This window comes from Cucumis sativus, chromosome 5 (genome assembly GCF_000004075.3).
Source record: "Cucumis sativus cultivar 9930 chromosome 5, Cucumber_9930_V3, whole genome shotgun sequence".
NCBI lineage: Eukaryota > Viridiplantae > Streptophyta > Magnoliopsida > Cucurbitales > Cucurbitaceae > Cucumis > Cucumis sativus.
Genome location: NC_026659.2, coordinates 12,308,229 through 12,596,586, shown reverse-complemented (window position 1 = coordinate 12,596,586; position 288,358 = coordinate 12,308,229). Strand labels below are relative to the sequence as shown.

Below are 288,358 nucleotides of genomic sequence, written 5' to 3'. Positions count from 1 at the left end.
ACGATAAGGATACATGAATTCCTAGCAAAGTGGAAGAACCTCCTTGTGGAAGATATAAGTTGGGGACGTACCGAAGACCTTGAAGCGTGAAAGCAGAAGATTGAAGAATTCCATCTTTGCTAGTCGACAAGGATGTCAACTGTTTAAGTGGGGAAGAATGTCATAGTCATACTTGTCCAGGGCATTTGCCTATGGTCGTATGTCCAAATACCCCCGATTTATCTTATCTTTGTATCTTGTATTTAGTTTAACTAGTTGCTTTTCTTTTTAAGTCATAAAGCTTGGATGTGACATTCGACATTTTCATATGCAAGCTTACCAAAGCTGAAAATGTTCAAAATGTACTATAGGGGAGGCATAGTAGTTGAATCCCTACCCAAGCATTGTCACATTCTTTACAAGCAAACCTTTTCCCTTGTAACTGACAGTCTTCAATGCATATTATAATGCCGATTTCAATGAATTTCTTTCTCTCACACATTTTCTAAAATATTTTCTAGAGAACGTGACAGGAGGTTGATTCATATTGCGAGTTTGTCAACGGTTTTCAGACTTCGATCAACTGATTTGTTCATCGAGTTTGAACAAGTGCGACACAATCGCCCGTCCTGAGTTTGAAAGGTTACAATCGTGACACACAACAAGTCACATTGCGAGGTTAACATGCAACTTGGCACTTTAAGGGGCCAAGCCATGTCAATGTGCTAGGTTTAGGCCACTTTTTATGTTTTAGTACTTCTAAGTAAAGTTTGGACTAATTTAGGATTAAGAAGGTTAATTTAAGATTAAATTCTCTTGTTTTACGACAAGAAGAGATTTGGAAAATTTATAGACTTAAAAGAGTTAGCTCAAATATGTGAGTCACAAAAGGTGTTTAAATGCCGATAAACATGATTTTCAATCCAAATTTTTTTTAGCATTATTTGAGTTATTAAGTATATTTTGCTTATTTCATCAAAATGTTTACAAAGCATGAGTTTGAGTTAAGCCTCGGAACTGTTTAAAAAGCATAAGCTTAAGTTTAATGATTTTATTACGTTATTTATACAACATGATATTTGGTTAAGTTTGAGTTTAAAAGCAAGAGAATTTCTTAGCAAGTGAAAAGTAAGAATTTAAAGCTAAGTTTCCACATATTTAAGCATGCGTTATGATTTAGGAAAGCATATTTAAAGTTTAAGTTTGGTATAAAGCAAGATATTTGTTCAAAAGCATGATATTTCTAAGCTTTAAAGATCATAAGCTTGAGATTTGAGTTATCTAAGTTTAAAAGCTTGAGTTTATAGACATGTTTTATACTATACTCGAGTTATCTTGAGATCTGTTATATTGAGATGAGGGTCTCTATTGGATGTCCAATGACTCATCTCAGAGTAGGAGTAATAACATCGATTCCATTTTGGTATTAGAGTTGAGGTTTATACTTATTAGGGTTATGGTATTGATTTAATTATATCATTCCCGAGTTTAGATTAAAGGTATAGAGAGAGAGAGAAATTTGAAAACTTTATTTACTGTTTTACTATGTTTTAAAAGTTAGTCCTCACATTTTCAAAAAAATTTCTCACTTTCTAAGTAGAGACCGTGATCCCAAAGTTTGACCTACTATTGCTAGTTTGCTGTCGAGTGCTGACTAGTTTCTGTTGTTGTATGTTACATGCATTTTTTGTCTGTATATATATATATTCTAAGAGGTTTCGGGGTTGGTTAGAAGTATGTCAAGTGCTTGTCAAATTCTAAACTTTGTTTATTTTATTTTGTAATATGTTACCCTGAGTTGGAACCTTAGTTGTGTCTACTTAATACTATATGTTATGTTATTTTAAGTTTACCTTGGATTGTAATGTTATGGGCACTACTGAGATAAGTATATTTAATAGTAAGTTTGGTATTGCTTTTTATTACATATGTGGACGTTTAGATGTTTCTAGTGCATAAGTTAAAGTTGAAGTTTAGTTAAGGTCAGCAACTAATTATGTGGAATTATACAAGTATATTGAAGTGTAATATACAACCAATTAATTATGTGCAATTATACAAGTATATTGAAACAAATAATCAAACTGGAATTGAATTTCACGAAATTACACCATGAAGATGAACATTCTGGTGTCAACATGTAATTAGTAGTAGAGTGGGTATCCATTAAACTATTTTGGAGAATTAAATGAAGGAAAATGGTGGCAATTTGTCAAAAATTAATAAAACCTTGGACGAAGTAACTTATGTGCTACAAATTAGTTATAGATACCTAAAGTTGAAGTCCTACACAAACCAGTACACAAAAATATCTTTGTATTTAATGTCATTACCATAAAATGTCTTTGCATAGTAAATAATATGAAATGCTAAAAAAAATTATATATAAAAATATTTTAAATTGTATCAATGATATACATCATTTTCAGTGTTTACAATATCACGATAGACACTTGTAAAAGTCTATCCATGTTTTATTAAATAGAAATATAAAATTTTGCAATATTTTGAAAAGAGAAATTACATCAAATAACCAAAATATTTAAGAAAAAAACAGCTCATAAACCAATTTTAGCAAAATTAGTTACATCGTAATCATAAGTTTGTCAAAAGAATATTATTTTTAAATTTGTTACTCTTACAAATTTAGAAATTTGTTATTTTTGCAAATTTAGAAAATGTTGTGATATAATCCTACGGTAAATGCACCAATTTCTACCCTCAATAGTAAAGAAAATTATTCTAAAAAATAGCTTAAAATTGATTCAAAAAGATAAGTAATTCGATTATCTATTAATATTTAATTATAAAACTAAAAGAAAAATAATAATTAAGAAAAAATGGTAGGTTAGGACATATCGTAGGAATAGGTAAGATGTATAAATGTTAATTAATTTAAGATTAAGATTAAGGTTGAAAGTCAAGAATAGACATGTGATGAATTCCCAGAAGTAGTGTCTCAAACAACAATCGTCTCCATCTTTAGATTAAAGTTGGTCTTCAAAAGCTTTCACCACAACAAACATATACCATTTGTCAAAACAAAAATTAGCACAAAATGAAAAGTCGAAGAAAAACCTTTTGAGATATATTTCTCTTTTTAAAAAGGCAAAACTTTTGACACTCTTTTATAATCTTCTAGATTATTTATATTTAAGTTATTCATATGACTACTTCAAGATAATAGCACCATCTACACTAAAAAATGAGATCCCATATAACCATCATATAGCATAATAATGCACGTCGAATGATGTTATTTAAACAAATGCCACACTATGTTAAATTGGTTCATTTGCATTTAGGTTAAAGAGAAGTTGACCATAAATCCATGATATTGTGATCAACATGAAAGGCCAATAATCTATCTCTACATTTGCGAAGTATAGAACTGATGATGAATTTCATATAAGAGGTGGGAAGATCCAGTCCCTAATAACTCAAGGGGTTAGCATATATATTATATATATATTCTTTTTCTTGTTTTTTTCAACTATTTAAACCAAAAGAAAATTCCCAACTGGTTCTAACTTCTCAAAAATCACTTTTTAAAATAAAAGAAAAAAAGAAAAAAAAAAGATGATAAGTAAGATCCAAAAGTTCCATTAGGAATCAGTTATCCCATCTAACCAATAATTTTTCAGAACAAAAAAAAGGAATGAACTAAAGGATTTTGAAAGAGAACTCCCCTTGTTCTCCTTTGGTAGTGGTATTAATGTCTTTAGTGTGCAAATCATCAATCTTGAATGTTGCCGCTCTCTACATTTTGCTTCATAACTCATTCAACTCTGCAGCCTACCTGCCTTCCTCTCTCTCTCTCTCTTCTCTTCAATAATGTAATATCTTCTGTCTAAACTGCATTTTGGGCACTTTGTTCCTCCTCCTGTTGCTGCTGCTGCTCTTCCTCTTTCACTTTATCATTCCCACTTCCATCTATACTCCCATTGCATTCTTGTCTTTGAGCCTTCGCATCTGGTTTTTCTCCTGGAAAAGTACCTGAACTGTGATCAGATTTCGTCAAACCATTCTCCTTTTCTGAAAGGGAACCCGTCTCAATATTGGAGATTGGCAACTGCTGTTGAGGAGATGGAGTTGGAGCACTAGAAGAGCCTGGAGGGGGAAGGAATACTCCAGTGCCTGGGACAGGTAAACGAGGTGGAGGATGCCTTGTATGTGCAGTGGGCCATGCTGATGGACCAGTTGGGATCGGCACAGGAGTGAAAGGCATAGGTGATGCTACAGGAGGAACAATTAAAGGAGGGATGCCATTTGGTGGTGCCATTTGGGGACGAATGGGTGGTACCGGTAGTACACCAGTTGATGGAACCGTAGGGTAGGGCTTCTGTCCAGGTGAAAGACGAGGGTTGGGTGATCTAGCAGATGGAGGGCCCCAACCAGAAAATGTACCTACATTTAGAGATGTGCGTTGCCCGTCAGCTGGTGCAGCTCTTTTTGGTTGTGATTTGGTTAATGTAACAAGTATGCGTTGCTTGCGGATGGCAGGAAGTGCATGCTTAGCAAAATCTGCAGATTTTCCTTGCACCACAAGAAGGTTTCTGTATTTCAAAAGGTGAAGAAAAGCAGAACAGATCAGAAGAGAATGATTGACAGTAAATTAAGAAGCACGCATCAAGACTAGGATGAAAGAAAAGAATGATTACCCAGGTGTGAGAGACAACTTCATAGCCCCTCTATAGTTTCCAGAATGATCGGTACCAATCACTCTACCAAAGGTTATTTCACATTCAGTCAGAAGGAGGACACCAACAGGCCTTCCAAACCATGATGGCCAGACATGAGGCTGAGAATGATCACCCTGAGTGTACCGCAACCAATAAAAATCTTAGTCAAGAACATAAACTATTTAAAATCTGCTGAAAACAAGAACTTAATTAGGGACCTCGTTATAAAAATCGATGATGCAGGAATCTGGTTTCACTGTCATCACTTGATCCCCAACCAAGCGATCAATGAGATCTTGAAGCAATGAGGGAATGGGTTCTATTCTTCTATCTGTGAAGTTCACTAAAAATGATCTAAAATACCCCATCAAACAAAAACGGACCATATAGCTTAACTAAACTTAGAAATTGCTATCCCAAATGAGTAAATACCTTTAGAAAGCCCTAAAGAATTGTCATCCTCATGAGGAGCATCTGCAATGGGAAAGCCTAGTTGGATCATTTCTCTCCCATGTCCCTTCATGGGTCTTTTTGAGACCACATACGTCTGACCTGATTATGTGCAAGAACAAAATATTATATTATTCAGTTCATTCTCTAGCAAATTATAAGTGTAGAAACATTGTTCATGTTCATACATCATTCAATTGCCGACCATTGAGAAAGTGGTTCATTAACTTTTCCAAAGAAAGGGAAAAAAGGGAAAGAAAGTGTGCAGAAGGCATATGCATCAGAAGGAACAAGGCCATATGCGTTTCAATTTTTGGTTTGATTGGCAAACAGCAAGATTATTCTAGACACCTTGTTTTTTATTATAAAATTGGTATAAATACCCAAACTTACAATTCCCCATACTAAACCTATGAAATTAGCTGCACCAACAATGTGCTAATGTCAACGCTACTTTGTCAATGTCATCGAGATCTCAGAAACTTTTACATGCACTCTATTTTTATTTTTTCAATTTTATCTAGTGGAAACATAACAAGATTCTACATACATAGCAAATTACGAGGAATAGGTGAAAAAATCAAATTTCAAACATGAACTCCATCATTCCTATGCATAGTTGATTTAAATTAACACCAAGATCGCATACTCTGGAGAGCCTTTGAATATCATATCTCATTCCAGATGATAGTACTTTTCATGACAAGAACATAAATTCTTATTGTTGTCTTTTGGGCTAGTGTTTGCGTTGCCCTTGTATATCTTTCCCTCCATCTCAATGAAAGTTTGGTGTCTTATACATTAAAGAAATGGATAAATGAAAACCCTTCGAGTGAAGGTTTTCTTGTGGCTTCTGCTAGAATTCTTGTTGAAGCCCAAGGACCCTTCGGAATATGGCTCTCCCCAAATTGGTGCATTCTTCGTAAACATCCCATTTGTAATTATGTTTCATATGATAATCTCTCTCCACAATTCAAAGCTTGACTCTACCTTAATACCGAAAAATATCTACGCTGCTTAGCATTCTGAATTAAAGAATCCTGTCATGGAAAAGATGAAGGCTTCTTGAAAAGAAAAAAACTTAAGGAGATTTATGCTCTACCCAAGGGGCACAAAACTGTGGCATGAAAATGAGTGTTCTATCTCAAAGACAAAGCACATGGAACACTTGACAGACGCAGGGCAAGGTTAGTTGCAAAGAGATTTATTCAAACCTATTCAGAAATTTTTTCTTCAATTGCTAAGTTGAACACTATTAGAATTCTGCTATTTGTTGATGTGAACAAAGATTGGCCTCTATACCAACGGGATGTTTTTCTTAATATATATTCGTCAGTGTCCGAGCCAGCTTACGTGCACCTTGACAATACCACCTAGATGTTAAGAATGTTTTTCTGAATGGAGACTTAGTGGAGGAAATCTACATGAGCCCCCCATCTGGATTTGAAGCCTAGTTTGGTCAATAGGTATGTAAACTCCAGAAATTCCTATATGGTCGGAAACACTCACCCAGAGCATGGTTTGACAGGTTTACTACTTTGTCAAGTCCCAAGGGTACAGTCAAAGGCATTCTGATCATACTTTATTTACAAAGGTTTCAAGACAGAAGATTAAAATCAAAGATTTGGGAAATTTATAATATTTCCTTGGAATAGAGGTGGCCAAATCTAAAGAAGGCATCTCTCTCAAAGAGAATACACCATTGATTTGCTAACCGAGACATGTATGTTGGGATGTCGTCCTGCTAACACTCCTATTGAATTCAACTGTAAAGTAGGAAACTCTGATGATCAAGTTCCAATTGATAAAGAACAATATCAACGCCTTGCAGGTAAATTGATTTACTTATCCCATACTAGTCCTGATATTTCCTTTGTTGTTAGTGTTGTTAGCCAGTTTATGCAGGCTCCCTATGAGAAACATATGGAAGCTGCCAGCATTCTGAGATACTTAAAAATAGCACCTGGTAAAGGGTTGATGTTTAGAAAGACACATAAAAAGACCATTTTTGCATATACTGACTAGAACTGAGCATGATCTATTGGTGATAGAAAGTCTACCTTCGGTTATTGTACCTTTGTTTAGGGCAATCTTGTAACTTGGAGGAGTAAAAAGCAAAGTGACAGAGGAGCAACACTGAGGCCGTCGAATACCAAGCTATGAGTTTGAAAATATGTGAGGAAATTTGGCTCTAGAAAGTCCTGTCTGATCTTCATCAAGAATGGGAGACACCATTAAAGCTTTTTTGTGATAATAAAGACACTATTAGTATTAATTAACAACCCAATTCAACATGATAGAACTAAACATGTCGAGATTGATCGGCATTTCATCAAAGAAAGACTTGGCAGTGGGAGCATATGCATCTTGTACATCCCTTCAAGCCAACAGGTTGTTGATGTTCTCACCAAGGGGCTTCTCAGACCAAACTTCGACTTTTGTGTTAGCACGTTAGGCATCATTCATATTTACGTTCCAACTTGAGAGGGAGTGTTAGAATTAGTGGGCTTGGGGCTTAGGGTATTTATGGAAAGATTTACCCTAATTCCTAAATTCTATTTTTATTCCATTGTGTATTCTTTTTATTCTCCCTCTGATTGTATCTGTTGTATAATTCTGTTAGGATACTTTCTAACAAGAAGTAGATCTAAATTTATTATAATAAACTATAAGAAAATACAAGATAAAACCCAATATAAGGCACTTGGAACCTCCCTCTTGAGTACTCTTATCCAAGCCCTAGATCACTCCATAGATTACCCTCCCTCCATTTATAACAAGAAGTAACCACCCTAGTAACCACACTTACATAATAACTACTAGTAACCACACTTGCGCAATCAGTAACTTCCTAAGTATCTAATTACCCTTATACCCCTAACCGTATACTAATCTAGGTATCTAACAAATTCATCAGAAAATAATAAAAGAACAATATCGTGGTTACTAGCCCCTATACTCACGTTTCCACATAAGCCTAGGTTTCACGTTTATTGCTTTCAAAACAAGTCATTAGTGGCACGTCTTTTGAAGGTCAATCAAAGATTCTTTTGGTTTAATGGCCTATTTGCTCTCCTTTAGCAGCTTTGGTTTAAAAGAAATTCAAGAATTTTCCACAATCATGAGTCCAGCATGGAGATGTTTGGGATTTACTCCTTCCTTTTGCTTCTATGCTATATTGTAATTATAGCTTGTCACAATTTATCACTAGTTAAGAATATTTTCCTCTCCCCTTCCTTTAGTAATCAATTTTTGATAATGAAAAGTTTGTTTAATGCTCTAACAATAATAATAATATGGCACATTTTCAAATATAGCAAAATGGACCAAAATATTTACAAAATATTTTAGTAATGAATCAATGATAGACATCGATAGAGTCTATCAATGTCTTTCGTTAATAAAATCTGAAACTTTGCTATACTTTATAAATATTTCAGCAGTTTTTTACAAAAAGTTCTCTAAAAAAAGAAAAATAATAATAATAATTTCATATTTCTTATCTGAAAGTAACGTGTATATTCATCAAAAGAGCCAAAATAAATAAACTATCTAAACATGGAAGAAATGTATTCTTCGACTTTTTTTTCCAAATGGAAGTAAGCCTCTTCATTGATATAATAAGTGAGACTAAAGCTCAAAGAACAGTCCAAAGTAATGAGTCAAAACACAACAAGATTATAAGGAACAAAAAGGACCAACCCAAAACATCTGAACCAAGAGAACAAACTAAACCAAAGGGAGAAAAAACAAACCAACTCTCAAGATGCCCTACATAACAATTCGAGATGAACAAAGAAAACCAGGACAAACAAAAACTAGATGTAGCAATCCAAGAGGCTGCAAATCTTCCAAGATGGGTATTACAGGGCATAGAAGGAATGTCAAAGACAGCTGATAACTTGCAAATGCTATAACTCAAGCATTTCAGAGGACAACTCAGCAAATTTATGGCAAAAAAACGATACAATACATTTCAGATTCTGATTCTTCTTTTTCTGTTAGAACAAGGGGCCAACTTTCATCAGAAGTGGGTATTTTCAACCGTTCCAAGTGTGCCAAAAACAGTAAGTCCTCTCATATTCCAAAAATTCTTAAGCACTATATTCATTATGTTTTGACTCATTACCTTGGACTTAAAGATCATGGTTTTTTTTTAATCATATGCTAACTTCAAATTGAAATAACAGTATTTCAATCTTGAATAAAATTAATGAAAAATTATAATTTTTTTATCATATTATATTTTTGGAATAAAAAATTCATAAAATTTTTTAGTTTTAATTTTTATTTGACCGAGTTTTTTCCCAACATTGTAATTTTGAAGTTTAAAAGAAAATTCTAGGTTTTCGAGCAAGTTAAATTGACCAAAGAAAAAAATGAGATGTTAATAAATAAATTAGGGATCTCTACACATATAGCGTAAAATGGACCTGTCAGAAGGTGATGGATCTAACCGGAGACGAGCAAAGTGGCAGAATTACACGTGAGTCTAAGATACGGCGGAACAACTACTATACTAAAAACCCTAATGGGCGATGGATCCGCCTGCATTGACGACTGATTGATGGAGGCAAAGCACGGATGGGGCTGTGGCAGCTAGAATTCAATGAGAAGAAAAACCCTAGAGCTCTGCTACCATGATAATTTTATATAATATATTGAAAAAATCAAACTATACTTAATAATCTATTAAATTAGTGAATAAATAGAGACCAAAATACTAATAAAGGAAAAGTACATGGAAAATATTAAATAGGAATAAACCAAAGAAACCCCAATTCCCTTTAACAGTAAGATAGTGGTACTGATGAAGAAATATCAAATTTTCTTAATAGACTATATTCGTTTCTAAAAGTTAGTAGGGATGTCTCCTGATGATAGATGGAAAACAGGCTTTCAGGAACTAATCATTCCTGGTTGGAGAGAATTGCAATAAGTTGAGAATCTTTTTTGGGAGGCAACAATAACATTAGGAAAAAGAATGGAATGGACCCTTTCTTCCTCTTTCTTCTCAAAAAGGAAACGTAAATTTTCAGTGCTAGTGATGTTCAAATGGGAGTATTTTAGGAGGAGCAAAAACTTCAACCGAAAAACGAAAACTCAAAATTTAACCCCGGTACATTTTTGTAAAAAACAAGAAATCTTTTTCTACATTTCTCACCCTATTGCAACGCAGTGAAAGAAATCATAACAATAATTGTTTGTTTTTACCCAAACAAATAAATAGCATTTGGCTTAGGAGAAAGTGGACGTACATAAAAGAAAATAAACACAAGGATGAGCTTGAGAAAGAGCCATACGCAAAACTTCAAAAAAACAATGGGTTAGGAATGAACAAATGACATCTTTCTAGACCAAATAAACCCTGAAATCAGCTACCACTTTCAAGATTCCCAAGTTTCAACCAAAAAATTACTGTGTAGGTGTGTGTATATTTATAAATAACAAAACTTTCATTGAGAAAAAATGAAAAATGACAAGGGCATACCAAAATGAAGCCCACAAAAGAAGATAACAAGAAAAAGAGCCATCCATCAAGTAAAACAAGACTTGAAAGGTAACTAAACGGCTTGGCAACATTGAACCCAATAGGCATGGAGGAAAGCACTTATTCAAAAGAATTACTACCAAGATGATGATGAGATTTAAGAGTTCAAGAACGAGAGGTAAATGGAACTAATATTGCCCAGGAAAAGAGGAAACTATGAAACTTACTTCTATGGCACATATTTTTAGTGAAATATCAAATCCAGAAACTCACAAAACCACATTCTTTATTGAGTAGAGGCTTGCTGAATCTTATTTAGAAGATGGATGATCTTAAGAAGGTAAAACCCATCATGTGGATTATTTGTCAGGAAGTTCCAAATACTGCAAAGTGGTGGCTACGTCCAAATTTCTGCCGATCTCTGTTTGGAGTTTGGGAAGGGCCAACATCTATTTCTTCACTGCTCTAAATGATGGAAATAACAGGTTTTTTGTTTTAGTGACTTGGTTGTCCTTGGGTATTAGACAAATCAGTCAAGGATGATGTCAAGAAAACATTATTCTTTTAGCAAATGATGCCATTTTGATCAACATGTCATCAAACATGGACACAATTTCATTGAAAGGGCTAAAAGTTCTTTGGATTGAATAATGGTATAAAAGAAATCATCAAAAAAACGCATCCAAATTGGGAGAGGACGGCAATAGCAAAATACTGTGCATCTCTCTCGATTATCACGCTTGAGTTCTGTTTTTGTTGATACTCAGAATGTAATTAACATTAATTGGAGTGTCTTTCATAAACTTCATACAATAGTTTACAGATTACACTTGAACATTGGGAGTGGTTAAGGGCATTGGTATTACCGTAATTGTAACTAAGCTTTCTATTGTTTATAAGAAACATAACTTTCAGTTACAAAATTACAAAAGGAATGGGAGATGAGATATCCCCCCCCCCCCCCCCACACACCAATGGCTACAAAAATGCCCAACCAATGTAGTTATGAGTTAGGTTACAATTAAAAGATAATAATAACATATAAGCAAAAAGAGGAACCAAATTCCAAAAATATCCATGTTAGTTTCTTGATCAAAAAATATTTAAAATTTTCTTTCAACCTATGGTCTCCAAAGGAGGTTGAAAACCTCATCGGACCATAGGTCTTATAGTAAGTGTAACCAAGTTCAGAATGGTTATATTTGTAAAGGTTCCTATTTTCAAATTTATTCTTCGTTGCAAGTCCTGTTGAATCAATCAAAAGACAGGGTACAAGTTGAATATCAGCATACTCGCTCCTTTTATTTTATTGTCTTTACAACAAATGTGCTTGGCTTCTTATCTTTAAAAATAGGTTAATGTACATGTACCAAGCATATAAGTTGCCTAAGATCTTTTATAAAGAACATTTAAAAAGTCCAAACTTTCAATTCTAACAAGAGCACTATAAAAATTTTGTTTCAAATTTCAAATTTTCAATGGAAAGTATTTTTTATTTAGAAAGAAAAAATGTTCGTTCAAAATCTCAAAATAATGCCTAATTCTTCAAATGTTTCCAAGAACCATGTTCAAGTGATCATTCCCATTCTTAAACTCACTATCTCGAAGCCAGAGGTAATATAGCAAATAGAATTAATCTTTCACACACAAAATCAAACTAATTGCATTTTTAAAAAAATCTTAAATAAACAATTTTTGTCATGAAATATGAATATTGTCAAGCAGAGTTAAAAAAGACCAAGAACTTGCCTTGAAATTGCCCTCTCTTTCCGGAAGCCCTCAAATCATTAACCAGCGAAAGAAGCTTTGAAACCTCAGCATCATCCAATAATTCTTCAAATAATTTCAATCCATCCATCACATTCACCTGAATTTGAAGAAAAATAAAATAAGTTGAAGTCGATCAGTCTACCAATATGAAACACTCCTTCCTTCAGAGAATTTCTCAAAAAGAATCAAAGAACCAAATTCAGGATAAAACCAAACAATTATACCATCTTTCCATCAAACATCTCACTGGCAACAAAGGTTCTCGGGGTTGTGGCAGCATACTGCTTTCCATTCTGGCTTTGAACAGACTGCAGCTCCTTATCTAGAGAAAAAGTTGGTCATTAATATAATTATAGTGAAGTCATTTTCTTTAGTAAAAAAAATCATAATTTCATTACAACAATAAGTAGGATAAAGCTGAAAATTTAATATTAATTTTCAATTACAGCACGGTCAATTGTGATTTATAACTATATCGACAGTGAATTGATTAAAGAGCAAATTCCCACTAAATATGATGTTAAGTTTTCCAGATTGAAACAATGATTAAAGTACTCACCTCTATGGCTTGAAGAGCATCCATCATCAGGTTCAACTTGAGAGTCTTTATTAATTGCATTGTCTTCTAGATTTTCTGCAGACTTCGTTTTGCAATTACTTTGGTCCTTCCCATGAGTATCTAGTCAACAAGCAAGTTTTTCAAAATTGAGATATAGTCTTAATTTCTTCTTCGTTGATGAATATTTACCTATGAAGTAATTCAAATCTCTACAAGTGAAATAGAAATGACAAGAAACATGCACATTATAGTTTATACATGCTGGTAAAAGAATAAAGAACTACTATCAAAAGTGAACGAAAACATGGTCATTTTCATTACCAAGATAGGACTTCCCGAAGCTTATAGCCTCCAAGCATATCAAGTTGATATTGCAATGAAACAAGGATTTTATTAGGGGTTCAAGAAAACCGCTAAATTTTCCAATTTGATAATGTTATCAACCCCTCCTAGGCTCCTAGTTTGAAATTTAATTTTCATCCAAAAAATACTTGTAGTTATAACCCATAAAAAAATTAAGCATTTCATACAATAAAATCAATTCATTAAAATCTTATAAATGGAGAACAGTTTATAGTGTAACCCAAAAGACAAACAAACCGATCATACAATCAACGTATTAATCCCTTTCTGTTTAATTTTCTTGATCAATGCACTGCACGGAATGCCTTAAACAGTTAACACCAAATCCGTAATACTATTTATTCCATGAATTATTAGATGATAATAAGATGAGGAAACAATTGCATTTCGTTATTTTAACGAGGTCATGTATTACACTCAAAGTCATACTGCCATACTATACTAAAAATGGAAAATATCAATCCTTGACAAACCAAAATAACTAGTATCATGAAAGCAGCAGAATAAAAAAAGTTAAAAGTTTATATATGTTAGAAAAAATGTGAAAGTACAATTTAAACAAACCAAGATAAAATAAGAAGTTTGGTCCCAGCAATTCCAAAGCTTGTTTCCTATAGATCATTAAACTTTTTAAGAAATGTCTAAAATGTCCTAAACATTCAAAGTCCAGAATCAGACAGTCCATAGATTAAACTTATAATCTAGCCCAAAACAAATTTCACACACTATTAAGAATTGATAGGAGAACAAAAAGAAATTACCTTTATTGTCCACAGCTGACCCTGAATCTTTTTCGCTCAATTTTTCATCCTCCCCTGATGCCTTACTTTCATCACACGTATTACTTACTTGCTCCACCTTCCTAGAGCTTACAAAAGTTGAAGAGTTCCCACCATTACATGACTCTGCACAAGTGATTGTCTCTTCCTTGACTGTGGCTTCAGCCCGATGGCCCTGCTGCTGCTTAAACCCTGGCCCAGGTCTTCTATACAACTTCGGCCCCACTTTCACAGGGTCCATATACCTCTGCTGCCTCCTTGAGGTTACCTGCTGAAGGGCATACATCACTTCTGCAACTGAAAAGTACTGCTGCATATGAAGCACCGGTGTCCAATTACATCGCCGTTGCTGTATACATCCAATAACCATATCATATTCCCCAGGCTCTCCTACAGCACGTAAATGATGGCAAAGCGCATCAATTATCGCATTCGAGGCAGCAAATTCCCCGCGCAACCATGAGATAAACCCATCACGCTCATCGGGAAACCAAGGGCGGGGATGGTGCTGATGGATCTCGCCACCACCACCACTCACTGCAACTCCACCACCACTCTGAAACGAAACTTTATCCGGTACACCAACATTTCCCGATGGCATTGCCATGAGAATCTTCTAACCAGAAAAATACACTAAACCCGCATATACAGTGGTATATCCTCAAATCTGAGATCCAATTTTTAAAAACAATACCAATGAATGTCTTCACAAACAAACAAACAAACAAAAAAAAAAAACTCAGTCCAAATGCTAAATTAGAAGTCGTAAACTCAAATACCACAAGAATTACTTGAAATCATCACAACCCATCAATCATCAACGGAAGTCAATAACAATGCTCAAACAAAAAGAACATCCATCCAACTGGGGTATAATCAGTTTATAATATCTACTCATTGACAACCGATCAAAGGAGATTACCTGAACCGAAAATTAAAGAAGCCAAATTCAGAGAACTGAAAAACAAGCTAGAGAAGAAAAAAGGCGGCGATGGACCCCAATTGTATCAGATCTGCAAAATGGGGTTAGAAAAAAAAAAAGAAGCAATTTTTAGACTGTGCTTGTGAATAACGCACAGTGAAAATCAGTGATAAAGAAGAAATAACAAAAATGGGGAGGGGGGGGAATTTTGAGGGGAATTGGGGGAATTTGAGAAGTATAAGATCTAGGGTTTGGAAAGTAAACTTGGGATGGTTTTTAATGAACATGAATGTACATACATAGGTTCTTAAGACTTTAAAAATGGCTTCTCCTCTCTCTCTCTCTTCTGTTTCACTGCTTGGGAAAAAAATGAAAAACTGGGAATCGAAGAGGGACCAACGTAGGATATACTCTTCAAATTCTTCTTCAGCTTCAAAAAGGGTATTTTGGTAATTCATAGTTAGGGTTCTGAATTTATTGCCTTTGGAGACTTTGGAGTTCAAAGATTTGATCTTTCTTAACTAAATCTCCACTCTTTTGGATAAACCTCACTTAATTTAATTCCTTTTGGATTTACTCTTCATGTAATTTCAACATTTTTTTATATATATAAATAAATTTTATTGCTTTTTATATTTTATTATTTTAAATAGTAAATTTAAATGTGATTCTATTTCTTGAAGGAAAAAGGAAAGGTTTTTATATTAATCCTATTCAACTTCACATAGCTTCCCTAAAACACACTTTTAAAAATTAAAATTAAAAATGGTTTAAATTTTTTAATTTTTAAATAAAATATCTTTTTTTTTTTTTCATTTCTTACAAAGTTGTTAATAGTAATTTTTTTAAAATCATTTTTCACAATCCACTGTTTATTTTTAAAAAAACTCCTCCAAGAATTAAATCAATCCAAACTTTTGTATGTTCTTATTTATCTAGATTTTTCAATAAATTCATAGTATCAAATCCACCTTCAATTAGAATAAATCAAATTTGCATACAAATGTGTTAGCATGTTAGATAATTAAATTATTCTAAATAGCAAAAATTTTACGTGTTAGTTCAAAATTTTCACTTCTATTGTACTAACAAATACAACTTAAATTGAAGTCCATTTTATTTTACTTTTCTATTACTAGTTATTTAAAATAAGCTTCTTAACCCTACACCCACCTCTAAATTTCTATGTTATCCATGCTATGTTGTATATCTACTTTTTTTTTTTTTTTGTAAATTTTGACCATAAATTTCAAAAAAAACTAAAATCAAATTCATTGCGAAACAATATTCATATCTCAACTAAATTTAGAATTATTAAAATATATTTTTGTTCGAATGTTATTTAAAAAAAAAAAATGCTTATCTATTTTTGTTCAACAACCTTCCAATCTTAACTAAATTTAGATATTGAAAGATAAAAATGAATAATAATAAATATTTAGACGATTGTTATGGATAAGATAATGGATTTAACTATGAAAAGAAAAATAGATATCTACTTTATGGTTATGGAAGAAGGCAGTGGCTCAAATGATCACATTGATCACCCAAAAGCATTCTTTATTTTTCATAATATTCGACATGTTCTTCCTGATTATTGGGTCTCTACATTTCAATTCTTTTTCTTTTTCTTTCTTTCAAAGATTATTGTAAGTTAATTATGATTTAATGTGTTAATTATTTCGACTTAACTATATTCATTTAATTTTCTTCCTTTGTTATTCAGGCGATTCCTCCCATTAATGAAAACCCCATAGAGCATTTGGATTCTACTTATCAACATGTGTGTGAATAACCTAATTTGTTAGTATTTAAGTAATGGAAGTCCATTTTAGTTTAGGGGTTTTCTATAATTAAATCAAAATTTTGTGCTGTTGATATATGCAGGTGGTGGATGTGATTTTTACAAGCCTTTTGAATTTCTTGGGGAGATTAGGTGGCCTTTATATCAATCTAAGGGGTCAAGGTTATCTTCAAATTCATTCTCCTCGAGCGTTTTGGAATGTTGATTCATTTCGAGAAATGTTGCGTAAGTTCCCTCTATTTCATTATCCTAAAATTATTTCATGAATTGAATTGTTTTTTTCTTCCAAGAACAAATATCAACTGCCAAGATTGCAATAACACTATGAGAAAATTCAAGAAATGTGACAAAGAAAACCAATTTTAGGAACCAAAATCTAACTACTAACAAATCCTAGTTTTGATCCATTAGAACTAATTATTTGAAATTATTATTACCTTGGAAACCCTAATGTTTACAGGTGAGGTCCTTAGTGATCAACATAGGGTTCCACAGGAGAATGATGCAATCGTTTGGCATAGGACAAATTTGCAAGCTTTGTTTAATCATTTTCCTCGCGAGCGTCGAATAATAGGTACATTATTGACTCGAAACTTTATGTTGTGATGCAAATTAAGTTCATATAACATATTTTTTTCAACATACAAATATTATACTAAATTACAAGCTTAGTCTTAATACTTTTAGATTTATATATATGTGTATGTACATGTGTGCGTGTGTATGTGTGCATGGTTGAAAATTTACAAATTTAGTATTTTCCTAGAAAGAAAATCTAATTATGCTAAACAATTCAATTGAAAATATTAATTAATTAGGGACGAAAATGAAATTCTCGGACTTTTTTGGATGTTTTTAGAGTATAAAAATCATTTAGATACAAATGTTCAAATAGGTGAATGTAGGGTTAATTTAACTTATATATATATATAAACTAAATGGTATTATAAATATGAAATTTGAAAGATTGATCACGTTTACTTTTTTTTTTTAAAAAAAAGAAGATAGATTAAGGTTTTTCAATATACTTTTGCATGTCTGTTTAGATATATAGTTTTAAATTTTCATTTCACTAATTAAATTAACTTATTAAAAGAAATTGAAACTAAATTAGTTCTTAATTCCTAATGTCTACAGGATGTTTGCTTGATGACCATGATGCAAATAGACAAGAAATTAACATTCATGACTTTTTGAGATTTTTGGTTCATCCTAATGAAAATTTAATATTTGTGGTATGTATGTATATATGTGTGTGAAACTTGAAAGAAACACATTACATTTTCTTCCACTAATGTTTATGATTAAATCTTGTTTTCTATTTATTGGTTTAAGGTTGGAAACTTCAGAAATTATAGAGTGCTTGAGGAAGAAATTGATCAATACGTCAAAGGTACCAAATTAATTTTACTTCTTTCTCTATCCATTTACAGTGAATTAATCTTGTATAACAATAAATGACAAATATAGCAATTAAATTTGGTATGTTTTTAGAGTTCAAACTATATTTTAATTTGGATTGTACTAGTTTATATTTCTCTATTATTTAGTCTAATTAAAAAGTAGTATATAGAGAGGAGAGGATAAATGAATAGAAAATAAACAACAACATCCAAAAATAAATATAAAAAAAGAAAAAGAAAAAGAAAAAATAATAACATAAGTTGTTGGAACACCCTCTTGAACTAAACCCTAAACCATAGGAACACTTCCAATCATGGAAAGAAGCCATCATCGTGTTCGTGGGTGGGTCACACCATCGAGGTTGGAGCAATAGTTGAAGCGGTCGTCATCGAGGTTTGTGGCCTAAAGGAAGCTCACCATCGTTGGGTCTACCCTAAAATAAGAGAGGGGATGTGAGAGAGAAAGAGATAGTGACGTGAGAGAGGAAGAAAGCCAAAGGAAGTACATTATGGTGACCGCTAGGTGTAGGCTAATGAAAGTTATGAAACCCTAATTTTAATTCTTTAATTTTATTGGTTTGGTTTGATTTTTTACACCCCTAATAAATTGTAAACATATAACAAATAAGGTTTTTAAATAGTAATAGTCTAGTTATTAAGTGTATGCTGTAATAGTTAAAAACACCAACTATTGTAACTGAGATAGTTGCAAACAAAGTAGCATGTCCAAAATGTTATCAGATTCAGCACATTGCAAAAAAAATTGTAAATTTAGTAAAATTGAGATCCAACTCCCGAAGTCTATTGCCGATGGACTATTACCGAAAAAGAGTCTTCTTTCATTGATAAAATTTTCTATAGTTGTTTTTTGTAAATGTTGTTACGTACACATATCCTTATTAGTCGTGAAAATGTTCGAGGCTCTAAACCTGAGGTGAATTAAACAAACTATAAATGTTGTTAGCTTTTAAAATGTTTAAGTAATCCTATATAATATCATTTTTTTTTTTTCCTTTTCATTTTGTAGTTTCGGATATTGGAACACCAACAAATTTGTGTGTGAAGTTCATTTGTCAAGAATGTCAACGAAGGTGGAACCTTATTTAAAATTCAATATATCTTTTTGATGGCTATCACCTCCTTTTGTTTCAATAAACATCTAATAAGTCCAATATTCGTTTTGGATGACCATATCTAGTGTGTTAATCATGTGGTTCTCAAATTTAACTTCTTTACTTGAATAAAATGTTTAGTTAATTCACATTTTTTCATTATACTTATATTTTCAAATCTATTAATTATGTTTTACTACCATTTGGAAGAAGCTTTTTTTTCTCTCTCTAGTTTGTAGTTCTTAAATGATATATTTATTAGTATAAATAATTAATGTGTATTTCATATTTAGACTCGTGTAACTTAATCTAACAAATTAAGATCCAAGATTATTTAATATACCTTGTACAATGTGTGTAGACATACAACTAAATCATGTTCAAGTGATAATCTAAAAGATCTATAGTCACTACAACAAAACCTACTTACTATGACAGTTGTATATATTCAAAATTGGAAAGAAGAAAGAAAAAAAATGTCGCATTTTTTGCGAGAAAAGACTTTTTTCAGATTCGAAAAATTTATGACAGATTTTAACCGTCATAAATCTATGACAATTTTTAAATGTCATTAAATATAAATAATAAAATTATATTTTATTAAAAATTATTAATATATATTTCCCTCCTTAATTTCCCTCCAACTTTTTATTAAAAATTATTAAAATATAAACTTACTTTTATTTCTTCTTTCTCCTTATCATCTTCACGATAGAACCCAAATAATCCAACCTCAACCCATTCTTCTCCATTTCCATGAACTTTCTTCTCAACGACGGATACCCACGGCGACATCAAATCTAAACTTTTGGAAGACAACAACCCACACTCTTTTTAAAGATTTTGAAGACAGGTTAGTGTTTAATACTTTTCACTTTTGTGTCTTTCCCTTTTCTTATTTTAATTAGTAGGGTGTAAGAATGGAACAAAGCCATTTGTGAATAGTTTCTCACATTTTCATTCACCCCCTCCCTCATATATATGTGACCTATTTCTCTGATTGTTTCCTCATAAAATCTGAATAACCATATTGTTTACGGTAGATCAAGGAATCTTTGAAAGTTAGACAATGAGCGTTTAGTGGGGAAAAATTTTGAGTACAGAAGGGGTTTGTGAAAATGTCTAAGAGAGAAAAATAGTGTTTTTTAGGATGTGGATTGTGGCACTATTTTATACAATTTATTTTCCAAGCATATTTTGACTATGGAACTAGAAATGGACTTTTGGAATCCAACCCATTTACATTGCTAGTGGAAGAAAATAATGTGCAAACTCATGAAGTATAACTAATGGTTTGTTAATCTTTACATTTGTCTAGTGATGTTTTGACTAAGTTGTTTTAATTCACCTTATAGGGATGAAATTCATGGAGGAATCCATAGACTTAGTGTCTTTTTTTATCTTGTGAAACATGGTTATTTTTAAAATATTGTGCATAATACATTCTCAATAAATGTGCGTTCAATTGAAAATGAAAGTGGAACGGATTTGTGATTATCATTGTTGTTTTTAGATGACAGAGTTATATGCTCTTTAGAATCTAAAATTTGAATTTAATTGTCTCGTGCAAAATATAAGTTGAATTATTGTTTATATGGTTTTTTTTTCCTCTAAAAAAAGAAATGGTGAACTATTCTCTCACATTATTTTGGTAAAAATGAAGAGGATTTTGAAAGGTCTGTTTTAGGGAAATAAATTGGGAGTTTTTTCTCAACTAATATTAGTTCATTGATTGGGAAGAAAACTATGAGTAAAGGGTTTGTATTGTGATTCATATAAAATAAAGAAGAATAAGAGTGATCATTATGGTTATTATTGTTCTTCATTCCAAATTCATCATCTTGAAAAGTTTGAATATTATCTCTAATTGTGGTCACCATTTTTATGATGTGATTTTGTTCTGTACTTGATGTTGCTTCAATCAAATCATTCATCTCAATTTGTTTCCTCTTCTCAACAATTTCGCTCTTGGAAGATTCAATTCTTCCTTCCACAAACTACAAAATGTGAAAGCTAATTTATGTGAGATTTTTTTTTGCCAAGAAAAATTGATATTGATGCACCTTTTGACAGCCGTTATATTTTTTAAATTTGAGCTTAATTTTTACATTTTTTTAACAAAAAACTTAGAGTAGGTCTGCTAAGAGGGACTGGTAGGTATACTTAGACATCTCAATTAGATTAACACATCTATCATTACCCCTTTCGTACCTAAACCCAATAGACTATATATCATTGGCACAAAAGATTAATTACCAAAGCGTTCATTGGCACAAGTAGTGAGAAATAAAACCAACAAAGGCGAAAACATTGTGGTATCTGATTATGAACCTTGTAAATTTTGATCTTTTGCAAATATTCATTTATTTTTCCTTAGGAAAAGGTCTGAAAATATTGAACCCATAGTTGGAAAATGGGTTTCATACCTTAATAGGGAGAAGAAGTTGGATTCACTTGTAGGTTGATGTCCTTTTGCTCCACATGTTCCTAGAGGACTGTACATATATGACAATGTTGGAAGTGGTAAGTTTTGACTATGATAAAATTTTATGTAACAAGCTTGAATATTTGTTATCAATTCATAGGGGATTTATGTTTATAATCTGACTATCGCTCTCATTTATGCTTATAATCTTAGAATCAATTTAATTTTGATTTACTGAATTAATTGCTAATAATCTAGGGAAGACAATGCTTATGGACATGGTTTTCAATGCTATTGAAGAAATTGTTAAACATAGAAAAATGTACCAATTTCATGAGGTGAGACATTATTCTAGTTTAGAAGATTAGAAACACAGGAACATACAGGAAAAACTAGAAAAGAGTTTTTCTAGTTACACCATAGCAAGGGAGTAGCGAAGGTATGAAGGGGATGCAAAAAAACTTCCTAATAATTCTCAAACCAATGATTAAATTTCTCTTTTTTATTTAATGATATTGGGCGGAGCTATGTAAAATAATTACTCCTATTATGATTTTCCAATAACTTTTCCTTTCTAGGAAACACTAGAAAAGCGTTGAAGAACCAGATCTATTGAAAAACAATATCACAGGTGAGATTTTTGTATTTAAAACAAATTAAATATGTACTTACATAAAAAAGTATTATCTCTCTCCCTTTTTGACGTGTTTGTATGACTACAATTATCCACAGTAACTCATCATGCTTTCCTAAATATTGTTTGTTGTTTTGTTGATTCATTTAAGGTTAAATTTTATACTTTATAGGGTTATTCTCTTGTTTGCTGATTAGACACTACTACTATTTGCAACAAAAAATTATACATTAAACTTTGGAGTATGTTAGGGATTGTATCTGACCATGGTAACACAAATATCCTTGCATTTGAATGACTTTGGAGTATTGTTATTATTGACTTATCTTATGAGTTATGCTTTAATTGTGCATAAATGGATTCTACTTTGGAAAATGAACTGGAAAAAGAAGTTGATTACTAAGAGATTCTTATTTTGATTGTGAACTATTAGAATGTTTGGTAATTTTAGGTTTACGTGAATTGCAGAGCAGAAATAAACAATAGCTTTCGTAAATCAAAGTTAGTTTGGATGAGGCTGAAGTTTTGGATTGTTTAAAAAGCATATTGTTTTGTCTTGATGTATATATATTTTGTTTATTTTATTGTTCTTTAAAAAAAACCTAAAAACTATTAGTTTTTTCCCTAAAAAATGGTTATTAAAAATTGATTATCAATCCATCACATTGAATAATTTGTTTGTGTAGTGTAAAAATAAGGTTGAAATTGAATTTTTTTGCGGTTTACTAACTATAGGAAGGAATGATTTAATTACTAACTTTTAGAAAGAAAGCTAGTGTCAATTACTGTTAAGTTAAAGTCCCTTCCTTTGTCTATGTTTATATAACAAAAAATAAGTATTAACTCATTAGGAAAAAGTACTTATCAAATTATTTTTGTAGACCTTTATATAACAAAAAAATTAGGTTGAAATCGTAGAATGTTGGTTCTCTCAATAGACATTGGCTTGAAATGTGAAAACTTGAATGTTGGTTCTCTCTATAAAGATTGCTAGTTCTCGCTCTATTTTCAATTGGACAGGAAAACTTAAAACAAACTATGTTGATGCTTGTTGTATTTTTGTTTTTTCTGCACCTTCAAATTTTATATGTTCTAAGGCATGCTTCTGTATTTAGGTTGATGAAAACTTTAAATCAATTTCTCCAATGACGTCTTATTTATTTATTTTGGTTTTGAAATTGCAATATGTTACTACACTAATAGCATGAATCTAAAATGTTAGTAGACTATTGTATATGATATTATGGCCGCTTTTAGTATCAAACTTTCTCCAAATTTCAAGACCAGGTAAGTGATATATAGTAGGCAATTTTTCTTGTAGTGGTATATCATTTCTTTACCTTGTCCATTTTAACTGTTTTTGTTTACTTGTGAATTGATTTGCTTAGATAATATTCTTTAATCATACTCTAAATGAGATTTTGTATTCTTACTAGGTTTAGAAGAATCTATTGAATCAGTGAAGCCAACGTGAAGTAACGGATTGATATAGGACTTTTTGTATGGTTGGTAAAAAAATATTGGTTTCAGTGTACTGATTTTAGGCTTGTTGATACCTAAAGATGTTAATGTTTATTCTTTTTGTATGTAAACTTCCTTTTAACAAAAAATGGTTATTAATCAATGTTTGTACGAATATTATAAAGTGTATTATAACGTATATATATTAAAGTGTTGACTCTTTGTTTTCATATGGGTGTGAAGTATTAGAACATTATTGTAATGGGAAAGCGACAAAAATAACAGGGAAAAATGTAGTAATTGAGGAATATACGACATGGAAAAATGTCATAACATACATATTCGTGACATTTTTTAACCGTCGTCAATAGCGAAACAATGACATTTAATTTTCTAAAAAAACTGTCATGATTGACATATATTTGACAGAGAAAATTGTCATAAAATACGAATTCGGGACATTTTTAAACTGTCGTCAATTTTGAAAAGATGACATTTATTTTTTAAAAAACTGTCACGATTGACATATCCTTGACATTTAAAAAATGTCATAATAAACGAATTTGCGATATTCTTTTAACTGTCGTTAATACGCAAATGATGATAGTTATTTGTTGTCATAATATAAAATATGACAGTTATTTGTTGTCATAAAATAGTAATTAATGACATTTATTTTCTGTCATGAAAAATCTTATTGCGACAGTTTCTGAAAACTGTCATGAGATTTTATTCGTGACAGAAAATAACTGTCGTCGTAGACCATTTTTATTGTAGTGAGTATACAAATAAGGTTGGGTACCTTATCTTGGATCACTATGAATATGGGTGTAACTTCAACCCAAATAGCTCAACTACCCAACCCATATATATAGGTTGGGTTGAAAATTTTGGTTTTTTCGAGTTTGATTGGGTCTTGGATTGGAGGTTGAAAATTTTGATTACAATCCATCCTAAACTCGAATTAGTAAAATATATAGAGAAATTTCCATAAAAAAAAAAACACCTACTATTTTTTAAAGATATTCCAGGTTTGTTTTCCTTTCCACCTTCCTACTTTTCGACAAATTTTCTTTTCCTTTTCCTTTTCCTCTTTTGCAATTTTTCTTTTATTTTTTTTTTCAAATTATTATTTTGTTCAAGATCATGTACCAAATATAAAAAATCTTGGTGCACGATCTTGAACAAAAATGGTTGGGATATTGGTACAAAATTATTGGAAAAATACCAAAAATCTAACAGAACTAATTCTGAAAGATCGTGTAGCCAAATCTAAAAGATCCAAATCTGAAAGATCGTGTAGCCAAATCTAAAAGCTTTCGGCTATGGTTGTTCGACAGGTGTAGAGCCAAATTCTTTGATTGAATGTGTCTCAATTTTGCAATTACCTATTTCAATTGAATTGCATCTTTTGGACGTTGAAATAGATTTTAAATTTTGCAGGCATGAGGTGGAGCTTCCCATTAATGGCCAATTTTCTAATCTTTATGTTTTTGCGAGAAATTTTTTATGTAGCATATGTTATTTCAACTACAATGTACTTGAGGTTCAGGTAAATAATTGTACTTTTTATATTGGATAGGGGCATTTGAGGAATTGTTTTATTTATTTATTTTTCTAATTTTTATGTGTTGCTATTATAACAATTTAAAATTATTTTTTGCTGTTTTCTCAAAGTAAAACTCATAATTTGCTATTCTTCTTGAGAGCCCTAAAAAAAAGACTATACAACCCAACCCAACTTGTTTACACCCCTAACTATGAATACGACCCACTTTGTAAATGTTACAAACAATTGGATCCAAATTGTTCATGAAGAGACATGTGAGTGGGATATGCAATACTGAGAATTTTTATAAGATTGGATCACAAAATATATAATATCTCTTTGTAACACCATTGATTGAAGAGATTAGTATTCCAAAATGATAACCATATATAACTTGATTTCAATCTTGAGAGTGACTCAACTCGGAGACTCAATATGTCTATCATTTTAAGGACAAAACCAAATAGAGGAGTTGGGGACATAGCTATCGTCACACCCCTCCCAGATTATCTTTTAAACATAGGAAGAGGTGTGAAGACAACAAATATCATATCTCTTATGACACTTATCGTCCAAACTAATCCTGCATTTCGTGAAAATTTTCTACATTTTCTCAAAATATTACCATACAAGCACCATTTAAAACTAAGTACAAATGTTTTTCATTCCTAATTCAATTCATATTTATCTCAAAGTGTGTTTAATCTAGTGGGCCAATCATGTAGACACTTACATAATTTTATCAACGTTCAACTTCAAAGATGTGACAAATGTCACTTTAGTAGCACCTGAATCCCTAATGAGGAAGAACATTTTGAGTTGAATAAAGGAAAAAATGGACATGCGCAGTGGAATACGAATCAATTTTACTAATTGTTTATAATCCTATTAGAAATTAACATGCTTCTCCCTAACTAAACTAAATTAGGGTTTAATAGTAATAGAGATTATGTCTTCGTAGCTCTCGATTGCTCATAATCTTTGCATGAACACAAATAAAACCACCACTAGTGTTGACCCGCTATTCTTCAAATTTAGAACTAAGTTGTGGGACCCAAAGAGTGAAGGAGTTGAAAGAGAGAGATGGAAAAAAAAAGGAGGAATGTCACAATTTTTGGACAAAAAATTCTTTGATGAATTAATGTAGAAAGTAAAATAATCAAAGGCCAACAAATTTTCAACATTTGAAATTGCCCTCTTTAAATAAGGGTTGCATGTAATAACTCACCAAAGTCCAACACCTTACAATCCATTATCTCTTAGTGGGCTTTAGTGGGCTAAGTGTACATCATATCTAACCACTTATCCCACTAAGTATAAACCCCAATTCCCTTAGATATCAAGTGATAAAGAATAAATGAAGATTGAGTTCAAAGATAAAATGGAGGGAAGGAAAAGGAAAGAAGGAAAGAAGTTCAAATTTTGGCTTTTAGTCTTATAAGACTAGGCGTATTAGGTGTCAAGAACCTCCAAAGGACATGTCCTAGGCAACCAAAGAGTGGTGTGAGGTGTTAGGCTTTGAGCATAGTTTGGGTGACCAACCATGTCAAGAAAAATTCTCTTCGCTTTGAAGTTCCTTGAGTTCGACCCTGCAATTACCAGGAAACTTCTCTTCGCTTATACTTGGACGAAGAGGGGGGAGCTTGCATGACAATATTTTTATCTTGAATATTAATGCATGATTAGAAATGCAAATTTTATCGCATAATCCAAATCCCCCACTCAACAGTTGGTACTTTTATAGCTAATAATGATAATCTCCAAAAGAGTACTTGAGAAAATCTAAGCATGAAATAATACGAAGCAAGTTTTTGGCGTTGTTGCCGAGGAATTTCTAAAGTTTTCTCACTTAACTAATTCATGTGCTAAATCATGCAAAAGTTCAATTTTAGTTGAATCATGTACTTTAGTCGAAAAGTCTACGAACAAGTTTATGAGTGCAGGCGAACAACTTGAATTCCAACTTGACCTTGAGATTGAGCAAACATTTTAGAAGTATCATAGACAACGACAAAGGCAGAATCAAACCAACATGGAGAATCCAAATAACAACCCTGTCAACCAACAACAAGCCCCATATCATAACCCTACTTATCCCGCCCATGATCTAGATCGCTCCATCAAATCATATGCATAACCAAGCCTTTACGATTTCAACTCAGGCATAACATCTCTCATGTTTGGGGAAAATTCTCAATTTGAGATCAAACCAGTGATGCTTCAAATGATTTAGAATGCGGGACAATTTGAAGGACACACATGTGAGGACCCTCATGAGCATATACAAAATTTATATTTCATATGTGCGTCGTTTAATATGCAGAAATATCACGCTATGAACTACATTTAGCTTTATTCCCGCTTACCTTATGCAATGAAGCCAAATAATGGGCAAATTCTTTAGAAGAAGGGGAAGTTACAACTTGGGATAGTCTGATTGAAAAGTTTATGAAAAATTTCTTCCAACCCATTGAAAATGCGAAAAGAAGGTAGGACCTGATGACCTTCAAGTAGAGGGATAGCGAGAATCTAATTGACATGTGGAGAAGGTTCAAGCGAATAAACAAGGGATGTCCTCATCATAGCATTCTGGGATGTTTCTTGATAGAACAATTCTATTTTAGGTTAAGTAGAGTTACACAACAATCTATAGACGTTGTGTTTACACGTGGGATCATTGAATTATCCTATAACCAAATTAAAAAACAGTTGGATGCCACGACCAACAACAGTCAAGAATGGAGGGATGACGACTTTGACTCGTAAAATGAAAACAAAGGAAATAGAAGAGAGTGTGGAAGAATAGAAGAAGGATTCGATAGAAATGCTATGGTAGCATTGCAAAGTCAAGTTACTGAAGTGAACAAACTCTTACAGTCCATGGCTCTATTGGAAGTCAATGCTGCTGGGAGTTCTCTTCAAATAGTACATCAGACAGCTGAGTTGGGTTTTGTAGAATGTGGTGGACCGTATAACACAGACACATGCCCCATATGTAAGAAGACAGTTTCTTATGTGAAACATGACCCATATTCCAAAAATTACAATGAGGGTTGGAGAGACCATCCAAACTTTAGCTTGAGGGGTCAGAAGCAAAATGCACCACAATGATAAGGCGATCGATTAAACTATAGGGGCGAGGTGTCTGGCTACTGCCCAAGGAAATATCATGAATGGCCACAACAACCAATTCAACACCTGAACCATCACATACTTAACCAATCACATTCTTCATCATCTTCATTGCCATCAATGGAATCTCTATTTCAAGAATATATGCAGAGGAATGATGCCCTTTTGCAAAGCCAAGCTGCATCTATTAAAAATCTAGAGTTACAAATGGGACAAATAGCCAACGATATATCTAGGCAACCGAAAGGAACCCTCCCTAGCAACACAGAAATACCAATTCAAGGAGGGAGCTCAGGAAAAGAAAAGTGTCAAGCAGTGACACTATAAAGCGAAAGGAACTTATCCATCCGCGAACCCAAGTCTGAACGTACCTATGCTGCTGAGATTGATAGCTTAAGTAATAATTCTCATCCTTAAACTTGTCTTTAAATAATGATAATTCTTCCTTGCAGAATAAAAATGTGTCACACGAGGAAGTGGAGCATTTGAGGTGAGAAGAGCAACGCCGCAAAGCGTCTAACGAGGCAACGAGCTCCAATCCTTTACCACCCCCTCCATTTTCTGGTCGCCTAAGAAGAAAGACAACGAACAAAAATTCGATAAGTTCTTGAACATGTTGAAGCAGTTGCACATCAACATCCCATTTATTGATGCATTAGAGCAGATGCCAACTTATGTCCAGTTTCTAAAGGACATCTTGGCAAGGAAGCAAAAAATTAATGATCTAGAAACAGTAGCTCTATCACAAACAACAAGCGATATCTTCAAAGAAGGGGTGCCAGCAAAGATGACAGATCTTGCAAGTATTAATTTAATGCCTTTGTCTATCTTCAAGAAATTAGAGATAGGGGACGTACAACCAACGCTAATGAGGCTCGAGTTCGCGAATAGATCCATTGCCAATCCAGAGGGTAAAATCGAAGATGTTTTGACAAAAGTGGACAAATTATTGTTTCTACAAACTTCGTCATTTTGGACTACAAAGTTGATTGAGAGGTACCATTATTTTAAAGCGGCCATTCCTTGCAACAGGCCATGCACTCATAGATGTCCACCAAGGGGAAATGACCATGCGCATGAACAAAGAGGAAATAAAATTTAATATTATCAACGCGATAGAATTTCCCATTAATGTTGAGAACTGTAGTGCAACAAAGGTCCTTGGTTCAGACTATTGCAAGGAAGAGGTATATCAAAAGTTGTTTAGCATTGAAGAATTCTTTAAGGATGAGCCAAGTTTGCTTGAAGAAGTGAATGTCATAACTGACAAAAAGAAGTTTGAACCTTTGGTCGTGCAAAACAAAGGTGAAAATGAAACAAAGCCATCAATTGAAGAACCACCAGAACTAGAGCTCAAGTCGTTGTCGCACCACTTGCAATATGCATTTCTAGGAGAAAATGACATTGTACCTATCATTATCTCCACATAGCTAAGTGGCCTCGAAGAAAGAACCTTATTGAACAGCTTAAACGCCACAAGAAGGCGAGAGGATGGACCATTTATGATATCCAAGGGATAAGCCCATCTTATTGCATGCATAAGATTAGGCTGGAAGAGGGACAAACAAGTACCATTCAATTTTAGAGAAGGTTAAATCTTGCAATGAAGGAGGTTATAAAATAGAAAATGATTAAATGGCTTGACGTATGACGTAGGAGTCATTTATCCTATGTAGATAGTGAATGAGTCAGCTTAGTCCAATGCGTCCCAAAGAAAGGTGGGATGACTGTTGCGAAGAATCATAAGAACGAATTAATACCAACACGAACAATCACGGGGTGGAGGATATGCATGAATTACTGCAAGTTGAATGCGATCACCAAGAAGGACCACTTTCCATTACCTTTCATTGACCAAATGTTGGATCGGCTTGCAGAAAAAGAATATTATTATTTTCTAGATGGTTATTCTGGTTATAACCAAATTACAATAGCACCTGAGGATCAACACAAGACAACATTTACATGTCCTTATGATACATTTTGATTTTGCAGGATGCCATTTGCCCTATGTCGCCAGAAACATTTAAGAGGTGTATGATGGCTATTTTCTCGAGCTTATCTTGAAGAGATCAATTGAGATATTCATGGATGATTACTTGATATTTGGCAAACCTGTCAAAGAATGTCTCAACAGTTTGGAGGAAGTACTTGAGAAGTGTGACGAGACACAACTCGTTTTAAACTGGAAGAAGTGTCACTTCATGGTAAAAGAAGGAATTGCGCTTGGACACAAAATCTCGAACGCAGGACCAAAAGTAGATCTCTCAAAGTTTGATGTAGTTAGCAAGCTGCTACGGCCTTGTAATGTTAAGCCATTGAGAAACTTCCTAGGCCACACTAGGTTTTATAAAAGATTCATTTGTGGGTTTTCCCAAACTGCCAAGCCATTGAGTAATCTGTTATGTGCATATCAACCCTTTATTTTTTATGACAAGTGCAACCAAGCGTTTCAGGCTATCAAAGACGCATTGACCTCAACGTCTACCTCATCGTGCCAGATTGGTGTCAACCATTTGAACTCATGTGTAATGCGAGTGATGTAGCTGTAGGGCTATGCTGGGTCAAAAGAAGAATAAAGTGATCCATCCAATTTACTACGCGAGAAAAACTCTCAATGAAGCATAGGAAATATATACCACCATCGAGAGGAATTACTAGCAGTAGTTTTTAGTTGAGAAGTTCAGAAGTTATATCATTGGCTCCAAAGTTATGGTGGAATCTAATCATTCTGCAATCAGATATCTCATGGTGAAAAGGGATGACAAACCACAGTTAATAAGATGGATTTTATTACTCCAAGAGTTTGATGTGGAGATCATAATCCGCAAGGGCACAGAGAACCAAATGTCAGATCACTTATCTTGTCTCAAGAATGCAGAATTTCAATGCGAAAAGAAAGATATTGAAGAAAGATTCCCAGATGAGCAACTCTTCCATGTTGAGATAAAAGAGCCTTGATATGCCACTTTTATAGGTGGGGTGAACCTTTTCTTTACAAATTAGGTCCAAACCATCTATTAAGGCGGTGTTTCCCAGAATATGAAACAATTGACATATTAGCTAAATGTCAAGAAGCACCATGGTGGACAAAGGATTGGTGCAAAAGTCTTGTAGAGTGGGTATTTTTGGCCTACTCTTTTTTAGAATGGGAGGAACTTTGTAGTCAAATGCGATAAGTGTCAAAGGATTGGAAATCTATCTCGTCATGATGAATTGCCACAAAAATCCATCTTAGAGCTCGAACACTTCGATGTGTGGGGAATAAACTTAATGGGACACTTTCCTCAGTCAGGCACCCATTTGTATATTTTACTGGCTATAGACTATGTCTCGAAGTGGGTTGAAGCAATCTCCTGTGTTATGAATGATACGATTATAGTGAGTAAATTCTTGAAAAAGAACATCTTTACGCGTTTTGGAATCCTTAGAGTAATTATAAGCAATGAAAGGTCCCACTTTGTTAACCACATCATCACGAAGCTACTTGCAAAGTACAACATCACACATAAGAAAGCCACCACCTATCACCCACAAACAAATGGTCAAGCAGAAGTATCCAACTGGGAAATTAAAAAAATTCTAGAAAAAGTGGTAAATCATTCCTACAAGGATTGGGCAGATCACCTGGATTCTACACTGTAGGCATATCGCACTGCGTACAGGATGCTAATTGGGATGTCACCCTACACGATCGTTTTCGAAAAAGCTTGCCACTTACCGTTAGAGTTGGAACATAAGGCGGTATAGACATATAAAAAGCTAAATTTTGATCATCGCACTGCGGGAGAAGCAATGTTACTACAATTGCATGAATTGCAAGAATGATGTTCTCAAGCATAGGAGAATGCCAAGATTTATAAGGCGAGAATAAAGGCATAGCACGATAACCACATTTGTAAATGTGAATTCCACAAAAACAAAAAGTTGTGAAATTCAAATTGCATTTATGCCTTATTTTGGGTAACCTCCTTTCGCGATGGTCTGAACCATTTTTGGTCAAACAAATCTTTATGCATGGTGCTGTAGAGATTACTTCGCTGAACGGAACAAATGTGTTTAAGGTAAATGAGCAACAACTCAAGGCATACATTGAAGGAGAACAATGCAATAAATGTTTTGTGGAATTATTATAAAACGTTGCTATTACTTACCTTTAAAACGTATGAATGCGTTTTGTATTTATCTGCATATCATATCATTTATGCAGAACACATTATTTTGTGCATTGCTATCGCTTTAGTTTCATTTTATTTCTCTTTATTTACATCGCTTCCTCTACTACTTTATTTATCACAATTATTTATCGCTTTGTAGCTTAAGGTAGTTAGAACATTTTGTGCCTATAGGAAAACTCAAGAATTTCATGTGATGGGATTTAGGCGGAAAAACTCAAAATTCAAATCTTATTTATTGGGAGTATTGCGTAAAAAGAAGTGAAACATTTTTAAACATGAATGGTCATTTAGGGTTTCGAACGGACGCATCAAATTCTTGTCAGACACATTCAGTGAAGAGACAATCGTAATGATTACCTCAACGTATAAATAAGAACGCAGCCACACTTCTCCCTTTTTTACGTTTCTATTAGATCCATCGTGTTGAATAACTCCCTCCACTTTCAACCTTTGCATCATCCTTTAAAACATAATAACTCTCTCTAGCCTCACCGAAAAACTCATCCTTCATCTTTAATGGTCGATCAAAATACCCCAGAATCCCAAGTCCTCAAGGAAACTTCAGGAACCTTTTCCTAAAAATCTTAAGTCGAGAATGCTAGAAAAAATATCGTTCCGAAACTGCGAATTCTGCCTTCACCCCAAATTCATCCCATTCGACCTAATGTAAAGCAAACCCAAAGGCCTAATGAAATTGCCACAGATTCCTTTCTTGGAACTGATGAATGGGTGAGGCAAGAAGAGAACATTTATAATAATTTATCAGACTTGAGAACGAAAATGGGAGCCACTAGTGCAAAACATGACTAGCCTTGTTACAAACATTTGAAGCATGGGGTGGGGAAGTTACTTGTGGGCCACAAGGACTCTAGTGAAGTAGCAAGCATGGAAATCCTAGCTCACCTATCGGTAAAGTGAAGAAATTCTTTGAAAGTTCACAAGCAACCAAGCAATAGAAGAATGAGGTGGCGGAGAGGAAGAAAAAAGATGAAGAGATAGCCCTTCATGAAGATAGGGCAAAGAGAGAAGAGGTGAGAATTAGGGACGATGAAGAGAGAAGATGATGGGAATGCGTGCACAAGGCGCAAATGATGGTAGAAAAGAGAGAAAGAGAAAGGGCACACGAGGAGGATGATCATCTTCGTAAATTATCCACGAAGAAAAAATAAAGTGTCACCTCCTTGGAAGGAATGAAGTGTAAGTTGGCGGAGATTCAAGCTGCCAAGAAAAGAAAGCACAATATGCTCGCAAACTTGAACAAGCAGGTAGATAAGTTGGCCACAACGAACAGAGTGGTAAAACAAAAGGAGATCCTGTGTTTTTTAGCGATTCCAAGAGCTAGGAGTGATCATTGGTTAGTTTGAGTCAATTTTTTTTAACAAAACTAATCCCAAATTGACCATAATCGGTTTGGTAAAGTGTCAAACCAACCTCAAAATTGAAAAGGACGGGCTGATCAGTTGGGACATTTTAAACCTCAAAAATAATATTTGAAAATTCTAGATTTGAAACTTTCTGAAATCGACCCTGATCGACCCCTCTAGTTTTCTAACCGACCAACTTTGATTTGGTCGATCGACTCAATTGTTTAGTCTATCATGCTCACTTAGCTCCTACCAAGGGAAAAAGCTTCATAGATTTGTCTAGTTTAAGGGGTTAGACTTCCAAACAAAAAGGATGCAAGGAGGATCTTTAATGATTAGAGAAAAGCCTTGAAGGTCATTTCTTGGGTAAACTTGAGCAGTGTTGATTCTCTAGAGGTTACAAAACTCATTACTTTGAATTTGGAGCTGAGATTTTGAGGTAATGTAGTTAAGAGGATGAGAAATACGTTTATGGAACGAAGTTTCTTGATTAGAGTTTTGGATTTTAAGTTATGAATTTTCTAAGTAAATTTTGGATTTTAAGTTATGAAACAGAAGCTTTAGGCACAGAGTTGCAAGAATAGAGGTTGAGGCTAGACGACAAGGCTAAGGCGACCTGGGCTTGTGTGTGGCCATTAGAGAGGTTAGTGTGCACAACAAGATGTTTGTTTGTGCTAGACGTTGCGGTAAGGTAAGACACGCACTGGACATAAGGCAGCCGCTTGGGGTAGCAACTATGAGGTTAGCCAACGCTACTCATGGCCTACCTATGTGCGCGTGCAACATGCCCATGACAGTGTCATAGCATGGGCAGTGTCTTTGGATCAAAACTGGTTTTTAGTGAGTTTTGGTTGCTTCTTGATATTTTCTAAGTATGAGGAGATTAATATTAAATATTGATTCCTTTGTTTCAGACCAAGAAGCGAAAGGAGGAAATTCTAAGCTAAGGGTTGAGCTATAAGTTGTAAGTGATAAAATGAATTTTAATGTTTATTTATGAACATGTGTTTAAAGCTAATGATTTCTGAGCATGCTTTGAGATTTTTGAATGATATTTCTTATTGGTTTAGCAAATGATTTGCAAAACATGAGTTTGATGAATGAGTTTATGCCATACATGTTTTATTAGTTGTTTTTCCAGCATGAGTTATAAAACGTCAGATTTGAAAGTTTAAAGCTAGAAATGATTTTATGAAACTATGTCAGATATGTAATAAGTTATCTTTGAATTTGCACATATGATTTTCCCATACTGATGTGTAGGCTTTTAGAGGCCCTATGCTATGAATACATCAGTGAAGGCTTCAATGCCTAAGGAGGAAGGTTCAGCTAATGGCTAGCCTGTAGATTATTATAGATGTTAAATTGAGATCTGATGATAGTCTAATATACCTTAAAGCTTATGAAATTATTGTAAAGGCCATAAATAGAATTTAGGAGATGATGATAAGCTTAAAGTTGTACTTAGACAATAACTTATGATATTTCATGAATTATATGTTTAAAAGCTTAACATCGAGCATAACTGTTTAGAAAAACATGTCTTATAAAACTGTTACTTGTTGAGTTCTTCAACTCATCATTTCAAAATGTTTTCTCACTTTTTAGATAGGGATCATCGTGTCGAGCCTACTCTACAGCTGCTATTGGTGAACTGAGGTTTTTTCACGCCTTACTTCAGATGCCGCTTCATGCGACCAAGTGAAGGCGTAGCGACTAAACATTCAATACACACCTCATGTGAGGTGGTATACTGATGCTTGATTATTCATGGAGTCAACGGTTGTTGGGAGTCAATTCCACTCAACCATGCATTCAACTTGACCTAGTTGGTTAACTCCAGAAACTTAATAATGTAAAATGTAATGTCATCATGCATATTTCATTGTACACAACAAAAGATAATGTGACTTGAGAAATAATGTTGTTGCTTATGTTGTATATTGTATGTGTATATTTAATTCCTCATAATGAGTCATTGATTCAATATCATTGTATGCAAAATGCTCCCTATATCCTTCATCCCATACTTCTAAGTCCTCACCGTGTACAAGTTTTCCTATTACTTGTTCAAGTGTAAGCGAATAAATAGGTTTTTCTGGATGATCCAGGGTTGAACACAAGAAATTGATATCAAAGCTTAATTCTAAAGTCTACTCATCAATTAGGCGGTATAAAAGAATAAATTATATAGTATGAATGAGTGTAAGTTTAAATTATATCTACTTATGTACACTAGAGAATTCGGTAAAGTTAATTTAATGATGTGGTTGTGAGAATGGAAGCGTGAATGAACTAAGTTGTATTGAAGGAAGGGGGTGAAGGAAGGTCTAGTGCTACCAGGTGATTAAGTCATATGAAAGCCTTGATGCAATATAGCTTGCTTAACTAGTTTATGATTAAGGCGAGCTCGTCTCGAAGACTTTAAACACCAAAATTTGTCACATTTCAGGATCCAAATGACTAAGCCTAGCTAAACAGGATATATCTAGAAGTGTTCACTTATAAGACTTATAGAGCTTCACATTTAAGAGTGACAACCTCTCGGCGCCTAGTACCCATACTTGTTCTCCTTTCGAGATATAAATGATGGAAGTTATCTCAGCAAGGTGGAGTTTGTCTCCAAACTTCTTCTTATGAGTGTTCACCATATCCTTGTTGCTTGCCCTCTCGAGTAGTTTCCAATATCCACTAGCCAAGTGATGAAAATAGTTCAGTTAACACGATAAGAATTCTAATCAAAGCTTCTTATCAATAATCTTTTGTATATCTTAAACTACAAATAAAGCAAGGACAAATGAACAGTGAAGACATGGATGGATTGAAAAGGTATAAACATACATTGTATTAAAGAATATAGGCCTTCGACCACTAGACAATATCAATAACATACAATGTAAAGAAATACAAAAATAGAAAGAGTATAAATGCAAGTTAGAGGGAGATGGAAGATGTGATCTTCTTCATTTAGACTACAAGCTTTCACTTTACAGACTGACCAGAGAAGATGAAGAACACTTGACTGATGATGGAAAGTCTAGTCCTCCCCACCTCTCTCTAGTTGGTTGATCTATTTAAACATCGGTAAGGATGAATTTCATTTTATAGGTAGATTTAAGCGAAAAATCTATCCTTCTTAACATGTTAGTGTCGAAAGTTGTCTGTATTGTTAAGTCACATAAATTCCATCTATCACTTTTGTCTTCTTGTGAATATCTTCTCACCTAGTCTTCATGCGAGTTCCTCTGCGATTCACTAGCTTTTTCTTTTGCTATCAATCCTATGTTTAGACATTAAAAATAGGATAAAGCAGGCATGGATGTTTATGTAAAGTGTATTTCTAAATATTTATGCATTTACAACATAAGTTACACGTTTTGACTCACTTATCATGTATTTTGGCTTCATTATTCTATCTAAAAGGCCATAATAACTTGTATTTCTACAAGTTATCATTTGAACGCCTAGTAAGCGGAACAACTTCTTAAATGATAAAGCTAAGCAAGAAACTTTCACTTTGATGAAACAAGAGAACTTCATTGATAGACAATTCACAAGAGTACATTCGATTCTTAGTACACAAATCGTTCAAAAGAAATACAAACTCAAACAACGACTTGACTTTTCTCACCTAGCTTCTACATGCTACAGAACAAAATAGTGGCCACTATCGAGATAATGTGATTCAGGAGGCACTATAAGTGATCAAGACAACAAGTTCTACGAAAATATCCTTCATTACCTGGGGAAAATAAAACAAAACATTGGAAGAGTTAGACAAAAGCGTCTAATGAGTGAGATCTCTTAACAAGTACTTTACATGAATCAATTGCCTTTTCACCACATAATCATTTCCAGAACAGGTATTATAGCAAAATGTAAATAAACTATTTCATCGATTCATTCTACACAATTACTTTTGTTTCTATATACTCTCTCCCTGGCTCAAGCGCTTACCACACTCTTTTGACAAGTTGTAGCCATGCAGACAAATCTCAACTGTTAAGTACCATAAAGTTTCTTACGCATAATGCACCTTCCCATCGTAGATCACACAACAAACAATAGGAGCATCCCATACCAGATCACACAACAAGTATGGCGCATCCTAATCAAGATCACATATCATGAATAGGGCATTCTATTCTAGATCACAAAGCAGGAATGACATCTTATCCTAAGTTACACAACAAGGATAAGGTATCATCTTGCAAAGTGTCACACCCTAAACCACAATACGACCAAAACGTCAAAGTAATGGGAATAGGATACGATTTAGTTACAACCTTGAAATTTTCTTATCAACTAATTCAAATTCAATTCCTTTTAAACTACCAAGAGAAAACATAACACAAAAAAAGTAGTATCGAACACCAAACACATTTAAAGACATTCTTAATGCAAAAAACTTACACTTTATTAATAACAGGAGTTTAGGTGAACATAACTTACAACACTTTGACTTAAAGTTATATTAAATAAACTCTTAAACGCCAAGTAGTTTTCTCATCTTGCTGCCAATCCTTCACCATTCTTCTCTACTTAGCCTAAACGCCTGATCTTGAAAGATAGATTTTGAAAATACAAGTCTAAATGACTCATTGAGGTTTTATGCAATCCTTTTCACAATGCTGTTTGATAAATCATTTTCGCCAAATCATAAATTTCAACACAAAACAGTTTATCAATAAACACTTTAGTTTGCATAAACCTTTCTTTATGCTTAACAAATCATTTCACCAAGGATCCTGAATCACTCTCTATGCTTCGTCACATAACTTCACGTTTAGACTATTAAATCATCAATATCCCAAAGTATTTGATTTGTCTTTGTTGATCATGCCACTATGCATTATACATTCCTTTCAACGTATAAGTCAGCTTCTTCACCACGTAGTCTTGTACACTCATGGTTGCCTTTAACTCTTTATGTGTACATAAAAGTTAACTTATTTAAAGGAAGTAATTAATGGTTTGCAAACTATATCATAAACATTAAGTTTATCTTTATAATTAGCATGTGTATGCATTTAGCATAAGTTAGGTGTCATGGGCCTAGATAGATGGCTTTATGTTTCCACGGTATGTTTGTGTTAAATTGTTTAAGTGTATGGGCATTTACCTTGTGTTGTCTTTATTATGTAATGTTAATTCTGAGGTTGTTGTGACAAATAGGTTAGTTGGTTGGCAAGGGTCATTGTCAAAGTATGGCAATACGTGCCAGCTCTTACATGCCAGGTAGGGAGAGTTAGTGAAAGTGCTCTGTTAGGGGATGTGACACTAAGAGTTAGTGGGATTATCTAATAAAATGTTGGATTTTCCACCAACTTTAGTCAAAGGACAATATGGTCATTTCACATTTTTAGTTAAAGTCAAACTTTGTCTTTTTTAACCAAAAGTCAACTTTTTTTTTTTTTTTACTTTTACCATAATTTTCTCATTTAATAATTTTAACCTCCCGAGCATGAATTCACATTCATTTTTTCTGAAATTCAAACCACATTTGAATATAAAGTCAATCGAAGTTTGACTTTTCAAAATCAAAAGTTAACATTTTGACTTTATACAACTTTGACCATTTGTATCATTTTCGAGCTTTCGAATATGAATCCATATTCATATTCTTGATATTCAAATCACATTTAAACACAAAGCTCTATCTCCTATATGATAATCAATAGTTATATCATATACTTTGTCATTTTTCTCTCATTTACTAATTCGAACTATTCTAACCATCCAACATGCTGTTATAAGTTTATTCCATATGAGGTAGTTAGGGAACCTAACGGGCCTATAGATCATGGATTCTAACAATCTGAGATTAATTGGCTAAACTCTTTTACACCGAGCTAACCAATATTTGTTAACTAACAGATCATTTCGTGTGAGGCCCTGATTAAAAAATAAAAAAAGTCTTGTTGAAGAAAAGCCTTGTTGGATGAGATTATTTGATTAAGTATGGGAGGCATTCTGCAGTGAAAGGATGGGATGGGAGAAAAGGTGACACAAAGGGGAATATTTTTCTATGTTATTGCAATGGACCAAGCGATGCGATGAAGATAATTGACGAAGAAGAAGTAAGTGATTAATGCTAAAAATTAAGCAATGGAATGACAAGACAAGCAGAAATACCTACGCCTAAGTATGTGATGATGAAGTAGATGTTCTGTTGATAAGTCTAGACAACCCTTTAAGGTAAAGTAAATGTTTCTCGTTTCTCAAGAAGAAAGTTAGCCAGTTGAGCATTTGAAGAAGATAAGGTTAGCGTCTCAAAAAAAATGTCTAATAAAAAAGTGATAGCTGATTTACATGTTGAGCTTGAGTTGGCTGCGTAGTGCAACAAAGCAAGAAAGTGACACATGTAAAGTGTGAAAATGACCCATGGATGTGAAATGTCACTATAAATAGGACCAAAATCGAAAAGAAAGGGCATGAGACGCTAGACACTAATAATTCCTAAGAGAAAGTTTTGAGTGTTGATGAGGCTGGTTAAAGGAACCACTAGGCGAGGAAAGGAAGCTGAAAGAGAAAAGGGAGAAAGGATTGAGACTAAGTATTTTTATGAGTGGTTTTTTAAATGATAAATGTTTGTAAATGAATTCGTAAATAAAACAAGCATTTTGGCATGAATGAATGGTTGTTTTAACAGAAATATTTGTGTAAATGAAAGAAGTATTTTATGAAAAATTGTATGAAAAGCATGCTTTCATAACCTTATGTTGTTGTTGATGGTATGATACTGTAAGCTATAAATATTATGCCTTAAAAGTGAGTTGGTGAAATGATGATTCTTATTTGTTAGTGGTAATGGTTATGTGATGTGTGGTCATGTTGATCTATCACAAGACACTGGTAGAAGTCTCAGGTTTAACGCAAGATGCTGGTGAAGTGAATCCCAAGTTTAGGTGGGTAAATGCTTGTGAAGTGAATCACAAGTCTAAGTGAGAATGAGTTGTGTGCTTGAAATCTAGATGTTGGTGAAGTGAATCCCAGATCTAGGCGTGAAATGAATTTATGAGACTCTGGTGAAATCAAATCCCAAGTCTATCGCGTGACGCTGTGAAGTGAATCCCAGGACTAGATGATGAGATGCTTGTGAAAGTGAATCCCAAGTCTAAGATGATAATGAATGTTACGAGACGTTGATGGAAATCCCAAGCCTATCGTGTGATGCTGGTGGAAATTCCAGGTTTAACGCGTGACTCTGGTGAAGTGAGGTAAATGTTGGTAAAGTGAATTCCAGTTCTAGGCAATTAGATGTAGAAGGGAGAATCCCAGATTGTGACGGTGAATGGTGAATATTTGATAATCTGAACTACGTAGAATTGTTTATGATAGTTGTGTTGTAAATTGTATTGAGAATTTAAGTTGATGAGTACTTGTGTTCATGTGATTAAGATTGTTATTATTAGACCTGTTGTATTCCCTAAACAGGTATTTCATAAACCCATAATTCACTAAGTCTTTGACTTATGTTTTCAGTTTTCCCTTCCCTAGGTTGTTAGACGTTGAAACTAAGTAAAAAATGGTTCTCAGGCATAAAAGCCAAGTAAAGGAGGAAAAGGTGGGTTGTTATGTAAACTTGTGGGGCATGCAAGTCGTGTCTTTCCTTCTTGCATTGAAGGAGTCAGTAGGTAAGAACTTCACTCCTTAACACTAAGGGCAACAACTCGATTTTGAAGAGATGCTGAAAGTAGCAACATAATTTTGTGTGTCTAAGGACAATGAGTGGAAGAGTTGAGCAAAGGGTGAAGAGCCTAAATATTGTCCTTGAGTTGGGTTGCTTGGCGATCAAGGAGAAGAATAAGAAAGTGGTTCTTATACTTTTAAACAGCTTAATGAGAAGAGTAGAATCCCTAGTGGATGAAGGCGTGTGGTTTGGAGTTTAGACTTTACTTTTGTACCATAGAATAGAGGAATGTAATTGTTAAGTGTGAACTCTGTGTAAAGTGTTAAGTTAATAAAGAGAAGTTATGTTTATTTCGTTGCATTTTTATTTGTACTTGTCGCTTAGTAGTTTAATCTGAGTCAAGTGTTGAAATCTAAGCGATGGAGTACCACCCAAAGGTCAAGTATTTTCGCTATAACGAGTTGTTAGTCTCTAAAGTCATGTGATGAGACAAGTTGGAATGAGTTGTTCAACTTACTAGATGTTACCAACGCATCATCTCGCGATGAGATACAAGATGAGTGTCTAGGCGAAACGTCTCCATCTGGTCGTAGGAGGTGGCATTTGGGGTAGAGAGTGACAACTAAAGTCTTGTGGTTGCACTCCCCTCACTATAACTATATAACTATATATATGTGTGTGTGTGTGTGTGTGTGTGTATTTAATATAAATATGATTAGTAAGTTAATCCATCATTTGTTTGTAATCTCGACTGGGTCAAAATATTGTTTTATTCCCGATAGTACATCTTACTTAGTCTCACTGATCTTTTAATGAACAATTGGTTTAAGGTCCATATTATAAACCGAATCCCTCTTGAGCCAATGGGAGGGTGGGACTTCTTGTTCAAAGATATGGATTTAGTGCATAAAGGAATAACCTATCTACTGACTGTAAAATGGTCAAGAGTGAATTCTGTCTTGCATCCCATGTCTCTAGCTATCAACCCGATCTTACCCTTGTAATGGAAGACTTATTAGACCAGTGCTAATGAGCTACCCTCACCTATGCAGATCTAAAGATAATCTCGTGTGAACAGAAAAGAAGTTCATAAATAACTTAAGATTAAGATTAAGTTACCTAAGTCATTAATAAAAAAAAATAGTTTATCTTAAACACAATAAATGATGTTATAACAAAAGATTGACTATTTCATGGTTCTAGTATGATGTAAACACTTTCATGTCTCTACATGAACGATTCATGATCACATCATATTTGTACTAACTACAAAGTGGGTCATATCCATAATGCCCCAGAATAAGGTGTCCAAACTTTTGCATATATTATTAACCGTTTAGGTTGTATACTAAAACTTGATCCAAGTTTATGTCTCATTTTAGTTTCTCCAAGCATAATTTAAAATATCCAAAAATCATTTTCAGAAATAAGAGTAATCACATCAGTTTGATCATTCTTCATAATCAACTGTTCAATAAAACATTATAAAAAATCAGAAAAATCATTCAAACCTTTCAACTTGTAGCCACATCTAGGCTTAAACATGTTTAAAAAGGGTACTAACAAAGGGCTAGACCTAGCTTATGCATGCTCACAACGTAAAAAACACAAGATCGACTTAGCTCACAAATATTTAGGACCCGAACAATAACAAAACCAAAATAATGACCACTAGAAAGTCACACCAAACCTATTTTCATTAATGGTTGATGCGAAGTCCAACTCGATGCACCAACAGGAATCATCATATGACGTGCACGTAAATAGGCCTACCAGGTGAATCACAAGCTTGTTGCTTTTACACCCTAGGCTAATCTTATATCTTAGGATTTTGAGGACACATGTCATAATTATGTGACTCACAACTGATAACTTGTAGAAATATTAGGTAGAATAATGGGACCAAAACGTGTAGCTTCTATTGTAAATTCATAATTATTAGGAAAATTCACCTTACATAAGTCTGCATGCTTGTTTTACCATATTTTCATTGTTTTAACGCAAAATTAATAAGAAAAGAAGAATAGTGAATTGCAAAGGAGCACGTGCAAAATTATTATGTGAGAAGAACTCGTCTGATGAGTACAATTCCTAGGCGAGGAACTAAGTCATCATATGAGAAAGATTCACTAGAAGACAAGAATGGTAGTTGAAGTTGATGTGACTGACAAGGCTGCAATAATCATTCCCTACCAAGTAAAAAGGTTAGCTTCGAGAGGAGTCAGATATCTGTATGGATCGGCTAAACCCTTGAGAGTGGCAGAAAGGAGTAGCCTTTTTGTAGTCTGTAAAAGTGATTCTTTTTCTTCTCTAGTTAGTCTATAAGTGAAAGCTTAGAGTTAGAATAGAGAATATTTCATCATTTCCCCTTCTTCCCTAACTTGTAATGTTGCTTTTCTTTACTTTCCATTTTATACTTCTTTATAATGTATATGTTCATATTGTATAGTGTTATAAGCCCTATATTCTTTAATACATTACATGTTTATACCCTTTCAAGCCAACATTCCTTTATTGTTCATATGTCAATGTGTTATATATAGTTTAAGTTTGTGATAAGTTCTTGATAAGAAGTTTAGCTTATAAAGCTTACCGAGTTAGTTGAGTTTATAGTAATCATTGGCCAATATGTATTGCCAACTACTCAAGAGAGCAAGTAGCAAGAAAATGGCTAATACGCATAAGGAGAAGTTTGAAGACAAACTCCACCTTGGTGAGATAACTTCCATCACTTGTGTCTCGAAAGGAGAACAAGTGTGGGTGTTTGGCACCGAGAGGTTATCACCCTTAAAAGAGAAGTGCTATGAGTCTTATACATCTCGTTTAACGAAGCTTTATCATTTTCATTCCGAGAGGCAAACAAGTGTGGCTTTTAAGGCATTGGGAGGTGCTAGCTATAATCATAAGCTAGTTAACTAAGCACTATCAAATCAAGGTTGCAGCATGGCTTAATCGCTTAATAACACAGGGCCCTTCCTTCACTCTTTCTTCATGTAAGTTAGTTTACATTTCCATCTCATCACTAATTTTATCCCCTTTTACAAATTCTCTAGTGTAGATAGTAGAATTAGCTTACCCATACTTTACTTGATACGGGAGCAAAGAATAGAGACATAGGGAGCATCTCGCAGGCAATGATAATGACTCACCACATAAAATGAGATATAGACATACACAACACTACAAGCTAAGTCTGAATAAACACCAACCACATCTTGAACAACATATTCTTCTAATTAGCTAAAAGCTTTTACTTGGCTATTCCCCTAGCATTTTGAATTAGTGCCAATGATTGTTGTAGGGTAATAAATGCGTCATTGTCAATTCTCCTTGCTTCATTTCTCTTTATGCCTAATTTGGATTTATATTCATTGTCGTCTCATTCCTCTGTACTTCTTGAGGCTCAATCTAGGATATTCTTTACCTCTGTGTTGGACTTATTCATTAGACCTCATGTTTCAGCTACTGCCACATCATCTACTTGTTGAGTGTTTTTATTGAGTCCATTATAGAATATTTCCATATGCACACATTCTCGAAGACCATTGTGTAGGGAATTTTGCACCAAACTTTGAAACCAGTTCCACGCATCACTTAGTGCTCTCTATCCTTTTGTTCAAAATATGTTATATCTCTTCTTTGTTTTGTTTTGTTTTTTTCTTTTTTGTTTGCATTCTCACTTTTTGGAAAATGTATTTTCATAAATTTCTCTACCATCTGATCCCAAGGTATCACATCTCCCTTATCTAGGCGATGTGTCATTTTCTGACATGATCCTTTGAAGTGAAACAGAACAATATCAACGTTATCTCATCTTGTATAATGTTTGAAAAAGAGAATATGCTACAAATTTCCATAAAACTAGTTAAGTTCTCATGTGGATCTTCTTCTTAAAATCCCCCAATCTGACTAGTTGTTTGAACCATTTGCGGCATTATTAATTTGATTATTTCGAATCTATGAGTTTTTATTGATATTAGTTTAAAGTACTTTAAAGTTATAGCTCAAATACGATTATATATAGATACAAATTTATATTTAAGTTAGATTAATTAAGATAGTATTATAATTAAAGTAAAAAAGTAGCACGTTGTTTACGAATTTCATTCTTTCGTGACAGTTATTTGTTGTCATTAAAGTAAAAACATTAATAAATTATTAAAATAAATTTTAATAAAACCCTCCAAATATTAACCTAAACTCTTAACCTCATGTAATCTCCAAACCCAATCTCTTTCACAAGTCTCCAAATGCCAAACGTCGTCGTACAACAAATGCCAAACGCCAAACGCCACTGTAATCCCTCGCGTTATCTTAGCTCTCATCGTCGTATGTCAGCGACTCCAGCTCCCTCCATCCCCGTGACCACGCACCTGTCGACGTGACCCCTAGAGGATTACCATAAACTCCGCCCATAAGTTGCTCTGCATCTCACAACATGCAAAACCAAGAAATCACCAGCCACCAACAAATTTAGTATAGGTCCAAGGATGGTTCGAGCCTCCCTCAACTTTATCGTCTTTATATAATATATATAAAAAATTATTCAATTCTTAATATATATAGAAAAAAGTTATTTACATTTTAATATTAGCTTAGTGGTTATTTTGCTTGTTAGCCTCTCATCCAACCCAAGTTCAAATTCCACTAATGTAATTTATTTTTACTTTTTTTTCTCCAAATTACAACTCTTTGATTTCCTCATTTTCCACTAAGAAATAATAATTACACACTCTTCCCCACCTAAATTAAAGCTATTCAACTTCATTCATTTTATTGTTTTTTATTTTTATAAACTTCAACATTTTTTTTTTCTTATTCTTCAAACATCTTCTAAGCTTACTAGGTAAATTTTTATTTATTTATTTGTGTTTTTATTTTTCTTTGTAAGTTTGTTATTTTATTTATATGCATTCATTTTAATATTTAAAATCATTCTTATTTTTTGTTTTAGTTTCTAAAATTCCTTCTTCAACTTCTTCTTGGCTTCTTCTTCAATTTATCTCCTAATTTATGGGCTAAGTTTTGTAATTTATTTTCTTCTCTTATCAAGTTTGTTATTTTATTTTTATGTATTTGATTTTCATATTTCAAATCATTTTTTTTTGTATTAGTTCATTTGTTTTATACCTATTTTATTAATTCTGGTTGGGTTGTTTAAGTCATATTTTTGTTATATGTCAATAACTCACTAATCTATTCTCCGTACAATGTTATGTTATTGTAGATTTAATTTGAAATCTAAATTGAAAAATATTTTTTTTTAAAAATCGATGGGTCATCATCTTCTTTGAAGAAAATTAATAATAGTTATGAGAGATATGTATGTGTATATATATATATTACTAAATTATAAAGCTTCTTGTAATAAATTTTATGGATCCACCATTGGCAGTATGACACCCACCATCTAAGGCAAAAAAACGTGTCAGATGGCGAGAAAGGAGTCAACCTAGTTGGGTTTCTCACTAAACATGACATTTCTCACAAGCAATTCGCTCGATATCACCGTGTATGGTTGTGAGAATATGGGTTGAACCCAAATAAGCCGGACTACCCAATGCCTATTATATGAGTTGGGTTAGGTTAAAATATGGGTTGAGTTGGACTAATTTTTTTTTTTTTTTTTTTGGTTGGGTTGGGTCTCGAATTGGAGGTTGAAAAATTCGGTTGAACCCAACCCAACCCGAATTAATATAATATATATATATTACTTAACAAAAAAAATTAGGTATATAAACTTTGAATTTATTGTATGAAATTTTAAATAATTGTAGCTTAGTTCAACTTTCACTTGTATGTTGGACAAGAGATCCCAATACCTTTGCAAAAATATAAAACCATGTCTCCCATCCACCCCTACCTCAATGAAAGGTAAGTTTTTTTATTTTGTTTTGTGTATAGGACAATGAGTTTGGAGATTGAAGATGAATGAGTGTGAAATGATCATAGATGGAAATTTTGTTATGAGAGGCTTCATAAACGTTCATTTTATTCTCATTGTATCGTAGACATGGTTATCTAATTAACTTTTAAACTAGTTTTTGAATAATTATGACAGTACCTGAATCAAGGGGCTACGTCCTTTTAGTTTAGTATGAAGACAATTAAGATTTTTTGACGTTTTGTGGGGAGATTCTAGATATAAATCGTTGAAGGACCTCGAATGAAAATTTCAATCGTCATGCAAATCTAAAGGATCTGTCTTTTGGGTTAGTTCAGTTTTTCATTTCCATCAGTATTATCTATCACTCTCCTTATTGGTTTAATTTTGTGTTTGGAACTTGGCACAATTTTTATTCCCATTCTTTTTACTGCATCATCACGATTCTTTTAAAAAGAAAATTTTATGGTTAACGTAGTTGTTAGTTTACTAGAGTTATCTGCTCGCATGAATCTAATGTTTTGTGATATTTTGGTTATAAATTTATGTTCTTAGGTATGCATCACCATGTGGAACATCGTGTTGATTTTATGGAATGGGTTCCAGGTTTGGATTCAATGCTTCTACTTTTCGTGCTCTAAATAAAATATAATCCTGGAACATATGTAATGATTGATGAACATCATGTTGTAAATGCAAAACATTCCAAATTATGTGGGTAACTTGAATCTAAATTTAACATAGCTGGCTCGTTTCCTCAGTTGGGAGAATATCTCTAGCCCAACCATTTCTTTCCACATTTTTGTTCATTCTGCAGGTTCTGCGAACTTGAACTTTTTTCATCATCATTTGGGCTCTTTAAGAATATAGCAACTTGATTATTTTATAAACAGTTCAGTGAATGGCCTTCTCGGTCATGTCTGAGGAAGATGATCCTTACCCATCTTGGGATAAAACAAAAACACCTATTCGTATTTTTCTTCAAGGATGCAAGGTAAAGAAGCTGCTGAATTTTGTTCTATTCTGCTTCTATTTATATATGTATATATTTTCTTTTGACTTTTACTGATCCTTTATTTATTTTCTAATTTTTTTGTAACCTTAACCGAATATAATTGATTGTTGAATACTTCTGAGTAACTCTTGAGCCAAGCCAATCAGATTTCGTATGTAAATTAGTTAATTAGCTGTTTGGCATTTAAGGATTTAATTGATTTTGATAATTTAATGTCAATTTTTGGAATGGGTAATGGATTATTGGCTCAATATATTATGTTGCCTAAGGTGGTTTCTACTTTATTATGTTGGTATTGTTGCTCAACACTTATTGTTTTTTCCAGTTCTTTTGCATTTGCGTTGTTTTAAAAAAAAAATCTTGAATTTTGAAAGAAGTTGAGAATGCTGAGAGACAAAATAACATAGGAAGATGCTGATATTTTTTTAGCAAGTTTGACTGTACCAAGTTTTTTTGTTAAGTAGCTAAGACAATAGTGGGTACTGAGAATTTATGAATTTTACTTGTCCACATGTGCGTGAGCCATTTCATTGTTACTACAAGAGAATCAGACAAGTATGTCCGTGAACTGCTGCCTCTTTTTATGGGGTTTGTTTTTTAAGTATCTTCCTTGTCCATGAGTATGATTAATAGATATTACTCTTCATGCTAATTCCTGAGATTTCTTTAAATTTTCTTATGGAGAAGGGTATTAATGACATAATGTTTCCACTGCCAGGATTGAAGTTTTTAACTTATCTTTGGAGGTAATTGAGTTCTTAGGTCTATGATGGTCTCAATTAGTATCTGATATACAATTGATACTCCAATATTTCTTTTCTTTACAACTATTGAATCATTGTTTGGAGACTTTGGCGAATTACCACCGCAGAGATCAGGCCTTTTACCTAGATTCACATTTGATTATTCTAAAAATAGAATGGTTCTGATTGATTAATAAATTCCATTTTGTCTTTCAGCTGCGGCTTTTGTAGTGTTTCAACCAAGGGAGGCAGTCTGTCTGCCATAATGATCTTCATTGGTCTTCAACTTTTAGATTTTTTTGTTCGTCTTCAACTTGGTTTGTTTAAATTTAAATATGTTAGATTAAAGTTTAGGTAAGTTTGAAATCACGCTATTTTGAACTCAAATAAAGTATGTTAATTCAGTTTCTAACATGATTTTAGCTTGTTGTTTGTAGTTTGTTACTAGCTTGAGCTAATGAACTAAGGAGAATTATTGGTTTTAGTTGATTTTGGATAATATTATTGCTCCTAAACATTCTCTTAATATATGTTGATTAAGTTATTTGAATTATATATTGTAAACATTGTGTTTGTTGTTTAGACCTCAAGGACGTTGTCGTTATTTGTTCAAGAAAGTAGATCTTCGGATTGAAAATTGTGAGCTTCAATCTAGGTAAGTAGTTTCTACCTCCCTACCAAATTTGGTTATCTTATGAAGAACTCATTGAACTAGTTATAAGTTCTAGAGAAGTGTATAACATCATTTATAAGAGGTGTTTATAGAGTAAAAAAAGCACTGAAAATTGGATTGTTGTATGAGTAAAATTGTATTTAGTTATACATATTGACAAGTTTTTGGATTTTGTTTCTGCACACTCTGTAAGCTTAGGTTGGATTTCTTTGCTAAAGGATTAATGCTCGAGAACAAGAGTGAACATACCTCTAGGCTCTAACCTATGTATATAAAGATGGTTCAACTTTCAGTAGTTAATTGGTTCTTTTTCTAATTTTTTTGCCAATCAATGAAGTATAGTGTCCACTATCCAGTACCTTATAACTATATAAAAATTTTAATTTTTCAAGAGATACGACTGTTCATTGACAACCGAGAGAAGTTTTGCATGAAAACTCACGTAGGGGAATTTTATATGTTCAGAGTTATGAACATTGTTTTTGTGTGTTGTAAATTTGATGTATATTTAATGATTTATTACTTTACTCGAACCAACGAAGAGTAGTTTACAGTTTAGACAGATTTCATTAGTTCCTTGAGCACTAAAGTTTCTTTGTTGGTGTTCCAAACATCCAAACAGTAACAAAACTGTTCAGTGGTTTTGATATGAAATTTTTGAGTTGTTAGATAGTTGGAGACTTTCTATTCTCAAAAGAAAGGGGAGATTTTGTAGTTGTTTACGCAGTCATTGTTGTGCCGGTTAGTACTGTTGTGTTGGTACTTTAGTTAATGATGTTTAGTAATTATTTTTGGCAAATTTTCTTCTTGGTGCTCAAGTTTGATTTCATACTGCCTTTAGCATTGTTGTATGACCGCAGGATTCAATTGCGCATTGCCCTTTTTTATTTTGTTACTACTGATGAACTCAGTGGCTTTTGTTTATTATATCAAAGGAATTCTACCACAGAAAATGTTTAAAGTAGCTGTCACTCTTGTAGTATTTTTTGGATTGTAATCCTTCAGTTGACACCACTATAAATTTGTTAAAGTGTTGAACTTATCTGTATTTTTAATAGGGTTGGTACGTTTTGTTAAAGCATATTTTATATTGATAAGTGTGAAGTTGTAAAATCTTATTTCTTGTTAATGGCCTAGAATTTGGTTTTATTAGCTCTTTCTCTTCATATATAAAATCTCCAATTTAATGGAATTAGTCCTTTTTTATTATTATTATTATTAGAATATTCCTAAACTCGATAAAAGTGATTAACTAATGTTGTTACAATCTTTTGCTTTAAGACAGACTGGGATAGAACCTCACTTGGGGAATGTGTAACTCTTTATTAGGAAATTAACTAGAATATGTAGATGTTTATGTCTACGAAACTCTTTGCTTGGTATTAGCTAGCCATGTATCTGCTGTCATGAATATACTATGTTTCTGGCAGATAGAAGGGGATATTTTGGCTATCAAGAAAGCACTTCTTGTTGTCTCTCGCCGTCTTGTGCAGGACCAGAGATGATTGAGGTAAAGAAAAAAAAAATGTTTCATTTCTTTTGGTTTTTTCATATTGTTGAGTTTTGAGTTTATCTCTTAGGTTGGAGGTCGCTGTAGTTGTAGCTGAACTTATGAGTTTGATTTTGTGGCATGGTGTCATGTCAAGAGTAAAATTGGTTCATTATGTGCCTTGAATTCAACCTCTTCTAGTTTTGGTATTGTTTATTGTGTGAGAATTCAGCTTTCTGGTGCAGTAGGCTTATATTCATTCATTCTTAAACGGGAGGAGGTGGGGGGAATATCTCTTTGGTTAAAAGTATTATTAAGGAGGTTAAAGTTTTTAAAGTTCTCTATCCAATTTGTTCTCTGAACTTCCAAATTTGGAATATTATATGTATACAAAATTAGGAAACAAAGTTGTGCCCCTCAAAATGAAAATCCAATCCAATCGGACTCTGTTCTTTGATATCTGTTTATGAGTTTTGTTGGCCCAAAATAATGACACATGAAAAATCTCATCTCCCTTTGCATGTGTAAGAATAAAATTCAAAAAGACTTCAAATTTAACACTTATATATCTCAAAACTCATAAATATAAATTTCATCTTCCACTCTAAATTCCCATTTATCATTACTTATTGGACTTCTTTCGTTGTTGTCTATTGTCGGCCAAAACAAAAACTCTATTGTTTTAGTTTTGTAAATATTACCATCTTGTTGATGCACAAATTTGGCACTCATGTGGTTTTATGGGAGTTATAATCTACAAACTTTTTGTTTTTGTTTACATGTGAACTGATTTGGTTTGTAAATTTTGTTAGACATACTCTAAAATGAGGTTTCGTTTTCTTACTAGGTTTTGAAAGAATCTATTGGAGCAGTGAAGTCGTATTAGAGCAATTGATCGATATAAGACTTTTTGTATGGTTGGTAGCAAAATTTTGGTTCTAATGTGCTTATTTTAGGCTTGTTGGTAGGAAAATGTGTCTCTGTTTATTCTATTTTTATGTAAACCCTTTACCAAAAATGCTTATTAGTCAATCTTATTGTACAAATATTACAAAGTGTATAATAACGTATGTATGTTAATGTGTTGACTGTTTGTTTCCTTATAGATGTGTTGTATTAGAAGTTCTTTGTGATTGAACTGGTTAATGTAATGGCAGGACGACAAGAAAAGTAGGAGCTATCATTAATGTATTTTATTGTTAACAAATGTAGTAATAGAGGAATATGACATTTGATTTTTTATTGAACTGTCAAGGTAAAGGTATTTTTGACAGGAAAAAATGTCAAATTATTTGAATTTGTGATTTGACATTTTGTAACTGTTGTCAATATTGAAACAATAACATTTGATTTTTTAAAAACTGTCATGATTGGCATATTCTTGACAGAAAAAGAATGTCAAATTATTTGAATTCGTGATTTGACATTTTGTAACTGTCGTCATTATTGAAACAATGACATTTAATTTTTTAAAATTGTGTCATGATTGACATATTTTTCATAGGAAAAAATGTTAAATTATACGAATTTGTGACATTTTATAACTATCATCAATATGCAAAAAATGACAGATACTCTCTAATATGTATGAGCTGGTGATATTTATTTATTGTCCCAAAATATAAAATAATGACATTTATTATTTGTTAATAATACTGCAAAAAGTTGTTACAAGTTTTATTTATGACAGAAAATAACTATCGTCGTAAGCCATTTTTCTTGTAATGTGTAGACCATGACCCAAAGTGCCTTTAATATAGTGAAGAATACGAGGTAAAATATTGAAGGGAATAGTACGAAGAGCAGCAATGAATTGACTAACAATGTGAACTGCATATGTAATATCTCAGTGGGTCACATTTAAGTAAATTAGGCTGCCAACGTAATTGTCTATACAAAGTGGGATCGTCCAAAGGAACACCATCAAAAGGAGTGAGTTGCACATTTGGATCCAGAGGTGTTGAAGATGTGGCTGAGTCAGTAATACCAAATCGATCGACTGGGAGGTCAGAAGCATATTTTGCTTGAGATAATAGTTGAGGGTGCCTAAATCCTTAATCTCAAAGTGCTTACCCCGGTAACATTGCAAATTAGATATGGCTTAAGGGTGATCACATGTAATAATCATGTTATCAACATATAAAAGAAAGAGAACAATACCATTAAATGTCTGACGAGTAAATAAGGCTGAATCGTGAGAGTTGGAGGTGAACCCAAGTTGGATAATAGTGGAACTGAATGTCGCAAACCAAGCTCGATGAGCCTGTTTGAGACCGTAGAGAGCACGACGAAGAAGACACTTTACGAGGTAGAGGAGTAGTACCAGATGGTGGTTTTATATAGACATCGAACACATTTTTAACATACATTTGAAGGAGGGGCCATTGTTTTGCAGCTACGATGGCTAAAAGACTGCGAACAAATACATCATTCGAGCTACTCTATGTTTCTTCATAATCAATGTCATATTTATGAGAATAACCTTTGGCCACAAGTCGTGCTTTGTATCGTTCAATAAAGTCATCATAGTGCGTTTTGATTTTAAAATCCACTTGCAGGTGATAGGTTTCTTTTCACGAGGTAAATTAACATAGTCCCAAGTACGAGTCTTTTCTAAGGCTTGAAGCTCTTCATCCATTGCTTGCTGCCACAAGTGGTTACTATTAGCTTCCTTATACAAGGAAGGTTCAATCAAAGACATAATAGTAGAAAAACAATGACAATCTTTAAGATGAGAAGAAGTTTCTCTTACCCGGGTGGATTGTCGAACAGGTGCAAATTCATGCCCTTCACAAGGGGCAGATGGAAGATCCAAGAGCGCATAGATATAATTAGATTAAGTGAGCTCATATATAGGTAGAGGACAAGATGTAGTGTCAGGTAGTGAGCCAAAAGTGGAAAATAAGTTAGTAGACAGATCGATGAAGAATGGGTAAGGACTAGATAGAGATACATGGAAAGAAGAAAAAAATGAAAACATACGATGTTCCCAAAAAGTTACACGACGAGATATACGTAATTGTTGAGAGATGAGACCCCAACAAAAAAATCCTTTATGTTCAGTACCGTAACCCAAGAAACAACATAGATGAGCACGATGTTCAAGTTTGGTATATTCATAAGGATGTAATAACACAAAACATGCACGATAAAAAACTCTGAGATTAGAGTAAAAGAGGGGAGTACCATATAGTCGTTCAAAGGGGAAAACATTGTGAATGACCTGAGAAGGAAGGCAGTTGATGACATAAACATAAGAGAGGGCAACCTCTCCCCAAAATTTTTCAGAACAGGAAGAAGAAATGAGTGTAGAACAAACAAAGTCTAGAATGTGACGATGTTTGTGTTTTGCTCTTCCATTTTGTTGGGTGGTGTATGGACATGAGTGCTTGTGGTTTTCTTTTAAGTGTGTATGCGCATACAAGATTACCATTGATGAGGCGTTAAGAACTCTAATGAAGTGCCTATATGGCGACTAGTTAAGAGTATGCGTTAAAAGGTGTAGTCCTATTTATGCATTATTAAATTGCAAAATGTAATAATTATCGTGCGAGTTTTCCTTCATGTCGTCCAAGTACAAATGAAGAGAGGTTTCCTTGAAGGGATAAAAGACCTTGGCAGCGGAAGATTTTACAAAAACATTTCTCAATTTAATTCAGAAATTCCAAAATATCAGTACAGTGGTAATATTTAGAATCAAAATTCTAAATAAAAAACTAAACATGCTTTTAAAATTAAAAGATACATAGACCTTACTCTTGTTGATGTCTCTAAATCTACAATCCACTGAATTAGAGACACCACCCATCAAAGATCTTTCTGGATGAAATTGGTTTGTGGGAACCAATTCAAATGAGAAAAGGTTTAGAGAGAACTTATTTTGCATAAAAGCAAAATCATTAGTTCAAGAAAAAAAATTGTTTTCTTCTACATATTTATAACTATCTTTCCTTCATGGAGTAGGAGAGAATTCATGAGAATTTATTAATTTAAAAATATTAAATTAATAGAAATTTCAAATCAACTAATTAAATAATAATTAATTAAATCATATTTAATTAATATTTCATTTAAATCATATTTAACTAATATTTCATTTAAATCATATTTAATGAATATTTCTCCAATATCTCATAGTTTTAAATTAATTAAATCAAATTAAACTAAACTATTATTAATTCTTCAATTAACTAATATTTAAATTAAATATCTTTTATAGTTAACTTAATATTTGAATCATATTCAAATATAAATTTCTCTCCTAACCAATAATTTTAATATGAATCAAATTCACATGAAATTGACATTTGAACTCATTCAAATATTTTATCTCTCATACATTAGTTTTGAATCATATCTAAAATTAAATTTATATAATAAATTTTAGTTAAAATATAAACTTTATATTATAATGTATCACCACACATTATACTCAAAGTAAATTTGAACATTTCAAATTACAGTCAATATAAATAAATTTCATTATCCTTTACGAGTTAGGAAGATGACTTGATGGACCTTCAGATCAGAAGCTACAACGATATGAGATTAATTGGCTAAACTCATTTACCACATTAATTAATATTCATTAACTGTGTGTACACTCCACTAAAGTCTCACTGTTGAACTCTTCTCATCGTAGATATATTTATGTGTCCACGAATATAGACCAATAACAATAAGTTAGTCAAATTATCGTTTTACCACTGGGTTACCTTTGGTCCTTAAATTCCAATGCTCCTCTAATGAATAACCTGCTTATGATCCAACCAATAAACATAAATCCTTCTTGTTCCATAGAGAGGGTAGGGTCATTTGTCCAAGTTCTAGAGACACCATTTAAGGGAACACTTATCTATTTACTCTAAAGTAGAGAATGAGTAAATTCCATCTTGTGTAATTATGTTTCTAGCTCCCCACTCAGTCTTGTCTCCAAAATGATTAGCATATTAAGTCGGTGATCTGGCCACTCTTACCCGTACAAATCAAAGAACAATCTCTCGCGAACAGAAGTTCATAATACACTCAGGATTAAGACTAAGTTACCTAGATCATCCTAATGAAGTAGAAATCTAACTAATTAACGAAGTTACATCTAGTGGTTACTATTTCGTGGTATGATCTTATGCAAACTCATTGCACAGGATACCCTCACTCGCATGTCACCTACACAAACGCGTTGAATCATTATGTTTGTATCAAATACAAAGTGAGCCATATCCATATTGTTACCAGGATATATAACGTACTCAGCCTTATCCCTATATTATAGACCCTTTAAGCTGATCTTGAACATTGATCCATGTATGTCTCAATATATTGTTCAAGACTTATCAAACAACTTAGAACGTTAGTTTATTGGATTTGGGTTATTAAGACAACTAATAATATAATCAATATAATTTATTATAATAATAACACTTTATTAATAACGGTTAATGGATTATATTTACAATCTACAAGTTTTAGGACATAAATCCCAACATTCATGTAAGTCCAAGGTCGAACACAGGGAGCTTAAGTTTCTATTTTACCTTATCATGCTACTAAATATATGCGGTATACGCTATACAGTGTGGTATATGAACAATATATTATCTACTATAATCTAGTATATATATGGTGTGCCTGATGTGCCTAGTGTGCAAGCTGACATGGCGAGATAAAAAGAGATGAATAAAGAACTCATTATAGACATGGCAAGGAAGGAATAGTTTAACTAGTTGAATGCGATAGAATGCACTCGAAGATTCGAGGCAACACAAAGCATACTTCAACTCATAATTAAGGTGAGATGCTTCTAAACACTCTACCATACTTGTTCTCCTTTCTGGATTCAAATACACAGAGTTGACTTATGATTTGCGTCTATCATGTTATAAGTATTCCAAGTTGTTTTTCCTTGATTAAGGCAAACAACCTCTAGGTGTTTTCGCCACACACATTGCCATTTCTGCAATGTATGTAAAGGATGAACTTAACAACAAAAATACATCGTTGCACTCTTCTTGTCAAACACTTAGTTAAATGCGTGCTTTCATTGTCAGATGGTCACGGTCAAGCTCATTGTTCTTCTTTCGAATATACAAGGTTCTTTTACATTCACACTTAACATAACAAAACTTAGAGTAAAAACATCATGACCATCAAAGCCTCAAGCATACATTTTATCAGCACAAACTAATTAAACATAACAGAGAAGAGAAGAAACAATGGTATGGGTGAATGAAATATAAAATGCAACGTATTGAAAATCATAACTTTAGGTCTTTCAGTCATTAAATAAATAATACAATATAGTACAATATAAAAGGAAAATGAAAGATAGAAGAAAGGACTATGCCTGCGAGTATAATTTCTCATCCTCTTTAGCTTTGATATTTGCCTAATACTGAGAGAAAATGGGGGGATGAACTCTCTCTCTCTTTTGTCCCAAGCTCTCACCTATAAACTTTAAGAAAAACAGAGGGTGGATGATGTTTGAGCTTGCTCTCCAACCAGAAATTACGCACACCGAGTTCTGAAGTGAAAGACTATTTATATGAAAAAGTTTATGTTGACAAGAGGTCATGTGACATTTAATGTTCTAAAAAACTGCAGCGGCGCTTCACAGACTGTCCTCTTGTACTTTTTCAACTTTCGCGCTCCAACAAATTTTTTCTGCTAGTGTGGCTGAACGTCTAGACCCATCAAAGATTGATATACCTACACAACATGTTGTTATTAATGAATCTGGAACATGCAAGAAGCATGGTAGACCAGTAGGTTCCAAAGATAAAAATCCTCGGAAAAGAAATTGAGTCAATAACTCGATTAAGGATGTGGATGTTCCATAAGAAATTCAATAATTGACTTTTGACAAAAATATCAAAGAAAATAAAACAATCGAGGATAATAATGAGATCTTGATAAACTATGTCATTATAGTAAAAAGATGGAACCGAACTAATGTAGTTGTTGACAACATTTTTGTATATAATGTTGCTCTTGATATTATATCCAAAAACGAAGATTCTAAACGAAAATCTGTTGAAGAATGTTGACAAAGAAAAGATAGGTTTTTATCAAAAGAAGAAATTGAGGTCGAATTAAATTCACTTTCCAAACGTCAAGTTTTTGGACCAGTAGTCCAAACACAAGAAGGTGTCAAACCTGTGAGATATAAATGGGCATTTGTGAGAAAAAGAAATGAAAATAATGAGATCACAAGATATAAAACAAGATTAGTTGCACAAGGTTTTTCATAAAGACCTGGTATTGGTTATGAAGAGACATATTCTCCAGTGGTGCATACAATCACATTAAGATTTTTAATCAGTCTGGATATGTATGAAAATCTGGACATGCATCTTGTGGATGTAGTCACAACATATTTATATGGATCTCTTGATAATGATATTTATATGAAAGTTTTAGAATGATTTAAAATACTTGAAACATATAAATCAAGTTCCCTAAAACTATATTCAATAAAGTTACAAAGATCATTATATGGATTGAAGCATTTAAGACGAATGTGGTACAATCACCTGAGTGAATACTTGTTCAAAGAAGGATATCAAAATAATATAAATATGTCCATGCGTTTTTATAAAGAAAACACAGTCAAGATTTGCTATTATAATTGTATATGTTGGTGATTTTAATATAATTAGAACTTCTGAACAACTTTCAAAGGCAATAGAGTATCTTAACAAAGAATTTGATACGAAAGATCTCGGAAAAAAAATTGTCTTGGTTTACAAATTGAACATCTAGTAGATGTGATATTTGTTCATCAATTAACTTATACAGAAAAAAGATTTTATATGGATAAAGCACATCCATTGAACATCCTAATACAAGTTCGTTCACTAGATGTGAAGAAAGATATATTTCGACCTCGAGATGACAATGAAGAACTCATTGGTCCAGGAAGTAATATATTAGTGCAATTTGTGCACTTATGTATCTTGTTAATAATACAACACCAAATATTGCATTTTCAGTAAATTTATTAGCTAGACACAATCCCTCTCCAACAAAAAGGTACTGGAATGAAATTAAACATATACTTTGTTATATCCGATGAACAATTGATAAAGGATTATTTTATTCAAATAAATCAAATTTTAACCTAGTTGGTGTTGCAGATTTTGAATATTTATCTTATCCAAACAAAGCTAGATCTCAAACAGGTTATCTATTCCCATGTGGAGGAACTACTATATCTTGGCCATCAGTAAAGCAAACCATAACAACCACCTTCTCAAATCATGTCAAAATTCTTGCAATTCATGTGATTAGCCGATAAAGTATATGGTTAAGATCGATGATGTTAGAATTTGTGTCCTAAAACTCGTAGATTGTAAATATAATCCATTGACCGTTATTAATAAAGTGTTATTATTGTAATAATTGTTATTGATTAAATTATTAGTTTTGTTTTAATAACCCAAATCCAATAAACTAACATCCTAAGTTGTTTAATGAGTTTTGAACAGTATGTAGAAATATACAGAGATCAATGTTTAAGATCAACTTAAAGGGTCTATAGTATAGGGATAAAGTTGGATACCTTATCCTAGTAATAACTTAGTCTTAATCTGAGTGTGTTATGAACTCCTGTTCGCGAGGGATTGTCCTTTGACTTGTACGGGTGAGAGTGGCCAGATCTTCGACTTAATAAGCTTATCATTTTGACGACAAAACCGTGTGGGGAGCTGGGAACATAATTACACAAGATGAAATTCAGTCATTCCCTACTTTAGGGTAAATAGATGAGTGTTCCTTTAAATGGTGTCTCAAGGTCTTGAACAAAGGGCCCTACCCTCTCTATGGCACGAGAGAGGTTTCTGTTTATTGGTAGGACTATAAACAGGTTGTTCATTGGAGGAACACTGATATTTAAAGATTAAAGGTAACCCATGGGTAAAACGATAAATTGACCTAGCTGGTGTTACGAACACTCGTGAAGGACTAACTTACTGTTATTGGTCTATATTCATAGACACAGAAATATATCTAGAGTGAGAAGAGTTCAACTGTGCGTCTTTAATGGAGTGTGCACATAGTTAACGAATATTGATTAATGTGGTTAATGAGTTTAGCCAATTAATTTCATATCGTTGTAGCTTATGATCTGTAGGTCTATTAGGTCCCCTTCTTAACTCGTAAAGGCTAATGAGATTTATTTATATTTGTTGTAATTTGAAATTTTCAAATTTACTTAGGAAATTAGTTTAATATATAGTAATACATTATAATATAAAATTTGTGAAACTTTATTATAAAAATTAATTTTGGATATGATTCAGAATTAATTTATGAGAGATAAAATATTTTAATAAGTTTATTATAAGAATTTAATTTTGAATATGATTCAGAATTAATTTATGGGAGATAAAATATTTGAATAAGTTCAAATATTAATTTAATGTGAATTGGATTTATATTAAAATTATTGGCTTTGAGAAAAACTTATATTTAAATATGATTCAAATTTAATTTAAGCTAAATAAATATAATATATTTAATTTAACTATTAATTAATTGGAGAATTAATTAATAATTTAGTTCGTGTAGTTTTTTTCCATCCCAATTGGTTCCCACAAACCAATCTCATCCCAGAGGATAGGAATGTCTCTGACGGGTGGTGTCTCCAATTCGGTGATTTGTAAATTCAAAGATATCATCGAAAGTAAGTTCTTTGTATCCTTTAATTTAAAAACATGCTTAGTTTTTATTTAGAATTTTGATTCTAAAATTTTACCAATGTACTGGTATTTTAAGATTCCCAAATTAATTTGAGAAACGGTTCTTTAAATACTTCCGCTGCCATAGGGGTTTTATCCCTTCAGATAACTCAACACATTTGAGAATAGTGTGGTTTGTCTTAATAACCCAAATCCAATAAACTAACATCCTAAGCTTAATGAGTCTTGGGTCTATAGTATAGAGATAAGGATGTTGGGTCTATAGTGTACGGATAAGGATGTTGGGTTTATAGTATAGGGATAAGGATGTTGGGTCTATAGTATAGGGATAAGGATGATTTGGTCTGTAGTATAGGAATAAGGATGATCTGATATATAGTATAGGGATAAGGATGATCTGGTCTATAGTATAGGGATAAGGATGATCCAGCGGTTCGTGTAGTTGACATGCGAGTGAGGGTATCCTATGCAATGAATTTGCATAAGACCAGACCGCGAAATAGTAACCACTAGATGTAACTTCGTTAACTAGTTAGGTTTCTATTTCACTAGGATACCTAGGTAACTTACTCTTAATTCAGAGCTTCTGTTTGCGAGAGATTTGATTTGTATGGGTGAGAGTGACGACCAAGTGGGGAGCTGGGAATTTACCCAGCTGGTCGAACACTCATGAAGGAAATATATCTACAGTGAGAAGAGTTCAATTATGAGTCTTTAGTGGAGTGTACACATGTGAGTCTTTAGTGGAGTGTACACACAGTGAACGAATATTGATTAGTGTGGTTAATGAGTTTAGCCAATTAATCTCAAATCGTTGTAGCTTCTGATCTGCAGGTCCATTAGGTCTCATTCCTAACTCGTAAAGGGCAATGGGATTTATTTATATTGGTTATAATTTGAAATGTTCAAATTTACTTTGTGAATTAGTTTAATGTATAGTGATACATTATAATATAAAGTTTGTGAAACTTTATGATATAAATTTAATTTTGGATATGATTTAACATTAATTTATGAGAGCACGATGAAGCATAATACCTTTTTCTGTGCAATTGAACTTAAAGTAAACTTTAAGCTACCTACGTACCACTTTTATAACATAGGGATCAAGTCATAACATAGTTCAACTGAGTTTTTCTTTTTTTGTCATTCACCTTTTAAGCTTTACACATTTAACAATTTATATTTTCATAAAAAAATCGTTCACCTTCTTCATCTGTAAAATTGGTGAATATAATAAGTCTTGGCTTCACGATCAAAGGACCTTTTGTTTTAATGTCAATAGACAACTTCCTCTTCATGTGTGATGGGACTCAACTTTTAATCTTCTTGTCAATGTTTTCTTCATGAAGTGATTTTACCTTCAAAGCTTTCATCTCTTTTTCATGATGATCGCTTGTCATCTTTAGTCGATCAAAAACAAATGTTGAAGGTTGATCTTTCTTCGATGTGAAGATACTTAGCCTTTTGAAAGCTAAAGTTCGAGTAGAAGTAGACGTTGGACATTGATTTTCTTCTTCTTTCGTGGCTACACTAAATCTTTGAAAGACTGAAGATCGAGTAGTTGAAGGCTTGATACGATCGAAGACAGAAGTCATTTGCTTAATTTCATTTGAATTGTCAATTTTTTTAGAAGATGCATAATTGTTGTTGACTTTTTCTATATGACATCATGACATGTAGTGATTTCTAATACTTCCTTTAGATGATGGCCAAGGAAGCTTCTTTGAAAAAGTTCTAATGAAGTTACGGGCTGTTAGGGTTGGAGAAGATCATCGTCCTCCTCTTGCACAGGCTTAGGCTTCTATGTTTTCTTGTTTTTTTTTCCTTATTTTTATAAGAGATGCTTCCTTTTGCATGTTTTTGACGGAATGACAACTCTTTTTGAATGGAATTTGATTGTCTTCCTTTTCGATGAGTCACAACTATCCATCATTCGTCATCATCTTCAACAAGCTCTTCTTTGTTTTGGAATTGGACAACTATAGGTTCAAATGTCTCAAACTGAATTAAGCTTTTCCTTTGATCATAAAGTTGTGTTGATGGTGGAACACTAGTCATCTTGACCGCAACATGATTCGTCCCAACTAATTTATCAATATTCAACTCAGTCTTCTTTTCACGAGCCAACTTTAGAATCAACTCCTTCAACACAAAACACTTTACAACAGGATGACTAATGACCTTATGATACTTACAGTATTTAAGATAATCTACTTTCCTGCTTGTTCCGATCGTTTGCATTTTGGTAGTTGAATAAGTTGCTTCTCTAATAGCTGCTCTAGCATGTCTGCAACATCAGAGTCAGAAAATGGATAAATTTTTTCTTGTCTTTCTTTAAAAGTTGGGCGTCACTTTTTCTCGCCATCATGCTTCCCTTCAATTTTTGTTTCTTTTCTTTTAAAGAAAGATTTCAAAGGAGTTGCATGAACCATAGACTCGTTTAAGACACTATTTGCAATCTTTTTAGTGTCATCAATTTCATTCTCGTCACTTCTCATTTTTGGAACCAAGAAATTCTTTTGCTCATCTGCGTGTGATACTTAGTTCCATGTCACGGGCACGAGTCGCCAACTCTTCAAACGTGCATGGTTTTATCCCCTGCAAAATATAGAGAAGTTTCCAATGCATGCCTTGGGTGCAGATCTCAACTGCAGAAATTTCTGTGAGTCTGTCTTCGCAATTCAGGCTTAGAGCTCTCAATCGATTTATGTAGTCAATGACTGACTCCCCCTTCTGCTGTTTGGTGTTTGTCAATTTCATCATGTCGACGATACGTCGAGTGCTGTAGAAGCGATTGAGAAAGCCCTCCTCAAGCTGCTCTCAACTATCAATGGATTCATGTTCCAGGTTGATGTATCGGCTGAAGGCATTTCTTTTCAGAGTTCGAACGATTTCAAAAATGAAAAAATTCACAGGTCCACAATGTCGCACACATAATATATTTGGTACACGATATATCATTTGGATTTGGCTACAGAATTGTTTAGATCATCCAAATCTAAACTATTTTTTTCAAGATTTTTTATATAAGGTCGTTTAGATTTGGCTATTTTTTGGTACCATCATCTTCCTCACCAAAACTAAACAATTTTTTTATTCTTTGCTACATGATTGTTTAGATTTGGCTACACACTATCCAAATCTAAACTCGTCTACTAGTATCCTTTAAAAAAAAAAATTCAAGATCTTTAGATTGGTTGTAGCCCAAGATCTTTTATATTTGTTAGATCTGGTTGTAGCCAAATATTCCAGATGTGTACCAATATCCAAGTATTTTTTGTTCAAGATCGTGTGACTACAATGTTTTATATTTGGTACACGATCTTGAACAACCCAATTACAGTTTGAAAAAAGATTAAAAAAAATTGCGAAAGAAGAGAAAAAGACAATGAAAAGGAAAAGAAAATTTGTAAGAAAAAAAAAGAGAAGAAAGAATATGGAAAAGAATGACAAACTTGAAATATTTTAAAAAAATGACCGGTTTCATGGTTTTTTAATTTTGTCATTCAATCACAAATATTTGGATGGTTTGTTGTATTTATAAAAGTTTTCTAATTCATTTGGTAAAATATTGCATAAAGCACCCCTTATTTTTAAATTAATATTTATGATGGGGTATTTTACAATAAAATGAAATTAAAAAATAAAAAAGAAACACAAAGTTTCTCTCTCACACCATACACATCCTTCACCTCTCTTCTCCCTCCATCTGACCATCTTCATCTTCTTCGCCCCCCGCTCCCTTCTCCTTTCTCTTCCATGTCTTTTCTTGAAGAAAGCCTTTATATCCCAACACAAAACCTCTTGATCATCTTTCTCCAAAAGCAACGTAACTTTCAAACCTTCTTACGTTTGTTATACTTTTTGTCTTTTGCTCTTTCTTTTCAATCCCAACTTATATTTGATATATATTTATATAAATAAAAGTTAGATTAGTATCACGTATATTTGATATATAAATAAAAAGATTTATGATTCACATAAGACATTTTAATTTGGAACAGAATTTCACAGTAATAACCTCATATTGATCCAAATTTAAATTTACTAAAATTTTAAAATGAAAGAGAGAGATAAAAACGAGGAAGATAAAGATTAAGATGGAAGGGATAATGGTTGAGGGAGATGAGAGATGAGAAAGAACTTATATTTATTTTTAAAATTTTAGAAATATCTGGTGATAATTATTAATTTAAAAATAAGGACTTGACTGCAACCATTAACAAACTATCGGAGAAAAATTGAAGAATTTAGTTTAAATTAAAGGTGTGATTGTAAGTGGTTTATACAATTTTCCCTTTATTTTCTTTTTTCTGCCACTTATTACAGTTTCTCCTCTTTTATATTACACATTAACTAAATTTAATTATGGAGCATTTAAATTAAACACTGCAATGAATTGAATGAATGTAAATTAATTAGAATACTAATTGTAGGGTTAATTATATTAAATGTCAAAAACAGTCCATTATTTACAAATATCCTAAATAATTTTACCTTTATCTCTAAAATATTTAATTGATTTAAATAATTATGTATTAAATTATAATTAATTACTAACTTTTAGATAATTAAGTATTATCTAATAGTAAATTTATTAAAAATCTTTGTTGACTTTTTATCACACATTAATTACTAACTTAACGATTATTTTCAAATATAGAAAAAACTAAAATATAATAAAATTTTAAAATCCATTAATAAAGAGTTTACAAATAATAGATTATTAAAATTTTAATATATTTATAGATATTTTTATTAGGTGTGTCATTTACAATCATTTTTTGTAATTAATTAATCTATTAAAATTATATTATAAGGTTGTTATGTGCTTAATGAAAAAAAGTAAGTACAAACTTATTTATTTAGCATAAAATTATGATAATAATATTTTTCGTACACACCCAAACACAATTATACATCATTTCTAGACATCTTATTTCAAAGTAAACATAATGGTGTCCACCTTCAAGCAAATAATAAATTCAGTGCCACTGTTTTTAAATAAAAACAAAAAGGAAAAAGAAAAAGTTAATAATATATGATGTAAGCAAAATATTAGTATTGATTAATATTTGTTAAATATTTTCAAAATGGTGCAACAAAATGTTAAAATCACATTTAATATGATGGGAAAGGATAAACAAAAAGTTGTGGTGAGTGTGTATATAAATAATTGAATGTATTGATGAAGTAATTGAATTAAAAGGTTGATATATAGAAGAAGAAGAGAGAATGAAGAAGGTTTTAATAACGGGAGTTGGTAAAGGGTTGGGAAGAGCACTCGGAATAGAGTTAGCAAAGTTTGGTCATATTATTATCGGTTGCTCTCGTTCCCAAACTAACCTTAATTCACTTAAACAACACCTCCTCAATATCTCTTCACACAACCATTTGCTTCTCAACATTGATGTGGTACTTTCAATCAAAACTATTCTTAGTTTCTTTTCACTTTTTTTTTTCTACTTTTTTTTCTTTTTTTTCTATTCTTGTATTGATGATCTAAAACTAGTTTTGCTCAATAGAGTTGCGACGACAGTGTTAAGGAGATGACACGAATTGTGGTAGAAAAAATTGGAATTCCTGATATAATTGGTATTATTTGTTTAATTAATATCTTACACTACAAAATCAATTTTGTCACGTTATTCCTCCTAATTTTTTTCATTATTCCATTTTTTTTAAAAAAAATAATTTTCTATCTAATTATACATTTTCTTTCTTTATGGACAGTAAACAATGCGGGTGTAATTAATAAGAAAGGTAAGATTTGGGAGATCCCTAGGGAAGAGTTTGACAAAGTAATTGACATAAATATAAAGGGCACCGCAAATGTATTACGCCATTTTATTCCTCTCATGATTCCTATAAACAAAGGCATCATTGTTAATATCTCTGCTATTGTGGCAACATTCGGTGTCCCTATGGTATGTTCATTTGCTTTTCCAATCTTTACCCACAATTTTTTAGTTGTGTTTTGTTTCAATTTCATTAGTTTTTACGATTTCAAAAATAGTAAAATTTACATTTTTAATCTTTTTACCTCAAACTTTTCATTTATATATGAATTTTTCGTTTCCTTATTATTAATAATGTTTATTAATTAACTTTGAAATATATATATATATATATATATATATATATATATATATATTAGAAACTTATTATTTTTTCTTTCATTTATTTTTCTACGCTAGATAATAAAAAATATGGACAAGTGGATGAGAATTTAATATAGACATTGTTACCCAATCTTTATTATTATTGTTATTGTTGTTATTATTATTATTTTGTCACATAGGCATCACCATATTGTAGCTCAAAATGGGCGACCGAAGGGTTAAGTAAATCAGTAGCAAAAGAGGTAGGAGATGGAATGACGATTGTGACATTGGATCCTGGCGTTGTTAATACACAAATGCTATTTACTTTATTGGGCAATACTTCTTCTCAATTCCAAACTCCTCAAAAATGGTATTTATGATTATAATCATAATTATTTTCGAACGTATGCTTTTATAAAATTCTCACAACTAATTAAACTTTTAAATAACTCTTTCACCGTTAAATTTATATTTATTTTACTTATGTATAATCAATTATTATGATAGGGCTACGAAAGCAGCTCCAATGATATTGAATCTTACACGTACTGATAATGGTGCATCTCTCACCGTTGAAGATCCTGGCATTCTACCATTATAATCACATAACTTAATTTTGGTACAAAGCAACATATTTCAACGAGTTTTAGTATGAATAAGTTACTATATAAATTTTGTAATTTCTATAGAAAAATTGTAATGGATGGCAAAATGGATGGATTAAGAATTTGTATTATTAATAATTCAGACATAAAATCAAATACACAAAGGGAATTAAAAAGAAAAGAGATAAAAGATGAATATGTGTGTTAAGAAAACTTCTCCAAAGCCCTTTGATATTGTTGAAAGTTGAGGTTTTGCAACTTGATCATGAGGATGGCATGCTTGAAATCAAATTCGGTTCTATAAATTTGCACTTCCCCGTATTTCTTTTTCAAATCCTTCACATCTTCACTATCCATCAAATTTACATAACTCTTTTTTTGCCAAGAAACTGAACAAATTCTTTGGACATGAAATCGTTTGTCATATCAAACTTCATACCCACCGTTGATATCGTCGGACTTAACGATCAATATTCAATGCCTTTCCACACTTTTATGAGTCTTCTTTCTCTTCTTACTTGAATGCTCCTTTTCTTCCTCTTCCTCCATTTCTTTTCCTATTGTAAAATATTTTTTACACTAATTAAAATTAAATCTCACTAACATCAATTTGACAATAATAAAGAAAGAAAAACAAACAAAGTTGATTTGATTCAATGTTTTGTGTTTCTTCCACCGAAATTCAAAGTATGCAAAGGGAAGGGAATATTTTGGCTTCTTTCTCGTTTCTCAATTCGAAGTGCAATATACATCTTGTATGCATTTTTCCGCCTCATTTTACCATGTAGACCTTCTCTACATGACTACTTTTGCTCTTATAACATTTAGCTCAATGATAAGAAGAACAAGACTAAAGGTTTAAATATAATTTCATATTCGTTTAAACACCGAGACTTTACTTGTAATCAAAACACATGCTTTCATTCATATAATCGTTTACAAGCCATTATGAAATTCAAAGAAAACTTTTAAATATACGAGCACTTTAGAAATTCACTAATAAACTTAGTTTCCCCTTGGCTAGCTACAAACTTCGCTTCTCGCCTTTACTCCTCTATTTATACTCATTTTCAACATGGATTAGTCAATTATAATCTCATATCAACTTGACAACTCCTTCTACAAATGGCGGTACACGTGTAAGTTTAATCTTTCCCATAACCATGCTTAAACTCAAACTTGACACGTAACCCATTGATTAAGGCATAATAATAGAAAAATCCTCGAAAAATTATTTTCTTTTATCACATAGGTTCAACTCACGATAAGTTCCAGATCGCCTAATCTGTCTTTCTTACAACACTCTTCTCCCTGCAAAAAACTTCAAAACACCTACTCTTATCACATAGCTTCAAAACACTTTCCTTCGACAAAATGCCTAGCCTATGCAATTAAACAAAATACTTATTTTCAAAATTTCAAAATTTTATCCTTCTATTCCGAACACGGGTCTCACACAAAATTACTCTTTCCTTTTCACACACTTATCTTTTCAACCATAATTAAAGATTAAACCGGCAGCTTTAAAATACTCTAAACAAATTAAGAGAGAAAAAGTAGGGAGAGTGTGTTTGTATATAAAAACCCAACTCTCAAGTTCCATTTCTTACAAACCCGACTCAATTCAAGAGAGACTTAAATTTTGATATTTTATAGAAAATGGCACAAATTTCGAGCATCAGAGTGTTGTTAGAGGACTGTGTTTCGACCACTATATCACTCACAACTCCCTTCAACATCGAGAAATTGGCCTCGATCTCATTAGTGCTTCGGTTGGTGGTAGAATTAGACATCTTGTTTAGGGAAGATTTTTTATTGGAAAAATACGAGGAATTCTCGTTAGTTCTTCGGTCAGTGGCGGAATCCGTCATCGTTTGGGGAAGAATTTTGCTGGAAAAATACGAGGAATTGTGGCAACATCGAAAATCTTAGGTAAGCCACTGTTTGGTTCGAAGAGGGAGGTTTTCTTCACACTCTATTGTTCAATCCTGTTGACGACGGTAAAAAGGTAAATTTGATTATTAAAACGAATATTAATTTATGTTTGTGTTGTTTTTTTTTTCTGAAGAGTTTTGAATTGGAAAATGAATGTTGGACTTAGAGATTTCGTATCAATAAAAAAGTAATTATATGGAGTATGTCGCATCCATAGTGACTCCAAAATAAGGTGTTCAATCGAATTTGTGTATTATTCCTTTTAAGGTATAAAACTCATAGAAAGGTATAAAACTCATAGAAAGCTATAAAACTCATTAAAAGCAACTGAATCATATTCAGTTCCTCTATCACTATGAAGTCTCCTAATTCTTTTGTTAAACTGATTCTCTATTTCAATTGTAAATACCTTAAACATGTCTAAGACATCACTCTTATTTTTAAGCAAATAAATAAAAGTGTAGTCAGAACAATCATCTATAAAGGTTATAACATACCTTTTACTGTTCCTAGTTAACATACCATCAAATTCACATAAATCAGAACGAATTAAATGTAGAGGTTCAGTTACCCTAGTTACAGATTTATATGAAGTCTTAGTTATCTTAGCATGACTTCAACGTGCACATTTCTCAGAATCATGCAAAAATAACTTATAAATAAGATTCAACCTACTAATGTTGCTAATTAATATTTTATTACATGACAAAGTCTAGCATGGCAAATATTAAAAGTAGACAACATGTAAGTAGAAGATAATTTCTTATTAATTTCCAAGTTCAACTTAAACATGTCATCACTAGCGTAGCCAACTTAAACATGTCATCAGTAGCGTAGCCCTTCCTCACAAATATATTGCTTTTAGTTAAAGTAAACAAGTCTGATCTTATGGTTTGCGTGAAGCCATCCTTGTTGAGGAGATATACGGAGATCAAATTCTTCTAAATTTAAGAAGTATGTAGAACTTCCTTCAGCACAAGCATTTTTCCATATGTGAATTTTAGTTCTACTTATCCAAAGTCGGCCACCTTAGTTGTGTGATGACCTCCCAGAAGGATATTCTTATCCTTGATCTCATTATATTTTCTAAACAAACTAAGGTTATGACAAACGTGGCGAGATGCACAAGTGTCCAGCCACCAACCTTCAGACCCCCCAATCACATTAACTTATGTGATTATAACTACTAATTCTTCTTCTACTAGATTCGCTAGCACAACAGGATGATTCTTGTTTCTACAATTTTTAGATAAGTGTTCAGGCTTATTACAATTATAACAAACAATTTGTATTGTACTTCTGGATTGGGGTTTTGCGAGTTGTTCTATTTATTCGACCTCGTTTCATTTTGTTCTCTTTCAGCTTCAGGTTCGGTTTTAGCATTGCAGTGGACTGCGTTCTGGAAATCGTGTTCACCTCTCCTTTTGGTCATGTCTTCTCGTCGCCTCCTTGGTTTTGTTCCTTATAGTATTTTTGAAATCCTTCCACAGTTAAGGCAACTTGTCAATGATAACCGCATCTGGAAATTGATCGTCAATTGATATAACTTCGCTAATAATTTCATGTCCCGTCTTTTGAATTTCATGCGATTGAGCCTCCACGAATCTATCATCAGTCATTTGAAATCGCAAGTATCAGCTTACCGTCTACTTCTTGGATAACGCGTCTCATACTTCTTTCGCAGTAGATATAGTAGTGTAATAATCATACAGCTCAACAGTAAGACCATTAAGAATTAAATTCTCATAGATGAAGTTGATCTCCGTCCACGCTATAAGATTCTTGATTTGCCCCTTAGTTGGATTGGTCATGCAAATTTATCGATAATAAATACCACATAGTATATCAATAATAAATTTCTATTATTGATAGGTCATGCAAATTTATCGACCATATAAGCATATCGCTAATAGAATTTGTTATAATTGCAATTTCTTAAAATAAGATAAATATTGATGAACAATACATAGAAATTAAAAAATATATATGTTTATTACTTGTTCTTATTTTTCTTGTTTTCACTTCTCCTTTTTTTTTTAAAGTATTTCATTACATGTGCGTAAATGTAAGTAAACGTGTTATGATGATCAAAGAAAAACTAATGAAATAAATTGATTTAAATAGGTATAAAAATTTCTTTTGGTACACTAATTGCATAGTAAAAACTAAACCTTCGATTTTTAAATAAAAAAGTCATTTTAATACCACCAAACTAAACTCACTTTGGCCGTTAAAAATCTAGGTGGAGCGAAATAAGTTATAATTATAGCAACCCAATTAATTAAGATAACGTATAACTCAAAATAAATATAACGCAGAGCTTGAAATTTTAGAATTCGTCATCTCATACGTGCAGGCTGCCATTTTTGATTCCTTTACTTCTTTCTTTAAGCTTCAATTTTAGTTTGAATGAGGGTGAAGAGAATGAGGCAATCAATTTCACTTTATATTTGTCTTTTTGAAGCAACCATTCTTGTTAGAAATTACTTCAAGCTAAAACCAGATAACACAGTGTCCAATTTGGTTTAGATCCACTCTAATGTAAAATTTTGAACGGCATAGGCAAGTGTCTCACAACCATAAATTCAATAGAGAAAAAGGATGAAGGAGAGAAATGATCGTCGGAAGAGAGAAGAAAGAGAGCCGTTTGATTTGCTCATTCCAAAATTAAGAAAAGTGGTGTCCATAGAATATTATTTTCTTTCTAAATTAAATCTAATTACGAACTGTTTACAAAAGAAACAATAATTAAAGTGGTAATAATAAAGTGATTTTCTGTAATAAAAATTTGATAGGTTATAAGAGATAATTAAAATGTTAATCTAATTTAGTAACCTGTAATTGTAGGGCAAGTCCAATGATTAATGAATGGTTAATAATAATCACTCTTATCCTTCACCCATATATAGTAATTAAGATGGCTATGTAGAAGTTTGATCTTTCATAGTTTTTAACATAAAATTAAAGTTGGATTGAATCCAAAAATCGATTCTATATGTAATTAACAATCTAACGATTTTGTCTATTTTTTTTTATCTCCTCTCTCCCCCCCTTCAGCCTTACTTTTTACCCTCTTGAAACCAAATTGTTAATTAAATTTTAGCTTTAAAAAGTCTAAATTATTAATTACATTTGGAGGTAATTTACTAATGAAATCTTTTCATAATTTTAATTTTGAATTAAAAATCATATCGAACTACTATCTACCTAATCGAGAGGAAGAAAATTGAAAAGAATATTAAGAAACATACGCAAAGAAATGGAAGATATAACAAATCCAACATATTAATAAAACCATTGAATTAATAAATTAAATATCAAAGAAATGTCCGGTCAATACCATATATGAATGAATGACATGCACTTGTTTTACACCATGGTCATAATTGGAAGAGAGATAGGATATAGAATGGTGGAATAGAGATGTAGAAGGCAAATGTTGTGAATCATTGACCAGGTGATCCAGATCTACAGTGTTCTTCAGGCTCACATCCTCTTGTATAATTATTGGCTGGATCTCCTAATATTTCACATTTACCATCTTTACATCTTGCGTCTCCTTTACCAATGGCACCATAATCGAGAGAGGTTGCGTTCGTTGGGTTTTCCATCAATGAACAAACCATGATCATAGCAACCATCACAATAGCAAGGGTTTTGTTGGTGTTGCCTGCCATTTTAACCTTTTTTTGGTATTGACCTTTCTATTCTTCAAATTTTATTTTGAATGAAGGGTGAAAGGAACGAGGGAATGGGTTTCCAATTTATAATTTCCCATTGGAACAAACTATACCCATCTATTGCTTTCACTTCATCTATTTTTAGCATCCCTCCTTTTCTTTACTCTTAATTTAGTGGTTTTTATTATATTTACAACCCAGTCAATCAAATGGTTGTTCAAACCAATAGGAAACCCTACCCTCCAACAGTTTTTCAAAAATAAAATATTTTGATGTATCTTTTGTGAACCTATTTTCGTCCCTTTCATCAATTTGTCTTTGGTAAAATTTACTACAATGGTTAGTAATCTAATAATTGATAATTGCAACGAACCTCCCGCATTACTCTACAATGGTATGATATGGCCCACGTGACTTTGATTTTGAAATCATCAAAAAACCAACAAAGATAATTGCTCTCACTTATTGTATACCAATTCACTCACCATACCAAGTTCAGGTTCAGACATCACACTTTTATCTGATACCATTCTAAAGCATTTAAGCACAAGGACTGTCTTCCTCAGATCGAGACCAATAGTGACATTCAAGTTCAACACACGAAGCATATAAGTTCTTTAATTAGAACAACGAATAGGGTCGTTTCACACAAGGATATAAAACCCATAAAACTACACTCCCATAACATGAGAAGACAATTTCACGCAATAACCCAAAAACATACAAATCAAATAAAACCTAAAGCAAGCAATTTCATCATGTGAACCAATATTTTATTGATTAAGATTTATTGTATATTTTACATTAGAGTAACCAATGAATACAAGCAACCTATGCAACATAAATAAGGTAACAAATGTGAGTAAGCCTAAATTGAAGAATTTACTTTGATACCCTCCCTCAAACTCAAGATGGTAGAGTGGCGGTCAGCTTGAGTTTGGTAAGTAACTAACTGAAGCGACTAGATGATAAGGCTCTTGTGAAGATATTTGCTGGTTTCTCAGTAGTGGAAACAAATCGTAAAAGGAGGGTGTTGCTCAAGAGATGATGACGAACAAAGTGACAGTCCTTTTCGATGTGCTTTATACGTTCATGAAAGACATCATTGTGAGCAATCTGAATAGCACTACGATTGTCACAATGAAGGATAGTGGACCCTGTTGAGGGGCACCCAAATCAGCAAGGAGCCAACGAAGCCATAGAAGTTTAGCGGTAGCATCATCAAGAGCACGATATTCTAATTCAGTACTGGAACGAGAGACAACACTTTGTTTCTTACTATGCCATGAAATGAGAGAATCGCTTAAGTAGAAACAGTAACCTGTGGTAGATCGTCGATCAGTGGGGTCTCCAGCCCAATCTGCATCAGAATAGCCAGACAACACAAGCGAAGATTGAGAAGAAAGCTGAAGACCATGTCCCAAAGTTTTCTTGACATAGCAAAGGATGCGTAGATCAACAGTAAAATGGATGGTTCTCGGAGCAACCATAAATTGACTAACAATGGGAATGACATATGCAATGTCTGAACGAGTTACTGTTAGATAGATGAGACTGCGAACAAGTTGTCGATATAAGCTTACATCATCAAGAGGAACATTATCAAAAGGGGTTAGATGGGTATTGGGATCTAATGGTGTTGAAGATGTGTTGGAGTCAATGATGCTTGAGCGGGCTAAAAGATCAGAGGCATACTTTGCTTGAGACAACAAATAACCATCCGAGCGCCGAGAGACTTCAAGACCAAGAAAGTAGTTGAGAGATCCAAGGTCTTTCATCTCAAAATGTTGACCAAGATAGTGTTGTAGGTCGGATATGGCCTGTAGATCATTACCAGTAATAATCATATCATCAACATAGAGAAGAAGAAGAACAATACCATGGGGTGTCTGTCGTGTAAAGAGTGCAGTGTCATGAGAGCTGGAGGTAAAGCCAAGTTGAGTAATGGTGGAGCTAAATGTGACAGATCATGCTCGTGGAGCATGTTTTAGACCATATAATGCGCAACGGAGAAGACACACTTTGTTAGGAGGAGGAGAAGTACCAGGTAGTGGCTTCATATAAACTTCTTCAGAAAGGGTTCCATTAAGAAAGACATTCTTGACATCCATCTAAAGAAGAGGTCACTGTTTGGCAGTAGCAACAGCTAACAAACTGCAAATAGATGTCATTCGAGCCATAAGAGCAAATGTTTCTTCATAGTCAATCTCATATTCTTGCGAGTATCATTTTGCAACAAGATGAGCCTTATAACGCTCAATAGTGCCATCAGAGTGAGTCTTGATTTTATAAATCCACTTCCATCGAATGGGTCTTTTACCCGGAAGTGCGTTTAAACTCATGGAAAGTGAAGAGGCTCTTAATTGGTTTGTTGGCAAGCCCCGAATCTCCCAATCCATGAAGCTAGAGGATGAAGGTTCGAGCAGCCATGGGATGTGGGGTTGTTGAAGAAGATGAGTGAGGGGAATGAAATAGAAGAAAGAGAATGGTTGCGGCGAGGGTGGCTACAAAGAGTGTGATGGAGTTGGTTAGTTGTTGACGAACTGATGGAGTAGGCATAGTTGGTCTCCCATGGCCATCGCTTCTTCTCCTCCAGAGTTATTGTAGTATTTTCTTCACGTTGACATTATATATGTTGTAAATCTCGAAAAATGAAGTGTTACATCTCCCTTATAATCAAAACTACTTATATTGTATTACATATGTATATATTTTACTTCTCAAAAATATATTTCCTTTTAATAACCTAAACATATGAATATGAATGTGTAAGAAATTGATAAATTCGCTCTTTCAATTTTCAAAATGTTTAATTCCATTTATTTGAAAATATGGAATAATACGTAGTTTGTTGTATAAAAAATTTGTTGTAAATATAGTCATTGGAATTAAAATATTAACATATGTAACAATACTTTTAAAAAATTGTAAATCAAACATAATATATCAATAATAAACTTATATTATTGATAGGACATACAAACTTATCGACCATATAAACATATCGCTAACATAATTTGTTGTAGTTGTAATTTCTTAAAATAAGATAAATACTAACGGACAATACATAGAAATTTCAAAAAATATATGTTCATTTACTATAAGTAACTCAGTTCTTATTTTTCTTATTTTCACTTCTCCTATATTTTTTTAGGGTAATTGTAATGGATTACCATTTGAGGAATAACAATTAAGGATATAGCAACATTTAAAAAAAAATTACAAATATAGCAAAACTATCGATGATAGACTTGTATCACTGATAGACTCGTATGATCTATTGGTGATAGACTAATTTTTACAACATGATCTATCAGTGATAGACTCTATCATTGATAGAATATGACAAATTTTGCTATATTTGCAATTTTTTTTAAATGTTCCTATATACTTAGATATTTTGAATTTAATTGCTAAATTTGCAACTATCCATTTTTTTTAAGTATTTCATTACATGTGCATAATGTAAGTACACATGTTATAATGATCAAAGAAAAAACTAATGAAATAAATTGATTTAAATAGACGTAAAGATTTCTTTTGATACAATAATTGCATAGTAGGGAACTAAACCTCCGATTTTTAAATAGGGAAGTCATTGTTAATACCACCAAACTTAACTAACTTTTACTATTAAAAATTTAGTTAAAAAATTTAAGTGGAGCAAAGTAAGTTGTTATTATCACAACTTAATTAAGACAACATATAACTCAAAATAAATAGAAAAATTGTAATTAATGATCGTTTTAGGATGTAACAACATTTTTAGAAATAATTATTAAAGATGTAACAACATTTTTAAAAAATTGCAAATATAGCAAAACTATCGCTGATAGACTTGTAATATTCTATCCGTGATAAATTTTATTAAGAACAGAACTACATAAACTAACAAGAAAACAACAATTTGGCGATTACGTCAAACGCAATTTGGCGATTACGTCAAACGCCAGAGGAACGTCAAACCATGCCAGACGCTGTCAACACATCATACACGCCTGAAAAGTTTGCACGATCCCACTGCCTAGCTGACGTCAATACTCCAACATCTTCCACTCTTCCTGTTGGTCGGCTCCGTTTGAAGAAAAACAGTCTCTCTGTGTTATTGGGTTGCTGCCTTTTCTCTCTCTCTTGTCAGTTGCCTCCCTCTCATCCTCTCCTTCTCTTCTTTTCCATAATGAAAAGACCCAAGGAAGAAGATGAAAGATTTACAAACACCCATTTTTAAATACTTGTCATTTTCTACCGATCAATATCCATGAATTGCTTTCTCATTTCTATTTTCTTGCACACACTTGACTGATTTTTGCTTAATTGATTGGCTTGTTTACGATTGACATTATCAATGTTGTTTCGAACGAGTAATTGAATAAAACACGATTACAAAATGGTTGTGTTACATTATTGTCCTTTTTCAAAACTGATCCTATCATTTATTTTTATCTACCCTAGTTAAGAAATATATGTATATACCAAAAATCTCATGGTTTATAACTATTTTAAATTAGATATCCCTAATTTTTAAGTATTATTGCATTACATATATGTGTGTATATATATTCAATAAAAACACATTTTTGATTATAGACAAATCTACATATAGTAACAGGTCATTTCACTAAAATCTCATAGTTGCACTCCCCTTACTATAGATATATTTGTGTCTATGTGATATAACCATGATAAGTAAGTTAATCTTTCACAGGTTGTTAATAACCTCAGTTGGGTTAAAGTACTGTTTTACCCCCGAGATTATATCTTGCTTTTTAAGTCCCACTAATTCACTATTGAACAATTGATTCAAGGTCCAACTACTAAATCGAATTCCTCTCGGGCCAACGAGAGCATGGGGCCCCTTTTTCAAGACTTGCATTCAGTCATTAAGCAAACAACCTATCTACTTACCCTAAAGCGGGTAGGAGAAAATTCCATCTTGCACCCTATGTCCCTAGTTATCCACCCTGTCTTACATCTAAAATATGAGGCTTATTGGGCCAGCGCCATTGAGTTGCCCTCACCTACGCAGATCTAAGGATAATTTTGTTTGAACAGAAGTTCATAGTTAGCTCAATATTAAGATTAAGTTATACTAGATTATCTATAAACGACATAGTCGGTTTTATTAAAGTCAACGACGTTATAACCTAAAAGTGACTATTTCATGGTTTCAGTCTTATGCAAACTCTTTACATAAGATACTCCCACTTCCATGTCTCTACATGAACAATTTAAGATCACATCGTTTGTACTAACTACAAAGTATGTCGCATCCATAGTGTCTCCAGAATAAGGTGTCCAATCGTATTCTTATACTATAGACTATTTAGGATATATACTCAAACTTGATCCATGTTTATGTCTCTACATAAAGTTCAAGTTTAGCTAGGCTTTAACATTATAGTATCAATAACGGCTTTTTTTAATAGAATATGATTACAAACTATGAGTTTTAGGACATAAATTCTAATAATAACATGAAATAATTAACTAGTTCAAACAAAATGTATAAAGTCAAAATACTAAAAACATGTGACGAAAAGCGAAAGCAAAACTGAGTCCCCATATGGCATATCACATGTCCTTCTTGTTGCTCGCCAACTTTCCATTACCTCTACCTTTGCTTGAAACATTAAACATAGAAAAGAATGTATACAAACATATATCCAGTAAGGGACCCACTACTGGTCTCGCTAGATGATCTGTTAACTTCCCATTAGGAGGTACAAAAAACTAAAGTGTGCCCAATGGAACATATGAAATCTAGTGATCTCGTAAAAACACTCTCATTTGTTGGTGTACTCGGAGGAACACACATAATATGAGAATGTAAGTGATCCCATCAGACCACTCATAAAACATGTCATGACTGGTGATCCTATTGAATGGACATAGTCAAAGATCTTTGAAAGGTAGTGATCCTGACATTCCACGCGAGGTTCTCAATGAACAACTTGTCGAAAAGCCTAGTAAGCGAAACTTCTCAACCAATCTTCATTGCAGAGTCCCAACTTGAACTGAAAGGACCTTTTCAACTCATAGCAATGAAACACTAAAACGATGAATCTTAAGTTAATTGTGTGTTCAGTTTACCTATCTTCAGATTCGATCAATTCATTTGTTTGAGTGTTTAGTTCGCGCATCAGCCTCTATTCAGGTCCTTCGAACACACATATATCCAATAAGGTGAAGTTGTTTCGTGTATTATTCCTTTTAAGTTATAAAACTCATAGAAAGCTATAAAACTCATTAAAAGCAACTGAATCATATTCAGTTCCTCTATCACTATGAAAACTCCTAATTCTTTTGTTAAACTGATTCTCTATTTCAATTGTAAATACCTTAAACATGTCTAAGACATCACTCTTATTTTTAAGCAAATAAATAAAAGTGTAGTCAGAACAATCATCTATAAAGGTTATAACATACATTTTACTGTTCCTAGTTAACATGCCATCAAATTCACATAAATCAGAACGAATTAAATGTAGAGGTTCAGTTACTCTAGTTACAGATTTATATGAAGTCTTAGTTATCTTAGCATGACTTCAACATGCACATTTCTCAGAATCATGCAAAAATAACTTAGAAATAAGATTCAACCTACTAATGTTGCTAATTAATATTTTATTACATGACAATGTCTAGCATGCCAAATATTAAAAGTAGACAACATGTAACAAGAAGATAATTTCTTATTAATTTCCAAGTTCAACTTAAACATGCCATCACTAGCGTACCCAACTTAAACATGTCATCAGTAGCGTAGCCCTTCCTCACAAATATATTGCTTTTAGTTAAAGTAAACAAGTCTGATCTTATGGTTTGCGTGAAGCCATCCTTGTTGAGGAGATATACGGAGATCAAATTCTTCTAAATTTCAGAAGTATGTAGAACTTCCTTCAGCACAAGCATTTTTCCATATGTAAATTTTAGTTCTACTTATCCAACGTCGGCCACCGTAGTTGTGTGATGATCTCCAAGAAGGATATTCTTATCCCTGATCTTTTTATATTTTCTAAACAAACTAAGGTTATGACAAACATGGCGAGATGCACAAGTGTCCAGCCACCAATATTCAGACCACCCTATCACATTAACTTATGTGATTGTAACTACTAATTCTTCTTCTACCAGAATCGCTAGCACAGCAGGATGATTCTCGTTTCTACAATTTTTAGATAAGTGTTCAGGCTTATTACAATTATAACAAACAATTTGTATTGTACTTCTGGATTGGGGTTTTTGCGAGTTGTTCTGTTTATTCGAACCTCGTTTCATTTTGTTTCCTTTCAGCTTCAGGTTCGGTTTTAGAATTGCGGTGGACTGCGTTCTGGAAATCGTGTTCACCTCCTCCTTTTGGTCATGTCTTCTCGTCGCCTCCTTGGTTTTGTTTCTTAAAGTATTTTTGAAATCCTTCCACAGTTGAGGCAACTTGTCAATGATAACCGCATCTTGAAATTGATCGTCAATTGATATACCTTCGCTACTAATTTCATGTCCTGTCTTCTGAATTTCATGCGATTGAGCCTCCACGGATCTATCATCAGTAATTTGATATTGCAAGTATCGGCTTACCGTGTACTTCTTGGATAACGCATCTCATACTTCTTTCGCAGTAGATATAGTAGTGTAATAATCATACAGCTCAACAGTAAGACCATTAAGAATTAAATTCTTATAGATGAAGTTGATCTCCGTCCACGCTATAAGATTCTTGATTTGCTCCTTAGTTGGATTGGTCTCTGAGACTTCTGGTTTTTCAATGATCCAGGCGACAACAACTTTCTTCAACATAAGGAAGAACAACATATTTTGCTTACATCTCTTGAAGTGTGCTCCTTCAAAGAGAAAAGGGCGGTTGAGCTTAGAGGATGTCAAATCGCCTTGGAATGGTCTTGGACACCACAGTAGAATGGATAGTCTTAAAATTAATGTCGCACTTCGCCTAGAAGGAGTGATGTGTTAAGAAGCCTTAACGCTTTAGACAGAACGTGTGCTTCCTTGCCTTGTATCTCGCGTAATGTGTAGTTATCTCGTCTAGTCACAACGCCTTCTTTGATCTGCTCGTGTAATGGTTAAGTTGCCTGATGGTCAAAACACCAAATGATCAAATGCCTGGTTATATGTAGTTTGCTATATAAAAATTTTGTCGTAAATATAGTCATTAGAATCTAACAATATTTTAAAAAAAATTATAAATATCACATAGTATATCAATAATAAATTTCTATTATTGGTAGGTCATGCAAATTTATCGACCATATAAGCATTTCGCTAATAGAATTTGTTATAATTGCAATTTCTTAAAATAAGATAAACATTGACGAAGAATACATAGAAATTAAAAAATATATATGTTTATTACTTGTTCTTATTTTTCTTGTTTTCACTTCTCCTTTTTTTTTTTTTAAAGTATTTCATTACATGTGCGTAAATGTAAGTAAACGTGTTATGATGATCAAAGAAAAACTAATGAAACAAATTGATTTAAATAGGTATAAAAATTTCTTTTGGTACAATAATTGTATAGTAAAAACTAAACCTTCGATTTTTAAATAAAAAAGTCATTTTAATACCACCATACTAAACTCACTTTGGCCGTTAAAAATCTAGGTGGAGCGAAATAAGTTATAATTATAGCAACCCAATTAATTAAGATAACGTATAACTCAAAATAAATATAACGAAGAGCTTGAAAATTTTAGAATTCGTCATCTCATACGTGCAGGCTGCCATTTTTGATTCCTTTACTTCTTTCTTTAAGCTTCAATTTTAGTTTGAATGAGGGTGAAGAGAATGAGGCAATCAATTTCACTTTATATTTGTCTTTTTGAAGCAACCATTCTTGTTAGAAATTACTTCAAGCTAACACCAGATAACACAGTGTCCAATTTGGTTTAGATCCACTCTAATGTAAAATTTTGAACGGCATGGGCAAGTGTCTCACAACCATAAATTCAATAGAGAAAAAGGATGAAGGAGAGAAATGATCGTCGGAAGAGAGAAGAAAGAGAGCCGTTTGATTTGCTCATTCCAAAATTAAGAAAAGTGGTGTCCATAGAATATTATTTTCTTTCTAAATTAAATCTAATTACGAACTGTTTACAAAAGAAACAATAATTAAAGTGGTAATAATAAAGTGATTTTCTGTAATAAAAATTTGATAGGTTATAAGAGATAATTAAAATGTTAATCTAATTTAGTAACCTGTAATTGTAGGGCAAGTCCAATGATTAATGAATGGTTAATAATAATCACTCTTATCCTTCACCCATATATAGTAATTAAGATGGCTATGTAGAAGTTTGATCTTTCATAGTTTTTAACATAAAATTAAAGTTGGATTGAATCCAAAAATCGATTCTATATGTAATTAACAATCTAACGATTTTGTCTATTTTTTTTTATCTCCTCTCTCCCCCCCTTCAGCCTTACTTTTTACCCTCTTGAAACCAAATTGTTAATTAAATTTTAGCTTTAAAAAGTCTAAATTATTAATTACATTTGGAGGTAATTTACTAATGAAATCTTTTCATAATTTTAATTTTGAATTAAAAATCATATCGAACTACTATCTACCTAATCGAGAGGAAGAAAATTGAAAAGAATATTAAGAAACATACGCAAAGAAATGGAAGATATAACAAATCCAACATATTAATAAAACCATTGAATTAATAAATTAAATATCAAAGAAATGTCCGGTCAATACCATATATGAATGAATGACATGCACTTGTTTTACACCATGGTCATAATTGGAAGAGAGATAGGATATAGAATGGTGGAATAGAGATGTAGAAGGCAAATGTTGTGAATCATTGACCAGGTGATCCAGATCTACAGTGTTCTTCAGGCTCACATCCTCTTGTATAATTATTGGCTGGATCTCCTAATATTTCACATTTACCATCTTTACATCTTGCGTCTCCTTTACCAATGGCACCATAATCGAGAGAGGTTGCGTTCGTTGGGTTTTCCATCAATGAACAAACCATGATCATAGCAACCATCACAATAGCAAGGGTTTTGTTGGTGTTGCCTGCCATTTTAACCTTTTTTTGGTATTGACCTTTCTATTCTTCAAATTTTATTTTGAATGAAGGGTGAAAGGAACGAGGGAATGGGTTTCCAATTTATAATTTCCCATTGGAACAAACTATACCCATCTATTGCTTTCACTTCATCTATTTTTAGCATCCCTCCTTTTCTTTACTCTTAATTTAGTGGTTTTTATTATATTTACAACCCAGTCAATCAAATGGTTGTTCAAACCAATAGGAAACCCTACCCTCCAACAGGTTTTCAAAAATAAAATATTTTGATGTATCTTTTGTGAACCTATTTTCGTCCCTTTCATCAATTTGTCTTTGGTAAAATTTACTACAATGGTTAGTAATATAATAATTGATAATAGCAACGAACCTCCCGCATTACTCTACAATGGTATGATATGGCCCACGTGACTTTGATTTTGAAATCATCAAAAAACCAGCAAAGATAATTGCTCTCACTTGTATACCAATTCACTCACCACACCAAGTTCAGGTTCAGACATCACACTTTTATCTGATACCATTCTAAAGCATTTAAGCACAAGGACTGTCTTCCTCGGATCGAGACCAATAGTGACATTCAAGTTCAACAAAGGAAGCATAAATTGAAGAATTTACTTTGATACCCTCCCTCAAACTCAAGATGGTAGAGTGGCGGTCAGCTTGAGTTTGGTAAGTAACTAACTGAAGCGACTAGATGATAAGGCTCTTGTGAAGATATTTGCTGGTTTCTCAGTAGTGAAAACAAATCGTAAAAGGAGGGTGTTGCTCAAGAGATGATGACGAACAAAGTGACAGTCCTTTTCGATGTGCTTTATACGTTCATGAAAGACATCATTGTGAGCAATCTGAATAGCACTACGATTGTCACAATGAAGGAGAGTGGACCCTGTTGAGGGGCACCCATATCAGCAAGGAGCCAACAAAGCCATAGAAGTTACGCGGTAGTATCATCAAGAGCACGATATTCTAATTCAGTACTGGAACGAGAGACAACACTTTGTTTCTTACTACGCCATGAAATGAGAGAATCGTTTAAGTAGAAACAGTAACCTGTGGTAGATCGTCGATCAGTGGGGTCTCCAGCCCAATCTGCATCAGAATAGCCAGACAGCACAAGAGAAGATTGAGAAGAAAACTGAAGACCATGTCCTAAAGTTTTCTTGACATAGCAAAGGATGCGTAGATCAACAGTAAAATGGATGGTTCTCGGAGCAGCCATAAATTGACTAACAATGGGAATAGCATATGCAATGTCTGAACGAGTTACTGTTAGATAGATGAGACTGCCAACAAGTTGTCGATATAAGCTTACATCTTCAAGAGGAACACTATCAAAAGGGGTTAGATGGGTATTGGGATCTAATGGTGTTGAAGATGTGATGGAGTCGATGATGCCTGAGCGGGCTAAAAGATCAGAGGCATACTCTTCTTGAGACAACAAATAAACATCCGAGCGCCGAGAGACTTCAAGACCAAGAAAGTAGTTGAGAGATCCAAGGTCTTTCATCTCAAAATGTTGACCAAGATAGTGTTGTAGGTCAGATATGGCCTGTAGATCATTACCAGTAATAATCGTATCATCAACATAAACAAGAAGAAGAACAATACAATGGGGTGTCTGTCGTGTAAAGAGTGCAGTGTCATGAGAGCTGGAGGTAAAGCCAAGTTGAGTAATGGTGGAGCTAAATGTGACAAATCATGCTCGTGGAGCATGTTTTAGACCATATAATGCGCCACGGAGAAGACACACTTTGTTAGGAGGAGGAGAAGTACCAAGTGGTGGCTTCATATAAACTTCTTCAGAAAGGGTCCCATTAAGAAAGACATTCTTGACATTCATCTGAAGAAGAGGTCACTGCTTGGCAGCAGCAAAAACTAACAAACTGCGAATAGATGTCATTCGAGCCATAGGAGCAAATGTTTCTTCATAGTCAATCCCATATTCTTTCGAGTATCATTTCGCAACAAGACGAGCCTTCTAACGCTCAATAGTGCCATCAGAGTGAGTCTTGCTTTTGTAAATCCACTTGCATCGAATGGGTCTTTAACCCGGAAGTGCGTTTAAACTCATGGGAAGTGAAGAGGCTCTTAATTGGTTCGTTGGCCAGACCCGAATCTCCCAATCCATGAAGCTAGAGGATGAAGGTTCGAGTAGCCATGGGATGTGGGGTTGTTGAAGAAGATGAGTGAGAGGAATGAAATAGAAGAAAGAGAATGGTTGCGACGATGGTGGCTACAGAGAGTGTGATGGAGTTGGTTAGTTGGTGACGAACTAATGGAGTAGGCATAGTTGGTCTCTCATGGCCATCGCTTCTTCTCTGCTAGAGTTATTGCAGTATTTCCTTTACGTTGACATTATATATGTTGTAAATCTCAAAAAATGAAGTGTTACATCTCCCTTATAATCAAAACTACTTATATTGTTTTACATATGTATATATTTTACTTCTCAAAAACATATTTCCTTCTAATAACCTAAACATATGAATGTGAATGGTGGATGTGTAAGAAATTGATAAATTCGCTCTTTCAATTTTCAAAATGTTTAATTCCATTAATTTGAAAATATGGAATAATATGTAGTTTGTTGTATAAAAAATTTGTTGTAAATACAGTCATTGGAATTAAAATATTAACATATGTAACAATACTTTTAAAAAATTGTAAATCAAACATAATATATCAATAATAAACTTCTATTATTGATAGGACATACAAACTTATCGACCATATAAACATATCGCTAACATAATTTGTTATAATTGTAATTTCTTAAAATAAGATAAATACTAACGAACAACACATAGAAATTTCAAAAAATATATGTTCATTTCCTATAAGTAACTCAGTTCTTATTTTTCTTATTTTCACTTCTCCTATATTTTTTTTAGGGTAATTGTAATGGATTACCATTGGAGGAATAACAATTAAGTATATAGCAACATTTAAAAAAAATTGCAAATATAACAAAACTATCGATCATAGACTTGTATCACTGATAGACTCGTATGATCTATTGGTGATAGACTAATTTTTACAACATGATCTATCAGTGATAGACTCTATCATTGATAGAATATGACAAATTTTGCTATATTTGCAAAAAAAATTAAATGTTGCTATATACTTAATTATTTTGAATTTAATTGCTAAATTTGCAACTATCCATTTTTTTTAAGTAAATCATTACATGTGCATAATGTAAGTACACATGTTATAATGATCAAAGAAAAAACTAAAGAAATAAATTGATTTAAATAGACGTAAAGATTTCTTTTGATACAATAATTGCATAGTAGGGAACTAAACCTCCGATTTTTAAATAAGGAAGTCATTGTTAATACCACCAAACTTAACTAACTTTTACTATTAAAAATTTAGTTAAAAAATTTAAGTGGAGCAAAATAAGTTGTTATTATCACAACTTAATTAACACAACATATAACTCAAAATAAATAGAAAAATTGTAATTAATGATCGTTTTAGGATGTAACAACATTTTTAGAAATAATAATTAAAGATGTAACAACATTTTTAAAAAATTGCAAATATAGCAAAACTATCGCTGATAGACTCGTAGTGATCTATCCGTGATAAATTTTATTAAGAACAGAACTACATAAACTAACAAGAAAACAACAATTTGGCGATTACGTCAAACGCAATTTGGTGATTACGTCAAACGCCAGAGGAACGTTAAACCATGTCAGACGCTGTCAACACATCATACACGCCTGAAAAGCTTGCACGATCCCACCGCCTAGCTGACGTCAATACTCCAACGTCTTCCACTCTTCCTGTTGGTCGGCTTCGTTTGAAGAAAAACAATCTCTCTATGTTATTGGGTTGCTGCCTTTTCTCTCTCTCTTGTCAGTCGCCTCCCTCTCATCCTCTCCTTCTCTTCTTTTCCATAATGAAAAGACCCAAGGAAGAAGATGAAAGATTTACAAACACCCATTTTTAAATACTTGTCATTTTCTACCGATCAATATCCATGAATTGCTTTCTCATTTCTATTTTTTTGCACACACTTGGCTGATTTTTGCTTAATTGATTGGCTTGTTTACGATTGACATTATCAATGTTGTTTCGAACGAGTAATTGAATAAAACACGATTACAAAATGGTTGTGTTACATTATTGTCCTTTTTCAAAACTGATCCTATCATTTATTTTTATCTACCCTAGTTAAGAAATATATGTATATACCAAAAATCTCATGGTTTATAACTATTTTAAATTAGATATCCCTCACTTTTTAAGTATTATTGCATTACATATATATGTATGTATATATATATATATATATATATTCAATAAAAACACACTTTTGATTATAAACAAATCTACATATAGTAATAGGTCATTTCACTAAAATCTCATAGTTGCACTCCCCTTACTATAGATATATCTGTGTCTATGTGATATAACCATGATAAGTAAGTTAATCTTTCACAGGTTGTTAATAACCTCAGCTGGGTTAAAGTACTGTTTTACCCCCGAGATTATATCTTGCTTTTTAAGTCCCACTAATTCACTATCGAACAATTGGTTCAAGGTCCAACTACTAAATCGAATTCCTCTCGGGCCAACGAGAGGATGGGGCCCCTTTTCAAGACTTGCATTCAGCCATTAAGCAAACAACCTATCTACTAACCCTAAAGCGGGTAGGAAAAAATTCCATCTTGCACCCTATGTCCCTAGTTATCCACCCGGTCTTACCTCTAAAATGGGAGGCTTATTGGGCCAGCGCCATTGAGCTGCCCTCAGCTACGCAGATCTAAGGATAATTTTGTTTGAACAGAAGTCCATAGTTAGCTCAAGATTAAGATTAAGTTATATTGGATATCTATAAACGAAATAGTTTTTTATTAAAGTCAACGTCATTATAACCTCAAAGTGACTATTTCATGGTTTCAGTCTTATGCAAACTCTTTACATAAGATACTCCAACTTCCATGTCTCTACATGAACAATTTAAGATCATATCGTTTGTACTAACTACAAAGCATGTCGCATCCATAGTGTCTCCAGAATAAGGTGTCCAATCGTATTCATATACTATAGACTATTTAGGATATATACTCAAACTTGATCCATGTTTATGTCTCTACATAAAGTTCAAGTTTAGGCTTTAACATTATAGTATCAATGATGACTTTATTGAATAGGATATGATTACAAACTATGAGTTTTAAGACATAAATTCTAGTAATAACATGAAATAATTAACGAGTTCAAACAAAATGTTTAAAGTCAAAATACTAAAAACATGTGATGAAAAGAGAAAGCAAAACTGAGTCCCCATATGGCAAATCACATGTCCTTCCTGTTGCTCGCCAACTTTCCATAACTTCTACCTTTGCCTGAAACATTAAACATAGAAAAGAATGTATACAAACATATATCCAGTAAGGGACCCACTACTAGTCTCGCTAGATGATCTGTTAACTTCCCATTAGGAGGTGCAAAAAACTAAAGTGTGCTCAATGGAACATATGAAATCTAGTGATCTCGTAAAAACACTCTCATCTGTTGGTGAACTCGAAGGAACACACATAATATGAGAATGTAAGTGATCCCATCGGACCACTCATAAAACATGCCATGACAGACTGCTAAACCTATTGAACGAACATAGTCAAAGATCTGTGAAAGGTAGTGATCCCGAGGGACTTTGTACGTGTTAATACACATCCTAATAGTCTGTCACTCCCTACCCCTCTGCCACATCATGCGACCAAAAGGAGGTATGCTGCCTAACATTCCACGCGAGGTTCCCAAGGAACAACTTGTCGAAAAGCCTAGTAAGCGAAACTTCTCAACCAATCTTCATTGCCGAGTCCCAACTTGAACTCAAAGGACCTTTTCAACTCATAGCAATGAAACACTAAAACGACGAATCTTAGCTTATTTGCGTGTTTAGTTTACCTATCTTCAGATTCAATCAAGTCATTTGTTTGAGTGTTCAGTTCGCGCATCAGCCTCTATTCAGGTCCTTCGAACAAACATATATCCAATAAGATGTAGTTGTTTCGTGTATTATTCCTTTTAAGTTATAAAACTCATAGAAAGCTATAAAACTCATTAAAAGCAACTGAATCATATTCAGTTCCTCTATCACTATGAAGTCTCCTAATTCTTTTGTTAAACCGATTCTCTATTTCAATTGTAAATACCTTAAACATGTCTAAGACATCATTCTTATTTTTAAGCAAATAAATAAAAGTGTAGTCAGAACAATCATCTATAAAGGTTATAACATACCTTTTACTGTTCCTAGTTAACATGCCATCAAATTCACATAAATCAGAACGAATTAAATGTAGAGGTTCAGTTACACTATTTACAGATTTATATGAAGTCTTAGTTACCTTAGCATGACTTCAACGTGCACATTTCTCATAATCATGCAAAAAAAACTTAGAAATAAGATTCAACCTACTAATGTTGCTAATTAATATTTTATTACATGACAAAGTCTAGCATGCCAAATATTAAAAGTAGACAACATGTAAGCAGAAGATAATTTCTTATTAATTTCCAAGTTCAACTTAAACATGCCATCACTAGCGTAGCCAACTTAAACATGTCATCAGTAGCGTAGCCCTTCCTCACAAATATATTGCTTTTAGTTAAAGTAAACAAGCTTGATCTTATTGTTTGCGTGAAGCCATCCTTGTTGAGGAGATATACGGAGATCAAATTCTTCTAAATTTAAGAAGTATGTAGAACTTCCTTCAGCACAAGCATTTTTCCATATCTGAATTTTAGTTCTACTTATCCAAAGTCGGCCACATTAGTTGTGTGATGATCTCCCAGAAGGATATTCTTATCCTTGATCTCATTATATTTTCTAAACAAACTAAGGTTATGACAAACATGGCGTGATGCACAAGTGTCCAACCACCAACCTTCAGACCTCCCAATCACATCAACTTATGTGATTATAACTACTAATTCTTCTTCTACCAGATTCACTAGCACAACAGGATGATTCTCGTTTCTACAATTTTTAGATAAGTGTTCAAGATTATTACAATTATAACAAACAATTTGTACTGTACTTCTGGATTGGGGTTTTTGCGAGTTGTTCTGTTTATTCGAACCTCGTTTCATTTTGTTCTCTTTCAGCTACAGGTTTGGTTTTAGAATTGCGGTGGACTGCGTTCTGGAAATCGTGTTCACCTCCTCCTTTTGGTCATGTCTTCTCGTCGCCTCCTTGGTTTTGTTCCGTATAGTGTTTTTGAAATCCTTCCACAGTTGAGGCAACTTGTCAATGATAACCGCATCTTGAAATTGATCATCAATTGATATACCTTCGCTAATAATTTCATGTCTTGTCTTCTGAATTTCATGCGATTGAGCCTCCACGGATCTATCATCAGTCATTTGATATCTCAAGTATCGGCTTACCGTGTACTTCTTGGATAACGCATCTCATACTTCTTTCGAAGTAGATATAGTAGTGTAATAACCATACAGCTCAATAGTAAGACCATTAAGAATTAAATTCTTATAGATGAAGTTGATCTCCGTCCATGCTATAAGATTCTTGATTTGCTCCTTAGTTGGATTGGTCTCTGAGACTTCTGGTTTTTCAATGATCCAGGCGACAACAACTTTCTTCAACATAAGGAAGAACAACATATTTTGCTTACATCTCTTGAAGTGTGCTCCTTCAAAGAGAAAAGGGCGGTTGAGCTTAGAGGACGTGAAATCGCCTTGGAATGGTCTTGGCCACCGCAGTAGAATGGATAGTCTTAAAATTAATGTCGCACTTCGCCTAGAAGGAGTGATGTGTTAAGAAGCCTTAACGCCTTAGACAGAACGTGTGCTTCCTTGCCTTGTATCTCGCGTAATGTGTAGTTATCTCGTCTAGTCACAACGCCTTCTTTGATCTGCTCGTGTAATGGTTAAGTTGCCTGATGGTCAAAACACCAAATGATCAAATGCCTGGTTATATGTAGTTTTCTATATAAAAATTTTGTCGTAAATATAGTCATTAGAATCTAACAATATTTGAAAAAAATTATAAATATCACATAGTATATCAATAATAAATTTCTATTATTGGTAGGTCATGCAAATTTATCGACCATATAAGCATTTCGCTAATAGAATTTGTTATAATTGCAATTTCTTAAAATAAGATAAATATTGACGAAGAATACATAGAAATTAAAAAATATATATGTTTATTACTTGTTCTTATTTTTCTTGTTTTCACTTCTCCTATTTTTTTTAAAGTATTTCATTACATGTGCGTAAATGTAAGTAAACGTGTTATGATGATCAAAGAAAAACTAATGAAATAAATTGATTTAAATAGGTATAAAAATTTCTTTTGGTACAATAATTGCATAGTAAAACTAAACCTTCGATTTTTAAATAAAAAAGTCATTTTAATACCACCAAACTAAACTCACTTTGGCCATTAAAAATCTAGGTGGAGCAAAATAAGTTATAATTATAGCAACCCAATGAATTAAGATAATGTATAACTCAAAATAAATATAACGAAGAGCTTGAAAATTTTAGAACTCGTCATCTCATACGTGCAGGCTGCCATTTTTTATTCCTTTACTTCTTTCTTTAAGCTTCAATTTTAGTTTGAATGAGGGTGAAGAGAATGAGGCAATCAATTTCACTTTATATTTGTCTTTTTGAAGCAACCATTCTTGTTAGAAATTACTTCAAGCTAAAACCAGATAACACAATGTCCAATTTGGTTTAGATCCACTCTAAGCATCAGTTTGGAGGGATTTTGTTAAGAACAGAACTATGTACACTAACAAGATAACAACAATTTGCGATTACATCAAACCACCACAGAAAACGGCGGAGGAACGTCAAACCACGCCATACATGCCGGAAAAACTCGCTCCATCCTGCCAACTAGCTGACGTCAATACTCCGACGTCTTCCTCTCTTCTCGTCGGCCGGCTCCGTTTGCAGAAAAATAGTCTCTCTATGTGTTTTTGGGTTGCTGCCTTTTCTCTCTCTCTTGTCTCGACTGCCTCCCTCTCATCCGTGAATTGCATGCTTTCTCATTTCTATTTTCTTGCACACACTTGGGTGGTTTTGCTTAATTTATTGACCTTATCACCGTAATTAAGGTCATTTAGCAACAATCTATCATCATAATTAAGGTCATTTAACAATAATCTAGGAATACATTATTGTAATTAGAATATTTTGATCCTTTCCTTATAGGTTGTCCAATTAAGTGTATATGTATCATTGTATTCTTTATTTTACACAAAAAAAATCAATAAGATCTAGAATATTCCCCATAATATTCATCATGGTATCAGAGCCAAAACCCTAGATTTACTGTACTCGCCACCGTCGCCGCCGCCGGAAAAACTCTGCCGTGAAGTCCTGCCGTGAAGACGCTTCCGCGAACGCCAGATCTCCCCTCGGTCAATCTCCCTGCCGCAACCTTCTGCCGTGAAGACGCTTCCACGAACGCCAGACGCCAGATCTTCCCTCAGTCCTTGCCGTGAAGACGCTTCCGCGAACGCCAGATCTCCCCTCGCTCAATCTCTTTGCCGCAACCTTCTGCCGTGAAGACGCTTCCACGAATGCCAGACGCCAGATCTTCCCTCGGTCCTTGCCGCAGCCTCCTGCCGTGAAGACATTACCTCACCGTGAAGTCGCTCACCTGCTGGCGACCCCCTGCCGTGAAGAAACAATCGCGCCGCGAACTCCAGCAACCTCCTGCCGTGAAGACGCTCACCTGTTGGTAACCCCCTGCCGTGAAGTAATATAATTCTAGTGAAATCCCAGCTGCGAACTCCAGCCTCGAATCCCATATCTAAAGAAACAACAACGAACCAGCAGCAAATCTTCGTCAACAACCAATATTTTGTGAACCAGCAGCAGCTAATTATCTTTAGATGGAGAAACATGAAGTTGCTCGTCCCATTAGCACCATTCTCGATGGAACTAATTATATTACTTGGGCCCACCAAATGAGGAGCTTTTTGATAGGTCGAAAATTATAGCGTATCGTTACTGGAGATATCACTAAACCAGTCAAACCTACTCCTCCGATGGACACCACTGAAAATATTGATACAGACCCATCTGATGTCACTGTTCAAGAAACGACTGCAGAAACCGACAAATACATTGAACGTCTTGAGGATTGGGATAGCAAAAACCATCAGATCATCACTTGGTTGGGTAACACCTCTATTCCAGCAATTCACACACAATTTGATGCATTTGATACGGCAAAAGAACTCTGGGATTTTCTGTCCACACGTTTTCAGTCTATTGGACTTGCTCACTATTACCAATTGCACTCTCGACTTGTTAGTCTAAATCAGGAGGGAGGACAATCTGTGAACGAGTATCTTGCAACTCTTCAACCAATCTGGACTCAGTTAGATCAGGCAAAAATCAAACCGGAGCATATTCGCCTCATCAAAGTTCTTATGGGTCTTCGCCCAGAGTATGAATCAGTCTGTGCTGCATTGTTACATCGTAACCCTCTGCCGACTCTTGATGTTGCCATACAAGAAATCTTATTTGAGGAAAAACGCCTTGGCATTGTTTCCTCTCTGCCCTCTGTTGTCGCTCTTGCAACCACCCATTCACGATCGGCTAATGAGTCTATTTTCTGCAAAAATTGCAAACTTCATGGTCATAAGTTCGCTAATTGTCCTACTATTGAGTGCAGGTATTGCCACAAACGAGGTCATATCTTGGACAACTGTCCCACCGCCCACCCCACCCTCCTGGTGCTCCATATAAACCCAAGTCCTCCACTAAATACAGTTCTCCACCTATTGTTGCTGCTGCTACCTCATCTGATATCACCACACCTCAGAATTTTCAGTTAAATGATCTTCATGACTTACTGAAACAGGTGATCTCTTCCAACTCTACTGCTCTTGCCGTCACTCCAGGTACATCTTGGCTCCTTGATTCAGCTTGTTGCAATCATATGACTGCTGACATTTCATTATTATCCTCACCTACTCATGTTCAATCTCTTCCCTCAATTCACTCTGCTGATGGTAATCATATGCCTATCTCTCACGTTGGTACTGTTAACACACCCACCATAAAACTGTCAAACACCTATCATGTTCCAAAACTCACATTCAACCTAGCTTCTGTTGGCCAACTTTGTGATCTCGGACTAACTGTTATCTTTTCTTCTCATGGGTGTCAGGTTCAGGATTCTCAAATGGGGCAAGTGATTGGTACGGGATGGAAGGTGGGACGATTATTTGAGCTTACATATCTTCAGCAATCTCCTGAGTTTCCACCTATCTCTACACCAATCACTGATACCACTATATATCAGTGGCACCTTCGTCTAGGTCATGCATCCTCTGATAAACTTCGTAATTTAGTTTCTACTGGTAATTTGAATAATGTCTCAAAATTCAGTCATTTTGATTGCTTAAATTGCAAACTTGCAAAACAACCTGCTTTATCATTTCCTAATTCCACCTCTCTATGTAATAAGCCTTTTGACCTTATTCATTCTGACATTTGGGGTCCTGCTCCTTGTACTACCGTTAATGGTTATCGATACTTTGTCTTATTTATTGATGACTATTCTCGTTTTACTTGGATTTACTTTCTTAAACATCGCTCTTCCTTATATCAAATATATGTTGATTTTGCAAATATGATTCACACACAATTCTCCAGCAAAATTAAAATCTTTCGAACTGATAATGCGATGGAATATAAGGACTCTCACCTTCTTTCCTTCCTTGCCCAGCAAGGCACTCTGATTCAACGCTCCTGTCCTCACACCTCTCAGCAAAATGGAAGAGCTGAACGCAAACATCGTCACATTCTTGACTCTGTTCGCGCTCAGCTTCTATCTGCTGCTTGTCCAGAAAAATTCTGGGGCGAGGCTGCCCTCACCTCTGTCTATGTCATCAATCGTCTTCCTTCAAAAGTCACTAAAAATGTTTCTCCCTTTGAAAGACTATACGGTACTTCCCCTTCTTACTCCAATCTAAAAATTTTTGGTTGTGCATGTTTCGTATTATTACATCCTCATGAACATACCAAACTTGAACCACGTGCACGTCTATGTTGCTTCTTGGGTTATGGTACTGAACATAAAGGATTTCGTTGTTGGGACCCCATCTCTCAACGATTACGTATATCTCGTCATGTCACCTTTTGGGAACATCGTATGTTTTCTAGTCTTTCTTCATTCCATGAATCTCTTTCAAGTTCTCACCCATTCTTCACCGATCCTTCTATTGACCTTTTTCCCTCACTTGACTCAACACCTGACACTACACCTTGCATGTTACCTATACCTGAGCCCACTCAATCGGACCATATTTCTGCACTCCCGGATCTTCCATCTGCCCCTCTTGAGGAACCTGAATCTGCACCAATCCGACGATCTACACGGGTAAGAGAAATTCCCTCTCATCTTAAAGATTACCATTGTTTCTCCACTATCATGTCTTTAGTTGAACCTTCCTCGTATAAGGAAGCCAGCACTAACCCATTATGGCAGCAAGCAATGAATGAAGAACTTCAAGCCTTAGAAAAGACTCATACTTGGGAGTATGTGGACTTACCTCCTGGAAAGAAACCTATTGGCTGTAAATGGATCTTTAAAATCAAAACGCACTCTGATGGCTCTATAGAACGATACAAAGCACGACTTGTAGCCAAAGGTTACTCTCAAGAATATGGCATTGATTATGAAGAAACGTTTGCTCCAGTAGCTCGAATGACGTCTGTTCGTAGTCTTTTAGCCATTGCAGCTGCAAAACAGTGGCCCCTCTTACAAATGGATGTTAAAAATGCATTTCTCAATGGAACTCTATCTGAAGAAGTCTATATGAAACCACCACCTGGTACTACTCCGCCACATCAGAAAGTATGTCTTCTTCGACGAGCTCTCTATGGTCTCAAACAGGCTCCTCGAGCCTGGTTTGCAACTTTTAGCTCCACTATTACTCAACTTGGGTTCACTTCCAGCCCTCATGATTCAGCCTTGTTCACCCGCCAGACACCTAATGGTATTGTACTCCTTCTTTTATATGTTGATGACATGATTATTACAGGCGATGACCCTCAAGCTATATCTGAATTGCAATGCTACCTGGGAAAGCACTTTGAGATGAAGGATTTAGGACCTCTCAGTTATTTCCTTGGCCTTGAGATCACCTCCGTGTCTGATGGTTATTACTTATCTCAAGCTAAATATGCTTCTGACCTACTCAGTCGATCTGGTATTACTGATTCTACAACATCCTCAACACCTCTGGATCCAAATGTTCGACTTACTCCTTATGATGGTGTTCCCCTTGACGATCCTACTTTGTACCGGCAACTTGTTGGTAGCTTGATTTACTTAACTGTAACTCGCCCTGATATTGCGTTCGCAGTTCACATAGTCAGTCAATTCATGGCCGCTCCTCGTACTATTCATTTCACTACTGTCCTTCGGATTCTTCGCTACATTAAAGGCACTTTGGGTCATGGTCTCCAGTTCTCCTCACAGTCTTCTCTGGTTCTCTCTGGATTCTCTGATGCTGATTGGACAGGAGATCCTACTGATAGAAGATCCACCACTGGCTATTGTTTTTATTTAGGTGATGCTCTTATCTCCTAGCGCAGCAAGAAACAATCTGTTGTTTCTCGGTCTAGCACTGAGTCTGAATATCGTGCTCTAGCTGATGCCACTTCAGAATTATTATGGCTTCGTTGGCTTCTTACTGATATGGGAGCCCCACAAACATCATCTACTACTCTCCATTGTGATAACCGCAGTGCCATTCAGATTGCACACAATGATGTATTTCATGAACGAACAAAGCACATAGAGAACGATTGTCATTTTGTCCGTCATCATCTTCAAAGCAACACTCTCCATCTTCAATCTATCTCTACCATTGATCAACCTGCAGATATCTTCACCAAAGCTCTCCATTCTCCTTGTTTCACTCTCTTACTTCACAAACTCAAGGTGGTTTCTACTCTACCAACTTCAGTTTGAGGGAGGGTATCATCGTAATTAAGGTCATTTAGCAATAATCTATCATCATAATTAAGGTCATTTAACAATAATCTAGGAATACATTATTGTAATTAGAATATTTTGATCCTTTCCTTATACGTTATCCAATTAAGTGTATATGTATCATTGTATTCTTTATTTTACACAAAAAAAAAAAATCAATAAGATCTAGAATATTCCCCATAATATTCATCAGACCTGTTTACGATTGACATTATCAATGTTGTTTCAAATGAGTAATTGAATAAAACATGGTTATGAAATGGTTGTGTTAAATTATTGTTCGTTTTTCAAAATTGATCCTATCATCTATTTTTATCCACCTAGTTAAGAACTATGTGTACCAAAAATCTCTTGGTTTGTAACTATTTTAAATTAGATATATCTCTTCTTTTTTTTTTTTTTTTTGAGTGTTATTGCATTATATATATATTCAATAAAACACATTTTTTTATTATAGACAAATCTACATAGTTGATTGTTCCAAAATCTTGTTAATTGAATGGTGTAGAAATAATTTACCTTCACTAATATTAATTTGTCAATTAATGATAATTAACAAATCAAAATACAGCGGAAGCAAACCAATATCAGAGAAGGAAAAATTGAATTGTGAAGATTTTTCTTACAGTTTTTTTGCCAATTAAGGACTTAGGATAAATCTGTATAGCAATAAGAAGGAAATCAATGTAAAATTTTGAACGGCATGGGCAAGTGTCTCACAACCATAAATTCAATAGAGAAAAAGGATGAAGGAGAGAAATGATCGTCGGAAGAGAGAAGAAAGAGAGCCGTTTGATTTGCTCATTCCAAAATTAAGAAAAGTGGTGTCCATAGAATATTATTTTCTTTCTAAATTAAATCTAATTACGAACTGTTTACAAAAGAAACAATAATTAAAGTGGTAATAATAAAGTGATTTTCTGTAATAAAAATTTGATAGGTTATAAGAGATAATTAAAATGTTAATCTAATTTAGTAACCTGTAATTGTAGGGCAAGTCCAATGATTAATGAATGGTTAATAATAATCACTCTTATCCTTCACCCATATATAGTAATTAAGATGGCTATGTAGAAGTTTGATCTTTCATAGTTTTTAACATAAAATTAAAGTTGGATTGAATCCAAAAATCGATTCTATATGTAATTAACAATCTAACGATTTTGTCTATTTTTTTTTATCTCCTCTCTCCCCCCCTTCAGCCTTACTTTTTACCCTCTTGAAACCAAATTGTTAATTAAATTTTAGCTTTAAAAAGTCTAAATTATTAATTACATTTGGAGGTAATTTACTAATGAAATCTTTTCATAATTTTAATTTTGAATTAAAAATCATATCGAACTACTATCTACCTAATCGAGAGGAAGAAAATTGAAAAGAATATTAAGAAACATACGCAAAGAAATGGAAGATATAACAAATCCAACATATTAATAAAACCATTGAATTAATAAATTAAATATCAAAGAAATGTCCGGTCAATACCATATATGAATGAATGACATGCACTTGTTTTACACCATGGTCATAATTGGAAGAGAGATAGGATATAGAATGGTGGAATAGAGATGTAGAAGGCAAATGTTGTGAATCATTGACCAGGTGATCCAGATCTACAGTGTTCTTCAGGCTCACATCCTCTTGTATAATTATTGGCTGGATCTCCTAATATTTCACATTTACCATCTTTACATCTTGCGTCTCCTTTACCAATGGCACCATAATCGAGAGAGGTTGCGTTCGTTGGGTTTTCCATCAATGAACAAACCATGATCATAGCAACCATCACAATAGCAAGGGTTTTGTTGGTGTTGCCTGCCATTTTAACCTTTTTTTGGTATTGACCTTTCTATTCTTCAAATTTTATTTTGAATGAAGGGTGAAAGGAACGAGGGAATGGGTTTCCAATTTATAATTTCCCATTGGAACAAACTATACCCATCTATTGCTTTCACTTCATCTATTTTTAGCATCCCTCCTTTTCTTTACTCTTAATTTAGTGGTTTTTATTATATTTACAACCCAGTCAATCAAATGGTTGTTCAAACCAATAGGAAACCCTACCCTCCAACAGTTTTTCAAAAATAAAATATTTTGATGTATCTTTTGTGAACCTATTTTCGTCCCTTTCATCAATTTGTCTTTGGTAAAATTTACTACAATGGTTAGTAATCTAATAATTGATAATAGCAACGAACCTCCCGCATTACTCTACAATGGTATGATATGGCCCACGTGACTTTGATTTTGAAATCATCAAAAAACCAGCAAAGATAATTGCTCTCACTTGTATACCAATTCACTCACCACACCAAGTTCAGGTTCAGACATCACACTTTTATCTGATACCATTCTAAAGCATTTAAGCACAAGGACTGTCTTCCTCGGATCGAGACCAATAGTGACATTCAAGTTCAACAAAGGAAGCATAAATTGAAGAATTTACTTTGATACCCTCCCTCAAACTCAAGATGGTAGATTGGCGGTCAGCTTGAGTTTGGTAAGTAACTAACTGAAGCGACTAGATGATAAGGCTCTTGTGAAGATATTTGCTGGTTTCTCAGTAGTGAAAACAAATCGTAAAAGGAGGGTGTTGCTCAAGAGATGATGACGAACAAAGTGACAGTCCTTTTCGATGTGCTTTATACGTTCATGAAAGACATCATTGTGAGCAATCTGAATAGCACTACGATTGTCACAATGAAGGAGAGTGGACCCTGTTGAGGGGCACCCATATCAGCAAGGAGCCAACAAAGCCATAGAAGTAATGCGGTAGTATCATCAAGAGCACGATATTCTAATTCAGTACTGGAACGAGAGACAACACTTTGTTTCTTACTACGCCATGAAATGAGAGAATCGTTTAAGTAGAAACAGTAACCTGTGGTAGATCGTCGATCAGTGGGGTCTCCAGCCCAATCTGCATCAGAATAGCCAGACAGCACAGGAGAAGATTGAGAAGAAAACTGAAGACCATGTCCCAAAGTTTTCTTGACATAGCAAAGGATGCGGTAGATCAACAGTAAAATGGATGGTTCTCGGAGCAGCCATAAATTGACTAACAATGGGAATAGCATATGCAATGTCTGAACGAGTTACTGTTAGATAGATGAGACTGCCAACAAGTTGTCGATATAAGCTTACATCTTCAAGAGGAACACTATCAAAAGGGGTTAGATGGGTATTGGGATCTAATGGTGTTGAAGATGTGATGGAGTCGATGATGCCTGAGCGGGCTAAAAGATCAGAGGCATACTCTTCTTGAGACAACAAATAAACATCTGAGCGCCTAGACACTTCAAGACCAAGAAAGTAGTTGAGAGATCCAAGGTCTTTCATCTCAAAATGTTGACCAAGATAGTGTTGTAGGTCAGATATGGCCTGTAGATCATTACCAGTAATAATCGTATCATCAACATAAACAAGAAGAAGAACAATACAATGGGGTGTCTGTCGTGTAAAGAGTGCAGTGTCATGAGAGCTGGAGGTAAAGCCAAGTTGAGTAATGGTGGAGCTAAATGTGACAAATCATGCTCGTGGAGCATGTTTTAGACCATATAATGCGCCACGGAGAAGACACACTTTGTTAGGAGGAGGAGAAGTACCAAGTGGTGGCTTCATATAAACTTCTTCAGAAAGGGTCCCATTAAGAAAGACATTCTTGACATTCATCTGAAGAAGAGGTCACTGCTTGGCAGCAGCAAAAACTAACAAACTGCGAATAGATGTCATTCGAGCCATAGGAGCAAATGTTTCTTCATAGTCAATCCCATATTCTTGCGAGTATCATTTCGCAACAAGACGAGCCTTCTAACGCTCAATAGTGCCATCAGAGTGAGTCTTGCTTTTGTAAATCCACTTGCATCGAATGGGTCTTTTACCCGGAAGTGCGTTTAAACTCATGGAAAGTGAAGAGGCTCTTAATTGGTTCGTTGGCAAGACCCGAATCTCCCAATCCATGAAGCTAGAGGATGAAGGTTCGAGTAGCCATGGGATGTGGGGTTGTTGAAGAAGATGAGTGAGGGGAATGAAATAGAAGAAAGAGAATGGTTGCGGCGATGGTGGCTACAGAGAGTGTGATGGAGTTGGTTAGTTGTTGACGAACTGATGGAGTAGGCATAGTTGGTCTCCCATGGCCATCGCTTCTTCTCCGCTAGAGTTATTGCAGTATTTCCTTCACGTTGACATTATATATGTTGTAGCTCTCGAAAAATGAAGTGTTACATCTCCCTTATAATCAAAACTACTTATATTGTTTTACATATGTATATATTTTACTTCTCAAAAACATATTTCCTTCTAATAACCTAAACATAAACATATGAATATGAATGTGTAAGAAATTGATAAATTCGCTCTTTCAATTTTCAAAATGTTTAATTCCATTAATTTGAAAATATGGAATAATATGTAGTTTGTTGTATAAAAAATTTGTTGTAAATATAGTCATTGGAATTAAAATATTAACATATGTAACAACACTTTTAAAAAATTGTAAATCAAACATAATATATCAATAATAAACTTCTATTATTGATAGGACATACAAACTTATCGACTATATAAACATATCGCTAACATAATTTGTTATAATTGTAATTTCTTAAAATAAGATAAATACTAACGGACAATACATAGAAATTTCAAAAAATATATGTTCATTTCCTATAAGTAACTCAGTTCTTATTTTTCTTATTTTCACTTCTCCTGTATTTTTTTTTAGGGTAATTGTAATGGATTACCATTTGAGGAATAACAATTAAGTATATAGCAATATTTAAAAAAATTGCAAATATAACAAAACTATCGATGATAGACTTGTATGATCTATTGGTGATAGACTAATTTTTACAACATGATCTATCAGTGATAGACTCTATCATTGATAGAATATGACAAATTTTGCTATATTTGCTGATTTTTTTAAATGTTGCTATATACTTAATTATTTTGAATTTAATTGCTAAATTTGCAACTATCCATTTTTTTTAAGTAAATCATTACATGTGCATAATGTAAGTACACATGTTATAATGATCAAAGAAAAAACTAATGAAATAAATTGATTTAAATAGACGTAAAGATTTCTTTTGATACAATAATTGCATAGTAAGGAACTAAACCTCCGATTTTTAAATAAGGAAGTCATTGTTAATACCACCAAACTTAACTAACTTTTACTATTAAAAATTTAGTTAAAAAATTTAAGTGGAGCAAAATAAGTTGTTATTATCACAACTTAATTAAGACAACATATAACTCAAAATAAATAGAAAAATTGTAATTAATGACCGTTTTAGGAATAATAATTAAGGATGTAACAACATTTTTAGAAATAATAATTAAAGATGTAACAACATTTTTAAAAAATTGCAAATATAGCAAAACTATCGCTGATAGACTCGTAACGATCTATCCGTGATAAATTTTATTAAGAACAGAACTACATAAACTAACAAAAAAACAACAATTTGGCGATTACGTCAAACGCAATTTGGTGATTACGTCAAACGCCAAAGGAACGTCAAACCATGCCAGACGCCGTCAACACATCATACACGCCTGAAAAGCTTGCACGATCCCACCGCCTAGCTGACGTCAATACTCCAACGTCTTCCACTCTTCCTGTTGGTCGGCTCCGTTTGAAGAAAAACAGTCTCTCTGTGTGTTATTGGGTTGCTGCCTTTTCTCTCTCTCTTGTCAGCTGCCTCCCTCTCATCCTCTCCTTCTCTTCTTTTCCATAATGAAAATAACCAAGGAAGAAGATGAAAGATTTACAAACACCCATTTTAAAATACTTGTCATTTTCTACCGATCAATATCCATGAATTGCTTTCTCATTTCTATTTTCTTGCACACAATTGGCTGATTTTTGCTTAATTGATTGGCTTGTTTACGATTGACATTATCAATGTTGTTTCGAACGAGTAATTGAATAAAACACGATTACAAAATGGTTGTGTTACATTATTGTCCCATTATTGTCTTTTTTCAAAATTGATCCTATCATTTATTTTTATCTACCCTAGTTAAGAAATATATGTATATACCAAAAATCTCATGGTTTGTAACTATTTTAAATTAGATATCCCTCACTTTTTAAGTATTATTGCATTACATATATATGTATGTATATATATATATATATTCAATAAAAACACACTTTTCATTATAAACAAATCTACATATAGTAACAGGTCATTTCACTAAAATCTCATAGTTGCACTCCCCTTACTATAGATATATTTGTGTCTATGTGATATAACCATGATAAGTAAGTTAATCTTTCACAAGTTGTTAATAACCTCAGCTGGGTTAAAGTACTGTTTTACCCCTGAGATTATATCTTGCTTTTTAAGTCCCACTAATTCACTATTGAACAATTGGTTCAAGGTCCAACTACTAAATCGAATTCCTCTCGGGCCAACGAGAGGATGGGGCCCCTTTTTCAAGACTTGCATTCAGTCATTAAGCAAACAACCTATCTACTCACCCTAAAGCGGGTAGGAAAAATTTCCATCTTGCACCCTATGTCCCTAGTTATCCACCCGGTCTTACCTCTAAGATGGGAGGCTTATTGGGCCAGCGCCATTGAGCTGCCCTCACCTACGCAGATCTAAGGATAATTTTGTTTGAACAGAAGTCCATAGTTAGCTCAAGATTAAGATTAAGTTATACTGGATATCTATAAACGAAATACTCGGTTTTATTAAAGTCAACAACATTATAACCTAAAAGTGACTATTTCATGGTTTCAGTCTTATGCAAACTCTTTACATAAGATACTCTCACTTCCATGTCTCTACATGAACAATTTAAGATCACATCGTTTGTACTAACTACATAGTATGTCGCATCTATAGTGACTCCAAAATAAGGTGTCCAATCGTATTCAAATACTATAGACTATTTAGGATATATACTCAAACTTGATCTATGTTTATGTCTCTACATAAAGTTCAAGTTTAGGCTTTAACATTATAGTATCAATAACGGCTTTACTGAATAGAATATGATTATAAACTATGAGTTTTAGGACATGAATTCTAATTATAACATGAAATAATTAACGAGTTCAAACAAAATGTTTAAAGTCAAAATACTAAAAACATGTGACGAAAAGCGAAAGCAAAACTGAGTCCCCATATGGCAGATCACATGTCCTTCCTGTTGCTCGCTAACTTTCCATTACCTCTACCTTTGCCTGAAACATTAAACATAGAAAAGAATGTATACAAACATATATCCAGTAAGGGACCCACTACTTGTCTCGCTAGATGATCTGTTAACTTCCCATTAGGAGGTACAAAAAACTAAAGTGTGCCCAATGGAACATATGAAATCTAGGTGATCTCGTAAAAACATTACTGTTGGTGAACTCGGAGGAACACATATAATATGAGAATGTAAGTGATCTCATCGAACCACTCATAAAACGTGCCATGACAGACTGATGATCCTATTGAACGGACATAGTCAAAGATATGTGAAAGGTAGTGATCCGGAGGGGCATTGTATGTGTTACTACACATCCTAATAGTTTGTCACACCCTACCTCTCTGCCACATCATGCGACCAAAAGGAGGTATGCAGCCAAACATTCCACGCGAGGTTCTCAACGAAAAACTTGTCGAAAAGCCTAGTAAGCGAAACTTCTCAACCAATCTTCATTGCAGAGTCCCAACTTGAACTCAAAGGACACTTTCAACTCATAGCAATGAAATACTAAAACGACGAATCTTAACTTAATTGCGTGTTCAGTTTACCCATCTTCAGATTCGATCAATTCATTTGTTTGAGTGTTCAGTTCGCGCATCAGCCTCTATTCAGGTCCTTCGAACAAACGTATATCCAATAAGGTGTAGTTGTTTCGTGTATTATTCCTTTTAAGTTATAAAACTCGTAGAAAGCTATAAAACTCATTGAAAGCAACTGAATCATATTCAGTTCTTCTATCACTATGAAGTCTCCTAATTCTTTTGTTAAACTGATTCTCTATTTCAATTGTAAACACCTTAAACATGTCTAAGACATCACTCTTATTTTTAAGCAATTAATAAATAAAAGTGTAGTTAGAACAGTCATCTATAAAGGTTATAACATACCTTTTACTGTTCCTAGTTAACATGCCATCAAATTCACATAAATCGGAACGAATTAAATGTAGAGGTTCAGTTACCCTAGTTACAGATTTATGTGAAGTCTTAGTTATCTTAGCATGACTTCAACATGCACATTTCTTAGAATCATGCAAAAATAACTTAGAAATAAGATTCAACCTACTTATGTTGTTAATTAATATTTTATTACATGACAAAGTCTAGTATGCCAAATATTAAAAGTAGACAACATGTAAGCAGAAGATAATTTCTTATTAATTTCCAAGTTCAACTTACACATGCCATCAGTAGCGTAGCCCTTCCTCACAAATATATTGCTTTTAGTTAAAGTAACAAGTTTGATCTTATGGTTTGCGTGAAGCCATCCTTGTTGAGGAGATATACGTAGATCAAATTCTTCTAAATTTCAGAAGTATGTAGAACTTCCTTCTGCACAAGCATTTTTTCATATGTGAATTTTAGTTCTACTTATCCAACGTCGGCCACCTTAGTTGTGTGATGATCTCCCAGAAGGATATCCTTATCCTTGATTTCATTATATTTTCTAAACAAACTAAGGTTATGACAAACATGGCGAGATGCACAAGTGTCCAGCCACCAACCTTCAGACCCCCCAATCACATTAACTTATGTGATTATAACTACTAATTCTTCTTCTACCAGATTCGCTAGCACAACAGGATGATTCTTGTTTCTACAATTTTTAGATAAGTGTTCAGGCTTATTACAATTATAACAAACAATTTGTATTGTACTTCTGGATTGGGGTTTTGCGAGTTGTTCTATTTATTCGACCTCGTTTCATTTTGTTCTCTTTCAGCTTCAGGTTCGGTTTTAGCATTGCAGTGGACTGCGTTCTGGAAATCGTGTTCACCTCTCCTTTTGGTCATGTCTTCTCGTCGCCTCCTTGGTTTTGTTCCTTATAGTATTTTTGAAATCCTTCCACAGTTAAGGCAACTTGTCAATGATAACCGCATCTGGAAATTGATCGTCAATTGATATAACTTCGCTAATAATTTCATGTCCCGTCTTTTGAATTTCATGCGATTGAGCCTCCACGGATCTATCATCAGTCATTTGAAATCGCAAGTATCAGCTTACCGTCTACTTCTTGGATAACGCGTCTCATACTTCTTTCGCAGTAGATATAGTAGTGTAATAATCATACAGCTCAACAGTAAGACCATTAAGAATTAAATTCTCATAGATGAAGTTGATCTCCGTCCACGCTATAAGATTCTTGATTAGCCCCTTAGTTGGATTGGTCATGCAAATTTATCGATAATAAATACCACATAGTATATCAATAATAAATTTCTATTATTGATAGGTCATGCAAATTTATCGACCATATAAGCATATCGCTAATAGAATTTGTTATAATTGCAATTTCTTAAAATAAGATAAATATTGATGAACAATACATAGAAATTAAAAAATATATATGTTTATTACTTGTTCTTATTTTTCTTGTTTTCACTTCTCCTACTTTTTTAAAAGTATTTCATTACATGTGCGTAAATGTAAGTAAACGTGTTATGATGATCAAAGAAAAACTAATGAAATAAATTGATTTAAATAGGTATAAAAATTTCTTTTGGTACAATAATTGCATAGTAAAACTAAACCTTCGATTTTTAAATAAAAAAGTGATGTTAATACCACCAAACTAAACTCACTTTGGCCATTAAAAATCAAGGTGGAGGGAAATATGTTATAACTATAGCAACCCAATTAATTAGGATAACGTATAACTCAAAATAAATATAAGGAAGAGCTTGAAAATTTTAGAATTCGTCATCTCATACGTGCAGGCTGCCATTTTTTATTGCTTTACTTCTTTCTTTAAGCTTCAATTTTAGTTTGAATGAGGGTGAAGAGAATGAGGCAATCAATTTCACTTTATATTTGTCTTTTTGAAGCAACCATTCTTGTTAGAAATTACTTCAAGCTAACACCAGATAACACAGTGTCCAATTTGGTTTAGATCCACTCTAATGTAAAATTTTGAACGGCATGGGCAAGTGTCTCACAACCATAAATTCAATAGAGAAAAAGGATGAAGGAGAGAAATGATCGTCGGAAGAGAGAAGAAAGAGAGCCGTTTGATTTGCTCATTCCAAAATTAAGAAAAGTGGTGTCCATAGAATATTATTTTCTTTCTAAATTAAATCTAATTACGAACTGTTTACAAAAGAAACAATAATTAAAGTGGTAATAATAAAGTGATTTTCTGTAATAAAAATTTGATAGGTTATAAGAGATAATTAAAATGTTAATCTAATTTAGTAACCTGTAATTGTAGGGCAAGTCCAATGATTAATGAATGGTTAATAATAATCACTCTTATCCTTCACCCATATATAGTAATTAAGATGGCTATGTAGAAGTTTGATCTTTCATAGTTTTTAACATAAAATTAAAGTTGGATTGAATCCAAAAATCGATTCTATATGTAATTAACAATCTAACGATTTTGTCTATTTTTTTTTATCTCCTCTCTCCCCCCTTCAGCCTTACTTTTTACCCTCTTGAAACCAAATTGTTAATTAAATTTTAGCTTTAAAAAGTCTAAATTATTAATTACATTTGGAGGTAATTTACTAATGAAATCTTTTCATAATTTTAATTTTGAATTAAAAATCATATCGAACTACTATCTACCTAATCGAGAGGAAGAAAATTGAAAAGAATATTAAGAAACATACGCAAAGAAATGGAAGATATAACAAATCCAACATATTAATAAAACCATTGAATTAATAAATTAAATATCAAAGAAATGTCCGGTCAATACCATATATGAATGAATGACATGCACTTGTTTTACACCATGGTCATAATTGGAAGAGAGATAGGATATAGAATGGTGGAATAGAGATGTAGAAGGCAAATGTTGTGAATCATTGACCAGGTGATCCAGATCTACAGTGTTCTTCAGGCTCACATCCTCTTGTATAATTATTGGCTGGATCTCCTAATATTTCACATTTACCATCTTTACATCTTGCGTCTCCTTTACCAATGGCACCATAATCGAGAGAGGTTGCGTTCGTTGGGTTTTCCATCAATGAACAAACCATGATCATAGCAACCATCACAATAGCAAGGGTTTTGTTGGTGTTGCCTGCCATTTTAACCTTTTTTTGGTATTGACCTTTCTATTCTTCAAATTTTATTTTGAATGAAGGGTGAAAGGAACGAGGGAATGGGTTTCCAATTTATAATTTCCCATTGGAACAAACTATACCCATCTATTGCTTTCACTTCATCTATTTTTAGCATCCCTCCTTTTCTTTACTCTTAATTTAGTGGTTTTTATTATATTTACAACCCAGTCAATCAAATGGTTGTTCAAACCAATAGGAAACCCTACCCTCCAACAGTTTTTCAAAAATAAAATATTTTGATGTATCTTTTGTGAACCTATTTTCGTCCCTTTCATCAATTTGTCTTTGGTAAAATTTACTACAATGGTTAGTAATCTAATAATTGATAATAGCAACGAACCTCCCGCATTACTCTACAATGGTATGATATGGCCCACGTGACTTTGATTTTGAAATCATCAAAAAACCAGCAAAGATAATTGCTCTCACTTGTATACCAATTCACTCACCACACCAAGTTCAGGTTCAGACATCACACTTTTATCTGATACCATTCTAAAGCATTTAAGCACAAGGACTGTCTTCCTCGAATCAAGACCAATAGTGACATTCAAGTTCAACAATGGAACCATATAAGTTCTTTAATTAGAACAAGGAATAGGGTCGTTTCACACAAGGATATAAAACCCATAAAACTACACTCCCATAACATGAGAAGACAATTTCACGCAATAACCCAAAAACATACAAATCAAATAAAACCTAAAGCAAGCAATTTCATCATGTGAACCAATATTTAATTGATTAAGATTTATTATATATTTTACATTAGAGTAACCAATGGATACAAGCAACCTATACAACATAAATAAGGTAACAAATGTGAGTAAGCCTAAATCGAAGAATTTACTTTGATACCCTACCTCAAACTCAAGATGGTAGAGTGGCGGTCAGCTTGAGTTTGGTAAGTAACTAACTGAAGCGACTAGATGATAAGGGTCTTGTGAAGATATTTGTTGGTTTCTCAGTAGTGGAAACAAATCGTAAAAGGAGGGTGTTGCTCAAGAGATGATGACGAACAAAGTGACAGTCCTTTTCGATGTGCTTTATACGTTCATGAAAGACATCATTGTGAGCAATCTGAATAGCACTACGATTGTCACAATGAAGGAGAGTGGACCCTGTTGAGGGGCACCCATATCAGCAAGAAGCCAACGAAGCCATAGAAGTTCTGCGGTAGCATCATCAAGAGCACGATATTCTGATTCAGTACTGGAACGAGAGACAACACTTTGTTTCTTACTACGCCATGAAATGAGAGAATCGCTTAAGTAGAAACAGTAACCTGTGGTAGATCGTCGATCAGTGGGGTCTCCAGCCCAATCTGCATCAGAATAGCCAGACAACACAGGAGAAGATTGAGAAGAAAACTGAAGACCATGTCCCAAAGTTTTCTTGACATAGCAAAGGATGCGTAGATCAACAGTAAAATGGATGGTTCTCGGAGCAGCCATAAATTGACTAACAATGGGAATGGCATATGCAATGTCTGAACGAGTTACTGTTAGATAGATGAGACTGCCAACAAGTTGTCGATATAAGCTTACATCTTCAAGAGGAACACTATCAAAAGGGGTTAGATGGGTATTGGGATCTAATGGTGTTGAAGATGTGTTGGAGTCGATGATGCCTGAGCGAGCTAAAAGATCAGAGGCATACTTTGCTTGAGACAACAAATCACCATCCGAGCGCCGAGAGACTTCAAGACCAAGAAAGTAGTTGAGAGATCCAAGGTCTTTCATCTCAAAATGTTGACCAAGATAGTGTTGAAGGTCGGATATGGCCTGTAGATCATTACCAGTAATAATCATATCATCAACATAGAGAAGAAGAAGAACAATACCATGGGGTGTCTGTCGTGTAAAGAGTGCAGTGTCATGAGAACTGGAGGTAAAGCCAAGTTGAGTAATGGTGAAGCTAAATGTGACAAATCATGCTCGTGGAGCATGTTTTAGACCATATAATGCGCAACGGAGAAGACACACTTTGTTAGGAGGAGGAGAAGTACCAGGTGGTGGCTTCATATAAACTTCTTCAGAAAGGGTTCCATTAAGAAAGACATTCTTGACATCCATTTGAAAAAGAGGTCACTGTTTGGCAGCAGCAATAGCTAACAAACTGCGAATAGATGTCATGCGAGCCATAGGAGCAAATGTTTCTTCATAGTCAATCCCATATTCTTGCGAGTATCATTTCGCAACAAGACGAGCCTTATAACGCTCAATAGTGCGATCAGAGTGAGTCTTGATTTTGCAAATCCACTTGCATCGAATGGGTCTTTTACCCGGAAGTGCGTTTAAACACATGGGAAGTGAAGAGGCTCTTAATTGGTTCGTTGGCAAGACCTGAATCTTCCAATCCCTGAAGCTAGAGGATGAAGGTTCGAGCAGCCATGGGATGTGGGGTTGTTAAAGAAGAGGAGTGAGGAGAATGAAATAGAAGAAAGAGAATCGTTGCGGCGAGGGTGGCTAGAGAGAGTGTGATGGAGTTGGTTAGTTGTTGACGAACTGATGGAGTAGGCATAATAGGTCTCCCATGGCCATCGCTTCTTCTCCACTAGAGTTATTGCAGTACTTCCTTCACGTTGACATTATATATGTTGTAAATCTCGAAAAATGAAGTGTTACATCTTCCTTATAATCAAAACTACTTATATTGTATTACATATGATCTATTGATGATTTACAACATGATCTATTAGTGATACTCTATCATTGATAGAATATGACAAATTTTGCTATATTTGCAATTTTTTTAAAATGTTGCTATATACTTAATTATTTTGAATTTAATTCCTAAATTTGCAACTATCCATTTCTTTTAAGTATTTCATTACATGTGCATAATGTAAGTACACGTGTTATGATGATCAAAGAAAAAACTAATGAAATAAATTGATTTAAATAGACGTAAATGTTTCTTTTGATACAATAATTGCATAGTAGAGAACTAAACCTCCGATTTTTAAATAGGAAAGTCATTGTTAATACCACCAAACTTATAACTTTTACTATTAAAAATTTAGTTAAAAAATTTTAATGGAGCAAAATAAGTTGTAATTATCACAACTTAATTAAGACAACATATAACTTAAAATAAATAGAAAAATTGTAATTAATGACCGTTTTAGGAATAATAATTAAGGATGTAACAACATTTTTAGAAATAATAATTAAAGATGTAACAACATTTTAAAAAAATTGCAAATATAGCAAAACTATTGCTGATAGACTCGTAATGATCTATCGGTGACAAATTTTGTTAAGAACAGAACTACATAAACCAACAAGATAACAACAATTTGGCGATTACGTCAAACGCAATTTGGTGATTACGTCAAACACCAGAGGAACGTCAAACCATGTCAGATGCCGTCAACACATGACGCTTGAAAAGCTTGCACGATCCCACCGCCTAGCTGACGTCAATACTCCAACGTCTTCCACTCTTCCTGTTGGCCGGCTCCGTTTGCAGAAAAACGGTCTCTCTGTGTGTTATTGGGTTGCTGCCTTTTCTCTCTCTCTTGCCAGCTGCCTCCCTCTCATCCTCTCCTTCTTTTCTTTTCCATTATGAAAAGACCCAAGGAAGAATTGAAAGATTTACAAAAACCAATTTAAAAATACTTGTCATTTTCTACTTATCAATATCCATGAATTGCTTTCTCATTTCTATTTTCTTGCACACACTTGGCTGATTTTGCTTAATTGATTGGCTTGTTTATGATTGACATTATCAATGTTGTTTCGAACGAGAATTGAATAAAACATGATTAGGAAATGGTTGTGTTACATTATTGTCCTTTTTCAAAATTGATACTATCATATATTTTTATCCACCCTGGTTAAGAAATATATGTATATACCAAAAATCTCATGGTTTGTAACTATTTTAAATTAGATATCCCTCACTTTTTAAGTATTATTGCATTACATATATGTGTGTATATATATTCAATAAAAACACACTTTGGATTATAGACAAATCTACATATAGTAATAGGTCATTTCACTAAAATCTCATAGTTGCACTCCCCTTACTATAGATATATTTGTGTCTATGTGATATAACCATGATAAGTAAGTTAATCTTTCACAAGTTGTTAATAATCTCAGCTGGGTTAAAGTACTGTTTTACCCCCGAGATTATATCTTGCTTCTTAAGTCCCACTAATCCACTATTGAACAATTGGTTCAAGGTCCAACTACTAAATCGAATTCCTCTCGGGCCGACGAGAGGATGAGGCCCCTTGTTCAAGACTTGGATTCAGTCATTAAGGAAACAACCTATCTACTAACCCTAAAGCGGGTAGGAGAAAATTTCATCTTGCACCCTATGTCCCTAGTTATCCACCCGGTCTTACCTCTAAAATGGGAGGCTTATTGGGCCAGCGCCATTGAGCTGCCCTCACCTACGCAGATCTAAGGATAATTTTGTTTGAACAGAAGTCCATAGTTAGCTCAAGATTAAGATTAAGTTATATTGGATATCTATAAACGAAATAGTTCGTTTTATTAAAGTCAACGACGTTATAAGCTAAAAGTGCCTATTTCATGGTTTCAGTCTTATGCAAACTCTTTACATAAGATACTCCCACTTCCATGTCTCTACATGAACAATTTAAGATCACATCGTTTGTACTAACTACAAAGCATGTCGCATTCATAGTGTCTCCAGAATAAGGTGTTCAATCGTATTCATATACTATAGACTATTTAGAATATATACTCAAACTTGATCCATGTTTATGTCTCTACATAAAGTTCAAGTTTAGGCTTTAACATTATAGTATCAATAATGGCTTTATTGAATAGAATATGGTTACAAACTATGAGTTTTAGGACATAAATTCTAGTAATAACATGAAATAATTAACGGTTTCAAACAAAATGTTTAAAGTCAAAATACTAAAAACACGTGACAAAAAGCAAAAGCATAACTGAGTCCCCATATGGTTAACTTACTGCCATTCGCTAGTGTTCGTAACACCAACTAGGTCAATTTACCGTTTTACCCCTAGGTTACCTCTAATCCTTAAATATCAGTGCTCCTCTAATGAACAACATGTTTATGATCCTACCATTAAACAGAAACCCATCTCGTGCCATAGAAAGGGTAGGACCATTGTTCAAGTCTTGGAGACACCATATAAGGTAACACTTATCTGCTTACCCTAAAGTAGGAAATGAGTGAATTCCATCTTGTGTAATTATGTTTCTAGCTCCTCACTTGGTCTTGTCCCCAAAATGATCAGCTTATTGAGACAGCAATCTAGCCACTCTCACTCGTACAAATCAAAGGACAATTTCTCGTGAACAGGAGTTCATAGTACACTTATGATTGGGACTAAGTTACCTAGGTCATCCTAATGAAATAGAAATTTAACTAGTTAATGAAGTTACATCTAGTGGTTACTATTTCGCAGTCCGATCTTATGTAATCTCATTACATAAGATACCCCCACTCACATGTTAATTACACGAACGCGTTGGATCATTGCGTTTGTATCAAATACAAAGTGAGATGTATCCATAGTGTTACTAGGATAAGGTACCCAATCTTATCCCTATACTATAGACCCTTTAAGTTGATCTCAATCACTGATCCATGTATATCTCTACATATTGTTCAAGACTCATTAAATAACTTAGGATGTTAGTTTATTGGATTTGGGCTATTAAGATAAAACTAATAATATAATCAATAAGAGTTATTACAATAATAACACGTTATTAATAACGGTCAATGAATTATATTTACAATTTACGAGTTTTAGGACATAAATCCAAACATGGATAACATGCTTTGAGTTCATGTTGGAATTTATGTCCCAAAGCTCATAGTTTGTAGTTTTAAATCATATTTTGTTCAATAAACTTGTTAGCTCATTGGTCCGAGAGAGATTTGATTTATAAGTTGGACCTTAAACTAAATGGTCAATAGTGGATCAATAGGACTTAAGAAGCAAGATGTAATCTTAGGGGTAAAACGGTATTTGGATCCAATCGAGATTACAAACAACCTATGGAGGATTAACTTACTAATCATGGCTATATCACATGGACACAAACATATCTATAGTGAGGACTACAACTACACGACTATAGTGGATTGACCCGTTAGTTAACTAATATTGATTAACTTGATCTAAAAAGGTTTAGTAAGTTAATCTTGAATCGTTGGAGCCCATGATCTATAGGTCCATTAGGTTCCCCTACTAACTCATATGGAATTAACTTAGAACAATATATTGGATTAGTTTGAATTAGGTAAGTAGAGTGAAACCAACAAGTATATATGATATATTAGTCAGTTATTAGTTTAGAGATAAAGTTTTATATTTAAATATGATTTAAATATAAAAAATATGAATGCGAAATCATATTCAGAAGCTTGAATAATGATGAAAATGGTCAAAGTTATAAAAAGTCAAATGGTTGATTTTTTACTTTGAAAAATAAAACTTTGACAAACAATATATTAAAATGTGATTGGAATTTTGAAAAAATGAATGTGGATTCATGCTCGAAAAATTAGAATCGGTCAAGATAGACGAAATGGTAACATTTTGACTTGAGAAAGCCAGTTTGACTTTGACTTGAATGGTGAAATGACCATTTTGCTCTTTGACTAAAGTTGGTGAAAAAATCTATCGTTTTGTTCGATAATCTTACTAACTCCTAGTGGGCTATGTGGATGCATGACATGTTTTGGTGAACGTTACCATACATTTTTGCATATAATTAGTTTATAAAGGGAGTTGTTTTTCAACTGAGAAAGACTTTTGGCTATTTTTGTTATTTTGACCTAAAATTAGTTTCACCAAAAACAATTTTCTCTCACAACTCTCAACCCTAAGTCGAACCTCCAAACTCCATCTCTCTCTCAAATCCTTCACTCATCGAGTCTCATAACTCGCTTTTAAGTCTAGAGAATAGCAAGTCAACACTTGTGGTGGCTTGGATACGAGAATGTGTGAAAATTTCAAGCAAATGGGAGCTTCAAAGGTATGAATTTCATTAACCCCATTTTCATTTTAATTAGGATAGTAATGCATGTTAATTTTTAATAAGATTAAATGCAATTATGGTAAAATTGATCCAATTTTCGATTCTCGCCCCTTATTCTATTCCCCATCCCCATGAATTTCTCCACGGAAAACAGAACGGGGATCGGGTTCTTTGCAAGAAAATATTTTTCACTTTTTTTTTTATTTTGATAAATAAGTACAAGTAAATATAAATATATATAACACACATTTGTGTGTATATATATACATTTATGTATACATAAAATGTATATTTATACTTATATTTATTTATACATACAAAAACACACTGTTTACGTTTAATTTTTTTTTTGTTAGTAATATATGTTTAAAAAGTATATATATGTGTTTAAACAGTATATATGAAATATACAAATTACTTTTGATTTATATATATAAACATTATGTAAACACAATATATGTTTATACATATATAAATATATGTATGTACGTATGTACTTGTATATATTTTTTATTTCCAGGATCGGGATTGGGGTTGGAGTCGGAGAATGTAAAAATGTCAACAGGGAAAAATAACCCCTACCCCATCTCTGATTCCCTGTGTTCAAGGATTCCCCACCTCATTCAAAGCGGATCCCCACTAGGTCCCGACACTACAGGTTAAATGAACATTTCTATATACGAGTACTCGAGTAAGGTGTAGGTTGTAAGAGATGGTCTTTTGAGTAATTTGTACTTGAGTTTGTATAAATCTATATAAGACTTGTAATTTATAGCTTAAGTTACACCACTTTATCGTATAAATTTGGTTGTTGATTTTTAAACTTTTTTATCTATTAGTATTTTTAAAATAAATTTTGAACACTCAATTTTCATTGCTTGTTAATGTTTAGTCAATTTGCAATGTTAACTTTACAGGACAAAATATGTATCAAAATGATATTTTTAACCTACTATTAATGATAATACATTATTTGGAAATATTATATAAATTTAAGACATTCTTAATAAAAAAATACCTAAAAATCAAACACAATTATCCAATTATTCCTAAATATCTTAAAAAATATTCCTACGAAATGGACATGATAATTCCTAAATATCTTTAAAAATATTCCTACAAAACGGCCATGAAAACTAAAGATGTCAAGCATTTGTAAGGTTAAAAATTCTGATTTTCTACTTTCTCTAAAAAAAGAAAAAGAGAAAGAGGTTGACTCTTAGAGGATCCAACATTGAACAAGAACGAAGAATGACACCAATAAATAAAATTTTATTCCCAATCAATTGAGGATTCTTGTACAAAAAAAAAATCACTACACTAAAAATCAATAAAATAATCTTATGATCACCATCAAAGAGATCACAGAAGTTATGGCAGATAAAAAAAACATCACCAATAATATTACAAAATTCTAGATTCCACAGACAGCAAAGGGAATACACAGTGAATTACACAACAAAATAAACAATGTCAATATAAAATAATAATAGTAGTAATAATAATAAATAATAAATCAAAAGTGTTCCAAATTTTATGGTTTATTCAGATCCTGTAAGCAAAAGAAATAGCTCCTCATCGGTTATTGCTCCCATTTCCATTGCTCTTTCTAAGGCACTTAATCCTCCACAATCTTTGATTGATGGTTTTGCACCTCTGTTAAAAAATAAGTAACACAGGCAATAAAATTGTATAAGAAACACCAATATCAGTCTAATTGATATTTATACTCTTCCAGTTTGACCAAAGTCACTCTATCAAGAATTTTTTCATAAACCCTCTGGTAACCATCTCATTTTTTGTTTCTAGTTTCGAAATTGAGGCAGAAAACACTACTTTCTTGCTTTTGTTATCTATTCTACCATTGTTTCAAAAAATGAAACCAAATGTTTAAAACGAAATTAATTTGTTTTCAAAAACTTGTTTTGATTTTTGAAATTTGGCTAAAAGTTACAAAACGATGTAAGAGAGAAGATAAGCTTAATTTTAAAAAGTCAAAATAGTTATCAAACGAGACTTAAACTAATTCGTCCTATGAGTTGATAGTTGTGTCAAATACTTCTAAGAATTACCAGTGTCTATATCAGAAAACATTCTAACCACATGCCACTGCCTAAGTCATAAAAAGTTGAGTAAATTGTTCACGTTATATGATGAAAAAAAATTAGCTTAAATGCTTATAATGTAATTCTGGAGCTAAATGAAGAGTTAGTCCTCCATGTATAGGAGAACTGCTTTCTTCAATGTAGCAACAGCCACCCCCACCCAACCCCCCACCACCACAAAAAACAAACAGTATCAACATAAAGAAAAAAATAATATATAAATAAAATAAATATGTAACAGACAGAGAACATAGTTCACCTTCTTAGTAGCAACTTAGCCAACTTGTTGTTTTTCTGGGAGATGCATTGATGCAAAGGCGTCCTTCCATGAGAGTCACACACATTTATATCGGTACCAAATTGTAGTAGTAGTTCAAGCATCACTTGATTGTCATTTTGACAAGCAAGATGCAATAGTGAGCAACCTTGAAGACTATCACTTGACTCATTAGAATCCCAATCTCTCGTGCATGATGATGGATTCAGTGATTCTTGATTTCCTGAGGGTTCCTCATCCAAATGTGGGCTTGAACTGACACTGACTACATTATCATAAGTCGTGTTGACAATCGATACAGCTGAAACTGCAATGAGACGGTATGCTTCTCGCAAGTCATTTGTTTTGACAGCTTCCCAGATACTTTTTGCATAAGAAATGTTGCCCGGCGCTTCACTATCCTTAACTACAAACTGTTTCTCTACATACTATTTAAGGAACAGACGCTACAAGTCATACACTTGAATGAAAAAGCTTGTATTCCTCAACAAAAGAAAAACTTGTGAAAAGGAACTGTAAGCTAGGTGAGAAAATTAAAGTATGAAAATACAAACAAATCCCAAGAATAAATCCATCGATGTAAGTAATTTTAAGAGAAATTGCATAGGATAACATTTTGAGAATATGATATAGCAATTATAGAACATTGTTTTAAAATTTTGCAAATATGACAAAATTTTCACTTATTTCTCTTAAATTTGTTATTATTCTTAAACTACCATTCAATAACTTATTTTCCTTCATGTTTTTAATGTTCTACTCATTATTTATTTATTCTTTTACTTTTTAAGGCCATGATTATTTGTTTCTTCTTGTACTAGAAAAATTATTTATTCTGTCTTAATCTTAATTTGAAACATAATATAATGGTTGTTGATCAGAGTAATTTAACTTCATTTGTGATTTTTTTATACTTTCTTCGATGTGTATTTTGAGTTGAATTTGATTCAAAATGATTTTGTTTTATACTTTTAAATTAATTGTTTTGTTTTACTTTGTCTCAGTTTCGTATATCAGTGTTGTGATATACTTATATTATATGTATTAGTTGGTTAAAATACTTACTAGGTGATTTTCGTTTTTTCAAATTTTATGCAGTTCATTATAGTATTATTAAATATATGAATGATGTAACTCAAGGTATCATTATCAAGTATATCAACAATATATTGTTAAAGCATATTAGTAAAGTGAATCATTATCAAGTATATGAATTAAGTTTACAAGTGTATATCAATAGTATATCAAGTGTATAAGTAGGACTTTAAGCATATCAAGTACATTTAATCAATCAATTGTATAAGTGAATAATACTAAATGTATCTGCAGTGTATTAGGTGTATCAAACATATATTAATATTGTTTCAGGTGTGTATCAAAAGATATTGAGTGTATCAAAGAGTATCAAGTGCATCAAGTGTATCAATCAAATGTATCGGGTGTATCAAAAAGTATCAGGTGTATCAAGGAGTGTATTAGGTGTACCAGACGTGTATAAGGTGTCTTACACGTATTAGTAATGAGGATATTTGTGATATTTTAGCTTTTGATGCGTGGACTGGACTTCGTTTTTATCATTTTTGCAAATAACAAATTGTGTGTTCTATAGACTTAATTATTATAACTTATTTTGTCATTTTTGCAAGTGTCCCTAATTTTAAATGACCAATAAACACAATAGTGTTGTGGGGTTTCTGGCAAAGGATTATGAATAATTAAATTAAAAATAAATATATAAAATAGGAAACGGATTTCAGGATATATCAAAAGAAAATGTGAAAAACGCAGAGGAAAAATCCTTCTACCTTAGCCTGAATGTATCTCTCCCTAAGCTGATTGGCATCCTTGGGGCTTGGTTTTGGAATTGACGTCGCTAAGGCATGTTGTGTATTATCCCTGCAAAAGTACTTGCTTTTAGAATTCGATTGTAAATACTTGGAATTTCCTTATCAGTCAGCTGCCTATAAAACGGTGTAAATACTACTATCTTGAGAATAAAGATATATTGTATGAATGTTTTGCTATGTTCCGTAAAATATGTACGAACGATCAAATTTTGAAATAAACTCAAAGCACCAAATGACGAATACAGCTCAAGGAAATATTACCTTCCAGTATCTGCAAGAAACAATCCCTCCCAAATAGAGTTACAATAAGTATTGCCTAAGTTCCTAAATAAGTCCAGTATTGAAGGCTCCCAGACTTTGACATCCAATATAATTGATCTCACCTGCAAGAGCAGGAATACCCCATCAGTTTTTCTTTTCACATGATTAGGTTAATACTTTTTTCTTGTACAGTTATTTCTGGAGAATGTTCAAAGTTCCCCTCCATGTGTTTCACGTACATATTGTAGTGGGCACGACTTTTATTTTACTAACATTTCTGTTGCAAACATGTTCCAAACATTAGAGTTTAAATATAATATTGTTGTATTACTAAGCAATATTTTCCAAAACCTACAAAATATACAAGGAGAAAAGCCCAAACCCACCAGCACAAAAATCAAAATCCATGATGATAATAAGAATAAGCTGGATTCAAATACCTTTGAAATATGGACACCAAGATTACGGTGAACACCAGAGCATTCTATGCACAATAAAATGCCAAGGTTCAGAGATGCCCATTCAGGTTCTGAACTGCCGCACTCTGCACATAGATCATTTCCAGGGATTTCTCTTAGTATCTTAGAAACAGAATCTACTTGGCTGCCATCTTCTAATCTTTTTTCATGTCGTGTCTGAACACTATAATCGTTGAAATTGTTTTTGTCACACTCTGGATGTTTTGCTTCCAGGAATGGCTGCAGAAGATTCAAAAGGCTTATCAAAAGTATCCATCCTTTATTCTTTGTCACTCGCATACATATACACACTGAATAAATGTAAATAAATAAATTAACAATTATTAGGACCAAACCTGTTGAAGAAAATAAGAATTGAAAAGAGATGCAATAGCCCCCGTGATTTTATTGATCCAGTCCATCCTATCTGCCTCATTTTCGGCCTAGCCCAAAGAACAAAACAGTATCAACAGAGTTTTTGTTGAACCAAATAGTGTTAAGTCCATTAATTAAGCCCACGATTTAAGTAACAAGTACAAATGGAAAAACTGAACTCTAGTTTTCTTTCTGTACAAATGGAAAAACTGAACTCTAATTTTCTTTCTTTCTTTCTTTCTTTCTTTTTTGTTTAATTTACGCTCTAGTTAAGATAGATAATTGAATAAAACTTGGTATTGAGGAACAGAAAACTCAAAATGCTCTCAGAAGGGTTTCTGCAAAGATAAATTGTCCGTAATATTTGAGTTTTACACCAATATTGTTTTGAAATGTTTATTCAAAACAAAAAGTAGAAAATTTACTTCTAACATTTGCATGTCTACAGGGGTAAAATTGCTTCTTCAATGCGTTATGTCCATAATTCCATAATTCTTAATGATGCCACATACTACCAAAAAAATATGGTTCAATCATGCAATATTAAACTAGAACGCTTTTCCATAAAGTTTCTTTTTTTGAGATGGAGACAAGCTTCTTTATTGATAATAAACTCAAAGTACAAGAGAGTTATATCGTGAGAATAATAGAGAAGCCTAGAAATGGGGGAGAGAGAGTCAGTAGATGCACCTGGACATCTCAACTAAGTTGACACCCACTTGGCACCCTCACCATATCCAAAATAAAGGACAATACTAAGGTTATGCAAAGACCGAAAATAACAATATAAACTACCCAGCGGTAGACAAATGCAAGGCTGAAAAGTAATAACACGAATGTAGAAATACATAATAAAGCTCAGCAATACAACAAAAACTCAAAGCCTGTTCTAGCAATCCGGAGAATAACAGCCCTGATTCTCTTCCAATGAAGGCAGTCCAGTTGAGGTAAATGTCTTGTATCGAGTATTCTTTGAATTATGTCTTTGAAGAGCACCAAGCTGCTGCATTTCTTTTAGAAGTGTCTATGATGTCACCCCAATCCCCTTTTTAATCATGAAAAATACGTTGGTTGCACTCAAACAAAATCTCAAATCTCAGCTAGCAACACTTTTATCAAATTAGCCCATATTAGAAAAGATTTTTTTTTATAAATAAGGCCCTCTCAATAATTGAAACACGTTGGCACTTAGAGAAACATCAAAGACCCAAGTTGTTTTGAGCATAGAGAAGATGCTAAACCAACATTTAGATGAGAAGGGGTAGAGAATGAATAAGTGTATTAGGTGCTCACTGTCTTTCAAGCAAAGGGGACACGCGGATGGCAGCAAACAATTATTGGGAAGTTTCCTTTGCAAAGTCTCAAAGTAATTAAGACCAACCGTCATACTTAAAACCAAAAATGCTTTCCAAAATTCTCCTTGGGCTGCTGGTTTTCCAAAATGCTTTACAGCAATCTTTTTTCAAAGGGGAAGAAGGAGAGGTGATTCAATAGGGACTTTATTGAGAAATGACCCGAGGTCTCTAATGACCAAACTCTCCTATCATCCAAATCTGTTAATCCTTTCAAAGATTTGAGGGTTAATAGGCATTGAAAATCTTGGATTTCATCATCTTTCAGCAATCTTCGAAAAAACAAGGACCAAGAATTTGTGACATAATCCCAGTGGGCAACAACTGAATCGTTGGGCATCTGAGCTAATCTGAATAGATTTGGGAACTGAATTTTAAGAGGAAGATCACCAATGAATCTATCCAGATAGCTACTCTTCTTCCATTCCCAATCTTGAAAGGAGCCAACACTTCCACCTTATTCCTTTCTCTAGATATACTGATCCACCGACTTCTTAAGAGAGTCTGCCACTCAAATTTTTTGCAGCCATGAATGCTTTTTATCGAAAGCAATTAACACCAACACGAAGCTTACGTGGAAACCCGAGAACAGGGAGAAAAACCACGATATTTTAGTTTTTATTATTTTCTGATAATTAAAGTACAATTGAGGGAACTTAAATAGAATGCAAAGGGCAAAGGAAAAAGGAAAAGAAATATTTATGGTAAGTTTTCCATAAATACAAATTCTAACCCTCCCCCTCAAATTGGAACGTAAATATCAATGAGGCCCAACTTGCTAACACAAAAATCAAAGTCTGGTGTGAGAAGCCCCTTGGTGAGATATCTGGCTAGAAGGGATGAATGAAATGCATATGCTCCCATTGTCAAGTTTTTCTTGGATGAAATGCCGATCAATCTCAAGATATTTAGTTCTATCATGCTGAACTGAGTTGTTAGCAATACTAATAGCAGCTTTATTATCACAAAAGAGCTTTAATGGAGTCTCACATTCCTGATGAAGATCAGACAGGACTTTCTGGAGCCAAATTTCCTCACATATTCCCAAACTCGTAGCTCTGTATTTAGCCTCAGCACTGTAACTGGCCACAACACTTTGCTTCTTACTCCTCCAAGTTACAAGATTGTCCCAAATAAAGGTATAATAACTGGAGTTAGACTTTCTATCAACAACAGATCCTCTCCAGTTTGAGTCAGTATATGCCTAAATGGTCTTATTGTCGGTCTTTCTAAACATCAACCCTTTACCAGGTGTCGATTTCAAGTATCTCAGAATTTTGTTGACAACTTCCATGTGTTCCTCATAGGGAGCCTACATAAACTAGCTGACAACAAAGAAAATATCAGGTCAAGTATGGGATAAGTAAATCAATTTACCCATAAGGTCCTGATATTGTTCTTTGTCAACTTGAACTTGATCATCAGAGTTTCCCAGTTTGCAGTTGAATTCAATAGGAGTGTCAACGGGACGACATCCCATACCTGTCTCGGTTAGCAAGTCAAGCGTGTATTTTCTCTGAAACATGCTAGCAAATCAAGCATGTATTTGTAAAGATATTATAAATGTATCTTTATATATATATATTGATTTACATCAACAGTTACAATATAAAATTCCACAACCAGACAATATAAAACTTAAGAATAACATAAAAATTCCAGATCACAGCAGATCATCAATCTACGTTAAAATGATAGCCAAAAACATAAAGACAATCACAAGATTATAAACCAAAATCAAGACCAAACAATAAAACCTTTACCCATCTACCTTCCTCCCCCGCAAGGGAATGCAACCTCTTCTTCTTCTTCCAAAATCCCCTTCTCTCTCTCCATCGTCTTCTATTTATCCTAACTAACTAGTGGGTCCCATAGAGGGCTGGTCCCGCTCTTATTCCTCTCCCAGTGGTCCACGTGGAATTCTGTTTTTCCCTTTTTTTCTTCCTACTATAAGTCATAAGTATAGGGGGCCTAGCATTACTCTCCTCTTCTTCAACCACCTTGTCCTCATGGTGGAAATCAGGGAATTGTTGCTTGAAATCTGTGTAGTCCTCCCATGTTGCTTCATGGGGTGGTAAGCCCTTCCACACCTCCCACTCTTTTGTATTAGGATTTTTCTGGTATTCAAATATCTCTTGTTTTGTCCGCCATTCATATTTTTCATTCATGTAAGGGACCAACTCCTGCACCTTTTCGTGATGTCCGAGAGCTTTCTTTAGTTGGGACACATGAAATACAAGGTGAATGTTGGCTGAACTGGGTAGTTCCAATCGATATGCCACAGTTCCAATCTTTTGCAAAATTTTAAAAGGCCCAAAAAATTTTGGTGCTAGCTTGTCATTTCTCTTACTTCTCACGGAGACTTGTCTGTATGGTCGAATCTTCAAAAAGACAAGATTATTAACTTAAACTCCACATCTCTTCTTTTACGATCAGCATATTTCTTCATTCTCTCTTGAGCCAATCGTAGGTGTTCTTTAAGGCACCTAAAGTCACATCTCTCTCTTTCAACTGCTGTTCCAGGTTGAATTAGAAGTCTTCATATCACCATATTGGATGAGAGGTGGGAGAGGCCGTCCATACATAGCCTGAAACGGGGTGACACCAATTTGTTGACCACCTCTGTTTGGCCGTCGGATTGCGGATGATAAGCCAAACTTTGATGTAACTTAGTACCAGCTAATTTGAACAATCCCTCCAAAAGTGGCTGATAAAAATCTTGTCCCTATCTGATACAATTGTTTGAGGGTACCCGTGTAGTCTCACAATTTCCTTAACAAAAATTGATGCTACCGAATTGGCTGTGAAAGGATGTTTAATGGCTAAAAAGTGTGCATACTTACGCAAGCGATACACCACTACAAAGATTACTTGTTTCCCTGCTGACTTTGGCAATCCTTCTATGAAATCCATAGAAATATCTAACCATATTTCCTTAGGAATTTCCAGTGGCAGCAGTAATCCCACGGGTGACAAAGCAAGTGTCTTATTCTTCTGGCATATAAGACATTCCTCACAGTACTTTTTCACGTCTTTTTCATCCCTTCCCAATAAATTCCGTGTGTCATCCTCTTATATGTTCTAAGGAATCCAGAGTGACCCCCAAAAACTGAATCATGATACGTGTGCATGATAGCGGGCAGTAGCACAGACGTCTTTGAGAGCACCAACCTCCCTTTGTACTTTAACACACCTTGCTGTAAGGAGAAATTTGGTGTTTCCAGGTGCTCCTCTAACTTCTTTTTAATTTCTAGCAATTGCTGATCCTTATCCACCTCTTCTTGAATCTATGCCAAATCTAGTAGCGCAGAAGCGGAGAGTTGGTTTAGGAATATTGTAGGAGCCATTCGAGACAAAGCATCGACTGCCTTATTCTCCAACCCCGGGTTGTAAACTACTTCCAACGAATACCCCAATAATTTGGCTATCCACTTTTGGTATTGGGGCTGAATTACTCTTTGTTCCAGCAAGAATTTGAGTGATTTTTCATCAGTTTTCACCGTGAATTTCTTCCCCAACAAGTACGGTCTCCATCTCTGCACAGCAAACACTACTGCTATTAGTTTTCTTCCATAAACGGGACACGCTCTATCTCGCATACACAAAGTTTTACTAAAGAAAGCTATCGGTCTCTTGGCCTGCACTAACACTGCTTCCACCCCAAAACCCGAAGCATCTGTTTCCACTTCAAATGGAAGATTAAAGTCTGGCATAGCTAACACGGGTAGAGTCATCATTGCTGTCTTCAGTTTGTCAAAGGCCATATTGGCCTCTTCTGTCCAACGATATGCCCTGTCTTCAATAGTTAGGTCAATGGGCTAGCAATATTCCCATAATTCTGAACAAATTGTTTTGTAATAGCCAGTGAGTCCCAAGAATCCCCGAACTTCTCTAACACAAGTCGGGGTTGGCCATTCCTTGATGGCTCTTATCTTTTCTGGATCCACCTCAACACCCTCTTCCGATATGAAATGCCCTAAGTATCTGATTCTACTCTTGGCAAAGCTGCATTTGGTCAAATTGGCATAAAGCTCATTCTCACGTAGAGAATCCAACATTATCTCCAAATGTTGCACATGTTTTGCTACTCCTTTACTATATACCAAAATATCATCAAAAAATACCAATACAAAGCACCTCATGTAGGGTCTAAATATTCGGTTCAACGCTTGAAATGTAGAGGGTGCATTGGTAAGTCCGAATGGCATGACTAGGAACTCGTAGTGTCCCTCATGTGTGCGAAGGGCTGTCTTTTCCACATCTCCCTGATGCATTCTGATCTGATGGTAACCAACTTTGAGATCAATCTTCGAAAACATATTGGCCCCATTCAGTTCGTAGAATAACTCATCTACCACCGGAATTGGAAATTTATCCGGGATCGTCACGTTATTCAAAGCTCGGTAATCCACGCAGAATCTCCAACTTCCATCCTTCTTTTTCACTAAGAGAACTGGACTGGAATAGGGACTAGTGTTGGGTGTAATGATCCCTGTCTTTAGCATCTCATCAACTAATCTTTCCATTTCTTCCTTTTGATGGTAGGCATATCGGTAGGGCCTAACGTTCACTAGATCTACTCCTTGTTTGAGGTGTATGTGATGCTGAATATCTCTCTTTGGGGGAAGTGTATCAGGCCATTCGAACACATCATTAAATTTCTTCAACAAGGGTGGGATCACACTATCAACGGCTGCCAAATCTTCGGTATGTGACTCTTCCATTGAAATCACCCCTTCCATGGCTCTACACTCCACTAAATATTTGTGGTCCTCTGAGTTCCATGTTTTCATCAGCGATTTCAAACTCACCATCGTTTTGGTGAGGCTAGGGTCCCCTCTGATGACAACCTTCTTCCCTTCATGTTGGAATGTCATTATTAGTTTCTTCCAATCAAATTCAGTGACTCCCAACGAGTGCAACCATTGCATCCCCAAAATTACTTCTACTCCTCCTAACTCCAATGGTAAGAAGCTGTCTACAACTTTCCACTTCCCAATCTTAACCTTGACCTGATCACAAATGCCCTTAGCCTTCACTGTCGTTCCTGACCCCAATATTACTCCATAATTAGAAGTTTCTCTCAATGAAAGGCTGAGTGGTGTTACTAAATTTTCTGCAATAAAATTGTGGGTGGCCCCACAATCTATGAGCACTACAAATTTTGTCCCTTTGATGTTCCCTTTTACCTTCATCGTTCCTGGGTTTGTTAGTCCCACCACCGAATTGGTGGATAATTCGATGTTCAAATTCTCCACAGTCCCTACTTCCACTGCCATATCCTCTGTTTCAACGTCGAAGAAGTCTTCTTTCACAATCTCTAATTCTTCCCCGTTTTCTGTCACCACCAGCATTCTTAATTCTTCCTGTTCCTTAGCCTTGCATCTATGTTCGGCGTAGTACTTTTCATCGCACCGAAAACACAGCCCCTTCTCTCGTGGTGACTGAAATTCAGCGTCGAAAAGTCTTTTGGGAGGGTCATTCTTTTTTTTTTTTCCTCCGTCGTAATCCCCTTTAACATAATGGTCCTCATCGGCCAGCTTCCTTCCGTTTGTTTCAGGACGTTTGGGATTGCCGTGGTTGGTTTTACCCAAGGATTTTTGAACTGATGCTTCCCTCCGAAAACGCTACACAGCACACATTCCCTCCTGACCTTTCTCTATTTTCAATCTTCAAGGCTAATTTCATCATTTGGACCAATCCTCTGAGCTCCAGCACATCCACTTCCAATTTCAACCATGGGCTTAGCCCATTCATGAAGGTCTCTTCCATAACTATAGTTTGAAGAAACGCCACCGGTGCTAGATACTTATCAAATCGGTTTCAGTATTTCTCCACTGTTGTTTCCTGTTTGATCGTAAAAAATCTTCCTACTAACGATCCATCGCGAATCGTTCGGAATCGAACCAAAGTCTCTGTTTCAAATCCTCCCAACTCTTGAATCGTTCTGATTCTTCATTTGATCTATACCAGTCCAGGGCGGGTCCATCAAAACTTATCACTGCCACCGTCATCTTCTCCGTATCGGTCCGCTCATGAATCTTAAAGTACCAATCTGCTCAAAAAAACCAGGAGTCAGGGTCAGTTCCATTAAAAACCGACATTTTTACTTTCTTAAATTTGCTCCGGTCAGCCAATTTTTCTTCCTCAACCCTTCCGACTTTCTTCGATCCATCGGATGTGCTCGAAATGTCTGTTTTCTCACCCTTAGCTTGACTCACTGCACCTTCTGCTTTCTTTCCGGCCGAAATATCATCACGCACAATGCCCTCAATATACTTCATAATTAACTGTTGTTGCTAATGTTGTTGGTTGATTTGAATATTCATCTCTTGAATACTTTTCGATATCAACAATAAGTTCTCTTCCATTATCAGCAATCGTTGAAGCTCTTGTTCTACTGCATTGATTCTCTCTTCCACTGTCTTGGAAACTTTTGTAAACAAAGTATGATCAGAAAGCCCCTGCCTGTACCCTTGGGACTTGACAAATGTAGTGAATCTGTCAAACCATGCCGACTTTAAATCCAGGTAGGAAGCTCATGTAGACTTCCTCCACTAGGTCCCCATTTAGAAATGCATTTTTAACATCCAACTGGTATAGAGGCCAATCTTTGTTCACAGCAATAGATAGCAGGACTCTAACAGTATTCAACTTAGCAACTGGAGAAAAGGTTTCTGAATAATCAACACCGCAGGTTTGAGTAAATCCCTTTGCAACTAACCTTGCCTTATGTCTATCAAGAGTTCCATCAACTTTGTATTTAAGAGGGAACACTTATTTGCATCCCGCAGTTTGTGCCCCTTGGGTAGAGCAAAAATCTCTTAAGTTTTATTCTTTTCAAGAGCCTTCATCTCTTCCATGACAACATTCTTCCATTCAGGACACTCTCAAGCAATGTAGATATTTTTCAGTATTATGGTAGAGTCAAGGCTTCCTGTAAAAGCTCTGAACTGTGGAGAAAGATTATCATAGGAAACATAGTTGCAAATGGGATGTTTAGTACAAGATCTGGTACCTTTCCTCAGAGCAATGGAAATGTCAAGTGAGGGATCATCCTCATCAATTTTCCTTGTATGACCCTGTTCAGCTTCACTATTATTGGTTCATACTTTGATCTTAATCTCATTGTCGTTCTTTTCTTCCACATTTTCAAGAACAACAACCATGTCATTCTCACTCATCTTATTATTGGTATAAGGTTCAATAAGGTTTTCCATACCTTGATCTCGAGGAGGTTCAGATTCTTGGACTGGAGTCGACGACTGATTAGTAGGAGAACCAACTTCCTTTATGAGATTCCTTCTGTAATACATTTTTAAGGAACTTGGTTTGTAGGTAGGATTATAGGGTAAGGATTGAAGTCAGATACAATACTAGGAGTAGGTTTGATAAGTTCTAATAATAATAATACCAAGATGTAGGAATTACATTCCAGTTAGCTATGTGATTTCCATTGAAAAAAGAAAATATAGATCGACAATCTGTCAACAAGAAACATAAACCCCATTCTTCTGGATATGATGAGGTTGCTAAGAAGGTGTCAACCTAGTTGGCATGTCCAAGTGCGACTGCTGATCCCTAGTATTTTTTACAGCTCTTGCATAACCCTCTTGTATATTGAGCTCGTGTCTCTTTCTGCCCATTAATAAAGAGATCCATTTTCGTTGAAAAAAAAACATAAACCACGTTCTTTTATATGTTACTATTCTTTTGACTTTTCAACTTTTACCCTCGTTGCAAAAATCAAATTTTCCATTTATATTGCACTCAAATATCAATAATGTGATTTATTGTCTGCAACATTCAAGCCACGATGCTAGAAACAAAAATAACTGAGAAGAAAACTGAAAAAATAAGATGAATAAAGCTAATTCGAGAGCTTAAGAAAAAGAAAGTCACCAGGATAGCTAAGTCAACTAATTACCTGCAAAGTGAAGGTCTTAGAGGGAGAAATTATTCTGAAGCAAAGTCGTAGATCTGAATCCTCTGCATCCATCTTTATCGTAGACGTATGCAGGTTAACTGTAGAACAACGCAAAATTTCTTCATTGAGTGATGATGACCTATTGTGCCTTGCACGGAATCTACCAAACATACTGTTGTTGTGTTCATCTGAGCGATTGAAACTATGAGATTGTTGGCCCTGAAGAAGATATTATGTTAAACACATTAAATTTACCAAAATCCATAGATTAGTTCTCAAGGATTTATTTACTTTTATAATTATTTATATTTATGTCACCATAACCATTGTCTAGCATATTGCAAATATATCTCATACAAAGGGAAATGCTCAAGTAAAAGGTTTCCACCTAGAACGAAAATATAAGGACAAATAAAAAGGCAATTTGAATTCATAGTCCCTAAACCAAATAATCCACAGATTGACCTTTCATGCAAAAATAATAGGACATAACAATTTCACCCCAGCAGTTGAAAATACGAGAACTCTTGCAAACGCCTGAGGAATCACCTCCAAACAAGTCTCAAAAGATATTTTTTATTTATTTCAACAAAAAATTTGTAATTAAGCACTGCAACGAAATGAAGAAGTTTTATCCTCTTGAAATTTGAGCTTAATACAAATTCCAGATGTCCAAAATAGACTTCCAAAAGAGAATCTCATCCATTTCATTTTTACTTACTTCACAGTAACTCAAAATTCCATCCCACATAAATGATAAGTTGTAAATTCAGTTGGACAAGTTACATCTCACTGAAATCCAATCATATCTTAATATCATTTTTCTTATGAGAAGCCAGACCATGATATCATTAATTACACTTCCCTTGGTAGGGTGCTATGGGTCAATCATAGAACAAAGAAGTCAAGGTCGAGAAACAACCCCCCACCCCACATGCTGAACTTTGAGCTATAAAAGTTCTGTTGGGGAAATGTGAAAGGAGATCATTTTTCAGCGAAATAAATAAAAAGTTCGCACACGATGTGCATTAAAGCAATGAACCTTGGGACTTAAGCATGAAGCACAAAAGAACGTGGGGACTTTTTCTGTGAAGCACTTATGCATATAGAAGCACATTCAAGTAAAAAGTAATTCTTCGGACATTTTGCTTATTTACTGCCTTGCTGGATGTCAAGGTGTTGACGCTATGTTCGACAATCTGATTTGTATAAAAGATCCTTAACAAGTATACCAACGTAATAAATAAACATACCACATATCTGCTTGCCTTGTTCTTATAATAATAGAGAGCACCTTGACTATCAAGTACAAAAAACATCCTTTTCCAGTCTCCCCTCGAACCTGAAGATCTTTTCAAGAGATACCCTTGTTTTATTGTTTCGACCTACAGATACAAAGATGACAAAAGAATAGTTAAATGATACTAGCTGGAGAGATGAAATCCTTCTAAATTATTGTCAGATAAAGAACGGAGTAAACATAAAATGTTTCAGGAGCAACGTGCATTTGCCAGTTGCCAGTTATTTATGATAGCCTTATTAGTTATTGCTTTATGTAAAGTATATTTGTTTTCTTTTTTCAGTTGACATGTATTCATTTTGTTCTCATCTAGAACACCACATGAATTTCAATTTGTCCAATTCTTGTCAACCGTCAATGTCCTCCAGCATGCACATCTATTGGAATATTTTGTTTAGGGGAGGTGTCTGCATTTTTTCTTAATTTACTATGTTCATTAAGAAATAATGGAAGAATACAATACCATAGAAAAACCAATCCTGAAAATGTCCTACTGAAGTAAGGGCCTCCAACTAGAAGTTAAGTTACCTACCTAGTGATTCAAAGCCCAAAGAGAAAAATGAAATCTCACCAAGGACCAATAGCACTAGGGTCCCTCTACACTCCCCTAAAAACTATGTGATTCCTCCCCCCCTAAACCAATAATAGAGCACACCCCCTTGCATGCCACAAAAAGCGGCCCAATCAAAATATCTTGCTGACACAATAACACATAATCGAACTCTTGAAAAAAGCAACTCCACATAAATCTCACAACCTCACAACTCCAGAGTAAGAAATCCCAGTATTCCCCTGCCTTCTAGCAAAGAATAAAGTAAAAAGGAGCCACTAACGAGGCTAACCTCCTCAACATCCGATCCAAAGTTCACACAGCCTAGAAGAACTTGTCAAGTAAAGAACTTCACTTTCTTAGGGATCTAAACACTCCAGGATATCACACACCTATTCACTAATGGGAGAAGGGTTCAATAAGTGCCAAAAAAAACTTGCATAAAAGCCTCCCCAGATGCAAAAGTCCCTTCTCCCCATCCTAAAAGTAACCACTTGGATAAAAGACAGTAGAGAAACCACCTGTGTTCTCGTTCTTTTCCTATCAAACAAAGAACAATGGAACCCAAACAAAAATGAAACAGAGTTCCCAGACCACACCAAAAAGTCATATATAAACGGTTTTTAGAAAGAAATATGGTATGAACGAGGAAACCCAAAGCAGAAGAGACTATACCCCACCAAAAGATCCTCCTCAAAAGTACGTTTCCTTACCTTCCCCACCACACAATGAACAAGATGGGTGAAGGAGGAAAGCTCAAGAAAAATATTCTTCCAAGGATTCCAATATGTGCCTTTAACCCACTCGATTACCACTTTAAGGGATGAGAGTCATACTTACAATGATCCTGTGTCACAAACACACGCCAAAGCCAACAGAGCTTTGTTTTTCATTCCCCTCCACCATCCCCCTCACACACTCACACGCTTCCCTCACTAGGTGAGAACCTCTTCCTTCGTCCATCCCTTCCCAAAGAAAAACACTTTAAGCTTCATAACTTTTTCACATCTAGAAGCTATAACTTATAAGTTTCTTGATCCACGGTGTTCAATGATTAGGCAATTGTCTTGTGAGACCAGTCAAGATAGAGTAAGTGAGCATATATTTACAGTTATTGTTAAAGTATCCATAACTCAATTAGTTCCCAAGTGAAATATAGTTAGAATAATTAGGACTTGGATAGATGGTATTGTGAAGAAACTGAAAAGAAAAAAAATTGTTTTCACCTTCCCATTGACAATGGACTGAGGAGCTGTTTCAACACTTCTGTAGGAGTTGATACCACTACCATGAATGCCATCAGAAACCACAGAAGTATCTAGGCTATTGGAAGCTTGCAAATTGTCCAGCTGTGCTTGTGTCCTGAATTCCTGAATCCTTTTTGCAAGTTTATCTTGTTCAATGTTGGCCAGTTCTTTAGATTGTTGTGCATATGTTAGAACCTTGAACAAGAAGAAAAAAGTTACAAGGAAAAAGCAATTTAACCTTTCCAGGGTTTTTCATATAGGTAAATATAGCTTATATTAGGAAATACTTCCATACAGCACAAAAATCTTCTATAGACAACCATTAATCTTTAGCTATGCCACAAAGATTAAATATTATGTAGAACCTACTACATAACAAAACTTGGCCATGTGGCTAAATATGAACTGAAATAGTTCAGAAGTTGGATTCATGGAACACTTCTGCAAATTTCTGCCACCAATTCAGATTAGAATAAGGTTAACTATAGATGCCAAAAAAGAGTGGAAATTTGTTCTAGCCGATAACAACAAACAGATGTCAAAAAAGAGAGGAAATTTGTTCTAGCCGATAACAACAAACAGACTTAGACTCCCAAGAAGACAAATGAATTAACCAGCAAATCATGATATTGGTCCGTTGATTCATAACAGAGTAACTGAAATACAGTGTTAGCATTCAGAAGTGGTTGCGAAGTATCCAGGGGTAAAATATTGATATTTGTATTTGATGTAGCCTAAAAGATAAAGGGAGAAATTTCTCCAAGAATCAAATAAAAGTCTTTGTTATTAATCAAAATTTATCAGAACAAGAAGGCAATCTCTCTATTTATAGAGAATTGAAAAGCAAACTAATCCCGATCCTAATTAATCAAAGAAATTAATGATAATCCTAATAAACCAAGGAAACTAATCCTAACTCTGATTAATCATGGAAACTAATCTCAATCCTAATTAATTAAGGATTTGACCATAGTACCCTAATTAACCCTAATTCTACTACACCAGTATTTCAATTTTATGGACATAGCCAATACTCAATAGATGTATCATAAAATATTGTTCTTGATGGATATTTCAGTAAATCAACAAAAATTATCTAAATTAATAATTAAGATGTTTTTACTTTCAAAATAAACTATGCTATACATCTTGATATTAGTATTCATATAAGGATTAATAGATAAAGATGTTTTTTTTATTCATATGTATATAAAAAAGATATTGATAAATCTCAATATCGAGTCAAACCCTCTAACATTTATAGATATTGTTAGTGATATATAATTAAATTTGTCTTCAACCACCAGCTTTTGGTTGAATTGGTGATTTAAGAGATATATTGAGATATTGATGAATATTTTCCGTCCCTAGATATACCTATAAACCATAACAAAATAATGCAACAATTCTGACAGAAATTCAATCACTACCGTGAATATTTTTACACAAGAATAATTTGAAGCTCATCAAAAGGATACTTGATGCAAAAACATGTCAGATAATCAAATGAAATATTATTTTACCCCAATCTAGGGCCTGTTCTACCATCTCATATGTCACACCAGAGGCAGATTAAACTAGATGGTTGCGTTAATAATGTCTTTGTCTCATTATATTGATTTATGACAATTCCTCACGCAAGAAATTTCAATTTTTGTATGTATAGGAGCATACCTGATGAATGAACGGTTCCATCTGACCAAATAAGTCAAAGCCCTAGCTCATAAATAAATAAACACTGCTTAGTTCACATAATAGTATAAATATTCAATCATGAAATGTAACATCATTAAATAATTTAAAGATCATACTAGCTTAAAATATCTCAAATGAGCATCCATCAGTGCACTTATAGATTCTAAGAACTCATACTTCTTCTTTGCTTCAACGTTCATAAGCGCATTCACCTACCACCCTCAAAACAGTAAAAAAGTTAGTTAGCAAAAAGCCTAAAAGAGACCAGAACAGCTAAAAGAGATGTAATGGTTAACCTACTAGATTGAAGCGACTTTTCTCAAATGCTGACTTTGAATTCAGGAGGTCCTGAAATAAGACTGGGAGATCATCAATAAAATACTTCAAAAATATTCTATAAAACTTGTAAGAAATTAGATCTTCATTCTCCAAAAAACCAATAGGAAACTCTAACAAGGTAGGGAAAATAACAATGACACACCTAAAAGTGGCTGCATATGTATTCTTTTTCTCCCTTGTGTGTATCAGTATACATATTGTGTGCACGACTTTGAAATCATGGTTCTTAACAACTCCACAAAGTTATTTGACAATGTTTGTTTATTTATTTATTTATTTATTTTGGAAAAGAAGGAAATTTTATTGATGAATGAAATAGGAGCATAAGAGAGACTTCCTAATGGTATCAAAGTCATCCTATCCATAATTTAGTTTGAAAGGACATTTTCAAGATAAGTTTCTACCTTGGTCCAAAGGTTATGAAATAGCTCGTGCAAAAGCTTCTTCTTGGTGCTCACTCTCCAAATTATTTGCAGATTTTTCATTCAAGATATTTGTTCGAACTGGATTGTTTTTTCTCACATCAAGTTATTTTTTAGCTTGATTTTGTTTATTTTCAAGTGTATCTAGCAAGCTTTATTTGTTTCAACATTTGTACTTTGAGCATTGGTCTCTTTCATTTCTTTGATGAAATTATTGTTCCCGTTTGAAAAAACAAAGAACAATAATAGGAGCATAAAAGACTTCCTACGTCAAAAGTTAACTTACCAAAGGTTCATCCAATTGGAAACACAAAGAAGAAAGACTAATATCTACAAGGATGTTTTTGTTTACACCAATACTAAACATGAAATAAAATTAAATCTAAAAAGTAATAAAACCCTCCGCAATTTGGAGGCTTTGATGCCTGTCTCTCTTGTGGGAGGGGCTCCTTGCCTCTCTTCCCTTCAGCAGTTCTTTTTTGTGACTAGCAGTTTCATGTTTCTTAAAATTAAAAAGAGGAGAGGCATTCAATGATTAAAGCATAGGAAGCTAAAAACTTTATAGAATATGGCATTTAATGTTCGAAGTATGCATGAGTTGGATTCATCTGATTCGTTGTTGTTAGATCCAAGAAATGAAGCACCACTTGAAGAATAAACAGGAGCAGAATTTCATTCGACAATTGGAACTTTAGAAAACCCATGTATCAAGGAAGGATCATTTTATTGCAACATTCAAAATATAACACAAGGAAAATGTAAGCGACCTAGTTAGAGATATATGGTGGTATTAATAGAATATCAGGATGATGATTAGAAGGGGGATATTCGTAAGTTTGTTAGGGCCCTTTAGTTATAAATAAGAGGCATTGGGTTGAGAGGGAGATGAGAAGAATTTTGTGGGGTTTGCATAGTTGGGAATTTGGGAGAGGATTCTCAGCCCTGTAGAATGTCCTTAGGTATATTGTAGTTTCTTTTTTGATATTGCAATATAATTCTATCTTTTAGTGTTCAAAAAATTAAAGTGGAAAAACAAATCTTGTTTTTCTTGTTATTCTACTACTGTTTCTATACACACAACATCAAAGAAAAGAAAAGCCTTGTTTTTCTTGTTATTCTACATACCATTTTAAATATATATATGTAAGTATATCAAAATAACTAAAAATTAAATTAGAGGTCCAATAGCCAAAGTTTGTATATACCAGCAACCTAGGACATGTAGAAGTGTGAAAAACTCTTGGAGAAACTATTCAAAATTCAATACATAGAAAAACATACCTCTTCACATTCTGCAACAATGTCCCCTCGTGTGTTCTTTTTCAATGAGACAAATTTTTCTCGAGCCTACCAATGAAGTTATGTTTCAGAGCTTAAAAGACAGTCGCGGAAAATTTACATTTATATATTGGACACAAATATTTAAGGCTTAGGTTCTATCCAATCTCAAAATCCCTCCTATAAGGATTTCAGTTTACGTGAAAAACCACCAATTCTACCAATTTTCAGAAACATGCGTCATCTGGGAAGAAGGCTTCAAGCTAAGGACAAAGCAACTATATACAAATATAACACTTGATCATCAATTGTTATTGTGAATGATATGCAACACCTGGTCATACTCATGCATAGCTTTATCGAAGCGTTGACGAGAGTCCTGCAAAGGCAAGAAGAATAGTTTAAGAACAAACTCAATAATCCTAAAAATAAGAGTTTTGAATTGGTGAGACTAGGCCTCAGCCATTCAACAGTTTTAGGGTAATTCTACAATTAACAAATCTAGAGCATATGATCATGGCCAAGCTCCTCAAATCCCTATTTATGAACAACGTATCATGAAGAGAAAAAGTACTAGGAAGAAGACTTCCAATTATTTTTATAAGAAATCAAGCGTTTGTTGAAAGAAGTGGAAGGAATGTACAACATACAAAAGTAAAAGCCCCACAAAAATGATTCCAAAAAACTATGGGGAAAGACTCCAAAGGTCCAAAGCCTTAAAGAGAAATTAAACCTATTAGATATGGTATTAAATTTACCTTCACTCATCAACTTAAGCATTTAGATCAATCAATGATTTAAGATGATATCAGGGCAAGTGGTCTAGAGGAGGTCCTATGTCCAAACCCCACAACGTTATTTCCTTAGCTTTTTTTTTTTTTTGAAAAGGAAACAAGTCTCTTCATTCATATAGATGTAAAATGAAGCAGACTAATGCTCTAAGTACATGAGGGTTATACAAAGAGCGTAAAGCATAAAGCATAACTAGGGTCTAGGATCAGCAGGCGCACCCGAAAGTCTCAACTTGGTTGACACCCCCTTAGCGTCCTCATCATATCCTTAAAACATAACATCAAAAAATCAACCAAGGCTTATAAATTCAGCCATTACAGATAGGACAAAAAGACTATTGATCACTAGCCTTACAAAGGATTCAACAAAAAGCATACACAAGGCACAAGGAAAAAATGCAATAAGAGATTTAACTAAAAACAAAAATTAAGCTGGAAAGGTAGAAGCTCTTCAATTTCAGTAGATTTCTTGAATGTTGTAGCTTTCAAAAAAGGCTCGGAGAAGGAACACCACGAGGAGGATTCTTACAGGAAACTTCAAAGCGATCCAACCAAATAAAGGATCTATCATGGAAAACCCTTTGATTTCTTTCAAACCAGGTGATTTTTTAAAAAAAAAACCTAATAACCTTCCTTTGCTACCCACACATCTAAAAAGTCTAGCATTCTTCTCAAACCAAATATCCAAAAAAGAATAAGAAAAACAAACTGACTAGAGAATGGTGTCCTCCTTGCCAAGGGGAAGAGCATGTTGTAAACCAATGAGACTCCAAACGCATCCAAGAATCTGGATAATATTAAATGGGCATAACAGCCATTCCAAAGCATAAGGTTTTTCTTTTTTTTTTTTTTTTTGTGAAGCGGAGACAAAAGCTTATTTATTAATAAGAACTCTAAGTACAAGAGATTTATACGAAGAGAGCAGTAAAGAAGAAAAAGAAAGGGAAATCTATAGGATCAGGAGGTGCACCTGGACATCTCAACTAGGTTGACACCTACATAGCACCAATCATCATATCTCGAGAAAGAAAACATCAAAGCAACACAAAAACCAACAAAGGAGCAACCTAATAACAATCAGCCTATTACAAGGGACCAGAAAAAACTGTAAAAAATGAATAGAAAATTCAGAAAAAACCCAAAGCACAATACAAACATGTACATAGGATTCTATCATAAAACTAATTGGCAATGAGAGTAGCCCATGGTATCTCTTATAAACATTGTGAGGTCCCTTGATTTTTCCAATTCAAATCATCAACATGAACCATCAAGACGAAGCCTTTCTAGGTTCACCTTTCATAGATCATATTTTAGTTCCTTTTTCCTATCGAATACCCGTTTGAGCTTTATGGACTTTCATACCATATTAGATAACATGAAATTCCATCACAAATTAATTGGCCATGAGAGTAGCCCATGGTATATTATAAACAATGTGAGGTCCCTTGATTTTTCCAATGTGGAATTCTCAACAAAGGTCAACATTCTTTGATGCATCAGTACAACAGTAGCATCACTGAGGCCGCAAAAAGAAAGAAGAATGCCTTTGCACCCAATCTGAATTGTTCACTCTTCCATTCACGACCTGTTAGGAAAAGAACTTGTACACCACCCTGACCTGATCATCAGCGGCTGTGGTCTCGACCCCATGAGACTCTGATGCCCATCAATAATTCATGCAATAAAATGACTTTTATGAAGGCTACCCACTACCCGTTCGGCCTTAAACCATATCACCCGTAGTGTAAGGAGTTTAGATTTGCGAGTTTGAACCCATTTGATCACCTTTCAACATCGTTTTCTGTCCATTTCTGTGAAGTTTGGTGGGAATTTTGGGTTGAAATCCATTCTCTATCATTTGGTTTCTGTTCAATCTGATCAGTTGGGTTGCTTAATCTCAGTTGGTCAGTTTTCTAGATCATGTCAAATTAGACTTTTACATAAATAGTGAAAGTGTTCAAGCAAAAAAGTCACCCATATAATCCCTACCAAATTTCTGCCTTGATTAAAAATGTGGTTTGCAGTACAATCAATTCCACCACGTTCCTCTATCAGTTAAAGTCTAGCTCGGTGGTTGGGTCTAGAACTAGAACTAATATTGTGGATTTCTCGTGACCTTGAGACTAAGCCTTACTGTTTTTCTTTAGAGAAGTTGTGCTATTTTTCCTTGCAATTGCAAGCTTGGAAGCAACAGTTTAGCTGTTGGTTTGATCTATGGTTTGGAACTCTCGCTTTTGGTCTTCAAGGAATTCTTTCCTTGTCTACTCGATGGTCTTTAGTTGGCTTTGGCTTTAAAGTTTATGTGTTCTATTGCTTTGAATTTCTTTTCTGAAGTTGGTTTGTTAGGTCTAAAGAGTTTGCTTTTTGGTGTTTTCTTTTCATTGTATCTCAATAGTATTGTCTTCTTTTGTTATTCTCAGCTTCTCTCATCTCTTGAAGGTTAATGAATTTCTTTAGCATTAGTCTCTTTTGCATTTTTTTTCAATGAAAAGTTTTGTTCGAGAGTCCATTCTTCCATCCCTAAAGTTGGAGCATCATATACAGAGGAGATGATGAAGAACATATATACATCTATTATCAATAAATACATAAAAATAAAAACTAGATAACGGAAACCAAGGAACTAACTCCCCCCACAAGAAAAATAAGAAGGATAAAAGAGTAGATCCCATTGTCTAATACCTCAAGCCATCAAATTGTATGGTTAGTTCATTTGCTACTCATATCTCGTAAAAAGATGACTTGGATAATAAGACAAGTTTTCATCTTTTTACCGAACTTACCTTTACTCCTTGTAAATCCTCGTCCAGGAACTGCATCAACCGATTTGTTAATACATGTTCTACCTGCAAAAATATTTTTACATGAACATGAAAGATTCAAAGAAAAGTCGATATGAGCAAAAAATATATTCAATGGTAAAAGTCAATCAGATACAACTGCATTTCTTTGCCATTATTTGCCAAGCCAAAAATTAATCAACCTTAAACTCTCATACCCTCAGCACTACAAAAATAATCTGTTAAAAATATGGACTTCTTAAGCATCCCATAAAGAGGATCTAGAGATAACCTGAGAACGCAGTTGTTCTTTGTATGTAGCAAGTTCACGAAATGCAGTGACAAACTTGGATAAAACTGGACCTGGAACAAATTACTCGCACAGATAACAAGTCATAATTTGCCTTATTATACTTTCAGGTAATAAAAGTAAATAACAAATAAATATAAATAAAACACTCTGGTCTTTCATAAATCAGACAAGTTCAAATTTAATGTGCCTACTATCACTATAAAACCACGCTGTCTAATTGACTATTTATACCACATACAAAACATTTTTCAGGGCTCATCTAGGCAAAAAGATTGGGTTCAGCAAATGAAAAATATTATCCAGATAGGAAATGTACAGTTAGGACACCTGTTAGACATTCAACCCTAAACTACTCTATCCAACAAAAAGATAAGCATCCCTCTACCAAAAAACTAAATCTATTTCTTAATTAAAAGTTAAGTTCCTCTTTTGCGTGCTTTCCTTCTAGTTGACCAACCACTATTATGACCCACGAATTATGCCATGTTGGAGGGTTTCTGTGTGATTTTTTTTTCTTTTTTTTGGTAAGAATAGGAAACAATCTCATTTATTTAAGAAATGGAATTAACAAAAGGAATGGAAAGGTTGAAAACAATTTGATTGGTGTATGAAAATTTACAAGAGGGAAAAATGAGTTGCAAGAAAATTCTCCGGCATGTGTAGAGAAACTATAAAATCAAACTAGCAAAGATAACTTACACCAAGAGATGGCTAGCTAGATAGAGTATAGGATAGAAAGACCTATCAGAAGCTTGTAGGTGTGTGAATCATAGGTTCTTGCCGGAGTAATGGAGGAATGCCAGCCCAAGTAGTCTTGTTTCATGAGGGAACTTCTTAGCATTCTTAGAAACACTTGCCAGCCCTGCTTGTCTTCCCTTGAGAAAATATGAACATAGGACTGGTACCCAGAAGTTGGCCAGACGACACACCATAAACCCACCCTGAATGTGCTCGAAATTTCGTCAAACTTGTGGTTCCCCTCTCGTCCTTACCATTTCTAAGAAAGATTTGTTCTCCAAACCCCAAATCAGTTCGTTGATGATGGACTCAATAAACCATTTCAACTGCGACTTTGTGACCCTGAGTATTTTTCTGAGATCTACATCTTCAATGTTGAATAACCCATTCTCAAATTAAGTGCAATAGTAGGAATTAACCACTTTGCTACTTACCACTTCCATGTGTTCCTCGAAGTTGATGAGAATCGTAAATGGAGAGGTGGGGAATGGTCTGCTCTATCGACGGAAAAGTTGTCGGCAAAAAGGATTGTCAGGAGAAAGGTGAAGGGTTAGGGGAGGGAAGAGAGAACAAACCTTTAAGATCATATTTCACTTTTAATGTTACGCAGTTTAGGTGTTGGGAGAAGTTGTTTTCTTTCTTTAACCAATCTTGGGTGTTTGGGGCTGACTTTCGAGGAAATATCCAGCAACCTTTTGTTGGAGTGCAATTCAGAAAAATCCCTCAATCACTTTGGGTATATGTGGTAAAGTCTCTTTCGGCAGAATTATGGTTTGAGAGGAACCAAAGAGTATACCATGATAAATCTTTTGTTTGGTTGGATCGCTTTGAAGTCACCCGTAAGAATGCCTCCTCATGGTGTTCCTTCTCCAAGCCATTTGAGAGCTACTGCATTCAAGAAATCTACTCAAATTGGAGAGTTTTATTTTTCCAACTTAATCTACTTGTTTTGAGTTTAATTTCTTTTTGCACTTTTTGATTTAGATCTTCTGTAAGTTTCAATGTTGAAACCTTTGTAAGGTTAGTGATTTAGTCTTTTGTCCTTTTTGCAATGGCCGAGTATATAAGCCTCAATGATTTTTTGTTTGTTTGAAGGATATGGTGGGGCACTAAGGAAGTGTCAACCTAGTTGAGATGTTGGGATACGCAGGTTGATCCGGTTTATGCTATATAACCCTCATGTACTTGGAGTATTAGTCTCTTTTAATTTATATCTATACGAATAAAGAGACTCATTTCCTTTTTAAAAAAAAACATGAAACTAGCACTTTTTTCCATATGATATGTGGCTCTGAAGTCCACAATCTAAGGATTTCATGACAATTGCAAGTAAAATTATAAGATTTTGTTAAAGAAACCACACCTTAATTGAGGAAAAATGAAAGAATACACAAGAGCATATAAAAACAAGCCCCGAAAAAACGAATCTCTAACTTTAACTGCAAAAGAAGGACCAATGCAAAAGTACAAAACCAAGTTCATAATTACATAAAGACAGTGACCAACAGCTGCAAGAAGGCATTAAACTTAGCCACCTCCTCACCCGGTCTCTCAATCTCTTTAAAATATCCTATTGTTCCTCTCAACCCACAAAACTACAAGGAAGCTAGAATTCCCACAAAACTTTGTCTATCTCCCTTTTTTCTTAAACAGAAAACTTGTCATTGATGTAAAGAAAAGAGTCTGATCTTCAAATACAAGAGACATTGGAGAGAAATACAACTAAGATGAAGGGGATCAGTCGGCACATCCAACTATCTCAACTATGTTGCCACAACTCTAGCGCCCTCATCAAGTACCTGTAAGGAGAATTACAAGAAAGCAGTGCTTTTATCTCCTAAGCTTAATTATAAATTGGCGTTGATTGGTCGTCTTGCTCACTTTTTTATCGCCCCTTAACAGATTCAATAGTTTTTTGTTGTCAAGGGTTGTCTCTTTGTTTTCATGTATCGATATCCTATGTTGTAAAAATTGTTTGTTTAGCCTTTTTAGTCATGTTTGTTATTGTTTATTTCGGATACGATAAGGGCATTAAGGGGGTGTCAACCGAGTTGAGATGTCCAGTGTGCCTACTAATCCTTAAGTTTTTTAGCTCATTGTATAACTCTCTTGTGCTATGAGCTTTAAACTCATTCTTATCTAATAAAAAAACTTGTTTAACTTTAAAAAAAAATAGAAACAGATTTCTCAACAAAAACACTCAAACAAATTACATAATTAGTTTGGAGAAACGAAAGCATTCCTATTTAAACAAATATCTTGAATGGAGTACGCTTCAAAGATCTTAGAGAGAAAACACCCCGTACAGGCAAAGAGATGAGTGTAAAAGGAGGATCAAAGAGCACCTCCTTCAACAATGTTCTACCATCTCTATTCCGAGTCCCACGATCACCAAAAAATTCCATCCAAGATTTCTAATATATTGAGAAAGCTGGCAATAATACCACGTGTGATCAAGGTCCTCCCATGTCTCCTACAAAAGAATGCAGCACTGTGTGTACAACACTACAGAAGAATGCCTTTGAACATGATCCATTGTATTAACTTTCCATGTAAAACCTACCATGCAAAAACCTTAACCATCCTTCAAATTTTAACATTCTAAACTGAGGAAAAAGCTGAGGCAAGAGACAATAGCAGATGGAGAAGGGATAGACAAGATACAGAGGGAAAAAAAGGAACGTTTAAATGATCCTTTTTAAAGAAAAAATGGAAACGAGCCTCTGTATTAATGATGGAAATGATATCGATGCACTCTCAATGTACAAGAGAATTATACAAAGAGCATAAAACAAAAAGGCCTAAGGATGAGGAGGCACACCCGGACATCTTAACTAGATTGACACCCCCTTAGAGCCCTCGTCATATCCAAGAAAACTAAAATTAAAGGAGCAAGACTTAGGCTTATACACAGCCCGAACAACACACCCAGCTATTGAAAGAGCAAAACAAGGAACTCAAATAAACAGTACAAGTAAATGCAACACAAGAGGACTAGGATGTAAAAATGAAGGCTCGCCAATTCAAACATATGACCAGGCATTTCTGTGAACCGCCTCAAACTGATCTGTCCAGACGAGGGGTTTATCATTAAAAAAAACTTTAATTTCTCTTGAACCACAAATCAGCCAACAAAGGCTTGACCGCATTATTCCATATCAACCAGGCCATTTCGTTTACTTGTGAACCAATTAGGAGTTGCAACACATTATTTTTAAACTCATTACAGAAAGCCCACGAGGAATTGAAAATGGAAAAAAGTTTCCACCAGCACTTAGTTGAGCAAGGGCAAGTGAAAAATAGATGCTTTAGGTCTTCATCATGCAGATTACACGAAAGGCACATGGAAGGGGACAAACAACTAGATGGCATCTTTTGTTGTAAAACCGTGGAGCCATTAAGTAATAAAAAAAATCATATCGACATAAGAATATTTACCCTTGGGCAAATTGACTTCCATTAACATCTTGTAAAGCAAACGGTCTATAGGAGAGAAAGGAGAGAGATGGGTCGAGAGGGATTTAACCATAAAAGCTCCATTCTTTTCTAGTACCTATAATCATTTATCAAAAGAATTTGAGACCCTTAAGCTGAAATTGATGTAATTCAAAGTTGGGATTAATTTTCTTAATCCTTCCTTATTCTTTCTTGTTATTGGGAGTAGAACTATCTTTCTCCCCATCCATTGGAATTCATAAGTGTTTTCTCTCCCTTCGTGTAAGGCTTGAGTACCGTACTGCCAAGGTCTTCCTAATAGGAGATGGCATACGTTCATCTCAATGATATCGCAAAAAATTTGGTCTCTGTAGGCGCTTCCAATGGAGAGAGGGACTGCAGATTTCGCTAACCGTGGCGTCTCCTCCTTTTCTTACCCAACCTATCTTGTTGGGGGTTGCATGTGCTTTTGCCTTTAGGTTCAAGACTGTTACTAGTTTCTTTGCCACGAAGTTTTCGCTGCTGCTGCTGTCTATGATTACATCACATACCCTTCCGTTTATGGTGCATCTTGTCTTGAAAAGCCTGGCGTTGCAGGTTCTTTTCTTCTTTGGGTGTGATGAGTACCCGTTGGATGACACAAGAGACCCTTTCCCCGTCGTCTGCTTCAATCAGTTCAGTTTCTTCTTCTGCTTCTTTACTATCTTCACTCGTCAGCCCTCCTTCTTCTTCGGCTATTGCTATGGTTTTTCTTTGCGGGCAATTGTTGGAGAGGTGACCAGTTTGGCCACATTGGAAGCATTTTCCTAATGAAGGGCGGGAGTAGTTGTTCTGACCACTGGTTTTGAATGTTTGTTCTTTCTTCCTCTCCACGGCTACTTCTTGATTGTCAACTTCCTTCCCTTTTCCTTTTGTTGAGGTTGAGGGTTGGTTGTTTGCCTTGTCCGGATAATTGTTCCTTCTTGTTGATGTTGTCTCCCACGCCGGTCTTCTGTTTAGGTTCTTGGATCTAATCGCAATCATCTCTTCCACTGTTTCCGCAAAGGATATTGCTTCAGACAAGAAACGAAATGGTTGTAGTTTGACTTTTTCCTTGATGTTGAATCGGAGGCCTCCCACAAATCTTGCAATCTGATGTTGTTCATTTTCGCTCAGGTTCGTTCTTGCACTCAAGCAGTGGAATTCTTCAATGTAGTCAGCTACTGAACGGGCACCTTGGCGGCAGTTTTGGTACTGATTGTATAGGGTTTTTTCATAGTTTGGGGGTAGGAATCTCGCCTTCAGCAGCTTCTTCATCTTTTCCCACGAGCGGATCGGTTGCTTCCCATATCTTTGTCTGTTAATTTCCAGCTGATCCCACCAAGCTGACGCACCGGCTCTTAATTTTAAGGCTACTAGGTGGACTTTCTTGCGTTCAGGTGTATCCATGTAGTTGAAGAAGTTCTCAGTGTTCTTTATCCAATCTAGGAATGCTTCTATATTTCGCTTGCCATCATACGTGGGAAGGTCAATCTTCATCTTGTAGCTGTGGTACTCTCCTCTTCTGGTTTCATTTCTTCGGTTATTTCTTCCTGCTCGCAAGTCATCATTGAAGTTCCAAATGTTTCCTTGTTCATCACCACTTGAGGAATCATCTTCTTTGATTTCTTGCCATGCTTCTTGGTCTTCTTGAAAATCTTCGTCAAACTGGTGTGGTATGGCGTACCCGGGTCTCCTTCTTTGGAATCCTCGTGGGTTGTTCACGTTTCTGAAGTTTCCCCTTGCTCGCTGGCCTCTTGCTTCACCGAAACGATGGTCGTTTTGGAAGTTGGCTTCGATCCGTGGTGGTGGTTGTGGGTCTTCTTCTCTTCGGCTTAACAAGTCAACGCTTTCCATCAATCTATCAAATTTGTTATGGAGATCTCCCAAGGATCCTCAACAGTCAGCAAGCGAACTGTTGTTGTCCTTGGAGAGAGGGCGGTGATTGCCTCCGCTTCTTCTTGCGCACGGTGTTCCCCCGCGGCAGGGTTGTTACCTCTCCGGCCAGCCATCCGTCCAAGAATCGAGGCTGCTCTGATACCACTTTGATGTAATTCAAAGCTGGGATTAATTTTCTCAAATGAAATCTCTGCCTTTTTTGGCTAGGAGATTGATTATTTATTGATATTTCAAGGTTAGTTACAAGTAATTGTTTCCTTGAAACAGTTGAGTGTCTAACTGTTTTAGTTAGTTATTGATTACAGTTGTTCTTTAACTAATTATGGGTTTTAACTAACTCACTAACTATGGCTTACATCAGAAATTAAACCAAGTAAACATTGATACTCAACAATTTCCTCTTCCTTAAGCAAACGACAGAAGGTGATTGACTCTCCACCGAGCCATTTGGAAATAGGGCTACTTTAAACAACTTGAAGAACAACAAATGTCAAGCGAAGATTAAAGAGAGCCACGCCTACCCAAATGTCGAGCGAAATGCAGCCCTACTACCGTTTCCAAGTTTTAAAGTCATGAGAGCATCCACTTACTGCCATGTCCTTGAAATACTTATCCAAGGGCTTCTTAATCTTCTACCTTCTTTACCCCATGTATGCCAATTAAAGAAGTCTTTGCAATATGTACTTCTAACAACCTTACACTAAAGGGAATTTTCTTCCTCCATATATCTCCAACCCCACTTTGCCAAGAGAGTCAGATTTTTGTCTTGAAACCTCCCAAACCAAGGCCGCCATCTGCTTGGGATCTACTGACACTCCCATTTCACAAGGTGACTAATTTTGCTACCATTACACTCTTCACAAAAGAAGTTGCATGTAATTCTCAAAAGAAGTACAAGATTATTATACTGGGAACAAAAGAACTAAGGGAAAATACAAGCTAAAACATAAATAAAGACTAAACTCGGCAACATAAATATGATGGAAACCTAAAAACGAACCCAAACAGAAAATAAACGGGCTAATCAAAGCCACTCAAAGACAATACTTCAGTAGAAAGCTAAATACAAAGCAATCCTTAAACTCTCTCCCAAAATTAGCCCACTGGAATCTAAAATCTTGCACACCCAAATCTACAGGATGAAAGGAGAAAGAGAAAGGCAAGATGATGCAAAACAGCTGCCTCAAAACTATCTTGCGCATCCAACGCCCAGAGGAACTCGAAGCAGTCTTCCAATCCACAAAAACTTCCCAGCACTGCCTTCAAAGCATTACTCCAGTTAGCAAAGTGAAATCTGCTTTAGCAATGTTAGTTTCTGAAGAAAAAAAAACCTTCATCCCACCCAGTAAGAATGCCCCCAAAACTCCTTAAAGATTCCAACTAAAGTCCAGCCAACATCTTTTGAGATCTAGATGCCTTTTATGAATTCTTTAAAGACAACGTCTCTTCTAGAATCTTGAATTAGTAATGTCCGGAATAATTTCTTTAGAAAACTTTTAAGAACTTACCATATTGATTTTTGTCCAAATCCTCACGTAATTCAATAGCTAATCTTTGTTTTTCAACCCTGAAGGACATCCACTGAATGACCTGTTTTCCTTTAGATTGGGCTTAAGGAGATTTCACACGCTTCCAATATGGAATGAACTTTTTGAGGTATGTCTTTCTTTTCCAGTGGAGTAAAAGGGAAGCTTACCTTAACGGAATGTAATTGAACCTCTTCAGTTTGGAATGAAATACCTAAAGCCTTGTTCATATTGTCCGGCATTTCATCTGTATTTTTATATCCTCATCATCTTCCCTTTCCAGTTCTTCACTGCTTACACTTACCAATGACTCTTCATCGAAGTCTTTCAAAGCTTTATGAGAAGTTGTTTGAAAAGTGCAATGTATTCCTTGCACTTGTTCATATAGTCCGGCATCAAAGTCTTGAAAGACTCTTGGGAATCGAGTTTATTCAATAAAGCCTTGTTCATATAGTTCGGCATTTCATCTGTATTTTTATTTCCTCGTCATCTTCCCTTTCCAGTTCTTCACTGCTTACACTTGCCAATGACTCTTCATCGAAGTCTTTCAAAGCTTATGAGAAGTTGTCTGAAAAGTGCAATGTATTCCTCGCACAAAAGAATTGAAAGACTCTTGGGAATTACATCCGGAATGGGAACCGGGTTTATTCAATAAAGGTAAAGAAGCTGACCAGTTTTGATCTAGTTCAGGGACTTGGATCTTTGACACAACATGCCTCAAGCAAGTAAAGGACTTGGATCGACACAACACACCTCAAGCAAGTCAAGGACTTGGATCTTGACACAACACGAGTGGATTTTAAGTGGGAACGGTAAGAATGATCTAATAACAAATGGCTTATATTGATGGAAAAAAAGTAAAAAGGTATTGAGTGAGTAGAATCATATGAACCAACAAAACAGTAAAAAACTTAAGCCAACGAATCCCTAGGCATCCTTCCAAGAAGCATGCCAAGCTCTGGTAACGTGACACTTTTAGTTGACAACAGTTTAGTTCCAATAAAGAAGAATAACAACAATAAATAACAAAATTAGAACTTGGAAAAGGAAACTATATTCCTCAATCACTGACCTTAAATTCAGGGAATTATTTACAGAAAAAGGTTGACTTTCCTAAAGAAAATACAGCCTATTAAAAAATAATATAATAAATTAAATTAAAGTATTAATGGCAGTATATAGAGAATGTTATTAGGATATTTGTATTGGCATAATGGTAACTACCTAAGGTTAGGGTTATAAATAGAAAGCAAGGGCGATGGAAGGTACACAAAATTTTCAGAATGTCTATTCTGAGCCTTGAGAAAGAGACTATTGTTATTGACATTGCTATTTGAATTTGAAATATAGTTATTTTGTTGTTTTATTATTATAGTGATCCTAACATATTGTTCATGCCCGATATGAAAGACAACTTTTCACTTTCCTTCTCCCATGGTAATACAACCTAAAATCAGAGAGACAATCTATAGATTCTGACTAGGACTTCTCTTAAAATAGATGTTACCTAGACGGCCTGCATGGGCTCTGGAAATAGGGCAAATAGAAACCTACGGCTTAGACTCTTTATTAGTTGAGGGAAAGATAATGAATAGCATAAAGATATCATTACAACCTCCAATAGACACGCTGACAGGATCATCTTGCCCACCACCGAAACCTTCCAAAGAATCTGCAAAAGAAATGTCTCCATTACTAGCTTCACCAAGAGTTTCCCTACAAAAGTAGACATTTTCCCAAACAAAAAAAATGAATAAATACTATTGAGAAAAAAATATGATATGTTACATAGACAAGGCAAGAATATTATTCAAAAAAATGAACCCAGAAATTAGCAGGCACATGTTTAGAAAAATATTTGGAAATAGTACCCTTTTGGTCCTTGAGTTTTCATGAATGTCCCCAATCTCTAAATTTTCAAAATATCCACTTAATCCCAAAGTTAAAGAACAGAATCGTTAATTCACAAATGAAAAGATACCTAGGCAGTTAACATAAACTTTAACCTAGTCTCTCTCTAGACGCAAGTCTTCTAGTGAATCTTGTACTCTTAGCTTGTGTTGGATTAAGAGTCGTGCCAATTTCATGTGAGTACCATTTTATATACTCTACTTTTGAAAGGAAACTCTCCAGCATTTTGTGAAAGGCCATCCATCCATGTTTATCTTCTCCCGAGCACACTCGAATGATGGAGTGTCCACCTAACAGTGGCCAAAAGACATACCATAGCACCCATCCATTTTTTGCCCTGAACTTCGACAAGTTCAGTCTTCCTCGGTCTAACTACCCCTATTTCTGAAAGAATCCATCTTTCGGACCTCTTGATAACTTTGATAATGCTTCCAGGAACCAGCTCCGTTGTGCTTCAAATACTGATAAAGAACTTTCAGCTTCCACATCTTCAACATGGAAGTTATCATCTTCTAACCAAATGCAATAATACAACTGAAGAACATTGCAGCTTGCCACTTCCATTCCTATCGCACCTCAATCAGAGAGCTGATAACAACAATCTTTTCACCTGATAACAGGTAGCTAGAGACATCGGAAAGGGGAAGGCAGGGAGGGTATTGGAGAGAAATCATCAAAGGATTTTTCATAACAAGTGTCTTCCTTGGCTCAAATCATGTTGAGTCCTCAAAATTGAAGACTTCCTCCCAATCTTCTCTTTCTAAATCTAATGTAGTAGGTATAGAATATTATGGTCAAATTTTTAACCTATTAGGATTAGGATTAGTTTCTTTTAATAGTTAGGATTAGGATTAGATTCTTTTATTAATTAGGATCAGGATTAGTTTGCTTTCCAATTATAAATAGAGTACTTATCTTCTTGTATTCACAACTTTTAAAAATTAATTAATTTCTCTCATTTGAGTTACATCAAATTGGTATCAGAGCAGTCGTCCGGGCCAACAATGATTGCCATCGGTGGAAGACCAAAACAACTCTTCGTGATGCCAATCACAAGCGAGAGCTCTGTGAGTTGCACTCGTTGCCGAACAACACACATCTAATAAGGGAGAATCCTTAAAATTCCAAAAAAAGAAAAAGGATTTATCAAGGTTTTGCAAAAAAATGGACTATTACCGCTCAAGGAAGACGACGAAGAAAAAGACAGCAGTCGATATAGGCAAGAAAGTCAAATTTACTCCAAAAAAAAGTATTGGAATTCTAATTCAAGTGATTTAGACAAAGAATTCCAACACAATAATTTCACCCGTGCTCGATTTTCTCAAAGAACCTATCATTATCCACATTTGAAATTTGATTATAGTGATTCTAGCGATATAGAAAGTTGATGGGCAAAAGACCAATAAGAAATTGGCAATGAATGTTGAAGATGATGAAAATTAGATCCTTACCACTAGATTATGAACAAATTCTTTATCAACAAAATCAGAAAAATATGGAAAAGAATCAGACTGTGGCTTACTTAACTGAGAAAATAGAAAAAAGGCAGCAAAACCACATGGGAAAAACCTTTCAATGATTATCCAACAAAGAAATACAAAGGCTAGAAAGCAATATCATTCAACTTATTCCTTTCTCATTCCACTTATTCCTATAACTGGCTTAGATCTTAATCTCCCTCAAAACCACTTATTAGCAGACTAATGAATCTCTCACTTCCACTTTCTGCTCTTGGTCCTAGTCCTCAACATTCCTCCACATACCCTGCGACCTGGCAACACCACTCTTATTTGTCTTAAAGGCTTATTAGAGTGAAAGTCGTTCCCACAAACCAACACAAGCCCTTTCCGCATGTTGTGTTCTCACTCACATGCATCCTAGGAAAATTTCCAAGAGGTCACCTAACATAGACTTGTTCCGAACTGAGCACGCTTAACTTTGGAGTTCCTCTAATTGAGCCACCGAAAAGGAAGATGCACCTTGTTGGTATAGGTATTAACTCTTAATTCTTTTAAGCTTTTCTTAACCTTATTTTCATGTCCTTAGAATCCCTCTCATTCAGAATGTGATACCAGATCATTCATGCCCCCCTCTTAAACTTAAGGTATTACATCCTACTCTTGACTTTGTTGTGGATTTCCCACTTCCACTTTCTACCTTCACTCCTAGAAATTCTTGAATTCTTTTTTTATCTCTTTCTACTTTTCTTGTTCTTGGTCCTTTGGTTTTGGTTCTTGGTCCTAGTCTTTTCTTTCGAGAGAATCTTGCTCTAATCCTGCGAAACTGCTCATTCAATAATCAGAGAAGACAAGATATACACTAAGGAAATAATATCATAATAATATCTCCGGAATAATATCACCTAAAATTAATCTAATTAAGTTAATACTCCATACCTAAACTGACTAAAGAAATAAAAATCCAACCACAATTGGACTTTCATCACTTACAAAATGAGCTTTTATTCATTTTATGAGAAATTTGCATATTCTTTGACAACAGTGTTCTTTTTTACCACATTAGTTCTAGGAACAATTGGCAGGAATCACAGAATTGAGATATTATTGATCTAAGAAACATGGACACGACGACACACCATATTTTAAAATCTAGGACACGTTTATTAAAATATTCATTTTTAGAATATATGTCATTTTTATAGTAAAAGAAAATTCATAGTAAATGAATTGATGCATTTATATGCTTAAAAGACTTAACTTGATTATTCCATGCTCAAAAGTCATTCTTATTGTCATATATGTGTCTTTTTAGTTTACTCAACAAGTGTTCTATGCATGTCTAATACATTTGTTGGACTAGCAAGCGTCGAATAGGTGTCTACCAAGTGACAGAATGTCCAAATGTCCGAAATGTGTCGAACACGGACACGCTATCCAATTAGCAAATTAGGACTAGATTCTTTTATTAATTAGGATTAGGATTAGTTTTCTTTTCGACTATAAATAGAGTACTTATGATGTAATAAGATAGTTAGTTTGTTGTCAAGACAGTTAGATAGTTAGTCTGTTATATTCTGTTGTTAGTTGAAACTAATCAGCTGTTTAAAACTGATTAGTTATACCCCAAACTACCAAAACTGATTGTAACTACCACATACAATTCATCAATAAATAGCCATTCTCCAGCTGAGAAAAGGCAGAGAATTCATTTTGAGAAATTACGTCCAACTTGAATTACATCAACTTATCTTCTTGTATTCACAACTGTCATTTGAGTTACATCAAAATCTTGTGTTGATTTTTCTTACATGATATTTGCTAAACTATAATGCTTTAATGTTCCCTTGTACTCCTTTTAAATTTTTTTATTTTAATTTCTCCTCTGTGGAGTTTGTATCTTCAGATCATTAGTCTAACAAATGTGTATCAAGAAAAAAATTAAAATATTATAGCTGTAAGAAAATATCAATACAGTCACAGATAAATTAAAGATTAGCATGATAATGAAGACAATCACACATTTTAAAGATGAGAGAAAGCATGCTTCCGTTCCTACCAACTCCATTCTCAACAACCTTAACCGGGATGGTGAAAAAGAATAAAAATGAAGCACTTACATAAACATCCTACATCCACTGTGTAGTCTTCTACATCGATCTTCTAACACATCCGTTGTTCGTTGTAGAGAAGATATCTACAAATAGTGGAAAGATAAAATAAAAGGTAAGGAAAGTTATCTGATTACCAAATAAATTAAAATCTAACTTTTAGAACAAGAGCTTCCAAAGAGGACCAAAAGATGGCTTCCACTCAAAATGTGCCATACTCGATAAACAAGTTAAAAGCTCCAAAAACAAAAAACAAAAGAACGTAAATTTGGCACATGATTGGCACTTACTGGTGAGAAGCAAACGGAGAACTATGAATGTTTTCTTTTTCTCTCTCTGTTTACTCCTCACCTACCTAATTCTACTTAAGAGCTATTTAATAATAAACTTTGACTTTTTTCTTTCTTTCTTTTTTTTTTTTTTTTTTTGCTTTTGGCAGTGGAGTGTTGTTTAAGGATTTCTATTCATTCATGAATCTTGGCTTTTTTTTAAATGGAGACAAGCCTCTTAAATTATTATTAATAAAAGAGCCTTAAGCTCAAAGTACAAGAGTATTATACTAAGAGCAAGAGAAAAGAAAATTTCAGTCTACCTCTGCAACAAAAGCTACAAAACAAATTCCAAATAGAAGAGATCAAGCTAAACAAAACCATATACGAAGAAGATATTACAAAGCATAATGCAAAATCCTCTCATAAAGAACTAAATTTAAACTAAAAACTTTCCAGAAGATGCAACTGGCTGTCTCGAAACAGCCTAACCAAATTAATCCATATCCAAGGAAGCTCGAAGAAGCCTTCACTATTCAGCATCGGCATGAAGGATTTACTTGTCACCCATATGAAAGGAAATCCAAGAATGACTGAAGTTGGTCTTACATCGAGAGAAATACATTAAACTGCTGAAGAATCAAATTAAAATAATTCCACAATCAGCAATTATTGATTCTAAATGATCTGGTATTTTTGTAAGACCGGGGACAAGAACAAGTAGCAGACAGCAACTTTGTGGATCCTGGCTCTTCTTCGCATTGAAACAAGGCATTGAGATCGGTTTCTAGAGGCTCAAAACGATTCTAATTTTCAAGTTCGGTTGACCTATCCAAATGCTCCAATTCCTCACTACTAACGCTGAAAGGAGAGTCGAAAAAGGGCTCACTCTTCTTCCCTTCTTGTTGGATTGATTGAGAGGGGTTTTACTTGGAGAGCCCTTCAGAAATTTTACCTCGGAGTTAGGCAAAGAGAACTCAGAGTACTTAAACTGGGTAGAGTTAGGATGATGAGAAAATGACTTTGAAGAACGGGTTGGGGCTTGAATTTGGGTGCAACTGATTTCCAATAAACAGGATTAGCCTCTACAAACAGCTTGGAGCTGCTGGAAAAAGCTGATGAAAGAAAATGGCTTCTGGATTTTAAGTACCGTTTTTCCATAATCTTCTTTGATTTCTTCTTCTAGATAAAATACTTCAGAAATGGCTTGAGGTAATGTGGGAAGATCTTGGAAAAGTTCTTTCATTTCAAATTTCCTCAGGAACCTTTTGATGAGGAAAAACGAGAAGAAGAGGAGATGGGAGCTAAAGATGAAGGGTTGAAAAGAGGGGCAGCAGCCATTGGTTTCTTTTGGAAAATAGCAGCTGAAATCATTTCAGCTTTTAGCTTTTTGTACATAGGATTGGAGGAAAGAGGATCACCAAAAAGAGGGCTGTTGGCTGGTTGAGGGGACTTTCCAGCTGTAAAAGAAGACACAGCCGTATTTTTCCCTTTCTTCACTAAAAGTGACTCTTCAAAATTTTCTTTCTTGTTCCTTTCAAAACAAAATTTCTTATTCTCTTTCCTTCTTAAGTGTGACTCTTCGAATCCAAACGAAATCACACTACTTTCCTTGGAGTCCAGATTTAAAATCACCGTCGCTTCAGGGGAGGTAATCAGGGCTGGCGGAGGCTAAAAACTGGTGAGTTCCCTATTTCAAAGCTTAAAAAGAATTCATTGTATATGAAGGAATTTTTTGTATTGATCTTAGATATTCTACCCCCTCGGGGAAAAATGAATCATCAACAACTCCTTCATCTTTTAAAGTCTGGTTTAATCTCTGCAAGTCAAATGGGTTTGAAAAATCCTCAAATGATAAATGGCCTTTGGTTAAAGGAGGAGGCTCAATTTGTTCAAAATCACCTAAGTGTAAGAAAAAATTCCCTCGGTTAAAGTCAGTTATTTCTAATGTAGCTGGTACAAAACCACATTGGTTTCTTTTTACTTGAATCTTTTCTTCGGAAACATTTAGAAGGTTGAGCATTTCAGAAGCGATATTTTCCAGACCTCCAAAATGATCTCCTATAACTTTGAATGTTTGGTTGCTCCAATAATCAAGAGGCTTTTTATTTTAATCCATCCTCCATAGCCTTCAATTACCGATGGTCTGCTATATTTACTTTTACTCCATTTCTCAAACTTTAAATGAAAAGGACCCATTACTTGCCATACCTCTTCTTTTCCAACAAACTCTTCTAGAGATCCTTCAACCAATTTAATCAAAGCATTCTCTACAAACAATGGATTAATGATTATTTTTTATTGAAAAAGATCCTCCAAAGTTTTTTTAAGTTCCTTCCAATCATCAAACGCAAATAATCTTAAAATAATCCATAGATTATCGAAGTCTTCTTTTAAAACTTCCGGATTTTTAGTGACCCAGTGTTAAGTTGCACTCTGAAAATCTAAGGTCAGAACAGGGGAAGAGATGCACTGTTTCACCAATTCTTGAACAAAGGGTCCATTAAGCATCACCTTTTCTACATAACTTGCTCTTAATGACTCGGAAGGAGGCTGCTAGGAGGTCTGGAGATGATTTCTGTACAAAATTGAATAATCGTGCTTCATCAAGAATCTTTCCAACATTTTGTGAAAGGATTTTCAGCCCCGTCGAGAGATACCAGAACAAATATGGATGAAGGATAAATTTCTGTTCCTCTTCCAAGCTACATACCTCATAACCCAACCTACTTTTGACCTAAATTTTAAGAGCCTTGTACTTCCAAAATTATCAAAACCGTTTTGAAGAAGAAAACCATTCTCGGGGCCACGCAAGAATTCAGAAATTTCCTTCAAGAACCATCTGAATTGAGTGTCTGATAATGACAAGATCTTCCGAGCTTCCAAGTCTTCTATATGGAAGTAATTTTTGTCGAACCAAATACAGTAAGGGGCATTCCTTACTTTGCATCTTTTTACTTCCATTTTCACCAAAACCAAACTGCCGCTGATACATGGATGGACAAGAAGATTCAGGCTCTAGGGAACTTATCGGAGAAGAAGGATGACAAACGACGGAGAATTTGTCTAACCCCACAATGCTAGACGGGGGATGTAGGCAGGTGACCAAAGTTTAAACTCATGGCCATCATACCAAATCCTTCCCCAATAATACACCCATTATCACTAACATTCATGAAGTCTTCCCAAAAACCAGAAGCTTTTAAATTCCTAAACGTATTCATTCATGAATCTTTGTTATTAATATCATGTTGTGAATCCTTTTTTTTCTTTAAATGCCATTGTATTCTTTCTTTTTTTTTTCCTCAATAAGATCTTGATTTCTTATTAAAAAATAATAAAACAATTTTTTTATAATGTTATTGGCCTTTGTATTTTCCTCTTTTAATTGTTTTCCACTTCATTTTGTAACCTTTTTTTGGATAGAAACTACTTTCATTGAAAAAAAACATTAAAAAATACAAGGGCATACAAAAACCAGCCTACAAAAAGAGACTCCCTCAACAAGAAGTCCTACATCATCAACTAACATAAAAGCTTAAGTTGATGGGTGAAGGCAAATTTTAATATTATATCACTAACACTCCCTTCACTTGCTTGAAATATGAAGAAGACCCAACAAGTGGTGATCAATATTAATTAGTGTATTCAAAGGACAAGGCACACTCTAAGACGACAAAACTTTTTAATCGCCTCAGGGCAAGAGGCGACAAAAAGGTGCCCCCTAATTAAAGCGAGGGACAACTACTAAAATAATAAAAAAATATTATTGTAAATAAAAAATATTTTGATGAGAGTGCTAAGAGGGTGTCAACATAGTCTCTCAAGTGCACCTCCTGATCCTTGGTTTTGTTTGTTTTGTTTGCTAATTGTATAATTCTCACATACTATGAGCTTTTGTATCACTGTTTATTTATTAATAAATGAGACGGTTTTCTCTTCAAAAAAAAGTATAAATAAAAAATACTTAAAATTAGAAATTAATTAACTCAAATAATTCTAAGAAAAAAAATATTTGAAAAAAGATATATAAATAAAAAATGCTTTCTAAATAGGAAAGATGATAGTGGTATGTGTAGTCTTTATTAGAATAGAAATATTTCCATTTGATAATTTGGCTAGCATGCGCTAGCAATTCTTTATTTGGTAGCCATATGTTCAATTATGTTCAATTCTTCCCTAACTGTTGATAAATGAATGCACAAAAAAAAGAGAGACGGCATCTTCAATTATGTTTCTACTTCTACAACTCTTTTTGTGTTTAATTCTTCCTCCAATTTTTTCTCTAACTCCAACTTTACAAACTTTGATACTTCCTCTCCTCTTAATCAAAGTAGCGAAGAAGAATTTATTTATTTTTCAAAAAAGAAAGTTGAACAATCGAATAAGGCAAGCGCTTGAGTTGCCTTGAACGTATGTGTGAGGCGACTGAAAGCCGCAAAAGGCGAGCACCTTACTCGCCTTGGGTGCTTGCAAGGTGCTAAGGCCTCGCCTCTCACCTTAGGCGAGCACCTGGTGGCACCTCGATAACTCCAATATTAATTGGGGAGGAAATAACAATGCATGGGTCAAGACCTCCTGGGACCACCAACTATGATACTATCTGAAATTACCAATCAACATAAAAGCTTAAGTTAATGAGGGTAGATTTAAGATGGTATCAGAGTTGGTGGTCCAAAAAGGTCCAGTGTTTACTTGATTGAACCTAGACCACGCTAAAAAGTCACAAACAATACAATTTTTTGGGTGAGACAAATGATAAAGACAAGGAAACAAGGAGTAAAATGGTCTCTCCCCCACCCAATAACCTTCCCAGAAGTAAGGATCCCTCACCACACAATGAACCAAGTGGGCAAAAGAAAGGAGCTCCTTGGTGATATTTGTCCACAAGTTCAAGCTCCTTAGAGATATCTTTCCACAAGTTCTAATGAGTTCCTTTAAACTCCTTCATCCACCACTCAAAAAATGGGACTGTGTTTACTTGCAACAATTCAACGCCAAGGATTGCTCACTGTTGTATGTAACATTTTCATGAACTTTCCTTTTAAAAAAAAATCATAAAAGATAAAACATTTTGAAGGACTATCAACCTGTTGGATGCTAATTATGGGTGTTCGTCCATGGTCGGCATCAATTTTGGGCTCAAACTAATGTCAATAACTAACATATCAATTTTCTTCACCAAAGATCACCATCTATGGAGGGTTATGTGATGCCAATCAGACAACCACACAAGCAATCAATTGGCTTTGGCCAAAACAGATGTGAAAGCTCGAGCAAACAAAAATGAAAAAAACATGGGAAAAAAGGTGTCTCCCTTGTTGCCTTTTCTCGAAAAAGGAAACAAAACTCTTCATTAATATAATGAAAAGAGACGTTTCCCTTGTTGCCATTGAAACTAAAAAAGAAGATAAATGGAGAAGAGAGAAGTGGATGAGAAAGGGGGAATGGAGTGAAAGGGAGGAAACAGAGGAGAAAGAATAGGAGAGAAATGAAGATTGAGGAAAATGAAACTAAGAACGAAAAGATAAATCAATATGTTTATCTCTCAATATATTAATATATTATATTATATCATAACATAATATAATTTTATTCTAGAACAAAAAATATAATATTTTGTTTATATTACAAAGATTTTGCAATGTGCAACATTGAAAGAACCCCAGGGCGTATCAAAGGAGACATCAGCAATGCATTAAAGAAGCATCTTTATTGTTTCATTTTCGTTTAAATGATACAGTCAGTCAATTCAATTGGAGATACGGGTTTTATTGTCGCCAACCTATGGATACATAACCATCAACGACACCTACTGACCAATGTAAGTTTTTGGTCCCCCAAGCATGGTTCGTTCATGTTTCACTACCTTGGATTTTAAAGCAGCAAAATCAAATAATCCATATTTTACTTTTGGAAGAACTCCACTATCTTGATTATCCTCCTTATGTCGATGATATTATCATAATTAGTATTGATGATTTTGTACTCTACTCTTATTTCTAATATTCAAAATATGTTTATGTCAAAGAATCTTGGTCCTTTATTTACTATCTTGAATTCGGGTGTCTTATTTAAGTAATGGTTTGCATTTATCTCAAGATGTGCATTATTGATCTATTGAAGAAAGCTCAAATGTTAGAAAGCAAGTTATACACCACACTTATGAGCTCAAGTACCACCAAATCCCACCATGCTGATGAGGTCGTCACTGATATGACTAAATATTGGAGCAATTTTAATGCCCTACAATATTGTACGATCCCTGACCCAAACTTATTTTTGCCATCAATAAGGTATGTCAGTTTCTCCTTTCCTTCATGACGATGGTGCAATCGAATGCTTTAAAGTGTATCATGTGATATTTGAAAGGTACAAACAAGTATGGTACTTTGGTCACCCCAGCATGTTTCCTAGACAAGTGATCTATTGATGCCAACTTGAAAAGTTGTTCGGGTGGCTGTCATAGCAATAGTGGATACTACACATTCTTGGGAGATAATTTGATATCATGGTCACCTTCCAAACAAAAGATTGTATCTCTACCCAAACCTAAGTCTGAGCTCGTGGATTGGCAAATGCGGGAAAGTGTTTTGGGTGGTATCTCTTCATTAGAAGTCGTGGTTCAAACTAAAATCACCATGCACTCTACTTTGCGACAATATTGGTGCAGCCTATATTGACAATGGAATCATGCACCAACAACAAAACATATCAAGATCAACCAACACTTGATTGTGTGTGCATTCTTGAAAACAAACTTAGTAGTATACCCTTTCCAGTAACAGCGTCCTGATATCATGGCACAAGGCTTACCTTCCATGCATTTTCAAAACCAATGTGTCAAGCTTACAATTCTGCATCCCCCAGTCTGCTAGCGAGGGGATGTTACACAATCAGATTGAGGATTTTTATTTAGTTATCAAGAGCTCTGAAATTATTTGTTAGCCTTTCTGTTATTCTCTGTAACCCATTGGCTCTTTAGTCACGTGTAGGGTTTTCTTCTTCGCATATTAGGGACTCTTCATTCTATTCACCGTGCCGTTTTCCTCTTTTGGTGAATACAATTTTCAGATTTCGTCTCTCTTAGATTCTGTCCCTTTCCTTCTACAACTGGAGCCTGGACAGAAGCCGTTTGCAATAAAAGAGAAGCCCATTCTAACTATCCTCCATACTCATCAAGGAACTTCTAATCTAACCATAATTCGCCTTCGGGTTTCAATTTTAGCAGAGTAGTAGCTGACCAGATTTTTAACATTACAACATAACATGGCAACTGAAAGGATAAATCGGTTCATCAATGAAAAAGGGCAAAAGAAAGGGCAAGCCCCGTCTGATTGTTTTTCACATTGAAACGAACACGGACGCCAGACAAATACAAAACACAAGCTCAAATACAAACAACCGGATTAAATCTTCTCAAAGTAGAAAGAAATGATTCCAACATCACACATAACCGCAGAGAAGCTCAAAACTGAAACAAATCCGTAAGCGAACAGAACTCAGGAACAAACAAAGAAACAATCAAAATTAGAGGAATTCGATCCATAAAAGGAAGGTACCTGTTTCAAGAACATAGGAGAATCCTCGAGTTTGATAAACGCCCCCATTCCGTGGTTGGGTTGCAAAAATTTCCTGCGTATATTTGATTTTGCGTCTTTGTTTCTCAGCTGAGAGTTTGAGATTCATTCAGCCATGGCGATTGGGAAGAAATGAGGCATCCTCCATTATTGTGCACGTGGAGGGCTCCTTGGTCATTATGGCTTCCAAAACAAAACCCCATCTCACCCAACCAAATGTTCTCTTCTTACCATTATTTGTCAGTTATTCACTTTCTCCAAAATGCCCCTCGACCTCAAATATTGTTTTATGGTTACATACACGTATTAAAATGTCTGTAGAGAATGTATTTAATTTACCAATTTTTATATTGAATCAAAAGCTAAATAAATGGAATACAACATCTAACATAGTTATAAATTATATGAATATTATTAATCAAGTATTAATTAAAATGCTTCTTCCATTTTTCAAGCATAAAATCTCAGAAGTTTGAGGACATTATCAAGTGAATTTCAATGTTTTCTAGATAATAATATCCTAAATTTTAAATTTTGAAAATTTAAGATAGAAGATTTGTTTAGTTGGATTGTAAAGTATTTAATTTTACTAAAAATATATTTTTTTTAAAATGGTAGTATTTGACAAATTAAAATAATGCATTTTTTAAAAGTTCATTTATGAAATAATCAACTTTGAAGAAATCTTTAAAAACTAAATTCACGTATAAACATTTTTTCTAACCAAACGTCTAGTGTTTAAATTTTATACTCATTTCCAAAAAATGTAAAGAAAAATGTATTATTGAAAAATATCTCAGACCTAAAATAAAATAATGGTGGTGTGAAATTTGATAGCAATTCCTGTGAAACAAATTGGCCAATAAAGAAATTTGTAAATTCAGAGATCTTCTCGAAAGTAAGTTATTGTGTCTTATTCTTTAAAAGCATGCTTATAATTTATTTAGAATTTTGATTCTAAAAATTTGTCAATGTACCGATATTTTAAGATTTCTAAATTAATTTGAGAAACAGTTCTTTAAATTATTCCGCTGCCACAGGGCTTTTATCCCTTCACACTAAATGATAAATTTAACTGTGTATAATTTATTATGTTACATACTATCACCTTTATGTTACGCGCTTTATTAATGTGTGTATGTATGTACACTAGAATCACAAGTTCTCCAATAGCACCCAAGCACATTTGGACTAGAGAGGAATAAGTCAAACTGGTGGAGTGTTTGGCCAATGGAGATGGTTTCATCTAGTGGGTGGAGATCAGATAACGAGATTTTTCGACTCAGATACTTGGTACAATTGCAGCGGATGATGGCAAAGAAGTTGTCAAACGAACTAATATCCAAGGATTGTCGACCATAGATTGTCGGGTCAAATCCCTTAAAAAACCTATTAAGCGATCGTAGAAATGTGAAGGTCATCGTGTAATGGCTTCCATGAAGAATACCAATGTATTATTGCAGAGCGGGAGTTGTTCAACAGTTGTGTGAAGGTATGCATTTTATGTACAACGTTCTACATTTATAATCCTAATCAACGACTAATCTATTAAAATATTTGCACAAAGTCATTCTATAGCAAAGGGCCTAAAAAACAAATTGTTTCCTTGGTATGATGATCTATCCTATGTGTTTGGCAAATACCAGACTATGAAAGCACAATTAGAGACATTTACTGATGTAGCGACTTTAATGGTGTTTCCCTTGATGATTCACATGATTCAAAGATCTCGATGATGTATAGTAAGGGATTGGATATTTCACCTGATGAGTTGTTGGAAACACGAGCATGTCGATCAAGTGAAGGAAGAAATGCTTTGAGTGGAAGCAAGAGGAAACAAGGAAGCCAACTGTCTAAAACAGCGGAGGTCATTAGGAATGCAATGAAATTTGCAAATGGTTAGTTGAAAGCAATTGCAGCTTGACTAAAAGAAAAGGCGTGCAACAGATGTCGTACTATGTGAGGAACGTTAAACAACTGCAAGATATCCCTGAACCAAGTAGCTGAGAGAAGGTGAAGCTTATGCTTATCATATTCCACAATGTGGATGACAGAGAGGGATTCCTGTCAATACTCACGAAGCTCAAATTGAAGTGTTGCACTATTCTGTTGAAGATAACATTTGACCGGTTGTCAATTATATTTCTTTCTTTTTTGTCTAGGTGGTTATTGAACTTGATGAATTCTTTTTATGTACTAATGTATTGTATCAACTTTTTTAGAAATCTTATCTACTTTAATGAATTTATATTTAGCTAAGAACATATTGAAAATGTTTTTTTCCCCTTGTAAGTTCGTAGCCAAATTGTAGGGATGTGTGCGTAAACTAATTTCAAACACAATGACCTAAAGATATGCAAAAATTACTTTGTAAAGATTAACCATAAATTTATCAAATGAACATCTTAATGTACTGCCATATATATGTATGACAAAAAAGAGTAGTAAAAAATCCAGATTAAAGCTAAATTTATTAAATGAACATTATAGTTAACTAGATTTAATGAAATCAATTTAAGAAAAATGTGTATTTCAGGTACCATATATGTATTCCAAAAAAGAGTATTGAAAAACATAAATTAAAACTAAATTTATTAAATGAAAATCTTAGTTAACCAAATTTAATGAAATCAATTTAAGAAAATGTGTATTTCATGTTTTATATATATATATATATGTATGCCAAAGAAAGAAAAGTGAAAAATCTAGTTTCGAATATAGTATATACGAAGGCCAAAAAAGAGCAGTGAAAAACCAAATTATAATAGTTTTCATTCCAAACGTAGGTTACCGAACACAAACTAATAACTATAAAAATGTTTACGTAAACATATATTATAATAATATGGATACAAACACAGATTATAATAAATAATAAACTATTATGCAATTCAAAAACAAACTATAATAATAACAGTGTAATATTATGCTTTCAAGCCGGAACTTTTTTATTTATAAGATTTGGAATATGGTTTCGGGCTTCTCAGCATCGCCAAGGGGCAGCGATTAGTTGTGAATCGTTGTTCGGTGTTATCAGTCGCCATTTCTGAAACGGATCTCCAAGATCGGCCGGCGAATGTCGTCAAATTCTGCAGGTCGGTTTCAATTCTCTTTTCCACTTCCGATAATAAGTTAGGTCTCCAATAAGATTGAATTCCAATTCGTGAAAATTGAACTGAAATTGTAACGGACGTAAAAGTTATTTCCTTTTTGCAATACCTGATCCTCGAGTTTTCATGTAAGGAACCATGGAATTGCATAATTCTTTTGTATTTAGAACCGAGTATAGAGACTTGGGATGATTGCGATTACGTACGTTTCGTCCTTACCCCTGCAATTTCTCAACCTCTTGAAGATTTAATGATGTTACGGTTGATATATTTCCCGGTTCGGAGTGGTTTCGTGGATACTTTAATGTTTGAAGTTCTTCCTTAGTTATGTATATTGCATCAAAGTGGCTGTATTCGTGGTTCAGGATAATATCAGGTAAACACAGATGGTGGGAGTTACTTCTGGTGGAGGAACTGGGCGTCGTTTACCGCAGTGGATGCTGGGAGTCCGTGCTGACGACCAAGTACAGAGAACTAATGATGCAGAGAACAACGAGAAGGGTCTAGAGGAAGAACTTGACTCTCAAGCATCCCTAGCCAAGGAAGCAAATTCGGTTAGGTGTCATCCAAAATTAGTGTTGCATCAACAGAAAGAAGTTTTGATGGATGATTCGTGCGTTCTGGAATGTGAATCTAAGAAAAGGAAGGGAAGAAAACTAAAATCAAGTCAAATTGATGAGGCTAAGGATGGTCACGACCCTGAGGCAGTCCCAGCTAAGAAATCAAATAGAGTTAGAAGGAAGCCTTTGAGCTCTGCTTTGGAAAAAAGAAAAAGACCTAGAAACTCGGGCTCCACAAGCAATTTGGATATCCAAGTTCAACCTCCGGATGATGATGATATTGAACTGACAGTGGAAGATCTACTGGTCATTGCAAAAGAGGTTGTTTGCCCTCTACTACATAAGAAAACTACATTTTATTTTCTGACGATTCTAGGAAGTAGTAATCAATTTATGTTATTCCTAACATTATTGGTATGCTTTAGAGATTGACGGATAGTTGAATGCTATGAAGCACAAACACAAATACAAATATAGAATATGGATATGAGTACCAATTTTGAAAAAGCTAGGACACAGATGCATTGATGATAACTTTTCTTTTTTCTTTTTCTTTTTGATTTATAGATTCTAGGATATGTAAATTTAACATAAAGATACTAAATGTAACCCACTAAAAATCATAAAATGTCAAGTTAATGACAATAGTACAATATACAATACAAATGTCAAAATACTATACAAAAAGCAACATCAGAGATATTGAAATATTATAGTTGATAGATTACCATAGAAAAGGTTGATATATTACCATAGAAAAAAGGTTGGTGGCGCATTGGAGTTAGATAGATCAAAGAAGAAGAAGATTGGAGGGAGAAGTACAAAGATAAATGAAGAACTTTGTTGAATTGTTGAAGATATTCAAGTGGGTTATTTTTTGCCCGGCTTTGTGGGGACTTAATCATGATTAGATGATTCTAGGGTTTATTTTATTTTATTTATTATTATTATTTTTAAGTTTTGACTAGGGGCAGTGGGCTTTTAAAATAAACTGATTAATTTTGGATTGGGAAAGATTAGATGAGCTTTTATTTATTTATTTTGGAAAGGTCTAGAGTGCCCCCTTCATGTATCTAGAAGGGGACTCGTGTGTTTGATATTAAAAAAAAGAAAAAAAAAACAGATTTGCCAACTTCGCGTATTAGATACGTAGTTGGGAGTATTGGTATCTTGTATCTGATACCAATTGTCTACCTCACATGAAGTATTTGTGCTTCATAGGTTGAATGTTTGGTGGGTTTGCTTATTTTAACTATTTATGCTTTTAATTCATCTACTATTCAGTTTTAGGAACATAATTATTTTCATTTGCATGCAGTATGTTGAAGCTGACAAGGATAGGGATAATAGGCACAAAATATATGCAGAACGTGAATCTAGTAGAATAAATCAAAGAACAAGCTACACTAGGAATCAAGCTGAAGGATCTTTTATTACTAATAATGATAGCAAGCAGAGTGCACTGGTTCTTAAAACCTCAATTCCTCATGATTCAACTGCAATTTCAGATGGTGAAAAGGTTGATAGAAGTGTCAGCACAATGGGAGATCCTGCGAAGGACATGCTGAATTTGTTTTTGGGTCCTTTGCTTAAGAAGTCTGTAGAGATTGAGCAATCCAAGTTTCTTACAAAAGATGTACAATTTTCTTGTGACTTAAAGAGTCAAAATCAAAGGCATAATGATAATGTTGGAGAAGTAGTCTCAGTAATGAAGAAGAAGAGCAGCCTGAGAGATAAGGTTGCAATATTCCTTGGCTAAATAAAACAGATAAACCTATTACAGTGATGTTTCAAGAAAGAGTAGATATCCCAAGATGTTTTTTGATCCTTGATAATGGGCCGACAAGGATGATGGATTTGAGGTACTTTCACTCTTTTGCTTTTAGTTATTTTGGGTGTAACACTTTCAAGAGTTGTTTACTGCTTACACATATCACAAAGATTTAGACCTGGTTGCCTTGACAAGCATTTTTTTTTTGAAAAGGAGACAGCCTCTTTATTAATATAAATATAATAATAATGAGACAAAAGCTCATAGTACAAGAGAATTATACAATGAGCATGTAACCATGGAACATGGGGTGCACCTAGGCATCTCAACTAGGTTGACACCCCCATAGCACCCTCATCATATCCAACCAAGCTAAAACCCATAACAAAGGAGTATTGTCCAAAGGCAAAACAAAGAAAAAGAAGTACAGAGAAATACAAATATAAATACAAGAATAATCATCCTTCTAAATAAAAGGCGACCAAAAACTCGCACCGAGACAAACTTGAGATCCTCGGAGAAAGAACACCACAAGGAGGCTGAAAAGTGGTGACTCCACTAGGGACTTATGCTAAGAAGCTTGCACTGAAAATATCTCTGGAATCTTCCCAAGCACAATTCTGACAATAATACAAAACAGTTGAGAAAAAGCAAATAGGAGCTATAAGGAGTCACTAGTGGGAGAGCATAAGAGCAGATTGAAGGGGATAAACAATGACCAAAAACGAAATTCCAAACAAAGATCCACAACTTTTATTTAGAGGAAGGAAATAACTCAAAAACTTTCCAACAGGAGTCAGCGGCCACTATCTTTGATCAATTATAACCCTTTCTTTCTATTATTACTAAAGCCCTAAAGGAATCTAAAATTCACCGACTTCTTTAACCTTCAAAATTACTTGAGACAAAAGTTCCAGGAAGCTACTTTCTGATAAACAGCTAAACATCTTCTTCTTTCGCAAGTCATATTGACTGCTGGAAATCGTCTTGCTAAACTTAATTACCTCCAAACGATCAAGGCTCCACAATGAACTTTGATAAAACAAAAAGTTCCAGTCAAATATATCGTTTCTTTATGATCATACAGTCCATATTCAAATGAGATCCATAAATTTTTTTACAAAAGGTTCATAAGCAACAAAAGAGCAAAATATCTTCTCAATTGAGGAATTTGGAATATAACTTTACTTTTGATACTTGTAGCAAAACCAAAACTGGGGCGATCTTCTTTATCTTCTTTCTAACTACCATTTTTTTTTCATAAAACTCCCAGCTCCCTTTAATTTCAGAAGGACTTGCCTTGACAAGCATTTAAAATGTTCAAATTTACCAAATGCATTTTGAGAAAGGAAAAAACACTTAAACATTCACCAATATTATCAAGAAAAATAGTCTGGTAGTCTCTCTGCCAAAAATCAAATTGTTCAAGCTTACACACATCACAAAGATAAATTAAGATCTTGTTCTTGTTAGGAAGTATCTGATAGAACACCGATATAGTGATTCTATTTTATTGATATCTCAAACAGAAATTACAATATGAAAGAAGTAAACGAACAAACAAGTAAAAGAACCCTAACCCTCTGCCCTTCCTCTCTTTCAAGGAATGTTGCAGCCCAATATCTCACCAAAATTCTTTCCCCTTTCTTCCCTCCCCAACTTCCTATTTATAACCAACTAACTACCAACAAATCTAATTACCTTTATACCCCTACCCTATATTAATCTAGGTATCTAACAATATCCTAACAAATTTGTTTCAGAGCCATTCATCTTGGAACTTCAATTTTAGTAATGGATCTTGATAATGGAATTAACGTATTCTGAGAGATACATATAGAAATTAGAGAAATAAGACAAATGATCAAGGATTCTCAACAAAGATGGGCAGAAAGAGAAGATTACTAGTCATTAGAGCGAAGAAAGAAAACTTAATTTGAAAGCTATTTGGTTGAGTTTGAAGAGTGGTGGGAAGATGATGATCGTACCTGAGTATCCTCCTGAAAAAGTTCCAACCTCACTAGCATGAATCTGCTTTCATTTTTTCGAAATTCAAATCACATTTGAATGTAAAGCCGATCAAAGTTTGACTTATCAAAGTCAAAAGTCAACATTTCAACTTTTTACAACTTTGACCATTTCCATCAATTCCAAGCTTTCGAATATGAATTCGTATTCATATTTTAAATATTTAAATCATATTTAAACATAAGGTTCTATCTCAAACTGATAACCGACGGTTATATCACATATATTCGTTAGTTTCTCTCTCTTGACCTAATTTGAATTATTCTATCATATTGTTCTAAGTTTCTGATGGAATCCAGAAACTAAGAGAATAAAATTCTACTTTTATTGATAATAGATTCAAACTGAATCTAGGTTACACACACTAATGCGATCACACACTAAAACTGAAAACTCTCTCCTGTTATCCTATCTCTCCTGTTATCCTATCTCTCAAGGAAGAAGACCTACTCCTTCAAAGTTTCTAACTAACTTTCCCGCCCCACATTTGGTCTTTATTTATACTAACCTAACTCACACGTGTCACTCTACACACGTGCCGTGCCACTACCCTTCTTCCCTCTCCTACTATTTTGATATAGTGTTGGAGGTCTATCAGTTTCTTCCATATAAGCTAATAGGGGAACTTAATGGACCTATAGATCATGAGTTCCAGCGATCCGAGATTAACTGATTAAACTTTTTTAGATCGAGCTAATCAACATTCGTTAACTAACGGGTCATTCCACTAAAGTTCTATAGTTGCACTCTCCTCCCTATAGATATAACCATGATCAGTAAGTTAATCATTTACAAATAGTTCATAACTTCGACTGGTTAAAATATTGATTTACTCTCGAGACTACATCTTGCTCCTTAAATCCCACTGATCCATTATTGTACTATTGGTTTATGGTTTAAACTGTAAATCGAATCCCTCTAGGGCCAATGAGAGGGTGGGGCCCCTTGTTCAAGATTTGGATTCAGTCTTTAAGAGAACAACCTATCTACTAACCCTAAAGTGGGTAGGAGGAAATTCCATCTTGCACCCTATGTCTCTAGTCCTTCACCTGGTCTTACCCTTGAAATGGAAGGCTTATCGAGCCAGCGTTGTTGAGCTGTCCTCACCTTTGCAGATTTTTAAGGATAATTCCATTTGAACAAAAGTTCATAGTTAGTTCAAGATTAAGACTAAGTTACCTTAGGTCATCAATAATCGAAATAGTCAGTTTTATATAATCAACATTGTTATAACTTAAAATTAACTATTTCATGATTCTAGTCTTATGTAAACTCTTTACATAGGATGTCCCCATTTTCATGTTTTTACATGAATGATTTAGGATCACATTGTTTCTACTAACTACAAAGCGGACAACATTTATAGTGTCTCCTGAATAAGGTATCTAACTTTATTCATACACTGTAGACCGTTTGGGCTATATACTCGAACTTGATCCACATGTATGTCTCAAGTTCAAGTTTACACTAGATAGCCTCGGGACCTTAGTTTATTGGATTCAAGATTATAACATTCAATTTTCACTGATAAGTTCTCAATAACAACTTTATTGAATAAAATATAATTTTAACTACAAACTACGAGTTTTAAGACATAAATTCCTACAAACTTTCACTTGGACTAAAACTTCTAGTATGAGAAAACAACGTTGAATTTAGCCGTGAGAGAATTACTCACATGAGTATAATAAATACATGAATACAATAAACCAGGACATAAACCCAAATATAAAGATTACACAAATACCCTCCGTACAATTATTTTTAACAATTATGATTTTTTTCTTTAAAAACAGCACATCTGTGACTGAAGTTTGATCTTCCAAAGACCGGAGAGGAAAGGGGAGTGAGGCTGGTTATCATAGGGAGACAAGGTACACATAATAACTCATGGTTGAATGGTTAAATTCTACAAAGTGTGCACACTTCAAGTTGAGCAATGGATTTGTGTTTGAAATATTTCGGATAGAATCATCATGGGTTGACCTAGTGGTAAAAAGAGAGACATAGTTTCAAATAACTAAAAGGTCATGGGTTCAATCCATTGTGGCCACCTACCTAAGAATTAATTTCTTACGAATTTCCTTGACATCCGAATGTGTCCCGTGAGATTAGTCGAGGTGTGTGTAAGATGGCTTGGACACTCACGGATATCAAAAAAAAGAAGAAAAAAGGAACATTTAAGTTGGCACATGTTAGCACAACAGGTACATGTCATACATTAGGTGTGCAAATTAAATATGAACCCAACTTTTGTTAGTTATATGTCACACAATTGGTAAACATAATAAACATACAAAATAGAATCATGAGGTAAACTACTAAAATTAATAAATTTTAAAATTGAAATGCATCAAATATATTTTTTTAAGCATACTTAAGCCTATTGACTTTATATTTCTTTGCATCAAATATAATTTTTTAAAGCATACTTAAGCCTATTGACTTTATATTTCTTGTTGGTATAAAAATGATAAGAAATGTGGATTTTATAGGCCAAAAAGGTGCAATATATGTCTGCTTCTTTAGCCAAAACTATAGAAAGCCACGACCTATGGACATGGCTATTGATTGAGGGTCTTGTCTTTAGTCTCAGTTGAATGTTTTGTTAATCACGGTTGCCAAACACTTGTAAACATAGTAGGATCAAATTAGTAGTATAAGGAAAACTTCATCAATTTTGAAGTGAAATGCATTGAATATTCTTTTTAAGCATACATAAGCTTATTGACTTTATATTTCTTGTTTTCTTTAAAAACATATATATATATATATATATATTATATATATATATATATATATAATATTATATATATATATAATTGTAGCTATGTTTTTAAGCTTATGGAACATGTTCTTGACATGGTCAGAATTCTTTCTGGGAATTTTACGCAGTGAAATTAGATATATATCCTGTATCAGTAGCTATTTGAGTCAAGGTTAAACCAGGAACAGTTTTGTGCACATTAGATTTCTTCAAAGACTTTTTTGCTTTATGTAACATTGAGTTGTCGACGCAACTATAATTTCATTCTATATGTGCTTCAGTTGAATTGGTATTTGCTATAGTAATGGTCTTCCGTATAGTAGTTCTTTTATTTGTTATTGCTGTGATTTAAAGCCGAAAATTTGAAAGTCCTATTTTGTAGCCAGTTTTTTCCACATCATCTCTGACTTGTTTTCTGTACTCAGCAAACGTGAAGTGTCTATAAGGTGAAGGCTCTCTGCAACTCCCAATTTGAGAGTGATAAGAAGGGCAGAGGAAGTATGCTATCGAATATCTTTCCCTCATCGGGTTAGCCACGACCCTATGCTTTGCACTCTTGTACGTATCATTGCTCCAGGCCTGCAGCTTAACTTATTAGTCCGTGATCTTTTGTACTTCTTATAATATTTGGCAATCAAAACTAGTTTGATAAATACTAACATCAAATAAGATGATGTATTAGTTAAATAAACATTTCTCTTAAAAAGGAAAAATACTTTTTGAAAGGAATCCCAAAACTCATCCTACTGTCTAAGGAATTTTCCTGTTTGAGTTTGAGGATGATTTTCTTTTGGGATGAGGAACACAGTGGGGTTGTGAAGCTTGTTTTTGTTTGAAATTTGTAGGATATGCGAATCAGATCTTAGAGGCTCTTTTTACTGTGTTTTATATGGAACTAGTTTTTTGCCATTCTTAACATAACTCAACTGGTCTAAAGGTATATGTTTTTAACCTAAGAGGTCAAAGATTCAATCCCATACATTACATTTGAAGGATCTCTGAGTTAAGGTCTAGAAAAAAAAAAAAGAAAAAAAAAAAAAAAAGCTTTTGCACCATTTTTAGACACCACCCTATGTATGGTATGTTTAATATATTGCAAATGTCTTCAATGATGTAGTTATGTGAGACTAGAATATATTGTGGTTTGATTCCAAAATCTAGTCTCACTCAGCTTTGAAGAAAAAATCATTAAGTTAATGATGCTCTATCATATTCTTCAACATTTCTTTCTGCATTCCCAGATTTATATATTTCAACCAGAAATAAAATAAAGATGAAAACAATGAGAAAATAACTAAAGTTAGTTTATGTTGTAATAATAGGTTGGTTTAGATGAAGGTTCTGTTCCAGTAGATCCAACCCGGGTGGACTAACCAAGGGAATCAGTTGAGAGATATCACACATATATGGGTCAAGAACTTCCATAAGGAGGGGGCAAAGATATATATAATGAAAGTCGACCAAATTGTATAATTCTAAAACATTATGAATGACATTTTTTTGCTCTTATAATAATTTATTTTGGTTCTGATACTTTTATTTGTTATGATGTGTTGCATGTATTTTGAGAAGTATAGTGATTGATTAGTTGAGATAGCATTTTCACCCAAATATTCTATGGAAAAAACAGCCTTAAAAAAGGAATGGAATATTGCAAATGAATGAAGTAAGAAAACCTATAGTCCAAAACAAAAAGGTGGTTTAATTATTTGAGTATTGATTGCAATGGATTTAATATTAGGTACCAAATTATTGGACTAAATCATTATCAGAAGTATTAAAAAGAAAATGTTAGCTAGCCAAATTATATACTGACTTCAAAATGTTGAAGTCCAACTTTTTGTATATATTCAGAGAGATGGACATATAGATAGAAAGAAGTTTAAAGTTCTTTTTTTTTTTCAAAAGAAATATTTTATTATAATTTATTCCCTACCAATGTATTTTTATGGTATAATATTATAAGTTGATGTCCAACCTCACTAAATCAACTCTTATTTAATTGGAAAACCCATTAGGTGGTACCATTATACTAAAAAGATATATATTGGGTTCTTTGTAACAACACTATCAATGATTATTATTGACTATATTGTTTGATTTAAAAAAACTTATAACAATGGAGACAAAATAAAACTTTTGAAATATAAAAAAATAGAATTGAAAATTGATACATACTTTGATGGAGAAAGACGTGTCCTTTTCAAATACCAGACAAATTAAATAACAATAAAAAAAGATAATAATAAATAATAATTATTAGACTGAACTTTTGCAAATTTGTGCCGACAGTTTAATTAAGTTGAATCATAACATTTTTCTATAGGTTGGATGTTCATTTTTTTTTTATTTTTATTTTTTGAGTCCCCTTGATTGGATAAAAGTATTACAAATTTAGAAATTTTGATTTAGAAATTTTGATATAGCAAGTACAATTTTATAATTTCATACTTACTAATTGGATTCAAAGCATTGTATATATCTCTACTTTAAATCCATAAAATTTGATCTTCTGAATCTTTAATTAGGATAATATCAAGAAAATTATGGACTAAACTGAAATTAAAAAACTTTTGGATTAAATATATAACATTTTAAAATCTGTTTATTGAAATTCATTTTCAAGTGCTATTTAAAAAAATTGACTTTTTAAAAATAGTTTTAAAATATATTTTTATATATAAAAAAATGAGTTCTTTTAAAAGTATTTTAAAGTCAATTTAGATGACTCTAATACAAATAATCTCAAACTTAGGAATTGGTAAGTAGAAAGTCACTTCCTTGTTATTAAGTAGAAAAAAAAGAAGTCAGATGGTTTTTCTTTTTATTTAAATTCATAATTGGATTTCGTGTATTAAATGATTCATTTCTATTTATATCCTCTCATTGATTTATTCATTATTTTATATTCTCTAGTGGTAAGAGGTTGAGATGTTCATTCTTTCTTTTCTCCAAAGTGTTCACTTTGGGGTATTGGTAATAATGACTATCGTAATAATAAATAGTTATACTATCTTAGATTGCATAATTGAAATGAAGATATATATTGAAAAGATGAAATTCAAAATACAGATTTCTTAGCTGTTCATAAATTCGTATGTTTGAAGTATGTTCACTTGACACATATTTAACATAAAATACTTTGTGTTGTTCTAGAGAATATGTTAAAAATTTGGTCCACCACATTCAAGTGTTCAAGTCATAGACTTTTGATCACTAAAATCTATCTTAATTTTTTTTTAAGGTAAATTTGTTTATACAATATTCATAAAGAATTTCTCAATATTAATGTCAATAGATTAGGTAATATGGAAACTGAAAAAAGAGTGAATGGTAAATGATTGGATGAAAAGAAATTGGAGTTGGAGTGTTTACCTGAAGAAGGTCTCCAATGTTGACAACAAGGGCTTGTGGATTGGGTTTCACAGCTAACCATTGCGATCCTTTCATCACCTGAAGACCACCGCCGGAATCTTGATGAAGTATTGTAAGAAAATCGCTGTCCGTGTGTGGCACCAGCCCTGAAACTTCGCCGGAAAATGGACAAATTGGGTAGTGATTCAACCGGAGGAAGCATGTGCTTTCGTCGCAAATATCCTCTAATAATTCCTTCCTCTGCCCCATACTCTCCACTAAAACTCCTGCCAATTTTCTTGCTACCTTCGACATCGCGCTTGCCACTTCCTCCATCACTTCCCTGCCGTTCCATGATGTAAGGTCAGTCAATTCATTAATGGGCTTTTCTTATTGTTTGCTAATTTAGTATATCTGCGGAAGAATGAAGTGTCGTTACCTTTTGCGCTCTAACTGTTTGTGAAAATGTCTACAAGAGCTAGACTCTTCAAGTTCGCTAGATGTCTTTGAACAATTAGATTTTAAATCGAACTTTATAAAATCATTCAATCATGTTCCTAAAACTTTAAACTAAAATATGAATGGGATATGATGATTAGGTAACTTCTGTAAATGTGATATTATTAACAAGTAAAAGCATAGTCTGATTAATCTAAAACTTTTTCAAGTCTAAAAGGCCATATAGTTTGATATAGGCACAGTGTTCTTAAGTATTGAAACTAACAATGTAATAATGATAATGCTTAAGAGAAGTATATAGCTGGATGAATGTTGATAGATAGAATTGATACCTTAAGTAAATGAAGTCGCCATAGCAGGCAGCTTCAGAGACCTTTGTGAGGGGAATGTGAAAAGCTTCAGACCAAGAGAACTGGTTTGGGTGGGTTGCAGTGGGTGTTCCCCATCTGTAAGAATTATCCAAAATCCCACTTGTAAATTTTTTCTCAAAGGGTACCCCAAACAACTTTATTTGTTCTTTGTTCATTCTGTTCAGTAGCTCTGTGTGTATCCCATGGTTTATCACTTGGAAGAATCCCCATTCTTCTGATGCTTCAAAAATCTCTCTTCTACAAGCTACCCTCTCCTTTTCATCGCTACTTTTCAAACCTTTAAGATCAATAAGAGGAAGCTGACATTCCTCCATGACAGAGTTAGTTGGTAGATTTCCATTGTTAAATGGTTGTAAATGAGCTGTGGATTGCAAAAGGAACTCGTATTGATCGAATAGTGGTGGATTAGAGTCCATCATCATAGTAGTATTTTCCTTGAACATGTGGGTTTCCTACAAAAGTTATGAAACTGAGAACTGAGAAGTGTTATTTATATTCCTTTGGAAAAGAGAAGTTGGGTCTTAAATTGTGAGGAGGAAAATCACAAGTGGAAGCAAACAAAAGAGGACAGAAGAGGACATTGTAAAGGAGCTACCATGTAGTGACAATTGTCGCGACCATATTGATTCTCTCTCATTCCATTTTCTCACAAAAAATTGGGAAGACAAGGTCTGTTTTGACCCCTTTTAATATTAACGATGGGAGACTAAGCCTAAGAAAGTGGGAAAATGATGCAAAGGAAAGATCCAAACCTACCTTCAACCTTTTGACTTTTGGGGGACAAGAAAAAGTTTATATTGGGACCCTTTTGTTGTCATGTAGCAAGTTTGTTCCCAATTGGCAGTAGGCCCATATGAAATAGAATGTTCTCTTTTTCTTTGATTGTTTATTTAGTTTCTTTTAATTAATTGTTTATACTCTGCAGATTCTTTACTTTGTGCATAATTGATGAGTAGTTGCTCTTAAACGTCATTGTTTTTTTTCCTTCATCAACAAACCTAACGAAACCTGACATGTTTGGGTTCTTCATTTGTTCGGTCAATTTTGTCAAGATGGATGAAAGCTGAGGATAAATGATAATTTACAGGTGTGCCTTGTCAAAGTTCAATTGGTCGAGGATTCATGATGACGACAAAAATTCAGATGTAGAATCACTTTTGTTATTTTCAAAATTACTCTAAAAACATGCCTTTATTGATGGAATAAGAATAAGGGTAGAGAAAGCTATAGTTAGAATAGTTAAGGGTAGAGATAGCTAAAGTTAGTTAGAACAGTTAGATACTTAGCCGTTTTCTTGTAACTACTTTGTAACAAACTTACAAAGCATTAATAAGTACCCAATCTCTTAGCTTTTGATGGCAGAGATTTCATTTGGAAAATATATCCAACTTTAAATTAAATCAAAGTGGTATCAGAGTAGCCTCGATTCTTAAGATGAATGGTTGGCCAGAGAGTGATAAACCCAGCCGCGGGGGACGACTCTGTGCAAGAAGAAGTGGAGGAAATTGTTGCCCTCTCTCCAAAGACATCAATGATTCGCTTGCTGGCCGTCGAAGGATCCTTGGGAGATCTTCATAACAAGTTTGATAAACTGATGTAAAATGTGGATTTATTGAATCGAAGAATGGAAGAACTGCCAGCGCTGCCGCAGATTGAAGTAAACCTTTTGAACAATCACCATTTTGGTGACAGAAGAGGTTGGCGAGCAAGGGGGAAACTCAGGAATTTCAACAATCCAAGAGGCTTCCATAAAAGGAGACCCGGTGAAGCCCCGCCGCACCACTTTGAAGACGATTTCAAGAAGACCAAGAAGCATGACAAGAAATTCAAGAAGATGACTTCTCGAGTGGTGACGAGCAAGGAAATATCTGGAACTTTAATGACGAAATGAGGGCGAGACAAAATAATAGAAGATGTGAAGCAAGAAGAGAAGAACACCATGACTACAAAATGAAAATCGATCTCCCAATGTACAATGGCAAATGAAACATAGAATCATTCTTGTATTGGGTAAAGAACATCGAGAACTTCTTTAACTACATGGATGCGTTTGAATGTAAGAAAGTCCATTTCGTAGCCTTAAAACTTCGAGCTGGTGCTTCGGCATGGTGGGATCAACTAGAGATTAATAGGCAAAGGTGTGGGAAGCAACCCATTCATTCTTGGGAGAAAGTGAAAAAACTATTGAAGACATGATTTCTACCCCCAAATTATGAACAAACCTTATACAGTCAGTACCAAAACTGCCACCAGGGTACTCAAATAGTAGCTGAATATATTGAAGAGTATCATCGCTTTAATGCAAGAAAAAATCTGAGTGAAAATGAATAGCAACAAATTGCAAGATTTGTGGGAGGCCATTGATTTGATATCAAGGAGAAGGTAAAGCTGCAACCATTTCGTTTTCTATCTGAAGCAATTTCTTTTGCAGAAACAGTGGAAGAGATGATAGCCATTAGAACTAAGAACCTGAATAGGAGATCAACAGGGGAGGCAACCTTAACAAGAAAGAACAACTATCCTGCTAAGACAAATGACCAACCTTCAACCTCAGCAAGAGGAAAAGGGAAGGAGGTTGACAATCAGGAGGCAGTTAATGAGAAGAAGAAGGAGCCCGTGTACAGGAACAACAATCAGAATAATTATACATAACCATCGTTGGGGATGTGCTTTTGATGTGGCTAAACTGGTCACCTTTCCAATACTTGCCCCCAACAAAAAACTGTAGCATTAACTGAGGAAGAATGGGATTCGATAGGTGAAAGTAGCAAAGAAGCAGAGGAAAAAGCTAAGCTAATTGAGGCGGATGATGGAGACAGAGTCTCTTGTGTCATCCAATGAGTACTCATTGCTCCTAAAGAAGAGAAGAATCCACAGTGCCATAGCCTCTTCAAGACAAGATGTACTATAAATGGAAGGGTATGTGATGTGATAATAGACAACGATAATAGTGAAAACTTTGTGGCAAAGGAGTTAGTAACCGTGTTGAATCTAAAGGCAGAAACTCATCCAAATCCTTACAAGATAGGTTGGATGAGGAAAGGAGGAGAGGCCATGGTTAACGAAATCTATACAGTCCCTCTTTCCATTGGAAGTGGGTATAAGGACCAAAATTGTTTGCAATATCATTGAAATGGATGTGTGTCACCTGCTGTTAGGAAGACCATGGCAATCTGACACTCGAACCTTGCATAAGGGGAGAGAAAATACTTATGAGTTTCAATGGATGGGAAAAAGGGTAGTTCTAATGCCATTAGCAAGGAGGAATAGTGAAGGAACAAGACATGGAAAACAATTATTCATCACTGTCAATGAGAAGAAACTACTTAAGAAAAGGAACAAGACCTCCTAAGGCTGATTATTGTTGAAAAGCCTAAGGAAGAACAATATGAGGTTGTGGAACCCAAAATTACAACAACTATTTGATGAGTTCTCTCATTTGAATAAAGAACTTGAGGGACTTCCACCCCTTCGAAATGTACAACATCACATAGACATTGTTCTAGGAGCATCATTGCCGAACCTAACTCATTATAGAATGAGTCCCCAAGAGTACCAAATTCTCCATGATCATATTGTAGAACTACTTAGAAAGGGACACATCAAAACCGAGTTTGAGTCCTTGTGCTATACCTGAGCTACTTACTCCAAAGAAAGACGGTAGCTGGAGGATGTGTGTAGACATTAGAGCAATAAATAGAATCATGATGAAGTATCATTTTCCCTTCCCAGGCATTGATGATCTCTTAGACCAACTTGGCAAAACCATCATTTTTTCAAAGATTGATTTAAATAGTGGTTACCACCAAATACGTATTAGGCTCGGAGATGAGTAGAATACAACATTTCCAATGAAGGCTTATTTGAATGGATGGTCATGCCCTTTGGGTTACCTAATGCTCCTAGTACCTTCATGAGATTGACGACTCAGGTACTTCACCTCTTCCTTAACAGATATGTAGTTGTCTATTTCGATGACATACTTGTGTATAGCACCAATTGCGTTGAGCATATACTACACTTAAGAAAGTTGTTTCAAGTTTAAACAGAAACAAAATTATACATCAACCCGAAGAAGTGCATGTTTTTAAGGAGAGAGATTGCCTTTCTTGACTTTATAATTAAACAAGGAAGCATAAGTATGGAGCCAAAGAAAATAGAAGTTATCCATACTTGGCCTACACCAATCTCTATTACAGAGATACAAGCCTTCCTTGGCTTGGCTTCCTTGATCTACAGAAAGATTATTAAGAACTTCAACTCCTTGGCATAACCTCTCATTGACTGACTAAAGAGGGCAAACTTTAAGTGGACCCTAACACAACAAGAGAGCTTTGATGACATCAAGAAGAAGTTAATTTCCAGCTCTATTCTTCAACTGCTAGACTTCTCTTCACCATTTGAAGTGGCAGTGGATGCCTGTGGCACTGGAATTGGGATTGTCCTATCTCAGCGAGGACACTAATTGAATACTTCAATGAAAAACTAAGCTCCTCAAGACAGTCATGGAGCACTTATGAACCAGAGTTGTATGCCCTCGTTCGAGCACTAAAGCAATGGGAACACTACCTACTCTCTAAAGAGTTTGTACATCTAACCGATCATTTTTTCCTAAAGTATCTCCAATCTCAAAAAAATATCAGCAGAATGCACGCATGCTGGATTTCTTTCCTTCAAAGATTTGATTTTGTAATCAAACATTAGTTGGGTAAAGAGAACAAGGTAGTTGATGCTCCTTGCTTACACTTCTCTCTTATGAAATTGTAGCCTTTATACATTTAGCTGACCTATATGAAGAAGATATTGATTTTGAGAACATTTGGTACAAATGCTCCAATTACGTAGATGCTGATGATTACCATATTGTTGAAGGTTTCCTATTTAAGGGTGAAAAATTGTGCATTCCTCATACCTCACTACGAGAAGCCTTATTGAAAGAAGCGCACTCCAGTGGTTTAGCTGGACACTGTTGGAATTCTTTCCTTTTTTTCTAGGCTTTTTCCTTGTTAGAATCCTAGAATAATTATGGAAAGATTATGAGAATGTATTCCTTATTTTCCTAAATCTTTTCCTTTTTTATTCCATTGTGTACTCTATTTATTCTCCCTTGTACCTATTGATTTATTCATAAGAAAATAATAACAACACAAACAATCGTGGTTTTTCTCCCGGTACTCGGGTTTCCACGTAAATTGGTGTGAACTCGTTGTCTCTCTTTTCAATAGACACTTTGGGCAGAATAAGACAGTTGAGATTATTTCTAAAAGATACTACTAGCCTCAGCTAAGGAGAGATTCAAATAATTTCGTGAAGAGGTGTCCCATTTGCCAAAGAACTAAAGGCTCAAGCACAAATGCAGGGCTATATTTCCCACATCCTATTCCAACTTCCGTTTGGGAAAATTTGTTAATTGACTTTGTGGTTGGATTACCCAAAACCCAAAGGTATTTTAATTCAGTTATGGTGGTAGTAGACAAATTTAGCAAGAGAACACACTTCGTAGCTTACAAGAAGACAAATGATGCAATCTATATAGCCAACCTCTTCTTTATAGAGGTGGTATCACTACATGGAGTACCTAAAACTATTGTGTCCGACATAGATGTTAAGTTTTTAAGCCATTTCTGGCGAACTCTATGGAAAAAGTTTGACACAACATTGAAGTACAACACTACAGCTCATCTACAGACAGATGGACAAACTAAAGTAACCAACAGAACCCTAGACAATTTATTACGTTGTCTTAGTGGGACAAAACCTAAGCAATGGGATCTAACACTTGCACAAGCAGAGTTTGCTTTCAACAATATGAAGAATCGTTCAACAGGAAAATGCCCCTTCAAAGTAGTATACACTAAGCAATCACGGTTAACTTTCGACCTTACTTCACTTCCTACGATCGTGGACCTTAATAAAGAAGTAGAGAGCATGATAGAAAACATTGAAAAATTGCACAAAGAAGGTTATGATCACCTTGTGCAAACTACAGACTCCTACAAAAAATCAGTGGACAAAAAGAGAAGGCAAACTGATTTTTCTAAAGGAGATTTGGTGATGATATCCTTAGAGAACAGATTTCCTACTGGCAACTATAACAAATTGAAAGATAGACAGATCGGTCCATTTCTTATACTAGAGAAGTATGAAGATAATGCCTTTAAAATAGACCTGCCATCAAACATTCGTATACATCCAATCATGCACCATAAAACTTCACATTTGCTAATTGATGCACTCTGGGACGAGTCCATTCTTATGGGGTGGAATGATGTAATAAGAATTAGGGTAGAGAAAACTATAGTTAGTTAGAACAGGGTAAGGGTAGAGATAGCTAATAGTTAGAACAGTTAGATAAACAGTTTTCTTGTAACTACTTTATAACAAACTTACGAAGCATTAATAAATACTCTATCTCTTAACCTTTGAAGGCAGAGATTTCATTTGGAAAATATATCCAACTTCGAATTATATCATTTAGTCATTCAAAACTAAATTAGATGATATGAAAATTACATTTAAAAGTTTAAAATTAAAGATTAAATTAATTTTAAGTGATTAAAAACGGTGTGTCTTATAGTGATAGAAACATACAAATATGATTTTTAACAATTTTAGAACCCTTCCAAAGATGGTACTAGTTTCTAATTATATCTTCTTGTTTTGGATGGTTCTTGGACATGGTGTCCTTTTTAGGAACCAAAGCAAGTTTAGGAATTTTGGATTGTTAAATGTTAGAAAAATTGGTTTAAATAACAAAAAAAGAAAAGAAAAAAAGAAAAGAAAAAAAGAAAATAGAAGAATATATATACATTTACAAATATAACAAAAATTTACTTTCTTAGTAGAACTAAATAGACATCTATCAATGTCTATCACTAAAGTGGTATATGACTATCTAGGTCTATTGCGGTCTATCGTCGATAAAATGTAAAATTTTATTACATTTATAAATAAGTTGATCTAATTCGCTATATTTGAAGAATTATGTTATATTGTCTTTATGATAAAAGTTTTTAGACAAAATAAGTCTCTTTGGCGAAAGGGAATGACACTTCACATAAGAATGATCAATCCTAGGGTTGAGCATGAAACAGAAGATATAAACTGCAAAAGTGAGAAAAAAAAAGTGGCTAAACCCATTTATCCTAAAATCCATGCCATGCTATCGATCATGGTAAAATGACACAAAGTAATTTCTAGTGACGAACATTTTACCAGCAATGTAATTAGACTCTATATATGAATATAAAAATAATTGCGATGGTACATCTACTTTTACTAATCACAACAATTTAGTAACAGTATATCAAACATAATAAGTTTAGTTTACTTCATCTCACTGTTGATTTTATTTATTTATTAATTTAAAATATATTCATCAATAAAAGCTATAGAAATTCCAAACTAACCCTAAATTGATTAAAAACAGTGTACTAAAGTTGGAATTATATAGATTATATATGTGTGTTTAAATTTGAAGTTAGCAATTTATATAACTATTTATACAAACCATGCACGAAACAGATATTGAAAACAATTTAGAAAGTAAATATGTGAGCATATTATAACTAAAAGGCAAAGCTTGATGATTAGACAGAGAGTATATATATGTGTGTGTGTGTGTTAGGGTTGGGTTGGGTATAATTTATAAAAGCAAGCTTTCTGAATGGTTGAAAATGGTATTGTCATGTTCTGGTGTAAGTTTTTTAGAATTGAAAAGGCCTTTTAAAACCTTCTAGAAAAGCTAACTCCAACTCAAAGCACTCTTCCACCGAAAAAAGGCATTGTTGGTTCTTTATTATCTATTTGTAGGTTTAAAATATTTTGATGCTTAAAATAAAATTTCAAATTAAGTAGGGTATCTCTGTAGGCTATCATGATAAATAAATAAGTAATACTACAAAAAAAAAAAAAAAAAAAAAAAAAAAGAAGAAAAACCAGAAAGAAACAAGGATTTTCTCTAATTGAATGCGATTAGCCACCAAAAGTAAATGTTTTAGATTTTTTTTTGACGAACCTCTAAGTTTAATAAAAATTTATTTGTGCAGAAGTAGCAAAATCATAAAATTTAGATTTAGTTCGACACCTTTTTATATTTGTGTAACTTTTAAATACGGTTTATATTAATTTTGTAAACTTAGCATTTTCAAAAGTAACAAAATCAACCAAAATATTTACAAAATATAACAAAATTTTAGATTCTATCAATGATAGACACCGATAGATTTTATTAATATCTTTCAATATTCTTTGATAGAAGTCTATTAGTGTGTATCAATATCTAAGCAACAGATCGTGAGTATAAAAAGCAGAAACGTAGTTAAAGAGAGCTGATAACTCGTGCTTACTGGGAATTCCTCATTAAAGACCAACAATTACAATAGCTTATCTTCATCGGGATGAAATTTCAAAGATTACTCGAACTTGTCAACCAAGGCTATATACTCGTTAAATACATTAGTGCAACACGTGTGCGGCCCATAACATCTAAGGGCATCATAGACTTGTTAGTGCCTCAAACTTCCTTGGCCTAAACAATCGTAGTCTCTCTAAGAAACCGGCTGCAAAGTCCCCTTCGCATAGCTAGTTAGTAGGCTAAGGGTTGGTTCGTTGACAAAATTAACTAGACAAATTGCTCCACCAAGTAAGAATGACCATGCCCCACCACCCATAGAATCAAGAAAGGGCTATTAAAGTTTTACTATGTCTGGACTTGGTAAGTTTTCCTATGTTGAGTCAAACTAACCCCCGCAAGCTCCACTCCACGTGGCTCCCTTCTGTCAATTCCTTTAAGTTTCAGCTTTGTAACTATACTCCCCTTGGCAAAGACTTTTGATTTATCATAATGTTCTGGTGAAGTCCTTAAAGCGATATCTGCCAATCCCTGGTTAACATCGTTTATGGTTGAGACTAGGATAATAGTTGGTTGCCTTTGAGCCTTAAACTTCAATTCTTGATCAATGAAAACATCATTGGCAAATGCTTTCACAGTTGTTCGTTTTTCATAAATCTAAGAATTTCACCTTTGACTATGAAACACGAATGCCCTCGGCTATTTATGTTAATCATTACTCCGATCTCAAAAGCTAATAGAATTGGATATAAATCTTATGATGTTATTCCATGCTAATGTATACGGAGTGTAGTGTCACGTCCCATGAAATGATCCCAATTTTTATGCCAAAATGTGCCACAAGGCTCCCAAAGCCAAGCCAAGAAGGAGCCAAGCATGCCCGTTTGACAGTTCCACACAACCATGTGACAACCCACATGTGCCCATGACACATGTCCATGGCACTGGTATGTCCCCACGAAAGGCAGCCCATGAGCCCCGCATGCATGTTACGACACATGTCCATGACAGTCTCAAGTGCTTGTACGGATGCACACCTCATAGGCACCACCAGACAGGTGTTAGGCACCAGCACAACCTAGACATCTCATGTGCACGGGCAGATGCACATGGCTCGACGACCAGCCCTACATTTTGAAAATTTTCAGCTCTAGTAGGCTTGCATATGAAAATGCCGAAACGTCACACCCAAACTTTATGACTTAAAACGAAAGACAACTACCTAAACTAGATATAAGACATAAAGATAAGATAAAATGAGGGTATTCAGAGCATACGACCATAAACAAACACGCCTTGGACAAGAATGACCGTGACATCTAGGTGGAACGCCACCCAGATGTCACGGTCATACTTGTCCAAGGCGTGTTTGTCTATGGCCGATGCTCTGAATACCTCATTTTATCTTATCTTTATGTCTTATGTTTAGTTTATCTAGTTGCTTTCCATTTCATGTAATAAATCTATAGTGTGACATTTCAGCTTTTTCATATGCAAGTCTACCAGGGCTGAAAAAGTAAAAAATGTACTATAGGAGAGACATACTAGTTGAATCCCCACCCAAGCAGTGTCGCACTCTTTGCAAGAAAACTCTTTAACCTTGCAATGACAGTCTTAATTGCATATTGCAACGTCAATTTCAATGTATTTGTTTCTTTCTCGCGTTACATAAACAATTTTCTTAAGAACACGAAGGAATGTTACATCATACGCTGAGATTGACCGTGACTTTTAGATTTTGATCGGTTGATTTGTTCATCGAGTTCGAATAAGTGCCACACAATCGTCCCTCCCGAGTTTGAAAGGCTACGACTATGACAAGTGGTATCAGAGCCAAATTTGCTAATTGGCAGTTGAGACAGAAAGATGTCGACTGCGAAACAGACTGGCAAGACCCATAATGAAAGACTGGTAGAAATTGAAGAGTAGATGCTCTACCTGGTGGAAGTTCCTGATTCCATTCGTTCTTTAGAAACCCAACTTAATGAAATTTCCAAGAAAGTCGATGTTGATGATGTGGTGTCCGATTGTCTGGATGGATTATCCATACAAGATTTGTTAATTAGAATTGACACTCTAGAGTCAATAATTGTGAGAACTAGAAATGTCACCTACGAGCGTGGGGACAGTTCATCGGGCTCTGCTGCCTAGATGGAAGAACGAGTTATTGAGCTAGATAACTCACATAAGAATATGTTGGAAATGATAAATGACACAACAAATGATTTTCGAGTTACCCTCAATGTCGTGAGGAACGAAATCGTAGAGGTGAAAACGAAGGTGAACCTTACAATGCGAGCTATAGAAAACCAAGCTCCAGGTGGAGGAGCAATTTCAGTTAGCAAGATAAAAAATCCTGAAACCAAGTCCTTCTGTGGGGCAAGAGATGCGATGGCGTTAGAAAACTTCATATTTGATATGGACCAATACTTCAAGGCCACAAATACCTTTACAGAAAAAGCCAAAGTGACATTGGCGACCATGCATCTGTCTGAAGATGCAAAGTTATTGTGGAGGTCTCAGTATGTTGACATTCAAGAAAGACGTTGCATAATAGACACTTGGGACAACTTAAAGAAAGAACTCCGCTCACATTTTTTCCTGAGAATTTTGAAATTTTGGCTCGACAAAAACTGCGGGAATTAAAACACAGTGGCACCATTCAGAAGTACGTGAAACAATTCGCGGAGTAGATGTTAGATATATGTGATATGTCTGGAAAAGACAAAGTCTTTAGTTTTTTTGAAGGGTTGAAATCGTGGGCAAGGACTAAGCTATATGAACAGAGAGCTCAAGACCTCACATCATCCTGTGCAACAACTGGACGTTTGTTCAATATGTCTAGTGACCCTCAAGATAATAGACGATCAAAGCTCTTCACCTGAAAAAGATAGAAATAGTCGACTGAATTCTCTCAAAGTTGTCAGTGAAGACAGAAGTCCCAGTAGAGACTAAAAGTCTTCCCAACCCAACACGGGGAACACTTGGTGAAGACATAATAGTTCAAATACATCGAATCATCCTTTCAGTTGCTTCTTATGTGACAGATCATATCGGGCTAAGGAATGTCTGAATAAATCGGCCTTTTATGCCTTTCAGGCCTTTTTAGCTTCAGACTCAGATGACAAATTGAGTCAATCAAAGAAGAAAGTTGGCCAAGTGGACGAAGTCGAGAATCCTAGAGTGGGGGCCATGAGATTTTTATCGTCTCTTCAGAAGAAAATGGGGGAGACAAGTAAACGAACGAAAGGGGGTCTAATATATGTAGACACCTAGGTCAACCAAAAGCACGCAAAAAGCACTATGGTTGACTCTCGTGCAACTCAATATTTCATAATGGCGGCAGAAGCCAGACAGTTGAACCTTCATTGAAAGAAGGATATAGAAAAAATGAAGGCTGTGAATTCTACAGCTTTATCCGTCGTCGAATCAGTGAATCGAACGATGATACAGTTGGGAGGATGGAGCGATCTTGTAGACTTCATGGTTGTAGGTATGGATGACTTTGATGTAATACTCAAAATGGAATCCCTCCTCCAACATCAAGTGATCCTAATGCCTTAAGCCAAATGTTTGGTGATCACTGGGTCTACTCCTACTGTTGTGCAGACAAACCTTCGTCAACCCAAAGGATTGAGAATGATCTCGACCATGCAACTAAGAGAGGACCTCACTCAAGATGAAACAACGTTTGAGGCCACCTCTTTGAGTTAGGGGATAGCTCGAGGGAGACAATTCGCAAAGACACAAGGTGTGTCGTAAAGAAATACTCTAATGGGATGCTTGATAGTTTACCCAAGTCATAATCGCCTATGAAGAATGCTTGTCATGTGGCGTAGTTAGAGTTAACTAAACTTCGGATACAGTGGAAGAGATTGTTGAGTGCAGGATTCATTAGACCTGCAAAAGCTCCGTATGAAGCCCAAGTCTTTTTATGGGAAGAAAAGAATGGACGGTTGTGTGTCGACAACTGTGTCTTGAAGCAAGCCTTGAGGGAAGGGCTAACTCTTGGGTTCGTGGATGTGACCCAACCTATTGAAGCTCATGTTGATGCATTTGATTATGCGTTGGACGATGTCCTCGTGTAGAATGGACATCCCATTGCATCTAGAAGTCGGAGATCGAGTACCGCAGAAAAGAGTTATCCGATGTTTGAAGAAGAGGCGTTTTCCACAGTACACTTTTTGAGGGATTGAAGATTGTATATATATATATTGAGTTTTTCTAGAAATTGTAAGAGCATTACCGACAAAAGTGACAAGTTGACCATTGGTCACCATATAGAGGGACCGATTGACCCAGCGAAAGGTCCAACTACGAGCTTTTTAACTGTAACAACTTAAATATACACTATTGAAGCTGAAATCATCGGGCCTACTCGTGTAAACCTCAATCTCTAAAAGAATTTAAGGATTTACTTTAATTAAATTTATATATATATATCGAGTTTTTCTAGAAATTGTAGTTGGATCATAGAGCTCGTAAAAACCAATGGTGATTTAGACAAGAAGGAACTTTTATTTCAAGACTTGGTTAAACATGACATTTTAGTAATATTTTCCAAATAGCATAGAAAGTGCGTCGTTGTAGGAGTGTCATGATTGGACCGTTCATGAGAACTTAACTTATTAAGGGAAGAAGGTCGTCAAGAAATTAAGTTTGGTGGTAAGAAGAAAATGGGCATGTCATGAGAAGGAACTTTTGTTATTATTAGGTAGGAGGTGGAGAGCATGCAAGGTGTCACGGACATATTTTTCCAAAGTGTGTTTACCTTTGGTTATATGCTCCGATTACCCCCAGTTTATCCCATCTTTACTTTGCATAACTAGTTTAGGTATTTGCTTTCCATTCTAGGTCATAAAGCTTGGGTGTGACGTTTCGGCATTTTCCATATGCAAGTCTGCCAAAGAAGAAAATGTTCAAAATGTACTATAGGGGAGGCATACCAGTTGAATCCCCGCCCAAGCATTAGTTGTACTCTTTGCAAGCAACCCTTTTTCCTTGCAACTGACAGTCTTTAATGCTTATTGTAACGTCTATTTCAATGTATTTCTTTCTTTCCTGCGTTTTACAAATAAAATTTCCCTAAAACGCGAAGGAAGGTTACGACATACATCGACGTTACCCACAACTCTTGGATTTTGATCGGCTGACTTGTTCGTGAGTTAGAACAAGTGTCGCACAATCGTCCGTCTCGAGATTGAAACGCTACGATTGTGACACAAGGCACCTAGGATGCCTAGGATTAGGCTAGGAGAAGGTGTTGAAGCCATGACATGGAAGCATGAGGTGGGTGTTAGATGTCAATTCCAAAACATGCAACCTTTTCTATAAATAGGGCAACTTTGAATGAGAAATGTATCCAATTTACTCATGCAACTTTCTTGATTCCACTTGCCAAACTTCAAAAATTGTGTCTAGTTTATAATCTTGTGCTGACGGACAAATTGGAGCAAAGAAGGTTTGAGTTTGAGTTGAGAAAAAAGAGGAAGGTCAATTTTCGGGTCAATCTAAACAAGGTTCACTTCGGGGAAGCTAGAAAGCACACCATTTGAAGTTCGAAGCTAAAAGTTTAAGGTAATACAAATAAGAAAATTCTAAGCAACTTTGTAGAAGGAAGCTTTGTCATTCGAGTTTTAAATTTTTATTTATTAAGCTCCAAAGTCAAATTATGATTCTGGCCGAAAAACCCATTTTCTGGTCATCAAATTGGGTGGGGCTTCACATGAGAGGCGTGAATATGCCTTGTGGGCTGCCATGTGTGCGCGGCAGAAGGGGGCCACGAGGTTAATGTGCGACCATGCACACACACCTGTTGTCCATGCCTGTGCGCCAACCGGGCATTTTAGATCATTTTAGGCACTTTTAGGTGTTTTTGCCAATTTGATTGGTGTTTCGGAATTTTCTTGTTATTATGGATTAATTAAAATATAAATACCTTACTTTAAGGAAAAGTGTTTTTTTGTGAAATTTCTCAAGCTAAAGAAGAAATCGAGTGAGTAAAATTGATTTTAAAATGTTATTTGATACCATGATTTGAAGTATACAAACATTGGTCTGTGAATACTTTATTCTTAATGATTTCTAAGGAAATTTACAAGTCTGGTTGCATTTAAAGGCTTTCTTAATTGTTTATGGTTTTCAAGCTAAGGTCGAAGCTTAATTAAATGTTTTCATGGAATTATGCCAATACTATATAATTACCTTTGAATGTGCACATATGGTTCTGAATCTGATTACTGATGTGAAGGCTTTACGTAGGGCCTAATGCGATTACATCAATGAAGGCTCTACATAGGGACCTAATGCGATTACATCAATGAAGGCTTTGTTGCCCATGGGAAAAAGGGGTTCAGAAACATCTGACCTAGGTTACAAATGTATAGTATGAGACTGGTGTAATATGTTTAAATGTCATGGATGTTTGATGGATTTTATGGAAAGTTTCTATAACTTTATTGCAATATGTTTATAATGATTTCCATGGTAAAAGTATCAAACAAAACTATTTGAAAATTATGTTTTGCAAATATCACTCATTAGGCATTTTAAGCTCATTCTTTCAAAATCTTTTCTCACATTTCAGGTAAGGATCATGTTGCCCTGAGTTGAACTTATTACTGTCATGTCGACCAACCTTTTTAAAGAAAATTATTAATTATTATAGTGTTGAGGATAATAAAATAACTTAAATTGTATAAGTAACATTATGTCTTACTATTTGTTGTACGGAATTGGGCTGAATTTAAATTTTCTTATGAATGAGATTTATGTTTCTGTTGTATTTTCAAAAGATTAAAAGAATAAGGTCAACATGTATTCTCAAGGTAAGAGATGGTATCGATTAACTTCATACCGTCTCTCGGTTAAAAGTAGGTGGGTTCGGGGGGGGGGGGGGGGGGGGGTGACAGTTGCCACTAGACTAGCCCTCAAATGGATCCTCGTCAAGGGATTTAGATTGTAGTAATTCTAGTTACTGGACTCAAAAGAGTCCGCTATTGTTATTTATTGTCACTACCTCCCTTGACTGGATAATTTGCATGTCTGCTACCTTCCTTAGATATGGTAGCTATTTCTCAGGCCTCCTCTCTAAAATCGAACCCTAATTGTCTCTCTCATCACCACCATAGTAGGCCATATGATCCGTCAAGTTATCATGAGTCACTATAGCAATGGACAGAGCCCGCATCGACATTTTATCTATTATATGTATCCCTTTCAGAAGTCAAGTTTTGTTGCACATATTAGCTTTAGAATTATTGCTGTTATCCGAGTAGCAGATACCAATAAACAAACTATAACTTATTTAAGTCATTCACAGTTTCACAATCTGAATTAGTTCATGACGACTGGTAGGATCGACTAAGTAGCATTCCTACATGACGTCGCAGCCTGCATGCATGCTAGGATCGTATGACATTGGAATAATGCGGGGAGTGAGCATCATTCGCTCAAGCAATGAGCAAAGGCAACACATTTGAGAGACTTCCTGAGCATATCATGTTGTCGAAAGCACTGCATCTGAGTCAACGAGCACCGATGACACGTGTCGTGATGACACTTGTGGACCTAGACGAAATGCGACACAAGCTACAAGGTTTGCCATGACCTAATGAGGAGTGCCGATAGAAAGAGGCTAACGAGACACAACCTTTCCATTGTGCGTGCACGTGAATTACCAACGAAATAATCGATCAATTGCAACCACTCAAACTCAAACTTGGTTCAAGACACGTCAATGAGTTCACTGATGGAGACAATTCAATACCTGAGCAATGAGCCTGCCAAAACTACTAAATCTCCACTCATGTGTCATATGCATGCGAGCCCATGCAATGCTCAGTTGTTCGCGCCCCTAGATTGCATGAAAGCAAGTGAGGCCACAAAGTTGCCACACAAGGTCGAGCATGAAACACTGTGCATGCTCGATATAAGCATTGCATAATCCATGTGAACATTGGAATCAAACATTTGAGCAAAAGCACCCTAATTATTTTGGGGCAAGCCCTTCTAACAAACGAGGATTGATTGTAGCACGTCCTATCTCGGTAGAGGCAAGCACACCCAAACCATGTCAACAACAAGGTGCAAGCGTATCCTTCCTCCTCAACTAGACATTTTGTTCTCTATCCTTCTTAATGCAAGACGTGGGTCATCCAACTATGCCTTTCCACTAAAGAAGCAATCGTAGATCATCTCATATCCCGAGCTCCCTATTTGGTGGAGGGCTTGACTAAAGTGCAATGCTTCTATACCAAGTGGGAAGTGAAAGCAAGATGTTGAGTTGATGTACTCAAATGAGCTTGCTTGGATAAAATGCTTGCACCTTGTTGCTGGGACAAGCAAGCACAAACCATGCCAACAAAAAGGTGAAAGCAATATCAAAGCAAGCTCATCTTAGTACATTAAATCAACAACCTACTCTACTCCCGGCTCAATGCAAGTGTGGTACTCTAACCAAGCTCTTCCATCAAGAAAGAAGCAGTCACAAATCATATCGTATCATCAAGGACAAGCACTCTTCAACTATGAAAACAACAATGTGCAAGAATTATCAAAGCAAACTCATCCGAGTAAATCAACTTGATATCCTGCTCACTCCTCACCCAACATAAACATGTGGCACTCTAACCATGACACCACCCCAAGCATATGTGCCATAGTGTCTACTGAAAAATTGGGGTGGAAACAAGGGTTAAAATGGATAAGAGATTGAACTTCCTCTTGTTTGCCACAAAGTTTTGTAGATTATGCATGATAATAAGTTATTTCCCTACATAAACATCCATCCAATAGCTTCTCTCTCAAACTCACAATAAATGTAATTTGATTGTTAAATAATTAAATTTTCTCAAAATTTTGAATTGGATTTATTGTTTATCATATATTAAAATTTAAAAGAGTTTTCCTTATTAATTTTACAAATGAAATAAAAAAAATTATTCCTATACAATCTTAATAACATTATCATGCACAACCAATACAATTATACTTAATTCTCAGCAATCTTATTTATAGAGGAACTTAATTTCTAGGAAACATACTTAGTTTCCAATAATCCTATTCTCTTCAAATAACTTTTTTTCCCGTACCGACCCTGGAATTTATTTCAAGAAGCAAATGGAAGGTAAAAGGTAAAATGATAGGCAATATATACCCAAAAATCAAAATTAAAAGAATGAACAATGGCACAAAGACAAGCAACAATAATCACTCAACTAACTTCAGGAAAAAATATAATGGGGAGGGGGAAAATAGTGATTTTCTTACATTTGGAAGGAAGTGTGATAAAATGAAAAGAAAGAAAAGGGAAGAAAAACAACGAGTACGGCAGAAGAAAGATTATTATCTACAATCGGAGGATAGTTCTCAGAGTATCACAAAGATTTTGAATGGTTTGTTGTTCTTGAGTTGCCTGCAACTCTTGAAGTGGCATATCTTCGTAACACCTGCAACAAATTCAAATTCAAATTTCCTTCTAAAATTACAAAGAAAAAACAGATGGAGAGATTACTTTATTTCTTAAAAAGAAGCAGACTATTAAGAAATTATCACAGATACAAGCCCAGCCTTGTATAATACCAAACCAACTATGAAACATACATAAGACTTTTTTTTAACTTCAATGTCAATACAACAATCAAGATCCCGTTTAGTAACCATTTGGTTTTTAGTATTTAGTTTTTGAAAATCAAGCCTATAAAATATCCCTTCTTCCACTAAATTTATTGTTTCCTTATCTACTTTTAAAAACTAGGCCAAAATTTGAAAACAAGAGCCTTGTTCTCTGTGTTTTTTTCTTGTTAAATTAAGCATTATTTTTCTAATGGTTGAATTCTTTGTCAAATCCCAAAATAAAAACAAAAATTTTAAAGTTACTTCTTAGTTTTCAAAATTTGTCTTATTTTAAACTATCGATAAAAAGTAGATAAAAAAGAATTTTGGTTGTGAAAGCACTACCTATAGGATTAATTTTAAAAAACAAAATAGTTACTAAAAGGAACCTAAAAAATTAGTTTTTAAAAACTTGTTTTTGGAATTTGGCTTAGAATTCATGCAAATCAGGTAAGAAATAAAGAGAGAATAAGTTTAATTTTAGGAAAAATAATAATTAATTAAAATGAAATGGTTAACAAATGAATTCAAAGGATCAATGAATGCACGTTGATGTAGCAACAGGTCAGGACTGAGGTGAAAGAACTGAAGGAGTGATACACAGCAAAGGAGAGAGACAGCAGGTGGATATTTCTTCTGAGTGCTCCAATATTGTTAGGAGACCAGATCACCAGATATTTGGTTATTCTTCAAGTTTATGCTTGTAAAACAGAAATAATAACAATAATAAGAAATAAGATGACATACATTCTGTGGTAAGCTAAAGCCTGGGCAAGGTTCAATAGTGTTGGACTTGAAGTAAGTCTTTGATAAACACTGGGTGGAAGAGGCATCTGCAATGCGAAAAGCGAAAAGAACAAATGTTTTAGAAGTTCAGGAGATAAATGAACATGGATTCAGGGAAGTGCATGAAGAGAGAACCTCATTTTGTCCCCTACGACCCTTTTTTGATTGTCCATCACCGGTGAAAAGTTCCTGAAGCGTTTCCACAGCTACAGTACCCCTATTGTCATGCTGCACACCTCCAAGGACGTTGTCAGATAACAAAGCAATGGGGGATATGTCAGTAGCCCTCAAGAACGGAATGGGCACAGTATTACCCGCTGCATAAATGGACCAGAGCTGCAAAGGCAAAAGGTCCACTTATTTATTTATTTATAAGAAAACGAAATTGTAGTAGGGCCGCCAAAGAAGCAAACGAGCTTAGGGGCCAAGGGAAAAGGCTCATCATGTGAATGACAAGCAAAACATTAACTAAAATATAACTAAGCGATTATATGATAAATCAAGGCTTATGATTGTATTAGGATCTTCCTAACAAGGATATACTCAAACACACTAGGAACACTAAAGATGACTTATATTGCAATATCAAGAAACTACAATAAACCTCAAGCACATTCAAGAGGGCTGAGAATCTTCTCCCAGATTCCCCAATAAGGAAATCTCTCACAAAATTTTTGGGAAATTTGCACAGGACAGTAAAATTACCACTTTAACCTTGAAGAATGTTGTCTTCTCTTTTTTTCTATGCAGCTTTTTTCTGTTTTTTTCTTCCTTTCTTCCATTTTCCTTCTGTTTTTACAATTCTTTTCTTTGTGTTTTTTTGGTAGTTCTTCCATTTTACTTTTTTTGTTGTCTTTTATTGGATTTCTTCTTCTGTTTTTCTGCCTTTCTACTGTTTTTTTTCCCTTTACTTTTGTGTTTCTTTAAGTATCGAGCATCGAGTGGTATATAGCATAAATAAAATGTTGAGTATCAAGTACTAAGCATAGAGCATCAAGTTTTGTGCATTCAGTAGTGTTGGTCAGTTGCAAGTGTGCAGGTGATTTTCAGAGACAAATTACAAGCAAGAGGCCGCTTTTCATTCACTTTTCAAAATTGGATCATTTTTCATTTGGGCCTCCAAATGAAGACCATCGGTATGAATCACCCAAAATTCTTCACCCCTTCTTCTCAACCCACTTATTCCATATATAACTAAAACCCTAACCCACTAGCTAATTATTTACTAATTTTCCCCCTCTAATAAACATACTAATATTCTCTCCCATATATCTCTAATTAGGTCCCTTATATTACTCACCCTTTGAAAACACAACTTGTCCCAAAGGCGTGGGTACCAAACAAAGAAATACAATTTTTTTTTACCGAACCAGATCAGCTACTTGCATTTTCTTCAACCTTGGATAAAATTCTTCCAATCTGCTGCTGTGGACACACATGGGCTTCAATTAATTCATCACATAAAATATTAGGCCCACTTTCCTCATTAAGCAGCTGAAGAGCAAAAAGCTTTCAGCTTAATTTTAATCGAGACCCACTGTCCATGTATTGGAGAATTAACATATTGAGCCCCTTCTTATTGGGTTGGCGCAATCTTTAGCTCAACCTCATAAAACCCTAATCGTATGCCATACTTCCTTCCCAGTTTCTTACATACCCCTCCCTCTCCTAAAGAACATTACTCCTGTTGAACGGAAGAAAATAGATGGGCCTGCAATCCCAGCCCAAGGACCCTCACGAAAATTAGGGTGGTTTGTTTTCCAACTGGTCCCACTTTCTGAGACTTCACGTGGGCATGAACATTTTTTTCTCTTCATGAAAATTTCCTCTTTTCAAGCCTCCTCCAATTTTGTTCTCCATCGACGACAGCTGCCCCCGATTTTGTTCTTACATTCCTTTCTCTCCAATTTCTTTGTTCTTCCTTCAATTATTTTTCCCACACTCATCACTTCATCTCTTTGGGATACCAATCTATTTGATCTATGTTTCCAGTTCCATCTCACCCTTCACCGCTGGCCATGGACACCAACGATCAAGTTTTTTCTTCTTTGATTTCTCCTTTTTAAGTCAACATTTATTCTCTTTTTCTCCCCTGCTGCTGTGGATCCCCCCATCAACTCCCTTCTTTTCTTCCACCGATGGCATCTTTTTGTCGTTCATTTCACCTTATCTTCATTCAACGAAGCTTTCTGTAACAAACATCATTTCTTCTACATTGATGCCTTTCAACATTTGAGCACATTCTTCTACGGATGAAAATTTGATCATAAGCTCATTGGACTTTCAGAACTGGCTAACACCACCTGCTTTGCTTGTTTTTTCAAGACGTTTTCTTTGCAATTTCTTCTCTCTGTTTTCGTAACTACTATTCTTCTCTGTTCTCTTTCTCTCTTTGGATAGTATCCTTGATCCTTTGTTGCAATGCTCTTGTATCTCTCTGTATTTCCGAGAGTGTTTCATTATGATCTTCTCCTTCAGTCTTTTGCGACTTCTCTCGGATTTGTCTTTCAATTCTTTCATACTTGCAATCTCCCATCCAATTCTGCATTTGCTCTGACGTCCATGGAGTTTCTCCTCTCTCTACCACCTCACGTTTGCGATCAGCAATCCATTTATGCACTCACTCTCATGTCTGTGGTTCTTCCATTGATACACAGAACAATACCCAAGAAAGAACAGCTCTAGCACCAATTTGTTAGGATCCCACCTAACAAGGAAATACTCAAGAACATAAAGAGCACATGAGTAACACTAAAAGATAGATTTATATTGCAATTTCAAGAAGAAATTACAATATACCTCAGCACATTCAAGAGGACTAAGAATCCTCTCCCGAACTCCCCAATTAGGGAATCCCTCACAAAATTCTTCACTTCTCCTTCTCAACCCACTCCTTTCATTTACAATTAAAACCCTAACCCACTAGCTAGCTGTTTACTAATTTTGCCGAGATGAGTGGGTGGTAGTGGTGCAGTACAATACCACCCCCAAGAAGACAAATGATTAGTACTCAAATAATTCAAAGCCAAAGTATTATAAAAGGTTTTTCCAACTTGCATTGACCAAACGAGAATTACAATTGCCAAGATATATGTATCACATACACACACAACTCATAGACACAGTTGTACAACCTACCAAAGAGATCTTCTTTACCGTCAGGAAAAATAGTCATAAGATGGAGAAAAATATTGTACTAGAAGGAGAAACATTGGAATAAAAAATGTCCCACTTCATTGCTTTATCTAGAGTAATCAACATGAAACTTGAGAAACAACATAGAGAAAACACATTTGTACTTAAAGTTAAAGTTACCTTGTCCTGCAGAGCAAATGATTTCCGGCTGACAGTTTCACTCTTCAATGTGCTAAGCTCATGAATACCCAAAAATGAAGGTAAAGATGCAGGCATGGTGGGATCCGATTTTCCATCAAGAATATTATTTACAATTCCTCCTGTACGCACACTACAGAAGATTCACAAAGATTAGATTTCAAATGATACAAGAGGTAGCAAAATTATGAGATAAAATGACAATACATTGTTTCTTATAACTGATAGCAAAATCATTGAGACTGAAGACAATTAATCTACAAACGAAGAAATGAAATAAAACACATCAGCAATATCAGAAAGAGAGTACCTAGAGTCAACTCTAGTTACGTTAATGGATAGGCTCTCATTGCGTAAGGAACCAGTTGGTGGTTCAGCAATGCCTATATCCAGTTGAGAGGCCACCTTATCATTCTCATCTCCATCATGGACTATTACAGTGCCAAAAGTACCTACAAATATACATAATATGCATACCTTGAATGTGTCAATTTTAAAAGACCTGTTGGGAAATGCTAACTTATTACTAAAATCAAATGTTTTAGGCCCCATCGAGGTGATAGCTTTCTTAATAAAGCTTCATCTTTTAAAATTCTAAACACTAATTCTAACACTGGTTTCTTTCTTTTTCTTATCTACTTTTTAGGAGTGTTGTCAAAATTCAAGCCACATTTTAAAAACAATAAAAAATTTTGAAATTTGTTTTCAGAATTTGACTAAAAATTATTCTTTTGCCTTTTTCGCAATCAAAATGTCTATGGTACCAGTTCATACTTGGGAACCCAAAGCCCATGCAGAGGTAGCTACGGCAGTATCTGTCATCTTGGCAGGAATTCTTTAAAATTGGGAACCCAAAATTTAAATACTTCTTAGGAAATATGAAAACCAAAATATAAAAATGGTGAGAAAACATAGTTCCAAATAACAAAAAACAAAATACAGACTAATTCTCAGAATCACTTGATTTAGGGGAAGAATTAATTTAGGTGCTAATAGCAAAAAATTGAACTTGAACTTTGATGTATGCAATCTTTTGGGGTTGCTTAAGGGGATGTTAAGTTGATAACTAGAGCCAAGTAAAGGTTAGAAGCGGGGGTGGCAAAATAAGAAGGAAACTTGACTAACTCCAAGTATGACGTGGAAAGAGATTAATTTGGCTTGATCATCTCACACATGAAGGAAGTAGGAGGTGGAAAAGGCTTAAACTTGATCAATACACTTTACATATAAAGCTTAGGGGGCGAGAACACCTCAAAGGTGGAGCTGGAAAGGGGTTGCAGTCACGCCAAGAGGAGAAAAAAGTAGGTGCTGGTACTGTGTATAAAAGATAGAAAGAAACCCTTGGTTTTTCTAAACCGCTGTGCCATTCACATTTTAATGAAGAGGCTTGTTTCCTTTTTTCAAAAAAAGAGTTAGGGTTTTCTTGACATTTTAGCTTAAATTTGGTAATTTGGAAGGGTGGTTTTAGATATTTTTAGAATAATTAAGGGATTAATTTGCAAAAACCTTAAGTCGGGGAATTAGGGCTAAAGAGGAATTAAGGTAGAAGTGATTACCCCTGAGGATTATTGAAGGATAAATTGAGTTGTGATTGATTAGCGAAATAACCAAGTGACTACAAACCCAATTTCAGGTTAAGTGGTAACCAGAAGAACTTGTATTCCAAGGAGCTATGAAGCATCAAACACCTCATTTTTTATGGAGTGTCAGTGGTGGGTCTTTGGACTTGGGTGTGATTTAGACTCTGATATGTTCTATAAGTCATTTTATTGATTTACTGTGGTTATATTTTGGAACTGGTTTGGATATCTTAATAACTTCTTGTTGATTTATACTTGTTTAGACAAGAGTTATAAAAGGGTTTTCAAAGGTAAAACCCTATGTTTCAAATGCACCGATTACCGATGATTACGAAAACTTACAGCAATTATTTACACGTGAATTAAAAAACCTTATATTCAGAAATGAGAAATTTTCCAAACGGGGGAAAGAAAAGCTGCAGAGCGGGGCTAAGGATGTTACAAAAAACAATTAATGGAAAACCTATGCAAGTCCAATTAGCCTTTGAACTCATAAAATGACAATACTGCAGTTTCAACCACTCAAATTTTCAAATTTCAACTATTTGAAAAATAATAGCAGTCCCATTCACTTTTATTAAGCATAATGAAATACATACCTTCTGCTACAAGTTCAGAGCCTGCTATTTCACTTGCTACCTGAAGTCCAATATTCTGAGGCTTTGAAGGAACAGTATCTCCATAATCTTGATTCAAATTTGCAGCTACTATTGTCTGTTTCAAATAAAAAGATTACTGAATGAGGAAATTCTTAACCACACAGTATGCATGCACGTTGAGCAAGCAAGAACAGAAGGGAGAGTGGAGAGAGTTTAAGCCCTTACACCATCTCCTGATGCATCTGGAGCAATACTTTGTGCTTGTTGAGCCATTAAAGTCCTGATTTTCCTAGCTTTTTCAATCTTGGGCAACATTGCCGACGCCCCACATCTGCATTTCTCAATGAATTTGTGCTGTGCATGCAAAACATAAACTAGTTTTCAAAGTGAAATAGAATACATGAAAATTTAACTAGATATTTCAACTATAAAATACACAACCCATGGAAGTGAGAAAAATAACTCAAGCAATGTAGGAAATAAAAATTCTAATCCAATTTTTTAAAAGCAAGAATGTACAATGTAGGTTACACTCCTGCAATTTGGACATAAGTGACATTTTTTCTTTTTATTTTGGGTAATTGTTTTAAATGATAAAATTGTTGAACATAGTTTCAAATATAGCACAATATCAGTCTAACAATAATAGATAATAGTAGTCTATCAATATCTACTAAATTCTATCATTGATAGACAGTGATATTTTGCTACATTTGTAAATATTTTGGTTAATTTTTCTATATTTGAAAACAACATTTTTTTTCTGGGAAAGAATACTGCATTCTCCATTAAGAAAATGAATCCAAAATACAAAATACAATGAGAAAAAGAAACCTAAAAATCGTAGAGATAACAACAAACAATAAACACAAAAGTAAAATAAACAAATGCCAAGGGAGAAACAATTAGAAAGGAACCAAATTTTATTTCTTCATGACTGGTCAATGAAGAGAGATTAATGAATAAAACAACCTCTGTGAAGCTCCAAGGAAATCGATGACCCTTTTTACTAAAGGAAACCGCCTCTTTATTAATGAACAAAGACAAGGGAATCGATGACCCTTTTTACTAAAGGAAACCGCCTCTTTATTAATGAACAAAGACAAGGGAATCGATGACCACTTAATAGTATATTATCTACGAACTTGATTTTGACAAGCCACCTCCGTAAGACTAGAGGCACCAAGAGGTACCTAATCATTAGCCAAGTTCTGACCAATAGACTCTGAAGAAGGTAAAGTTTTCTGTTGGACCATTGCCTTCACATTAATATAGCTAATATTATAAAGGAGACACCCACAGCAAGCACCTCCACTTTTACGACTAATTGTGATGTGAACAAATTCTTAACACTTATACTATTACGAGGTTCATTACCAAAACTACAATATACCCCTACCATACACACACACACACACAAAAAAAAAAATTCCCAATAATTGAATTTGAATATATATGAATGGGACATGTCCTCATCTACATTGGCACACATAATTGGCATGCATTACCTTCAACATTTCAGAAGCAGCAGGGCGTGAACGAGGATCTTTTGTCAGACACTTTGCAACAAAGTCATGGAACAGCAAGGACCTGAAAGGGAGATTCACGGAATGGTATAGAAAGCTGACGAAGGAACATATCTCAAACAAAATAAAAATGAGAACTATAGATTGATTCAGCAACAATGATGTATACGAACTTGAAAATTCAGCAACACACTTAAGATAAACAGTAAACAGAATTCCAATCATTAAGATGGTGTGGCCCACCAACCTCATAACTTAGTATTAAATAACTCAATTTTAATAGTGCTCACTATTGTGTTTGCACATTTATTTGAGGATCTTAATCTTACAACTCTACATCCCAAACACAAACTTTTTAACTTCAAAATTCAACTCAAACAGCCCCTAACAGAAAACCAAGTTTAGACATGAACAAAATAACATGCCCCCCTACCAACTTAACCACCATGACAGAATAAGTGAACCACATCAAGCTGTGAACTCCTTTGGTACAGGTTACAAATATTAGGTATATCAATTTTTTAAGAGAAACAACTTTAATGGAGCAAATGGAAGCAAATGGAAGTAAATTTAATGGTTACAAATTTGTTGATCCCGCCTTTGGATCTTTCGATCGATATCTATATCAAATAGAATAAAATATCTAAAGAGCATACACTTTAATTTGGCTAGTTTGTTCATCTCAGACACATGTCAAACATTTGGACACTCGGATACTTGATGGACATGTATCAGATACTTATTACCCTAATAAATATGTGTAAGACAATAGCTATACAAAGCCAATAAAGTTTCAAGGTTCATTAGACACATACTGAACCCCTATTAACTATATACTTAAAATAATATTTGACAAAAAACAAATAAATTTTGTGAGTGAAATACATCAAACTCATTCTTTTAACATCTAAATGCATAAACTGATTTCTTTTTTTTAAAAGGGAAACAAGCCTCTTTTATTAGATAAAAATGAGAACTAAATTCATATTACAAGAGAGTTGTACAATGCGCAAAATAACCTAAGGATCAGTAGATGCACCAGGACATCTCAACTAAGTTGACACCCTTATAGCTCCATCATCATATCCCAAATAAGTAATAACAAACATGACTAAAAGAGCCAAACAAACATTCTCTACAACATAAGATACTAAAACATGGAAAACAAAAAGACAATCCTTGATAGGACAAAAATATATCGAAACTGTTAACAGGCGAAAATAAGCGAGACAACCAATTTACACCAATTCATGGTTAAGCTTAGGAGATAAAAGAGCTCCAATTCAGGTTGAAAACTGAGATGTGGTAGCTGTAAAAATCTTTAGAGAGAATGCACCACGATGAAGCATGTCTGTGAGCAACTTTGTAACGATCTAGCCATATGAGCGATTTGTTATGAAAAAACCCTTTGATATCTTTCAAACCATAATTCCATCAAAATTGCTTTTACCGCATTAAACCAAATTAATCATGAGGTTTTATTAAAACAAGAACCTCCAAGAAGTTGCCTCACCAAATCTCTACAATCTTCTTTAAACACCTAGGACATATTGAAAACAGGGAACAAAGTTTCCCAACACTTAGCAGAGTACAGGCATAAGAAAAAGAGATGAATCGAATCTTCTCCATGTTGAAGACAAAATGGACAAATAGAGGGAGAAAGGCAGCTGAACGGCAATTTGCACTGCAAAACTGAAGATGTATTCAGCTGCCCAACCAGCAAAATCCAAACAAGAATGTTAACTCTTCTTAGGCTGCTAGTTTTCCATAAAGCCACGTGCAGCACCTTATATCCAGTGGGGAGAATGGGGCAAGATGAGTTGTGTGAGGTTTTACCGATATTCTTCTTGGGTTAACTCTAAGAACCGAATTCTTTTATCAAAAAAGCCTCCAAGATTCTTCTTGCTGAAATTTTACCAATCAGATGCTGAAATTCAGCTATCTCCTCTTCCTTTAGAAGACGACAGAAATTAATAGCCCCAAGAATTTAACTCAGAATCCCAATGCTCTGCAATTGAACCCTTCCGAAGTAAAGCAATTCTAAACAGTCTTAGAAACTGAATTTTAAAAGGAGTTTCATCCGCCCAAGTGTCTTAACCAAAATGCAATCTGACTCCCTTTTCCAAATTGAATTGGCCATAGCTTCCACTTTCAACCAAGTTTGGGAAATACTAACTCAAGGGCTTCATAAACTGTTTCCATCTTTTCCAGTTGTGCACTAATTATATGTATCCATTCCATGAATGCTACCGACCACCTTGTACCACAATGAATCCTCTTCCTCTAAAAACCGCCACCCCCATTTAGCCAGAAGGGCCAGATTTTTTGCTTTCAAACTATTGAAAAGAGAGACAACGAGTTCACACCAATTTACGTGGAAACCCAAGTACCGGGAGAAAAACCACGATTGTTTGTGTTGTTATTATTTTAAAGAATTCCAACACAAACCACCTAACCCAAGCCCACCATCTGTAGTAGATTTATTAACTATTTCCCACTTAACTAAGTGGGAAATATTACCACCATTATGACCTTCCCAGAACTTTTTCTGATGTTGAGATGATACCTTCAGGCATTAGAAATAATGACATAAAACAGGTTGGAAGGTTGGATAGGACCAATTTACATAATGTTGTTCTTCCTCCTCTGGAAAGGTTGAATCACTTCCATTTATCAAGTTTGGCTTGCACCATATTGATCACTGGTTGCCAAAAGGAGATTTGTTTTGGGCACCCCCAATGGTAAGCCAAGATATAGAAAAGGCAACCTTTCAGCCTTACACTGCAAACTTTCAGGCTTGCAGCCGTGGCAGCAAGCTCATTTTCCTCAATATTAATGCTGCACAATGTCGATTTGTCTGACTTCATCTTCTGACCCCAACACCACTCATAAAATTCTATAACCTTCTTGAGCTTGGTGAGCATGACTGTCATACTTACAAAATAAAAGGGTGTCTTCTGCAAACTGGAGAATGAGAATGTGAATTCTTTCTCCAACCAACTGTGAATCCTTCATATAATCCATTTCGATGAAGTTTGTCCACTAGCACACCCACAAGAAGGAAAAGAAATGGGGATAGAGGATTTCCTTGTCAGATTCCTATAGTAGCTAAAACCCGTGCGGGCAGTGGAGGTGTCTACCGCCCCGTGGGCATCGCCTGCTTGGTGGTGCTCGCAAGAAGGTGCAAAGAATATTGCGGAGAGATCCCACTCCTAGGTTTTCATTGATACTTGTCAAACCTTCACCCATAAATCAAGTCCACTAAATGAGGCGTCCTCCGGACCTCCGAAACCTTCCGAACTCATGAATTCCACTATCCATCCTACAAAGTTCTAATGGATAGTCCTTCAGACCACTCTGCGGTTCAAAGAGAGAAGGGACTGAAAGTTCGCCATTTACCTCGGGAGGCACAAAGAATATTGCGTGAGAACTTTTCTGAACACAATGAGACCACTAAAATAGTTTGACTGAATCAATGAAGAAAGTCAATGAACAAGGCAACTCTTAAGGAGCGCAAAAGAAAAAGGCGGAAGACTCTGACTTTCAGTGCTTTCATCCTCTTATTCTACTAAAAAGATTCAAGCCTTTCATCTGCCTCAAAACTCACCCTCTTGGCCTACCATTAATAAAAATGGGGTATCTTGGATTCTTTACACAACCCAATATCCAATTAATCCATTTTTGGTCGAACTGTTTATTTCACATGATTTTTTCTAGGAAATCCCAATCAACACGATTGAATGCTTTTCCAAGGTCAGAACTTTAGTATCCAACCCTTCTTCTCTTTAGCTCTATACTCCTCTACCACCTCATTGGCAATTAGGAATGGATCCAATATTTGCCTTCCTTCGGATAAATGCACTCTGAGTCTGAGCAATGGTGGTGGCAATTAGGAAGTTTGGCTTCATAAGATCCCAAAATTTCAATAGGAACTCAGCTGTAAACCCGTCTGGACCTGAGGCTTTGCTTTTACCAAGCATCTTGATCACTGTCTTGATTGCCCCTTCTGAAAGCTGTCCTGTGAGTGCTGGGGAAACATCATTCCATTCAAAATTCAAAGGAAGGTGTCTTGAACCTAGACTTTTGGAGTAAAGATTTCTGTAGAAATCCAGGATTCCCTTCAATATATCTAAATGATTCTTTTTCCTTTTAAAAAGACTTCTGACTAAAGCTCAAAGTACAAGAGTATTATACTAAGAAGAAAAAGAATTAGTGGAAAACACAAGCTAAAACTTAAACAAAGACTACTCAAGCAACATAAATATGAAGGAAACCTAAAAACGAACCTGAACAGAAAATAACGAGCTAAACAAAGCCAATCAAAGACAATACACCAGTAGAAAGCTAAACACAAAGCAAAACTTAAACTCCCAAAATTAGCCCACTCGAATCTAAAATCTTGCACACCCAAATCTTCAAGATGAAAGGAGAAAGAGAAAACTAAGAAGATGCAACCAGCTGCCTCAAATCTGTCTTGCCAAAGCAATCCAATGGCAAAGCGAAATCTGCTTTAGCAATGTTAGTCTCTGAAAAAACCTTCATACCACCTTGTAAGAAAGCCACCGAAACTCTTTAAAGCTTCCAAAAAATGTCCAGCCAACATCTTTTGAGATCTGAATGCTTTATTGAAGCTGTCTCTTTTAGATTCTTGAATTAATACAATGTCCAGATTAATTTCTTTAGTAACCTTTTAAGAATCAGCCACATTGATTTTTGTCCAAGTCCTCATGTAATTCAATAGCTATTTTCATTTTCCAACCCTGAAGGATATCCACTGAATTCTCTAAATGATTTAGCTGGCACAACTTGTTCATTAACCAATTCAGTGATCAAATTCTTTTGTTTCCTTGTCGCCAGAAATCTATAAAAGAAACTCGTGTTTCATCCCCCGTTTTCAACCAATGGAGCTTGCTTTTCTGAATTAAACAGATCTCCTCCAACTTGTAAATAATCATCAAACCGGACTTCAAAGAAGTTCTTAAGTCATTTTCACATTCTGAAATTTGCCCCAATTCTGCAAGAGAATCCCACCTTTCAATTTCATCAAGCAGCTCCCTTTCACTTCTTTTTTGTTTCTCCTGAAAATCAACAAACCAAATCTTAAGTGCTTCTTTCACCTTTCTCAACTTGACACTAAGAGCAAATCCAGCCAACCATCAGCAACACTACTCCTTGACTGTCTATTAACCCTTGAGCTATCAAACTCCTCATCCCAACCTTTAGTGATGAAAAATCTAACAAAGATCTTGCAACCGAACTTCCTTCACAAGACCAAGGAAATCTGCCATTACAAAGAGGAACTTCCAATAGGTTAGCTTGATAAATGAAATCATTAAACTTCCTCATACCTCTGGTGGTTCTCCCTACGGGAAACCTTTCATGAGCCCATCTTGTGATGTTAAAATCTCTCCCCCAATACACCAAACTAGTGAAGAACAGCTTGAAAGAAAGATTACCTCAGGCCAAACATATTTCCTCTCCTTGTAGCCACTGGGACCATACACATTTGTAACTCAACAAATATATTTACACAAAGTAACTGATTGACTTTAAATTTCATTGCATGAAAATGATATAGAATTATAAAAATGTATATTATAATTAAGTATATGTATATCATCTTTTAAGCAAGAAGTCACAGTTTGTCTTTCCTTCGTCTTTTTGTCGTTAGGTTTCATAACAGTGAGGTTAAATATTGCAATTAGCAAGTCTTCTTTCAAGGACTTCTCATGCAAATCTTCCTTTTTAATGTTATTTGTCTCTTCCGCATTCCAAACTGCCTTTGTTTTCTCCTCTATATAGAAGGTTAAAACCCCTAGGAAGATTAAAAAAAAAAAAATTGAGGCAGATTTAACAGATAAAAGTCACTACTATGGACCGTGTTCAGAGACAGTTTCCTCTCTGTTGCACTTGTAGTGGTATATTCTCTGTAGGTGTCTGCTAGAGAACTTACATCACTGTGGGTTATCAATTTCTTCAGTCTCTCAGGCTTCGTTGGATGGAACTCTTTAGCTTATCTTTGGCTTGGAATCGCAACATGATATGAGCCATGACCCAAATGAGTTGCACTTGCCATTAGTAAACTTTAGTTGTTTTTAATTAATTTCCAGCTTCTAAGTGTTATAATTTTAGGGGATACAAAACTTAATTATTTTTTTATTATTTATTTTAATGAAAATAGACAACTTTCACTGACAATACTTGGTAATTATGAGCATGACTTCGGTATCTAGATTTTTGGACATATTGGGCTGGGAGGTCATTTTTAATGAAAATAACCAATCGAATAATACATGGGCAAAAAATAAGAAACAAAAAACAAAGACACCCTTTACAAGAAGTAACTCCAACTATGTGAAATAACACCTATAGAGTAATTACAAAATGTCTTTGAAATCAAAACCCACAGGAAAACTGGGCTGCTTTTTCTCACTCAACCTGCCTGATAGTTCCTGCAAGGGTCCATTGTTGGCAGATTACATAGTCTGAAGCTTCTTTCTGCATTTTGAAGCTTTGATGGATTTACCCTTTTAGCCTAAGTTTGAGATTTATATTTTTGGGCATTCCCTTTTGTTTTATCTGCTTTCGGGACCTGTATTGTCTTCTGGACCCTTGTATTAAGCTGGACTTTTCAATATTGTATGTTTGTTTTGTTTCTGTTTTGCTCGGGATATGATGATTGGCACTATGGAGGTGTCAACCTAGTTGAGATGTCCAGGTGCGCCTCCTGATCCCTCTAGGTTTTTCTTGCTTACAACTTCTTTATTGCTCTCTTTGTGTAACTCTCTTATACTTTGAGTTCTTATTAATAAAGTTGTCTCCGTTTCAAAAAAGAAAATGCACAGGAAAACATGAAAACGAACAAGCAACAAAAGCTCATATGGGTTAGTATCTCACAAGGAATATAGCAAAAAAGGCCTAACAAGCAAAGGCAGCTTCCAAACAAGCCTGTCCAATGTGTTAGTATCTCCTTTGGACAGAGACTTATACAAAGCTTTGTGGAAATCAAAATGCCCAAGGAGAGTAAACATCCTCATACAGGTTATGATTTTTGGACTCCTGAACTGCTCCTGTCATGCAAAGAAAGTTACCAAACAGTTGCTTATCACCCTCAATATGCCCATTGTGCAAGCAAGAAGGAGATGATTTACAGCATTTGTTTTTTACTTGTTCCTACTCTGCAAATTGTTGGTGGAAGTTCTCAATTCTTCAAGTTGTTTGGGTTTTTGGAGAATCTTTTAGCCTAAATGTACATCAAGTTTTGTTGGGGCCCTTATTAAAGAAAAAAACCGACACTAGTTTGGGCAAACTTACCAAAGGCTGTGTTCGCAGAAATTTGGTTTGAACAAAACCAAAGAATCTACCACGATAAGGAGATATTTTGGTTAGACTGCCTTGAGATAGCTAATACAAACGTGCAGTGGTGTACTCTACACAAAGATTTTGAAGCTTTCTCCATCCAAGAAATCAGTCTCAATTAGCAGGCTCTCATTTTTCCAGACCATTAGAAGCCATAATCTTCTTCATGACTCGTGTTTTGCAGCTATCACCAAAAGATTCTTGTCTACACTTCTTCAGGCCTTTCATGCCTCTTTTGTGCTGCTGCTGTTTTTTCCTTGTTGCTTAGTTTATTGGCTTTACAGCCCATGTTTGTTGTATTCTTGTAGGACTTTATTTTGTATCTTGGGCTTGATTTTTGTTGGATATAATGAGGACGCTAAGGGGGTGTCAACCTAATTGAGATGTCTGGATGTGTCTGCTAATCCTTCGGTCTCTTTTTGTTTAGCTCTTTGTATAAACCTTTTGTAATTTGAGCTTTATTATTATCAATAAAGAGGCTGGTTTCCCTTTCAAAAAAAAAATAAAGCACTACTGTGAAGAACCTTTCAAGTTAAGAACCTCACCTTTGACCTTTCTAGGGACCTTATTCCTCTAGATCAACAAAAAGACCAACTCACCTAAGGGGGAAAGATCAACCAAACAATGAAGAAAGACTTGCACGAGAACCCTTCCAAAGGACTGGGGCTCCAAAATCTAACATCCCTTCTCTCCAATCTAAAGGGGTAGCCCTTGAGTAAAGAAAGCGTTTCTATCAGAAAGAGAATGAGCCTTGAGAGACAACAAGTGATACAATCGAGGAAACATAACACAAAGAGGTCTCTACCTCACCCAATGATCTTCTGAAAGACTTACTCTCCCCTGCCTCACCACCCAATGAGCCAAGTGGACGAAAGAAGAAAGCTCTTACAAAATATCTTTCCACAAAATTCAGTGAGTACCTCTAAAGGGTTGGGAGTTACCTCATGTGATGGCTATATAACGCCAAGAAATTGGGTGTTAAATGGAAACTTTTTGGATTTCAATAAAATATATTTCTCATGTTTGAGACCCTTTACCTTAGAATTCAGCAACTAACTTTGCTTTATCTAAATTATTGTTGCAATTCTTGAGAAAGAATGTACATGAGCCACGATACCAAGCCTTTATCAAGTTTCATAGTGGAGGGACTCAACCTAGAATAAGGTTCCAAATCTGGATTTTATATCTTTGATCGAAGAGGTAATCTAATTCGAAACTTTTTTTTCTCCAAGTTGATCTGACTTTTGTACGAGGAGTTGGTTTCCTAGATTCAAAGGTTTTTGCTTCAACAAAAGCTTGGATCTTTGGGTTGAGGATTAGGGTTGCCTTACCACGACAATTATGCTTTTATTCAGGAGGTCCTCTTGAGTTTAGGGCAATATTTTGCTATGAACAAGTTTCTTCGCTCCCATCTAGACATCAACAACTATGCCTTTACAGACACCAATAACTATGCCTTCATATAACTATAATCTTAGTTTTCTTTATTTTTGGATCAACCTGACAACTTTCATTGAGAAAGAATTAAAGAATGCAAGGCATACAAGAAAACCAGCCCACCAAAACACCCTACTAATAGAAGGGGGACACCGACTAAGTAAAATGTTACCAATTGAGTACTTACAAAAATGTTTTGAAATCGAAGCCCAAAGGAAAACATGAAATATAGCCAAAGACCAAATCTCACTACGCTTTCTCTCCCTACCCAGAAAGATCTGATCATTCCTCTCACCACAAATGTCCCAAATAATAGCACACCTCGGCCAACCATAAAAAATCCCCTTTGTCTTTGAAAGGGGGATGGAGGAGGAACTCCTCAATCATTGACACACCGAGAGCCAGCAAAACTAACACCAAACTCTTGAAGGAAAGAACTCCATACTGCCCTCGCATCATGGCAGTCCCAAAATAGATGATTAATATCTTCCTCTGCTTTCCGACAAAGCATGCAGCAAAAAGGCCTAACAAGCAATATCCTCTTCCTAACAAGCCTATCCACGGTGTTAACGCGACCAAGCAAGATTTGCCAGATAAAAAACCTAACTTTCTTATGAACCTTAGTCCTCCAGCCACGTCAAAAACCTAACTTTCTTAGTTTGATGTTATTGGACTTTTTTTAAAATGGAACTAGGCCTCTTCATTAATAAAATGAAATGAGATTAAATCTCAAAGTACAAGAGAATTATACAAATTACAAAGAGCTAGAATTACAAGGGACAAAGGATCAGGAGATGCACTCAAGCATCTCAACTAGGTTGGCATCCCCTAAGCACCCTCTTCAAATCTGAAACTACTAAAACCGATGAAATAAACATGCCCTACATAAGACCAAGACTCCCATCTATCCGTACAAGTGAGTAAAGGAATACAAACAGAAAAAAGCAAACAAGTTGAGATGCTTGGGTCAAAGTAAAAAGACTCCAACGAAGACAAACAAGCAATGGTCTAACTGGAAATAAGACAAATGATAAACAAAAATGTTCCAAAAGCACAGAGCCATGAAAGTAGTATCCCGTAAACTCCAAAAAGGAAGGGCCAAAGTTTTACACAGACATGAAGGCTTCCCTTATTTTGTTGCATTTTTTGTTGGAAGGCAGAAGAAGATCTAGATCATATTTTATGGAGAGTGAATTTGTGAATTTGCAAGATCTGTTCGAAGTTGCTTCGTCCAAAGTCCAAACAACACTTAGTTTCATGCTCACCAGTCACAGACTTATAGGGATATCGGCGATATAATTAGGGTGTTCCTCCTCCATCCACTTCTAGCAAAAATGGTTGATTTTTATGGCTTGTCAAGGTGTGTGTTATTTTGTGGGGATATTCGAAACGAGAAGAATAATAGAGTATTCCGTTTGGAGAGTGATCCTTCAAATCTTTGGTCGCTCATTAGATTCCATATTTCTCTTTGGGCTTCAACATCAAAGACCTTTTGTAATTATTTTATAGGTTTCTATTTTGGACAGTTGGAGCCCTTTCCTAAAAAGAGCTTCCTTTCAGAGGCCTGTCTTTTTGTTCCTCATATTATTTTGTATATTCTCAATGTAAGTTGCTTTATATGTATAGTTATATTAAGATACCAAAATTGATATGCAGTGTGATTGAGAATAAGAAAATGACTCTAAAAGATGATAACAATCAAGTTTCAGTTCAAAAGAGAGAATATGAGAGAGTAGAAGGTGTAAACAGTTAATAAAACCATTTTTCTTTGTCTTCAAGCATTGGAGCTGGCTCAATTGATATCATGAATAAAACCTGTTACACACGAGAAGCCCCTCATAAAAAATCAATCTGGAAAAAAGTTAAATTAAGTGAAAGAAACACAACCATTCCAAAATTTAATGCAAAGGATAAAGATTTAAGTTTTAGTGTTCTATTTAGAAAAATATATATTCCACCACAATTTCTTGATCTACTTTTCGTCTTGGTTAAAAATAGGCAAATTACAAGTTTAGTCTCTACAAGGATTATGTTTCTGTATAAAAAGGTAAAACATGGTGTAATGTGTCTATTTCATCGCTTATATGTCTAATAGGTTCTAGGTCCCCGAAATTTCACTTTTGTGACTAATAGTTTCATGAAAAATGTGATCTCTTTTGGAAAGGAAGCAAACACTTTTAAAAAAAATTGATTTTTTTTTATGAAACTATTAGACACAACATTGAAATTTCAATATGTTAGATATAAATTTAAATATTGTCCAAAGGAACTCTGAACTTTCAATTTCTGTATAAAAGATTAATGAATTTAAAAAATTATTTGATGCACTATATATAAAAATTTGAAAATTCAAAGATAAGTTTGTCATTTTGAAAGTTTAGGGTCTAAATAGACACAAACTTCAATGGTAAGGGATTAATTTATAATTTAACCTTAAAAACACTTGGATTAATTAATCAAATTTCAAAAAAGAAAAGACAAGCTTATGAAATGACTGTTTAAAAAAAGTCGGCTAATTAGGAAAGGACAACTGAAAGTAGTAAAACACAAAAAGAAACGTTCATAATAAATATTTTTGTTAGAAATAGTGAGTTTGGGTTATGTTGAAAGCTCAAGAGTAGTTGAAATTTGCTTTCCCCTAATATTTTATTATTTTAGTTAGGCTTGTGTTGCCTATAAATTTTTACCCCGTTGTACCTTTATTATCATGAAAAAATAATAAGAAATATCAACATCGTGGTTTTTCTCCTTGTACTAGGGTTTCCACATAAATTTATGTTTGTTCTACATCTCTACTTTCAATATGATATCAGAGCGGGATATCAAAGAAACCCTAAAAAATCAAACACTTGATGGAACCCTAGCATAAAGGACAGCCATCGACATCAGTGCAGCCGTCGTTGCTGCAGTTGACGCCCAGATCAACGTCGCCATGAATGAGTGGTTCCGACATCTTCAAAAACCCACCGGCCGGCCTTCCTACCTAGACACAACCGTCCGACAACCAGCAACCTTCAACCACACAGGTTCCTCATGCACGTCGCCTGGCCCTCACGCACTGCCACCCGTGCCTACACTTTCACTATATGCACCACAGCATGCACCGCCAACCTTGGTTCAATCTTCTGCTCCTGGTGTAATCATGCTGCTGGGTTAGCCACAAACCCTAGTGACAGCCCCATGGTTGGAAATCCAGCCCACTCAATCTTTGAGGTAGGTGAGTCCTCAGCGCAGTCATAGGCCCATGAGCAGGGGCTGTCTCTCGGTATTGCTCAACATCAGCTGGACATGCCACGACAGCAAATTGCAGCAACTGTGGCAACGCTAGGGGCTCCCCATCCAACAATCATCAGTGTATTATGGAAATCCGGCAACTCAATACCTGCTTTGTCCTCTTCTTACGTGTCTAATCTAATGGCACAATCTACAAGATATTTTCCAAGGGAGCAATTGAATGGTTAACTACTTTTGTGGTCCCAGTCTATTAAAATGATCCTTGAAGGGCACCACAAGTTTGGTTGCTTGATAGGGGAGATGCCTCATCCTACACCAAACGACCCTCAAGAACGATACTAAAAAGGGGAGGACCCTCTTATTCGGTCCACATTGATCAACAATTTGGAACCATAGATCAACAAGCCCTTACTATATGCTGCAACCGCTAAGGACATTTGGGATACAACTCAACAATTGTATCCCAAGCGTCAGAATGCCTCTCATTTATACACTCTACAAATACAAGTTCATGAATGCAAACAGAGGATAATGGATGTGATATTCTTCTTTAACAGACTTTCCCTTATCTGAAGGAGATGGACCTATGCAGAGAAATTGTTTGGAATTGTCCCAACAATGGCATACAGTGCTCCAGAATCGAAAAGGTTGCTAGAATATATGTTATTCTTGCAGGTCTCAACCCTAAGTTTGATATTGTTCGCAAACATATACTGGGCCAAAGACCTATACACTCCTTAGTGGAGGTTTGTTCTGAGGTTCACCTTGAGGAAGATCGTACCAGTGCTATGAGTAGTATGACAAACTCCGCTATTGATTCTATTGCCTTTAATGTGAGGTCTCCTAGTCATGACAATGAGAAGCACAATGGAAAATCAATCCATGTCTATGGACTATAAGAAACAATGGCATACCAAGAAGCAGTGTTAGAAACTATATGGTTGTCCCCCAAGAGGTAAGAAACGCCCTTCCAACAAGAAACAGAACACAGGGCAAGCTTATAGGAGTGAATCTAGCCCTTCTTAGCTACCTGGGGATCCCAGCCCGATTACACTAGGAGCTATTGCCCAGTCAGGTGTATCTCAGTCCTTCAGTCTTATTAGTGTTGATGGGAAGAATCCCTAGATTCTGGACTCTGGCGCCATTGATCATTTGACAGGATCTTCATAACATTTTGTGTCCTATATTCTGTGTGTTGATGATGAGAAGATACAGATAGTAGATGGTTCCTAGGCTCCCATTGTCGAGGAGGGGCTGAATTTTCCTCTTGAAAGATTGACTTTACATAATGTGTTGCATGTGTCCCGAATTTACTATAATCTATTGTCTATAAGCAAGCTTGCTCGTGAATTGAACTACAAAGCGATATTCTTACCTGATTTTGTTTCGTTTCAGAACTTGAGTCAGGAGGATGATTGACACTGCCTAACACAGTAGGGCACTCTACCTGCTTAATGATGACACCTCCTCGAGTAACATTTCTAGGACTAGTCTTTTATCTTCATATTTACTACTTCAGTATGTTCTGGCACTTTCGTTTAGGTCACCCAAATTTTAATCTATGAAATACTTATTTCCTCATCTTTCTTTCTAAAGTTGATATTTTTACCATGTCTTGTGATGTGTGTATTTGGGCTATAACCAGTATCGATTCTCCTTTTCCTCACAACCATATAAGTCAACCCAGCATTTCACTCTTGATAACATTGATGTTTGGGGACCATCCAAGGTCACTACCTCCTCTGACAAACGGTGGTTTGTTACCTTTATTGATATGACCATACCTACTGACTTGGGTTTTCCTCATCTTCGACAAATCCTAAGTCACCTCCACATTCCAGAACTTCTATCGCACCGTAGAAACGCAATTCAATGCAAAAATTACAATCCTATGCACTAATAATGGTCTCAAAACCACACCCTTAACGGGTGTTTGTCCTCTAAGGGAATTGTCCACCAAAGCAGGTGCTTACACCCTCAACAAAATGGGGTTGCTGAAAGAGAACCACCACCTTTTGGAAGATGCCCGTTCACTTATATTGTCTACTTGCCTTCCTATCGATGGGCCGATGTTATTCTCACCGCTCATCTCATCAACTGAATGTCTTCCCGTATCCTACACCTCCAAACCCCCTTAGAATATCTCAAAGAATTCTATCCCTCCACCCGTCTAATTTCTGATGTCCCCATCAAGTGTTCGGGTGCACAGCCTATGTTCATAGTCATGGTCCTAACCAAAATATATTCACCCCTCGGGCTCAGGCTTACTTGTTTGTTAGATACTCTCTGCACCAACGAGGCTATAAATGTTTTCACCCATCCTCACAGAAATAATGTCTCCATGGATGTCACATTCCTTAAGGATCGTACTTCAAGAGGAGAGTGTGAGTGAAGAGTCTAACTATCCTACTATGGCTACCTTACCTTATCCAAATTCTCACACTATAGTCAAGTTTCTTGGAAAACCTACTATAAAAAGAATCTCATAAAGGAAGTTGGGTTTCCTGTCTTGCTGTCCAGTCGGCTCCAGTCTAAGATTCTGAACCTTTACGAGATCAAAGTATGATTGATTCCTTTGTTTCACATATTAATAACAAAATGAGTGAGAATAACAAGTCCGAGACGAATCCCAATAAAGCACATACCGACAGTAAGGTGGGTCAAAATGGCGGATCTAAAAATAACAGGTCCGAAACAGTTGTCCCTGAAGATATGGTTGAGAAGGGCAGTGTTGATGAGGTCAGTACAGATAGAGAGGACAGGATTGATGAGAATGAGGTCAGTACAGATAGAGAGGACAGGATTGATGAGAATGAGGTCGTTGCAGTATCTACTGAAAACGATACCCAGGACCATCTAGGAAGCATCAGTAAGTATGCTCCTTCTCTGGATCTTCCTATTGCCCTGAGGAAAGGTAACAAGCCCCGTACAAAGCACTCCTTTTCTAACTATGTTTTCTTACAAGAAGCTCTCACCTTAGTTTAGAACCTTCACTGTCAGTCTTGACTCTACTACAATACCCAAGAATATCCACCTTGCCTTAGAGTGCCTAAGTGGAAGAATGTTGTCATGGAAGAAATGAGACCCTTGGAAAATAACAAGACCTGATATCTCTGCACACTCCCTAAGGGACACAAAACTGTGGGATGCAAATGGGTGTTTGCACTCAAATACAAAGCAGATGGTATCCTTGACAGACATAAGGTCAGGTTAGTTGCAAAAGGGTGCACTTAGACTTATAGGGTTGACTATTTTGAGACATTTTCCCCTATTGCAAAGTTAAACATGGTTAGAGTCTTCAGTTGTGGTAAATAAAGACTAGCCCCTATATCAAATTGATGTTAAGAATGCATTCCTGAATGGAGACTTAAAAGCGGAAGTGCATATGAGTACTCCAAGATTTGAAGCTCAGTTTGATAATCAGGTTTGCAAGCTTCAGAAGTCTTTGTACGGGTTGAAATGGTCATCGAGAGCTTGGTTTGAGAGGTTTGCCACCTTCATCAAATCTCAAGGATACAATCAGGGACACTCTGATCACACTTAGTTCACAAAAGTCTCAAAGACCGAGAAAATTGCAATATTGATGACATTGTGCTATCTGGGGATGACACCATTGAGATCATCCAATTAAAAAAGAAGATGAGGGATGAGTTTGAAATTAAAGACTTGGTGAATCTGAAGTACTTCCTTGGGATGGAGGTTGCTAGGTCCAGAGAGGGCATCTCTGTGTCTCAGAGAAAGTACATCATTGATTTATTAGCTGAAATAGGTATGACGGGGTGTCGTCCTGCTGATACGCCCACTGAGTTCAATTTCAAACTCGCAAATTCAGGTGACAGAATTCCTGTTGATAGAGTATCGGCATCTTGTGAGAAAGTTGATTTACTTGTCTCACACTAGGCCTGACATCTCCTATGCTATGAGTACTATCTATCAGTTCATGCAAGCTCCTTATGAAGACCACGTGGAGGCAATTAACAAAATCCTGAGGTATTTAAAAGTAACTTGAAGGGTTGAGGTTCGGGAAGAATGACAGAAGGTGTATTGAGGCCTATACTGACTATGACTGGGCAAGGTCTATCATTGATAGAAAATCCATCTCAGGATATTGCACCTTTGTGTAGGGAAATCTTGTTACTTTGACAAGTAAGAGGCAAGAAGTTGTGGCTCGAAGCAACGCTGAAGGCGAATACAGAGCTATGAGTTTGGGAATTTGTAAGGAAATCTAGCTTCAGATGGCATTGTCTGATCTTCGTCAGGTCCTATGGAACCATTGTGCGATAACAAAGCAGCTATTAGCATTGCCAGTAACCCGTTCCAACATGACAAAACCAAACATACGGATATTGGCAGACACTTTATCAATGAGAGACTAGATAGTGGTAGCATTTGCATCACTTACACACCCTCAAGCCAACAGATTGTTGATATACTCACAAAGTGGCTCCTCAGACAAAACTTTGATTCATTTGTCAGCAAGTTAGGTCTTTCTGACATTTACGTCCAAACTTGAGGGGGAGTGTTAGAGATAATGGACCTGGGTCATGTTGAAAGCCAAAGCGTAGTCGATATTTACTTTGTCCTATTTTTTTATTATTTTAATTAGGCTTGTGTTATTTATAAATATTTTCCCCTTTGTACCTATCATAAGAAAATAATAAGAAACATCATCATCGTGGTTTTTCTCCCTGTTCTAGGGTTTTCACATAAATTTATGTTTGTTCTACATCTCTACCTTAAATAATTTTAACAAATCAAAACCAACTATCAAATTGGAAGAAAGAATTCTGAGTAAGAAGCAATATTGATTTCAGATGCAGTTCATTACGAAGTACAACCAGAACACAGTAACCCAAAGATGAAAACAGCACCACTACCCAAAGTGGCCAGGATTAGAAAGATGGAAATTCTCATGCAAACGAATGAAACTATTTTGTTTATGGAGTTTCTAATGCTTTAAAATTTTAAACAAACCCTCATTGGATGCACTGCAGATCTTGGAGGAAGCCCCTGAAATCAGATACAAAATCATAGCAATATGTCAAATTATCACAAAGATACTTTTAAATTCAAAATAAACTGTAACAGCATCAGTAGTAAAGCATTTTTTAGTAAGATTAAGAAGATTGTAGAGCAGGTTTCATGAGGTGACATGTTTACCTCAGCCATTTCAATAGCAGAAACACCAAGGGCCCACACATCCACCTAAAAGTAAAACAAAATTGTTGCAAAAAGATTACTGTCGCTGCAACCTAGAAACTGCAAATATCACATAAAAAACCATATATAATACAATGACAGAATATTGCCTAGTCACTTGATCATTAACTATGATGAAATTTTAGATGCTGCTCTTTGCACAGAAAGTTCTCAATTCTCACAGGAAATAGAAATCTTGACTCCTTTATAGTAGGAGAGGTCAGTAAGATTAAGCACAACACCACTGACATTTCAATGCCATATTTTTCTTTTAAATTATTCTGTACTGCAAAAGTGAAATGTAATCTGCTACAGAAGATTACTGAATGGTCAATTAACGTTATATGTATTATAAATCACTGGCTATGTAAATATCAGGAATTTCTAAAACTAAAAGATGTCAATTGTATATGGTATACCACATTATTAGACTCCCTATGAACGCTTCTGCAATTCTCCATTTCTTTGCTTAAGCCGGTTTAGACATCATAAAGATTAATGCAGCCTATACAGGTTCCAATTTCGGTTTACAAACATGTTGTGACACCTATATCCTGATTAATATGCATGCTATTCCAATTCAACTCCGTCTAAACTCTAAAGAACAGAAAATATATAGCATCCTGAATCAATGACGAAAACATATACATAATCTTGTAGTTTTATACTAGAGAACTGGAACTTCCAATAGCATAGCAAATATTATCCACTCCTCCAAACTTAATACACACTCTTTTTGCAACATCAATTGCCGAGGCAGAAATACAAAATGAGCAAAAAGTTAAATCCCAACTATAAATGCATTATCAAATTCAAAACTACTTTCCTAATTCATAATTTAGATTTTACATGATGGAAATACCAATAAGGTAACAATATTAATCTGTATTTGAGTACCTTCCCATCATATCGACTTTCCTGAATAACTTCTGGAGCCATCCAATGTGGAGTGCCAATGAACTGAAAAGTACAAAAAAATATCACAAGAAACAACGACCAAATATAAAGATATACTATTCTAAGATCTCCAAATCTAAAATCAAAGCCATGAAACTAACGTAAAGGTGCATGTGCCTTAGTGCGTGTCATTGAGGACATTCCACTTAAGCTAGTTACAACATGGCATAGTGTGTGTCATTGACTTAAGCTTACTAAGTAATCCCACTTTCTAAAACATTGGCTGAACCCCGAAACACTACATACATTGTAAGCGTACAAAAATAAGGATAACGCGTATATCAAGGAGACTTAAGCCATCAAGTTACGGCCTTGAAAATAGTCCTATTAGCAAGTTATGAATGTCAAGTATGCTTTTTACCAACATGTTATTTTTACTCATTATCTTATCTATGCAGTTAACATACTGTATTGCGCTTTGACATGGTCCTAGTCAGCTGAGCTGCAACTCCAAAATCACCTGCAAACATTTTCTTAACACAATTATTGCATGCTTGATCAGTTTGTTACTATAGAAATAAATGAAATCAAAGAAAGAAAATGAACTTGAACAATAAAGTTTCAGTTTAACCTCATATACCATTAAAAGGAATGTAAATTAATGTCCTCTACAAACCAGATGGGTAGAGCACTCACCCAACTTGACATCCCCTTGCTCAGTTAACAAAATATTACCACCCTTGATATCTCTGTGAACTTTGAATATTGAATGAAGATAAGTGAGACCCTGCAATAAAATTAGCACGTAAGGCCAACTATGTGCAAGAAAGAGAGAGAGAAAGAGAGAGAGAGAGAGAGGAAGGAAAAACAAAAGGAGAGAGGAAACGTCTGATTGACAAGAAATTTAGTTTCATTTTTATTGCATTTGAATGGTTTTCTCCAAGCGAGCTTGATTTAAGAAAGCCAGGAAAAAATTTTCCTTATGCAAACATAAACAAAAAGATACCAGTACTGGAGTCCATATTAAATAGTAAACAAACGTGTTTGTGCAAGCACAATGTCTTAAGGCAGCCAAGTGGTTGAAAATCTCACCTTCAGTGCCTCCCTACAGATATATGCAATCTGATATTCCTCTAAAGCTTCCTCGGTAACATTCATCAAGTCAGCAACACTGCCACCCCCACAGTACTCCATTACTATCTGCCAAGAAATAAAGACTTGTAAATCTGAAAAGATATCAGAAACATACAATGAAGTATATTCACTTTAATATAATGAATTCTAACTCATGGAAATGGATTCATAAGTTTCTAAGGACAACTAATTTGTTGTACCCATAGATACTCTTCTCCTTGATAGCTCCCAAGATAGCGGACAACATTTGGATGACTGCATTGCTGCAACATCTCAATTTCACCACGAATTTCTTCATATCCTTCCTCCTACAAAGAAACTCAAAATATATTTCCACTTAAAAACAATTCAGAGATCAATGACTAAACATAAGCCAATGGAATCAGAAAGCCTTACCCCTTCACACAAAGAAATGACCTTGATAGCAACCAGCTCAGAGGTCTTAATATCTCTTGCTTTATATACAGCCCCATAGGACCCCTTTCCTGCAAAACAATTAAAGTGAGCCAGCAATGTTCAACATCTCCAGCACCACTCAGATTATAAGAATGCATTTCGTTGACAACAAATATCATTGTTTAGCACGTAAACAAGAGCTTACCAAGTTCATTGAGCAATTCATACTTAGAATGTGGATCTTCCCTGGTGATGCTTTCTGGAATCGAACTCGACGATACCTTACTGCGTATCCGACCACCGTCCTCCTCACTCATCGGTGATCCATTCCCCTTCCTCTGTTTCCCAAACCCTAACTCTCCCATACCTTGCATACTCGCCACCGCCCTGCCCATCGTGGACCCATCAAGTCCTCCGCCTCCATCTCTGGAACCACTGCGACTACCACCAGTCCTTCGAACAACAGTCCCACTAACTGATTCTCTGTTCCGCGACCTCGCCGTCGACCTCACCACAAACGTAGAATATCCATCACCATCATCTTCCTCCTCACTATCCTCGACTTCATCACTACCATCTCTCTTCCCGGGGCTCCCCTGCTGAAAGTTCACAAACGGTAACGGCGAAGTTCGAGGATTGGTAGAAACTGAGGAAGACACAGAGCGATTACGAGGACGATTCCTATCCGTCTTGACGATCATGGTACCGAAGTCTTCAGTATCCTGATCAAAATCAAAAGCATCGTCATCCTCGTAGCCAATTGGGGCTCCACCGCCGAAATCCTTGGGAAGGCGTTTGAGGAGAGGAGGGAGAGAAGAATCATCGTCATCGTCTTCATCCCGAGGCTTATCAACATCCTTGTAGAGCATTGTGGCGTAAAGGTCTTGTCCTTCGGTCGGTGGCCTTGGTCGACGGTGAGGATTCCGATGGTCGGGGTTGTTGTCGGAGTCGGAATCGGAATTGGAATGGATGACCACTGTGGAGTAGAGGTCAGATTTGTTGGTGGTTCGACGACTACGGTAGGAGGTTGGGGGATCCATTGAGAAGTGATTAACAGAGTGGAAGCTAGAAAGCCATTGCTGCAATAACACAAATTCTCGTCATTTTGGGACAACAATGTTCACGATTTAAGGGGTGTTTAGAAGCCATACTTGGTATTCACTCTACAAAAAAATATCTCCATAAAGTTAATTTTGTCAAAAAAAAAAAGATTTTTAAAGAATAAAGAAATAACACAAATATTCCCGAAAAGTTTGGTACATGATCATTCACATTCGTTTAGATCTTAGTAAAACGATCTTAATACATAATCTTGTACCAAATCTAAAAGATGATATGATCTTCTTACACGATCTTGTACCAAGATCATTTAGATATCGATAAATAAAAAAACAAGAACACAATACCTAATAATGAAAAAAGAATAAGGAGATGATGTCAAAGATGAGAAATGACAAAGAATGAACAAAATCTGGAAGAGATGAAGAAATCGCAAACAAGAAGACATGAAAATATGAAGAAGAAGAAGTAATAATAGGAAGAAGATTGTCTAACATGAAATTCAAAACCAGTAAGGGCAAATCTGAAATTTATAAAAATACAATTGTGGCTTCCTCGGCTTTTATTTTTTGTTACACAAAAGTTGATAACCATTTTGGGAGTAATTGGTTGGAAATCACCTATTACCTAATTCTTTCAAAATCAATTTGAAATGATTATTTATTTTTCTAAAATTAACTTTAGTTAATGTTAAACATCATCATTTAAAACAAGAATGAGAAAAAGTGGTGTTGATCATCTCAAAATCACTTCCAAAAATACCCTTACACGGATTTTGATTTTGATCATCTCTAGTCACTCTAAATCTTACCACATCAGTACCATCTGACATGAGTCATACTCAAATACACAATCAAAATCTGAACATCCATCCAATTTGTTCTCCTCAAACCCCTAATACTTTCCCAAACCCTTATGGACCTTCCCTCTTTCTGAGCGAGTTTAATCCATATCCTACCTACCCACAACTCATACCCGATTTGCCGACTCAAATCCCTAATCAAATATTTTCCCTTTTTGAATCAAACACTCACTGTCAAACTTACTGGTTCAAACTACCTACTATGGAATAATCAATTATTGAACCTCATTATTGCTCATGGTGTTGAATGATACATTTAGGGTACCATTCCTCCTCCTTCTAAATTTCTAGATATAGCTCGAACTCAACCAATTTCTCAATATGAAATTTGTAGCGTTTCAATCATATCATTATGGGTTGGTTGTATTCTTCTATGAGGCCCTCAATCGCGTACCACCCAAAACGATAAAGACCCTACGAAAAAGGGTATTGTGCAAAGATATTGCTCATAGTAGAATGACCTTCGCGAAAGAATTATGCGATGAAAGGTCACTACGCGAGGAAAGTATGTGGCGGGCATTTGGGCAAGTTTAGGGTACGCCTAGAACGATAATGTGACGTTGATGTCAATAGGTCGATGATTAATTGGAGCCTATCGTCCAATCCAAATTTAGGATAATAGTTGGACAGATACACATGGCATTTTGAGATTAGACTATTTTTCGCGGTCGAAAAAAGTAATTATTTTAGCATGGAGAAAACTCACCAGAGAGACCTATAAATAGAGGAATCCAAACTAGTTTGCAGTTGCTTTTATCTCGAACTCACTTAAAAGAAAATTAAAAAATTTCTGAGGATTCCTGAGACCCAAACGATCCTGAGTCCGACGAAGTGCAAAGGAAGCTAGGTTGAGGAGCTAGTTGACAGTGATTGTGAGTGGTTTCTCTTATAAAATATTCTCAAATTTCAAAGGTTTTAAAAATTGCAATTGAGACCATGACTTATATGATTTTCTTGTGCTTTCCAATTTTTAAAATGCATAAGATTTACAAACGAATAGGATTTATTGTACACTAGAACGATGTGAAAGGATGTGTTTAAAGAAGGTATGAAAATTTAATAACAGTTGAGTAAAATAATTTTTGTAACATGTGCAACATAATTGATACGGACACTCCAATCACTGTCAATTAAACCATAAACCCTAAACCATAAACCCAAATAACTGTGTAACCCTTCAAGGTTCTAGCTAGTCCCGTAATAAAATCCATAGACACGTTCTCCCACTTCCACTCTGGCACACTCAAAGATTGCAACAAACTTGCTGGTTTCTGTCTTGGTGCTTTAACCTGCTGGCACACCATGCACTTACTAACAAAGTCTGCCACTTCCTTCTTCATGTTACGCCACCAATAAACTCGCTTCAGATCCTGATACGTTTCTGTGCTACCCGAATGCATGGAAAATGGAGAACTATGAGCTTCATTCAACATATCAGTCTTAACTGCAGTGTCTGTTGGCACACACAAACGCCTCTCAAACAAAAGCTCACCATTAGAGGATATGGAGAACTCATCGGCTTGCCCTGTTTCTACAGGGTGACGTTTTTCAACCAACTAAGGATCATTACCCTGAGTAACAATAATCTTCTGCCTCAAAGTTGGTTGCATTGTTAACTAAGCTAACTGCGAGGTAATTGTCCCTACTGATACTGAAATCTCAGCTCTCTCAAAGTCTCAATGTAATGGGGCCTATCTGGTAATAAGTGCTGTTGAATGTGATACTTTTTTACTAAGAGCATCAACTACCACATTCGCCTTACCAGGATGATACAATATCTCACAGTCATAATATTTTACTAACTCAAGCCACTTTTGTTGTCTCATATTTAACTCCTTTTGAGTGAAGAAGTATTTCAGGTTCTTATGGTTAGTAAAGATTTGTATATTTTCACCATACAAATAATGTCTCCAAATTTTAAGTGCAAAAATTACTGTTGCCAACTCTAAATCATTAGCAGGGTAGTTCTGCTCATGATTCTTCAACTGACGAGAGGCATATAAGCAACCACCTTACCTTGCTGCATCAAGACACAACTTAGTTCTTTCTTAGAGGCATCATTATAAATCACAAAACTCCCAGATCCATCAACATTGTAAGGACCGATGCAGTAACAAGCTTTTCTTTAAGATTCTGGAAATTGCTTTCACATGTTGGGCTGCAAACAAAAATAGTCTCTTTCCTGGTCAACTGAGTCAAAGGAGTAGCTATACGAGAAAAATATATATTCCATAAACCTTTTGTAATAACCTGCTAAACCCAGAAATCTACGAATCTCACTAACTGTGAAAGGTCGAGGCCAACTGGTAACAATTTCTATTTTTGCTGGGTCCATAGAAACTCCCTCACTAGATACAACATGGCCAAGAAAAGCTACATGTTTTAGCCAGAACTCACACATAAAAAACTTAACATAAAGTTTATTGGCTCAAAGAGTTTCCAAAACCTTGTGCAAATGCTCCTTATGCTCAGCCTCTGTCTTGGAATAAACCAAGATATCATCAATAAAAACTATTATAAAAGTGTCTAAGAAATCTTTAAACACTTTGTTCATCATATCCATGAATACGGCAGGAGCATTTGTCAAACCAAAAGACATTATGATGAACTCAATCATAATGTCCATATCTCGAACGAAAGGCAATCTTAGGAATATCACTGTCTCTAATCCTCAACTGGTGATAGCCTGAGTGTAAATCAATCTTAGAGAACACAGTGGCTCCCTACAGCTGATCAAACAAATCATCGATTCTAGGTAGTGGATACATGTTCTTGATTGTTACCTTATTAAGCTCTCTATAGTCAATTGAAAGACGCATTGATCCATCTTTCTTCTTCACAAACAGTATTGGTGCTCCTTAAGATGACACACTAGGTCGAATGAAACCCTTGTCCAATAACTCCTCCAACTGGACCTTCAACTCCTTTAATTCAGCTGGAGTCATTCTATACAAGGCTCTTGAAATAGGAGCAGTACCTGGCTCCAACTCAATAGAAAAATCAACCTTCTTGTGAGGCGGGAGTCTTGAAAGCTCATCTCGAAAAACATCAGGGTAGTCTCTTACCACAGGTTCTGATGATCTGACATCGGAAGGCATGTTATTCATAGTAAAATTGACAAAACTTGCTACAAACGTTGAATTACTCTGCACTACAACTCGACAAAAGAGTGTGGTAAACGCTTGAGTCAAGGAAGGGGTACAAAGACGTAAAAGAAAATGCTGAATGATTCTGCGAGTTGATGATGTAGTGTGCTAAAGGCATACGATGTGATAAGACCGATAGTGAAAGAATCAAATAGACAATTTTTCTTACGATGTATGATTTGTTGATAAGATGAAAATGCTGAAAATATAATGATTAACTCAATGTTCATATCGCGTGATTTGATAAAATATCCATGTCGTGTTAAGGCAAATTTGAATTCCTAAAAGCATTCATAAAGACCTCATTCACTTAACTTTTTAGTTTAACCTTTCAAATGTTTTGTTTTATCTCTTCTCTCTCTCTCTCTCCCCCCCCCCCCCCCCCCCCGAGGTAGCGAAGGACATCCAATCTTGATCACCTACTATGCCCCTTGATCGCATCATTTTAGTAGTGACCACAGTTTTCTTGCATAACATGTAATAATTTGGCAAAGAAGTTCATGTATTGTTTTGAGTCACGTTTAAAGGGTTGTAATTGGTCCTAAAAGCGTTTATAGTTGAAATAGCAATAAAGTCTCATTTTATGTATTAAGTTCTTCACAATTATTTAAATTTCTCTAACTAGGCGTTTGACGCGTTACTTTACAAAGAATATCTCATAGAATGCTTAGGTAGTCGCATTTTAGTTCTATCTCGTGAAGTGGACAGAGCGGGGTGTGAAATTTTCTCTTGTTGAAGACAAAATGGGTGAAATACTATGTTATGACACTGCTTTTTGTACCATGGCAAACACTCTGAACGAGATCATTTACGATACTCCGAATCTACTTGCACATCCAAAATTATGAGTTTGTGATCCCAACTTCAGCGAGTGAAGAAGAATTGGGCTATTTGTTTCTCAATATCTTGCCTAAATTAAGGACCAAGTAGACAAGTTTGCAACTATTAAAGAGATGTTTTCATAATGAGATCACCTAGGGTATATCCTTAAAGGTCTAAGGTCGAAGTATAATTTGTTTGTCACACCCATCCATAATAGAGTTAATCGTCCCTCTCTCGCCAATGTTTGTAGCCTTCTTCTCGCCTATGAGCCATATTTTGAACAACAAACCACTGTTGATTAGTTGAAACCATTTAGACCAACCTTGCAAACTTCGACATCTAAGATAACCAACGAAGGTATACTAAGAATCAAGGTACTCCTAAACCTTTTTCTCTTTCTTTTGAACCTAATTCCCTTGCTACTATTACGAGTAATATGTCTGATTTTTTTCTGTTGGAATTTATGTCCTAAAACTTGTAGATTGTAAATATAATCTATTAACCGTTATTAATAACATGTTATTTTTATAATTTCAATAAATTTTATTAATTATATTATTAGTTTTGTCGTAATAACCCAAATCCAATAAAGAAACATCCTAAGTTGTTTGATGAGTCTTGAACAGTATGTAGATACATGTAGGGATCAATGTTTGAAACCATCTTAACGGGTCTATAGTATAGGGATAAAGTTTGGTACCTTATCCTAGTAACATTATGGATACGACACACTTTGTATTTGATACAAACGCAATGATCCAACGCGTTTTTGTAGTTGACATATGAGTGGGGGTATCTTATGCAATGAGTTTGCATAAGATCGAACTGCGAAATAATAACCACTAGATGTAACTCCGTTAACTAGTTAGGTTTCTATTCATTAGGATGACCTAGACAACTTAGTCTTAATCTTGAGTATATTGTAAACTACTGTTCGTGAGAAATTGTCCTTTGAATGTATGGGTGAGAGTGGCCAGATCACCGACTCAATAAGCTTATCATTTTGAGGACAAGACCGAGTGAGGGGCTGGGAACATAACTACACAAGATGGAATTCACTCATTCCCTACTTTAGGCTAAGTAGATGCATGTTTCCTTAAATGGTGTCTCTAAGACTTGAACAAAGGGTCATACCCTCTCTATGGCAAGAGAGGGATTTTTGTTTATTAATAGGACTATAAACAGGTTGTTCATTAGCAAAACACTGATATTTAATGATTAGAGGTAAGAGTGTAAAAATATGGATTGAACCCGAATAACCTGAACTACCCAGCCCATATTATAAGGGTTGGATTAACTTTTTTTATTTTTTTGGGTGGGGTTGAGTCTCGGGTTGGAGGATTGAAAATTTTGATTCAACCCAACCCCACTCTAATTAATATAATATATATAAAATTTAATATAAAACAAATTAGGTATATAAACTTTGAATTTATTATATGAAATTTTGAATTATGTATGTTTGAAATTTAAATGTAACAATTTTAACCTTGTATAACCATTAGAAACTAGGAACGAAAAAAAAAAAAACTTACAACTCGACAACCCAACCCAACCCAACTCATATTTTACGGGTTGGGTTAAAAACTAAATTTGGGTTATTCGAATTGTTAACTCAAATAAACCAAAAATATGGGTTAGGTTGAGAATATCTTCCAACACAATCTGATTTCACCCCTAATTAGAGGTAACCTAGGAGTAAAAGGGTAATTTGACCAGTTGGTGTTACAAACAATGAGAAGAGTTCAGCTGTGAGTCTTTAATGTAGTGTACACACAGTTAATGAATATTGATTAATATGGTTAATTAGTTTAGCCAATTAATCTTAGATCGTTGTAGCTTCTAATCTATAGGTTCATTATGTTGCAAAAAAGATTTGAGTTATCTTCTTGGTTTGTGTTTCAGAGCTTTAGAGTTTGCCTCTATCTTTTGGGATTTTTTTCCAATGGACGAAAAAGATATCAATAGGTAGCTTGAAAAGCTAAAACTATTGAAAGAAGAAGGTGATGTTGTAGAGATTCAAGATGATGACATTGATAATGCTAATAAAAGTTTAAAGACAATTGTGGCATGAAAAATTCAATCACAAAATATCATACACACTGAAACATTTTAAATCTTAATCTTAAAATTTTTAAACCTTGTAGAATATGTTAGACTAAAGAATGTTGGAAGGAACCTATATGCTTGCTATTTTGATTCAAAAAGAGACTGAATGAAGAAACTGACAATGGACCATGGTTCTTCGATAAATCTTTGATTTTATTCAAGTGTATAAAGGGCATTAGTACTATAAACAACTTTGGATTAAGGTATGCTTCTATTTTTATGCATTTCCATAACCTTCCTTTTGTAGGTTTCCTAAGCAAAATGGTGATGCTTATGGGACATATGGTGGTGGGTTCGAGAAAGTTAATATCGAAGAAGAAGTAAGATGTCGGGGTAAATCCTTGTGGATTTGAGTAAAGATAAATATCTCAATGAAGGGATAAAAACCCTTTAGCCCTTCGCAGCAGAATAATTTAACAGAATCCTAAACTCAATTTAATTAAGAAGTTTAAAATACCATTACATTGAAAAAAAATACATAAACTAAATTTACTATGACTAAGCATGCTTTGAAAAAAAAAAGAAATTACAAAGAGATTGGAACTTAGGTATGATGTCGACTCTATATCTACTAAAACACAAAGATTTTGGACTACCACTTGGAAACCTCCCTATTTCTGAGAATGAGATTTTGGTTTGTAGGAACCAAAATTAGAATGAGAATACTTTTTTTTCAGAGAGAGAAACTTTTCCTTGAGAGAATATGTAGAGTATGTGATAACTTGTATAAATACAAGCTATTATAGCCTTTTAAATAGAATAATAAGACCAAAGTGCATAATAAGTGTGTCAAAACGCGTAGCTTATGTTGTAAATTCATAAATACTCAAAAATACATGTTGCATAAGCCTCCATGTCTGTTTTACCAGGTTATTAGTGTCTTAACGTATGATTATGGATAAAAGAAGAGACTAGTGAATCGTAGAGGAACTCACTCAAAGGCTACGTTTTGAAAGTAATGAAGCGTTCGTTTTCTATAAAGGTATTCTAGCTTGTTCTACCATACTTGAAGACAAATTATATGAGTTAAGAGCAACCAGAGCAAATTTTGTCTTAAATACTGAAACATTCAAAACAGCTGAAACTCAGAATAAAAGACAAAAAGTTTCTTCTAATGCCAATTTATGGCACTTAAGTCATTGTCACATAAATCTCAGTTAGGATTAGAAGATTGGTTAAAAATGGGAGTCTAAGTTAGTTAGAAGATAACCCTTTACCTTCTTATAAATCTTGTCTTGAAGAAAAAATGACTAAGAGATCTTTTACTAGAAAAAGTTTAAGAGCCAAAGGACCTTTAGAGCTTGTACATTCGAACCTCTGTGAACCAATGAATGTCAAAGCTCTAGGTGAGTATGAATATTTCATCAGTTTCATTGATGATTATTCAAGGTATGGTCATATTTACCTAATACATCATAAGTCTGAGACTCTTGAAAAGTTCAAAGAATATAAGACTGAAGTAAAAAATGAATTAGGTAAAACAATAAAGATACTTCGATCAGATCGAGGTGGATAGTATATGAACTTATGATTCCAAGATTATTGAATAGAAAATGGAATCCAGTCACAACTCTCTGCACCTAGTATGCCTCAACAGAACGGTATATCAAAAAGAAGAAACTGAACCTTGTTAGACATGGTTCGCTCTATGATGAGCTTTGCTCAGTTGCCAGATTCTTTTTGGAGTTATGCTTTAGAAACAGTCGTTTATATTTTGAATAATGTTCCCTCTAAAAGTGTTTCAGAAACACCTTATGAGCTACGAAAAGGGCATAAAGGAAGTTTATGTCATTTTAGAATTTGGGGTTGTCCAACATATGTGTTGATGCAAAATCCTAAGAAATTGGAACATCGTTCAAAAGTATGCTTTTTCATAGGTTATCCAAAAGAATCAAGAGGTGGTTTGTTTTACGATTCTCAAGAAAATAAAGTATTTGTGTCAACAAATGCCACATTCTTAGAGGAAAACCACATCAGGGATCATCAACCTCACAGTAAACTAGTATTAAATGAAATTTCCAAAAGTGCATAGATAAACCTAATTTATCCACTAAAGTAGTTGATAAAACTAGGAAATCTGGTCAATCACATCCTTCTCAAGAGTTGAGAGAGCCTCGACATAGTGGGAGGGTTGTTCATCAACCTAATCGCTATTTGGGTTTAGCTGAAACTCAAGTCGTCATACTTGATGATGTCGTAGAGGATCCATTAACCTATAAACAGGCAATGGATGATGTAGATCGTGACCAATGGATCAAAGCCATGGACCTCGAAATGGAGTCTATGTAATTCAATTCTGTCTAGACCCTAGTAGATCAACCAAAACCAATTGGTTGTAGATGGATCTATAAGAGACAACGAGACCAAGCCAGTAAAATACAGACTTTTAAGGCTCGACTTGTGGAAAAATGTTATACCCAGAGAGAGGGAGTAGACTATGAAGAAACTTTCTCTCCCGTTGCCATGCTAAAGTCAATTAGAATACTCTTATCCATCGCCACCTTTTATGATTATGAAATTTGGCAGAGGGATGTCAAGACAAGCTTTTTGAATGGTAATCTTGAGGAGAGTATCTATATGTCTCAACCATAGAGGTTTATAGAACAAGATCAAGAACAAAAGGTTTGTAAGCTTCAAAAATTCATTTAAAAATTCATTTATGGATTAAAACAAGCATCTAGATCCTGGAATATAAGATTTGATACTGTGATCAAATCTTATGGCTATGAACAAAATGTTGGCGAGCCTTGTGTTTACAAAAAGGTCGTCAATTCCATTGTAGTATTCTTAGTCTTGTATGTGAATGATATTCTACTTATTGAAAATGACGTAGGATATCTTACTAATATCAAGAAATGACTAGCTATGCAATTTCAAATGAAAGATTTGGGAGATGCATAATACGTTCTCGGAATCCAAATTGTTCGGAATCGTAAGAACAAAACACTAGCCATGTCTCAAGTATCTTATGTAGAAAAAATGTTGTCTAGATATAAAATGCATAATTCCAAAAAGGGTATGGTGCAGTACATATATGGAATTCTTTTGTCAAAGCAACAATGTCCTAAGACACCTTAAGAAGTTGAGGATATGAGAAATATTCCCTATGCTTCCACTGTTGGAAGTTTGATGTATGCAATGTTATGTACTAGACCTGACATTTGCTACTCAGTAGAGAGTAGGTATCAATCCAATCCTGGACGTGATTATTGGACAACCATTAAGAACATTATAAAATGTCTTCTAAATGCTCATGTATGGTACAAAGGATTTTATCCTTGATAGATACAATTATTATGATTTTCAAACTAATAAAGATGCTAGAAAGTTTACATCAGGATCGGTATTCACTCTAAATGGAGGAGCAGTAGTTTGGAGAAGCATAAAACAAACTTGTATAGTTGATTCCACAATGGAAGCTGAATATGTAGCAGCTTGTGAAGCAGTAAAAGAAGCAGTATGACCAAGAAAATTCTTGTCAGATCTGGAAGTCGTTCCAAATATGCATCTACCAATCACTTTATATTGTGACAACAGTGGTGCAGTTGCAAAGAAAACCTAGAAGCCATAAAAGGGAAATCACATTGAACGCAAGTACCATCTTATCAGGAAAATTGTACATCGTGGTGACTTTGTAGTAACCTAGATTTCTTCTGAGCAAAACATTGCTGATCCTTTTACAAAAGCTCTCACAGCTAAAGTGTTTGAGGGTTACCTACACAGTTTAGATCTACGATGTTTGTAAACTAGGACAAGTGAGAGACTTATTGGGTCTGTGCCCTAGTTTTATATGTGTTTATTGTGCTTATATATATATATATATATTATTCTCTCATGGTTAAATTCAAAATTGTTTTATCCCACTAGGAGTTTTAGTCCAAGTGGGAGTTTGCTAGAATTTTTTGTCCTAAAACTCGTAGTTTGTAATCATATTCTGTTCAATAAATTCGTTATTGAGAAATTGAATATTATAATCTTAAATTCAATAAACTAAATCTCAAGGCTAGTTTTGAGTAAACTTGAATTTTATGCGGAGACATAAACGTGGATCAAGTTCGAGTATATAGCCTAAATAGTCTAGAGAATATATGAATAATGGTTTGACGCCTTATTTAGAGAACTATGGATGCAACTTGCTTTGTATTAAGTAAAAACGAGGTGATCCTGAATCGTTCATGTAGAGACATGAAATTGGGGACAACTCATCAGCGTTGATCCAATAAACCTTCCATTTCAGGGGTAAGATCGGATAGATAGCTAGGAACATAGTATGCAAGAACGAAATTCACTCCTACCCATTTTAGGGTTAGTAAATAGGTTGTTCTCTTAAGCATTGAATTCAAGTCTTGAACAATGGGCCTCACCCTCTCATTGGCCCGAGAAGGATGAAGTTTATAGGTTGAACCTTAAACCAATTGTTCAATAGTGGATTAGTGAGACTTAAGGAGCATTATATAGTCTTGGGGTAAAATGGTATTTTCACCTAGCCAAGGTTACGAACAACCTGTGAAGGATTAACTTACTGATTATGGTTTTATCAAACGAACACAAATATATCTATAGGGAGGGGAGTGCAACTACGAGACTTTCGTGGAATGACTAGTTAGTTAACGAATGTTGATTAACTCGGTCTAAAAGAGTTTAACCAGTTGATCTTGAATCGTTGGAGCCCATGATCTATAGGTCCATTAGGTTCCCATGCTAGCTCATATGGAATAAACTTAGAGCAGTGTGATGAAATAAGTCGAATTGGGAGAATTGGGAGAAAAGAGAGAAACCGACAAGTATATGTGATATAGCCGTCAGATTTCATATTAGAAATAAAGCTTTATGTTTAAATGAGATTTAAATATTATAAATATGAATATGAATTCATACTAAGAAGCTTGGAATTGATGAAAATGGTCCAAGTTGTAAAAAGTCAAAATGTTGACATTTTTACTTTGAACAGTCAAACTTTGACCGGCCTTATATTCAAATGTGATTTGAATTTTAGAAAAATGAACTTGAATTCATGCTCAGAAGGTTGAAATTATATTGACTTTTGACGTTTGACTTGAAAGGTCAAATGACTATTTTACCCTTGGACTAAGTTAGTGAAAAAATCTAACATTTTGTTGGATAATCCCACTAACACTTAGTGGGATATGTGGCTACATGAGATGTAGACACCTAGCCCACTAAGTTCCACTAATTATTAGTGTATTATTAGGTGTTGAGATTTGACCAACTAATTACATGCAATTTTGCATGTAATTAGGTTATAAATAGGGTTATTTTCATTTTGAAAAAAAAAACTTTTGTCCTTTCAAGTAATTTTAGAAATTACAAATTTATTACTCTAAAAAATCTCAACCAAACTTCTACCTTCCAACTCAGTTATATGTCTGAAGATTAGTGGGTCAATTCTAGTAGTTGTCCCAGTTTGAGTACGTGAGGAGATATTGAGAATTTCAAAAAGCATCAAAGGTATACTTAAGGAGAGAAACGGACTCATAGAATACCTATGATTTTTCACTCAATGTCAAGTGATAAGTAAATGTAAACCCCGAATCTTAGAAGAAACTCTAAGTCTTTCAAAGTAATTGAAAGCTTAAGAGTTGAAAGGAATTTTTGACAAAAGTGGGTCTTCATTAGTAAGAAAGAGAAGTAAAATTTGGCTAAGTGTTGAGTATTTGCATTTAGAGGTTATTTTGGAATGGTTTAGGTGGCCAAAAGAAGGAAAACAACCTCTAAAGAGGGTAGCTTGTATTTAAGGTTATATATCATGCGTTTGGAGGTTATGTTTGGCTTGTGGCTAGGCGAGAAGAACCTCCAAATGGGTGTCTTTGGATGAGAAAGGATGCCATGTAGAGGTTAGTTAGACATTGGGATAGGTGAGAAGATATAACTTTAGAGGTTATCTAGGCATTTGGATGGCTTTGCGAAATAAGTTTCTTGAGAGGTTAGATGGGTGAGAAAGGTTGTCATGCAAGATGGCCAAAGAGGTTAGCCATGGGTTTTGGACATGCATGTTGCAAACTTAAAGTAAACGGTTTAAAGTTAATCTAAGTGTCTTCATACTATTAACATGCATTTTAAGGTGGAAAGGTAGTTTGAGGTGTCTTAAGGAGGTTTAAGGGTGGATTAAGCAAGACTTTCTATAAATAGCTAACTTCAGCAAGGAGCTTCTCACAACTCACTTGGGTATTTTTACTAAAATTGGTCTTAAAAGTTCAGAAATTGTGTCTAGTTTGTAAGCGCGGGCTGCTGTGCATTTTGAATTCAAGAAGGTTTACGTTTTGATCAAGATAAGGAGAGAATGTCATTTCTCGGGTGAATCTGGGTGAGGTGCATTTCAAGTAGGCTACAAGACTAGTCTTTGGGAATTGGATTCTGAAATTTTGAGGTAATAAAGTTAAATTTAGAGCACCTTTGTAGAAGAAAGTTTTATCAAAAGAGTTTTGAATTTTAAGTTATGATTTTTCAAAGTCGGATTATGTATTCTAGATGAAAATTGAAGTTGTGGATAGTAGGTTAGTGTTATGCATGCTAGGAGAGATGAGTCGGCGTTTTGGGAACATAGAGGTTATTGTGCGTGGTGGCTGGCGTTGGATGCACTACTTGTGTGCGAGGTGCGTGCAGTCAAAGCAGCACTTGAGGAGGGCTGCAGGACACCAGGCACGCGACCAAGGCCTTGTTGCCCACCCATGCGCACCAGGTAGTGTCATGACATGATTTTGGGTTTTTTAGACAATTTTGGAAATTTTAAGTACAATTTCGATGTTTTCATGGTCAAGGAAAATTAATTGGATAACTTTACCATATTTTCAAGACAAGAGGAGATCGGAAAAATTTATAAGCCAAGGATTTAGGCTTGTATCTCTGAGTGGAAAATGATTTATTTAAAATATTGCAAAACATGTTTAAAGCCATGAATTATCTTAAATATTTAAGCTATTTATGAATTCTTTTCAAGCATATTATTGTTTAAAGTATTATTAAATTACTCATACAGGACAAGATTAAATTACTCGTAACAAGGCAAGATTAGAGATACTTGAGTTTCGAGCAGGAAAAACATGAATCCATGTTACTGTTTTCAATTGTTTTAAGATTTAAAGCTTTTAGTTTATGATTAATTGTTTACTGTTTACAAGATTTACATATTACTATTACAAAGATTTATGAAAAGTATTTAGAATACCACCACTCACTGGGCTCGTTTAGCTCATGCTTTTCAAAATGTTTTTCCACTTTCTAGGTAGAGACAGTGTCTTCGAAGCTTGAATCGTTGCTATCTGTCTACTGAAAAGTTTAGTCTGTTATCGTACGCGTTATGTTTAGTGTTGTTGTTAGTCTTTAGACTTAGGTTGGGTTTTGTTATGTAAATAAAGTTTCACATTGTCTATATAAACTTATCTAAAGGTTGTTTTAATTAAGACAAGTTTTCTTTTAGTTATGTTTATAAGCTACGTGTTATAGCTTATGTAGTTCTTTGTTTTATGGATTAAGGTTAAGTTAAGGGTCAATTGGTGTCGTTCTTGAAGTGAACGATATCGGTTGGCTTCACGCCATATCTCAGGCCAAGCAGGCAGGTGCTCGGGACGGGGTGTGACAGTAAATAAGTAAATAAAAAGCATTCTTTTGCCAAATAAAATGATTCAAAATTCTTTTAAACTTTAATCATTTCTAAAATTTAGAAATAAGATTCTTGTGGGGAATGAACAAATGTATTTTGAATATTAAGTTTGCCATGTTTTGAACTTAGAAATGTTTTCATAGTGAAAAGTACAAGACAAGAGTAGACTATAAATAATAAGTAAAACTAGATCGCATTTTGAGAAGTTTAGAAATGCAAGGAGGAAGGTGAGTCTTCGAAGAGGAATTGTGCTTGAGAACAAGTATGATATGAAGTGATGCTTGAGGACAAGCATTGTTCTAAATTTGGGGGTGACTAGTTCGATGACACAACATCTACATCTGGGGACTCTAGACTCATGATAAGAGATTATATTACTCGTGGAGTAATTGACCATTACAATGTTATGACTTGGGTACAACACTTCATTCATAGTTCACCATGCATGTTGACCAACTCAACAATCAGAAATGTGTTACACAAATAAAAATTATCATAACATTAATGGGATCACTCACCCTTAATCAATATTCACGTGCAATCCTAGTTTCAAGCATCCTTGAGAGCTGTTTGTCTCTTATGTTCACTATGTTGTATCTGTTAGGATTTATATCTTAAAACTCGTAGATTGTAAATATAATCTATTAACTGTTATTAATAAAGTGTTATTATTGTAATAATTGTTATTGATTAAATTATTAGTTTTGTCTTAATAACCTAAATCCAATAAACTAACACCCTAAGTTGTTTAATGAGTCTTGAACAGTATGTAGAGACATATAGGGATCGATGTTCAGAATCAGCTTAAAGGGTCTATAGTATAGGGATAAAGTTGGGTACCTTATCCTAGTAACACTATTAATACGACTCACTTTGTATTTGATACAAACGCAATGATCCAACGCGTTCGTGTAGTTGACATACGAGTGAGGGTATCCTATGCAATGAGTTTGCATAAGACCGGACCGTGAAATAGTAACCACTAGATGTAACTCCGTTAACTAGTTAGGTTTCTATTTCACTAAGATGACCTAGGTAACTTAGTCCTAATCCTGAGTGTGTTATGAACTCCTGTTCGCGAGGAATTGTCCTTTGATTTGTACGGGTAAGAGTGGTCAGATCGCCGACTCAATAAGCTTATCATTTTGGAGACAAGATCGAGTGAAGAGCTAGGAACATAGTTACACAAGATGGAATTTACTTCTTCCCTACTTTAGGGTAAGTAGACGAGTGTTTCCTTAAATGGTGTCTTCAGGTCTTGAATAAAGGACCCTACCCTCTCTATGACACAAGAGGGGTTTCTGTTTATTGGTAGGACCATAAATATGTTATTCATTGGAGGAGCACTGGTATTTGAGGATTAGAGGTAACCTAGGGGTAAAACGGTAAATTGACCAATTGGTGTTACGAACACTCGTGAAGGACTAACTTATTGTTATTAGTCTATATCCGTGGACACAAAAATATATTTACAGTGAGAAGAGTTCAACTGTGAGTCTTTAGTGGAATGTACACACAATTAACGAATATTGATTAATGTGTTTAATGAGTTTAGCCAATTAATCTCAGATCGTTGTAGCTTTTGATCAGTAGGTCCATTAGGTCCCCTTCCTAGCTCGTAAAGGGTAATGAAATTTATTTATATTGGTTGTAATTTGAAATTTTCAAATTTACCTTGGGAATTAGTTTAATGTATAGTGATACATTATAATATTGGACAAATTTAATTTTGGACATGATTCAAAATTAATGTATGAGAAATAAAATATTTGAATGAGTTCAAATATTAATTTAATGTGAATTGGATTCATATTAAAATTATTATGAGAGAATAATATTTAAATATGATTCAAATTTAATTTAAGTTAAATAATATTTAACTTAGCTATTAATTAATTGGAGAATTAATTAATAATTTAGTTTTATTTAATTAAATTTATAAAATAATATTACAGAGATATTTATTCCAATAAGATTTGAATGAAATATTAATAAAATATGATTTAATTAATTATTAACTAATTGATTAATTGTTAATTAATTAGTAGATTTGATATTAAGAATCTCATGATTATTTACTACTCATTTTTCTATTTCTATTCCAGAAAGGAAAGAGAGCTATAAATATTTAGAAAAAAATAGTTTTCTTCAACGAAATTCATTAAGAAAAAAAAGCAAAGGTTTTTTCTCAAAAACAGTTTCTCTCCAATATCTCCAAGTCTTTTTCCATCTCATTTAGTTCCCACAAACCAATCTCATCCCAAAGGATAGGAGGTCTTCGACTGGTGGTGTCCGAATTTGGAGATTGATTTGTAAATTTAGGGACGTCATCGAACGTAAATTATTGTATCTTATTCTTTAAAAGCATGCTTAGAATTTATTTAGAATTTTGATTATAAAATTTTGCTAATATACTGGTATTTTAAAATTTTCAAATTAAATTGAGTAATAGTTTTTTAATTCTTCTGCTGCCATAGGACTTTTATCCCTTCAGTATCGCCACCCATTAGTCATCGGGAGTGCATACAAATGCTTACCACTTTTCAAAATATATCTTACAACCATCATAGAAAGGCCAAGACTTCTTATAAATCCAAAGTCAATGAACTAAACATAGAATGAAATCCAAACTGTCCAAGAAAGGAATATCAAAACATCATAATATATAAATAATAAATGAAAGTGGGACCATATCATAATAGTCTCGACTTGAAGAAAGTAAGAAGACCGACTGGAAAAGAGGACATGCATGGTTCAAGGACAGAGGTGTCGACTCGTTGGTGGCTCAAATGCGAATGAAAGTGTGACTCGGATGGTTTGCGAGCAATCTCAAACCTGATGAGGGCAACGCTCAGCTTGGGATGAAGCTTGGTAGAAGATGATCAACGCAAAATGGAGAAGATCGGCTTACGAAGATGGAGAGGCGCTGGTTTGAGCAGCGGAAGACGGAGGGAGTTGGTGCGATGCAAAGCTCAATCATGGATGGCTCGACTATGAACGCGCGAAAGGAAGACTGACAGGACAAGGCTCAGACATACAATGCAGATAGTGGTCAGAAGACGATGGGTGGTGGCACTTCTTTGACAGCAGCGATCTGCACAGCGCGACACCTAGTGTTTGGAGGAAGAAGATGACTTTCGATTTCCCTTCTCTCTCTCTTTTAATTTTGCATGAAAACCGAGGCTACTTAGAAAAAAACAATAACCTTTATTGTTGTTATTATTATTAACGGTTCCCTTTTCTTTTTTAAACAAAAATCAATCATTCTCTCGTCATTTAATTTCTCATCCAATCAAACTTTTTTTACGAGAAATACAATTATTTTGATTCGTTCCATATTAATCATAGGGATATTTTTAAAAATAATAAAATAAATTAAACTATTTATAAGCTCTAGCAAAATTTTGGATTCTATCAAATGATAGTTTTCTATCACTATAGCATATCAATGATAGTTTTCTATCACTATAGCATATCAATAACTATCGGTGATAGAACTTGTTATAATTTGTAAATACACCATATTTGGTAAAATTTGCTATTTTTCCAAAATTTTCTTTAATATTATATACACACGCATAATTAACAAAAAAAATTCTTAAAATCCACCATTTTAATTCACACCACACAACCTACATTTTAATTTAATTCTCAACAAAAACATCCCAAAATATCCTCTAATTAATTAAATATTAATCCAATAAAATATTTAATTAATTTCCAATTTTCACAACCAAAATTTCAATCAATTATCTCAAAATAACATCCATTAAATTCAACATAATTAAACAAAAAATTAAGATAATTAAAGATTTTTTTTTTAAAAAAATGTTAGATTTTACAAAATAATTACAACTTATAGCAAGTTCTATTACTAATAATCATTTATATAAATTTGCTATAGTGATAAAAGACTATCAGTGATAGAATCTAAAATTTTGTTATAACTTGTAATTATTTTAATTTATTTTGCTTGTTCTAAAAGTACCCTTTAATAATCATTGATATGAATTTGCTATAGTGATAAAAGACTATCAGTGAAAATTTTGTTATAACTTGTAATTATTTTAATTTATTTTGCTTGTTCTAAAAGTACCCCTTTAATTAAATTCATAACCATAATTTTCAGAGTGTCCCGACCAATTGTGCCTAGAAATTACATTGTGTTGTTACCATTACCATTATTGTTATTATTACAACTACTATTATTGTTTCTATTCCAGTTGAAAAATTATAAATTTAACTTTTTTTTTATTATCACCGTTATGGTTACTACTTGACCATTAGAGGTGGTGGTAAAAGATGGTAATAATAAATTTCACAAAATTCATAATTTTAAGTAAACAAGATCATAAGTATTTATGTTTACAATTGATTCATCCATAAAATTTTATTACAGGTATACAAATTTTATTGGAGTTTGGTAACTTGGCCTAAAAGATATACAATATACCAAATACTATTTTTATTATAGGTATGTTTAATATATATATATATAGTAATAATAAAAAAAATGAATGAAATTAGTTGAAGTTAGAAGTTGAAATTGTAATTATAGGGGTATGCCTAATGGGATTGTACAATAATGTGTCATATAGGAGGAGATGCACACTTATATATATATATATATATATCTTCAAGTACACTTATGGTTATCACTAGATTTTTATTATATTACACCATTAAGGTGCTCATTTTAGACTCTTTTTGACCAACCCCACATTGATATCATATAAGATTTTCTCCTCTAAAAGATTCTAGTCATATCAGCATCATAGATTGGCAAAATATGAGTATGATTGCAATTCCATGATTCTTAAAAAAATATGTTATTAAAAAAAATAACTAATAATAATAATAATAATTAAAGAAAAAACACACCCATCCATATTATTTAAAAAGATTATGGGGAGAACTTTTTATTTTTCACTTTTCCTCCTTTTACTTATTGTCATACGATCACCAATTTTACATTCAAACCAAAATTATTTTCTCTTATTTTATTTTATCCGAGTCTAATTCATGTTAAATTATAAGAAATCACATTAAATGATAATCAATAACCAAATATTAAAATTATTTATAGTAAAAATATATTTAATAATTTTTTTTGTAAAAATTCGATGAATTTTACTATATTTTATAAAAGTGTATTTTTAAAAATAACTAAATAAATTAAAATATTTACTAGCTATAGTAAAATTTTAGGTTCTATTGTTGATAGTATTTTATTACTATAACATATGAATAACTTTTAGTTATAAAATTTGTTATAGATTATAAATATTTGGTAAAATCTACTATTTTAAAAACTTTATAAATAGTTTTAATATTTTCTTTATCTTCAAGTTATCTCAACGTCATTTTTTATATAAAAAATCTTAGTTGAAATTAAATTATAGGAATTTTTGACTTTCTTGTTTTTATTTAAATCTTATTTAATTCGTAACAAACAAAAATTCATTTCATCGAATTCTAATTCCCATCAAAGGACAACAAATTATGGAAGATTTTGTATCATATTTATATGTGCTAATTTTCTTGTAATCATAAATATAAAACTAAATCAAAGATTTTCCTTTTATTTGATAATTCATTTACAAAAGTATACAATTCTCTCCCCTACAATTAATCACTCTTGTTCTAATAAGAAATCAATAAAAACCAAGCAAATAAAATTACTCAAATATAAATTCAAGCAATTAAGAGATCAAAATATGAAATATTATATATGAAGTCCACGTTAATTGAATTATAGAATTTTGAACAAAAACTTTAAACAAGAGTTTGACAATTCTTCACAACAACATGCTCAATGATGATCAATTTCATCCAATAATACAATTAGAAATCAACATGTATTAGTCATCAAAGCAAAGAAAGACAACATTTAGCAAAACTAAACATTCTGTTGTTCAATAATTTTCAAGAGAAAACACAAGGATAGAGCGTACATTTAATTGGCCAAATAGCCAACTCATAAACCATAATCAATGCAAATGCCAAATAGATGGAGATATACAAGGAGTCTCATGCATGCCATTAAGTCCAATGATCATTAATGTAATTCACAAGATCTCAAATTCTAACCATTCAAAACCAATTAAAACATATGAATTTCCATAAAGATACCAAAAGAATAATTATATCTCAATAGTTGAATTAATTCCTCGTTTGAAGACCAAGCAACAACAATTGCTTCTTGAATCATATATATTTACAAAAAAAAAGATTTTGGTACCCATTTCTTGGGTCCTTCATTGTTAGTGAGCGAAGGATTTTGGAACCCATTTAAGATTAGTCTAATAATATTACTAACATTTTTTATTTTTAATTTTGCAAATAACAAATATTGAATTTATGACCAAATTTACCACAAGAATAACAAGTAAAGATTGGGCAAAAAATTCATTTTAGCAAACTGAATTTGTACCTAATTTCTATTTAAGAATTTTTTTGTAGGAGCATTTCTTTCAAATTTGAAACAATTTGGTCTAATACTACCTTTTTAATAAACTCCAAAAAAGATGAAATGTGGGAACAAATATTGATTTCTTATGAATATCTCTAGCATTTATACATGGTTTAGTCACAAATTTAGCATTATGCATCCATAAAGATTTTCCATGATCAACATGTTTAGGGATTTTTTTCATGATCAAATATGCCTAAGATGGTAGACATTAAACAACTCAAAAATATTTGATACAAGATAAAATCAAATTAGTGTTCAAAATGTACATTTCATCCGTGGTTAGTACTTCAGTTCAGTTATCTTCGGTTAACTTTCTTCTCTTTCTTCTCTTTCTTTTTTTTTTTTTTTTGTTTTTTTAAATTGCTAATGTGTTTTTTCTTTCTTTTTTTTTTCTTTTGATCTTCTAATTTTTCTAAGGTAGGTATTACTTTCATTTTTTTTTTCTTACCATTTTATAATATATTTTTTTAGAAAATAGAACCAAACGCATAAATATTTAACCATTTTAAAAAAGGAAAAAACACATAACTCACAACTTAAATAACAAAAATATCCTACGATTAATCGGTAACATACGCGAGGAAAGTTTCTAAACAATCCTTGATATATAATCTTGTACCAAATCTAAATGATTTTGGTACTCGATCTTGTATCAAATCTAAGCGAGCGTATGTTGTTAAAATATAATTAGTTAAGGAAAAGATGTGGTATTTGGAAAGAAGAAGATAAAGATAAATAATTGTGAAGGATAATTATTGGAAGGAAAGTTATTTATTAAGAAAAAGAAAAAGAATTAATTATTTGTAAAAGTATATTTATCTTGAGAAGAAGATAAAAAGATGATTTGATGGGAGATAATTGAAGAGATATGATTTGATTTATTTAAGTTGGAAAAAGAACAGGAAATGTATTTATTAATAAAAGGGTCTCCATTTGCATGGGTGAAAAGGAAAATGAAAATTGAAAGGTCATCTTCTTCTTTCCCTCAATGTAATGAATATTTGTTTTTAGTGTATAAATATAATTTATTTTTTTCTCATTACTATTTTCCAAAAAAACCCCTAAATTTAGAAAAACGATTAAAAATACTAAATTTGACCAAATATACATATAGCAAAATTTCAGATTCTATAAGTAATAGACATCGATATGATAAAAACATATACTTTTACAATAGACATGAATAAAATACTTTTACAATAGACATGTATAAAATTCAAAATTTTACTATAACTTGTAAATACTTTAATTTATTTTACTACATTTCTAAACCACCTCTTAAAATTATTTGATTTTAAATAAAAAGTAATTATTTTAACTAATTTTTAAGTTCAGATTAAGTTGAAGATGGTCGAAATCAACGTAATCAAAAAACTAACCGATTCTTTCCGTAAGTAATCATATCACAAAAATTTAAAAAGAATACTAAAATAATTTTGTTTATATAATTATTTTATAAAAAAGTATTATAATATAATAAAGTTAAAAATATTTATAAAATATAACCAAATTTCAAAATTTAACCCACTAATTAATTAATACAACGGTATCATCCTCTATCGAGGTTTGTAATTAATGCAAACAAAACTTAAAATTTTATTTTGATTTATTATATTATATTGATCTTATTACAAATAGGACAGATTAAATTTTTAGGCAAAATTGTGAATCCGTCGTGGCCATAAGTTTGCACAATTTGTTACTTTCATACTCACCAACTTTTTATTTGATTCTGATTGCTTTTTTAAAGTTACAATTTTATAAATTTAAAAGGTTAAATAATTAAAATTAAAAATATATTGTTAACCTTATTTGTAATTGGATGATTTGTAAACTAAAACTTATGCTCACAGAACTCATTTTGTCGTGGAAGTTTTCAATCAAACCTACTTTTTTTTTATTGTTTTCATGTTTCTAGATCTCAATTTTATTTCGTCATCGATCATTTATAGTTTTCAATACTCATAAGATCTCCAATAATTTTGATTGCCTTCCCGCTCTCTAACCGTTTCTAAGTTGTGTAATTATAAGAGCTATAAGGAGTTTTTGTACCAATTATCATTATCTTCATAATGATGTTTGCACCAAATCTTGGGAATAATTAAGTAGAGCCTCTCATGATTGAATTGAGGATATTCTTGAATGGACTTAATTAGTTTACTTTATTTACCTATTATAATTGTGTAAGCAAATCATAAAAGCTAGATATATTATATGCTTGGTTGTAGAACCTAAATTGCACACATCACATTTTTAGGGTGATTTGGTTTTATCAACTTCCTCACAACACCACATCTCTCATTAAATAGATCACATTTATAACCTCGAGAAGCTCACTATTTCATTTTACTTCAAACCCCTCTTAAAAGGATTTGAGTTTTTAAGTCACACTTCTTTTGAGAGTCAAAAAGTGTTTACTTAAACACGTTTGAGAATGAAATTGTTGTATTTACACATTTTGAAATAATTTTGAAAATTGGAGTGTTACTTTCACCATTGTTAGATAAAATTTAGTTGGTCTTGAGATTGAAAGTCATAATTGGACATTTCAAAGTTATTTTCAGCATTAAAATATCACTTTGACATTGTTTTGAGAGTTAAAATGACATTTAGGCACTTCTCTTGCACTTCTTAAGTTAGTTTGAGTATAAATTTTTTGCATTTGCATAATATTTTGAAGTAATTTTGAGAAATTGAGGGGCTTCTTTCACACTTTCTGAAACCTTTAGGTTGGTTTATAGTTTGAAAATCACGACTAGATAGTTTTGACTTGTTTTAAGAGATAAAGTGGCATTTGGACACCTCTTGAGTACTCTTTAATTAGGTTTCTTTGAGAGTGAAACGTTGCACTTATACATGATGAAGTTATTTGAGATTTGATTCATACTTTCAAACTTTTTGTAAACATTTTAGAGTGGTTTTGAGTTCTTAAATCATACTTAGACATTTTTAAATTGTTTTGAAAGACCTATTATGGTTATTATCGTTTAGACGAGTGATTGGTGTATTGGAAGTTTTGCAAGGAGTACAATAATTAATGCACACAAAGTGTCATTTAGACACTTATTATGTAGTTTTTAAGTTTGGTTGGAAGGTGAATGTTATACTTCTAAGTTGTTTTGAGAGTTGAAGTATCGTTTAGGCATTTTTTAGACTTATTCTAGTTGGTTTTGAGTTTAGTAATCACATTTATGCATTTGTTAGTTGGTTTTAGAAGTTAATTAGAAATTATTTTTAATTTCAAAGTCACACTCAGTGAGTCTTAAATTGTTTCGAGAGTTAAGAAAGTGTTTGGCCCATTAGTTTGGAATATGTTTTATTTTTTTTATTATTATTATTGAATGTCACATGTTCTAGAAAATTTTTCACTTCAACATCTTATCAATGATCGTTGGCAGCAATTATTAGCCAACTTCACGATCAACCACGATGACCAATCATTATCGATCGACGACGGTCACAACAACCGATCGTCTTAACTGTCGGCTCCAGATTGTCTTGATTATTGGCTCTGAATCGTTTTGACCATTGATATCAATCGTCTTGATTGTCAGTGATTAGTTATCTTGATTGCTTGTGACCTACAACTTTGAACGTTACGATCATGAGGTGAACATCTTGATCGACGACAACCAATTGTTGTCGTTAATTATCGATCTCATGTCTATTAATAAGAGATCGTAGTGATGGTCAATGATCAATAGCCATAACCCTTGACGACTGATTGTCATAATGATCGACAACCAATCAATCGTCTTAAAATTGGAGACCGTTGACATTCTTCACCATTGATCAACTACCATCTTCACCAAGGCTTCCTACACTCCTTCTCATGAGATTGAATAGTAAATATTATTCAAGATCACTCTTTTTTTTCTAATTCAATCTAGAAAATTTGTCGATCAAACTCCAAACACCACCCCTAGTGACCATTGTCGGTCGACCACTAGGTGTCATTTCTGACAACTTCGTCGACGAACTTTCGACCACCAACTTTTGCAACTGCTCCAAACCTTGAAAAATTAATAAACATTATTTTTTTAAAATATTTTTTTTTTCTGAGTCATTCCAAATACGCATTTGATTTAATCACAATAATATTTTTTAAAATACACATTTTTTCATTCTTCAATTTTTGTTTCTTTTGAATTTTTTTTATAACTATTATTATTAGATCATCTTTTTTAAGTATCTATTTTTTCTTATTTATTTAAAATTAATATTTCCTTCGTTTTAGGAGATTTTGTTTATTTTGTTATATTTTTGGTGAAAATTGATGACCTATCTATTTTGATCTTGAGTATAAATCAAATATTAATATATTGGTAATATAGTGGAAATTGTAATTATATATCATATATATATACCATGGTTTATTTTTAGTTTAATAACATTTTTTATTTTTTTTCGTTAGTAAATGTAACTAAAAGACTTAATACTTATTTGGATTGACTTAAGAAAAAAGTATTCTTTTAGTAAAAAAACTCATTTTTATTTAGACTTTATATATATATATATATATATATATATATATATATATAAATAAGATTAGTTTAAAATACATTGCATATGTGTCATAGAATGACAACCATATATAACTATGGTTAAATGTAACTCTACTTGACTTTCACTTTTGCATGACCTTTTTAGTTGTTCTTATTTTGAAACCTATAAGACCATTTTTAATTAGAGGTACAAAATATGAAAACAAAAATCAATTAAAAATTTGATACAAAATAAATTTAAAATGTACAATTAATAATAATAATAATAATAAACTAAACAATTTAGTTAAACTTAGCAATTCAAAATCAACACTCCAAACACGGACATCAGAAATCTAGGTTTTCAAATCCTGCACTCCAAACACATACATAAAAAATCCAGATGTTCAAATCCTGCACTCCAAACACAAGAATTTGTAATTCTTAGGCTTCAAAACCCTATCAAATAAGCTCATATACATTTAATTTTCAGGCATTTGATTCCAAACCTGTGCGCCAAACGCCCCCTAAAATGTCACTTAAACACTCTTTGAATATTTTTAGGTTGGGTTTGAGAGTGCAATCGTGACATTTGCACATTTACACATTTTGAAGTTATTTTGAGAATTGAAGTGCAATTTTCACACTTTTTTGCAATCTTTCGTTGGTTTGAGTATGAAAGTAACACATAGGCCCTCGTAAGTTGTTTTCAGAGCAAACACTTTCAGATTTATTATAGTTGGTTTTGAATTTTGTACTCACACTTAGGCACTTGTAGGTTGGTATTGGGAATTAAAAACACTTATGGAATTAGGGCATTTTTGGTTGGATTTTAGTTTCAAAATCACAGTTAGAGAATTTTAACTTGTCTTGAGAGTTAAAGTGTCACTTATACACTTTGGATATTTTGTAGTCTATTTTGGGTTTATAAGTCACACTTAAGTCTTTCAAGTTTTATAGTTCATTTTGAGGTTTGGTGAGAATTTAAGTTGTACTTGAGCATTTCAGGAGCATTTGGGGCTTGGAGTGAGTTATTACAATATATATATGGTTATTATAGTTTGTGGGTTATAATAGTCCATGATTTATTTTAGTATGTTTTTGGGTGTAGATTATTATAGTCTGAGTTATTATAATATGTGTTTGGGGTGTAGATTATTATAATATGTGTTTGGTCGGGTGCAGATTATACATCGAAAGTAATTTTTTTTTTTCACAATTCTTTTTTGCAATACACATATTTTTTCAAAGTTATTTTATTCAATCTTATTAATTATGTTGTTCATTTGATAAATTTAACTATAATCTCCATAAAGTAAATTTCTCATTTGTTTAGGTGATCGTATTTGAAATTATGTTAGAGATACAACCCTACAAATTGTAGACGAATTTTAAAAAATAAGAAAACAACACAAAATTACAATCTTCCATATGTGCTTAGTGAAATATAACTATACAATGTCAATACTAAACCCAAGGTAAGGCCTAAAGCCCATAGGTTAGTGGGAGAAGCTATAAGGTTGTGCACATTCAAAAGAGAAAATGTCAATCTCTCAAGTTTAAGTTGACTAAACAAGTCGATGGATATACATTGATGGAAGAAAAATCAAGTTGGGCTTGATTAGGCACTGTATCTTTGAATGCCAAAAACGTTCCTATCATCATCATCGTTACACACAACTAGATGCATGTGATGACAAATCATCTCAACATACTATATTGATCCAATCAAAGAAACTATACAAATTTGGTTAGGGAGGTAAGAATTGTCAAACTCTGCCCCACGTTACACTACTCAAATCTAGGATGACAAAGTAGATCCCATGTGTGCAAAGGAGTCTACCATTAAAATTCTTCAAATTTTAATTAGAATGATACACCTTACTGATTCGACTAAGCACTTCAATGCACGACCCAAAGCTTGTATGTGTACTATATTGATGATCTTAAGTTTGAATTGTTTTTTTTTATAAATGTGCATTTGATTAAATCTGTAAGTAACGTGTCTTAATTCAAGTTAAGTTCAAGGAGAATATGCAAATCAACAGGGGAGTGCAAATTTTGGGTCAAATCGACAAATCAAATTAAATCGAATTAGATTGGTTAGTTTTTTATTATTTTAGATTTTGCAAGTTTTGTGGTTCACTTATATTGAAAAATTAAATTGTTTGTTTGTTAGTTTAAAAAGGGAGAATTTTTTAAAATAGTAGATTTTACAAAAATATCTAAACTTATAGCAAATTCTATCACTCATAGTCATTGATATGCTATAGTGATAGAATCCAAAATTTTACTATAACCGGTAAATATTTTAATTTATTTTTCTATTTTTTAAAATGCCAAAACTAAAGCAAATTGAACCAATTTAATATATTTACATAAATATATATATAGATATATTATAGTGATATTAACAAGAACTTGCGTTCTCTTTATGGTGGATAAGAAAAAAATGTTGGGTTGATGTGATAAATGACCAAAAAATAATATTGATTTTAAAAAATGTTCAAAACTATTTAAGTTTTGAAAAATGACCAAAGAACTGAATCTATTGCTTGTAAAATCTATGAATAGACAGATTTACCATTCCACTAGAATTCCCATGACTATGGTGTATTTAAAAGCAAATCTACTAAACAAAAAAGAATATCTAATTGTAAATCTAAACTACAAAAAGCAAAAACATAGGAAAATATATCTAAAATTGGTTTAATTTATTTTTCCTAACAACCCATATTCGTAAGTTATTTTTGTTTGAAAATTATATTTCTTCTAATTTATTTTCCCTAACAAAAATTTTAGAAGATTTTTCTGGACGCATCATTAAAATTTGTAAAATATATAATAAATCTTGAAAGTGGGGAATAATGAAAGGGGAGTAAGGAACGGTGACAGATGAGAAATAAAGAAAAAAATATAATAGTCTTAATCCTAATTCTAGAATTATTATAACTCCCTAGACAAATATGAAGTGAACTAAAATCCTTCATTGTCTAAGGGTTAAATGCTCTCATCAAGGTTGCATAAACCCTACATACACCTTCAATGTAATTTTTTTAGGTTTTAGATGGTTTAAAGCAGATGGGGATTGAAAATTATGGAATTATGTACATGGTAGACCTTAAAGCACATTTATCACTTTTTTTTACACATTTTGGGTATATATGTACATTTTTTAGTTTATTAATTTTGATAAATTGATTCATTTCAACCAAGTAATTGAGATTTAGCTTATTGTTCTTACTCATTTTAATGAACCCTTTTTTAAGTTTATGTATTTTGAAGAAGTCGGGAATGACTTTTTTTTCTCTGTGTATTTAATATTTTTTGTGTTCACTTTGTTATACCATACAGAAAAGTAATAGCTCATATAACTAGGCACTTAGAATTTTAGTTTGGAATATTTTGATAAAAGTATTAATGATTGAAAATATTTTATTCTTTAATTTTGTTGTTGCGATGCTCGATATATTTTGTTTTGTTGTGTTGCCATAAATATATTGGTAATTAGAAAGTTCTAGCGACCTTTTGTGTTTGGGTAAAAAAAAAAAAAAAACCAGTTATGTTTTTCTTAAGATTTGCATACGTTTTTCAACATCAACAAAGACCAAAATTTTTATAGTGACCTCATTTATCGATAATCCACATCCACCTAGTGATGCAGTGTGCTAGCACAACGTTCATAGAGGCTCGTTCGTAAATTGAAATAAGTACTCTAACAATCTAACAACCAATAAATAGTTGACTATTGAAGAGTGGATCATAAAATGATTTCAATTGTACTTTGTATGTGAGTCATTTCACCTTCAACAATACTCAAATTTCCAAGAAAGAATCAGACATTCCATATATAATGAAAATGAACCCATCAATCAATTACGTAAGGAAAGATTAATTACCTTGTTGAATTTATGAATAACTAAAACAATGAAAATCTTATCTTAATATAGAAACAATTTCACATCAAAGAGAGGATATTGAAAAAGAAATAACAACATTTATTTTGATGGATTGATTTTTAAAAAAGAGAATAAAAAACAAAAAAAATCCCAAAATAAAACATAATCCATTAATCTTTTCCATTTTTACAATGCCGCTCTCACACGCTACGTCGCTTCCTCTGCTCTTCATTCCTCTCTTCTCTTGCATTCTATTTCTTGCTCTCACTCTTTTACACTCCCACTCCTATCATAATTAACAACCTATAAATCTCCTCCACCAAAACAATTCCATATTTTTATTAATGATCCTTACAAAATAATCTTAGGTTGTCCTTACAAATAATCTTTTAAGAATACCAATTTTCTCCCATTAATTCCCATCTTCACTAACCTAACACATTTCTTTTCTTGCAAGCATTTAAAATGTTAATTTGGGTAGATATTTCTGAAAAAAAGTTATGAAAACCAAAAATTAAAATGAATAAATACCCATTTTATAATTTTGAAACCAATTAATGTTTTAATTATTATATAAGGTGTATGTTATAATGTTGAGTTTGATAATTTTCTTGTAAATGTGTAGTGTGGAATTGGGGGATTGGAATGGAACACGAAGGCCGCTTCTCATAACTCCGTCTTGGCCTATGCCGTGAACACTTTTTTCCTTTCTTTCTTTTATGGAAAAAAAAGGAAAATAGTTATTAGTTGAGAAAATTAATAAATGAAAACACGTGTCAGGTTGTTGAGCGCCTCCATTCCTTATTCACTCCATCCTCCACTAATTTAATTGATTTTTATTTTTACCAATCGGAGCCTTTTTTTTTCCCTTTCCCATTCAATTCCTTCACCAATTTCCTGAGTCTCTCTCTCCCCCCCTCTCTCTCAATTTCTCTTTCTTGAATTATTACTTCTGTCACGCAGACTCGCTACAGAGATCCATCCATGGCAATCCCCCCATTTCTTCAATCTCCAATTATAACTCCTCTGTTTCCTATTCCTTTCCCCCTCCCAATCCCATTCCTCAACCAACTCACCACATTTTGATCCATCTACAACTTTCCACCGCCGGCAATGGCAATGCAGGCTTCTTAATCGACGGAAATGGAGTTCGTTGGTATTGCAGTTTGGAACTCGCTTATTTCATTAGGTGAGTGTGGGGTAAAATGGAGTGGTGTGTATTTGTTTCTTGAAGTTGTGAAAATTGGAGTGTGTTCTTCTTTGTTTAGTGGTTCGAGGATTTTTTTTTAAAGACTCTGTTAGGTTTTTTTGTGTTTTTTGAAGTTAGGTTTTGGGGGATTTAATAATGTCTGCAGGTTTTTGAATAAAGAAATTGGATGCGAATCATGGGGAGGAGAGAAGAATCGCTTAATTTTTCGTCTGCGAGTTCACGTGAAGGTTTTGTCACGATGTCCGTGAGTTTTACAAGTGATTGAGTGACTCCAGTTGGTGTTTTCCCGAGGGTGTCGCCATTGGAGAGCATCTTGTTCGTAACTACATGTCTACAGAAGACGAGACTGAGCTCCAAGAGGTAGATGATTGTGTTCTTTTCCTTGTTCTAGTCAAACATATTTAATTAACACTCTGAAAATGTCTCCAACTGGCGCCATTTTGATTGAAGGCACTGTGTTGAATAACAAGGATCCAACAGAGGGTAGATGAATCAAAGGGGACTATTGCTTGCTTTGAAGACTTCTACATTCTCTACTTCGCATTTGAGATCGTGATTTCAAGGTTTTCTCTGGGATGGAAGTTGTGGTTTTGAGGTATTCTTCATTGTTCTTCGTCTTGTTGGTTTGTGTACTGCATTTGGTTCGAGCTGGAGATGCAGAAGCTCTGTTAGCATTGAAAGAATCTCTTCACACTGGGAACTCGCTTCCATGGCGAGGAAGGTCTTTCTGCCACTGGCAAGGAGTTAAAGAATGCGCAAATGGGCGGGTAACTAAGCTTGTTTTAGAGCATCTAAATCTATCTGGTGTTCTTAACCACAAGATTTTGAATCGTTTAGATCAGCTTCGTGTTCTCAGTTTCAAAGGAAATTCGCTTTCCGGTCCAATCCCTGATCTCTCGGGTCTAGTTAATCTAAAATCCCTCTATCTAAGCGACAACAACTTTTCCGGCGAGTTTCCGAGCTCCATCTCTAATCTCCACCGCTTGAAGGTCGTCGTTCTTTCCGGTAACAAAATATCTGGTCCCATTCCAGAAACATTACTTAAACTCCGGCGTCTCTATGTTCTACACTTGCAAGACAACCAACTTACCGGCTCCATTCCTCCTTTCAACCAAACCAGTCTGCGATTCTTCAATGTCTCTAACAACCACCTCTCCGGCGACATCCCAGTAACCCCCACCTTAGCCCGATTCAATGTCTCGTCATTTTCCGGCAACCTAGAGCTTTGCGGAGAACAAGTTCAAAACCCTTGCGGAAATATTTCCATTGCGCCATCATTAAGTCCCTCTTTTCCACTAATCCCTAGCTCAAGCTCGTCTTCAAGACGACACAAATTGGTCAAGATAATAGCTGGAAGTGTTGGTGGGTTTGTTGGGTTGTTATTAATTATTCTTTTACTGTGTATGATTTGCAAATGTAGGGAAAGAAAAAGCCTATCGGAGGTTAGAAACAAAGGAATTGGAGAGGAGGGGGTGGAGGAAACACCTGGAACTGCCGGCGGCGGCGGCGGCGGCGGTGGCGGAGGTAATAACGGGGGAAAACAAGGGGGCTTTTCTTGGGAAAGTGAAGGACTAGGGAGTCTAGTGTTCTGCGGAGCAGGGGATCAGAAAATGACTTATAGTTTGGAAGATTTGTTGAAAGCTTCGGCGGAGACTTTGGGCAGAGGGACCATTGGAAGCACATACAAAGCAGTAATGGAATCTGGGTATATTGTGACAGTGAAGAGGCTGAAGGATTCAAGGTACCCACGAGCAGAGGAATTCGGACGGCAGATGGAGGTTCTTGGGCGGCTCAGACACCCTAATTTGGTCCCTCTTAGGGCATATTTCCAGGCTAAGGAGGAACGCTTGCTCGTATACGATTATTTCCCCAATGGCAGTCTCTTCTCTCTCATCCATGGTAAGTGTCGGTCACCCTCTACACTTTTTAATCATTTTTTTTTTGAACTTTGGCTGAATATTTTCTTGGAACACGAGTTGGGTTTCCTTAATAGTTAATACTCAATAGTATATTACTGCCAGTAAAGTGTAAAGTTAGCAATTAGCATTGAATGATGTCTTGTTGAGAAAATATGTATGCAAATGCTAAGGGGACAAAAAGAAAATGGTCTTCCGTACCCAACTTGATTTGATATTGTTATAAAATTAAATTTAAAACTTTTTTTTTGAATAAAAATTAAATTTAAACATCTAAGACAAAATTCAGTGAAAAGTATATATAACTTTCCGCATTCAATAATTTTAATTTTAATTTTGGGTAAAGGAGGGAGAGTTGGGGGGGGGGGGGGGGGGGGGTAGATACCGGCGTATAGAAAGAGAGGCGTGGGGGACACGCTCTGGTAAAGCTAACCTCGTGTCTTGCGGTAGACTTGGGCAAAAGTTCGAGCTTAGATACACACATCACGTGGCTTTCCCCTTACTTACCGTTGCCTCGCTGACCTCCTTTTGCAAGTTTTAATCCTTCCACCTTATGGGGCCCTCGTTTTGTTGACATGCTTTGTTGTGCATCCACCCCTTTCATGTTCTTTTTCTAGGAACACATATCTGGATGGATGCTAAAGGATAATGAAAATAAAAGATTAAATATGGGTGAAAGGTCTTAATCGTTGTGCTTTTGAGAATGATCGTGAAGATGATTATCCATTTATTATTGTATCATTGCCTTGTGATGGGCCCTTTTTGTGTGTGCATAAGACCGTGTGTACTGTTCTGCTCACACAAGATGTTTTCCCATTACATAGATCTGTCATATTTTGGAAGCATTGCCTTCCAGCTTAATAACGACAATGTTCATAATTTTCCTGTCCCCACTTTTACAAATGTATGAATAGAATTAAAATAGTTCTTGATTCATTTGGATATAAGGATATTCATTCATTCACCATCGTCTGGTTGACAACTCATCTTTCAAATCTCAGCTGCGCATGTTGGCGTTTTCTGTAACTGGGGCATTAGCCTCTAGTTGATTTAGAGTTATGTGCTTAAAATATGCCATTGTTTTCATGCCAGTACTTCTTTTCTTGCTCTTATTTTATTCCCTTGATTTTCTCTCTCATGTCTCTTTTCACATGGCATTTTCGTCATAACTCCGGCATTGCCGATATTGCTGACCAGTAGATTTGTTTGAATATTTAAGCTAGTTGACCTTAAGATCTTCCATTTCATTTTATACATTATTTTATATTTTGCATCTGTGCATCCTTTTTTTATCTATAAATGTAAAATGTAAACCATTCATTAATATGTCCAAATATTTGTTGTCAAGATGGGGTCCTCTTGTTTCCGTGTTCTGTTTCTTCTTTCCCCTGGGAGAGGTCCAGAGGAGTGTGCTTGGACTGGAGCTTATTAAAGATGAAATGCTACACTCGATATTTGAGCAATCGTAATTATTAATCATTTTTACGGACATGCATATGCTCTACATTTTTACGGACAGCCCACATTTCAATATTTTTTTTTGGGAAAAAACTTCAACCTGGTAGAAACTTGGATTTTGTCTTCGTGTTCTGATTCTTATCTGTTATAAAAATTAGGTGGCGAAACGAGAAGAAATATAAAAAAGGGTTTTGAATACAAAAACATCAAACTTGTTCTAAGCATGCAAGTATACGAGCATATTTGATTTTAAAATTTCTTTTCCACGTGATGTTGGGACATGTAGGAGCTCCTTTTTCTGATTGGACGAACAATTATTTGGATATAGATTTTTTTGCAAATTTTGCATTGCATAAATATAGTTATATCATGGTGTGTTCTTTTCCAATATTTAGCATTTTTACTTTCGCAATATATGTTTTCTGGAGTTCTTTTCTTTTTAATCCAGTTTGAGATTGGTAACTTACGGAATTATGGCTATTAGTTCTTTTCTATTACGAATGGTTGGATATAGGTTAGAATACCATTTTGGTTTCTCTTCTTTGATGCGTGTTCTATTTTAATTCCTGGAGTTTCAAATATTTAAAGTTAGTTTTTCGTATGTACAGTTAAATTAGTCTCTATTAGCATTATCATTTTCTCTAATTTTGAAAAGATATTTACATCGTGTGTTTTCTGGAATGAAATTAAGTATTCTTGTTATCCTTACTAAGTCCAATGTTCAACCATAAGTATTCTTGTTAACCATAAGAAGTGAAATAGGATGAGATCCAATGTTTTGTGGATGCTATTTTAACCTTCTATTAAGATTTGTTGAAAATCATAGATAAATTCGAATGATTAACTGAAATGCAATGATTTATTTTCGGTCTCACTATCGTAATATTTCACAGAAGAGATTTTGTTTCCTCTCAGAAATATTTCATAGGAACTGCACCATGGTGCTTTTATGATTATATTATTTCTAAAATTTGTAGATTCATAATCATAACACAATAAATATCTGAGCGTTCTTCGTTTATAAATTCCTCTTGGTTTGGTGAATAATTTCTTTTGAACTTCCATTACAGGATCAAGAACTTCAGGCGGAGGAAAGCCTCTTCATTGGACATCTTGCCTAAAAATAGCGGAAGACTTAGCCAATGGTTTGCTCTACATCCACCAGAACCCAGGCTCAACACATGGAAACCTCAAATCCTCAAACGTACTATTAGGATCTGATTTCGAATCCTGTCTTACTGATTACGGTCTTAACTTATTCCGAGATCCTGACTCGCTTGATGAACCCAGTGCAACCTCACTCTTTTACCGAGCTCCCGAATGCCGCGACATACGTAAGCCAACCACCCAACAAGCAGATGTCTATAGTTTTGGTGTTCTTCTATTGGAGCTTCTTACAGGAAAAACACCATTCCAAGATCTTGTTCAAGAACACGGTTCCGACATTCCCAAGTGGGTTAGTTCAGTTAGAGAAGAGGAGACAGAGTCCGGGGATGATCCCACATCTGGGAATGAGGCGTCAGAAGAGAAACTTCAAGCTCTTTTGAACATAGCAATGGCTTGTGTTTCGCTTATGCCGCAAAACCGACCAACAATGAGGGAAGTACTAAAGATGATAAGAGATACAAGAGCTGAGGCTCAAATCTCATCCAACAGTAGTGACCATTCACCAGGGAGATGGTCTGATATTGTGCAGAGTTTGCCAAGGGAAGAACATTTAAGCATTTGAATGGCTTCCAAAACCTCTTACAAGCTTGCATTTTGATTATTATCGTTGTTGTTGTGTTTATTGAGTTTCATTTTTAAGGCATGTTTCATTATTCTTCAATTAGGGGTGGTAACCGAAGTGATTTGGGTTGGTAGTATTGACATGACCTCCGACTATCCCATTCTCCCCGCAATTGTTGTACCAAAAAGAAATTAGGAATAGTAGAAAGAGTGTAAAGTTAGATTTTATTGCTAGAGGTTTCTTTCTCTCGGCTAGTTTGAACTGAAATGTAGTGCTTTTTAGGTGATTCGATGTCATTAATTCAGCCCCAATTATGTGCTTTATATTGTTCAAATGTTTGTACATTTCACACACCAAACTGTGTTGTATCAATAATTGTGTTATTTTTGGGGATGTAATATTGTTCTTATTCAATAAATGACCCAGTAAGAGTTAAGTTGAATATAAGAAAATTCCCAACCAAGGAAAAAGAAAGGTTAAATAATAGAAATTGCCATTACTTTTTAAAAATATCTTCATACTTTTTGAAATTGCACTGTCAACCTTGGATCAATTGATCTTCATAAACATTTTAAAGCTACTTTTCAAGTCGAAAATTATTAGAATTTTAAGAGATGCAATATTAATCCCAGACGGTCGTAAACATTTCAAAGTCTACCTTTAGAATAATTTTTTTTTTATAGAATTTTGGACGGAAATTGAGATGTGAAAGTCTTAAAAGTATCCTTATATTCTTAAAGTTGCAATATTATCAGTTGTCTTTCATAAATATTTCAAAAGTATTTTTTGGAGTGAATTTCTTTAGAATTTTGTAGAAATTGAGATATCAAATTAATAGTGTTTTGCAATTACTTAATACGAGAATTTGAATCACCATCTTATTTTATGTCATTGTGTGACAGTGTTAGGTTTGATTTATGTTTGAAACTCCAAAAAATTTCTACTCCTAACATTTATGATTTTTTTAATATATGATTTCATGGATTGAATGAAATAATGAAAGACATCGAGGGTACAAAAGGATGTTTCCAGTTGACAATAAGAAAAGAAAAGCTATGGGTATTTATAGTTGATATATCTTTCTAACAAAAAAACAATATGAATGATAGTATTTTTTCCTGGAAGATTATTGCATTTCTTTCATCCCAAGTCTTCCACAAAACAAACCCAAATAATGCTTTTTAGAGGCTTTGAAGGCATCGAAAAATCTCACACCACATGCCTTTAGAGAGAGGGCAGCCAAAGAAAAAATGTTGAAATTGTTTTGGCAAAGGCAGCACCATGAGGGAGATAAGTTGATCCAAGTACATCGCTTCTGTAACCTACCACGGTATTAAGACAAAGAGTTAGTGATTTTCCATGGGAGGAATTTCACATTTTTTTTCAAAGTGGAAGATTGTTAATGTAAATTTTTAATTGAAAAAATATATTGTTATTTTATTGGAAAAGAGAATCACACATTGCTAATACTTAACATGTGAAAGTCCCCCTTGCAAATTCATACGTTGAGTAATGGGTTAGGGTTCGAAGGGACACCTATAATTATAGTGGGGTAATAAGATATACAAATGTAGACTTGTTGATATCTCCACATGCACATTTTATCGTCTGGGCAGGTGTGACAAGGTGAGGTGGAGAATAATAATATTATATTTCTTTAATTAAATTTGATCGTTGTTGAATCGTAATAAATCAATTTTTCTGATCGTTGAATTGTTACGATCCTTGCGTGAACTGTTTTCTAAACGGCCCTTGTAATAGACTCCCTCACTTTCATCTAAAAAAAAATTATACATTTTCTGGTCATTTTCTCTGTACTGACTTTGTTTTTTTAACAAATATATTTTGCTTCCCGAGAACAATTTAGAAAGGTGGCATTCTAATTGGCTTCTGATGTAGATCTGATTGAGACAGTTAGTATCTGAGCTGTTTTATCATGAGGACACTGTGACAATTTATGAACTATTTGCACATCGGGTAGAACCACAAATATTTTAAAAGAGTGTGATCCACGACTTTGCCTTTTTATTTTTTACGATTTTCTGTTATCAGGTTTTTTTCATATAGTTGCTACTCGTTCTCATTGTTGTGTACCTGTTTTGCAGTTTTGGTCCTTCCATTGGTGTTGCATTCTCTTTTCAATTGTAATTGCTCCAACAATTCGTGAGGGATGTAAATAGGTTGGGTTGGGTTGGGAATGTCCTCTAACCCATATTTTGGGGTTGGATTGGAGGACATTCCTAACCCAACCCATATTTTGGAGTTGATTGGTTTAGCAACCTGAATAACGCTAATAGTATTCCCAACCCAACCCTTAAAATATGAGTCAGGTTGATTGGGTTGTTGGTTGTGGGTATTGAAGCGTTGTTTCTCTTCAACAGTCAAGACTTAGTGTTTGTGAATGATGAATGAAAATTATATTCAGTATAGGCGATATATCAGTGAGCATGTTCACTATGTCCCTTCATATCGCGTAACAAATAAGCCCTTATTAAGTACAAATTTTCATACTTCTTACCCAAGTGCAAGTGAAACAACATTCCCCAAACAAGGATTATAATAATCATTTCCTTTTCATAATCCCCATTTTCATATTCCTTTTTCTCCTTATTCCTCTCCTTCCCCCAAACGACCCCTTAAGTGATGAAATAAAATAGAATTATGTTTGAATTTCTTTTGTACTACCTTGAAACTTTGAGCTTCAAGAAGTTTAACATTAGATCGTTCGAGCTAGAGTAGGGGAAAATGAGACGACGATTCTTTAAATATGTTTCGGATATTGTCTAGGCTTAAGTATGAAGACTTGGGACTTGCTTATGCATGAATAGGTCTAAAGAGATAACTCTAATCTTGCTTAAATTGATTGATTGTTCTTTGATTACGCTGAGGATTATGTGATTGAATTTCATTGACGGTTAAGGCCCTGAGAAAGGAACTAGTTCTTGGTAACTTAGCAAGCAAACTATTTTGTATGATTGTGTGCTTTTGATTGCTTGGGACGATCAAGAATAACATAAGGATAGTGATAATCCTTGAAATAAACTATCTCTTCTCTTTCAATTAATGTTTGTTCTGGTACTTAATATGATTATGTGTTGATTTTATAGGTGTTAGATGACCAAGTGGTTGATCATTCAATTTGAAGCGTATCAATGCTATTTGAAGCATGATCAAACCTAAAACATGCTTAGGAAGAAAAATGGACCTTAACTACAATTTTGCCACTAGGAGAGTAGCAATATGCCTACTCTACACTGACTCAATGCTTTTCCTAATAGCTCTATTTTGGATGCAGAAGCCTAAGTGTTGTGATGCTCCGAACTTTCACAAAATTGGCGTATGCTTGTAGACGCTCCTTTGCACGTAGTCCTACAATTTAATAAGCAATGTCAAGTGTTGTCCCACTCTTTCAAGGAACCGTGACATCCTCACGATTTCTATAAATAGATCTTTTTTTAATTATTTGATTCGAAGAGAGCTGCCATTAACTAATTGGGGTCAAAATTTTCAGACTTCTTTCTCTATATTAGAACTCTTTTACTACATTGGTTGAACAGTTAAAGATTCATGCTTTTGATCGTGTGTTCGCTTGGCTAAAGAGGTATATATGCCTTAGCTTGGAGTTTAGAGTATTGAACTTCTTGTCTTTTCTATGATATTTATTGTTCATAAACATTATAAATCCTTCACATTTGAATGCTATTTTAATTTTATTCTTCAATCTTGCTTGTCTCAATGATTTGACATATCTACCATGCATGTTTGATTGATTGCTTTAGAATTTTCCTTCTAAAACTTAACGAGTAGGGTGAATTTTCCTAGATGAAAAAGGTTAAGTTGGGTTGTATTATTGGTTTGGGGTTCCAATCAAGAAGTAGTTCACCATCTACCTTAGATAGATTCAATAAATTAGTCGATTAGGCAGTGAAAATCGACTAGTTGTATCTTTGATCTTAAAATTTAGGAGAGGGTTCTCGATTAATTTGAAGTTAATGTTGTTCAATGACCATCCACTTAGGATCCTAAGTGAGAGTGTATAAGCATAAACTTGATTGCTTGTAATGTATCATTTGCTAAATAGATGATAAGGAAGAAAGAAGAATCAATACTCGTCCACAATCTTTCTCAATCTCTCCACTGCCAACGCCGATAACTTCTGCGACTGAGCGTTGACTAGCCAAATGAACCGCTACCTCTTGCCACTCATGACTGAAGTTTCTTGCCTTTTTCATCGGTCTTCCTCTCTTTTTCGATTAGCCCCATCTCTGTCTCCCCTTCATCCCTTCTCTGATTAGCCCTAAAAGATCTATCTAGAGAGCCATTATTGCATATTTTGTGTATGTGAAGTAGATAGTGAAGATTTGGGTTATGAATATTTTTTTTCATTTATCATTCTTCTTATTATTATTTATCAAAACTTCGTTGCCGCAATTTCACTAAAAGTCCCGTAGTTGCACTCCCCTCACTATAGATATATTTATGTCCATGTGATATGACCATCATAAGTAAGTTAAACCTTCACAGGTTGTTCATAATCTCGTCTAGGTTGAAATATCGTTTTACCCCCGAGATTATACATTTTTTCCTTAAGTTTCACTAATCAACTATTAAACAATTGGTTTAAGGTCCAACCTTTAAACTGAATCTCTCTCTGACTAATGAGAGGGTGAGGCCCCTTGTTCAAGACTTGGATTCAGTCCTTAAGGGAACAACCCTATCTATTAACCCTAGAGTGGGTAGGAGTAAATTTCATCTTGCAACCTATGTCTCTAGCAATCCACCCGATCTTACCCCTGAGATAGGAGGCTTATTGGACCAGCGCCATTGAGTTGCCCTCACCTATGCAGATATAAGGATAATTTCGTGTGAACAGAAGTTCGTAGTTAGCTCAGAATTAAGATTAAGTTACATTGGATATCTATAAACGAAATAATTAGTTTTACAAAGTTAACGATGTTATAACTTAAAAGTGACTATTTCATGGTTCCAGTCTTATGTAAACTCTTTACATATGATGTCCCCACTTCTATGTCTCTACATGAACGATTCAAGATCACATCGTTTGTACTAACTACAAAGTGGGTCGCGTCCATAGTGTCCACAGAATAAGGTGCCAAATCGTATTCGTATACTATAGACTATTTAGGCTATACACTTGAACTTGGTCCACGTTTATGTCTCTACATAAAGTTTAAGTTTACTCTATTATAGCCTTGGGACCTTAGTTTATTGACTTTAATTAAGATTATAATATAAATAACGACTTATTAAATAGAATATGATTACAAATCACGAGTTTTTAGGACATAAATTCCAACATGTACTCCATTTGAGTTTGTAATGTATAACACATTATGTATATCTACTTATGTAATGTTGTATTGTTATGGATGTTGCTATTTGGAAAGAGAAAAATGTTGATTTATATGTGATGACTTTGATGCTTGTGTATGAGTAAACCATTAGTCTTATTCCTATCAAGTGACCAGCTGTTATGTTGTGTGTGCACATAATGAGTAAAGGTGTCGTGTAGATGACCTATGCAACAAGAAAAAGGAATCAAGAAAAAATTTGAATGTTGTGGATGAAGTGAACATCATAGTAGTTTACATGCAGGATGCTGACGAGAGTGAATCGCAGTAATCTTAGCATGGGAAACGATTCGTGTTCTCAATATAAAGGAAAAGAGGCGCGATGGCCTGTATTTATGAAAAAAATGAATTTATATGTTTGCATTGTATTCTCCAAAAGATTTTCTAAAAGCTTCACTCACTAAGTGTTTGATTTATGTGTTGAGTTTCTCCTTCCCAAAATGTTCAAGCTTGAATTCAAGTAAAGAATGTTAAGATGATTCATTGCGTGGAAAAGTTGATTAAGTTTTCAATTTTAAGATATTTCAAAGTTATTATATTTAAAAAGGGCTACATCACAATTTTGTGTGAGGGTTAAGCAAAATATCATTTTTCTATTTTTCATGTTATTCTGTCTCATTTAACACCTTTCCTCTCATGTTCTTCCATTAAAGCAGAATATCATACACTCTCTATTAGATTTGACAACTTCTCTATGATCTCTATGTTCCTCTTAAGACCTCACCAACGATAATGTTTTAGCTTATATACCCTTAGCTCATAATCCTGTTTTTCATGCTAGAAGAAAATACATTGAGATTGATCATCACTTTGTTAAAAAAAAGTTATTCGCAAAGACATCTCCATTCGTTACATCTTTTCCAACAATCGACTTGCTGATATACTCACAAAGCCACTATTGTCTCCAAATTTTCTTCCCCTTTGAGACAAACCACTTGCTCAACCTAAGTTATCCGTTTGTGGGAGGATATTAGAAGATAATTTAGAATAAAATATCTCCTCAGTTTTCTCCCTTTATTAAGCCTTTAATTGTAAATTGATTTCATTATATTTTAACCATTTTTGCATCCTTGTAATCGGTGTAAATATTACTACATATCAATGAGAAGAAATCAAGCAATAAAAAAATATATTTGTTATTAAGAATCTTTTCAATAGCTATTATGAATTTTGGATAGTAAATAAATGAAAAATTGTCAAAAATAATAATTTTGACAAAATATTTACAAGCTATGACAATATTTTAGATTCTATCAATAACAAATATTTAATAGCAAGTGATATGCTTCTATCGGCGTCATTGATAGCCAGTGATAGCAGAATATCAATGACTATCATTGATAGAATACAAAATTTCTAAGAACTATTACTTAATTTAATTTAGTATAGTGAATTTAGAATAACGTGTAATGGTGGTGTTTGTTTTTTTAGTTTAAATATAAATTTAAATATAATGACATATTTGTGATATTTATATATTTTTATAAATTAATAAATTAGTTAAATTTAAATAAATTGATAATAAGAACCATTTAAGTAATTTTGTAATAATCACATTACATTTAATAATTTTTCTAATAATGGAATGTAATTACAATTATGGTCGGATAAATTAAATTAAATTTAATAAATTGATATTAAGAAAAACAATTTTTCATAATAATGGGTTTTGCAATAATTACATTTCATGGATACGGTATAGATGAAATTTAAACAAAATTAAAGGGTAAATTTGTCATAAAATGTTTTTAGATTCAAGAAAACCAATAAAAAACGGTAACAAAGTTGAGAATGATCTTGTGTCAACTTCAAGTACAACCATGAATGTTACCTTTCAAGTTTAATAATTTCAAACAATCCATGAGTTTTAGGTTGACAAGCACACAACCTCCAATTACGACCTTTGTTCCGCAACTTGCATCGTACCACATATCTTGGTTTGATTCAACCACGATAATTTGATTGTGTTGTTTCACACAATATTTTTACCTCCCATTTGTTAATCTTCCTTACTACATATCAAATAAATATTAGATTGAGTTTTATGCACATCTTTCTTTGTCATTCAAAGTGGAACTACCTTCACAAATTGAGTTTGTAATATCCTAATCGATTTGTGTGAAAATTTCTAAAGGTATTGGTTCATTTTCATTTTGTGCATTTGAGTTTCGAATAATTCATCAACCTACGTCTCAAAACAAGTAGGACCAAAAAATAGAAAAACCCTATAACCGTACATCATTCTTTATTAATCAAGTAGACACAAAGAAAAAAAAGGAAAAAAAAGAGAGAAAAAAACCCAAAAAAGAAGGAAAAACAAACAAAAAAAAAACTGTATATCAACCTTTATAGATCTGTAAAAAAATATAATTGAAAACTTATGTTTATAAATTACCTAAAACAAATGTCTAGATCTACATTTAAAAAACAAAAGCAACACATTCTTAATTAAGGGTACAAACAAAAAAGTGTATATCGACATTTATAGATCTATTAAAAATTAATTGAAAAATGATGTATATAAACCTAAAACAAATCTCTAGACGATCTATATTTTAAAACCTAAACTAATACATTCTTAATTAAAGTTTTAGAAAAAACAAATTGTGTATCAACCTTTACAGATTCATAGAGAAATCTATGAAAAATTGTATATATAACCCTAAACAAATTTATATATCCATATCTAAAAACCTAACACATTCTTACAATAAACAAAAAAGAAAAAAATTATAAACCTTCGTAGATCTAATAGTGGAAGCAGCGATAGTTTACGATGGTGAACGATGGACTGCGACGGGCGGTAACCAACGTCGGCAGCGGAAGGTGGATGTCTGGTTGAAAGAATCGCAGCGATTAGGAGAGTTTTCGAGTGCGGGTTGTTGGGAGGAGAAGAGAAAGTGGACCACGCCAACCATAAAAAATTTGGAGGGAGAGTATCATGTTTTTGGGACCATGAACTCGTGGACCTACTCCACAAGTCTCTAAGTGTAGAGAATTAAGTTGTGGATCCCGTCCATGACTTTAGTGCACGAGAATGAAAAATGTGGATCAGGTTCATCATTCCATTATTAAACCACAAACTAATCCAAAAGGAAAGCAAATTTAATTAGAGTAATTATAATGAATGATCATTTAAGAAATAATAATTAATGATACGACAACATTTAAAAAAATTGTAAATATAGCAAAACTATTGCCGATAGACTCGTATGATTTATGCGTGATAGACTAATATTTAGAAATTTTTTAAAATGTTGCTATATACTTAATTATTTTGAATCCAATTTCTAAATTTGCAACTATACCATTTAATTATATATCACCAACACTCCTCTTTGAACCACTTATTCCGATACTATATTAAACGACCAATTCATCCAGAAGCTTAAACTAGTGGTTGAAAGCAAATTTAATTATATATCACCAACATCCATATATAACCTAATCCTGAAATTACTTTTTCTCAATATTTATGTCCTTATTTATGAAAAAAACATATTATTTTAAAAAAAATGAAGTTTAAAGCTATTTTTAGAACTTTTATAATTTAACTTTAAATCTATTCCTCAAAACTTAGGCACGAAAAGGGTCAATTTGAAAACTTGGGTGGTACATATTGATCAAAATTCAAGGATCACGAGGGTATACATATATATATCTGCAGATGTTCTTAGTTAAAATTCTTTTATAGACAACAGAAGCAGTGCGACACTCTGAGTAGATACACATATAGCACTGCTTAGATTTCAAATATGAAATAAATTCAATTTTAAAAAACTAAAGAGAGGGTGAACTCAAACCGCACGACAAAAACATTCACACCATGCCTCCTCTACATCTATTGCTACACTACCAAACAAATTTGGTAAGTGTGTTTATTTTTCATATGATACTTAGAAATTTATATCTATAAATACCAACAACGATAAGTGGAGAGGGCACATGTCCTCCGGCCCCTACGTGCCTCCACCGGTTGAAACTGGAAGCTTTCATGCTTGTACTTCCTTCCTTAATATGGTTTGCATTGCATTTAACGACCACGTTATAGTATATATTGATACTATTTTTGTGCAAAAGAAAATAGTGGTAACATGTTGGTCTCTATCACCATAATGATAATGAAAGAAAGTCAAAATATTATTAAATTTTGTAGTACAACTTATAAGTAGAGCATTTTGTATAAAAAGGATTATGAACTGAGCATTTTGTATGTAGAGGAAGTGTTGAAAGGAAACCATGAGTCTAAGCGGAAAGCTGGTGAGTGAGTTAGTGATTAATGGACCTGCTGAGAGATTTTATAAAGTTTTTAGAGAGAAATGTTTTCTTGTTCCCAAAATATGCCCAAATGCTATTCAGGAAGTTGATATTCATGATGCTGAGTGGGATAACCATGACCATGGCTCGATCAAGACTTGGTATTACACTGTTGGTATGCATTTTCATGTTTCTTTATTTTTAGGCAGAATCACTTTCCTTCTAAATAAAAATTAATTCTCTTTCTTTGTTGTTGTTAAGATGGTAAAGCTGAGGTTTTCAAAGAAAAAGTGGAATTTTACGACCAGAAATTGACAATGGTATTGGTTGGAATGGAAGGAGATGTATTCAACTACTATAAAAGTTACAAATCTACATTTCAAGTTGTGCCCAAAGACGATAACCATTGCCAGGCAGTTATGACCATAGAATATGAGAAAATAGATGATGCTTCTCCCTATCCTTATAAGTATATCCACCTCATGAATACCGTCACTAAAGACATTGAATCTCACCTCATTAAATGAATATTTAGTCTTATATAATATATGTTTCATCACTTCCCCTCTAAATAATTTGGCTTGTGTTTTATGTTTTTTTCAAAGCATTGATTATGTATCTTTGCTACTTTATTATTGTTGTATTTCTATAAATAATATGGTTTGTTTATGTTCAACAAGGAAACAAACAAATGGTTGTTTCTATATAATAGTAGTGGTAAATAAAATAATAGTATGTTTTGTTTAGTTTGGTTCCAGGGTGTTCAACCATCAATCTTTATGATGACAAGTGATGGCTTAATTTATTGATCAAATTATAGATGCAAGGGCCTAATTCTTAAACTAAGCTAATTTCATTACCTAAAAAAATAAAATTTGATATTATTTTGAAAAGAGGAAAACTAAATTCTTATTAAAATAACATCAAATATATGTTCGTAAATCATAAAATTGACAAAATCATTAATAACACTATGAAAACATGACATGCGGGTTGTAACAATTTTAACAAAATAAAGATAAATAAATAAGAACAAAAGTTTTTAAAAAATATTTAAAATCAAAATGCTAAAAAACTAACAAAGAAAAGGCAAAAGCAGAATAAGTCCCCATATGGCATGTTACGAGCCATTCCTGTTGTTCACCAGTTTTCGAGATCCTCTACCTTTGCCTGAAATATTAAACATAGAAAAAGAGTGAGTATATCAAAATATACTCAGTAAATGACTTACTACTAGTCTCGCTAGATGATCTATTAAACTTCCCGTTAGGAGATACTATAAGGTAATAATAATGTTGTGTGTCCATTGGAGCACACTTGAGCAAGTGGTATTGTAGGAACACTCCTAACGTGCGAGTGATTCGTTAGGAACACCTTTAGTCGTACGAGTGATTTGTAGGTACACACTTCCCATCATGTCTATGATCCATATGTACACCCCTAATTGTGCGAGTTACCCCATCAGTACACTACTAATGGTGCGAGTGATTTCATTGAGACACCCCTAGTCGTGTGAGATACCCCATATGAACACATTACAACTGACGCCTAACCGTGCATGTGATCTATAGATACATCCTTAATCGTGTGAGTGGTTCCATAGGAACACCCCTAGTCATGGAAGTACCCCAAAGGTAGAAATACAGTACATGTGAGGTACAAAGCCTAATAGAAAAAGTCAACAGACACCATATTCTACAAGCATGTAAAAACCATTAGCATGTCATGAAACACAAAACATAACAATCCATAATCATATAATCCATAAAGCATGCATAATCACCAAAATACACCAATTATTAACTACAACATCTCATTATGCATTTTTGGCTACCTATCAATGCATAATCACAAAATAGACTCTTAAATTTAGTTTGAAGGTCAAGTAGCTAGTAGAATCTCTTACAACTCATCTATGCATTTTACCTACTGTCATTGCATAATCGGTTAATACATACATGTAATCTCTTAAATTTACATTTGAAGGTCAAGTAGTAGAATCTCTTACAACTCATCTATGCAATTTACCAACTGTCAATGCATAATCAGTGAATAGATGTAGGCTCTCAAATTTTCTAAATGAAGCTGGGTTGATGAGCTTGCTGACTATAACCGTGAGTGGTTTCTCTTACCAAATATTTTAAAATTTCAAAGGATTCTAAAATGGATTTCTATTGAGACCGTGACTTGCATGATTTTCCTTGTGCTTTTCAATTTTTAAAATGCATACGACTTACAAACGAATAGGATTTAGTGTATACTAGAATTGTGCGATGAAATGATTTTTTTTTTTTTGAAGAAGGTATAAGAAATTAATAATGGTTGAATAAAATAATCTTTGTACCATGTGCAATATAATGTCTCACATTTGCTGTAGGTTCTAGTGTGGGATGCATTATCCTTGTTGTGTGATCTGAGATAAGATGCTTTATTCCTGCAGTATGATTTAGAATAGAATGCCTATCCATGTTGTGTGATCTTGAATAGGATGCCTCATGCTTGCTGTGTGATCTGGTATGAGATGCCATTTGTTTTTTATGTGATATGGTGTGAGATGTCCTTTGCTTGTTGTGTGATATAACATCGGAAGGCGCGTTATGCGTAGTGGAATTGATGGAACTTGCAAAGTGTGTTGAGACTACTCTACATGCCTACAACTCAATAATAGAGTGTTCGAGAAACAGGTACAAAGACGTAATAGAACATGCGTAATGATTCTGCGAGTTGGTTATGTGTTGTCCTATAGGCATACGACGCAATAAGATCTACAATAAATAAATCAAAGACACTATTTTCTTTACAATGCATGAATTGTTGATAAGATGAAAATGCTTGAAAATGTAATGATTGACCCTCGTGATGGTTATGTCTCGTGTTTTGACAAAATACCTATGTCGCATTAAAGTGAAATTTGAACTCCTATAAGTATTCATAAAGACCCCACTCATTAGAATTTTTAGTCTAACCTTTTCAAATATTTTATTTTATTTCCCCTCCTCCCCTAGGTAGTAAAGGACATCCAATGTTGAACTTGCATACTTGATCGCTTACTATGCCCTTGATTGCATCATTTTGGTAGTGACTACTGTTTATTTGCATATATAACATGTAATAGTTAGGGAAAGAAGTCCATGTGTTATTTTGAGTAAGGTTTAAGGGGTTTTACTAAGCATTATAAGTGGTACTAAAAGTACTTATAATTGAGATATCAATAAAGTCTCATTTTCTATGTTAAGTTGATTCACGGTTGTTTTAAATTTCACTCATTTAGGCATTCAACGCGTTACTTTGAGAAAAATATTGCCTAGAATGTGTAGGCGGTCACGTTTTCTATCTATCGCATAAAGTGGATAGAGCGAGGTGTGACAAGTTGGTATCAGAAGATAAATTATTAGGAAAGGTCTTGGGTTGAGTCATACATGTAGAGTCACGTGTAATATAAGAGTCTAACCTATTTATGTGATATAGGTACTATGGTACCACAAGGAAGGCCAAGGTGAGTCAAGCAAGTAGCAATAGAAGTTTAGGAATTGGGAGTTTCAATAGAGCGTATGCATCTGAGGTGTCTAGTAACCCCACATTTATTCGATGAGAAGAAGAGTCGAGGAAGACATCACTACAACAAAATCAGCTTCTATGACAGTTCAATGCAACCCAAATTAAAGAGAGGGAAGAAAAATTGTTGTAGAAGGTCAAAACACGCATTTTTGGTAGGAAAACACGTTGTTTTCGAATTCTACATTTTCGTGACAATTATTTGATGTCATAAAAGTTAAAAACATTAAGAAATTTATTTATTTAAATTTATTAAAATAAAACTTAATTTTATATTCCAAAAAATGTAAAACTCACTAGCCCTTCTCTAAATCGTGCCCTTGTTTAAATCATCTTCCTCTCAGACCCTCACTCTGCCAACCAGACCATTAGACGAACAACCACTGTCGATCTTTGAAAATGCCCCGACTATCTCCCAACATCATCCGTCACTGCCAATCGTCGCCTACAGTTTGTCTCTGGAACCAAATGCCCGCCGTCGAAGACATTTTCTAAGGTTAGGTTTTGTTGTTTTCTCTGATTCTTCTTCTTCTTTCTTCTCATTTCTTTCTTTTGCTTTTCTGTTTATGTATTAAAACTTTTTTTATGAGGAGATTGTATCAATAGAAATTAAAGATCCGATCACTATTTGCACTTCTCCTTTGACGTCTTTACACATTAGGGTGTTAAAATAAAGTAGTTATTATCAAGACAAAATTTGTTAACATACTGAAGATTGGAGGTTAACTGTGGAGCATGGTAGAGTTTGGAGAGATTAAAAGAGTTTAAACAAGTTGAAAAGGTACCACTACTATTGTGGTATTCAAGGGATGACCATTGTCGACAGTATCCATCTCCTCACCATTATAATGGTTGTATAACTTAAGAGCCAAAAATTACCATTAGGGAGAGAATTACGTGAATACATTATATTGGTAGCCATATGTCAGGATTCTAACACACTTTCTAATAAAACACCCAACAATGGCTAAATAGAGACAACACCCTGTGATTCTTTATTTATATATAGCCAAAAGATACAGCTACAATATGAAATGAAAGTAAGAACAGTAAATAACAAGAGCATACCAGCATCCTTTACAAGAAGGATACCTCCTCCCCTTTACGGCTGCTGCCGCCATTCTTTACCCTATAGAAAACAAAAAGATACCCCTCCCTATTTCCCAATCATTCTATTTATAATCACCCTCAAATTCCTACTCAGTAGGACCCACCTGCACATTCTCTTACTTCCCACTCATTCTCTCTCATTACTTGTTGGTGAATTTCCCTTCTTACCCTTCCTAACATACGTATGTATGATTGGGGGTCTCACAACACCCCTCGGTTCCAAATTCACCTTGTCCTCAAGGTGGAATGTGGGAAACTGTTGATTCATTTGATAGACAGCTTCCCATGTGGCTTCAGTTTCTGGTAAATTCTTCCACTTGACTAGCCATTCGTTAGCTCCCAAATCTTTATTCCAGCGAATTCCCAATACCTGTTATGGCCATAGTTGTAACTCGAAATCTGTTGTCAACATAGGTTGTTGTTGCTGCACAACATTCTGCTTACCTAACTTGAGCTTCAACTGCGAGATGTGGAACACATCATGAATAATCGCCTCTCGTGGAAGTTTCAATCTATATGCCACCTCTCCTATCTCTTCAATGATTGTGTAAGGCCCATAGAATTTTGGTGCCAGCTGTTCACATCTTTTCCGAGCTAAGGATCTCTGCCTATAAGGTCTGAGCTTTAGGTATACTTCATCACCCACCTTGAACTTCAACTCCCTTCTTTTGGTGTCTGCCCATTTCTTCATGCGGTTTTGGGCTAAGTGAAGATTCTTCTTCAAGGCGTTCAATGCCAAATCTCTCTCTTTTAGCATTACTTCTACCTCATCATTCTGAGTTTTTCGGGTTTCGTAGGATAAAATAGGGGGTGGTTGTCTACCATATACAATCTTGAAAGGGTTGGAACGTATGGATGAATGGAAAGTGGTGTTATACCACAGTTCAGCCCATGGAATGAACTTATGCCACTTTTGAGGTTGCTCATTGCAGAAGCATCTCAAGTATGTCTCTAGACATTGGTTTACCCTTTCCGTCTGCCCATCCGTTTGTGGGTGAAATGCGTGCTTCTTTTCAGTTTAGGTCCCATAGTTGCAAATAATTCATTCCAAAAATGACTAATGAAAACTTTATCCCTGTCTGATAATCTTTTCAATGAATGTAGTCGCCACTTGTTTAGTTGTGAAAGGGTGCTTCATAGTAATGAAATAAGCATACTTGCACAATCTATCTACCACCACCATTATCACATTCATTCCCCCTGCCTTAGGTAACCCTTCTAGAAATCCATTGACCATTCTTCTAGTATGGCGTCTGGAGTAGGGATTGGATGTAATACTCTTGCTGGTTTCGTGGCCTCATATTTGTTCCTTTGACAAATCTCACACTGCTCCACATATTTCTTTATATCAGCCTTCATTCCCTCCCAGTACAGCTCCCCACTCATTCTCTTATATGTTCTCAAGAATCCCGAGTGTCCTCCCAAGATCGAGTCATGGAATGTATGCAGCAATGTGGGGATCACTGAAGACTTCTTTGATAATACCACTCTCTTCTTGTAGAACAGTTTCCCATTCTCCCAGCTAAATTTGTTGATTCCCTCTGGATTCTGTTTCAATAAACTTGGTTGAGCTTCCGATAATCTACACAAAAGCGCCACCCTTCATCTTTCTTTTTGACCAATAAAACAGGGCTAGAGTACGGGCTATGACTGGGATGTATCACACCTGCTTGCAACATTTCCACCACCAATTTCTCAATTTCCTCCTTCTGTACATAACCATATTTATATGGTCTGACATTGATGGGCCTCTGGTTTGGTAAAACCAATATACGGTGATCTATTTCTCTCTTAGAGGGCAACTTTTTTGGATCCTCAAAGATGTCTGCATACTGTTGTAACAGATTTTTAATCATTGGGATCTCTTCTTCGTCCCCTTTCATTGCCTGCTCCACTTCCACCTCAGTGTCTATTTCATACTTTTGGAATTCCAACAGAAAACCCTGATCTTCATTTTCCCACGTTTTCTCAATGGTTTTCAGGGAACATTTGCTTGGATGAGGGATGAGTCTCCTTTCAAAATAATTTTCTGTTTTCCTGACCAAAAGGACATTGTTAGGGATGGCCAATGTATCTTCATGGTGCCTGTTGTATCCAGCCACTGCATACCCAATATTACATCCACATGTCCCAACTCAATTGCTAAAAAATTAGCCACCACCACAACCCCTTGTAGCTCCAATTCCACTCTCTTGCAAATACCCTTGCCTGTACACTTAGTGCCATCTCCAATTGTAACTGCAAACGGATTACCTTTTTCCAAGTATAGGTTCTTTTCCTTTACTGTCCAGTTATGTATAAAATTATGGGTTGCTCCACTATCAATCAGCACTATCACTCCTTTGCCCTTTATATTTCCCTTCAGCTTCATCGTTCCCTTCGATGCCATCCCATGGATTGTTTTCAATTCTATTTCCTCTCCTTCTGCAAAATCCAGAAGGTTTAGTTCCACTGTTTCCCCTGGTTCCTCTTCTATCTTGCCTTCCTCTTCCTTACTCTCCTCTTCATTCATGATAAATAACATCAGCTCCCTTTTTTCCTTCACTCTACATCTGTGCCCCGGCGTATACTTCTCATTGCATTTGCAACATAGGCCCTTATCCAGTCTGGACCTGAATTCTGCGTCTGAAAGTCGTTTGATAGGAGGTTCACTTTTTTTATAACTACTCTTAATAGGTATAGTTACTTGTTTTATGGGGAAATCTGTCTTCCTCATGTAGTCTTTGTCTGTTCCTTCTTGGATTTTTCCTGCATACTCTTCTTTTTTCTTTGGTTCCACTGTCCTACCCTCGGTCTTAGTCAATTTCATTGCTACATTCCGATCATTGACTAGTTGAGCCTCCCTCATACATTCTTCCAATGTTCGAGGGTAACGACTAACGACTTCTGCTTGAAGATTGGGTTCCAGACAGGTCAGAGAAGCATCGCGTAACACACTTTCCTCCATGTGAGGGAGATGAGCTGAATATGTGACAAATTTCTTCACATACTCACTGTAGGATCCATCTTGTTGAATCCTAATCAAGCGTGCCACTAGACTCGTTTGCCTTGAGTCCTTGAAGAAATCAAACATCCTCCCTTTTAAGTCTTTCCATGACTCTACTTTCTTCCTATTATGTGTCCACCGGTACCAGTCCACTTTATCTTGCCCAAAGCTGACCACAGCCACTTTGAACTTCTCATTTTCTGGCAGGTTGTTGATCTCAAAAAAATGTTATGCTCTATATACCCAGGATTCGGGATTTTCACCTAAGAACATAGGCATTTCTAACTTTTTGTACTTACTTCGATCCACATTATTTCCATTTACCTCATTACAGACTTCCGATTCTTCTACTTTTCCTTTCAACTTCATGCTGGATCCATCAGATGTTCCGGATTCATCTCTTTTCTTATAGCTATGATTCTCTCTTAGTTCCTCCGTCAGTCTTTCCATAGACTTCTTCATTTCCAGTAACATTTCTTTCATGCTCAACAACTCCTTCTCAGTTCCTTCCATTCGTTCCTCCAATTGTCTTTGTGCCATGCGACGTGTAACAACACCCAGTTTTTTGTTGTTGTTGGGCTCTGATACCAAATGTCAGGATTCTAACACACTTTCTAATAAAACACCGAACAATGGCTAAACAGAGACATCACCCTGTGATCTTTATTTATATATATAGCCAAAAGATACAACTACAATATGAAATGAAAGTAAGAACAGTAAATAACAAGAGCATACCAGCATCCTTTACAAGAAGGATACCCCCTCCTCTTTACGGCTGCTGCCGCCACTCTTTACCCTAGGGATAACAAAAAGATACCCCTCCCTATTTTCCAATCATTCTATTTATAATCACCCTCAAATTCCTACTCAGTGGGACCCACCTGCACATTCTCTTACTTCCCACTCATTCTCTATCATTACATGTTGGTGAATTTCCCTTCTTACCCTTCCTAACATACGTATGTATGATTGGGGGTCTCACACCATAGTAGCTAGGCAACTGAGTAGAAGGATGTCAACCTTGAAAGGCAATGTTCATACGATTATAATAATCCAACACAATATTTTTGGGAAACTTATTTGTATTGTACTATATGCCCTAGCTGCCAATTTAGTTTCTTTTTAATTATTTCACTAATAATTTTTTGAATACGTGGAAAATTTATTTGTAGGGGGTCTTATCAATGAAAACACACTGATGAAAGTGAATAGAGGGCTTAATGAGACTACTGGGGTTGTGCTAGAATACTTGCAAGATGCAAAGGTAATTATAGAAAAAATTATAGTTGTAGTAGGATATGAGGATATTGTTCCTTATTTAAGATTGTGATTTATGATTCTTCAGGAGTATGGACAAAGAAAAGGAGATGACATTTTAGCATTATTTATACTGGTTATTGGAAGGTAATATATTATATATTTGAAGGTGAAGATGAATAGATGTTTGTCAGCATCCAGTTATTACCTACAATTCGGTTTTTATTTTACGAATCTAAAATACCTGAATTGCATTTCTATATTTACAAACGACGGCCCTTCCAACTCACTGGTTTCTTTGTAATTTTATAAGAATTAGAGAAAGAAGTTAAATGATTCAGCATCCAAGTAAAAGCCTACGAAGATAATTCAAATTTGAACATGTCTGTATGACTTATATGCTCAAAGAAATGTGTAATAACTGTAGGAAAGTTCCAATTCTTTCATTAAATCCATTTCATAGAACTCTTAGTTCATTTTCTTTCCTTCTTTGTTTTTTTTTTTTTTTTTTTTTATCTTTACCTATTATTTTATCTGGTTTAATGTGGTTGAGTGAGCCCACTTTGTAATTGACAAAATATTTTTATTTCAGATTTCTTTGAAGTGGGAATCTCAACCTTAGATTTCTTTGAAGTGGAAATTTTTTTGGTATAAATTACTTTACCCTATTGCACAATTTGAGTATATTCATACTAAAAGATCATCATTCCATGTGACTTTTACTCTTTTCAGTATTTACTAGATGGTTTGGTTCTCTATTGATGGTGGACTTTCCCAGTTTGATGCAATCCTTATTGTTTCATGTTTAAGATAGCTTGGAGTTTCTTTTCCGTATGTACAGATTTTATATACTTCAAAGAATTCTAAGTTCTCTCTTGTTGTGTGAGTGTGAGTTTACTTTTTTGGGGGTGTTCTGGTGGTTCTTGAGCCTAAATACATGTTGAAGTGCTATGACTATTCTGCAGCTATGGTAGACTTTTTCTTAATTTTACTTTATGCGTGCTTAAATGATAATTTTTTCCTAAACGTGTTTTGATAAGGAACATATTTCTGCATGTGAGAAGAAGAAACGTGCTTAAACGTATTTAGGAAACATATTCTTCCTAAACGTGCTTAAATGATAATTTCTTCCTAAATGTGTTTTGATAAGGAACATATTTCTGCATGTTAGAAGAAGAAACATGCTTAAGCGTGTTTAGGAAACATATATTTTTTGTCTACTTATTAGACAACTTTAGCAATTGAGTTTAATTTTTTACAGGAAAATGAATGGTAACCAGTTGGTTGGTACAATTCCTTCTAAACTCGGGAACTTGGATAAGTTGTTTGAACTGTGAGTTACATTTTTTAGTTTCTAATAATTCATTGTTTCAATTCTCTCGCAACAGTGAATAATATAACTACCTTTTTGTCTACAATATATTTATCAAACTTTTGATGCAAATATTTCTTTGCTATATCTAAAAATCTTGTTAATAATTATTTTAAAGGACTTATCTCTCAAAACACATCAGTTCTTGCTCTGCATCAAATCAATTGTAAAATACCCTACTGCCTTCTGTTGAAATTTCATAGGTGACTAAAAATGCTTTGGTAGAATAGTTATAGAATGCCAACTTTCTAAAGCATGACTTCTGCTGTGTAAATAGAAGTGAATCACAACATTCTTGTACCTATGGTTCTATGTAACATTACTTGTGTGAAAGAATTTCGTGCTTTTTAATCAATTTTTGTTACTATATTTTTAAAATTCCTAGATGGATAGTATTTATTCATATTGCCCAATAATACCTCTTTGGTTATTGTGAGTATATGCATTTATATCTTTTCTTAGAAAGACTCCAATATTTTTTAAAAGTATAAGTTCCTGTTCAAGGAACCCTTTTGTTTGGGGGCGTACATCTCGTAATGCATAATTTTTTTGGGATTCTACTTTGGTACGTTATTTGTAATTTTATAATTTGAATCTACTTTGTTGCTTCATATCCAAGTGTTGATTCATATCCCTTTATGTTGCTTTCTTTTATGTTTGTTGGACAATTTAGACGGGATGATTGAATTGAATACTTAAGGGAATTGGGCGGGGGGGGGGGGGGGGGGGGGTGGTTAGTTGTTTTATTATTGTTTTCTTGTGTGTCAATATGTTTTATGGAACTTGCCTGATAATATAGGCTGCCATGTTAGGATAAATAAGGATTGGGGGCTGGAATTGGACAGTTTGCATGAGATCAATTCTCATCCCTCAGTTTGAATTGATTAAGCATGGGGGAGGGGGGAATCAACAACACTCTATTTTGTAATAAGAAGTGGGAATTAACAACACTCTACTTTATAATAAGAAGTGTGCCCTCTTCTTATTCTCCTATAATCTCAGTATTGTTTCTTTTCAATCTTTCATCAATGGGAGTATTGATATATGATCTATTGGCTAAGGACATGTTTTAACCAATTTAGGTTTAACAATAATGTCACAATGTATTTACTTGCTCCTTTGTCCACTAGCCCTTGAGTCAACCCATATATTTTGTATGTGTCATTTTCATTATTTTTTTATTAAGGGCTGGAATTCTATACTTTTCATGTTTTATTTACCTGTAAATTGTTTCAAACTTGATTGAAAATGTTATAATTAAAGCTATGATTATTATTCTTCTCTGTTGCGCGCCATTTTCATTGTGCAACATTCACTATGTCTTAATTAGCTTTAAATAGAACCTTCTTTTAGGTAATGTTCTTTAGTTATACTCTAAAATAAAATTTTGTTTTTCTTACTAGGTTTGGAAGAATCCATTGGAACAATGAAGCCAACTTGGAACAATTGATCGATATAAGACGTTTTGTATGGTTGGTAGCAAAATCTTGGTTCCAATGTACTGAATTTAGGCTTGTTAGTAGATAAAGATGTCAATGTTTATTCTTTTTGTATGTAAACTATCTTTTAACAAAAAATAGTTATTAGTTAATAGGTGTACGAATATTACAAAGTGTATTATTACGTATATATATATTAAAGTGTTGACTCCTTGTTTTCATACGGGTGTGATGTATTGGAATATTATTGGGGAATTGACAAAAATAGGCCAAAAATGGGGTAGAAAAAGAGTTTTAGGATTGATTGTAAAAAAGTTGAGATTTAGGATAAATTGGAGGTGAAATGACGAAAATACCTTCTTTTAATTTCAATTCACATTTGCTCTTCTCTTCTTTTCCAACCCCTCTCTCTCTCTATTCAATGTCATTCACCTGAAGGAAAAAAAAAAAAACAGAATTTCGAAGGCAGCCTTCTTCTCCTCTCCTCATAGATTACGTAAAGGGAAAAAAAAAAAAAAAAGAAGAATCCTTCTCTTGCAGTCTCATAGATTACGTAAAGAAAAAAGAAGCATTTCTCCTCCTTCTCATAGATTATGTAAAGGAAAAAGAAAAAAGAAAAACCCATTTGCGATTCTTCTCCTCTCTCAAAAGTTTGTCAACTTTCCGCTTTACTCCGGTGTCGTTCATCATCTACTCCGGCGAACATCTCACGCATTGTGGTTTGTTTTAATTTTTAAATCCGAATCTGAATTGTGTTGTGTTATATGTATATATATTTTTTGCATCTTAAATGTATAAATCAAATATTATTTTTTATTGTTTCAAGTTGATTTAGGGTTGATTTAAGGTTGCTTTATAGATGTTTCAAATGATGTTAGCAATTTATCATTATTATTATTTTATCTCGCAAACATCTGGTAGACATCTCGCAAACATCTCGCAGACATCTTGCAGGTTCTTAAATTGAAATGTTTAATCTGAAATGAATTGATTTAGGGTGACTTTTAGCTATTGTTTTTTGTATCTCGCAATATCCTAAACATTTTGTAGCTGTCAATATCGTAAACATGTAGGGTGTGACTATGCACGTTTTATTTAGTATTTACCTACTGTTTTTTAATAAACTTTGTTTATGTGATATGTCAAATGCTAACTTCAAATCATTTTTTGCAGCAATTGAAAAGTATAAGGTGGTTTAAGGATGTCACATGTTCCCATGTTAGTGCGTTACGGTGGTATGTGGGATGAGAGGCGAAGAAAATACGAAGGAGGCATGTTAAAAGGCATCGTTGTCAGTAAAGAAATAACACATAAAGATTTACAGGCAGAATTATATGACCTTGCAGAAGTTGACCCTTCAAAGTTCGACGTAATGATAAGATGCATATATGAGATAAAAGTGGAACACGAAGCTCCTACATTTGAGTTAAGCAATGACCGTGATTTGAAGTTTTATCTTCTTAGTGAAAATCCATTAAAGGTCCCTTTATACGTCTCATTTGAGCCTAAAAGTAATCAAAGCAAAAAAGTGTTAAGCAAAGATTACAATTCAGTATCTGGCAGCAACCAAGCTCATAACTTAAACCCTCATCCTCCAATTGTAATGGATACATTAAATGAGAATGAAGTTCATGTTCGTGAAGTTGAAGTTGGCTTGTGTGATAACGTGATAGGGACCACTTCGGCTATATGGGAATCATATGAGTCATATGATTCGAAAGATGAGACTTTTACATGGGAGCCAGTAGAGATGAATAGTGAATCATTTGACATCCCACAACATAGAGATGGTCCTACAAAAGATTGCAAAGGAAAATCTAAAGTTCGTTACAGCTCTTCTAGCCAAAAGTTGAAGACAGACAGGAATGATTGGTCCGAAGAAAGCTCTACAAGTGAGGAGTTTGATGTAGGACAAATATTTTTTTCCAAAAAAGATTTGTCAATGAGATTAAGTGTCTTGGCAATGAAAAAAAATTTTCAGTTTGTAGTAAAAAAGTCTACAAAAGAGGTTCTCTTTGTTAGATGCATTGACAACAAGTGTGGTTGGAGACTGCGAGCGATGAGATTGAAGGATTCAAATATATTTAAGATTAAAAAGTATGTCAAAGTTCATTCGTGTTCTCTTGACGTTTTGAATCGTGACCATAGGCAAGCAAAATCTTGGGTTGTTGGAGAATTAATAAAGTCAAAGTTCAAGGGAGTCGGTCGTCTATACAAACCACGTGATATCATAGAAGACATGAGGCAAGACTATGGCATAAATATGAGTTATGAAAAAGCATGGCGCGCTAGAGAAAATGCGTATGAACGAGTGCGCGGGTGTCCTGAAGAGTCATATAATCTATTGCTTAGATATGGTGAAGCTCTCAAACTTGCAAATGTAGGTACAATATTTCACATGGAACTTGAAGATGATCGTTTCTTCAAATATCTTTTTATGGCTGTTGGTCCATGTGTTCGAGGATTCTTAAACTGCATTAGACCGGTTATAGTCATGGATGGAACATTCCTTAAGAACAAATATCGGGGTCAGTTGATAGTTGCTGTTTGCTTGGATGGTAACAATCAAATTTATCCTCTTGCCTTTGGAGTGGTGGACAGAGAAACAGATGCTTCAATACAGTGGTTCTTAGAGAAATTGAAAGGTGCAATAGGAGAGGTGCCTAATCTAGGCTTCGTGACAGATCGAAAAACATGTTTTTCTAAGTGTATTGCATCGGTTTTTCCCTCCGCATTCCATGGACTTTGTGTCCAACACTTGACTCAAAATTTGAATGATAAATACAAGAATGACACTATAGCTACTTTGTTTTACAATGCATCTAGAACATATCGTGAATCAACGTTCTCAGAAGCGTGGAGAAGTATTCTTGCATTTCCTAATGATTCAGGAAAATATTTAAACGATGTTGGAATAACACGTTGGTCTCGTTTTCACTGTCCAGGAAGACGATATAATATGATGACAACAAATATAGCAGAGTCCATGAATTCTATACTGAAAGAACCTAGAGATTTGCCTATTGCTTCATTCCTTGAACATGTTCGAGCTTTGCTACAACGTTGGTTTTGGGAGCGTCGAGAAGAAGGCATTAAAGTGACGTCTACATTGACTAAATGGGCAGAGTTAGTTCTACAAAAGAAACAAGAACGAGCTTTGACAATGAAAGTCAACCCAATTGATTGTTACCAATTCCATGTTAAAGATTTAGATAAAGAGGAGGTCATAAATCTTCATACTCAAGAGTGCACTTGTAAGGAGTTTCAAGCTGAGCAACTACCATGCGCACATGCCATTGCTGTTGCACGGGATCGCAATATAAATGTTTATAGCTTATGTGCTAACTATTACACTAATGAATGTTTGTTGGCAGCATATTCGGAGGCCGTCTACCCAGTTGGGAATCAGTCGGAATGGAAGACAGACCGAAGAATATGTACATATGACTGTCTTACCTCCGAAAGTAGTCAAAAGAGTTGGTCGACCGAAGAAAAAGAGGATTCCAAGTGTCGGTGAAGCACCAAAATTGCATAAATGTGGTCGATGTAAAGAAACAGGCCACAATAGATTAACGTGTACCAATCCAATTTCATACATCCAGAAGTCGAGCATACAAGATTAGTACCCGTCTTGGTACGTAGTAATAGTTTTATACTTGCTTGGTTTGTGCTTGCGTTGTTTGCATGATCACGATGTAAAAAAGGTTCATTTTTTTAATGCAGGTGGAAGATGCTTATAAAATTGTGTCCTGTGTTGTTTGCAAGATCACTAAAGTCATCTCACTGACAATTCTAAGTTGAAGACTTTTCTTCTGCAACTTCAAGACTTTCCTTCTCTTTTTTTTTATCCTACAGTGAACTGTTTATAGAATATTTACTCCTTTGGCATTTCAAGCTTTTTGAGAAAGACTTGAAATCCTATTATGACAATATTGTGTGCTTTAGAACTCAATAAATGCTCTCCTTTTGCTACTGCAGTATTAATGATGCAAATCTTGCTGATTACTTTTAGTTTTTACATTCATCTTCAAGGTTCAGCCTCTGTTAGTTTTTACAAGGTTCAGCCCTTGCTGATTACTTAAAGGTTCAGCCCTTGCTGCATTTCAAGCCTCTTGCTGATTACTTAAAGTGTGCAGTAGTAATAAATGCAAAGCTTTTGCTACTTTTAGTTTTTACAAGGTTCAGCCTCTTCAAGCATATGAACCACCATTTGCATGAAGGGCCTTGTAGATGGAATCTTAGTCGTGCAGCGAAGTGCGATCCTTACCACTTTGACTGCGTTCTCCACCTGAGCCTATGATATGCTGGGATCTACCATCTCTTTCAGATTACCTTTTAGATATCTCATTCTGCTTTCCTGTTGTTTTCCTGGCAGTTGTCTTAGAAAATGGGCTTCTTTTATGTTGGTACTTCCATTAGAACAGCTCCAAAGCTGCAAAGAATAATGAAAATGCTGCTATTGGTTAACAACAAAGGTACGGAACAAGACACAGATCAAAATGCTGCTATTGGTAATGAGGATCAATTGTTCCTACATAAGATGTTTTTATAATGAAAACCTTCTACGTGAGGCTATATATAAATCCATTTTTCACTAGGAGCTAACTAAAACTATTTCCATGGGCATTGAATACCAAGCATAATTCTCTAGACCACTCTTGTATCATGGTAAACTTACATCCTCCACATTTTATCATATCATAACCTGTTAATGTATGCAACGACCAAGTCCAATACTTTACCACCGTCATACAAAGGAGGCTCTTGCTGAGATAACAGAGCTATCAGCAACCTTCTGGAAGTTTAATTGATTTAATGCTGAACTTGAACCCATTGCTTCTGCAGTTCCGCAGCCACCACAAACCTCTGCTTCACCACCGGTAACACATCAAGAATGTCTATATTCATACATTGAAATCCAAAAATGTTTCTAAGACACCTGCCAAAAACAATTAGCATTCAAAGAGGTGAAACTTTCATACATTGTGGGATAAATTGGCCTTCCTAATTCTAAGAGCATGAGAATGTTGCTCTCACCTGCATTGTTGTACATTATATAAAAGTTCTGCACACTTTACAATTTTCCAAAAGAATGAAATAAAAATTGCATACCAAAAAACAAAAATGGTATTCATTCCATTATATAAAACTATTTATGTACATAGTTTGGAAAATATACAATTCCTTCAAAAGTTGGAACTAAAAGTCAATACATGGGATTGTTGGTCCATAATTGAAATGCCAATTGTTTTCTAAAATATGACATGTTCTCTTGACATAATGTAGCTACATCTAAACCAGAAGCTTCATATTCGAAATACTTAATTGTAAATACACCACAATCACTATTGTTGCGTTGAAGTGGAATGGAGTCGACAATGACAAGTGGCCAAGGTTCCTTGTGTGTTGATGATCCGCCTCTCCTAACAAAGAATCCAGTAGTATCGAGCAAATTTGGCACCATCTCTTGAATTGGCTCTAATATGCTTCTCATATCTTCGGCACTCGTAAGCGACGGAAGCGAATCCCATACCTTAACTTGACAACGTACCAAGTCCAAGCATAATAGAATCCAATGATTGCCATGGATATTGAATGGAGAGTAAATGTAATCAACATTCACCCAAGGATCTTGACAGTCTTGTTTTGATCCGACAACATAGTCAACCAACCGATACTCCTCCTTCTAGTGAAATGGTCGATTCTCTTTAATACATTCTTGGTATTCAGGCCACTTCGCAACTAATAGTCGCTGGAAGGAAAAAAAACACACATGCATGTATACAATGAGACAATAAGACAAATATCAAAAGCAAATTCAGTACATAAAGTATGGTTGCGAGTACAAACCATGAATAGTGTGTCTACAGTTGTGAAGTTTTGAGCAGAAGGTATCATGGCTGTCTTAATGTTGAAGCGAATGAGAAGAAAGAGTGCATCCAAATGCTAATAGAAACAAAATAAAACATTTAATTCGGTTATGCGATCAAACCAACTTCTTGAAGGTACTAAGTGCTCTAAAACTGTAAATAAGAAATAATGAGAAAAGTTCTAACCTCATCCGCCAACCACCGACGACACATGAACAAGTCTCTGAAAAACTCCTTCGATTTTTTCCCGTGAAAAGTTTCACGCACCTCATCTTTCGTACGCTTGTCTGTGATCCAAGCTCTGAGTCGATCTAAATGGGTGTCAGGTATTTTGTGCATAGGATCGTAGACGGATGGTTGAGACTGAGAGGTGGTGGTGGTGGTCGAAGCCATACTGAAACCTGCATAAAAAAAAATATTAATTAAATATAATTGCATAAGAGACTTACTAAACATGGATGCATTAGCATCTTGGGACTTCTACTCAAAATTTTGGAAGCTGCGAGATAGGTGCTGATAGGTGCGAGATGATGGAAAACTTCAAGGCAAAGTTGCTAAGTCTAATAAAATTGCTAACCCTAAAGCCTTAACACCTAGTAGACTAGCTAAACATGCATTCTAAACGGCTTAGGAAGTTAACACTCTTATATTGGGACTTCTACTCAAAATTTTGGAAGGTGAGAGATAAGTGCTGATAGGTGCGAGATGATGCAAAACTTCAAGGCAAAGTTGCTAAGTCTAATAAAATTGCTAACCCTAAAGCCTTAACACCTAGTAGACTAGCTAAACATGCATTCTAAACGGTTTAGGAAGTTAACACTCTTATATTGGGACTTCTACTCAAAATTTTGGAAGGTGAGAGATAGGTGCTGATAGGTGCGAGATGATGGAAAACTTCAAGGCAAAGTTGCTAAGTCTAATAAAATTGCTAACCCTAAAGCCTTAACACCTAGTAGACTAGCTAAACATGCATTCTAAACGGTTTAGGAAGTTAACACTCTTATATTGGAACTTCTACTCAAAATTTTGGAAGGTGCGAGATAGGTGCTGATAGGTGCGAGATGATGGAAAACTTCAAGGCAAAGTTGCTAAGTCTAATAAAATTGCTAACCCTAAAGCCTTAACACCTAGTAGACTAGCTAAACATGCATTCTAAACGGTTTAGGAAGTTAACACTCTTATATTGGGACTTCTACTCAAAATTTTGGAAGGTGCGAGATAGGTGCTGATAGGTGCAAGATGATGGAAAAATTCAAGGCAAAGTTGCTAAGTCTAATAAAATTGCTAATCCTAAAGCCTTAACACCTAGTAGACTAGCTAAACATGCATTCTAAACGGTTTAGGAAGTTTACACTCTTATATTGGGACTTCTACTCAAAATTTTGGAAGGTGCGAGATAGGTGCTGATAGGTGCGAGATGATGGAAAACTTCAAGGCAAAGTTGCTAAGTCTAATAAAATTGCTAACCCTAAAGCCTTAACACCTAGTAGACTAGCTAAACATGCATTCTAAACGGTTTAGGAAGTTAACACTCTTATATTGGGACTTCTACTCAAAATTTTGGAAGGTGCGAGATAGGTGCTGATAGGTGCGAGATGATGGAAAAATTCAAGGCAAAGTAGCTAAGTCTAATAAAATTGCTAACCCTAAAGCCTTAACACCTAGTAGACTAGCTAGACTAGCTAAACATGCATTCTAAAGATTGTATTCTATTGGAACTACATTACTAAAAACATTAACAAAGTAGAGAACAACAATGCAGCTTATGATAATGTCTTTCAACAAATTGCAAAAGAAATGATCTTTCAACAATGCAGCTTATGATATTCTATTGTACTGGTAACTTTGCAGAGTTTATATGGGATACCAAATATATGTTCGAATTCAAGTTCTAAACTCCAAGGTATGGTTTTTCTATTATTACAGTACATTGCAAAGGAAATGGTTTTTCTTCCTAAAAACAGAATGGCTCCCACGGTTCTCTATGTTTGTGTGCATATGACATGCATTTCTTCTCTAAAATGTGCCAAAAACAAAAAACTCACATCTCAACAGACAACTTAAACAAACAAGATGGAATACTGTAATAATAGATAAGCTACAACAGACTAACTCTAAAAAAAAAACTGAGATTTTATTACTCACTTGACTTCAAAGATGATGGATACGGCACTGCCAACGTAGAGGACTGGATAAGAAATGGAGAGGTCCGGTGAAAACAAACCTGAAATCGAAATGGATGGAAGTGGAGAAGCGTCCGCCGGAGTTGAAGTCGGAAGTAAAACAGAGACCCGCGCAGAAGAAATGGAGACGTTCGG

At 34.4% G+C, this 288,358-nt stretch overlaps 16 protein-coding genes and 4 long non-coding RNA genes across 38 annotated transcripts; 10 read left to right on the top strand and 10 right to left on the bottom strand.

Moving 5' to 3' along the window:
* Positions 1-3,395: 3,395 nt before the first annotated feature.
* LOC101210274 (RNA demethylase ALKBH10B) lies at positions 3,396-15,409 on the bottom strand. Of its 4 annotated transcripts, none has more exons than XM_011656192.2 (10): positions 15,295-15,409; positions 14,996-15,086; positions 14,056-14,777; positions 12,932-13,051; positions 12,597-12,694; positions 12,352-12,469; positions 5,094-5,213; positions 4,880-5,004; positions 4,641-4,795; positions 3,396-4,535 (listed from the first exon to the last, which is right to left on the bottom strand). In XM_011656192.2, the coding sequence occupies exons 3-10, from the start codon at positions 14,678-14,680 to the stop codon at positions 3,830-3,832; spliced, it is 2,067 nt and encodes a 688-aa protein (XP_011654494.1). In that variant the 5' UTR covers positions 14,681-14,777; positions 14,996-15,086; positions 15,295-15,409; the 3' UTR covers positions 3,396-3,829. The 4 variants fall into 4 exon arrangements, with proteins under 4 accessions (XP_011654494.1, XP_011654493.1, XP_011654491.1 ...); XM_011656191.2 differs by having other exon boundaries at positions 14,056-14,740; XM_011656189.2 differs by having other exon boundaries at positions 14,056-14,740; positions 14,996-15,375.
* A 4,597-nt stretch (positions 15,410-20,006) lies between these two features.
* Positions 20,007-24,064, top strand: LOC105435408. 2 transcript variants are annotated; one of them, XR_004216465.1, is made up of 3 exons: positions 20,007-20,167; positions 21,998-22,370; positions 23,810-24,064. It is a non-coding gene; the product is annotated as an uncharacterized LOC105435408 (long non-coding RNA). The 2 variants fall into 2 exon arrangements; XR_969410.2 differs by having other exon boundaries at positions 21,692-22,370.
* A 23,543-nt stretch (positions 24,065-47,607) lies between these two features.
* LOC105435407 lies at positions 47,608-52,599 on the top strand. Of its 4 annotated transcripts, none has more exons than XR_004216487.1 (5): positions 47,608-47,902; positions 48,130-48,180; positions 48,392-49,987; positions 51,436-51,515; positions 52,342-52,599. It is a non-coding gene; the product is annotated as an uncharacterized LOC105435407 (long non-coding RNA). The 4 variants fall into 4 exon arrangements; XR_004216486.1 differs by having other exon boundaries at positions 47,609-47,902; positions 48,130-48,568; positions 49,549-49,987; XR_004216485.1 differs by having other exon boundaries at positions 47,609-47,902; positions 48,130-49,686; positions 49,770-49,987.
* Positions 52,600-66,390: 13,791 nt separating this feature from the next.
* On the top strand, positions 66,391-68,222 carry LOC101211048 (NADPH-dependent pterin aldehyde reductase). The gene is made up of 5 exons (XM_011657832.2): positions 66,391-66,607; positions 66,718-66,787; positions 66,926-67,119; positions 67,494-67,666; positions 67,804-68,222. Exons 1-5 carry the CDS (start codon positions 66,428-66,430, stop codon positions 67,895-67,897), a joined length of 711 nt encoding a protein of 236 aa, XP_011656134.1. The 5' UTR covers positions 66,391-66,427; the 3' UTR covers positions 67,898-68,222.
* Positions 68,223-74,598: 6,376 nt separating this feature from the next.
* On the bottom strand, positions 74,599-75,500 carry LOC116403902 (uncharacterized mitochondrial protein AtMg00810-like). Its single transcript, XM_031885847.1, has 2 exons — positions 75,396-75,500; positions 74,599-75,336 (listed from the first exon to the last, which is right to left on the bottom strand). Exons 1-2 carry the CDS (start codon positions 75,498-75,500, stop codon positions 74,599-74,601), a joined length of 843 nt encoding a protein of 280 aa, XP_031741707.1.
* A 9,008-nt stretch (positions 75,501-84,508) lies between these two features.
* Positions 84,509-90,966, bottom strand: LOC116403901 (uncharacterized mitochondrial protein AtMg00810-like). Its single transcript, XM_031885846.1, has 2 exons — positions 90,763-90,966; positions 84,509-85,192 (listed from the first exon to the last, which is right to left on the bottom strand). Exons 1-2 carry the CDS (start codon positions 90,964-90,966, stop codon positions 84,509-84,511), a joined length of 888 nt encoding a protein of 295 aa, XP_031741706.1.
* A 9,276-nt stretch (positions 90,967-100,242) lies between these two features.
* LOC116403900 (uncharacterized mitochondrial protein AtMg00810-like) lies at positions 100,243-109,462 on the bottom strand. Its single transcript, XM_031885845.1, has 3 exons — positions 109,340-109,462; positions 100,664-101,050; positions 100,243-100,566 (listed from the first exon to the last, which is right to left on the bottom strand). The coding sequence occupies exons 1-3, from the start codon at positions 109,460-109,462 to the stop codon at positions 100,243-100,245; spliced, it is 834 nt and encodes a 277-aa protein (XP_031741705.1).
* A 474-nt stretch (positions 109,463-109,936) lies between these two features.
* On the bottom strand, positions 109,937-110,965 carry LOC116403899 (uncharacterized mitochondrial protein AtMg00810-like). The gene is made up of 2 exons (XM_031885843.1): positions 110,876-110,965; positions 109,937-110,743 (listed from the first exon to the last, which is right to left on the bottom strand). Exons 1-2 carry the CDS (start codon positions 110,963-110,965, stop codon positions 109,937-109,939), a joined length of 897 nt encoding a protein of 298 aa, XP_031741703.1.
* Positions 110,966-117,218: 6,253 nt separating this feature from the next.
* On the bottom strand, positions 117,219-162,361 carry LOC101221303 (ADP-ribosylation factor GTPase-activating protein AGD4). 4 transcript variants are annotated; one of them, XM_011656188.2, is made up of 19 exons: positions 162,144-162,361; positions 154,322-154,398; positions 150,449-150,549; positions 141,197-141,267; positions 140,908-140,970; positions 137,665-137,709; positions 137,334-137,399; positions 135,592-135,639; positions 135,408-135,503; positions 135,271-135,312; positions 133,576-133,791; positions 131,768-131,884; positions 130,500-130,718; positions 121,202-121,288; positions 120,828-121,085; positions 120,388-120,509; positions 120,085-120,175; positions 118,262-118,707; positions 117,219-117,553 (listed from the first exon to the last, which is right to left on the bottom strand). In XM_011656188.2, the coding sequence occupies exons 1-19, from the start codon at positions 162,189-162,191 to the stop codon at positions 117,439-117,441; spliced, it is 2,328 nt and encodes a 775-aa protein (XP_011654490.1). In that variant the 5' UTR covers positions 162,192-162,361; the 3' UTR covers positions 117,219-117,438. The 4 variants fall into 4 exon arrangements, with proteins under 4 accessions (XP_011654490.1, XP_011654489.1, XP_031741046.1 ...); XM_011656187.2 differs by having other exon boundaries at positions 131,753-131,884; positions 162,144-162,360; XM_031885186.1 differs by lacking the exon at positions 162,144-162,361 and adding an exon at positions 161,984-162,043 and having other exon boundaries at positions 131,753-131,884.
* A 2,727-nt stretch (positions 162,362-165,088) lies between these two features.
* On the top strand, positions 165,089-173,989 carry LOC101221064. Of its 3 annotated transcripts, none has more exons than XM_011656186.2 (5): positions 165,089-165,256; positions 165,637-166,152; positions 167,150-167,693; positions 171,427-171,504; positions 172,823-173,306. In XM_011656186.2, the coding sequence occupies exons 2-3, from the start codon at positions 165,658-165,660 to the stop codon at positions 167,588-167,590; spliced, it is 936 nt and encodes a 311-aa protein (XP_011654488.1). In that variant the 5' UTR covers positions 165,089-165,256; positions 165,637-165,657; the 3' UTR covers positions 167,591-167,693; positions 171,427-171,504; positions 172,823-173,306. The 3 variants fall into 3 exon arrangements, with proteins under 3 accessions (XP_011654488.1, XP_031741551.1, XP_004142324.1); XM_031885691.1 differs by lacking the exon at positions 171,427-171,504 and adding an exon at positions 173,720-173,989 and having other exon boundaries at positions 165,090-165,256; positions 172,823-172,955; XM_004142276.3 differs by lacking the exon at positions 171,427-171,504 and having other exon boundaries at positions 165,090-165,256.
* Positions 173,990-175,285: 1,296 nt separating this feature from the next.
* On the bottom strand, positions 175,286-177,159 carry LOC101220829 (gibberellin 2-beta-dioxygenase 6). Its single transcript, XM_031885692.1, has 2 exons — positions 176,543-177,159; positions 175,286-176,094 (listed from the first exon to the last, which is right to left on the bottom strand). Exons 1-2 carry the CDS (start codon positions 177,022-177,024, stop codon positions 175,689-175,691), a joined length of 888 nt encoding a protein of 295 aa, XP_031741552.1. The 5' UTR covers positions 177,025-177,159; the 3' UTR covers positions 175,286-175,688.
* LOC116403867 lies at positions 175,802-191,486 on the top strand. The gene is made up of 2 exons (XR_004216778.1): positions 175,802-176,114; positions 191,196-191,486. It is a non-coding gene; the product is annotated as an uncharacterized LOC116403867 (long non-coding RNA).
* A 2,576-nt stretch (positions 191,487-194,062) lies between these two features.
* LOC101209775 (serine/threonine-protein kinase PITSLRE) lies at positions 194,063-223,163 on the bottom strand. The gene is made up of 18 exons (XM_004142241.3): positions 222,235-223,163; positions 222,030-222,118; positions 221,834-221,941; positions 221,592-221,699; positions 221,196-221,286; positions 220,967-221,019; positions 220,500-220,562; positions 219,564-219,608; positions 219,378-219,413; positions 212,929-212,984; positions 202,356-202,437; positions 201,073-201,201; positions 200,848-200,962; positions 198,979-199,120; positions 198,651-198,801; positions 195,471-195,671; positions 195,297-195,382; positions 194,063-194,383 (listed from the first exon to the last, which is right to left on the bottom strand). The coding sequence occupies exons 1-18, from the start codon at positions 223,067-223,069 to the stop codon at positions 194,284-194,286; spliced, it is 2,490 nt and encodes an 829-aa protein (XP_004142289.1). The 5' UTR covers positions 223,070-223,163; the 3' UTR covers positions 194,063-194,283.
* Positions 223,164-225,080: 1,917 nt separating this feature from the next.
* On the bottom strand, positions 225,081-227,057 carry LOC116403898. The gene is made up of 3 exons (XM_031885842.1): positions 226,823-227,057; positions 226,201-226,323; positions 225,081-225,481 (listed from the first exon to the last, which is right to left on the bottom strand). Exons 1-3 carry the CDS (start codon positions 227,055-227,057, stop codon positions 225,081-225,083), a joined length of 759 nt encoding a protein of 252 aa, XP_031741702.1.
* Positions 227,058-253,357: 26,300 nt separating this feature from the next.
* Positions 253,358-259,212, top strand: LOC101209119 (inactive leucine-rich repeat receptor-like serine/threonine-protein kinase At1g60630). 2 transcript variants are annotated; one of them, XM_011656184.2, is made up of 4 exons: positions 253,358-253,695; positions 253,876-254,076; positions 254,167-255,615; positions 258,161-259,212. In XM_011656184.2, exons 3-4 carry the CDS (start codon positions 254,292-254,294, stop codon positions 258,817-258,819), a joined length of 1,983 nt encoding a protein of 660 aa, XP_011654486.1. In that variant the 5' UTR covers positions 253,358-253,695; positions 253,876-254,076; positions 254,167-254,291; the 3' UTR covers positions 258,820-259,212. The 2 variants fall into 2 exon arrangements, with proteins under 2 accessions (XP_011654486.1, XP_004142286.1); XM_004142238.3 differs by having other exon boundaries at positions 253,862-254,076.
* Positions 259,213-268,384: 9,172 nt separating this feature from the next.
* Positions 268,385-269,194, top strand: LOC101209369 (MLP-like protein 328). The gene is made up of 2 exons (XM_011656183.2): positions 268,385-268,623; positions 268,710-269,194. Exons 1-2 carry the CDS (start codon positions 268,431-268,433, stop codon positions 268,973-268,975), a joined length of 459 nt encoding a protein of 152 aa, XP_011654485.1. The 5' UTR covers positions 268,385-268,430; the 3' UTR covers positions 268,976-269,194.
* A 3,096-nt stretch (positions 269,195-272,290) lies between these two features.
* LOC105435406 lies at positions 272,291-280,322 on the top strand. 6 transcript variants are annotated; one of them, XR_004217077.1, is made up of 6 exons: positions 272,292-272,499; positions 277,275-277,366; positions 277,448-277,506; positions 277,952-278,007; positions 278,621-278,692; positions 280,135-280,322. XR_004217077.1 is itself a non-coding variant. In XM_011656182.2 (5 exons), exons 2-5 carry the CDS (start codon positions 277,301-277,303, stop codon positions 280,256-280,258), a joined length of 321 nt encoding a protein of 106 aa, XP_011654484.1. In that variant the 5' UTR covers positions 272,291-272,499; positions 277,275-277,300; the 3' UTR covers positions 280,259-280,322. The 6 variants fall into 6 exon arrangements, 4 of the variants coding, with proteins under 4 accessions (XP_011654484.1, XP_031742283.1, XP_031742284.1 ...); XM_011656182.2 differs by lacking the exon at positions 277,952-278,007 and having other exon boundaries at positions 272,291-272,499; XR_004217078.1 differs by lacking the exon at positions 278,621-278,692.
* Positions 280,323-282,607: 2,285 nt separating this feature from the next.
* LOC116403897 lies at positions 282,608-283,515 on the top strand. Its single transcript, XM_031885841.1, has 2 exons — positions 282,608-283,393; positions 283,504-283,515. The coding sequence occupies exons 1-2, from the start codon at positions 282,608-282,610 to the stop codon at positions 283,513-283,515; spliced, it is 798 nt and encodes a 265-aa protein (XP_031741701.1).
* An 86-nt stretch (positions 283,516-283,601) lies between these two features.
* On the top strand, positions 283,602-284,188 carry LOC116403685. Its single transcript, XR_004216491.1, has 2 exons — positions 283,602-283,804; positions 283,894-284,188. It is a non-coding gene; the product is annotated as an uncharacterized LOC116403685 (long non-coding RNA).
* A 1,269-nt stretch (positions 284,189-285,457) lies between these two features.
* LOC116404013 lies at positions 285,458-286,414 on the bottom strand. Its single transcript, XM_031886161.1, has 3 exons — positions 286,227-286,414; positions 286,021-286,116; positions 285,458-285,922 (listed from the first exon to the last, which is right to left on the bottom strand). Exons 1-3 carry the CDS (start codon positions 286,377-286,379, stop codon positions 285,857-285,859), a joined length of 315 nt encoding a protein of 104 aa, XP_031742021.1. The 5' UTR covers positions 286,380-286,414; the 3' UTR covers positions 285,458-285,856.
* Positions 286,415-288,358: the final 1,944 nt, after the last annotated feature.

What these genes read in the sequence shown, in the direction of transcription:
- LOC101210274 (XM_011656192.2), bottom strand. Translation starts at nt 14,680, where the DNA reads ATGGCAATGCCATCGGGAAATGTTGGTGTACCGGATAAAGTTTCGTTT. An exon ending in GTCAGCTGTGGACAATAAAG is followed by an intron (nt 13,052 to 14,055) that starts GTAATTTCTTTT and finishes CTTGTTGACTAG; the next exon opens with ATACTCATGGGAAGGACCAA. An exon ending in TTCTTTAGGGCTTTCTAAAG is followed by an intron (nt 5,005 to 5,093) that starts GTATTTACTCAT and finishes GATCATTTTTAG; the next exon opens with TGAACTTCACAGATAGAAGA.
- LOC101211048 (XM_011657832.2), top strand. Translation starts at nt 66,428, where the DNA reads ATGAAGAAGGTTTTAATAACGGGAGTTGGTAAAGGGTTGGGAAGAGCA. An exon ending in TGCTTCTCAACATTGATGTG is followed by an intron (nt 66,608 to 66,717) that starts GTACTTTCAATC and finishes TTTGCTCAATAG; the next exon opens with AGTTGCGACGACAGTGTTAA. An exon ending in CAACATTCGGTGTCCCTATG is followed by an intron (nt 67,120 to 67,493) that starts GTATGTTCATTT and finishes TTTGTCACATAG; the next exon opens with GCATCACCATATTGTAGCTC.
- LOC116403902 (XM_031885847.1), bottom strand. Translation starts at nt 75,500, where the DNA reads ATGCTCCACGAGCATGATCTGTCACATTTAGCTCCACCATTACTCAAC. An exon ending in TACACGACAGACACCCCATG is followed by an intron (nt 75,337 to 75,395) that starts GTATTGTTCTTC and finishes AATGATCTACAG; the next exon opens with GCCATATCCGACCTACAACA.
- LOC116403901 (XM_031885846.1), bottom strand. Translation starts at nt 90,966, where the DNA reads ATGACTGATGATAGATCCGTGGAGGCTCAATCGCATGAAATTCAGAAG. An exon ending in GACATGACCAAAAGGAGGAG is followed by an intron (nt 85,193 to 90,762) that starts GTGAACACGATT and finishes TTTACACGACAG; the next exon opens with ACACCCCATTGTATTGTTCT.
- LOC116403900 (XM_031885845.1), bottom strand. Translation starts at nt 109,462, where the DNA reads ATGGTTCCATTGTTGAACTTGAATGTCACTATTGGTCTTGATTCGAGG. An exon ending in CTGAACCTGAACTTGGTGTG is followed by an intron (nt 101,051 to 109,339) that starts GTGAGTGAATTG and finishes TTTACACGACAG; the next exon opens with ACACCCCATTGTATTGTTCT. An exon ending in TTGCATATGCTATTCCCATT is followed by an intron (nt 100,567 to 100,663) that starts GTTAGTCAATTT and finishes CATGGTCTTCAG; the next exon opens with TTTTCTTCTCAATCTTCTCC.
- LOC116403899 (XM_031885843.1), bottom strand. Translation starts at nt 110,965, where the DNA reads ATGGATGTCAAGAATGTCTTTCTTAATGGAACCCTTTCTGAAGAAGTT. An exon ending in CTTCTCCTCCTCCTAACAAA is followed by an intron (nt 110,744 to 110,875) that starts GTGTGTCTTCTC and finishes TTTACACGACAG; the next exon opens with ACACCCCATGGTATTGTTCT.
- LOC101221303 (XM_011656187.2), bottom strand. Translation starts at nt 162,191, where the DNA reads ATGGGGGCGTTTATCAAACTCGAGGATTCTCCTATGTTCTTGAAACAG. An exon ending in TTGTTGCAGAATGTGAAGAG is followed by an intron (nt 135,640 to 137,333) that starts GTATGTTTTTCT and finishes GTCTTATTTCAG; the next exon opens with GACCTCCTGAATTCAAAGTC. An exon ending in TTGGTGTCCATATTTCAAAG is followed by an intron (nt 120,510 to 120,827) that starts GTATTTGAATCC and finishes CTGCTCTTGCAG; the next exon opens with GTGAGATCAATTATATTGGA.
- LOC101221064 (XM_031885691.1), top strand. Translation starts at nt 165,658, where the DNA reads ATGGTGGGAGTTACTTCTGGTGGAGGAACTGGGCGTCGTTTACCGCAG. An exon ending in TACTGGTCATTGCAAAAGAG is followed by an intron (nt 166,153 to 167,149) that starts GTTGTTTGCCCT and finishes ATTTGCATGCAG; the next exon opens with TATGTTGAAGCTGACAAGGA.
- LOC101220829 (XM_031885692.1), bottom strand. Translation starts at nt 177,024, where the DNA reads ATGTTCAAGGAAAATACTACTATGATGATGGACTCTAATCCACCACTA. An exon ending in GGCGACTTCATTTACTTAAG is followed by an intron (nt 176,095 to 176,542) that starts GTATCAATTCTA and finishes ATGGAACGGCAG; the next exon opens with GGAAGTGATGGAGGAAGTGG.
- LOC101209775 (XM_004142241.3), bottom strand. Translation starts at nt 223,069, where the DNA reads ATGGATCCCCCAACCTCCTACCGTAGTCGTCGAACCACCAACAAATCT. An exon ending in AAGGAGAAGAGTATCTATGG is followed by an intron (nt 221,700 to 221,833) that starts GTACAACAAATT and finishes ATTTCTTGGCAG; the next exon opens with ATAGTAATGGAGTACTGTGG. An exon ending in TCTGTAGGGAGGCACTGAAG is followed by an intron (nt 221,287 to 221,591) that starts GTGAGATTTTCA and finishes ATTTTATTGCAG; the next exon opens with GGTCTCACTTATCTTCATTC.
- LOC116403898 (XM_031885842.1), bottom strand. Translation starts at nt 227,057, where the DNA reads ATGAATAACATGCCTTCCGATGTCAGATCATCAGAACCTGTGGTAAGA. An exon ending in CAAGGGTTTCATTCGACCTA is followed by an intron (nt 226,324 to 226,822) that starts GTGTGTCATCTT and finishes TAAAACATGTAG; the next exon opens with CTTTTCTTGGCCATGTTGTA. An exon ending in TAGATTTCTGGGTTTAGCAG is followed by an intron (nt 225,482 to 226,200) that starts GTTATTACAAAA and finishes GTCACCCTGTAG; the next exon opens with AAACAGGGCAAGCCGATGAG.
- LOC101209119 (XM_011656184.2), top strand. Translation starts at nt 254,292, where the DNA reads ATGGAAGTTGTGGTTTTGAGGTATTCTTCATTGTTCTTCGTCTTGTTG. An exon ending in TCTCTTCTCTCTCATCCATG is followed by an intron (nt 255,616 to 258,160) that starts GTAAGTGTCGGT and finishes CTTCCATTACAG; the next exon opens with GATCAAGAACTTCAGGCGGA.
- LOC101209369 (XM_011656183.2), top strand. Translation starts at nt 268,431, where the DNA reads ATGAGTCTAAGCGGAAAGCTGGTGAGTGAGTTAGTGATTAATGGACCT. An exon ending in GACTTGGTATTACACTGTTG is followed by an intron (nt 268,624 to 268,709) that starts GTATGCATTTTC and finishes GTTGTTGTTAAG; the next exon opens with ATGGTAAAGCTGAGGTTTTC.
- LOC105435406 (XM_011656182.2), top strand. Translation starts at nt 277,301, where the DNA reads ATGAAAGTGAATAGAGGGCTTAATGAGACTACTGGGGTTGTGCTAGAA. An exon ending in AATACTTGCAAGATGCAAAG is followed by an intron (nt 277,367 to 277,447) that starts GTAATTATAGAA and finishes ATGATTCTTCAG; the next exon opens with GAGTATGGACAAAGAAAAGG. An exon ending in TTTATACTGGTTATTGGAAG is followed by an intron (nt 277,507 to 278,620) that starts GTAATATATTAT and finishes AATTTTTTACAG; the next exon opens with GAAAATGAATGGTAACCAGT.
- LOC116403897 (XM_031885841.1), top strand. Translation starts at nt 282,608, where the DNA reads ATGGCTGTTGGTCCATGTGTTCGAGGATTCTTAAACTGCATTAGACCG.
- LOC116404013 (XM_031886161.1), bottom strand. Translation starts at nt 286,379, where the DNA reads ATGCACAAAATACCTGACACCCATTTAGATCGACTCAGAGCTTGGATC. An exon ending in GTCGGTGGTTGGCGGATGAG is followed by an intron (nt 286,117 to 286,226) that starts GTTAGAACTTTT and finishes TGTTTCTATTAG; the next exon opens with CATTTGGATGCACTCTTTCT. An exon ending in CTGTAGACACACTATTCATG is followed by an intron (nt 285,923 to 286,020) that starts GTTTGTACTCGC and finishes TTTTCCTTCCAG; the next exon opens with CGACTATTAGTTGCGAAGTG.